The following is a 245,106-nucleotide window of genomic DNA, read 5'->3' as shown; positions in this document are numbered from 1 at the left end:
TAATCTTTAAAAGCAGTTATTGAGGCACATGGCATTTCATCCTAGTTTTTGCATTTTCAAAATTTCGAAAATTCAAATTTCAGTCAATTAAGATGTATTTAATTCAATACAAACTTATTGCGCTTCTCAATTTTGGATTTTATTTACAACATAAGCAGACAAATGCAACGTTCCTTAATGTTTGGACATCAGCGTATAAATTTAGCTTTCTGAATAGCTGTTTTTAAACCAGATTATTGATTACCTTTAATCTAAAGCAGAGGTTCCCAAACTGTGGAGCGCGCTCCCTAGGGGGGGGCGCTGTGTCATTGCAGGGGGGGCACAGGAAGCCGTCTGGATGAAAAAAACAAAAACAAAACATGAACACTGTATGCACTGGGTTTTTACCTTAGAATGGCCAACTCTGTTATTCCTATGTCAATTTGATACAGCAAGGGCTTCCGCACTTACCATATCTTTGTCCTCTGTCACTTTTGTCAGCAGTTAAAACTGTTTAATCCGTTAACATGTGGTAACCTGTTTTTCCGAGCCACCTTTAAACGCAACATGAGCGCTACGACGCTCGCGCTGGGTTTACACCTGTGAAGGAGACCTGCTGCTGCTGGGCGGAGCTACAGGTGTGTTAGGATCACGGCAGCAAACCAGCAAAACGCAAAGAACTTTTCACAGTTTTCCCCCAAACTAACCGACTGAGTTGAGTAAAGCTGCTGGATGCAGGTAATGTTAACTAAAAGATGCTAATATCAATACAGAACCTTGAGCTTGTTAACAAGTAGCTTGGAGGCTACTGGTGTTGTTGTCTATGTTCAGCTACGATTCGTTTTGGTTCCCCCCCTTGTTCGTCTGGAGCCGGGCTGAGTATAACAGGGACTCTCTAAGAATCCACCCCCCCCTTCGCTCACACACTTCCTTCAACCAGACAGCTATTTGTAAGCCATAGGGGGGGGGGGGGGGACCACTGTTTGGGAACCACTGATCGAAACAATTTTGATCATATCAATATGTTCCCTTCAATTTGGTTATTTCAGTTTCCTGCCAGTATTACCAAAGTTTAATTTTATGACTTTTTTTTTTTTACATGTTTACATCATTGTGCTTTAGCAAACAAAAAAAACATTTATTTCACATCTTAACATTTGCATTGTTTTCTCATCATTTTTTCTTCTAATTAAACACGTTTCTTCTCTTCTAGATTGCTCTATTAGCAGAATATTTCATCCTGCTTTTTATGTTTTCACATTTACTTCTCATTTATAAAAAGAATAGAGAAAGCTTTATGTTGTGTTCCTCAAAATGATCCATCCACTCTTTTATTGCCCTAACAGAAATCCATCAAATGTTACATTTCTTATTGTCTGGCAAATCGGCTATGGGTGCAGTGACAGGCATATAAAGGATAAAAAGATTGACTAGTCCACTTCTTTCGTAAAATGAAGTCATAAACTATGGAGATATTTATCATAATTGTTCAAGACGGTTTTTTGATGCAAGAAATAAGGCAGTGGTGATTCAACACTTTAAGTTAAATTGTTAAAATCAAATTTTGTTCTAGATTTTTGATTTAATATTGCAGTTTAGCTCAGTTTTTTAATTCTTATGTGACAATGTCTCTGATCAACACTAACCTGTTATTCATGATTACTGCTGTACAGATTAGGAAGATATGTAAAAGAAGTCATTCTTAGTTCTGATTTTATTTAACTAATGAATAAAAACCTATAGAATAAAACATACACATACGTAAAATTTCAAGCAAAAAAGTCATATAAATGCTGAAATATTTCACAAAGCAGCAGTTTCTATTCATATGTTCGTAAAATCAGGGGAAAAACATGAAAATGCAAAACAGAATTGCATCAGAAATGTTGAAAAAACACTTCCGTAAAACAGAAAACAGTGATTTGTTTTCTTTCAGCTATGACTTTTTATCCTTAAATATCCAGATCCAGAAACAATCTGTTAACATTTTACATTCCCAGGAACCCTGACTCGGTTTAAATCATTCAGTTTTCCTGCTGCCCAGCAGCCGCCTGATGTATCCGGTGATGGCGCTCATATTCAGGCCGTACACTACCGGGTTTAACACGGACTGAGCCAGAACGACCAGCACCGAAGTGAGCACAGAGGATGCAGTCTGGTCTGCGCCCTGCAGGCGGCGCTGCAGCAGCTCCACTGCAGTGCAAGCGCTGTAGTTTAGGAAGACCAGCAGGTGCGGCAGACAGGTGCGCAACGCTTTGCTGCTAGAGCCGCGTGTGCGACACAGGGAGACAGAGAGGATGCTGCTGTAGGAGAAAAGTACAAAGATCACGGGCAGCAGGACAGTAGCAACAGAGGTGAATATGGCGAAAACGTCGCTCATTTGCGCCGCATTTCCGCCGCAGCTGAGTCTGTTTAAACTGTAAAGGTCACAGTAGAGCCGGTTGATATGAGAGTGGCAGAGCGGCTGACACACGGCTAAAAGCACGATGATCAAAACCATAGTGGCGGGCAGCAGCCAACAGAACAGGAGCAGAGCGGCAACCACGCGCGGCGACACCAGCGCGGCGTAGCGCATTGGGCGGCAGATCGCGACGTAGCGGTCGAAGGCCATGGCCGCCAGCAACATGAAGGCCGAGCCGCCCACTGTGTAAAGAACCCACGCCTGACAAGCACACGCTGACAGCGTGACCAGGACAGAGCCGCTCTCCCACAGCAGCTCCCACAGCAGCCGCGGGTAGATCGCGAAGCCGCCCAGCAGCGAGTTCAGCAGCAGCGCGGCTATGAACACGTACATGGGTTTATGGAGGCTGTGGCGCGTGCAGATCACTACCAGCACGAGGCCGTCGCTGCACAGCACGAACACATAAGCCATGAGGAAGAGGAAGAAGAAGAGCAGCCGGTGATCAGACAGCTGCTGCAGGCCGTCGAGCGTCAGCGACGTCTGCGCGACGAACAGCGAAAAATTCAGGGCTGCCGCGGACATTAGAAGATCAGAAAGGAAACAGAACAAGATGGAGAACAGATGAACCTCACCGCAGCTGTAGACCACACACACATTTAATCAACAACGTATAATTGCAAACATCTAATCAAAACATCCAATCAACAATATCGAGAAACTGGATCAACTGAACGGGAAACATTTAAAGTTATTGTGATTTATCCAACCTTCAACCATCTAATCTGAACGTTTGAATCCTAAGCGACTTAATCTTCACATCTAAACCATAACACATAATAATGTGTCAACCAGCCGACCATAACAGAGTCAGAACCTGAAGAACTTCTGGTCCGATGAGCTCAGTTACTTTAAGGGCCTCTGCTCTCTGTGGAGCTAATTAGTGACTGAACATCTTCATCAGCTGAGAGCATCAGATACTTTCAGGTCAAATCATCTAAACCTTTTAACCTCTGAAATGTTTTATCGAAGGAAGAACTTTTGAAACTTGGAATCAGACAAAATCCACATTGAAACCATTCAGTTAGAAAAATGTAAAGATGGTGCTATTTGAAAGAGAGAGACCAGAAAACGGCCAGAAATCTACCTGGTGGCATAATCATGGTGAGGGCTTTATAATTAGCAATACAGACTGAGGAAAGGTTGAGATTTAAAGGCTGATGGACCAATTAGAATAATATAAAGTTCATATTTTAAATTTGCAATCAAAAATTTCTGTTCTTCAATATTCCATCAATTCTGCTAAATAAACTGACATTTGAAATCATTTCATTCAGTCCAATACAAACTTATCTTTCTTCTTCTTAATTTTGGATTTTATTTGCAACATAAACAGACAAATCCAACATTCATTAATGTTTGAACATAAGTTCTGTTTTCTGAATAAATGTTTTCAAACCAGATTATTGATTACCGAACAGTTCTTGATCATATCACTCTTTTGTCTTCAATTCATAATTTGGTTCTTTCAGTTTCCTGCCAATATAACCAAAGTTTAATGTTATGACGTTTCTCCTACATATTAAAATCATTGAGCTTTAGATGAAAAAAAAACTCATATTTATTTCACACCTTAACATTTGCATTATTTTTGCCATCCTTTTTCTTCTCATTAAACACGTTTCTTTCGTCTGTTCTAGATTGCTTTATTAGCAGAATATTTAATTCTGCTTTTTTTTTTTTACATTTTCACGTTTACTTCTCATTTTAAAAAAAGAAGGGGAAGCTTTATGTTGTGCTCCTCAAAATGGCCCATCCACTCTTCTATGGCCCTTTTAACAGAAATCTATCAAATGTTACATTTCTTCTTCTTTGTTTATTGTCTGGAAAATCAGTTATGATCTGATATTATGTACCCATTGTATCAGATCACTAAACACAAGCATATAAAGGAAAAAAAACTTTGACTAGACCAGTTTTTTCTTAAAACCAAGTCATAAACCATAGGGAGATTTTTGAGAATAAATAATTCTGTGTTTTCCTTCCATCTCTGTTAGCTAGTTGCTAAGCTAAAGCTAAGCTAAACCTACAGGATGACATGTAATGAAATGCAAATGAGAGCTCTGCTTAGAAGAAATGACACACTAGGGAACGCCCTGTTTGGGGCGTCGCTTAGACAGGCCAATAAAAGAAGCTACCAACTGTTGCTTGTTGGTAGCTATTTGTCTGTTAGCTCTTAGAGGTAGCAGGTCATAATGTGCCAACTGTATTTTGGTATTAATACATGGAATTCATGAATGTGTACGGAGAAACAATCACCTGATGATACTTATTTATAAACCTCTACTCGGTTTGGCTCCAGCATATTTAAATTCTTTTACATAGATCTATTAATTCCCATTCTTTACTCTCCAACAACAATTTTCTTTTGCATGTTCCATGTTGCCGAACTGAAAAAGGAAAGCGAGCTTTCAGTGCGATGCTCCTTCAGCCTGGAATCAGCTACAGTCTGAACTCAAGATGTCAGAATTGATTTCACTGGATTTATTTCGAGCGATTCTTAAAAACAGGCAACGAGATTCTTTTAAACAATGTCACTGTTTTTAAATTGTTTTATACTGTTTTATATTTGTGTATATGTATTAATCAATTTTGTTTTGTAACCAGGTTGCTGTGCACTGTAGACTTCTGCCCAGGTCCCCCTTGAAAATGAGATCTGGATCTCAATGGGGTTTACCTGGTTAAATAAAAAATAAAAAATTCAACTCACTGACTCTTTTTCTGCCTCATACGTCACAAACTTAGCATGGAGAACGGATGATTCTCACAAGATATTTATCATAATTTCCAAGAATGTTTTTTGCTGAAATAAATAAGGCAGTGGTGATTCAACACTTTAATTTCAATTGTTAAAATCAACATTTCTTTAAGTTTTTTTGCCATTGCAGCTTAGTTCAGTTTTCTTACTTCTCCTGTAACAATGTTTCTGATCAACACTAAGCTGTTAATCATGATTACTGCTGTACAAATACTGAAGCTGGATATTTAAAATGGGTTATCTTAGTTCTGTGTTTATTTGATTTACAAAAAAACCCTATGGAACAAAATCTACACATATGTAAAATTGCATTCAGGAAACCCTTATAAATGCAGCCATATTTCACAAAGAAGCAGTTTCTACACATATGTCCTTTACACCATAGAAAACACATGAAAAGTGCAAAACAGACTCTTTTTCAAATCAGTCAAGATTTAAAATTAATCAAAAATGTTAAAAATACATTAGTATAACAGGCTGGTGTGATTTATTTTCTTTCAGCGATGACTTTTTATCCTTAAATATCCAGATCCAGAAACAATCTGTTAACATTTTACATTTCCCAGGAACCCTGACTCGGTTTAAATCATTCGGTTTTCCTGCTGCCCAGCAGCCGCCTGATGTATCCGGTGATGGCGCTCATATTCAGGCCGTACACTACCGGGTTTAACACGGTCGGAACCAGAACGACCAGCACCGAAGTGAGCACAGAGGATGCAGTCTGGTCTCCGGCCTGCAGGCGGCGCTGCAGCAGCTCCACCGCAGTGCAAGCGCTGTAGTTTAGGAAGACCAGCAGGTGCGGCAGACAGGTGCGCAACGCTTTGCTGCTGGAGCCGCGTGTGCGACACAGGGAGACATAGAGGATGCTGCTGTAGGAGAAAAGTACAAAGATCACGGGCAGCAGGACAGTAGCAACATAGATGAACATGGCGAAAACTTCGCTCAGCAGCGCCGCGTTTCCGCCGCAGCTGAGTCTGTTTAAACTATAAAGGTCACAGTAGAGCCGGTTGATATGAGAGTGGCAGAGCGGCTGGCACACGGTTAAAAGCACGATGATCAAAACCATAGTGGCGGGCAGCAGCCAACAGAACAGAAGCACAGCTTTCACTGTCCGCGGCGACACCAGCGCGGCGTAGCGCATCGGGCGGCAGATCGCGACATAGCGGTCGAAGGCCATGGCCGTCAGCAACATAAAGGCCGAGCCGCCCACTGTGTAAAGAACCCACATCTGACAAGCACACGCTGACAGCGTGACCAGGACAGAGCCGCTCTCCCACAGCAGCTCCCACAGCAGCCGCGGGTAGATCGCGAAGCCGCCCAGCAGCGAGTTCAGCAGCAGCGCGGCCACGAACACGTACATGGGTTTATGGAGGCTGTGGCGCGTGCAGATCACTACCAGCACGAGGCCGTCGCTGCACAGCGCGAACACATAAGCCATGAGGAAGAGGAAGAAGAAGAGCAGCCGGTGATCAGACAGCTGCTGCAGGCCGTCGAGCGTCAGCGACGTCTGCGCGACGAACAGCGAGACGTTCAAAGCCGCCAAGGACATTAGAAGATCAGAAAGGAAACAGAAAAACTAGATGGAGAACAGATGAACCTCACCGCAGCTGTAGACCAAACTCATATTTGAGCAACAATATCTGATCATCTGAAAAAGAAACATTCAATTATTAAAGTTATTGTGATTTATAAACATGAAACCATCAGTGTTTGAATCTTCAGCGAGTTAATCGTCACGTCAAAGTCAGAACACATAACATGATCACAGTCAGAACCTGAAGAACTTCTGGTCCGAAGAGCTACGAGTTACTTTATGGGTCTCTGCTCTCTGTGGAGCTAATTAGTGACTGAACATATTCATCACCTGAGAGAATGAAACAAATGTCAAATCAAATGAACTTTTTATGAAAGTCTATGTGCAAGAATGAAGCACTGAAAATGGGAATTAAACAAACTACATGGAAAGCATTCGGTTAGAAGAATCCTAGATTAGATTTAGCCATTTCAGTACCTATAATTCAAAATGAAGAGGCCACCACTGAGATGGGTTTAGGTAAAATATTGCAGAACTACATAAATTTACACAAAAATGTCAAAATTAGCAAAAAAAAATAAAATAAAATAAAGATAACGCTCTTAAGAATCAATTTAGACAATTTATCATCAAAAAAACAAACAAAAAAAAAAATTCTTGATTTGGGGTCAGTTACACTTTAAAACTTTCTCCAAGATTCCACTAAATCTGTATGGAAACTATGGTGTTGATGTTTTTAACAGGAAACGGGGCCACTAAACCATATTCACTAACCTTGGTGATGCCTGGTTTGGACCATAATCATTCTGGTTTTACACTCATGAAGATATGAATCTTCTTAGTAGCAGCAGAAAACTACAGCTGATTTTAATAGCAGCAGCAGCAGGATTTCCAAAGGTTGTGCAGGTTGAGGATCTCTAAAACCACCTTAATTACTCCACATACCTTTTGACCTTAAAGCTGCAGCATGTAACTTTTATAAAAAATATGTTTTCTACATATTTGTTAAAACTGTCACTGTTGTGACAGTGAAATATGATACAGATAATCTATGAAAAGATCAATCGCGTCTCGCTGAGCTACTGTTGTCTGAACAAATACGTTGTTCCAAAGAACAACCAATCAGAGCCAGGAGGAGGATCTTAGCGCTGTCAACCAACCTCATGAACAAGCTGCTAAATGTACTAACAACTTAGTGTTTCAGAAAAACTAGCCTAGCATTCATGATAGGCTCTCATATCAAGTAGAAGCTGTAATGTTGTGCATGAAAGGGTGATATTTGTTAAAATGTACATGCTGCAGCTTCTTTTCAGGGATTGAAGGATTCATTCTTGCACAGGTTGTCCTTCATTTTGTTTGGATGACATCTTTGAGGTGAGCAGCTCTACTGAACAGTAAATGTCCCACCCAAGTCAGGCTTTTCAACGTCTAGTGACACATAGCCTGATCATAAGCCCAGGAAAACACCCATGTGGGTTATTGGTCTGACACTTTTTGGGCCAAGGCATTTCTACAGAGATATATTTCAAATAAGCTCCAGTTAGTGTAAGATTTACTGGTATTCTCTCAGGCTGTAAAAGCTTTGCAGGAGTTTTTAGGAAAGGGTAATTTTACAACTTTTTCTCCACATGGGAGCATCATTTCCACAGCTGCTCAAGAAAACGACAGTGTTGATTGGACCCAGAAATGTGTCCAGGCATTTTGTAATGTTAAAGCCTGTTTGGCTCACACTTCACCATCGGTGCAGATCTTATTTCCACCTTTTGGTGCAGTAAGCTGAGGAGCTCCATCAACACAGGTTTCTGTCAATCCAAATGACTGTTTCTGTCTCGTTTAAGGTTGAAATCGAACACAAATAATACAAACGTAAAACAAAAACGAGACAAAGCATAAGTAATAGTCAAGAATCAGAAAGTAAAGTTTAGTTGCGTTTTGTGTTTAGATCCTCAGAGGAACATTAATGGAAAAAACTCAAGAGTCAAACAACAAGAATGATGCAACGGCGTCCATGTTGTCCTGAGAGGACGGATTAACGAGCTGCTGGTCCTAACAGAGACATTAACGAGCGGCTCTCAGGTGAGCTCATTAAGGCCGACACAAACTGACCAGCTGCTGTCCCTCAACACACACTGATGCTTTTAATGAGACTGAATCAACAATGTTATTAAAATAAACTGATCTGTTTATACCAGATTTGCTCATTGATAGCTTGTGTCCATGAGCTGAATTCTTAAACGTAGATCTCTTCTTTCTTATAAAGAAAAAGCCAGAAATAAACTTTTTAAGACAGAGTTCATCAGCTTTGAAGTTCCTCAGGGACGAGGATGTAGCCATTATCTCAGAAGAGAGGGAGACATTTTTCAGAGGCTGATTGAGGCTGAATGGTTGCCATGGAGATTAAAGAACTCTCAAACATGAATGAAGGAATAAGAGCAAATACTCCAAATATGTTTTTGTTGAATCACAATATAACATGATATAGACATTTTACACACTACAGCCCTATAACATTATCTGGATGCAACAGCAGCAGCTAATTTACAGTTTTATTGCTTGGAAAAAAAAAAAAAAAAAAAAAAAAAAAAAAAAAATTATATATATATATATATATATATATATATATATATATATATATATATATATATATATATATATATATATTTTTTTTTCCCCAAGCAATAAATATTGCTTAAAAAAAGAGCAATATTTTGCTTATTTTTTTAAGCAAAAAAAAAAAATTAAAATAAAAGCAAAATGCAAAGAAGCCAACCAAAGGTAAAAAAAAAATATATATATTTTTTTAACCTTTGGTTGGCTTCTTGAACATGATTCTGGTCAACAGGATGTTTCGAGGTGAACCAGATGTGTAAAACCGCTGTTAGCATGTGTACACTCACGGTGCGTTTCAAGACGGCGCGGGCAGATACAGGAAGTCTTCTTTTTTTAAAGTCAAACAGTAAAATTACAGGTTTAAATATAGCCGTTTTGTTGCATAAATTAATGGATTACATAAGAAGAGGCTCTTCTGGACTGTTTAACTGTTTAAAGAAAAAATATTCTATGGTAAACATAAAATGTCATCCATGAACCTGATTTTGAAACATACAAAAAGACTACATTCGTTTAGTGATAAAAATTTATTTGTTTTCTGTGAGTAACTACAGTCGTAGTGTTCTCATACAGTTCATCAAACTGGTATATTTTTTATAAAAATTAAAGTAATTAAATCTACATACATCTAATACAAAAACAAAACAAAGAGTGAGTCCACCTCTGCTTTAATAGGCAGGGACATGAAGTGCTGCAACACCTTCTGGAAGAATTATCATATAATTAAAAATCTGTGCATTAAATAACAAAAAACAGACTCCAAACACACAAACCGGATGGTTGAAAACTGCAGAGGAAACACTCACACACGCATACACACGCACACAAACACACCTGTGAGTTAGCAGAAAAAAAAACATCTTTGGTGTCTGATTTTTAAGAGGAATCAGATTTCATTAAAAGGTTCAAACACAAACAGCTGGAATGTGACTTTCACCCAGAGTTTCTGCCGCCACACAGAGAGACTTCACAGCAATCCAATAAAACGTTTGATCTGCTCCTACGTGATGCTTGGAGTCAGAAACTGGGAAATTCATGCTGAGGTTTGAGATTTTCCTGATTCATGAACAGTTTTTAAGGCCACAGGGGAAGAAAATCGTCCCACAGCATGACAGAGAAACTCTGAGTGTGACTCAGGGTGACGCTTTAAGGCTCACAGCAGGAGGCCAAACGTGACTGAAGCTTCATAAACCTGCAGCTGAAACACGAAGTGAAGATAAAGAGTGAAGCTGGATTGTCGGATATCAACAGGAGCAGCTGAGTTGCAGAAGATAAAGAACAAATGTGATGACTGCAGAACCTCGAGTTCAGACGGGGCTCAGAGCAGCTTTAAGGCACAGACATGGTGAAGTTCTCCTGACCCGAGTAAAGATGGCCGCCACACCTTCTTCAAATTAAACGAAAGTGGTGTCAAACGTTCTTCATTTTAAAGATACTAAACGTTTGGCTCCAATTATGTTTAATTGAAAGAAGGCGGGCGGCCATCTTCACTCTCTCCCGTCCTGCACTTGGATCAGACAAAAAGGTTAAACTTAAAGTGTTGGCAAACATGCTTTTCCTCATGCTTTGGAACGTTGTTTTCAAATCAAACTGGGACAAAGTGAGGCATTATGAATTAAACATGTACAGGTTAAAGTTCAGTGACATCACAGCTTCCATAAACGGACCAATCGTATGAAAGCAAACTCCTGAGGCAGGAAGGAGCCTGTTGGAGGAACCTCCAGAGTCCATGTGAAAAAGATATTTGATGTTTTTAAATTGTGAATCTTTTAAAATGATGAACTTTTTATGGTTGATCTTCATGTGAAACGACAGGAAGTATCTGTGTGGTTATTTTGGAGGAGCTGTTGTTCACAGGAAGACAGTTCAACCCATGTGACCTCAGATGAGATGGGGCATCAGGTGGGCGGAGTCTAACACATGAAGCTGCTGGGATGAACTCTTTGGTGCATTCACACCAACCCTGTATAGTCCACTTCAATCAACCTCTAGTTCACTTGTCTAGAAAGTCTGGTTTGTTTGGGGAGATGTGAATGTGAATCAAACTAAAAGGCGAACACTGGTCCGTCTACAAAGCTCGGTCTAGGTTTGGTTGAAGTGAACTCTGGTCCGGTTTGAATGTATATGTAAAGGCCAAGCTTACTGGAGACAGCTACAAAGCAGGAAGCAGACTACAACGCAGGGCATTCTGGGTAAATACAACCAAAACAAAGGCAAGAGTTTACTGCTACTGGGAGAAAAGGCTCATAGTTTTTTTGTGGAAGACTGAAGAGAAATCCTACAACTGCTAAAATGTGATGCTGCTCCATTTGTTTATATTTCCTGAAGAAGGAAGCTGCACTCCTGTCTTCTTCAGAGGTTTTTGTGCCATTCCCTTCAGTAGTTATTGTTGCAGCGCCCCCACAGGCTGGGAGGGGAACAGCTTTTTAAATCATTTTGGTTTGTTTGACATGGTGAACCGCAACGCCTTAGAGCTTGATGTGCTTTAAGATCGTCACACTTCATCCGACCAATCAGAGCCAATCGGCTGCAGCTCTGCACATGCTCAGATTAAGGTATGAGAAACTCCGCCCACCCGTACCTCCAACCCCCAACTGTTACTGTGGGTGAATTTTCTGACAGGCTGAGGAGCAGCAGGCCTCCGTAACGTCCAACAGGAATCGTTATTCTTCCTCCTCTTCCTCTTCCTCGTCCTCTCCAGCCATCACCTCCACCAGCAGATCTGCTGTGCACGTCGCCTCGCCCAGACTGTTGACGGCCTTTACCATGTACTTGGCATCGTCGTCACCTGAAACCTGCAGGTTAACACCAGAAAACAGTGAAAAACATACAATCTTACCAAATATTTAATGGAAATATCCTAATACACTTTAAATAAAACTTCAAAAAAACTTGGTAAGATGTGATTTTGCAGTTAATAAATATAATTCATTTAAATATAGTAACATTATGTTCATAAACACTGTTGTGTCATGTTACAACCACATAATTCATCATATTTTAGGCGGATTTTATGTGATGCAGCAACACAAAGTACAACAAAACTGCATAATGGAAGGAAAACTAAGTGAAGCAGGATTTCTGACTGACGCAGCAGCTTCAGTTTCCAGTTCGTTCAACCGAAAAGATGCAGCACCAGCTGAACTCTGACCTCTGAAATGATCAAACTGCAGTTTCCTTCTTCATCGTAGTCGATCTGGAAATGTCGAGTCTCTTTGATTGGCTGGTCGTCTTTGTACCAAACCACCTCAGGGTCAGGGTATCCTACAGCAGAAAGTTTATAGAGTTTAAGTCCATTTTTATTTGTATAAAATCAATCAATATGCTTCAAAAAGTTCCCTTCACTGCAAATTGTTAATAGAATCTCGTCTCTTTTCAATGTTTCACAGTTTCCACTTTAATAATCATCCTAAAGAATATAAATCTAGAAAATATCAGTGAATGTAAAACTGAAGCCTAAGAATATTTAATAGTGAACTGAATAACTTTAATAAAACACAGCCAGGTGTATGATCATCAGCTGATCAATGTGTGTATTGATCGGCTGTACCTTCTATCTTGCAGTCGAAGCGAGCGGCGCTGCCTTCCACCACCTCCACGTCTTTAATGACTGAACTGAAAGTGGGTTTACTCTCCGTCTTCTGTTCGTACTCCAAACACTCCAGGAACTGATTATCCTCTGAAAACGAAAAGATCAATTCTGTGGCTTAGAGGCAGTTTGTCTTGTTTTATGTCTGTTTGTTGTTTTATGTCTGTTGTAATTTTGCCAACATTCAGGAATTTTGAGCTTCTGATCTTCAGATTTTACACTGCAAAAGCAAAATTCTACCAAGTATTTTTGGTCTGGTTTCTAGTGGAAATATCCTAATACACTTGAAATCAGACCAAACTAACTTAAAAGCAACTTTTTAAGCAAGATTTAGGAGGTTATTTTAAGTAAATGATTCCTTGATATTGATTTTTTTAAAGCACTAGTTCTACTGGCAGAGTTTTTCACTTATAAAATGAGAAAATGTCTTGTTATATGTTGAAAAATCTGCAAGTGGAACAAACACTTTTTTTTTTAGTAAATTTCTCACCGTGATGAAATTTACAGGGATTCCTTAGATACTTTTTACCCTTTGAAATTAGATGGTCAGCTGAACACGAGTCCTAGTGTTTGGTAATTAGAATTGGATGTAGAAAAACGACCCAGTTGGGTTCGGTACCTTCAGTGGGCGAGCCTTTCTTTGCACTAACTCCAGCCATCATGGCCATGGATGAGAGTCTGCCAATCGCTCGAACAGCGTGACCCGTTTTCTGTCAGAGAAGAAAAAACATCCGCGTTCGAACATGAAGATGACGATTTCTGCAGAAAATGTGTTAAACTTAAAGCCCGGCCCGCCATAGCTTTTTATGTGGGACACAAAAAAGAACCTTCAAGGTAACAGTTGTGACTCAAATATTTTATCAATCAATAAAATCTAATCAGTTTTTATCTGTACACTTCTAAATTAAATCAATCAGTCCCTCCAGTTTGTCGCCATTTTGTAATTCTGGAACTTCACACAAAATCAACGACTCCCTGCATTTTTTTGCACTAACGCATAATTTTGAGTTTATTGCCAATTTTCTGCAAAAATGGTAAAAACATTGGACTGAAGTGATGCTAATTCCCACCTGCAGGTGGCAGTATTTCTTACTTCTACTTACTTGATGTCAGGTTATCGTCTGATTGATACGAGTAACAAAAACTCAGACCTATTGTCATACACAAGTGCAAATATTGCTAAATTTGTAAGAAATAAACACAACAAAACCGTAATTTTGATTGGAAACAATCACAAAAATAAATGTGAAATCCGGGGCAGGGACTGATCGATTGCGAAAGGATGTTGAATATTATTGTTTATTGAATACAGATACAGCCGTTTATTGATATTTTAACAGTTTGCTAATGAGTTTTACTGATACATTCTGGTACAATCAGCCCTTGAAAACATTCATGATGTTGATGAAAATGACCTGAAGTGAAACTGAGTTTTCCAGTCCTGCTGTTAAACATGACTGATCCTCATACTGTTGTTGTTTACCTGCCACTTTCTCCTCAGGATGTATTTCTTCATCCTCTCCTTGGACAGCTTGGTGGTCTTCATGGTGTTGGTGTCCTGTTTCAGCCACGGGTGTTCAAAACACTGAGGGCAGGACAGCCGAGCCCTGAGGAGTCACACGCTTCACTGTAAACACTCAGAGTGGCTGCAAATATTTAGCTTTTACACTGTAGAAACTTCAGGGTTACTTCATGTCTTTTTTCAGCAGGTTGGTGATGAAGTCTTTGGCGTTTTCAGAGATTTCATCGAAGGCCTCGTCCTCAAAGTCCCAGGTTGCCGAGGTAACATTGGCCAGAGTCTCGTTGTCGTTGTCGCCCATGAAGGGAGAGAGACCGCTCAGCCTGAGGACAAACAGAAAGAAAACCTTAGCTAACGTTTAGCTAGCTGAGCCGGGGTTAACAGAGTGTCGTCTCCTCACAGGATGTAACAGATGACTCCTATACTCCACATGTCTGTCGGGTAACTGATGGCTTCATAATTTATCACTTCAGGAGCCACAAACTCTGGAGTCCCAAACAAAACCTTCAGAGTTCCAGCGTTTGCTGCGGGAGGACAAAAGACAAAAGTTAAATCATCACAGTTAGTAGAAGAAGAAGAAGGAACAGGAAGAACTGACAGAAACTAGTTAACAATTCGTGTTAGCAGCTGCATCTGTTTCCGTCAGAGATGTTCACATCATTTTTTTCAATTCCAAATCCATTCTCAAGTCTTCATGGAAACATGCGTGGTATATTTATGTAAATAATTAAGAAAAAATGGTGTAGAAGGTCTGCTGGGCCAATTGGTGGCGCTATAACACTGGAAGAACAGCATCAAAAACACCTAACTGCAGTGTTGCTGCATAATTGGGCTTCTTTTGAACATGTTGGGCTGGAAAAAATGAGTTTGTGCAGGTTGATGATATTTCTACTACTTTTCACAACATTACTAGTTGCAGTTGTAGTACATTTTAATAAATGCTGTATTCCTGCACCAATTTTATTCATTTATTTTGAAAAGACTAGAATCTGTTGACATATTGTACAGCAAAAATCCCAGTACGAATTTATGATTTAAAATGGTGTCACAAAAATAAAATATAACAGATGAATAAAACATAAATCTGATCGTGTTCAAAGAGTCCAATCCCTCTGCAGTCTGAAGGGGATCTGGTTTTAGTCAGAAACATACAAAACGTTTGGCAAAAATAAATTTGCTTAATGGAAACCTGTCAATATTGGAAAAACAACAACAAAAAAAACAAACATATTTTGATAAAAAGTTTTTGCGCTGAGGTGAATTTATGGCTGTTTCTATATTAGTATACTCTGCACAAAACTACAATGATAACACTTATTTTTACATCATACGAGTCATGTGATAACTGGATGTTACTACAGGCAGAAAAGATGAAGACAACAGGAAGTAGCTGGAGGATGATAGCGCCTCCATGTATGTTTTTAAATGATTTATTGCTCAAACAAACTTATTTACATATGACTTTAATTGCGTTTCTTTTTAGAAACTGTGAAATTATGTTTTGTGACATTTGTAATGGAAACGCAGCTGGTTTTATTAATCTGAGTCTGGTTACCGAGCCGACGGGCGAGGCCGAAGTCGATGAGTTTGATCTGGCTGCCGGTTTTGTTGACACACATGATGTTCTCCGGTTTGAGGTCGAGGTGGACGATGCCCTGTTTGTGGATGAAGTTGACGCCGTCGATGATCTGCAGCATGTATTTAATCACCTCCCTCTCCGTCAGCTCAAAGTCCTCGTCGATGATCCGCTCAAACAGTTCGCCGCCAGAGATCCTGCAGACAGAGGAGACGCTAACAACTCAAACTGATCCCACTTAGTTACTCCACATCTTTAAGTGAAATAATCTGCCAGTCTAACAAGATATGTTTCCCATATTTTAAGCCAGTATGTCTTATTCCACTTACAGCTAGTATTATTTCATTGGTTCTTATAAATAAATTCTCAGTATTATAATTCTTTCACTAATGACCCTCATGAACATATGGAGGATTTTCTCAAAATAAAAAACTAAGTTTGATTCTCTGGTGAAACTTGTTTGTTTGTCCCGTCGTCATGACGTTTGCTGCTGTTTCCATAGCGAAGCTGCAGACTGAAATGCTGCAGTCAGATAATCCGACTATAAACACGTCTCTTCCTGTTTGTGTTCCCGGTTTTCATCGTGTCAGCACTTATTTGTTGCTTCCGTTCTGATGTTTATTTATCAGAGTTAAAATTGAAAGCTAGATGTTGACTTGTTCCTCTTCGACATGAGAATTTCTTCTGAATGGAAATCAGCTGAAAGTTCAGCTGGAAAGCAGGAATGACTAAAGAAGAAATGATACGTTTTAGGGTGAGATGAGGTCGAACTGTGGCTCTAAAATTAGCAGACAGGAAATGTTTGCTCCTGAATTCCTCTCATAGCTGAGGAGGAAATTGTTTTCCAGTGTTTTTCACTGAAAAAACATTTTGTACTTGGAGAAAAAACAGCTGAGATCAGATCTGTGATATTCTGCTGCAGGTTGACATATGGGACAAAAATGAAAAACAAAATGTTTTGATTTTTTTCACCTACTCAATAATAAACCAGCTGAAAAACTTTAATTAAACCAGTAAAGTAGTCTGATTTTTTGATGGGAAGGGATCTGTAAATTATTGCAGATCCAAAATGTAAAAATTATTTTTGTAGGTTTGCCTCATAAAAAGAAAGGAAAGGAATCCAACTTTGGACATTTTTAAGGGGATCGACTGAAACTAACGTATGTTTCTTTTTGTCAGTTCTGAGCAATAAAAACAAGATTTAATTAAAAAATAAAACAAAACTAAATTAAAAGAAGGTCTGGGTGCATCACAAGTAAATACAAAACGCTGCAAAAACTAAATCTTGTATTTTTTATCTAGTTTCTACTTCAACTAATCTAATCCACTTGAAATGACATTAACTTACAAGTAACTTTTCAACAAGGTATCAGTTTGTTTTAAGTCAATCATTCCTTATTTTGATTAAAAAAGTTCTTCTCCACTGGCAGATTTGTTCACTGTAACATGGGAAGAATGTCTTCTTATAAGTGAAATAATCCACTAGTGGAACTTGTCATTTTTAAGTCTATACTAAAAATTATTGACTTAAAACAAGCTTCAAAATATTGCAGAAAAGTTACTTATAAGTTTGTTTAATTTTGTTTTACATCAGAAACTAGACCAAAAATACTTGGTAAGATTTTATGTTTTTGCAGTGAAAGCTGATCCGGTTGCTGGATACTGAATACATTCTAGCCAGGATTTTCTGATGTGATATTTTAATTTGTCTGGAGTAATTTTGCCTGGTTTAAAAATAAAAAGTCTCCCCCTGGTCTGTGAGGTAGAAGCAAAGTAAAACCCAGCAGAGGTAGCACCTACATCTCCAGCACCATGACGATGTCGGACTTTCCCTCGAAGGCGTCGACACACTGGACCAGTTTGGGGTGATGCAGGGAGTTCATGATGCCGATTTCCTGCCGGACGTTCTCCTTGTCTTTGGCCGAATACGCCTTGATAAACTTCCCAGCCCAAACCTTCTTGGTGGATTTCTCCACCAGCTTGAAGACCTGACCGAACTTCCCCCTGAGGCAGAAACGACACACTTTACGCTGCGTCCACTGAGTCGTGGTTGCTAGGAGACGGTGGGCGGAGCCTTACGTTCCCAGCCGCTCCTCCACGTCGTAAAACTCCTTCACCTTCACATCGGTTTTGATGGTCACGTCTCGGTACTCTGGCTCTTTTTCTAAGTCTAAACACAAACAGGAAGCTTGTTGCTGCGGTTCTCATGGCTGATAAACATTGCAGTTAGTTTGTTTATGTGCAGACGGAGGCTCATACCTTCATCCTCCTCCTCTGCCTCAGCATCATCCTGGTTATCTGTTAGAGGAATTAAAACAGCAGCCGGGTTAGTCCAGTTAGTCGTTTTAGTTCAGCCTCCGTAATTCAGCTGACCCGCTAAAGCCCAGTTAGTCAGACATGGTTCTGGTTTAGTAGCAGATGGATTCAGATTAGGGTTGGGAAAATCAGTTAATCACAGGATCAATTAAGATGAGCTCAATAATTTCCATCTGATTATTGTTTTTCCTCTCTTTCTACCAAAAACTGGAAAACAAAAGTCTTCAGTCTGCTTTGGCCTCATTAGCTCCTTTTTGAATTAATAGTTCATTTTGTCGTTTCCGTTTTGTTTGTTGATGTTGGATATTTAAAATGTCGTCCAGTTTAAGTGTTTTGTATGTTAATGAAAACATTAAAATGTATTAATTTCTAAAAATGTTTTTGCATTATTATGCCCCACTGCAAAAACACAAAATCTTTCTAATGCAAATGTTTTAGTTCACTAAAGAGAAAACTAACTCAAAGGTAACTTTTCAGCAAAATATAGGATTTTGTTTTAGGACAATAATTTCTTAATATTGATAATAAAAATACTAGTAGCACCAGCAGATTATTTCACTTTAACAAGACATTTTTCCCAAGTTACAAGTGAAATAATCTGCCTGTGAACTTTGTACATTTTCATTAATATTATGGAATTATTAGCTCCTATATCTTACTGAAAAGTTACTCATACATTATTGTTTACAGTGATAAACAGAACCTGGACCTTCATCAATCAGAATCCTTGTTCCATGGATTCCTGTCAGAACATCTACAGAAAGTTTAGTTTGACTTTCTCACCGTCGTCCACCAGTCCCATCGTTACGGCTTCAGACTCGGCGCTCGGCTCTCCGATGCCGTAAATGTTCTGAGCTCGAATTCGAAACTTGTACTGTCGTTCTGGAAGAAGGTTCTGGAAGCACAGACACTCTGCTTAACCTCTGACCTGAGCGGCTCCAGTGTTGGGTTAGGAGAGGAGAGCCCACCTGGATGTTGTAGGAGGTGCTGTTGCAGGACACCAGCTGCTTCCACTGCTGGTCCACGGAGTCCCAGATCTCCAGGTGGTAGGTCTGCACGGCGCTGCCGCCGTCGTAGGTCGGCCCGTACCACGACAGGGTCAGGCTGGAGCGCCGGATGTCAGAGGTCGCAGGGACCTTTGCTGGGGGGTCGGGTTTGTCTGAGGAGGATTTACAATTATGAATATTATCACTGCAAAAACACAAAACCTTAGCAAGAATTTTTTTGTCTAGTCTCTAGTGGAAATATTTTAGTGCACTTGAGACAAAACTAATGAACACGACAGGATAAAGAAGCTTGTTTTAAAAGTAACCTATAAAGTTATTCATTACATTTTTTGCACAAACTCATTCTTGGCTAATGAGATTTTTATCTGTTTTAGAGGCTCTTATCACTTTAAATCCAAATAAACTGCTCTTGGCCACAGCCTCCAACTTAATGTTTCCACTCACACATGAAAACAACTGCAAACAGATGGGCAACTGTACAACCGCACATCTTTGAAATGCAGAAGTGGAGCCTCCTGCACAACCAGCAAGTGGTTTCTGGATGGTAAGTCAACAACAAAACACTAGTCTTTTCCAGCAGCCATTGTACAGCACATATTGCAGTAAAACCAGCTGACCAAACATGCTGGAGTTCAGCAGGTGTTTAGAATTAGCTGGTTTCTTTACCAACGATGGTGAGGTTGAGTGCGGCCTGTCGGAGGCCGTAGCTGTTCCTCAGCTCCACGGTGTAGCAGCCGCAGTGCTCCTGCTGCCCGCTGCTGATGGTCAGCTTACTGCTGCTGTCTGTGGTCTCTATGGAGACGTCCGAGGATCCCTCCTGGATCTGACCCACACAGATACAAACACTCCCGGTCAGAAGGTTTCAGGCTGAACCAGACAACCAGTGTGTGTGAATGAGAGACTCACTGCTTTCCTAAACTTCAGCCAGGTGCAGGTGATGGGTGGAGCGCCGGAGTATTTGCAGAGGATCTCCACCTTTTCTCCTGCCAGGATCTTCATGTCTTCTGGGAACTGGAGGATCTGAGGAGGCAAAGCTGCACAAAAACACAAATAATAATTAGAAAACAGGAAACCAGCAGGTAACATTTAGCTCAGATCCAAATGTGGTTCTGGTCATCAGCTGGTGTGTTTCACCTTGTTTGGGAGGAGTCTTTGGAGTTGGCTTTTTTATTCTGGCTTCACCTGAAGGAAACACAAACACAGCAGTCAGATGTGGTTGTGACTTTTTGTTTAATTCAGTTAGTTTTAATTAGTTTTTATAGTGAGCTTGCTAGTTTTAATTACTTAAATTATGCCGTTACAGGAGGATTATGGAGCATTGAAATTTCTGACAAACTGCTTGTGCAGAAAATACAAAATCGATTTAACTTCAGTTTAAAGGCTAAAAACAGATTCATAAATATGAAAATGAAGGAGCAGAAGACAAAGTTACACCCATCAGTTAACCCTGTTAACATTCAAAATCTGCTCCTTCATTTTAACAACTCTGATCTGTTTCAGTTTGGTAGTTTATTCAAGTTTTCTGTCTTTTTTTCTCATCTAATTTTTTACAACTTGCATCATAAATTAAAGTTTGAGTTGCTCTTCGTGTGAGAGTTTCTTCATGTGTGCAGGAGTGACGGTCTTGGAACAGAAAGTCCGACTCCATCAGAGAAAAGCAGCAGAACAAGAATGTGAGACGGCAGAGGAGCGTCTGACGACCATATAAGGACAACCTATTAATAGTTCCTCCTGAGCAGGAAGTAGCTCATGGAGTTTGTTATTTATTCTCCAGATGAAAAAGAGGCATCATCTTATGATGCTGGAGGTGAAGGCCTGCCTTCTTTCTCCATATTGTTTCTGATTTATCATTTCAGAGAAGATCCCAGTCACTTCAGGTTCCCATAAACTCCACAATCAGGAGAACATCTGCTTTTAAAATAGAAGCACAAGACTTTTTCCACTTCACACACACTCACTAACTCAACCGTTTTACAAACCCTGCTGGCATTTCAATGTTAATAAAACCCGACGTGTGACAGAAGCTCAGCAAACACCTTAATATGGTTAACAAAACTTTATTTACTGCCTGAAGGAACAAAGGATGAAACAGGGAAGAGAATAAATCAGAGAAAACTAACTCCTTATAGCCCAGATGGTGGTGTTGATGTTTTAGCATAAAAAAACCTTAAAGTGCTTCAGAAGCAGGATTTATTTCTCCAAGTCTTTAGTCAGAGAAAATGAACTGTAAGAAAAAACAGATGAGTCCCAGATTGATGCACACTGCAAAACACCAAATCTTACGAAGTATTTTGGTCTAATTTCTAGTGGAAACATCTTAATACAGTTGCAGATTATGTCACTGTTAAATTTAACATAACTAAAGCAGAGTTATCACTGAGTGCATTTCTACTCATAAATAAAAACTAAATATGACACATAATGCTTTTTAATGAGCCAAACTGATGTAAATGTGAGAACACCGCCCCCTGCTGCACACAGGATGACTAACAAGTCAAAAACTGAGCTATGGTTTTCTAAAAATCTAAATATCTCCTTTGCAGAGCAAACAGAACCAAACATTTCTTCTCAGCAATTAAAGACCACCTGGTTGATCCGGTGAAAATCTTAAAGCCTTCAGTCAGAAATCTGGGCTTCAGTTCAACGTCACAGAAACCCACTTCAGGCTTTTTTCTTCTCATTAATAATCTTAGTTTTCTTTACTGAACATCTAAAGTTGCTTAAATAAATGATGCATTGTTTTTAGACTTTTAAAGGACAGTGATTTACAGTGAGACTGAAGCCCAGAGGAACTTTTCATCAAGTTAATTGCATCCACAGTTGATTAAGTGCTTTCAAAGTGTCAAACAACTACAATGAATGTGTCAAACTAAAGGCCCGGGGGCCAAACCTGGCCCGCCATAACTTTTTATGTGGCCCTCACATAAACAAAACCTTTAAACTAATAGCTGTGTGCTTAAATATTTATCAAATCAAAACAAATTTTAGCCGTATTCTGCCAAATTACATCAATGTGGAAAAAATATACAATATGGGAATAATTGATTGAATGAAAATTCAATTATTTATAAATATTTTAATAGATACAAGTCTGATTGCTCTGCAGAGCGAAATTCAACTATAGCAGCAGCAACAGGTTTAAAGGTTCACACAAAAACGTTCTTTGTCAGAAACAATATATATAAAAAGATCAACAAGATCAATATATTATCAATACTTTCTGCTACAACCTCAAACAGAAACAGCCTCCAACAACAAACATAACTTTCTGCTGTGTGAAGCTCAAGCTGCAGAGATGCACTCATTTAAAAACAACAGGAAATGGGAGTTTCTGCCTGAGAAATCACTTATTTCCAGTCTGCTAAGTATTTAGACCCAAACTTGGAACCAGCAGGTTCAAGAAGATGAGCTTCTTAAAAGGAAAGCTGCTTCACTTTCAGGCTTTTCATCTGTGCTGCGAAGTAAAACGACGTGCGAGTGAAGCAGAGGCAGAGAGAGCAGGCCTTAAATGGAAACGAGGGAGAGGAGCTCCCAGCCTCCATCTTCTCCCCCTCCAACCCCGACACCGCCATCCTTCCTCTGAGGGGAAAACTCTGCAGAGGAATGAGAGTCTCTGCAGATCCGACAAGCTCAGACCTTCAGGGAGGTGTCCAGGATAAAAATACTCTGAAAATATTTCACTTATCCTCATTCAGTTCATAAATGAACTTTCACATAACTCAGTTTTTTCCAGATGTTCATGCAGTTGCAGGAATAACGATTTATGAAAAGTGATGGTTTAATGTCTCTAAATTGTTCAAACTGTTGTATTTGTATTTACTGAGAGCAAACAATTTCAACAGGGCGTTGTAAACAGCCATATCACTGCCATAAAAGGACTGCAGAAGAAGAGTTCAGCTCTGAAGAATGTAACACAATCAGTCATTTTACAAACACTGCAGGGAGAAACTTAACACTCATTATGGAACTGATGCAACAATTTCAGGAGCCAGATTCAATTTAAAAACTAAGAATAAATGCAGGTGGTTAATGGTGGCCTATTATGTTTCTTTGGACAGATTAGCATAAATGGAAAACATGTTCATTAACATTTCTCTGCACAAAATCATACTTAGATAATGAGGTTCTAGTCTGCTCAGTTCTGCCTGGTTTGAACTCCTTTTCTGATGTTTTAGGGCCTCTGTCCCTTTAAACTCACAAGTGTAAATGGCTGCAAACAGATGAGCAATATACACCAGTACATCTTATCTTTGAAAAGCATTAGTAGAGCCTCCTGCACAACCAACAACAATGCAACAAGTGGTTTTTGGATGGTGTGTCAACAACAAAATTCTTGTCTTTTCTAGCAGCCATTGTACAGCGCACAGCAGTAAAACCAGCTGACAAAATGTGCTGGAGCTCAGCTTGGGTTGCTAGGTAACAGGATAGACTTCTGGGGTTGCTAGGTAACAGTGCAGTGACATTACATCTCTGAGGTTTTTGAAATGGCTCATTTTCCAGACAACATTAAATATTTACTTATTGGCGGGGTGTTATTTTTTTAAGTGCTTGGGGTATTTTTAGAAGCAGAAGAAAACCCAAATGGAAGGTTTTTTTTTATTTTACCAATAAATTAATTTCTCATGCAAAAACTGCAGGTTGTCTTTTATGACATTAAAGTACTTTGATTATCTTAAACATGGAAATAAAAGCACAAACAAAAATAGTGTTATATTTTTTACAGTCCTATACATTTATGAAGGTCTTGCATTGATTTCTGGTATGAATTAATCTCCTTCAATTAAAGCTCATGTTGCAAATGACGAACTTAAAGTTTTTTGTTCCAAATTTGCAGGATTTTGCAGCAGGTAGGAAGAGATTCCTGGTGACAAAGATGCAGTTTTATACAATCTGTCATTTTTAACGTTTCTCTCCACATTAGAGCGCAGCTGAAATAACAGCAGGGGCGTTGTCGTTAGTTTACATAATGACGGTTCCATCCGCTGACCTGCTGAGACCAAATCAGGGATTCCTCAGATGGGAACACCAGGCTTGCATTTCAGACCAAAACTGGTTCCCACCATCTAAAGCTGGAAATTCTGTAAATAACATCAGTTTTATGGGGAATCAGGTCAATTTAAAATTAATCAAATAGAGCAGGAGTGATATAAACAGACTGGAATGAGCTGGCAGCCACTGGTCCATGATGCCATCAACTATTTGATGAAAAACTTGTAAACAAATTGAACTTTATGCAACTTTATACACAAGTATAATTCCTACGACGGAGTATTAGAGCCATATGAAGAAAAAAAATTAAGACAAGAATGTCTTAGTGTTACATGTATAAAGTTATAGAAAAATAAAGCTGAAATAATGAGGATAAAGTTGTAATTATATAAGAAAGTCCTAATACTGAGAATAAGAGAAAAAAAAATATTTTTTGAGAATAGTTAACAGTGAATAAAGTCATAAAAGAATAAAGTTGAAATATTATGAGAATAGAGAAAAAGCAACAAAACCTCTTGTATTATTTTTACTTTATTCGTGTAATTTTATTATTTGTATTTAGGATTTAATGCTCCATCACAGCATTAAAACCTCTGTTCTTCTGACTTAATGTTTTAAGAATCTGCAGTAATTTCATCTTCTCCGGGTTCAGTTTCAGTTTCTCTCTCTCCGTGTTTCCCAAACGGACCGTATCATCGGATCAGATCCTGCAGAGTGTTGATTTCTGGACGTCGCTTTGATGAGAAAAACTCTGTTAACCGACTCAGGATTTAATGCAATAAGACCACAGCGTCAGGTTTTATGCGTCAGCTGCTGTTCTGTGGAACTAAAGAGGATGATGTTGCGTTTTATCATCTGGTTATTCGTTCCAGCTGCAGCGGAGAATCGGACACTGAGGAATGCACACGTGCTCAGATGCACATCAAGCAGAAGGATTTAGAGTCGGATCATAAAGATAAGAGCAGATTTTCCACTCAGGCTGCAGACAGAAAACAGAAAACGGCGTCTGCAGTCATAAAACGCTTGTGCAACACATGTTTAGCTGATGCTGTGTGATGGAGAAACCGACTCCATGCAGCTTTAAACAGGACAAATTAAAGCTAATAGTTTAAGTAACAGAAAGATTTTCACCATGGACACATGTTCACTTCTCACTGGGTCACATCAGTAAACCAACCGATTAGAAAACACAGGCAACAGTTTGGACATCCAGAGGATGAAAAGGACCAATAAGAACTGGGAAGCTACAGGAGCATCTCTGGAGTGTTTTGAATTGTCATGAGGCGAGATCCATTTTTTTATTTTTTTAGTCAAAATAAAAAATAAAAAAACGATAAATCTGACACCACCTGTATTTGTCAATGTTTGGTGTGACATTATTGAAATCAAAATTTTAAATTTCTTAGAGAATTTTCTCATTAACTCTTAAAAGTTATTGTTGCTATGTGGCTAATTATAAGCTAGCTGACCTTAGCTTGCCAATAAATTAGTTTAACTAATGAAAATGTCATGTGTTGTAGCATTAGAGAAATGTTGGATGCAGAGCCTGTGAGGAGAAAGAACAGTACTAATGTATTTCTCCTTTACCTTTAAAGCCTCTGACTCTTCACCTACACTACAAAAACAGAAAATCTTACCAAGTATTGTTTGACCAAGACTATGGTGCAAATATATTCATACAGTTGTGATAAGGCAAAACTAACTTAAACAAGTAATTTTTCAGTGACATATAAGAGCTTCTTTTAAGTCAATAATTTCTTAACATTGATAAAAAGTTCCAGTTTCACTGGCAGATTATTTAACTTTAATGGGAAAAAACTCTTGTTATAAGCAGAACTAGTACTTTTTGGTTTGTTTCGCTGTCTTGCTGAAACACCTGTAAGTTAGTTTTGTCCTATTTCAAGTATGTTTCCCCTAGAAATTGGACTAAATTACTTGGTAGGATTTGGTGTTTTTTGCAGTGTAGATCAGCAGAGAGATGTTCCAATATTCAGAGGACGTCCACCGTTTACTGTGATAGAGCTCTGAACAATAATCTGACAGTGATTTACGAACTGATGTTTCCAACGATACACAGAGTCGCTTTAAAATAGAAACCTCCCGCTGTGTGTGTGTGTCTGTGTGCGTGCATGCGTGTGTGTGGGAACCAGTAATCCCAGTCTGTAGCTCCTTATTGGGACAAAAGGAAAGAGGCTGGTGCAGCTGCATATTTTGGAAACTCACTCTCTGAGGTCGGAGCTGCCTTCTTAGACTTCTTGTCTGTCGGAGAGTTTTCTGGTGGATCTGCAGGAGGACACACACACACACACACACACACACACACACATACACACACACACACACATGCACACACACACACACACACACACACAGAGGAGACTATAAGAACAAACAGCTTCACTCAGGGTCACAGTTTACATTCTAGGAGTTTTGGTTGGAAATCTCTCAGAATGAGGCAACAGCAGCTGCAGAACCTAAAATCAACAGTTAGTTTAAGAAGTGAGAGTCGATTCTGATGGAGCAAAACCGAAAGATTCAAATCAACTGAAGCAGAGTTGATGGACTCAGACCTGAGCCTTCAGAGCCACATAAAGACAGTTAGAAAGTCAGCCTTCTGTCACTTGAAGAACATCTCCAGGATTAAAGGACTAATAATGTCACAGCAAGATGTAGAGAAACTCATCTCATCACACGTTTATCTTTAGTGGCATTAATTACTGCAACATGTGTGGTTTTGACTGCATTTCTTCTTTAATGGAAACACTGCAATTGCAAAATTATGTTTTTTCCATTTTAGCAGAATACGATCCATCCTGAGCTGATTTGTCAACTGGTAAATATTCTGATGATTCTGTTACATCTTCACAGAAAAAAAAAGAAAAATCAGAGAAGAAGAGCATCCAGCTGTTTTTTCTTTACTTCTTAGTGAGAACCTCCAGCAAACCAAAGTGCTGATGTCCAACTCTTCATGTACTGAAGAAGCAGCCGATTTCCAGTCAGCAGTAACTGTTAGAGATCTTTGATAAATGCTGTTTGTTTGTGTTCATTTGTTCTAATTACAGGAAGCTGCAAACAGGCGGAGGAATCAGGAGGAGCAGGGAGGAGACCAGAGGTTCCTGAACTGATCTCTGCCCAAACCTGCAGCTGTTCTAAGATCAGACCTGCAGCTCCTGACACACGCAGATGTTTAAATTAATGTATTAGTTTTAGCAAAAATTCTGACTATTGCAAATCAACCTCGCTTTAGATTGTAAGTGGATGCTTGACAAAACGCAACTTCTTAATGGCCCTTCACTAAATCTTTATGTTACTCCCTCTGCTCATCCTATAGGTTGTGAAGAACAAAATGACTCCCACAGGAAAGAGTGTAAACTGAATGAAACTCTAAGGCTAAACTCACACAGCAGGTCTGGATGTGTAATTCTGATTTTTTGCTCAAATAAAATGTTTTTTTCATGCTACTTAATTAAACCTGACCATAATCAGACTTCTGTGTGAACAGTTTACGACCCCAAAGTGACCAGCATGCGCAGAAGAAGAATGTTGATGTCACACAGTAACTCAGTTTATGGGAGTATTAGTGGATATCACAGGTTATGGATCAATGTTAAAGTTTATTCAGCAACAACAGCCGAGAGTATTATCACAAGATGGTAAGAACACAAAGGAAGCTGTGAAAAATAAAACACAGCAACTGAACTTCTGTAGAGAATCTGTTTGGACATCAGGAACCAAAAGTGGTGGGATTGTGATGTGATGCTCTTCACTGTCAGACTTCTTTCTAAAAGTTAATAATTATGATTTTATTTGCATCCTGACTTACACCATCTGGCTTTTTCTGGTGCAAAATGTTGACTCATGTCTCGCATCGACGACATAAAAGCCAGATAAAATGTAGACGTCACCGTTCTGATGCTTTGAAAACAACTGGATACAAATCCAGTTTAATCCCACATGTGGATCTGACACAGATCGGAGTTTTTTAGGGTGAAAAGATCAGAATCATGCAGTGAAAAAGTGAATTTGGGTCATTTACCTGCTGCGTGAACGTAGTCTAAGGGGCTTTGTTGTGTCTCTGAACGATTCCCTTTAAACCACTCAAACTAGAGTTGATCTATTTTAAGCCTCAGGTCTTATTTATGACTAAAGGTGTGAGAGGCGATGAGGTTCTTACCGTCGACTAGAACCATACAGGAACACTCCGCTCTGCCGGCCGAGTTCTCAGCCCTGCACTTGTACTGGCCTTCGTCCTCCGGCAGAGCTTTGTCGATGGTCAGAGAGCAGAGGCCGCCTGAAAAACACGACAGGAAACATTTATCACCCAGAACACAGAGGATTAACTAACCAGCTGGATTTACAGCATAAAGCTGCAAATCCAGCCCAGATTCCAGATCAACAGTCTTCCAGGTTTTCTGGAAATCTTTCAGTTTTTCCTTTGACCAATAAAAATCCAGCAATAAAAACTTTCTTAAACATAAACTCAGCACTGATAAGATGATCAGCTCTCAGGTTTAATTTATTCTCCAGATTTCCAATTTACTCATTTTGAAGAAAGAAACAACACAATCTGCTGTCATGTTCATGCATTTAAAAATAAAAGTCACACTGAGGTATTTTTAGACTAGATAAATCCCCAGCAGGGTTGGATTTTAGATCATGAAAGGATTTGCTTTAGTAAAGCAATGCTACTATTTATTCATGTTTCAGACTGTGAAAGTCTGAAACATGAATAAATCAGTCATTTTTCAGATCATAAACTGGCTGTACATTTTTAAGTTGAATTTATAATAAATTTAAAAATAATTTCTTTTCACCCCAGTTGTTGCAGATACTTTTTATCTTGTGGAAGGAAATCCAATTAGTTCTTGATTTGAAGAAAACTAAAATCTGCTTTTGAGTCATTTTGTAAACAAAGCAAATCCAGAAAGTCACATTGAAAACCCCCCACAAAATCTTACCAAGTATTTATGTCTAGTGCAAATATTTTAGTAGACTTGAATTAACTTAAAAGTCATGTTTCAGTGTGTTTTAGGTCAATAACAGTTTATTATAAATGCAAAAACATGTCAGTTACACTTTTCTACTTAAAACAGGAAAAATGTCTTGTTATGTGTGGAAATAATATTTATTTTTCTCCTGCTGAGTCTGATCCTCCCAACAGAAACAAACCACTAAATCAGCAGGAAAATTCAAACCTCAAACATTTTATGATGCAGAACAAATGAAAGCTTTGATGTTTCACCACACAGCATCTGAGTTATTAATGCTGCAGGATGAAACAGTTTCACTCCAACAGGAAGCTGCTGCCTGATTCTGGTTACTAAACACATTAGCATTTAAAAAACAATCCATTAAATCAGTTGCACCCAATTTAGAAGGAAATTGTAGGAACTGTTTGGAGCTCTCAGTCTAATCTAATGTAAGATTAGACATCTTACATACTGAAATCAACTCTTTAAAAATAGACTCACATTCTAGTTATTTATGGTTTTAGTTTGTGTCTTTTTATATCTTTGTATTTCTCATGATTATTATTTTTTCCTTTTGCATTATCCTATTTTTCATTTCAATCATTGTAATCTCTTGAAAATAGAGTTATAACTGTCTTATTTATCCCAATGCACAGGAATACTTTTATTTTCTTCTCAAGTAATAAAATTGGTATTATGATATTATGACCATTTATAAAATTTGCTTACTTGGGAATCAAGCAAGATAAAGAAAGACAACAACAAAAAAAAGCAATCTTTTACACACTTACTTTGAAGGCTGACTGATATACTGAATTTAAATGTCAAGCTTTATTCCAACTGAGACTTCTTAAATGACCAGAGGCCACAGAGTATGAATTTGCTTGGTATCCTTTATCAAACTGCCAGAAGTTTCTAAACGGTGCATTGGTTCATTTGCCTGGCATCAGTCAGGAAAACCCTTCATGTTTAACCGTTATTCTAACAGTGAAACTAAACAGCCTGACAAGAGTTTTCTGAACATGTTGTTTATGAAGGAAAATAGTTCTGGATTTAGGAGCGACAACTCAACTCGACTTTTCCTGCCGAGTCAGTTTGGTCAAGAAGTTTCACAATGTCTGCATCAAAATGTCTTCGTTTTGCGAAAGCCACTGTCTGACTGATAAACTTAAAGCAGACGGAAAACTGGGAAACCCAGCAGGTTGCACAACTGAGGATGACAGAGAGATAAGGTCACTTTTTAGATCAGATTTCACCAGAATCACACAACCACAAACACTCCATTAAGAACCACTTGTCCCTTCATATCATACAAGATGATCTGCAGAGATCGGGAGCCATCCGAGACTTCAGATTATGCAGCTGGAGTTGCAGAACCAAAACGGGGTGGAGGGGTGTAGGGGTGCAGCATTCATCTGTGAGCTCATGCAGACACGTTGTTAAAAATCTCTTAGTGTGTTTTAGTAGCATCAAATTTTAGCCGTTGTAGGATTTTGCAAAAAGACCATGAGTCATTTTTCCTGCTAGCATTAGACTCCCGTGTTTCTTTTGATTGCATTTACCCAGAATGCATTGCGCCGTAGTTTGCTTCCTGCTTTTGCAGTGATCTCCGATCTGCTTGGTGTACCAGAGTTCACTTTAACCGAACAGAGACCTGGGTTTTCAGATGGACCAGTTCACTTTAACCGAACAGAGACCTGGGTTTTCAGATGGACCAGTTCACTTTAACCAAACAGAGACCTGGGTTTTCAGATGGACCAGTTCACTTTAACCGAACAGAGACCTGGGTTTTCAGATGGACCAGTTCACTTTTTCACTGTAAAAACACAAAATCTTACCAAGTCATTTTGGTCTAGTGCAAATATTTGAGTAGTGGAAATGAGACAAAACTGTTTTCTAAGTAACTTTTCAGCAGGATGTAGTGGATTGTTTTAAGTCAATAATTCCTTAATACTGATGAAAAGGTTATTGTTCCTTTGGCAAATTATTTCACCTATAACATGGAAAATAATCTGCCAATAGAATAAGTCAATAATTCATCAATATTAAGGAATTATTGACTTAAAATGAGGTCCTACATCCTGAAGAAAAGTCATAAGTTAATTTTGTTTTATTTCAAGTGTGCTAACATATTTTCTCTCCAAGTTGGACCAAAACTTCTGGGTAAGATTTGATGTTTTTGCTGAATTGGTCCACATCAGAGTTTGATTACACATTCACACGTCCCCAAACAAATCGGACTTTCAAGACAAATGAACTGCCGTTCGATTAAAGCGGATTAAACCGATCTGGTGTAAAATACAAGCAGCTCAGACACACAGTGATCTTTGGACACAATTTCTCATCTTCAAGTTATCTGAACTCAACAGCTACTGAATAAAAATACCAAATTAAAGTCGTGACATCACAGAATAAACAGGTACAGCAGCTGGAACATGTCATGCATGTGCAGTCATTGCCAGTGAATTTATATTACTGTAACTGTTCATGTTCTGACTGACAGCTGGTGAATTATATGCATCAATCAAGAGCAATAAATCAGAGTCAAACAGGTGCAAATATGAATGTGTTACAAAAGAAGGGAGCCGAGGAATGGCATGTGACTTAGAGGGGTTTAGTTTTATTTACTGATGAAGTGAGAGATCTCAGACTCCATATTTATGTGTCAATAATATCAGGTGTTTATGTCACTTTGGAATCTGCACAAGTCAAGCAGCATCTTTTTCTCAGAAGTATAGTTTTCAGATTTGGTAACAGATTAGGACGTTTCATTCTTAGAGTTGTGGTTATGCAATAATCAGTGAATAACTGCAAAGTAATCTCAGCAAATCATGAAGTCTATAAATGTTCTCATCCACAGATGAAATAAAAGATTTCTGACAATAATTGAGTAATCGGAGGACAATAATGAGAAGTGAAACTTGAGTTCAAAGCAGCACAGAGAGCGATGGAGTAAATTCATCTCGTGGTTTAAAACCAGAATGTTCAGTTGTTCTGATGTTGTTTGTTCTGGAGCTGCTGTCATCAGTTCCCTGCTGCAAATAACAGCAACAACACATCACTGCATGTCTGAGGCTGCTGTGACCTCTGACCTTCAACATGGACCACCTCAACGTAGGCCTGCAGAGCTGGAACAGAGGCAGCCTGAAGGCTAAAATAACATGCTGAAGGATTACTGCACACACACACACACACACACACACACACACACACACACACACACACACACACACACACACACACACACACACACGCACAAACACACACAGGCGTTCATAAACACACACTGCAGATCTAACAGCAAATGTCTACTAAGGCTGATGGAAATGTTTCTATCCATGTGAGAAACTCTGACCAGTTTATATCTGTGTGAAGGTCATTAGAGGTTTTATTTTTAAATTGATTCAAAACAATTCAATTAAGTGCAAATATACAAAATCAACTCAGTTTATAGCAATTGAACGTAATCATTTAGTCACATTTAGATCAAACTTATTGACAGAGAATCTGTTGATCATTTAACTGGTAAAACTTTTTTCTGTCTCAGGAAGTTTGTCCAGTTGATTTGAGTCGTTAACTTGTGTTGATCTGTCCTGAGGAAGCATGAGGCGACAGTAGAAATGAAGAACTCCCTCTAAACACAATGAAACCCCAAACAGAAGCTCAGTGTGACGACCCATTTTATAATTATGGATGTGATGCAGTTTAGTCAAAAAATCTTTTTAATGTGCCAAATAAATAAATTTGATGCTTGATATCTGCAGTAACTGACTTGGTTCATGCTTCTTTGCCTTTAAGGCTCTTTGAGTCATCGATCAACATCTGGGACAGTTAAACACTCAGACTCCAGATTTCACACATCTGATTTCACACTTATTTTGATTTGGGTCCATTTGTTTTTGGCAGGTTTTCAAAGTTTTCCTGTTTTCTGCATTAAACATGCAGTAAAACGCTAAAGTGATCCGAGTCACGCCAGCCCAGTTTACGTTGCTTTAATGAAACTCCAGTTCATTTGTCTGGAATCTCCGGTTCATTTGGGGAGGCGTGAAAGGAATCAAACTCTGACATGAACCAAGAAAGGGAACTCCGGTTCACCTACAAACCTCGGTCTGGTTCGGCTGAATTGAGTTCTACTGCGGTTTGAATGCATATGTGAACGCCAGCGGACCAGAAACCGCTCCAAATGAAGGAAGCGAACTACAGAGCAGGGCATCCTGGGTAAATATAACCAAAAGAAACTCATGACTCTCTCGCTTTCTCATCCACAAACTCCAAAGTTTCTCCACTTATAGGAAAAACTGAAGGGGCAGAAAACTGGAAGCAGCTGAAGCTGCAAACATGCAGCAGATCTCAAACAGCGTCTGATTCAGAGGTTCAGCAGGACAGATGATGTATAAAACAGCTGATGATGCCGTTTTTATTTTGTGTTTAGTGCATCCCCACTCAGCACAGGCTGGTGATTGATGCCATTACATATGAAGCTTTTAAAAAGCCATCGTTTCAAAACGGATCAAAATGTCTGTCATGTAGTTCCTTCAGGTTAAAGTAATTTTAATGAGATGCTAGAAAAGCATTAAAGTAACAACAAATAAAACAAGCTGATACTGCTGATCAGCTGGCTGAATAAAAGCCAATATTTTCCTATTGGGCAGTGCTGCTGTTGGAAAATCAGAGGAATCCGTCACGTTTCTTCATAACTGAGGATGACTAAAAACAGATCAATACCAAGAGGAGAAGCAAGGTGGCGCTGTGGAGCGTTAATGTAGAAGTTGATTTAGAAAATAAGAGGTGGTTATCACACGAAGCTGTAATATACGGAAGAGGATTAGTGTCATAAATAACAAAGGGGGAATTCTAACTTTAAACTAAATTCTGATTAATCTTCTAAGAACAAAAATCAGAGTTCTGAGACAGAAAATCTTTTCTTTTTTTTTCAGTGGCCCTAATCTTCTTCCAGCATAATCTAGCATAACACTGACTTTAATAAACTACAATAAAAATAATTGAAATTAGAGCAGAAAAAAGACAGCACCCTGCTGGAATCATTTAAACCAGCTCTATGTTTAGAGTTTATTAATGAGAAAGTTGCAGTCATGTCATTTGTGATGTGGAGCTACAGGTTGACCCTTCGCCGAGCGTCAGGGGTCATCTGGATGTAAACAGAGCCGCTGTAACCTGCAGGCCTGGAGCACAGTTAATGCTGCGTGTGTAAAGTGATCTTTCCCATCTGAAATAGCCACAATACTCGGTGTCTCACATCACATCCTGCATCTCTACGCTCTTCTGTTTCACATCTGCGATCTATTAATAGAGTCTGAATCCTTTGAGCTTCATCGGCAGCTGCTCTTTCTCCTCTTCCTCCTCCATCAGCATGGCTCACACCAAACTTCTAACAAACAAGCCCTCTGTCACGCCGCTGATGTCTAATTTCATTTCTGAAAGTGTGTGTGTGTGTGTGTGTGTGTGTGTGTGTGTGTGTGTGTGTGTGAACTCTGACCTTCGTTGGCGAGGATGATGAACTTGGACGGTTTGACGGTTTTCCCGTCCAGCGTCCAGGTGACGGTGACATCAGCAGCGGCGGCGGAGGCGAGGCGACACTCCAGCCGGAGCCGCTGACCGTCCAGCACCGTCATGTCCTTCAGCTTCTCCACGAACTCCGGCGCCGTCCCTCCTCCTCCTCCTCCTTTTCCTCCTTCGCTCTTCTGGTCGTGAATCCCTCCATCCACACAGTTGTTCACCTTCTCTCCGTTCTTCTCGGGGGTCGCCGCCGGCGTCGTCTTCTTCTTGTTGGCGAGGACGGAGCGGAAGTCTCCAGCGTTCTTTGGAGGCGTTTCGGCCGGCTTGTTGCCGTTGCTGCCGGCGGCGCCCTTCTTCCCCAGGACGCTCCTGAAGTCCACCTGCTGCGGGGAGTTGGCCTTCTCCTCCGCCTTCCCTTTGACGCCCCGGAGGTTGGCCTTAAAATCCATCTGCTGGGTGTCGGTGTCGCCGTCGGGGGGGAAAGCTCGGCGTCCCAGCAGCGAGCGAAAGTCCAGCTGCTGCGCCTCCCTCTGTCGCAGCTCCTCTTCACGGCGCTCCCTCGTCTCTACGCTGCGCTTGAGGAGTCCTCGGGGATCCTCCTCCTCCTTCTTCTTCTTCTTCTCCTCCTCACCAGCCTCCTGCCTCTGCAGACTGACCCTCCTGCCTTCTCCTCCTCCTCCTCCTGGTCTTCCTCTGGCTGCTGCGGTCCTGCAGAAACAAGCGCAAAGAGAGATGGAGTGAAGTAGAGAGAATAAACAAAGCCGAGGCTCCGCCTACTTTGGAGTCAGGAAAGAGGAGGATGAGAAGTTCAACTCAAACTGCTTGTTACATCACAGGTGACTCAGCTTCCCTTTTATGGGCATGAATGAACTGATCTTCATCGGGCCCATTTCATGACTGGGACTCCTCTTCACCTCGTTCTGCTCTGGCCTTGTGTTGGAGCTGCAGCTGGTTGCTTGCAGAGATCAGAGGATCCATGTGGAGGAAATGCTGGCTCTGATTGGTTGGGCTGATACGCACAGATTAGAGAAGCTTTGGGAATTGTTGGATATGAAACAGGCGGATTGATGGAGTGCTGGGAGAGCCCTCGGTCACAGAGGGACAGAGGACAGAGGGAGGGCTGGGAGTGGGACGGGTGAATGAAAAGAAATGTGAATAAAGAATTGACTGAGGAGAATCACATCCGGCAGTTCAGATCATTCTGGGTACAATAAAAAACGTGCTAACTGTATTAAAGGTGACCCATCATGCTTCCTTGAACAGGTTAGGAGAAGTCTATGGGCTGTACAACACATTATAATTACATTTTGTCCACAAAATCATTCTTAGGGTTAGGATTAGGTAATGAGATTTTAGTTTCAGGGCGTCTTGTCACTTTAAATATAAATAAGCTGCTGCTGGCCACAGGCCGCAACTCAACATTTACACTCGCATAGGAAACTGCTGCAAACAGATGCAAAATTACTCAATCGTACATCTTTGAAAAGCAGACGTGGAGCCTCCTGCACAACCAACAAGCAGCATGTTGTTTGTGAACAATATCTGCAAGATCACAAAATCTTACAAACCATTTTTAACTAAATTCTAGAGGAAATATCTCGGTACACTTGAAATAAGGGAAACTTGATTTACAAGTAACTTTTCAACAAGATATAGGAGCTTATTTTAATTCACAAATTCTTGAATATTGATGAAATGTACTAGTTCCACTGGCGAATTATTTCACTTATAATATAGGAAAATGTCTTGTAAGCAAAAAAAAATCAGCCAGTGGAAATATATTTTGCTCAAAAGCTACTTGTAAGTCAATTTTGTCTTATTTCAAGTGAACTAAGATATTTGCACTAGAACGTAGAATAAAAATGTGTTTTTGCAGTCTAAGTCAACAACAAAACACTTGTATTTTCCAGCAAGTTTTTCTAAGCTGTTTATATGAGCAGTTGAAACCCAAATGGAAATACAAAACTGAGCAAATTGTGAATTTTGCACAGCACATGAATAAACTTTCTTATATTCTGCCTGTCATTTCAGCCTGTTCTGTCACAACAACCCTACAGAAATCCTTCATCCATTAAACATCTGTTGTTTTCTGCTTCTCACTCACTCCAGTGGGATGTCTGTGGGAATCAGAGTCCATGGAGACTCCAGCATGACTTCCTCTATAAAACCAGCCATCACCAGTGCAAACAGCAGGAATTACAGAGTAAATGCCTAATGACAGTCCACATCCACTTTGAGTCCTTCTTGTTTACCTCACACCTCACCACTGTCTCTCTGTCCTTCACACAGAGAAACTCTGTCTGAGGTTCCCTAACCTTCTCCATCAGCAGCTTAGGCAGAGATTTCCTCTAAAGTCTCCTCACTCAGCATGAAGCATCACTGACACTCACTGATCATCTATCAGTGATCAGTGATAGATGATCCCTCACCTTTTCACCCTTTTTTTTTTTAAATCAGCAATCGGACGGTTCAAATCCTCACTGACTTGCAGTAATTTTAACATATTTCTTGTCTGTTATTGTAAAATTACCAACAGTGAATGAATCTTCTGAATACAAAACAAGCATGACTACAGGATGACCCCTGAGCTGTTCCAGTAGATCCATGTGTTGTTGTGTTTCCTCTGTTGGGATTTTTCTGCTACATCAGCAAAAAGCTGATGGTGATGCAGACGGATTCTCTTTCACTGATCAGAGAAGTGTGTGCAAAGTTTGAAAAAGTGCTAAACCTCTTCATGCAGCCAGATCATTATAATTTCACCATGTTATGTTCATACTTTTCCTCTAATCAAATCAATAACCTGAGTATAAATAACTGTCATTCAGGTCAGTCACTTGCTGTAGAAAAACTTGATTTTTAAATAAAATGTATTTTTCTTCACCTTCTGTCTCCTTCAGGTTCTCCTTCAGTGACAGACAGTTGAGCCACAGCGCTGCATTCTCCCACTTTATTCCTGACACACAAACACAACCTCAGTTACTTTTTATTATAAGTAGCTGTTATACAGTGTTTGCCCACTTCCTGATTTCCCATCTTTTTTGCATGTTTTAAGTTACTTTACTTCACTTTTTTAAATAAACACCTTAATTTAAAAACTGCATTTTGTGTTTACTTGTGTTTTCTTTGATTAATATTTTAACTGGGTTTGATGTTATGAAGGAATTCAGAAATTATGAATGAGCAAACACTTTTTTGACATCACTGTAGTTCTGAAAGAGAAAATGGAATAGGACAGGATAGATAAATCAGTAATAAATTGGAAAACACTACTAAAATCTGAACTTGTTTATGTGCGTTAGCAACAATTCCTGCCTCAGATTAATCTTCAGATGATGCTTTATGTTGCTGCAGTCGACCAACATGAGGTTTTAGATATTTTAGGATCTAAACTCATTTGTGTGTGTTATATTTGACACATTTTCTCATGACTAAATGAGATGACGGCGGTCAGTCTGCAGCGTGTGACGGGTTGACAGATTACGGATATATGGACAGATTCAGGCGGGGGGAGGGAGACTTTAATCCTCTAATCTGAACCGCAGATCATGCAGGATTATTCCTTCATGTTTGCTCAGTTTCTGGTTTGTTTCCTGCTTGCAGTGTGTTAGTGTGTCACCTCAGGGTGATCAGGAAGTCTCCTGCGTGATGCTTTCGGACCCGTCTGAAACAGAAACAGACACTTCGTTCTCCGTGTTCTTCAGAAACGTTTCAGGCTGCAGGTGTAAAACTTTCAGACCTGATGAGCAGCGAGACGACGTCCTCCTTCTGCAGCAGTTCGTAGTCTCCTCCGGAGCTCAGCGCTCGGTTCTGGTCCGCTCTGGTCCATGTGTACTGGGGGAACGGGTCTCCGGCGATGGCACAGGACAGCAGGACGTGTTGACCCGTGACGGCGCTCACCGCTTTGGGTTTTGTGATGAACCAGGGCTGGACGCCGTCCTGAGGTTCTGACAAAAAAACAACAAAAAACTCCTAAAAGCTCCAGTCGATTGAATCTGTCAGCACTTAATCTGTACAACAGAAAATCCAGTGAAAAATGTCAAAACGAGAGAAGACATGAAGATCTGATGAATAAACTAAACCCTCAGGAGAATATAAAATGTTTCATTAATATGTCAGCGTATTAGAGATGCTTTCCTAACACCGTCAGCGATCACTAATTCACTCCTTTACTCCTACAGATGAAACGTGTCACTACTGACACATCTTGATTTCACAGTTTAAGCTGACTTTTATTTTTCCTGTCTAAAATCTTAAACATTTCTCAAATAGTTTTGAGGCTGTTTTTGCATAAAACTGCAGATGTTTAATTTGAAATCATTTTTTATACAACACATATTTGCAAAAATGTTTTATCTTGGGACACTTTACAACACAAACAGGTCAAACACTTAAATTGTTAAAATTCAATACATACACTGGATGTTTTTCATAGTTTAATAAGTGTCATATGGTAAAAAGTTTCCAGGAAGAAAGTTTGATTGCTTTGGAGCCATGCTTCCTGCTGCGTGAGCAACAAATTTTTTTTCAATATCAGTAACATTACAGTTATCAATATTGCATATCTAGTTGTGATTGACTTTATTTCAATTTTAATTGACCTTTCACATTTACAGCCACATTTTTATTCATCCTCAATCGATGTTCTTTAAATGCGTTGGAACACTGACTGCTACAGGAGACCTTTTTCATCACCATCTACAGTAAATCTTTAATTACAACATCATTTAGTTTTCCTAGTAATTGAATTGTTTGAGGTGTTATGTGAGACCTTCCACCGTGAGCCGGGCCTGGGTCTGGTCCTCTCCGTACTGGTTCCAGGCCCGGCAGCTGTAGGCCCCAGTGTCTTCTGGGAAAACCTCCTGGATCAGCAGAGTGTAGCGGTTCTCCTCCCTGAGGAGGTGGAAGTCCTCCGACTCCGAGACCTCCTGCCCGTCATGGAGCCACATCACCAGAGGAGGAGGCTCACCTGCAGGTCAAAGGTCACTGGACCTATCACTGGATTATTTATATTTAAAAAAAAAAAAACCCTCTAGGAGTAATTTATCAACCCAAATCAGGAAAAATTGCATGAAGAATTTAACTTTAAAATATGCATCAAATATATTACTTGAATTTTATCCCAAACAGTAAAAACTCAAATTGTATTTAACTTGATGTTGACAGAAAAGATTCTGCTGTTTTGGTTTTGGTAAAGCTGTAGAGATAAAATAGTGACAGTATAATGAAGCTTCCACCTTTATTACACTGTTACTTTGTGTTTTTGGCATTGACAGGAATTTAAATGTTTGTTAATTTCTGCATTAACTTTGTCTTGTCAATTAATCGCATGATAAATTAAAACAAGCTCAATAATTTCCATCTGAATGATTTTTTTTCTCTTTCTACCAAAAACTGGATGACAAAAGTTTTCAGTTGGTGTTTTGATCAACTTTGTTCATAATTCATTTTATTTGTTGTTTCTGTTGTTTTGTTTATTTACTTTGGATATTTAAAATACCTTCCAGTTCCAGTGTTAATTTAAAGTTCATTAATATTTGAGAATGTGTTCCTACATTATTAGGTTGTTATTATATTCATTGAAAATGGTATCAAGACAACAATACCATCGTTTATCGCAATAACTCTGGGACAATTTATCGTCTCCGATACATTTATCATCATGACAGACGCACAGATCTCTTCAAAACTGAGCAACAAAAGAGATGCAGAGCGATATGCAAACAGCTTATATGGAGACAAGTCTCTGTGGAAACTCATTACATAACACACACACACACACACGCACACACACACACGCACGCACGCACACACACACACGCACGCACGCACGCACCCACACGCACACACGCACGCACGCACGCACGCACGCACGCACGCACGCACGCACGCACACACACACACACGGGAGTTATGATAGGAGGGACGGAGCTTCAGTCTGAAGAGAAAAACACACATTCACTGCAAAAACATGCAATCTTACCAAGTATTTCTGTTCTAGTTCTTAGAAAACTCAAAATAAAATAAAATTTACTTTCCGGCAAGATATAGGAGCTTGTTTCATATAAATAATTCCTTAATATTAAAGTGAAAGTACTATTTCCATCAGCATATCATTTCACTTCTAACAGGGGAAATGTGTCTTGTGACAAGTAAAACAATCTGCCAGTGGATAAAATCAATATTAAAGAATTATTTATTTAAAACAAGCTCCTACTTCATGCTGAAAAGTGACTTGTAGGATATTTTAAGTGTAATAAGATATTTGAACTAGAAACTAGAACTAAAATACTTGGTAAGAGTTTGTTTTTATGCAGTTTTAAATGCTTTTTAGACTTGAAGCCACAGATTGTGATTCAGACTCTAAATAATTTTGCTGCCGTCCGTCTTTCTGCTCAGGAACCTGAACTTCACCCAAACACCAGGATGTTTTTACTGGTTTTACTGGTTTTATGAGGACAGACCAGATATTTGTCCCAACAACAAGACAAACACAAACAGAGGAAATGAAGAGGCAGAACTACATTCAATCTGTCTTCATCTCATCTGCACCGTGTCCCTGGAGATCAGACAGGAAATACCACAGCGCACACACACACACACACACACAGCGAGGGCGTACCGCTCAGCTCCACCGTCATGGAGACTCTGCTCCCATCCATCACCTTCAGATCGCTTAGACGGCGAATGAAGCGAGGAGCCTGACCTGCTGTTGTGACCTCTGACCTCTGAGACTGCACCATACCTGCAGCACAAAAACACACGAAGAAGAAAAAGTCAGAAATCATCAAACATGACAATCAGTTGCTCTGTTAGATTGACAACTTCACAGGAAAACCAAAAACTCTTAAATATTTTTGATCTAATTCTAGTATCTTAGTGCACTTAAAAAAAAAGATAAAAACAAACAAGTAACTTTTGAGCAACACAGAGGAGTTTGTTGTTCCACTGGCAGATTATTTCACATTTAACAGGAAATTTTCCACATGTTATAAGTAAAATTATCTGCCAGTGGAACTAAAAAATGCATGTTTTAATTTTTTTACTTTTGTGTAACCAAGTTGTTGTGTGTTGCAGATTTCTGCCCAGATCACATTTCTGCCCAGATCCCTCTTGATCTGGGCAGATCAAGAGGGATCTCTTGATCTGCCCAGAGATCCCTCTGGGATCTCTGGGCAGATCCCAGAGGGATCTGATTCAGCCTGTAAATCTGAATCAGATGTTATTAAAATCAGATGTTTTTCTTTCCTTATGAAAAAATCTCATAAGGATTTTTTCTGGTTAAATAAAGGAAAGAAAGAAAAGCATTTTTTCATCAATATTAAGGAATGAATGACTCAAAACAAGCTGCTGAAAAGTTACTTGTCAGTTAGTTTTGTCTTATGTCAAGTGAACTAAGACATATGCACTCGAAACTAGACCAAAAATACTTGGAAAGATTTAGAGTTTTGCAGTGCAATCATCTGACCCAAGATGCTGAAGGCCACAGAGAACTGGACGCTTCGGTTAAAGGTTTCCTAACATCACTGCAGCTCTACTCCAGCTTCAATGAGCCTGTAAATCTGAATCAGATGTTATTAAAATCAGATGTTTGACTTTAAGGCAGAACTTCGTGCTGCTGCCCTGCAGGCTGAACTCAAAGGAAACTAAAGTCCATGTGCATCTGATCACTGATCAGTTTCCTCCATCATTTGATCAGATGTGTGAATGGAGGTTTCCAATCTCCAACTGATGGAGGAACAGCTACGAATCTGTGTTGGATCTGATTCCAGATCAGATCTCTGGTCTCCTCCTGCAGCTTCCACAGACTTCCCACTAAACTGGGAATGTTGTCAGACCAGAGGAGGAGAGTCAGCGACGGAAAGCATCACCGTGTTCCTCACTCAGCCGTTTCCTTATAAGGAGAAAGGATTTCCTTTTCCTCCCTGCATTGGCACACAACCCAACGCTCTGTTTGCTGAGTGTGTGTGAACATGCAAGAATATCTGTGTGGCACGTGAAAGGCTGAACTTTTGTACTCAAGTGGTTCTTTTCTTCTGTGTACATATCAGACATACCAGAGAGGACACGGTGTGAAAGAAAGAAAGATGGAGACGGAGGGAGAGAAAGAAACAAAAATAGAAAAAAACGACAAAAAATGGCACAAGAAAAATAACAGAAAGAAAAATGATGTTTTTCTACTTTTCTGAATGTTGCGAGTTTTTATATCTGAAATGTTTTCCATTTGTAAATAATCTTTCTATGTAGACTGATGAACTTTGAAAGTTATCTAAGGTCCTGGTTGATGTTCTTCCTCTTGGCCTTTTAACCCTCCACTGTTTGCTCCAGAGATGAAAACTGACCAAACGTTGGTCACAAAGCTGATGATCAGAAATACTCAGTCACTCAATGAGCAGTTTTAATAAACTCATCTAGTTCTTAACTTAACATGTTTTTTCTTTTCAACAGGATCCACATAGTTGTATGTTCTTAACAGAAACCAAAACAAGTCATGGTCATCTTTTGTCTTTACTAGAATAAAAAAAGCACAGCTAACAGTTGCTATGCATTAACTGTTAGCAGCTAACAGTTGCTATGCATTAACTGTTAGCAGCTAACAGTTGCTATGCATTAACTGTTAGCAGCTAACAGTTGCTATGCATTAACTGTTAGCTGTGCTCTGCATAAATCGGGAAAAGAGGAGGTTGAGTGAATGGGTTTCATCATAAAGGCAGGAAGTAAGGAAACCGTATCAAACAAAATGGCTGATCTGTTTACTGTGAGGTCATTATGAGGGGCTGAAACCACCTCACAAATAAGATAATAAATAATATTTGTTAACTGATTCTCAGGGTAATTCTCTGTTTTTGCATTGAGAAAGAAAAAGAGGAAGTGGAAAGTGACTGACTGATAAGAGCCATTATGTCAGTTAAATCGTTTGGAGAAGCTGAGCTGAAAATAAAAAGTGATTAAATCCACAGCTGTAAGACACAGATATCTGTTCTGGTCTCAGATCAGGTTTATTGTCCACACATGGACATCCTGAGGACTCAGTGGGTCAGTTTGTGGGAATCTGCTGATATTTCACTGAGTTTGTGTAGCTGGGGATTTCCAGCTTCTGTCAGATTTTCCTCCCGTTCTCTGATTTTCCTTATAAAGCTGTGATGAAGGTTTCTGTGTTACTTGCTGATGAATGATTTCTGTGGTTCTTCATAAACAACAAATCAGATCCTTTATAAACCCAGCTCAGTTCAGGCAGGAAAAATAAGAGATTAACTTAATATTGATGAGTATCTTCTTGTGCAACAATAAAACTATTGTTGCTGCTTCATATCAGGGAGAAACTCTGAATATTAAATGTGATAAAATAAAAGTTTATATTCAACTTAATGAGAAAATACTCTAACAAAGCTCTCAGTGACTTTGATTTAGTAGCTAATTTATTATAAGTAATTAACACCCATGTTATAAAAAACAGTTTTATTTTACACTTGGACATACCCAGCCAATTATGATGCCTTTAAACAGAATAAAATATTGGTTTAAATAATCAAAATAACTGGTAGAAATGAACCACTCTGCTTAAATAATCTATAAAACTTTATTTGAATTCCTGAAATGAAACTACTTCTTAGAACAGAGGTGTCCAAAGTGTGGCCCAGGGGCCATTTGTGGTCCTTGAAATGATTTTGATCGGCCCTCTGTCTGCAAGACAGGAACGGAAAAAATGTGGCCAACAAACTAGAAATCAACTGATGACCCAAAGATTTGGAAATTGTTTAAATGTTTTATACATCTCATGAAAATTATTATTGAGGATGTAAAAAAAAAAAAAAAAAAAAAAGAAAAGAAAAATAATAAAAAAATGTTTTTGCATTTTTATTTAATGGATTTTGTGACCTGCGAGTTTCTTTCCTCATCACTGTTAGTGAATCTTCTGACCTTTGACCTGAACCCGGGCACTGCTCTCTGCTCGACCGTGGATGTTCTCTGCCACACACACGTAGACGCCGCCATCATGGCGTGATGCATTCTGGACCATCAGCTTGGCCACGCCCCCAACATGTGAGGACCGGGTCCTGGGAGGAAGAGGACGACCTGAAGGAGGAAGAAGAAACCTCATCATCTTCATCACAACAGAACAGAAACAAGCAGCAGATATCATCATGATATCAACCGATATTATAATCACAATATTCCAGAATTATATCACAACTGCACAATTTTCTTACATAGTCATGATAACAATGTTAAAATTTGAGAAAGAATAAAATGCATTTATACTGTACACAATAAATAAATCAATAATTTATACTGCGATACACACCTGATCAATATCAGTAGATAAAATATCTGATAGAATGTCCAATATTCAATGTATAGAATATTCACTGAACTCCGATCCAGAACTGCAAAGCATTTTGGGAGATGTAGGCAGAAGAAAGATCTTAGTTGCTCAACGACTTTAGTGTCTGGCTAATCAAGTTTGGTGGCATTAACTCAGTCACTCTTTGGTTGGCTAGCAATAACCTGGTTAAAACAGAAAAAGTCAAGCCACCAGTTTATTGGTAAATCAGATGTTTAAAGGTGAAATGTTCTTTAAACAGGTTAGAATAACTTTATGGCCGATATAAAACATGTTCATTACAAGTTTTGCACAAAATTATTCTTAGATTATGAGATTTTAGCCGTTTTAGAGTGTCTTGTCACTTTAAATCCAAATAATCTGCTGCTGGTCGCGACCCCAACTCGATGTTTACACTGTCACATGAAAATACAACCATAAATCTTTGAAAAGCAGAATTGTAGCCTCCTGCACAACCAGTAATAATACAGCAAGTGGTTTCTGGATGGCAAGTCAACAACAAAACACCTGTCTTTTCCAGCAGCCATTGTACAATGAATACAGCAGTAAATTCAGCTGGCAAAAAGTACTGGAGCTCAGTTTGGGTTGCTAGGTAATAGCGATATCATTTAGATTAGGACTCAACAATGGGGCTCGTTTTCCAGACACCAAAAAATGGCTGGGTGTTCTTTAAGCTCTTGGGCTGTTTTTAGAAGCAGTCTCAAATGGAAGCACAAAATCTGAATTTTTCATAATACTGCCCCTTTAAAACAAGAAAACTAATCAACAATTATCGGTATGGACTGATACAAAACGGTTATATCATGATATGTTTTTCAGCCATATCGTCAAGCCTGATATTTTATATGGGAGTAAGTTTGACCAAAAGTCTAACTGATGACTGTTGTAATTAGTCATCAGATAAGTTAGTTCTGGTTTAGAACAAACTTAAGTTTGTAATATTTAATTGTGCAGAAAGTTTCTATGTTTTAGTTATTTTAGCAGCAGCAGGAGGATTCAACCTTTACATCTGAGGTTTAAAGCAGCTGCTGTGTGAGCAGCTTTATTCCAGGCCCTCAGACTGTGGAGTAACTCTGGGCTGCAGGTGGAGGAGTGACTGGATTGGCAGAGAGCAGGAGTCCCACAGCATGATGGAGTGCAGCTCTGAAACACGGTGAACTCGCTGTGCATGCCCTTGTTGGGTCGGCCAAGCGCTCTCAGTGTGTTCCTGTGTGTGCGCTCCCTGAAGCAGCATGTTTTGTCTTTATATGGTTTCCTGCTCTTGTCCTGAAGCTGTTCAACCGTCCAACGAGAAGCTCTCTGTAAAACACGGCCGGCTGTTCCAGCTCTGAAAACATCTCTCCTCTTTAATTTGTCAGTTTTGGGAAAATTAAAATTAAACTTTTGGGAAATAAAACAAACACCTAATATGTACATTTTTTATATACTTTGCTTGACTTGTGTGTGATGTTTCACAGTGTTGATTTGATCCGTCTCTCTGTTTCCATTTTTCCATTCAGTTTTTTTTTAAATCAACTCCGGTTTTCTAAAAATAAAGCCTAAAAACAGAATCTCTTTCCTGGCTTTAAACGGTTTTTCTCAGCAGGTTTCCACTCTGCTGCTTATTATCTTATCTGGATTTATGTTTTTCTTTCTGTGCTCAGCCAACATCATTCTGTCCTGTTGCCCGGCACAAACTCTGTTTAGCAAAGCAAAACGATGCTGGGAGCCAAAACACGATAACACTATATATCTTTATATAGCGCTCAATAAATAAAGAAATATGAGAAGAAAGACTTTCTGCTGTCTGTGTCTGCATGTCTGCTGCCCTCTGCTGGACACTTCAGCCTCATGCATTTAATCCTGCTGAAACGTTTCTACTGTTGCTCTGTGAGGTCAACACACTGCAGAGGAGGAAAACATGCAGAAAGAAACTACTGAGTAAATTTCTGCCAGAAAAGGCAGATATTTTCAGATTAATCTCAGAAATTTTCAAGAAAACGAAAAAAAAAGAAACAAAGCCCCAAAAATCTAAAATTTGTGCCAAAAATATCAGAAATGTTGAGTTTCATCTCAGAAATTTTCTAGAAAAAACATGAAGCTTTCAGTTGTAAATGTTGGACATATGCCAGAAAAAAATCTGAAATTTTGGAATTAATCTCAAAATGTTCTAGAAAAAAAAATAAAGACACAATTTCAGAATTCTGAGCTCCAAAGTCAAGAATTTCCAAGAAACAAAAATTATTTTTTTTTACAAAAAAAACTTGTAAATTTCTGATTTTCAAAACTCAAACATTTCTGAGATTTCTGGCTGAAATGTACTTTTTTCTATTGAAAATGGTCCTAATACTCGGCTGTAGAAAACAGAGACCCTGCAGAATTTATTTCTGTAAAACTGACCGTTGAGCTGCCAGCTGACGCTGGGATCAGGTTTTCCCTCCACACAGACCTGCAGGCTGATGGGCTGACCCTCTGACACGCTGCAGTCCTGCAGCTCACTGAGGAACACCGGACACCTGGACGCACCTGAGGGGAGACAATGAGACACTTTGTTCTGTAAATGGACAAACGGAGGGACAGGGAAACTCTGGTGTAATGGACGTACGATTGACGCGTAGCATCCATGTTGCCGAGGCAACGCTGAGTCCTTCAGGAGTGGTGAGCCGACACCCGTACGTCCCGCTGTCCAGCTGCGTCACTCTGTCCATGGTGAGAATCAGACGAGTCCCGTCCCGTCTCTGCTGAAGTCCTGGACCCGTCCTGACTGGGTTCCCGTCTCTGAGCCACGTTACCATGGCGTCAGCAACAGACGAGACTGAAGGCAGAGGAATGTGATCAGCATCAAATGTTAGATATTTTTTACCACATCAGTCACATAAAAATTGTTCATTTCCATGTTGTTGTTGTTTGTTTTTCAAACAGCAACAACTTTGTAGCATTTGTCTGGAAATATGTCTGTAATGGACACAAAGTGCAGGACTGGGGGATGTTTAGGTGAAGCAAAGAAGCTGGGAGAGGAAATGAGAACATTAAAAGGAGACAATTTTATTTTAACAACTTTTCTGAAATAAGTTAAAGCCTGAAATGCATGAAAAGTTGGATATTAACAAAGACTTAAAAAGAAAACAACAAGGTTTGTTAACTTTTAGTTGCATAAATTAAAGCATTTGAACATTAGATTGGCTAAATAAACTCTTGTTTCCCATGTTTGTACTCTGCAGCCTCGGATTACCTTGGCAGGTGAAGGTGACCTGGGTTCCCTCTGTGGCCTCCTGGTCCAGAGGAACCGCTTCAAACCGCAGACCGGAACCGGATGTGGATCTCCTCAGAGCTCTGGAAGCAAACAGTCTGATTGACAGCTAGCATGAAAATACGTTTAGGAGAAATAAATAAATAATAGAGCTGGAATAGACTCAGATCATATTCACATAATGTCACAAAGCCTGCAGCTGCTCTAAAATAATTATTTACATCAAAACTCTAAACTGTAACATAAAATACAGACAATAATTGTGGGTGAGGCTCTAACCTGCTGCAGCTGGACGCAGATGGCGCCATTTTGACTGATTGAACCGGATCAACTCGACTGGACTGAACCTGCAAAAAAAAAAGGTTTATATTATAAATCAAATGCTTTATATTCCTTATTTTAACATTTTAATGCAACTTGTAGCAATTTAAAGGGTTTAAGTGAAATTCAGATGTTCTTAAAAACTAATACAAAGTAAAAAGAAAAAGTCCAAAACGAGCGGGTTATTCCAACACAATCTTATTCTTAATTGACGCCACGTCATTGTCGAAATGACGTCACGTAGACAATGGCGCCACCGGGTGAATATATTCCACCTTCAATGTGGAAGGTGTTCGAATATGAATAATTTTGGTGTTCATAATATCATAACTTATGATATTATTAATTAAAATATAAAAAAGCAAAATCAGACAAAATTCAAATTTCGCCCAAATCAAACAAACACAATTTTCTTGTTTAATATTTTGCATCATAAAATTACTCAGTCACTTTAATATTATATTATTATTTTTTGTTTGTTTCGGGGTTTTTTGTTAATGGTTTCTAATTAGAACATCCTAAAACTGGATCATTAGTATTGAATTTATAAAATAATATTTGACGTATCACTGGGAGATTTATTTGACCTGAAATGTAGTTTTACTGCTGGCCAACAGAGGGCTCTCTTCTCACTTGCTTTATCTCAAATTGACATTTAAGAGCTATTCTAATCATAGTGACTATACATGAAACGTTTATAAGCAGCTTGTTCTTGTTTAGTAACGACAAAATTAAAGAACCTGTTTAAAAATTAAAGGAGTAAACATTTAATATATGTTGTCTCCAGTTACCTGAGCGGCAGCAGTACTCTTTCCAGCCACATGAGGGAGCTCTATAGGGGGTTTGCTCCTCCGGGATGCAGTTTGTTCCTGTTGCTGGTCTGCAGTCGACCTGCCAGGACTGGGAGAAATGCTGCCCTCTACTGGTTTAATGGCTGATGGTTCCTCAGAGGGATGAACGCTGCAGTTTTCAACAGTGGGATGTTTTGTTTCATCTTAAAGTTTTAATATGAGGCATCCAGCAGGACAGTGTTAGTTTTGTGATTATGTGCAGAAAAAAGGCAGCTTAAGTCTTCAAACTGTGACCAACTCTATGAAAAAACAAACTCAATTTGTTATTTGCCAGAAAAAAGAGAGAAACCTCCATAACGTCTCTAGAATTCACCACAGCAAAAACACAAAATCTGAGTGCAAATATCTTAGCACACTAACTGAAAAGTAACTTTTCAGTCAAATATAGGAGCTTCTCTTTATTTAATAATTCCTTCACAGTGAGGAAGAAAATACTAGTTCTACTGGTAGATTATTTCACTTGTAACAAGACATTTTCTGATGTTAGAAGTGAAATAATCTGCCACTGGAATTTATATTATTTACTTGTATTATAAATTATTTACTTAAAACAAGCTTCAATATCTTACTGAAAAGTTACTTGTAAGTTAGTTTAGGTTAATTTAAAGCATACCAATATAGTTGTACGAGCAACTAGACCAAAAATACTTGGTAATATTTGCATTTTGCAGTCAAAGCTGCTGTATTTTGCGTGCAGTGGTTAGTGGTTACTGTTCAGAAGCGCTTGAATGATATGATCTTTGACACGTTTAACTTGAAATATAAAGTATAAAACGTTTGATATGGAGATAACATCCTGATCAGATAGTTTCAGATAAACTTTGGTGTGTTAATACTCTGAAAATGTTAGAGCAGAATGACTCAGTAAAGCAGCAGGTTGGTGAGGATGTGGAAGCTGCAGCAGGTTTATAAAGAGAAGTTTGTTAGAGACAGAATCGTCTCACCTGGACGAGGCTTCAGGAACACCTGAAGGAAACAGAACCAAGGAATCTTTCACACACTGAGATTCAAACTGAAGGTGGAACAAACACAGAAATCCTCAACAAAGGTCTGATCTCAGTTTTTATGTATTCAGATAAAAGCAGTTTCAACATCAACAGAACCAGTCTGAGCTGCAGCAGCTGCTCTACTGGGTCAGAACAACATGCAGCAGATTTCACATCAGCGGCGTCACAAAGCTGAAGCCTCCATAAATAACTTGGTGTTTTTTTATGTTGACGTTTTTGATGTCATATGAAGCACCTGGTTCATATGACCTCTGGTTCTCTTCTCTGACCCGTCTGATCTCTGCAGGCTGGAAGCATAGAGCTGCAGGAGTGAAGACGCCTTGAACACTAAACCATCCTGGGCTCTGATTGGTTGTCTCACCCTGAACTATAAGCTCTGCGCTGGCGGTGGCCGCTCCGGCGCTGTTGGTGACTGAACACGTGTAACTTCCTGCATCCTCCGCCTGGACTTCCTTTATCTCCAGGAAGTGACGACCAGAAAGTTCGAACACGCTGATCCGACCAGATGACTGAAGCTCCGCCTCCCCCTGGACAAACATACAAACACATAGACAGGCTACAAAAAGCAGCTTAACAACATCAACCATAAACCTCCTGATCAGGAACAGAGACAAGCAGCAGCTGGTTCTGATTGGGTGAAGATGGCAGATGCCCAGGGCGGCCTACGGCATGTTTCTGCCTTGCTATGTGTGCTTATAGTATCATTCTCGTTTCTTCCAGAAGAAACACAGAACAACCTGTAAATTCTGTCAGCTGCCATGATTAACGATGTGCGAAATGTTTGCTCCTCTCCAGTTTTCTGATTTATCTTTTCTGTTTCCTCCAGCAAGTCGTCCAAATGTTTCTCTAACATATCTATAAAATCTGTTTTGTTTTCTGAGTAAATCCTCTGTGCAGCAGCTTCCAGCTTTTACAGTTTGTTTTATTCAAACCATAATAAAACGTTTTCAAATCCAGATTATAATCACCTGTAGACACAGCATATTTCAAATACCATCATTGTTTTTGCATCATTAATAATCATAAATTATTTCTTTCTTAATGTTTTTTGGCTCCATGAAGTTAGCAGATCAAACTAAATGTTAGAATAATTGAGCTTCTCTATATTTCCTTCCATAAAAACGTCTTATGGAGTAAAAACCTGCATATGGATCGTCTCAGAAATGATTGATGAAAGAAAGAGCAACATAAATGTTTCAGTGCAGACTCTTTAAATTCCTCCTGAGATTAAAGACAATTCTGGATTCTGCAATATTTTGTGATTATATGTAAAGACCATTGGATCAGGACAAAGACAAAATTATCAGAAGGGAAGTTAGACGTTTTATTTTCAGAATCCTGTCTGCAGAATAGTTTTTACCATATCTCCCAGTTTTCTAGAGTTTAACAGTGAATATGAAGAATTATTTTTGCTTCTTTTAGGTGTAGTTAAATGAAAAGGTTAAGATCTTTCAGGTTGATTTTGAGGTCATAAGAATCACGGTTCATTTTTGAAAGACTATAATCCTGATTGGTTCGTAAACACTGATCTTGTTCAATATAAGCTGCATTTTTGTATGCAAAACAAATTAAACATATGTCAAAAAACAGTTTCTCAATTAAAAATCGCACATGAATAAGTTTGTTCATGTGATAATTAATTTAAGAACATGCTGCACCGTGATCCTCCAACTACTTCCTGTTGTTTTCCTCTTTGTGGTTTGTGTCAGTAATGACATTCAGTTGTTGATCATGTGACTTGTGATGTGAAAAAAGTGTTTTTACTTCTGTTAAACAATTTGTTTTGCCAAACAAACCAAATATTATACAGCCAAACAACCATCTCATTCTAAAGGCAAAAACTATCAAACAATGTGAGGTTTTGTCAGACACTGGCATGTTTCGATTCAGCAAATTTATTTTCAAAATGTCAAATTATTCAATTATATGGTCAAAGGAAAGGCAGCTATGCATTAATCATTTTACTTCTGCTCAGATTTCTGGACTTATTTTCAGGTAAATTCATTAAGCTATGAAATCCAAACATGTTTCAGCTCTCAGCCTGTTAGGCTCCGCCCACCTTGTACCATGTGACCTGTGGCTGCGGCCGTCCTGTGGCCTTGGTGGAGAACTTCCCGCTCTGTCCCAGCCTGACCAGAACTCTGCTGGGCTTGGAGATGAACTTCGGTGGACTCTCGCTCCAGATGCTGGTCCGGTTCTCCATCGCTGAGGAGCGGGACCTGGAATCATGGGAGATGTAGTCACCTCTCCACAGCGTCCCATACAGCTTAATGTGAACTGAAGCTGTAAATAATCAGTGGTTTTATAACGTCTGAGATATTGCAGAGGAAGCAGCTGTAACAGTAAATCTGCTGATGTGACTTCAGGCAGCTGCAGGTTCTGAGCCTGAAGCCTCCAGAGGAGGTTCTGACATTTAATGGACCTCAGTAAAGATTTAAAGGAGCCGCAGCAGCAGAGGGAGTTAATCTGCAGCAGGAGATCCTCCAACATGACAGAGAGACTGTAGGAACTCACCCTGATCTCCTCCAGGACGGCAGGATGGATTGCTTCCCGAAGTTTTCTGCAGGTGGAAAAGCATTTGACCATCAGAGAAAAAGTTCAGGTTCTGATTGAGCCGTAGAAACTTTGTTTGGACTGAACACATTAACAACAGAACCAGAATGACTTTACTTTCTACTCAGCTGCAACATGTTTGTATATTCTGGCATAAAGTTAAAATTTCCTCCTGATTACAGATCAGAAAATGAGCTGAAACATGTTATATAAACTATCGTAATCGTTATAATAATAATAACACAGCCAGTTATGCTGCATGTTAATGAAACAAATTCTTTTCCAGCTGCTGAACAATGTTTTCTCAGCTGGATGCTGATCTGCAGCCCAGCGGAGCAGAAAACGCTTCACTTGGCTCAGTGGTTCATTTTCACTGAGGTATTTAATGTGGCTCAAAGTGACAAATCTCACTGAACGGACTCAGACTGACGCTTTTAAGGGAAGTGCTATGAATGCATTTAGAGGAAAGCAGCCAGGCAAACTGCTTGACACTGACAAAGACTAGGATTAATGATCTGCTGGAAAATGTTGGTAATTTTGAAGAGGGAGAAGAAAAAGAGATTAAAGTGATCAGCTGATTTTCTGGCATTACAAAAACAGGTCAGAGATGTCCAGGAAGTTTAAATTCATCCAGGAGAAGTTTGACTGATATTCATGCAAACAATTTCTCAAAAAAAAAACAAAAAAAAAAAAACAGATAAGACAGCTAAACTGTTGCTTAAAAATGTATTTAAAATCTAAATGCAAACCTTATGATTGTGGAACTGCTTCACATGTAGATGTGAATAGATTTTGTTTATTTATAATAAACTGGAAAAAAGCTGTTTTGTATTGTGATAATAAGGTGCAATAAAGATTATCTGAGGATCTGCAGTCAAAAAGTACAATTTAAAGTATGTTTTCTTCTCATTACTGTGTTTTATCTGCCACCTGATGCAATAAACAGGTGAAAATTACTCCAATCTGCTGGACTTGATGAGTGTTTACTCCTTCAGGTATTTAGATAAAGACTCAAACCAACACAGCTGTAAAAAATAGAGCTGATTTATGAATTCCTTTTTTAATGTAACTCTAAACAGATTACAGTTTCTGTCAGATTAACAGTAAAGCTTCAGGAGCTTCTGTGGAAAGAACATGTGAGTATAAAGACGAGCCAAACTGCAAACTGGGAACCAGAGGAAGGTCCAACTGGACCATAATTTACTGAGTCTTTCACCTACAAATGGCTGCAAAGTTGTGGAAGAATCTGATAATCCGATTATCTCTGTTTGCTCAAACAGCTGCACAAATTTATTGCATGAATCAAGTTTATACAATCAGGGCAAAAAGCAACTGAGTTTTCAAGACCACCAGACTGCAAGAAATATGTAAAGTTTCCTGTAAGTTGGTCGTAGCAAGAAAAGAGAAAACAAGGTGAAGAAGGAGGTCAGAAAGTGATTAATTCATTCTCTTTTCTAGTGAAATCATGGATGGGACAAAAAGTTTTGTTGTTGCTGCTGTTTTTTAATTCACAACAAAATCTGTCTGAATGTGAAACTTTCCAACAAATTGTGATTCAACTGGCAAAATTCTAATTTTAATTCTGACCAATCAAATCATCCGAGACCTGATCAGAACATCATAAAATGCATTTTGATTACAAATGTATTGTCAATATTTCACTAATGTTGAAAAAACACAATTTTGCAATTGTGGTGTTTTCATTGTAAGAAATAAAATTAAAGTCAAACAGGAATAAGTTTGTTCATGCAATAAGTCATCAAAGACAGCTAAACTGTGTTTTAAGTCAATAATTCCTTAATATTGATCATCATCATCCATCTACCACTTCCTTTTGTCTTCTCCATCTTAGAGTTTCCACTGCAGTTTTGTGAAATACATTAATTTTTATACGGCTGAAAAACCACCTCATGTGAGTTTTTTCAAAATTGCCGTGTTTCTAATTTAATTGTATTAAACTAATTTATTTTCTTATTTCCAATTTGCACGATTTTCAGGCCAACTGACACACAGCGACTGACAGGAGGATTTTCTGCTGTTTCAGGACTTTAAGATATTCTGCTGTCATCAGATCATCTCTGTTAGTTTCTACAGTTTTGCTCCCAGAAATGTGTGTGAAATAAGGACTGGTACCTTCCAGAAGGATCTCCACGGTAACCTGCCGGCTCCCCGCCTCATTGGTCGCCTGACAGGTGTAACAACCCAGATCCTCCTCTGTGACTCCGCCCACCAGGAGGCTGAAAGTGCCACGCCCACCTCGCGTCACTGAGCAGCGGCCTCCACCAATCACAGCCTTCCCGTCTCTGTACCATGTGACCTGCGGCTCCGGTTGACCTCTGACCTGAAACAAAACGAACAGAGGAAAATATCAGGTTTTCATCCAGCATAGAGGAAGATCATGACCGTTCTGGTTTTGAGTTTAGAAGACCTGAAGGAAGCGTTGTCAAAGTTCACATCAGGTTTTGTGAAATATACATTTCTCAGTAAAAGAAATTATCGATGTATGACATCTCATCATGTCATATTTGTGCCTCACACACAAACTCTTAGTGTTTTAGTTTCTACTTTAAATGTCTTAATAAACTTGAAATAAGACAAAACTAATTTACAAGTAACTTTTCAACAAAATATTGTGTTTTAAGCTAATAATTCCTTAATTTTGATGAAAAAGTTTAATCATTTTAGTAGCAATCATTGGTAATAAAATTTTGTAAGATTTTGAGTTTTTGCAGCATTCTCTTCTTATTTTCTCTAAGGTTATATATGCATATTCCAAAATAGCTGATTTAGCACAAAGCTGCTCTGTTATGTCTTTTTTGTTCTTTATGTCAGATCAATAAAATGTTGCATACAGTTGATCGAATGAATATTCATTAAGATCTAATTTGCATATTTGAAACCACATCCTCTTTTTAAGCTTCAACGTCTGTCTTGTAACTTGATCAAAACATGTACAATGACTAGGCAGAAAGTTTCAAAATGGCACAATGTCTGGAAGTTTGTCTTCAAGCTGCCTTCAGCTTTGCTTCCTCTCTGCTGTGCATTCAGCTGAATGAACTCAGTAATGGCTCCGTCTGCAGAAACAAACATGCAACCTGAATTTTCGGCTTTAATTGTTAAACCTTGAACCTTCAGCTCTTTATACAGAACTCTGTACATATTTGAGATAAAATGCAGTCTAACAGAGGAGTAAAAGTGATGTATGTTCTCTACATAAAGTTTAAAAAGTCTGATTTTATCATCTCAAGTTACAGACAGTAACCTTAAGCATACGTTAAACATTGAAACAATAAAACTCACTCAGTTAATCTTCCTTAAGTATGAACAAACATCAGTAGAAAATATAACCGGCATGCATTTGCTCACATTTCAACTTACTGGGTGAACAGATTCAGTAATTTATGTGACTCCACACAGCGCTACGAGTAAAACATCCCAATCTGAGGGAAGAAGCAAAAACCAAACTACAGAAAGCTGCAGAAATCCAACAAAACCAAACAACTGTACTCAGACTTCTCCGTTTCAGATGTTTTCTTTGAACTAATTCAAGATTTTCCAACCAAAAGTTTAAGAATCAGCTTTCCAACAGGTCACTGAAAGAACCGTCTGAACAGCAACAGCTCCTAAAGTTCACATTTTGCACAGTTTTGTTTTTCCATTTCAGCCTGAACTGCTTCTAAAAACAGCCCAAGCACTTAAAAACAAAAAGACAACAAATGACAATGAGTTAATAGGTTTTGGTGTCAGAAAAATTTGCCATTTCAAAAACCTCTAAATTTTTAAGTTAAAATTGACAGGCACTGCGCAGCTACCTAGCAACCCCATCTAAACCCGTTTAGTAACCCAATATAATCTACATCATGTTTGGTCAGCCGGTTTTACCGCTGTGTATTTGCTGTACAATGGCTGCTGGAAAAGACAAGTGTTTCGTTATTGACTTGTCATCCAGAAACCACTTGCTGAATTTTTGTTGGTTGTGCAGGAGGCTCTACTTCTGCTTTTCAAAGTTGTACAGTTACATTAATGCACATCTGTTTGCAGCCATTTTCATGTGCGAGTGTAAACATTGAGTTGGGGGCGTGGCCAGCAGCAGCTCATTTGGATTTAAAGTGACAGGACAACCCTAAATCAGCTCATTCTGAAAAGAGCTCGAAATGGGCAGAACGGACCTAAAAACTGATCTTATAAGAATTATTTTATTCTAAAACATGGTTTTGTGCAGACCTATAGCCTAACTTATTCAAAGAATTAGAATTATTCTGTTGGCTGCAATCTACAACTTCACCACTAGATGTCTCCACATGAGACAAATAAAAACTTCCTGCTGAACCAGTTTAATATGTTAAAAAGTCAGGACTAACTGCCAACAGGTAGCTGAAACTGAGGCTGATGCTGCCGGTCCGGTTCTGACTGACCCATGCAGACCAGAACCAGAAACCCAAACAGCCTGAAGCGGGACTTGTTTGCGCAGCATGTGGAGTACAGATGTGGCGACTGTTTGATGACTTGCAGCTCAGCGGCCAACAGGCCTTACGGCTCCATCCATCATGCCTGAGGACTGACGGTGCGTTCAGGCGCTCTGGGATTAGTCCTACATTCTTCCTACAGATAAATCTGAGGCGCCGGAGCAGAAATGCTGTTTCTAAGAGCGTTGGACCTTCATACAAGCAGGAGTGAAAACAGAGCAGACTGAGTCAGCTGACTGAGTCACAGTTAGACGGTCCAGATCTGACCTGAGAGCAGCTCTGAGTTTTATTCATGATGTTGAGTTCAGAGGCAAACAGACGAGAGAAGCTCCTCGTTTTCTGCTCCTCGTTTCCTGCTCCTCGTTTTCTGCTCCTCGTTTTTTCTACTCCCCGTTTTCTGCTCCTCATTTTCTGCTCCTCATTTTCTGCTCCTCGTTTTCTGCTCCTCGTTTTCTACTTCTCGTTTTCTGCTCCTCATTTTCTGCTCCTCGTTTTCTGCTCCTCGTTTTTTCTACTCCCCGTTTTCTGCTCCTCATTTTCTGCTCCTCGTTTTCTGCTCCTCATTTTCTGCTCCTCGTTTTCTGCTCCCCGTTTTCTGCTCCCCGTTTTCTGCTCCCCGTTTTCTGCTCCTCGTTTTCTGCTTCTCGTTTTCTGCTCCTCGTTTTCTGCTCCTCATTTTCTGCTCCTCGTTTTTTCTACTCCCCGTTTTCTGCTCCTCATTTTCTGCTCCTCGTTTTTTCTACTCCCCGTTTTCTGCTCCTCATTTTCTGCTCCTCGTTTTCTGCTCCTCGTTTTTTCTACTCCCCGTTTTCTGCTCCTTGTTTTCTGCTTCTCGTTTTCTGCTCCTCATTTTCTGCTCCTCGTTTTCTGCTCCCCGTTTTCTGCTCCCCGTTTTCTGCTCCTCGTTTTCTGCTTCTCGTTTTCTGCTCCCCGTTTTCTACTCTGACACTTTGATGAAGAATATCTTCTGTAGATTTACTTAACTTAGCAGTGATAGAGTGTTATTAAGAAGAAGAAAACCTTTTTATTAAACCTAGAGCAGCTTTATTCTCCATAAACAGTTTGAAACCGTTAACTCTGAGATGAGAGGCTGTAAAACTCTATTTACATTCTGCAAAGTCATTTTCTTCATTCAGCTCGGAGGCTTTGATCTAAACTCAGAGATAATAAACATGAAGAAAACCACAAATGAGGAAGAATTAAGCAGCTCTGTTTATCAATCAGCTTCCTGTCGTTTGAACTCAGATCCACACCCACAGCCGTTTTCTGTTAAAGCGACTGCAGCTCCAGTAAAACTATAAATTATTTAGGATCATGTGATGTTGACCTGTTCCTGTTTGGGTTAATGCCTCACCTTCCCCTCCAGTCGGGCGTCTCCTCCCAGGCTGACCCTGACGTTTCGAGGCGGCAGGACGAAAGCTGGAGGTTCGTTGCCGTGGAAACCACATCCTGTGGGTGAAGCTGTGACCTCACAGAGAGACGGAGGAGCTGCAGACAGTCGGACATCACTCATCATGCTGTCAGGAAGAAACACAGACAGACGTCTGCTTAGCTATCAGATCATTTAATGAAGAAAACTTCAACTTTCATTACAAGTTTTAAACTTATATTTAACCATCAGAAACTGTCAGGGCTCCAGTTGAAGCTGCTTTCCAACAAATCAATTTAGAGTTAAACAGCATTAGGAGAAACACATAACAGGAATATTAGATTAATAAATGTGGAAATAAAAAACAAAACAATATTAAAACCTTTTTGATGTTTTTACAGTAAAGATTAATATCAGTTGGATGACTGGATGCTAACTGGCTGTTAGCTGGTTTTAACTGAATATAGTTGAGTTCAAACTCTCCCACCCAGCCCCCCAAAAAATAAAAAAAAAAATAAAACATGGCCAAACTCCTCTAAGACTGAAGAGGTAAATCTTAGATCTCTGGATATTTCCTAGTGTAAGATTTGGGCTCTTTTCATGTATCAAATGACTCAGTGCAGCCATGTTGAAGCTTCTTCTTCACCTTCTCAGGCGTTTATTCTGGATCCTGTTTGAGGCGTCCATATTGATTCTGTACTCAGGAGATGTTCTGATACACTAAAAAGTCCAGATTTACAACTTACATGTTGGGAAATATCCAGATGTGCATCTCATTCATAAACCATCTCAGTCTTAGGAAGGATTCTGTCACTTTTTGTGGCAGAATCCTTCTGACTTTGTGATCTCAGAAAACTTCTAGTTTTTTTCTTACAAATTCCATAATTTATGTCAGAAAATATGTTTTGTTTTACGCCTTTAATCATGGAAAATTATATTTTTTTTCTTGCCAATGTACAACTTTTTGACATCAGAACATAACCACGTTTTTTTTTTAATATGTGAAATTCATCTTAAAATATATATTTTTTCTATCAACCATGGCCCCAACACTCTAATCAGCTAATCACTATTTTAGTGATTAGCTGAATGTTTTCCTCATGTCTGCTAAATGTCGTAGATATGTGGCTTAGTGCGGCTGGTTGGTTATTTTATCTGTATTTTCTGAACAAACAGCAGCTGCCTGGTCATTTTCCTGTTCAGACTGTCTGCTGCTTCCATACAAGGATTTTAAACTTTAATATTTACTAAAAACAGTCAACTTTCTCTGAATGAAGCATTTTTATCCAAACATTGACCCTTGTTTCGTTTTAAATCAAGAGAACAACCCGAGTGAAGTTGATCTTCTCACCTTCTTCAAAAACAAAATTGGTGTCAAAATTGTGCAGGATTTTTTTGTTCTGTCATTTTAAAGATAATAAATGTTTTCAGAGGTCATTAAAGGTCAACTGGCCTCATTAAATATGAAATAAAACTACCTGGGTCTCCATTAACTCTGCTACGTTTGTGCTGATAAAATTTGTTTGTTCTGCTTTTGTTTTGAAGACATTAATGAAAACAAACAAATCTGTTGTAGCGAATTGTGTTTGTTCTGCTATCATTTTAAAGGAATTAATAAACATTTCCAGAGGTCAGAGGTAAACCAGACCCCACTTTTTAAACTCAAACTAAATTGGTGTCCATCAACTCTACTACGTTTGAGCAGCAGAAATTTCCATTTGTGATGTTTTTGTTTTGAAGATATGACCGGCTGACCTCTGATAAACTCTGGAAACTATTTCATTAGTATCTTTAAAATGATAGCGGCACAAACAAAGCACAGCTAATTGACACCACTTTTGTTTGATTTTGTAAGGTGGGTGACTGGTTGACCTTTCATGACCTCTACAAACATTTACTCATATTTTTAAAACAACAGCAGGACAAACAAAAATCTTTGCTGCACAAACATTTGACACCAATTTTGTTTGATTTGAAGATGATGAAGGAAACAGAAGTTTGTTGGACTTTCTTCATGTGATCCAAACAGAAAATAAAAACTGATTCCTGCAGAGAAGATGAAGGTCACAGAAACTCCTCGGTTCTGTTGGTACCGGTTCTGATGAAGTCATGTGACCTGCGAACAAACAGCTGATAGCAGATCAGAAACAGTTTCAGCCTCAGATAAAACCTGATACTGTGACTCTGACTGATGGGAATGTTTGTTATCAGCAGGTTCTGTTGATTCTGTCAGAACCAACAGAACCAGGAACCAGAGACAGACTGAGGTCAGCGAACCGTCTGTGTTGGTCATTAACAAAGTTTGTTATCAGGACGGAAACGGTTTGCTGCTGATTCTCACACTGAACCACAAACACTGACAACAGCTGGAAACTTCAACCCTGAGCTCAATGTCTACTGGTTTATACTGGTTTATACTGGTATATGCTGGTTTATACTGGTTTCATTTAAATGAATCCAAAAGGCCGATTAAAGCTGCTACAGACGTAGAAACTGTTTTATTTCCAGGTAAACTGATGTTCAGTTTGGTTTTTGTCCCATCAGGTCATGATGACGACGCCTCAGCTTCACATCAACAACCCAACCGAGGTTAAAGTCCAGTAAGAACCACAGCCTCCCAGTAACAAACTGGATGCAGGTCAGACCTGAGCCTTTCTGAGGTCCTGTTTGATAAAATCTGTTTGAGTTTAACAAACAGATTTTAACTCTGTTTAGAATTAAACAGACATGCCAACTAAAGATGACGTGTTGGTTCTGATTTCAACCTTACAGAAGCAGCAAACAAGCAAAGATGCTCAAATTAATTAGCATTTTGAAATGCAGAGTGAGGCATATTCATTTACCTAAATGAAAGTAGTAATTATTTCAATCAATAATCAACTAATTTAGTAGTTTATTAATCATTAACTGAAAAATACAAACTCAGAGCAGTAATTAAGGTAAAACTTTACCAAACATGTTTACATTTTGCATTTAAGATAAACCAGAACACATCAAGTGGCAGTTTTAGCTTAATTTCTGTAAAATAAATCACCAATTAAACACATTTTAATGGCCGATTATTAAAACAGTCAACAGATCAGCCCAACACTGTATTGTTAAGTTAAGCAGAAAGATTCTCATATGTTTATGTTTTAGCTGCAGATGCTTCATTTCCTATAAACCAGCAAACATTCAATAAAGGAATGATGTTATTGCATATGAGACAATGAAATGATTTTTTATCATTTAAAAAGGATTTGAATTATTTAGTCCAAACTTTTGTTGCAGTTCTATTATGAAGAGCTTAAATTTCTTGAAGCTCTTCTCTCCTAGACTGACCAGTTAACAAGTTAATGATGATCAACTTAACTAAAGATCAAAACCTCCATCAGCTGCACTGAGTTCATCCTCAGGTTCATCTGAAGCTTTTCTGTCCTGAAAACTTCCCATCATGCTGCAGGTTTTAATCAGAGCAGATTCCTTCCTGTCAGTCGACCGTTTCACAAACATCCTTCACAGCTGAGAGACTCAGATTCTGGTTCCACATTCAGCCTCAGAGATTCACACAGAAACGACACGTTTGATTCCCAGAGAGCAGATCAGAGTCTGAGATCAGGAGGAAACCATCAGGTGATGAAGCTGCTGGTTGATACATGATGTCTGACTGTAAACAGCTTCAGCTGCTGATCTCACTCTGATCAGTGACCAGCTCTGATCTGGTTCTGGTCATCAGCTCAGATTCTGATACAAACAGCCAGATGAGACACATTAATGTGATGAAACACATTTAAAGAGCCTCCAGGTGATAATTCTCCATCATGTGAGACTGAATCTCATCTCAGCTCTGAACAGGCTGCAGCAGTTCAGTCTGACTGATGATCCTTCATCTCCATTTCTCTGCAGCAGCCAGAAGAAAACAGGAAAACTGAAACAGACTCTTCATTTCATCACCAACATCAGGAGAACATGCAGCAGAAAGGCCATCAGACTGACCTTTGACCTGGAAACTCAGATAATCTGCAGCTTGTTTTCAGACATGAAGACATTAAAGATGAAGGTGAAGCAGCTCTGACTCCGCCCACCTCAGAGGTCGGAGGTCAAAGCAGCTAAAGGTGAAAGTTAGTGAGCAGGTCTGACCTGATGCAGCAGCAGAGGAACCTGATGAAGCAGCAGCAGGAGGAGAACTTCAGTCCTCTGATCAGATCCTGTTCTTCACTCCAACAAGCCGTTCATTCAGCAGCAGGACTCCTCCTCTTCCTCACTCTCTTCCTCCTGCTGCTCCTCTCAGATCTCCTCTGTCTGTCACAGGAGGAAGAGGAGGAGCTCAGACCATGATGAAGGTCTCTGTTCAGACTCAACTTCTAGCGGCTCTGACGTCATTAAATGTGGCGAAACTTAAACCAAACCATCTCCATCTTTTCTGGTTTCAGTGCGCCATCTAGTGATTAAATGTGTTACTGCAGCTGCTGCCTGCAGGAAATGTTGAGTGGAATAAGAATTAAAAATAAATCAATGTTTTCATCTGTGGTTTATGTAATTTTATCTGTATTTTATCTGAAACAATGTTAATGACCAAAGATTACACACTAATTAAACCCATGAGAAAACTAGTTATTCAAAAAATATTACTTGGAGATTTTAATAAATGTGATTTTAATAAACTATATAATAATAGGACATGAACAATGAACCACCTGAAACCTCTTCAGATGGTTAATTAATTGAAGCTAAAACTTAAGAGCAAATATTAGTTTTCTAAAGCTTTCATTGTGTAAACACCACAATAAAACAATTAAACTTACAGGGTTTTTAAAATATTAACACATTCTGGTGCTTAACTTTCAGGCCTAAATTAATCCTGCAATCAGAAATCAAATGACTCAAAATAAAGAATCAGAACCAGAACAAACAGAAGGGAGGAAGGAGAACCAGGTTAAATCAAATTAACTTTTATTTTTAATTCAGTTTACAAACTGAAGTCTGTAGAACTGATTTATTGGTTTCTGGTACAAAACAGGAAAAAATTGAATATGGAAAAAGTTATTCAATGGCAAACAAACAAAAAAAAAAACACAAGAAAACTATGCACATTGTCTGAATAAGAACAAAAATCTCATGACCAACATCTGAACCAAGCTGGACGTTTCCTCTGAGGCTCCACCATCTCTGGGTTTCTCCCCAGCTCTACGGCTCCTTTCAGAATCGCTTCCTGGGGTCTAAGAGGACACAGGACTTCATACTGACGTCCAAACTGATCAGTGATGTGCTGACGTAGAATCTGGCTCTCAGCCAATCCTCCCACTAACACAATAAACCCAATGTTGAGATTTTTGTCTAATATTTCTCTGAGTTTCTCTGTGATTCCCTGCAGACTAAAATCATAGAAAGATCTCAGTTTCTCTCTGGAGATCCTGATAGATCCATCATCCCAGGAAGCTCCTTCCACTGAATCAAAGAAAGTTTCAATCTGTTTCTGTTTCTGAGCCACTATGACCAGGTTACCCGGGCAACTGATCTGAACATCTTCATCCAAATGTTTGAGACGAGTAAAATCATACATCATCTTCTGAACCTCATTGGAGAACTTTTGCTCATATTCTTTCCAGATTCCAACAGAGAAAATTTTCTCCAGGAACTGTTTGAATTCAATGTCCACATGTTTTCCTCCCCGCCACATTCCAAAGGTCTCATGCAGCTTCATGTCTCCTCCTTCCAGGACGTCATGAACAGTGAAGTGACTGTAATCTGTTGACAAACAGGAAGAAAATAAAATATATTAATGGAAAAATCTCAGGAAACAACTTATCACACATTTTAACTCACATTCGACAAACATTAATCAAAGAGATTAATTCATCCATCATTTATCCAATTGTCCCCACAGAGTTGTGGGGGACAAACAGAGACCAGTTAACCCAACAGTCATGTTTCTGGACTGTGGGAGGAAGTCGGAGTACCCAGAGAGAAACCAGGCATGAACAGGGAGAACATGGAGACTCCATGCAGAAAGACCCCAGACTGGGATTCAAACCCAGAACCTTCTTGCTGCAAGGCAGCAGAGAAACCAGCTGATCCACCGGGCAACACAACATCACTTCAACATGTTTACTGTGGATAAAAATGTTTTTAAAACTCGTCTTTAAACCTTTAAATAACGGTGAGTAACTTTTACCTCCACAGTCGACAACAAGGTACCGTTTCCCGTCTCTTTGGGTCTCCAGCAGGACTTTGGTTTCTTCTGGTTCCACAGTAAACTGTACGACCTCCTGACCTCCTGCTGGATCTGTAGAAACACAGAAACCTCACTGAGCTGCTCTAGGAACAATGATCAATGTTTTTACAGGTAGATTCAGGTTTTTAGTTCATTTATCTTCTGTCTCTGTTGCCATGGTGATGCTGGAAATCTCAGGAGTAAAAGTTTCCAGATCAGTGATGATCCAGAGTCAAAGCTCCTGAGACCGATCATAGAAAGAAAATAATAACAATGGACAGAGAGACTTTAACAGAAATCTGAGTAGAAATGATGATGATGGTGTCAAGATTCACTGTTAGAGGAAGTGATGTCACTGTGATGATGAAGGTCTGAGGTGTTCAGAGTAAAGTGGGCGTGTCTTCATGAAGTCTGTATCGACTTTAAAATGATTTATAAAAAGAAAGATGCTGAAAAAACAACTTTATCTAAATTATACCATCATATTTGATCAGATTATTAGTTCTGATGAGAATAATTTTTCAGATTAAAACCTTTTGAAAATAAAAAAAATAAGTTAGATATTAAAAAGACTTTTTATGCAAAGTTATACAAAGTTATGTACAAAAAAGTTATATATAAAAAATGTTTTCTGGGTCTGATTTGATATTATAATCTTAAATAAAACTTTAAACTTTTCTATAATGTTCTAATTAACTGTATGTAGTTAAATGTTTTAGAGATCATTTTATTTCATCTGAATATTAATTTCTTCATATTGAGATTTTGATTTATTTGCATCATGTTTGCAGATCCTCTGGTAATTTCAAAGTCTGCAGTTCTGGGACATCTGACACAATTAACATTTTTATTTCTAAATAACTGAAACTAAACAACCTGAATGTTGATTTATTTCCTTAAACTTAGAAGCTGAGAGGTGACAGTGAGGTTTTCCTCCAAGCAGCAGCTGCCTGAGAAACTCAGAGGTCAGCAGGAGGAAGGACTTGGTCACAGCGTGTCGCTCTGTAGAGCTGCAGGTAGAAGTTAGAGGAGGAGGAGGAGATGGAGCTGATGCTGCAGTTAAGATGCTGCAGGTAAGATGCTGCAGTTAAGATGCTGCTGCTGCAGTTAAGATGCTGCAGTTAAGATGCTGCAGTTAAGATGCTGCAGTTAAGATGCTGCAGGTAAGATGCTGCAGTTAAGATGCTGCAGTTAAGATGCTGCAGTTAAGATGCTGCAGTTAAGATGCTGCAGTTAAGATGCTGCTGCTAGAAAATAAAACTGAAAGTTTTAAATCCTGATTGATGGTTAAAAGACTGATGGATCATCCTGTGGTTAAGTTTTAACACCTTAAATCTTCATAAATTGACGGATTCACAAAAAGGTGATTTATTTTGTTATAGTATATTAAACTCATAAAGAACAAATTGAAACAGTAACATTACATAAGTGAGTAGAAATAAATGCTAAATATGAAATTAAAAATATACAATATATTGCAAATGTTTCCAAAGGTAATTTGTTGCCATTTTCCCTCTGAGAAATAAAACGTTTTATCTCTTGAAATATTCTGGATCAGCACGATTTCTGACTTTCAGAAGAAATTATTACCTGATGTCACCAGCAGATGAACAGAATCTGAAAGTCTTTAGACCTGAATGATCCGTCATCCTTCAACTGATCATCTAGATGGAAAGTTTTCAACTAAAGACTCTTTGGAGATAAAATAGTTTCTGTCTGTCAAATGATTATCTTTGGTATTTTTATAACAAGGTTATTGATCATCACTGATGTACATTTTAACTTCAGGGTTTTTCTGATCAGAGTTCAGAAATAAAGATAAATTTCTCTGAAAATGGTCAGATAGTGAAGGAGAAGACAATGTCATAGAAAATGAAATATTCAGAACTTCAGGTTGATCTTCAGGAATCTTCTAATGTTATCATGACCTCATTATAATAAAGTCTGGTTCTCCTTTAATGATGTATCAATTATTCTGATTGGTTTACAGTCATGTTTAATTACAATGATGGATCCTCAGAAACAACAGCTCTGCTGGTTTTACATGAAGACATTCAGAGTTAGAGCCTTAAATGTATTTTAACAAACCAATAATCAGGTTGATGCTTTAAATGAGAGAACATCCATCAGTTTATCTAGAAAACCTGACTGCTGCTGCTTTTGGTTTTCTGATCAAATCATCAGTTTATCTAGAAAACCTGACTGCTGCTGCTTTTGGTTTTCTGATCAAATCATCAGTTTATCTAGAAAACCTGACTGCTGCTGCTTTTGGTTTCTGATCAAATCATCAGTTTATCCAGCTTCATGTTATTATCTACAAATAGAGAATAACAACAGAGGTGAAGCTTCCCAGGAGAGACTGACCAACCAAAATGACTCCAACATCAACGACTCAAACAGGAAGTTACAGAAGAAACCAGGAAACACATCTAAAGCTCTGCAGGCCTCAGTAAAGGTCAGAGTTCATGTCAAATTTATTTGTATAACGCAATTTAAACAACAGCAGATGACCAGAGGTCAAAGGTCAAAGCCACAGCTGAAAAAACCTGAGCTTCATTCTGGTTTATGGAAAACCAAAAGCAGAGGATGATTTAGTAAAGACAGAGAGAGAGAGAGAGAGAGAGAGAGATTTTAATAGCTCATTTATTTTTCAATAAATAATCGACATAGTATCACAAACTATGTAACAGTGAAAAAAACAAACAGAAAAAACTAAACATACACCACACACAGCATTACATTAACACCCTTCCAAAAATAAGTTCTCCTTCTACCACACTACAAATTACTTCCCCATAACTCCAAGTGTGACAAAAGGTATCTAAATCTGAAACTGATTTATAAAAATTAAATTCAAGCAATAGCCTAGACTTCACCAGGTTAACAAATAAAGAAACCACATTAATATTCAACTCTTCCTCCACTTTCCTCTTTCTGCTTATGTACATTTTAGCCTGTCCTATCAACAAGTTTATCAACTGACATTTGGTCTTTCTTTGGCGTGTAAATTTAACACCACATATAAAACCTGTTTAGTGAAAACTTCACCATATCTGTTGAAAATAATTCTCAAAAGCACAAAAAGAGCTGACAGACGAATACAGTCTAGAAAACAATGAAACACTGTTTCCCTCTGTTCACAAAATGGACAGCAGGATTAATAGCAGAAACAAATGAGTGAACAGCTACAATACCATGAAGGATTCTCCACTGTAAATCTGCATGTTTGTTCGGTAGAGGAGGCTTATACAACGATTTCCATTCAGGCTTGATTTCAGGTGTTAAGGAGATATGAGATCTCCACACTGTGTCACTGCGTCCATTCAGTTTGTTCTGATTAAGAGTTTTTACAAACAGCCTATAGATCATTTTCCCAGAAGCTCCTTCTAGGGAGATTCCTTTACTGTCCACCGAATCCAGTAAAGGACCAGAGCAGTTCTTGATCCCAGGAAACAGTCTGATGGATGGAAAAGGGTCCAGATGATTTGGTAACACAGAACCTTCATGATAATCAGTCAAAAGGGAACATTGATGTTCACTTAACTTGTGTTTCCAGTAGCTCAAAAGCCGACCAACAACTCCAACAGATTCTATTCCCAAACAAGCAGCGAGTTCCACAGGATCATCCAGTCGAGGTCCAGTCATCTCTACCACCCTCCCAAGACAATAAACTTTTGCAGTGTGGAGGAGTTTGGACCAGGTTGTTGTTCCCCACACAGGGCAATCCAACAGACTCCCGAACAGAACCGGTTCCTGGAGCAGCCAGTACAGAGACTCAGCCTGCTGCTGCCTCTCCTTCCTCAGCAAAGTCCACACAGAGAAAACGCTCTTATAAAAACCTGGAAGAAGAGAGGAGTTCATTTTGCTGGAGTCCATCAGAAAGAGAGGCAGATCCAGACCCATGCCGCCAAATCTCTGAAGAATGCAGCATGATATTCTCCTCCACACAAGGTCTGTGGGTCCTGTGAGCATCTCTGAATGAACTGAAAACGAAAAGCAGCGCCTCTGCTGGCCAGATGGACCAGGCCTTGTCCACCTTCTTCTCTCGGCAGAAAGAGAATACTTTGAGGAATCCAATGAAGTTTATCCCAAAAAAATCCACTAGTGCCCTTTGAACATTTGATAAAAGAGAAACTGGAGGATCAACACACATCAGCCGGTGCCACATGACGGAAGAGACTAAATTATTAATAACAAGAACTCTTCCTCTATATGACATTTTAGGTAAAATCCATTTCCATTTCAAAAGTCGACCCTTAACATTATCTAAAACATTTTCCCAATTTTTTTGCACAAAAATTTCACTACCTAAAAAGACCCCTAAATACTTGAGCCCACCTTTTCTCCACACTAGGCCTCCAGGCAGACTGAGTTGATCCCCCAGCCGACTCCCAACAGCGATAGCCTCACTCTTTCTCCAGTTTATTTTAGCAGGAGAAATGCAGCCAAAAAGAAAAACAGTGTTGACCAAAACATCAACATCTTCCTGCTCGTTTACAAAAACCATCAGATCATCAGCATAAGCTGACAGCTTTAAGGAGACATTACACCCAGGAATAGAAACACCACACAAATCTTTCCTCAGCTTATGAAGCAAAGGTTCAAATGCCAAGGAATAAAGCATTCCTGACAAAGAACAGCCTTGCCTCACTCCTCTTAAAACATTGAATGGAGCACTTAAGCCTCCATTTATTTTAAGTACACTCGCAATGTCACGATACAAAACCTGGATCATAGCTATGAAACCAGGGCTGAAGCCAAAAGCAGTCAAGGTTTGCCACAAATATCGGTGTTCAACCCGGTCAAAAGCTTTTTCTTGGTCTATAGAAATCAGACCAATATCTAAGCCCAATGAGCTGGAGATTTCCAAAACATCTCTGATTAAAGTGACATTGTCACTTATCAGCCTGCAGGCACACAGTACGTCTGGTTCCCGTAAATGACTGAAGACATCACTTCTCTGAGTCTGGTAGCCAGAACTTTGGAAAAGATCTTGTAGTCCGTGCAGAGCAAAGAGACTGGTCGCCAGTTCCTTAGATCCTGTAGATCTCCTTTCTTTGGAAGCAGAGTAACGACTGCCCGCCTGCAGCTCAGAGGCAGCCGACCTCTCTGCAGGCTATCTGTGATCACCTCCAACAAGTCTTCTCCGATCACAGACCAGAAGGACTTGTAAAAATCAACAGGAAGACCGTCCATGCCAGGCATAGGCGGATCTACCGGGGTGGCATGGGGTGGCAGTTGCCACCCCAACGGAGAGCCCTGCCACCCTGTTTGCCACCCCCGCTGGACATTACGAACACGAACATTTTTTTCCGACAACATTGAATGCAGCACAATGTAGTCCACACTCTATACCAGTTGGTGGCGGTAATGCTCACCTAACTTTGTAGCCAACTGCCAATAAATTTTAAGAAGAAGAAGCAAAACATTCTGATTGAGCTGACTGAGTGGCGGGAAGTGAGAAATGAAATGAAAAGGACTGAAGATAGTAAGAGTAAAGAGGTAAAAAAAAAAAAAAGTATTAAATATCTATGTCCGTTTAGAAAAATTATTGCAGTAGTAGGTAGTGCAAGGTAGGGAGAGAGCGGTTGTCTCTTGTGCAGATGCCAAAGTTGAGTACCGTCTGGCTTTACTGCTATTTCCAACGAAGCGGCTAGCTTTACCACGGTATTCAGAACCAGTCATGGCTGCAGTATTTATCAGAGTAGGTCCGGTAAAGACAGGCGAAAATAGGTCAATAGACATACGGCAATTTTTTGTTCTAACTCCAAGTCGTTTTTGAAAAATTTATGCGGTGTTGCACTCTCAATCGGCTGTTTTTTTTTTTTGAGACAGTAAAAAAAAATCCTAAATATATGCAGAGTAAGTTCAATGTTTGGTCGACTCGTGGTTTGTGTAAACTGATATCCATTAAATGTTTGAGAGGAAAACATTGTGAAATAACTTCAAATCTTCCAGATATGAAGAGGAAAGGTAGCATCGCTAGCTTCTTCTTACCAAAGGCAAAGGCGGGAGACACAGAGACTAACCAGCTGAGTAAGATTCACGGAGGAGATGAGGATAAAAAAGAGGGGGAGAATCAACAGAAATATGACGGAGAGCAAAGCCCAGGTGACCAGGGAAAGGATGTAGTGGAACAGCTGCACAGCAACGAGGAGATGGACGAGGGAGAGGATCACCAAGAAGAACAGGGAGAAAGAGAATTGCTGGACAACATCCAGGGTTCATGCAGTGAAAGGAGAGAGCCTGACACATCAAACACATTTGTTCGAGTTGGTCCACGTGGTATGCAGATATCACTAACTTAGTTCTGAGTTACATCTGATTCGAATATATTTCTAATTTATTCCAATCAGTACATTTAAACAGATATGTCTTTGGTCTCTTCAACTAAATATTTTTGAGTAATCCTCATAACTTGCTTTATAAAACTTGAATAAGAAGACCTGTTAAGAAAATTATAGCACTAAACACTAAATGTGTGCACTGCAAATATTTAACTAAAAAGTCAGGCTAATGAAAATAATTTTCAAAAATAAAAATCTAAAATATTCTCTAATTAATGTCTAAATTAATGTTAAGGATGAACAAAAAAGTTACCATTCAGGTCTGTGTGACAGTAGTGTCAGCTGTCACAGACTTAAATAAAGTTGAACAAATTAACCAAAGTACTGTTTTTATGCTGTATGTTTTAATTAAGCTTGATGGTTAGCTGATAAAAGACTGTTCCAAATTGTGTTTTTACTATTTGTTACATTTTATAAATAGTAGAGCTGTGATCAGAATTTATATATTCACTTTATGTAGACATATCCAAGTCGTGGCGTGAGGACCCAACTCAGCCAAGGCATGAGTCTTTTCCAAGAACCTTCCAAGGGGGAGCCAGAAGGAGCTTCAGAAATGAATGGTACGATGCACACCCTTGGTTGGAATACTCTCATCTGAAAGACTCTGCTTACTGTTTTGCTTGTCGACATTTCTCACTCCCTGACACGCCAACAACAGTTTTTAGCTCATTTGATGGTTACCGCAATTGGAAAAAGGCTACCTTGACAGACAGTGGATTTCTTTGTCATGCTCGATCTGAAAACCATCTGAATGCAATGTTTGCATGGACTGAAAACAAAAAGAGGATTTTAAGAAATACTTCAATGCTGGAAATGATTGACGAACACAATAAAATACAAGTGACTGAAAATCAGTACTACATTAAAACATTAGCTGAGGTTCTTGTTCTAACTGCGACAGAAAACATAGCCCAGCGTGGTCACAGGGAGTCTACCGACTCTGAAAAAAAGGGACTTTTTCTATCTGTGCTAGATTTGCTGGGTAACCATAATGTCGTAATAAAAAAAGGCTTGAACAACAAGCTAAAAATGCTAAGTCCACAAGTAAAACGATCCAGAATGAAATACTTGAATGCTTGGCAGGAATGGTTAAAGAGGAAATCATTCAAGAGGTCAAAAAGAGCAAGATGTTCAGAAAAAAGAACAAATGTCCTTTGTCCTCAGATACTACTACAGTGGTGTGGTTCATGAGAGCTTTCTTGAATTTGAAGTGGCAGAACACATGGATGCTGCTGCGTTAAGCAACAAGATTATAAGCTTCATTGAAAGACACGGGTTAGAGTACAAGGAAAATCTGGTTGGTCAGGGCTATGATGGTGCAGCAGTCATGCGTGGGGCACATGCAGGTGTCCAAGCTAAAATCATAGAAGTAGCCAACCATGCCTTCTATGTTCACTGCAGTGCACATTGCTTAAACCTGGTCATAGTGGACTCTGTAAAAAGCGTGACAGATGCTGGGAACTTCTTCTCCTTATTAGAGCAAATGTATGTTTTTATATCTGGCTCTTATATACATAACAAATGGCTGGACGTGCAGCGGAAGATGTTTGATGGTGCACCAAGGGAACTTCATCAGCTAAGTGACACACGTTGGGCTTGTAGGCACATAGCATGTCGCAATGTTATGGACAGGTTGCCTGCAATAGTACAGGTGCTTCAGGAGATTGCTTCTGAGAAACATCCACAAAGAGCTGTTGAAGCCAGGGGGATTTTGGCTCAGATGGATCTAAATTTTGCTGGTTGTCTGGTTCTGTTTCGAAAGGTCTTGAGTGACTCCAAATTTTTATCAGACATGCTCCAGTCTAAGACAGTGGACCATTCTAAGGTGGTTGAACTAATTGAATCACTTAAAGAGATACTGGCTCAGTATCGTAATCCTGACTCTTTTGAAGAAATGTGGCATGAAACACTTGAGTTATGTCAGCGCAGTAACATTGATACAACTCAACAAAACCCAAAGAGGTCAAGACTGACAGCAAAGGTGCTTCAAGAAAGTGTCATTTCCTCCACCTTGGGGCAGCATGTAGTTCCAGATAACAAACATGCTTTCCGTATGTCTGTCTATTATCCAGTTCTGGATAACATGATTGGAGAAATAGGGAGAAGATTTTCTAACACAAATTGCAATATTATGCAAGGTGTGCAGGCACTAAATCCATCTAGTCAAACTTTTTTAAAAGATGAGGCTGTTTTCTTATTGGCTACAGCCTATGATTCAAATATTGAGAATCTCAAACATGAGTTGCATCAGGTAAGGGTGCTGTTGGAGAAGAAAAAGAGAAAAAAGGAATGTCCTACCACTCTGATGGAGATGACCCAATGGTTGGACCAATACCAGGACGTTTTTTGCGAGTTGTTCAGGTTATGCAAAATAGCTGTCGTCTTACCAGTGAGCAGTGCATCCTGTGAACGGAGTTTTTCAACTCTCAGAGTCATTAAGACCTATTTGCGGTCAGTTATGACAGAGACAAGACTCTCAAGTTTGGCTGTACTCAGCATTGAATCAAAACGAACAAAATCTTTAGATCTTGATCAATTTGTAAAGCGTTTTGCTATGCAGCATGGAAATCGGCGTATTAAGCTGATATAGAAATGACCTTAACCTTTCATTAATCTGCATTCTCAGGGATTGTTAAAGCTCCTAAAATAATAATACATATATACTTACTAAGCAGTTAACGGTTGGTTGGATGGATGATGTATTTTGAGTAAATAATAAAAGTTTCAGTTTTTTTAGTATACATTTTTCTCTACTTGATGCATCTATTCTCACGTTGTTTTAGGAGTGCACAGATGTTAACATGTACATTTTTTTCAGTAGGTTACCTATACAAATGCTTAAGTACTGGACTGTTATGATTTCTGGGTGTTTGATGTTTGATATTTTTTTTAATTGCTTTTGTTTCATAAGTTATTCATAGTTTTGCCTTAATTATATTTAAGTTCATGGTTGGCTTTGTTTCTTGTTGGTTTCTTGTTCTCTTGTTCGTTTTTGGTTGCTTTATGATCTTGTCCATTCTGTGTTATCTCGTGTTATGCCCACACTGTCATTTTGGTTTTTGGGCAATAAAACTTCACCTGTATTTCTGCTGCCTGTGCTTTGGCTGTTGCCACCCCCTGAAACATCCTTGCCACCCTCTTGCCACCCCACAAATATTTTTCTAGATCCGCCCCTGATGCCAGGGGATCTACCACTCTTTAGGCTCATCAAGGCAGTATGCAGTTCCTGCAGCGTGAGTTGAGCCTCCAGCTTTCGATCGGCTTCAGCATCCACCTGAGGAAGTCCTTCGTAGAAACCATCGCTCACATCCGGATTCTCCAAATGTTCACTCTTAAAAAGATCTTTGTAGAAACTGACAGCAAACTTCCTGATCTCAGAAGAACCTGAGATGGTAGAACCACAGTCAGTCTTTAGGGAGAGAACAATCTTCCTTTGCCCATTCTTTTTTTCTAGTCCAAAGAAAAAGTGAGACGGGGCATCCATCTCCGATACACTTAGGAAGCGTGATCTGACCAAGGCTCCTTTGGCTGCTGTGCCCAACAGGTTGGCCAGAATGGCCTTTTTATCTTTGAGGGAAGTTAAAAACCCTCGGTTTCCTGTAGACGCCGCCAAACCCTGCAGCTCTACTAACTGAGTCTCCAAGTCCCTCATAGATCTGATTATGTCTCTAGTGATACAGCGAGTGAACTGTTGACACAACTGCTTAATCTGACATTTACCATAATCCCATCACTGTTGGATACAAGAAAAATCTGATTTAGATTGTTTATGACTGACCCAGAAATATTCAAAAGCTTTTCTAAAAGCTGTATCATTCAAAAGAGCGGTATTAAAATGCCAATAGACACTCTGTATACGGACATTTTTAATAAACACAGAGCAACAAACCAGACAGTGATCAGAAAAACCAACAGGAATTATTTAACAATTTTTAAATATATTCAAATGATGTTTAAAAGCATATATACGATCCAATCTTGCCAAGGATAAAAGATTATCTTTAGAATGACTCCATGTTTACTGTCTGATTCCTGTTGAAATCTCTCCACACATCTGAAAGGTCAGAGGTCGCAGTCAGCTGCCTGAGCCTCCGAGAGGATTCAGCATGAGGTTCTAAGTGGTTCCTATCAAGTAACGGATTCTCAGTGCAATTAAAATCTCCACACAAAAACAAATAATCATTATTATCACTACAGTCATTTACAATGTCACCTAAAGTATCAATAATACCATTCTATCAACCCCTTTAGTTGGTGCATACACATTAAGAAAAACAATTTTTCATATTTGGTTTTAACTTTTAATAAGTGACCTTCAATTATTTCCTCTGCTTCACAAGAAACAGGAAAAAATTCCTAGAAAACACAATCCCAACACGGCCACTGCAACTGGACTTGTGGCTAAAAAAGACCTCCCCTCTGCACTCCTTCTTCCAATCACACTCATTATCAGCAGTGCTGTGTGTCTCCTGAAGTAACATTATATCAATGTTCTTTAGAGCCATAAGTCTTAAAAACTCAGCCCTCTTTTCTTCATTTCTGGCACCATTTAGATTTAAGGTGCCTATTTTAAAGTCACACATTGAAATGAAGAAACAAAAGAAAAGACACAGAGACGTAAAAAATGTCTATAAATGTCCTCATCTTCATCAGCAGTGAGTGTCTGACTTTCAAAATCAGTTTCTTTAAGCGATATATTTCCTGATCTGTTAACACGTCATCAACAAAATGTCCAGTTTTCTTTGTTAAAACCCGAGAGGATTCAACAAACAATTTTAGATCTGGAAAATATTCTTCAATTTTTATCATCCTGAGTCCTTTAGTTTTTTGCAAAAACTTCTTAATTTCAGCAGGAGGATACAGATTCTGCTGATCTTGGCTCAAAGAAAAGCTACTATCAGACTCCAAGCTGCTCTCCTGCTTTGTTTGCTCTCTGAGCTCTGAGAGCTTTAGTGCTGCTGTTAGCAGGTTCAGAACTTTTCCTTTTCTGAGAGTTTCAGCAAATCGTCATCAAGCATGCTTTCATCTTCACAAAGGTTTTCACAAAAAATTTCATCAGATCTTTTTTCCTCTGAATCTGCATCAAAACTTCGACAGATTGATCATGTATCATCTCACCATCAGTGGTAACAACTTCATTAAAGCGACCACAGAATCGCTCCTCAGGCTGTTCCTCTACAGTTACAATAGAAGGATCACCAGGATCCCCAGATCCAGTAGCATCAAGACCCGCACCGACTACCGCCGGCGCCCAGACCCGCACCGGCATCATCGCGCCCAGCCCCGGCATCATCGCGGCCAGCCCCGGCCGCGCCCCGGCCCGCCCAGGCATCATCGCGGCCCGCCTCGGCATCATCGCGCCCAGCCCCGGCATCATCGCGGCCAGCCCCGGCCGCGCCCCGGCCCGCCCAGGCATCATCGCGGCCCGCCCCGGCATCATCGCGGCCAGCCCCGGCATCATCGCGGCCAGCCCCGGCCCGCCCCGGCGGCGCCCCGGCATCATCGCGGCCCACTCCGGCGGCGCCCCGGCCCACCCCGGCGGCGCACCGGCATCATGGCGGCCCGCCCCGGCGGCGCCCCGGCCCGCCCAGGCATCATCGCGCCGAGCCCTGGCATCATCGTGGCCAGCCCCGGCCCGCCCAGGCATCATCGCGCCCAGCCCTGGCATCATCGTGGCCAGCCCCGGCCCGCCCCGGCATCATCGCGGCCAGCCCCAGCGGCGCCCCGGCATCATCGCGGCCCACTCCGGCGGTGCCCCGGCCCACCCCGGCGGCGCACCGGCATCATGGCGGCCCGCCCCAGCGGCGCACCGGCATCATGGTGGCCCGCCCCGGCGGCGCCCCGGCCCGCCCAGGCATCATCGCGCCCAGCCCTGGCATCATCGTGGCCAGCCCTGGCATCATCGTGGCCAGCCCCGGCCCGCCCAGGCATCATCGCGCCCAGCCCCGGCATCATCGCGGCCAGCCCCGGCATCATCGCGGCCAGCCCCGGCCGCGCCCCGGCCCGCCCAGGCATCATCGCGGCCAGCCCCGGCGGCGCCCCGGCCCACCCCGGCGGCGCACCGGCATCATGGCGGCCCGCCCCGGCGGCGCCCCGGCCCGCCCAGGCATCATCGCGCCCAGCCCTGGCATCATCGTGGCCAGCCCCGGCCCGCCCAGGCATCATCGCGCCCAGCCCCGGCATCATCGCGCCCAGCCCCGGCATCATCGCGCCCAGCCCCGGCATCATCGCGCCCAGCCCCGGCATCATCGCGGCCAGCCCCGGCCGCGCCCCGGCCCGCCCAGGCATCATCGCGGCCCGCCCCGGCATCATCTTGGCCAGCCCCGGCGGCGCCCCGGCCCACCCCGGCGGCGCACCGGCATCATGGCGGCCCGCCCCAGCGGCGCACCAGCATCATGGTGGCCCGCCCCGGCGGCGCCCCGGCCCGCCCAGGCATCATCGCGCCCAGCCCTGGCATCATCGTGGCCAGCCCTGGCATCATCGTGGCCAGCCCCGGCCCGCCCAGGCATCATCGCGCCCAGCCCCGGCATCATCGCGGCCAGCCCCGGCATCATCGCGGCCAGCCCCGGCCGCGCCCCGGCCCGCCCAGGCATCATCGCGGCCAGCCCCGGCGGCGCCCCGGCCCACCCCGGCGGCGCACCGGCATCATGGCGGCCCGCCCCGGCGGCGTCCCGGCCCGCCCAGGCATCATCGCGCCCAGCCCTGGCATCATCGTGGCCAGCCCCGGCCCGCCCAGGCATCATCGCGCCCAGCCCCGGCATCATCGCGGCCAGCCCCGGCATCATCGCGCCCAGCCCCGGCATCATCGCGGCCAGCCCCAGCATCATCGCGGCCAGCCCCGGCCCGCCCCGGCATCATCGCGGCCAGCCCCGGCGGCGCCCCGGCCCACCCCGGCGGCGCACCGGCATCATGGCGGCCCGCCCCGGCGGCGCCCCGGCCCGCCCAGGCATCATCGCGCCCAGCCCCGGCATCATTGCCCCCAGCCCTGGCATCATCGTGGCCAGCCCCGGCCCGCCCAGGCATCATCGCGGCCAGCCCCGCCTCAAATATTCCACTCACACTGACACTCCCGTCTCCAGCTCTATTCCCTCAGAGAGAGAGAGAGAGAGAGAGAGAGGGAGACTTGGTAAAACTGACCTTCATGGGAGAGTTTAAGACCAGAAACTCTGGTTTCATAAAGACTCGGTCAACAAAAGGTCTGATATCCAAGATTTGTAAGAAAATTTGATGGACTCAAGAAAAACGGAAGGAAACCAGGAAGTCTGCCTCTGATTGGTTAAAATAAAATCATCATTAAGATGCTGAGACATCGTCTCAAACATGAACTAATACTGGAAAACTCTCCATTGTGGCTGAATTAAAATTATTCAGCAATAAAGAGTGAAGCAAATTTCCCCCTCAGTGATTTAAAAGATTTATTCCCAGATTCTGGGCCGAGGTGAAAACAATCAGTTATTAGATGAAGGAGGAAATTAGAATTTGTTAGGTTGGTAAAAGATGTGGTGAAACATTTATGAACAAAAATGTAAAACAGTGATTCTGGAGGACCAAACGGGTCCTATGGATAAAGAACAACGTTTTAAGAAAATATACACAAAATATCCATCCATCCATTTTCTGTTCATCCTTGTCCCTAGTGGGGTCAGGAGGTCATAGTGCCCATCTCCAGCTGGTGACCTGTCAGGGCACCAGAACCTCTGATGACCCCATGACCTCTTCTTTTCTCTTCCTTTGCTAAGAGGCTAGTTAGCTCCGGTTAGCTTATGTTATTCTTTAGTTTTTTCTTCTTTTTATTCCTAAGCTGCTCGTCACAACCATGATGTGTCAACACAATAACTAACAATTTACAAAACTTTGGTGACATTTTGTGAAATAAAAGCTTAATTTTGGTAAAATATAAAGATTTCATGGACCTGATGAGCTACAATATGACCTCCTTCAGAATAACATCATATAAATTGAGGTAGTTTGGCTTTTTGTCAACTCCATCAGATTTTGTGTCTCTTTCAGTGAAATTGTTGTCAAATCTCACTTAAATCTGCAATTAACACATTTTAATGTATTTTACATACATTGCATTTCTTCACATGCATCAAGTTTTTATTTTATTCACTAGTTTGTCACCTTCAGTTCTGTATCAACTCCATCAGATGGACTTTTTGTTGTTTGTTTTAAATATTTTATTTGTTTCTTGAGAAGCATTTGTCTTAGTAAAAATATCACTAATAGGGTCATTAAAATAATTTTGTATTTATTTTTGTCAGATGGTGATGACAAAGTTCTGGATCAGGTCCATTAAAAATTTAATTTTCAAAATAAATGTTGCAACTGGGAGCCTGCACCTTAGCATCTTTACATTTCCTAAACATTATTTGTCATATTTGAATACATAAGCTTGAGGAATAATAAAAAATGGGGAAATTTAAACCCATTTTGTCCCTATTCTCAAGAATCAAATACTTTTACATGACTTGCTTCAATTCAATTAGTCCAAACGGATCATCTAGAGAATCCATTCATATATCACACATATCCTACAAACAGACTAAAACCCGTTAATGTTTGTCTGCCAGACGTTACAGATCCACTCAGTACCGTTCCAGCTGGTATCAGGTTCTGCTGCTCCTGCAGGTTGATCCTGTGAGTCTCTGCTGTGGTTCTGTGTGATGAAACCATCAGGTTGAAGCTTCAAACACCAGGTCAAAGCTGCTTCTGACTCCAGAACAAACATCAGTTTGTCTTTAGTGGCGTCTGTTACAAGACCAGCCTGGAGGAGAAACCAGAAGTCTGATTCTGATGAACATTTAGAGATGATGACTCTAAAAACATGATGTTACCTGAACTGCAGCTTCTATTATGGACTGTTTACGATAATCCATCAAGATTTTAGGAACAGTCATCACCCAGGTGAAGTCAGACGCTGTGAACTCTCCTCCTTCTGGATGAGATCTGATGGTTTTCAGAGCATCGTCCTTCAGGAACCTCAGAACTTCTGTAAAAACCTTCTGGGTCGACATCGACTTCCCGTTGGCTGCTTCGATTCCCCACCTCCAGTCGTCCTGTCAACAGGTTTCAGTCTGTTAGTTTGTGTTCATACCAGGATAGTTTATCAAATCTACTCATGATGAACTGCTGCAGTCTTAAAGTCAGTTCAAGCAGAAACTTATTCCTTTAATGAGCTGAACAATAGTTTGATTTAAAGATGAAATAACAGATTTTACTGGTTAAAAACTAATCAGATGTAGATTCTGTGCTTATTTAATTTTAACTGTTGTAAATGGCTTTACAGTTCAATTTTAATTTAAATAATTGTGACTGACTTTTATTTATCAAGCTTAAGTGGTGAAAGTTGGGAAAAGACAGATTAAAAAAACAACACAAAACTGTAAGAAAACCTCATTTATTTATTTATTCTACAATTTTGTTATTGTTGTTTTTTAACAGCAGCTGCCAATAAAAGTGAAAGTTACAACCTGGACATGATTATATGAGTTATTTTACCAAGAAATCAGTCAGAAGCTGTGAAAATGATCAGATCTGCTTCTCTGGCTGCAGTGACGCTCCTGACAGAGGAACAGATTTTCACACAATCGTCTGAATCCGTTAATAAACTTTATTATTCATGAGATAATTTGCATTGACCTTTATGATTGAATATGGGAGAGTAGAGAGCAGAACCTGAGGAGGAACCTTATGGAAACATGGAGGTGCAGCTGTGATTTATAAAGGGACAATTGCTCTGAAGTGTGCATTAAAATGGTTTTATAAATCAAGATTATTTTTTTTTGACATGGGACATTTTTGGATTTTGGGCATATGTTCACGTTTCGTATGATTCCTATGGATTTTTTCTTATGACACCTTAGGTATAAGTTCTGCTTTTCTGTTCAGAAACTATTAAACTAATGGCGTCACCTGGCGCAGTGGCGCCCCCTAGGCAGGTTAAAGACCTCGATATGAACATGAGTTTGAGTCCTCGCTACCTTTGCTGCTTGTCTTTCCCCACTTCCTGTCAGATTAATGTTGAATAAAGATCAGCAGTGGGAAAAAAGACAAAACCTATTAGACTGAAATGAAAGAGATATTAATTAATATCTATATTTATAGAGACCCAGTGGTAAAACCTATTATTATGTCAAACTTTGTTTTATGTCTATCTATCTATCTATCTATCTATCTATCTATCTATCTATCTATCTATATTTCTGAACTGGGTTTGAACCATCAGGTCTCAGTCTGCAGGTCCAAATATCAGAGTTGTGAAAAAACTAAAACTTCACATCTCTGGGATTCTCTCTTTTTCTCCATCTCTGTTAGAGGCTGGTGGATATTAAAAGTGATGAACTTTCATCTTTTTTCACTTCCCTGGACTAGTGAGGGGAGTCATTGCTCCTATTCTTTGGTTAATTTCTTGATAAAATAATAATCAAAATGCATTTTGTTCTTGATTGACTCAGGGTTTCACCTTTGGTGAGACTTATTTATTTCCTTAACAACTTGGTGTCTAAAGTGGTGGAGGCAGAATTCTGACTGAGCAGAGATTGTGATATGTTTCTCCTAATCAGTCTGGAAAATGTGTTTTCGAATCTCTGCATGGTCAGTAATCCAAACCCCTTAAAGAGCCCGACGTTTTTGTGCTCCGGTGAAACAGTTTTAATTTTGTAATTTCTAAAAGTAAATAACTTTAGGCTGTTGGTGTGACCTCAGGGAAAGAGTCAGTGTTTTGGGTAATCACTGCAAAAGGTGCATTGTTTATCTGCTTGGTTGACTTTTGGAGGCTTATAGGAAGTTTCATTTGTTTAAACTTTTCTACTATGTTGAATTTTGGGGATTCCCTTCAATAGGGAGTCCAGGTGTGTCTTTGCTCCTTCTACGCCGTGAAGTTAAGGAAGGAACCCGGCTTGGAAGACGTTCCAGCTGTATAGTAAGAATCCGGATTCGATTTGCCCTGATACTTTCCCTGACAGTTCACGATCAAGTCTGCAAACAGAACAGCATTTTGGGCCTGTATAGCTTGCATGCATGAACGGAGAGTCCTAACTGAATTCTGGAGATCTGGAAATTTGTGGAACGGTTTGGATGCTTGGCCAGCAAATCCACCTGCATTTTAAACGGGATTCTGTTCGGTTCCACAGTTTCCTGCTTGGCCAGTCTACAAACAAAACATGGGTGACAAAAAGTTTTTGGTAAATCTCAGATGCAAATTTACGTCTAAATAGTAAAAAGGGGGAAACAAACTTAATTTTCAGTTTCTGCATAAATGATTTTGCAAATAAATGTGAGGGAATGAGTGTGTATGAGTGATGTTTGTGCACAAACTGTCTGTGGAGCGATTCTGTTTTAGTGAGGTTTTTTCATAATTAAGTTTTCTAATATTTTACATTTTCATGTCTGAGTCAGAAACCCAGAATCCCCCGGGACTGGATGTCGGAGCTGACAGAGTTTGAAGCTGTGCAGAGTCGAGCCGAGGCTCAGAGAAAAGGTCGGACCTCCTCCAGTCCTGGAGGTTCTGGTGAACATGGACAAACTAAGGAATGCTGGGACAGATTTTCCAAACTTGTTACAGAAGGAAGCGAATTAGATCATAAACATAAAAGTATAATCAAAAAAATTGTAAAGGCTTTGGTAAAGAAAAAGAGTTTAAAGAATTAACTCAGTGTAGATGTAGAATAAGGCAAACTGAACATTGATAAAAAGGTTTTTACGATCTCAACATCATAGGAAGACAAATTATGAATAACATAAAAATATATGAATGTATTATGAACAACATAAATACATAAATATATGAATGTATTATTAACAACATAAATACATAAATATATGAATGTATTTGAGTAATTAAGTTCATTCATAGAAACAGGAGTGAGAATTTAAATTAGAAATGCCAATAATATCAGCAGATTATGTTTAAATATTAATGTTATGGTGTGTCGACAAAACAGTAAAAACTTGGATTTTGCTTGATTAAATTTTTGTGATTGATGAAACTGTGACAGAGATTCAGACAACAACTGAGACTAACTTCAGTGTTAAAATGTTGTGATCTTTTGGTTCTCTAACTGCTGTTAATATGAATTAATATGAACAAATTAGGCTGAAACATACTAGTCTATAAAACACTTCATTTATGTATTAATAAGAATACAAAACATATATAATGTTTTAACAAGAAAGGACAAAAGGCTTGTGACCAAGTGGGCCGAGCATTTGGTGAAGGATTGATGATTGGTGACAGGAAATGAGGAGTTGATCAGCTGTGAGGTAGAAAGAGTGAAGAATAGACCTGGTCTGATGATGTAACTGATTGTGGGGGTGAGGAGAGGAGAGAGGATGGAGAGGATGGAGAGGATGGAGAGAGAGAAAACAGGGAAGCAGAAAATTATTCTAACTCTGAAGAAACATAAAACTAGTGAGACAAGGAGAAACTATGAAGTAACTGACAGACATGAGACTGAATTGATAAAACAAAACACACATAATTCTCACACTAGAATGACCAGAAGCACTAAGAAGGGCAGAAGTAGACTCTGACACTAAATAAATAACTATACCTAGAGGAAGAAATAACCAGCATAAACATAACTAGAAAAACTACAAGGGACTGAAATGAGCAAAGAAACAAATAAAATCCCAACTGAGAGTCTGAACAGGAGCCTCAAACTATCTTAAATCCAGTAATTTTTCCTTTATATAAAGATTAACTATATAAAGATTCCTTTATAAAGATTAATTTATCAAATTCATCAAACCAGGAAGGTTGTGTAAAGTTGATGTTACCTTGGGCAGATTTTGAGTTGTGAGCCTTTTATTTTGAACAAGGAATTTGCATAAAGAAAAAGAAAAACACATGAACTCCCTCTTCATGAGCTGCATCTTTAAAAAGGATCACAGGGTTAGCAAACTAAAATACAGTCATGCTCAGAACAAATTAATTTTTGAGCAATCTCTCAAAATGCTATTGGATTATGTAATATGTGGCACTGAAAGGAGATGAATGATGATTTTATTAGCATTTAGTATAAAGTGCAATTTCAGGTTTAAACTCTTTGATGTAACAGATTTACCAAAATGCTTGTGGATTTATGTTGCGTAAAGTAAAGTGGACATTGTGATTGTCATCACGGGAAAAAATCTGATGAGAAATATTATTTAAGACATGCAGAAGTTTGCAAACTAAGATTCTGTAAAACGTTTGAGCTGCATTTAGTTGCATCTACCATCTCTTACTTTTGAATTAAATGAATTTAATGAGTTTTAGATTTTGAACTTAAATGTGAGTTAAAGAAAGATAAACTTAGAGTGATAAGTTGTGTTGACTCTTTAGTCTAAAATCCAAGAGTTGAATAAACCAGTTTTTGAGTGAATTTAAAAACTGAATGAAGAAAAAGACTAAAGTGGGAACTATTTCCCAGAATGCTTTTTGTTTCCTGTGTTGCTCTGAGTGAGATGGACGTGTTACATTGATCTGACTTTATGTTGGAAAGGAAAATGTTTATTTTAAAGCCTGAAGACAATGTCCTGGTTCTCACTGAATGTTTGAGTAGAAATCATTGTGAAGTTTAATAAAAAAAATTACCAGGTCAGAAATGAAGTTCATTCATTTTGAAACTGGAGTTTAAATTATTCTGAAGTAAATAAGTAGTTATTTTGACTTGATAATGTGAGTGAAGTAATAGAGAAAAGTTTTTGTTGCATGTTGTGAAGTCATTGTTTAGTTGAATTGAAGCTAAAACTCACAATCAGGATAAATTAACTAAAAAACAATGTTTGGACATCTTGTCTTTTGTTGAATCAACTTCATAAACTTTTAATTTCTAAGTTAAAACCAATAAATATTTCTTGTTGACTTGAATCACATTTTCAAAGCAGCAGATGAGCTTTCATTTTCCAAGTTAAACCACTTCCAAATGTTTTGCAGTGTAACATAGATGATGTTTATAATTGAAAAGAAAACAGCTATTTTTCTACAAAACTTATGTAGATTTGACTTATGAATGCCAAAATAGTTCTAAAACAACAGACTTTTATAACAAGTATTTCATTTACTGCAAAGTTTTTGCTGTTTTTGTTCAGCCTTTTCCATTTGTGTAGAAAAAGGTCAAATGTCTTCAACCTCAAGTCATTTCAAAGTTTACATGGATTTTATTAAACTTGATAACTGTGAGGTTAAAGGATCTGTAAGGTGATTGTTGAAGCTTTTATGAAATGATAAGATTGTTCCAACAATTTATGGTTATGAAATCATTCAGTAGAGATTTTGTAGTGATAACTGTTCAGGGTTTGTGAAGAGAAAGTTATGGGAAAAAAGAAACTGGATTAATTACTGGGAAGAATCAAATCTGATAACGAAGGTTTTGGGGAGGTTTTTTTCTCCCTTAGTGAAACTCCTTTAAACCGGGTTTGGTTCAGGGTCAGAGAGTTTTATTTTGTATGAAGCCTGAGAGAAAGACGCCTTAGGAAGCAGGAAGCTGTAGATAAAAGAAGAATTGTTATTTTTAAACCTCACCTCTCTATATAACTTGGTCTTTGAGAATAAATGGTTTTCCTATTACTATGATTTTCATAATAATCTAAAATGACAAAGACTATTTCAGAAAAGGTACTTAATTTAGTGCATATTAAATTTTAATAGAATAAGAATCTGAAGTATTGTTGCTCATGTAATTTTCAACACTTCAGAAAGAAAAATTAGGGGGAAGAACAAAAGCAGTTTGTTTGTTTGGTTTTGCAGCTAAAGTTGTTTCAGAGGAAAGATGGACAGTAAATTGTTCACTCAGTTTTTCAGTCAAGCATGAAGGTTTTCTCTGTCATGTCAGCCTTTCAGAAACAACACAGGGAAGTTTTCCTTCAAAGGGATTCATTCTTCTAGTGAATGTTCGTCTCAATGGTAGTGAAAAAATTAATGCCTTGTTTCCCTATTTAGTGCTGCCATGTCAGGAGGAAAACAAGTGAGGCTCAGATTCCTGTTAAAGGGTTTGAAGTTAAATCATTTTAATAACAATAGTGATAGGAACATTGTTTAGTGAATAAAAAACACAAACAAATGGGGGGTTTGAATTGAATAAGGAAAAAATACTGCTTGTGTTCACTGTTTTTTTTAATACTGTTCTTTTAAAATAAGGATTTTATTTCTCTTTCCTGGTTGTTTTTCATTGGAACTGCACACTGAACATGGAAGTGTTTCTTTTCAATCTTAGGTAAAATATTTATAGGCTATGTCTGAATTTGAATGAACTGACATCATTTTTTCTAGCAGGGTTTATATTCAAGCTCCTGCTCTTGACCTGATGCTGACCTTTGATGCTCCCACCAAGATTGGTGAGGTTTGTGTGTTCAACAGATGTGTTGTCATGCAGAGATGGAAGTTCACCTTCACGGTCACACCAGTTTCAAACTGGACAGTTATTGCAGGTTGGATAGGAGTGAATGATTTGGAATATCATGTCTAAAGATGACAGGAATGCTTCATTGGGTTTTCCCTGATCATCTCCTGGAAGATGATGGAGCTTCTTCAGTCTCTGTTCTGTTTGCATCAAAGTGTTGGAGCATCAGGTGGTTGAATCTGCTGTGAACTACCTGACGGAGTTAATAAAACATAGTTGGAACTACTTACTATAAAATCATTAAGTTTATTCTGACATTAGTCGTTTTCTTAACTTTCAGTGTCATATTAGTTCCAATAGGAGTCCTTAGGAGTTCAGTGTTTTCCTGTAGACCAATCAGTGTGTCCATTTGTTCCTTTAAGAAAATAACTTTATTAGTGCCTTAAACATGTTTTTTCCTCACTTTCAGATTCCATCTGGTGCAGCTTTGTTGAATTTTGAAACAGTAAATTAAAATGTTTAATTATTGTACCTGAGTCTCCTTAAGTTTGCTTGAACATGTTTTTATTGGAACCTGAAGAAACTCCTGAACAATTTGCTTGTGATGATTCTTAATCCTCAACTTCTTACCATCATGTTGTATTTATTTTATATATGTTGCATTAATCACTTTTACTGTTAATTCTGTTTGAAGAATGGCCTTTTCTACAGGAACTTATTTTACTGAAGTTTTTTTTTTATTTTGTTTTGGAATTTTTATATGTTACAGTTTTTATATTAATATGTTATGTATCTCCAGAAAACACAAAGTTTGTTTAAGGTGATCCATCATAGGACCAAAGGGAGGAACTGTTATGTCAAACTTTGTTTTATTTCAATCAATCAATCAATCAATCAATCAATCAATCAATCAATCAATCAATCAATCAATCAATCAATCAATCATAGCTATAAAGCATCCTTCATGTGGAGCAGCTCGCTGGAAACACATAATAAAGGATATTTCTGAACTGGGTTTGAACCATCAGGTCTCAGTCTGCAGGTCCAAATATCAGAGTTGTGAAAAAACTAAAACTTCACATCTCTGGGATTCTCTCTTTTTCTCCCATCTCTGTTAGAGGCTGGTGGATATTAAAAGTGATGAACTTTCATCTTTTTTCACTTCCCTGGACTAGTGAGGGGAGTCATTGCTCCTATTCTTTGGTTAATTTCTTGATAAAATAATAATCAAAATGCATTTTGTTCTTGATTGACTCAGGGTTTCACCTTTGGTGAGACTTATTTATTTCCTTAACACTATCTACATGTCAGGTTTAAAATGTTAGATAATTCAAATAGTGACAGTTTCAAAATGAGAAGGCTGGTGTGTTCATAGAAAACATGATAGGATCCAAGAAAGAAGAAGATTTTTCTGTAGTTCTTTACTTTTACTTACCATGTTAAGGATCCACCACTTGATGTCTTCAAAGAAATAATGTTTCTCAGCTTCTCCTCCTCTCATATTATTAAATGCTGTTTTAGCTTCATAACCAAACTTCATAAATTCTTCATGTTCATCTAACAGGATGCAGGTTGGAGTCTTTGGGGTGTCTAGTCCAAGTCCATTCCTCCATCTCTTTATCTGGGTCTCTCCTCCTTCCTGTCTGGGTTTAACATTGAAGGCGTAGCCACTGAATCCTGAACCAAAGTCTATGGATATGATGAGAGAGTCAGGACCAGCTGGATGGAGGAGAGGAGAAAGTTAGAATATGATTAAAGAGAAGTTACTGTTTTATAACAAGTTATTGAAATAAATCCACAGACATAAATAATTGTTTCTATATGTTTATAATTTTATCCCTTTGATAAGAAACTAAACTGAAACATTAAAGTTTAGTCATTTTATACAGATTATTCTGGTTCCACTTGTCCTGTGATGAACTGGTGACCAGTTTATGCTGAACCCTCCTCACCCAGTGGTTCTAGGAACCAAAACCTCAGTGTCATCTGTTAGAGAAGTTTCGGTATTATCATTTTGTTATTACTTTAGTTCACATTCAGTCTATAGATTGTTGTAATTTTCTGTTTAAAGTGTTCTCTTCCTTATGTGTGTATGAACTGACTTGGAGGTCAGGACTGTCTGTTCATCTTCATGTGAAACAGTTAACTCTGTGTTTCTCAGACCTTAAATTCTTATCAACTAGAATACCTCCTAACTGCCTGTGTGCAGTCGTATGTTGTCTTGTTAACAGTTTGACCGAGATTTGATCCGGGCTCAGACCGTAGATCAGATATCACACCTGGAACTGAGTTGCTAGATGTTTGGGTTAGAAGTTTTACGACCTCTGTTGTTTTTCCTGACTGCCCCCTTGACAATAAAAACAGGGGCTCACGCGGAAGGAGGGCAGAATGCTCTGTGAACAGCTTGGAGAAGCGGTTGACGGAGTTTTCTCCTTTTGCAAAAGCCTGGCCATAAAATTCATATACGTTGTCTGTGGTTCTTTTATATAGGTTTGAGAAAAAGTACCTATCATCATCCTGAATGGATAAGTTGGTAGGAACAACAGATGGATGAAAAGATGGAAGCTGGTATTCCTAAATAGTTAATAATTTTAAATAAAACCCAGAAATGTACTTTTATTTCATAACATCTATTGTAAATAGTCCTGCCATTATTTATTACATCATTTTCTTTATTATTATAGATTATATTTCTATAACATTTATCCTCATTATTCTTTAATGGAGATATTATCAGAGATAAAATGTAGCCTATATTTACAGTACTGACCTTTGACCTTCAGCAGCACCTGCTTCATGGTCAGGATTTCATCTGATGAGTCTTTGTAGACGGTGCAGCTGTAGGTTCCTGTGTCTCTGCTTGTTGGTTTCTTCAGGGTCAAACTGAAGTCTCCAAATTTTGATTTCTCTTTAATCTCCGTTCTGTCTTTATAAAGCCAGTGTTGATACCAATCTAAGTCCCCGTCATTAACGTAGACCACTTTGCGATTGTTGTGTCTCCACCTCACTCTGACTCCTCCAGGCAGACAGACTGCAGTTTTAAATGGCAGCAGAACAGACTCCTCTCCTGAATCCACCTCCACCCTGTAGACTGAGAAACAAACAGATGAGCTGCACTGACAGCAGCAGAACTGATGATGTTGATGTTCACAGTGATGGAGCCTCAGTGATAATCCAGGAGAAAAACACCTCAGTCACAAAGTGGAGCTCAGGATTTAGTGACCAGATGCTGACAGAGGATCCATGTGATCTAAACTTCCTCTCAAAGACTCAGAAGAAAAGATTCACTATCATCCACATGGTTATGAATATATTTGTACTTTTTAACCACCTGATAACTGCATTACTGTTGTTTCCTACTAACTGGAGATAAAAACAGTTACTGATGGATCCAAAGTAGAGAAAAAGTTTCAATGACTTCATATCATCATCCTGTAATGTGGGTTGGATTTATGTTTAGTGGATGAGAAACAGCAGGAATATTCAGCAGGAAAGACAGAAACTCATCAGAACTTTGGATCTGGGAATTTCAGTTTGTCCTTTTATGGAATCGACCCTACAAGGTTAAGGTTGATGTTAGAAAAGTCTTACATTCAAGTTTTCAATTATTAGTAATTATTTCATCATTATTGCATTTGAAGGTTTTGTGCTGCAGTGCATCAACCTTACAAACATAAATCATTCAGTGAATCATAGAAACGTTTGCTGGTCTGAAGCTGCAGGTCAACTAATCAGACATTTGTCTTTCTTTTGCCAGAAACAGCAGCAGCTTAAAGCATTTTATGATGTACAATGGTAGAGAAAATAAAATAAAAAAACAATGAAAATATTTATGTGTAACTTTAATGTTTTAATGTTTTATCTACCACGTTGTTTGACATTACGTAATTTCAGACTCAATCAGAATCGAGTGTTAAATCTCTTTCACGGATCGTCTATATATGTAAGTTTATTCGGTTTATTCGGTTTCTCTGTTCTTTATTTTTTCAATGAATTTTTTTAAGTATCAGATTGGGACTCTGTATCGGCCAATACTCAAAATAAAGACTCTGATTTGGGGGCAAAAAATCTGATCTGGACGCCTGTAATAAATGTTTCCAATTTAGAATTTCTGTTATGATCAGCAGGATTATAGTTATAATAGTTATAGTTATAGTGAAACAAAATGCCATAAATCAAAGGATTGTGGAAACTTTTATAAGTTTTCCCAATGGATTTTTCCATTTTGGCTCAGAAAAACCAGGTGAACCTGGAGACTGTTGATGGGAGGAGGAACGCCATGATTTATTCATCTTCATAACAAGACGGATAATTCAACCATTTTGTGTAGTTCTGCAGTACTTCCTATTATAAACTTGTAGATTATTTCTATTCTCATTCACCCACAAACGTATATTGAGTTCATGTGGGTTCAGCTCCTGACCATAGAAACCAGGAAAACTCAGCATTTTATCCATAACCGTAAACAATGAAACCACGACTATGAAGCTTCCTTCATCTTTCTGTATCAATACAGGCTTCATTGTCTGAAATGTTCACAATCTGTCTCAGGAAAACTCAGAAAACCTCAGCATGTTGGACATTAGTACTGATACTGATGTAAGAGGAACTCACCTGATATGAAATAATGTCGGAAATGAAATAAAAGGCCTCCAGAAACAGGAAGTAGAATCAGCAGAACCAGGAAAATTCTGGCCCAAGTTGGAAAAATCTCTATGGAAAAACAAAGACCAGTTAGAGATGAGATATTTTTCTATTCTGAGATCATTTGTTTCTTTTTGTGGTGGATGGTTTTCCATCCTCCCCTCTCTGAGCACCAGATGCAGTCAGAAGCTCACTGCTGATTGGTGGCAGATACCTTCATAGTTGGACAGGCACTGCAAGGTGTGTGTGAAGCATCAAGGTGTGTGTGAAGCATCAATCAAGGTGTGTGTGAAGCATCAATCAAGGTGTGTGTGAAGCATCAATCAAGGTGTGTGTGAAGCATCAAGGTGTGTGTGAAGCATCAAGGTGTGTGTGAAGCATCAATCAAGGTGTGTGTGAAGCATCAATCAAGGTGTGTGTGAAGCATCAATCAAGGTGTGTGTGAAGCATCAATCAAGGTGTGTGTGAAGCATCAATCAAGGTGTGTGTGAAGCATCAATCAAGGTGTGTGTGTTTTAGTTTCCCCTGCTACATGTTGGCTTGTGTTCTTGATCTGCTCATCTGAGATCATAAGTGGTATTTTTGCAATCTATGGCTGGGATTATGGTTGGTTTTAGGTGCTGCACCTGCTGTGTTTCTGCAGCGTTGCTCTGCGGCTGCAGCTGCAGGTTGTTGCAGCTTCCAACTAGTCCTGACCTGCTGATCTGCTCCCTCCTGTTCAGGCTGTGTTTCCACTCCTGGCTAAGCACCTATTAGATTTTAATTTATTTTACCTGGCTGCTCTCGACTAAACCTGTTAACCTGTTGCTGTTGGACAGGCTGTGTGGCATGACTCCTCTGGCCTGTTGAGGCATTTGAAACTGAACGACAACAATTTGTTCATTGCTTGAAGTGTTTTTCTTTTACATTTTGTATTTGTTGTGCATTATTGAAATTACTAATGTGTCTGCTTTCTTTTTTTTTTTCTTTTTTTTCTTTTTTAATAAATGAATTTGTCCTCACCTCATACCTTTATGTTCAGGGACCGAGTATTATGCCTGAAGCCATGTTTTTAAAAAGAGAAATATTTTAAGAAAATTGTTAATACAATCTTGTGCATTCAGTTTGTGTTCTGGTGCATCTTGTGCATAAAGAATCTCCCCCTGCTGGTCACATTTTGTTTCTCTTTTCTACTTTCCTTTTAGTCATTTAGTTGAAGTAAAAAGCCTCATGTCAGAAAGTTTTGTCCAAATAGTTACATTTTAGGAACTTAATTCAGTTAAAGTGTTGATCCAAAAGACAAATAATTTTTCAGTAAAATTTATGTAGTAAATTCAATCCACTCATGACTAGAAAAGGTAAAATAAGGTTGGATAATTCACTGTCCACCTTGCAGGGCATTTTGGCTGTGAAAACCCAAATAAACCTGGGAGAGGAAGAGAGTCATGATTTCTTCATCTTCATAACACAAAATGTTATAAAGATAAGTTATATTTTATAATTCAACTCCAACTTTGATTTTTAATGGGTTCTAAAAACCTTCTGTTTAATTGTATGACAGCTGAGTTTTTAGCTTAAAGGGATGGCAAGAGACGTAATCTTGATTCTAATATATGTGATTGACAATAAAATACTTTGACTATAAATGTAGACAAATGGAAATCCTAAAATGTACAAAACTTGTAGCATCAATAAATCAGCAAAGTACATAATTCCAAACAAAAACATACATAGAGATATTCATGTCTGCAAAGAAACTGAGATATTTCATTATTTCCTTCTTTAAAAAGTTACATCTAAAGTAAAAAATGTTTTTCATCGCAGTTTTTTCAGACCTGAAAATTTTATCTTCTGCCAGATGGAAAAAAGCTGAATTACTGAATAAATACGAATCTTTATAGACCTGATGACTTTCTTATGTACGTATTTATCATAAAGTAAGAATTGTTTAGAGCTAATCTTAATCGTCTGATCAGCTTTTCAGGACAAAACACTCCGTAAGTAATTTATAATCTATGATCAATATGTGCTTACTGGCAGTGAAGCTTCCAGTTGTTTCGAGGTAAAAACTTACCATCTTGACTTGAAGTAATAATCTGCATAGAATTCAAGGAGAATCTATTATCCAAAGCTGTTCTCATGTATTCAAAATCAGTAACCTGTTTTACTTGAAGCTTCACAAAATAGAAAATATTGGATTAATTTCTTTTTTCTTTCCATCCAAGTAAATACATGATAGTCTCAGGTCGGGTTTGACATCAAGACATTTCAGTCTTGAGTTGAGTCCTAAACTTTTAACTAACTTAAAATACAAATCAAGTTGCTTAACCTGTTATATGTCCATCAGTCAGTTTGTGTTTTCCATCTCATTTTTAATTCTTCTCAGGTTCAGGATTCAGACTGGAGTCAATCTGGGATTTTGAGTTCTGATTGGATGCAGAACTTGAAAGGAACCAACAGGTTAACTGGCACCATGTTATGTTTCAGTGAATCTTTTCATTAAATAAAAACTGCAGGACTGTGGCCCTTCAGGACTGGAGTTTGACACCCCTGAGTTAAACTGTTTTCCTGTAACAGTAAATTGTTCCTCCACCATTAGCAGATTGAGGAGCACATTCATGAGCTTGACTGACAGCGCTAAGACCTTCCTCCTGGCTCTGATTGGTTGTTTCTGATTTCTGCAGATGACAGCAGCACAGGGAGGAGGTGGAGGAGGTGATCTTTTCAGATTATTTGTCTTAAACTGTCATGACATGATGACAGTTTTAACAAATATGTAGAAAAACATTTTTTAAATAAAAGTTACTGCAGCTTTAAGTATGTTATGAAAATGAGATATTGTTACCTCTAGGTTTTTGACCAATTGGTTTTCCTAACAAAAATGTATATTTTTCTTTTCAATTTTGTTAGATTTGGGAATAATGAGGAGTTAAGCTGCAAATTAATAAATCTTTAACTGATTAAAGAAATATGTAAATGATCACTCAAAATAATGAGGATCATCTGAAGAACAATGTATTTCATTGTAGCTGGCAATTTATATCTTACAAATTTGCATGTGGAAAATAAATACATTTTTAACAGTTACTGAAGTGTGACATGTTTATGATGCATCACACCTGAAGATACATCATGCATGTTGTAATAACTGTTCTGGTGAAATGCCAGGCAGCCACTCTTCTCTGCTGACCTTTCTTCTGAGGTTTTTTTACCTATGGGTGAAAGGCTACATCACATCACCATGTGACCATCATAAAAAATAAAGATGGTTCAGCTAAATTGAAGGCTCTTTGAGTGAAAACCAGTTAAAAGTTTCATAGTAGAGACTATTCCTTTCAAGTGGGGAATCACACAGTAAAGCAAACCTGACAAAACTTGATAACAGGTTGAAAATATATTGGTAAAAAGTGAGGATGCACAGTTATGCATTAGGTGAGTTTTCATTGTAACAAACCTTCTGCTTGTTGTAAGATATCAGGGTTGAAACTAAAGTCCACCCAGGAGATTTTAGTGTGAAAGTCAATTTCACAGTTTTATAATTTGTGACTCCAGTCTGACTCGATCCTAAGACTCATGACTTTAGTCCAGACTCAAACCACTCAATAATAGAGTGAAAACTGACTCAACACATTCAGCAAACATCTCTAATGTCACTTCAGGATGAATACAACCAGTTTCACCCTGTGTGATCATGCTGGTGTCCAGCAAAGCCCTTTAGCTCACAATCTCAGGAAGACATAAAGAAACTGGGTAACACTTTATTTGAAGGGAGGTGAATAAGACTGTCATGACATTGTCATAAACATGACATAACACCTGTCATGAACATGAATAAGCCTTCATGAATATTTATGACTGTTGTCATAAAGCGTCATTCTGTAAATTATGACACTTTTAATACAAAGTTGACATTATTCAAAATGCCGTTGTTATGACAACTTGACATTAACAAGAAATCATTACTGATATAAATTTGTTATAAAATAATTACTGATTTTACTTTAAAAATTAGGTAACTTTATGTTATTAAAGGTAAAGTTTGAACAGTAATGATTTATTGGTTAATGTCAAGTTGTCATAACAAAGACATTTTGAATAATGTCAACTTTGTATTAAAAGTGTCATAATTTACAGAACGACTCTTTATGACAACAGTCATAAATATTCATGAAGGCTTATTCATGTTCATGACAGGTGTTATGTCATGTTTATGACAGTGTCATGACAGTCTTATTCACCCCCCTTCAAATAAAGTGTTACCAAAAACGGAAGCATAAACCATCAAGAGTGGAGAATCCTACAGAAATAATGATGAGTTGTTCATAACATCCATATCAAAACTCATATCTGGACATCCAGACTTGTGTTGTAAACATTTAGATTGCTGATCTTTTAACATCGGTACATATTGCCGTCTGTCATTCTTAGTCACTTTCAGTTTATCACTAAAGTAAAACATTTAATAGAGAGAATATCTCAGACTCATTCCACAGGATTCATTCTGTCAGTAACTTGATGTAATCTGCTGGGTTTCCTTAGAAAGAAAATGTTTAAACTAATTTGAATAATAAGCTGAACTTAATGAACTGTTTAATATCCAGAATTAATTGGAATGTATGTTTGACTGAATTAAAATTATTTGTTTTTGTAGAAAACACAATATATATATATATATAAATAAATAAACTGAATTAGATCCTGTCAAGATGCCACTTTAGAATCCACTGAACTTCTCAGAGCGTCTTGTTGCTAATGTTGGTTATAACCTGAATGTTTACATGCTGGATTTTATATCTGCAACCAAGGACGTGATTGAAACATCTGAATTCAATTATTGATTATGACCCACATTGTGGATTACACAATACTTTGGATATATACTGTGTGTGTGTATACACCAAATTAGCTGACCTCTGACATTCAGCTGAATGCCCGTCAGCATTTTTTCTCCCGTCTCCTGACGAAGGCTGCAGATGTAGACACCGCTGTCTAGAAGTTGAGGTTTTCTCAGAGTGAGGCTGAAATCACCAACATCTACAGCATCAGACCTCATTGATGTTCGTCCACTGAAGAGTCCATTTTGAGCTTGTAGGTCGTCTCCTTCTCCCCGTTGATGGACAGTGTTGGGGTTGAGGTCAAAGCGACTCCATTTCACTGAGAGAATCCCTTCTGATAACTGGCTGTTCTTGCAGGGCAGAACAACAGATGAATCCCCCTGATAAACATCTAGAGTCACATCTAAAGAATCCTGAGAGGCTGGAAGGACAAATAGAGAGAATAAATGTTTTAAATCAGCATGTCAAAATTAATAAATTTAAACATTAGAAACTTTTTTCTTTTAATCAGTTAATCATATAACCCAACCGGCTCCCAGTTCTCTATATTACTACTTTTTGCAGTGTTATAAAGCAACAGGAAAAAACTCCAGACAGTTAATGAAGTCCAGAAAAAGGATCATTTTCACAAATTCATCACATCAATTCTTATGTGAATAACACTAGATAAGATAACAATATGTAGCCCTTTGGAAATGATGGTCAACGCTAACAGAACATTTCCCTTTCAGCCCAGCTTACTGTAAGCACTGGAGTGATATTATCATCATCAATATTGATTATTATTTACTGGATTCCTTTTGACTACCACTGATAGTCAACAACCATGTAAACTCTTAATTTGTTCCCTTCCAGTTAGTACATTTGGTACAACTGGAGTGGAGATTACGATTACCGTATTTTCCGCACTATAAGGCGCACCTTCAATGAATGGCCTATTTTAAAACTTTTTTTCATATATAAGGCACATAGACTAGACTCTTAAGAATTTGGTCCGTACTCTTATTACACATCTACATTTATAAATAACTCGCCCCCAAGTACTTTAAATAGTAATCTACCTGAGTCATTGTTTCACTCACGGTGTTGATGTTGTGATATTGTGCCCAACTGCTTTCTGGGTAACAGACCAACCGACACGCTGCCGCCGCAGTCTCTGTCTCTCACTATATATCAAATCAATAACAAACTCTACAAATGACTCAAAGGACAATCTCAATATGTACATCTTTGCATGTTCTTATCTAATCACCCCTGGCTGTGTTGCTTGGCTGTTGTATTGTGTTGTATACTTCATTATGTTGTTTTGATGTATACTAATTTCATTTAAATAAAGTTCTTTAGAAAAAAAAAGTCTCTGTCTCTCTTCCCCCGCCCCTCGGCCCCCCAGGCTTTAAATGTATTATCAAACTTTATTAACAAACCAGCGTTCTGACAACTATCCCAGCATGCACCACGCACTTCTTCTACGGGGAAAATGAAGTCGGCGGCTGCTTACCGTAGTTGCTAGACCTGTTGTGGCTCAATATTGGTCCATATATAAGGGGCACCGGATTATAAGGCGCACTGTCGGCTTTTGAGGAAATTGAAGGTTTTTAGGTGCGGAAAATACGGCACACTTTGTCAACCTGAACAGGTTATTTCAACATGCTGGTCACTGGAGACTGAACAGCACAGAGAGGCTCTGCTGCCCTAAGCTGGATGTTGAACAGCTCCATTACCTAATTTATATAATCTTTCACACTAAGCCTAGCTAAACTACCAGGTATCTTAGGTAGGACTGGGCTCCCTGCCTACAGTGTTGCTTTAGGCTTTTTCCCAATGTGGTAAAATCCAATATTCTTCTCTTTTATTCCACCCTGTTCAGGTTCTACTCAAAATGAGTCTGAAGTCAGCAACTTAATATCATTAGCTGGATCTCGTTAGATAAACCTGCTTTCTTTGTTTTCTATCACAACTAGAACCTAATTGGACTGTAAATAAATGCCATTGGGAGGAGCTGGAGTTTATATCAGTTATCTTTACTGCTGATGCCTCCATGTAATAAGTTCCCACCAGTAGAATCTGATACATTTCAGCAAAAATAAGTTGAATCCACAAATAAGGAAGTGATGAGATATTTAACTAATAGATGATGAAGACTCTGACAGCTGAATTAGTTTATCTGACAACTACAGGATGATTATCAGGACAGAATATCTGTCATTGAATAATTATTGAAAAGTGACAAAAATCTATAGAAAATAAAATGTTTTAGGAGACATAGTTCAGTCAGCTTGATGACTTTATCACTGTTCTGTAAAACATATTTTTTACTCGGATATGTTTTTTATTTAATGAAAATCATTTGCCAAAACCCTGACCATAAATCAGCTCAATGGTTGCTGAGTGACCATATTCAACCAAGATTATTTATTAGACATTACAAACCAGGAAACAACTGGTTTTAATAACTGGGAGGAGTGAAAAGTAGCTGACCTTTGACATGCAGCTGAACGCCAGACAGAGCTGTTTCCTCCTGATTCTCAGTCATGCTGCAGATGTAGATGCCGCTGTCTAAAAGTTGAGGTTTCCTCAGAGTGAGGCTGAAGTCACCAGAGTCCAGAGCATCAGGTTTCATTGAAGTTCTTCCTCTGAAAACCTGATTTTGTCCACGTAGGACATCTGCTACGTCCCGTTGATGGACAGTGTTGGGATTGAGATCAAAGCGACTCCATTTCACTGTAACAATGTCTTGTAATTTATGGCTGATCTGACAGGGCAGAACGACAGACGGTTCCCCCTCCTGAACCTCCACTGTCACAGCCAAAGAATCCTGAGAGGCTGGAAGACAAATAAAGGACAAGTTTTAAATCAGTTTATTAAAATAAATATATTTAAACCAAAGACATGCAGTCTATAAATATTTAATTTACTGTTGATCAATCTGTGTCCCAGTTCTCTGTATTTCTAAGTGCTTTTTCAATGTTATGAAGACTGACTGAAAAACAGAAAAGGATCATTTTCACAATTTCAGCAAGTTAATTATTTACAATAATCCTGCATTTCTCCATATATGAATAATACTATATATAACTGAGGATGGAAGAGGCAGAGAGGACAGAATCACCTGCTAACAACATGTAGATCTTTGAAATTAAACTTTTAGTCAACTATAATTTCTCTCCACTTCACATGAAGTAGAGCCGTTATTAACAGCTGCAGGTCTGAATGTCTGCACTTGTTCAGGCTAACATGCATACAACTCTTCTTTGGGCATTTAAAGGTCAATAAGAACATTTTAAACTATATTCTGTAACCGATAGAATCACAGAATATATTTTAAATAGTTTCAAACCTATGAGCTCTTGTTAAGAGTTGAGCTGTAACAATCTGAACAAGCTGCAGACATGAAAGAGAGACCAGAGCCCAAGACAGGCTACGATCACACAGCAGGCAAATACGACTTAAATCCTCTTTTTTTTGCTGACATGTTGCATATATGTGGCTTTTTCATGGCAGTCTTAATGGCTCAGTTCCTATTATTTCACCCCCATAAAAATCTGATCTGAGTCACTCAATCCAACACTGTATCTGAATGAGTGACACTAATTCAGATACATATCTGATTGTTTTCAAAGTATCTGCAGTCAAAACTGTCATGTTGCATTTTATGTGACTTTTATGTCATTGATGTGAGACATGGATCATTATTCTGGAGCAGAAAAAGCCAGAATGTAAAATTATGATTATTATTATGTAATTATGTAAGAATGTTGTGTCACTAAAGAGAATCACATCACAATCAAACCACACAGAAGTCTCACTGCAGTTGGGTTTGCTTAACAACAAAGAGAAATATGATGCTTCCTTATAACAGACCCAGTGGAAATAAAAGTGACCCCAGAATGAAACCCTGTGGAGCCCTGCATGTAGGTGGTGCTGAAGTGGAGTAAACATGGACAACATTAACACAAAGTGTCTGTCAGAGCAGAACCACTCTAACATTGCTCCTGTAATCCTAATCCAGTGTTGTAACCATGACAAAAGGAAACTGTGACCCCAAGAGAAACCTGAGCTACACAGAGCTGCTGATAACTGCAGACCAGGATTAATAATATTATCTACTAATGAGGGGAAAGAAAAACAGCAAAAAAGATTCATTTGTGCATCTCTGAGGCAGAATGATCCACTAAACAGTTTCCTGTTTCCACTATGAACAGTTGCTTTCAGCTCAGAGGGAGGCAGTTTGTAATCTACTGTCAATCAGCCGTGCCAGAACTTGTTACAGTAGAGATTTAAATTTTACTTTGACCCTATTTGTTATTAAGCTTCTGCAAGGACATGATGCTACAGTGATGCTGTATGTCTCTGGATGATGTATTTACAGTAAAGAAACTCTTTAGTTGCCATAATTTTTATGCTGATTCTGAAAATGACTTCACAATAAACTTGAAAGAATCAAATTTTTTTATGAGAAAGATCAAGGACCTACATTTTAAAACATTGCTGTGGCCTTAGTTGTACCTGGTAATTATTTTACTGACCGTGAAGAAGGTAAAAAAATAAAGATCAGATGAATAAACTTAAGCTTGAAGAGAGGAAAAATATCTTACCGTATAGCAGGAACAAAAACACAGCAAAAAGCTCCATCTTCCTCGATATAAAACACCAAATCTTCTAAATAATTTCTTTATAACTCTCTGAAATAGTTTCTCTGGACAAACTGAAAGCAAACTGAAAGTTCACTCTGCTGTTGATCAAAGATCTACCAGAAAAACCAGTTTTCATTGTTCCGGGTTGGATCAGATCAGCTGGTACGTAAACAAACCAAGTCTGGACAAGAATTACAGATTAAATGATGGTGAGATCAACTAGTGAAAATCTATGGCAACACAGATGTTGGTGCTCCATTGATTTACTGATTTGAACTGAACTAAAGTGAATTTTTTTAGGTGCATTTTGCTTCCAGCTTCTTCCTATGTGGGCTGATGGATGAAGATATTTGTAAAAACAGTTTTGGCATAGTTTGGCCTCAAGTCACTGCTGTAGTCTAGAGTGGAATCTCATTTAGCACATATACCAATTAAGTTTTAATTATATTATAATAATCCATCTGACAGTAGTAGTTTACCTGCCTAAATACAGGATGATTGTATTTTAAACAAAAAAAATAATTATGATCCACTCTTTTAACAGAAAACAAAATAAATATGTAATAAGGGGAGGCTTGTAGGAGAACCAGATGTAATTGAAAGGTAATAATAATGAAAACAAAGAAACTTATAATGGTGACATAAGAACAGGACATGGAGCTGAGACGATCAGGATGGAAGAAACCAGAACTGAACAATGGAGACCAAGGAGCTTAAATACTGAGAGAAAAACTAAAGAGAGTCTAACCAGAATCTACAGAAGACAAGAAATAAGTAAAACTAAGTAAATTAAACTATAAAGTACGACCTTAAAGACAAACAATAAGGAACAAACCATAAATTATTAGCATAGAAACAAGTAAATAGAATATTTATTGGACACTTAAATCCACTGAATATAAAATAATATCATGTTAACAGATAAATCAGTTAAAGTTTAGGAGACAAAGATCAGTTTGATGACTCATTTCTATAAAACACATTTTTGCCCTCAGGTGAGTTTCTGGTTTGATTCATAATAAGTTCTCTGGAAATGAAAATAAAAAAAAATGTCAGAAACCAGATCAGCAGGTCCAACACACCCACGCACACACACACACACACACACACACACACACACACACACACACACACACACACACACACACACACACACACACACACACTGATGTTTGCCAAACCCTGACCTGAGATCAACTCTACAGGATCTTCCTGAAACTGCCTTGAAAAAGTATTTATTAGATGTGATCAAACAGGAAATAACGTTTCTAGACTAAGATTTGTTTAAACTCAAGAGAAAAAATGATAATTTTGTTAACTGGGTGATTTTGTTGCTGTGATGCCTGGCTGTAGGAAATACAGACTCTGCATCAGCAGAGGAGTTCAGGTAATTATTGTTAATCAGAAGCATTTTTACAGATGATTGAGGCTCTGAAAAATCAGCTCTGATGAAGAAACAGTTAACTTTTAACTTTTCTCTGATATTTGAAGACTCACTGCAGAAATAAGTTGATCCTGTTTTTAACTCAGTGGTTGGAGGGTGTGAGGGGAGATGCCAGCACAACTGTTCTGGCATTTATTCTTCAAGACATGAGGAAAAAGTGAACATATTAACTCTAATGAATAATTTTTTAAAAGTATTTATTCTATATATTTAACCTCGAATGTGACACTATATTCAGGTGCATCTCAAAAAATTAAAATTTATTGAAAAAATAACATTTTGTCTCTTGTTTCAGAAAGTGACACTAATATAGATTCATTAAATAGAATGAAATATTTCAGACCTTCTGTAAGTTTGATTATTATGACCTAAAGATCATAATATATCAATATATTAAAACACCAAAGCACTGAGGTGCAGGTGGGACGATCACGGCTGCCAGAATAATCCTCAGACCTTGGCATCTTCAACTGTTCCGAATGTTAAAAGCTGGTTGGATTTAATGATGGAAATAGTGGAAATATATGAAGAAATGCTGGCCAAGATAAATAATGAGAGAAAACTTCAGTAAATCCTGGAACTGTTTCCTCTCCTGCAATACTGAGACAAATAAACTCCTTTGATGAACTGCTGCTTTGGAAAATACTGACGAGTGACTACTTCTGTTTAATGTGGTTGTTTCTGCCAACATTGAGGATATTTAATCTGTGAAACTTTCATTGATTTGACATGTGCTGACCTGGTTGTCTTGCTTTGTTTGTGGTTTTTGTTTTGTGAGGGTGTGAGGAGGGTTGAGAGGGATTATGTATTTATATGTATGTGTTTTGAAACAATAGAAACTTTAATAACCAAAGAAAAAAAAGGATTGAGCTGATAAAGTTACTCTGGTTCCAGAAGGAGAGTTTCAGGAAAGAAACTCTGTTGATGTCATGGGAACCTTTTCTACATGTCAGATTAAGGGGGCAAAAAAATTACAAAACATTTCTCTTGATCCTTTGAGAAGATTTGGTCTGAAGTCACTGCTGAGTTATAGTCCACAATGGAATCACATAATGTACAGCCAAAAATAAGCAAATAGTCTACCAACAAACTGGTTAAATATATGTAACTAATTGATAATGGTGCAGGTGATAATTATGGAAATGTGTCTGTCTGTTCATTATAGGATGATTTATTTCAAACTGAAATAAAACAGAGATTCACACTTTTAACAGAACAGATGAATATTAAGAAAGTTTGTAGTAGGACCAAAAGCAGAGAAATGTAATCAAAAAGGAATAAAACAAAAGAAAAAACTCATAATGATGGCAAAGCAAAAACAAGACAAGTCTGAATCAATATCCAGAGAAGGGAAGATAAATAAAATAAAATGACACAAAGGAAGTAAACTACAAAAACTACAAAACCTTGTAAACCACAAATTATCACAACAGAAAAAAACCAACACCAGCAGTTCATAACAGAAAAACTATCAGAATAATTATTGGACACTAAATAACATTAAATCCACTGCATGTGAAACAATTTGGCTGCAGACTCTGGAAACTGAAGGTGTTTTCAAAAGTCCTCCAGGGTGAATGTTGTCTATAGATAAACATGATTAAATTTATAAGGCAGTTTGATGAATCTCCTTCATTACGGTTCTGTAAAACACATTTTACCCTCAGGTGAGTTTCTGGAAATGAAAATCAAAAGAAAATACCAGAAATAGTGAACTTTCTATTGTACAACTAAGCTGTTATATCACAACTGTGCTGATGTGGATGTAAAATAGTTTGAAGTGCAAGTTTGAGATGCTAATATAACGGTGCATCAAAATGTAGATTTATTGTTCACAATGAGGCCTGATCTCTTGACATCGATTTGTCTGGCTGAAAACAGATTCTACATTTTTTTAAGTAAGTGGAGCAGAGAAAGGCAGCAAGTAATGACTTTACTGAGTGCGAAGAAGGGAGATAAATGAAGATCAGCTTCATAAATTTCACCTTGGAAAGAAGACAAAGATCTTACCATAAAGAAGGAACAGAAACACGACAAACAGCTCCATTTTCCTACATGTCCAAATCTGCCACATCCCTGAAACTCACTGACACGACTTCACAGAGAGAACAAACAGAAATCTAAAGTTTTACTCTGCAAGAGATCAAAGGCCAGGTAATAAAATGTCAGTCATAAAAAAATTTCATAAGTATGGAAACAATTTCACTTTCTATTTCACCTGAGAAAAAGTTACAAATTAGACATTTTAGGAATTTTAAATAAAGCAAACTAAAAAAGAACAAAACACAGTAGAGCTGAAATCGTCTCATTCTTTTGCTTTAATAAAAAACTAAATGTTCAGTTTCCTAACTTTTGTGAAAACAAAATGTTTCCTATTTAGTTGGTCTAGTTAATGTTTATTCTCTTCCCAGAATAATGAAGGGGTGTGTCTCTTTAAGCTCTTGAAGGTGTTGATTATTTGAAGTTTCTATTTGATTGGTTGGGTGTTCAGGTTTGGATTTTTATTTGGGTTTTGATGATTTAGTTATTTAATTATGCTTCTATGTTCTTGCTGTCTACAGTTATTTGTGTTCATTATTGTCTTTAAGGTTTTTCCATATTAGTTAATTTTTTGTGGTTAGTTTCTTAGTTTATTCTTGTCTTTTGGTCTTTGTGTATTTAGATTTAGTTTCTGTAGATCAGTGTTAGTTTATGGCTTCACTTGGATTAATTATTCATCTTCCCTGCTTGTTTGGTTTCTTTCAAAGCTCTTCATAATCCCCTGATTAAATCATCTGCATTTAATGTTATTATTTCTCAACCCATTACATAAACTATCTGGTTTTTATTGTTTTTGTCTGATTCCTCTTATTACTCTGCCTGAGCTCCATGTCCTTTTCTCCTTGTGTTCTATAAGTTTTCAGTTTTTTCATTAAATATTCTTTGTGTTCCTGTTTGCATTTGATCCAACTCTCAACATAACAAACAACAGCTGCGGTTTACAAAGTTTTACCAGGACCAAAGTTCAGTTTTGAAGAGAGCCAAGTGAATATGGAGAGCCATTTCAGCCAAAATTAAATAAATAAATAAATGGGTGAAATAAATAAAAAATGAGTAAAATAAATCAAAAAATGAAGAAAATGAGTGAAATAAAAAAAAATTGTTAAATAAATAATTTAGCTTTTTCATTAAACCAATTTTTAATTTATTTATTTTTCGTATTATCAATTTCCCAATCTATTTGTCATTTATCCCTTTATCTATTTACCCATTTTTCATTAATCTATTTTTTAATTTAACCATTTTTCTATTTCCTTTTTCCATTAACCCGATTTTCTATTTCCCAGTTTCATTAATCAATTTCTCATATATCCCTTTTTTTATTTACCCATTTTCTTTTATCTATTTTTCATTTAACATTTGTTTGAAAAAATTTTTATTTTCCTATTTTCCAATTCCCCTTATTCATTTAGTATTTCCTTATTTTCTTATTTATCACACTCTATTTCCCCGCAAAACTTAGGAAAAAATAAATGCAAATGAGGAGAGGCACGTCATCAGGCTACATCTGAAAAGGACCACAGGGACGACGAGGTGCAGTGTGTTTGTGTTTAGCCGTTTTGTTACCGTTCACTCAGTGACGTAACACTCGTAACACCTGCCAACACTGAGATTCCTCTGGAGACACGAAGACCGTCAGTGGTGAGAAGAAGAAGAACAGACGACTGGTTTATCGTTTTGTTTTTACTGTGTGGCGAAAACACCTCATGTTGGAAGAAAATTAATCATCCAGTGATCCAGTCTATCGTGGACGCCGCGAGGCCCAGCTGTCCGTCACCGAAAACAACGGAAAGAAAACATATCATCAACATCGACAAGACGGCGAATGAGGACCTGAATGATGCGGAGAGAGCCGTTTAACTGCTCAGCGTGATCGGTGAGGAGAAATGCTTCACGGAGCGTTTTCGTTAAAAGTACAGCGATCCGAAGCTAACGGAAGCTAGCCTGTAAGCGGTGGGAGCTAACTGGAAGCTAACTGGAAGCCGGTAGGCAGTGGAAATCTGGAAGGTAACTCGTAAGCAGTGGCGAGGAATTTTCATTGGAGAAGAAATAAGTAAAAATAAAAAAAAAAGTGAAATTGAAAGAAAATGGGACTCAGAAAGACTCCAGCTTCAGAGGATCTGGATGATATCAAGAAATCCTTGGATTTTCTCTCGGAGGAAGTGACAGCTATACGGCTGCACCAAAACAACATGTTGGACTTAGTGAAAGAAGTGAAGTCGTTGAGACTTTCTAATGAGGAAAAGGATAAACGAATCGCTGCATTGGAGAACCGAGTGGCCGAATTGGAACAGTACAGTAAGATAAATGATGTGATCATCACGGGACTTAGAGTTAAGCCCAGTTCGTATGCCAGCGCTGTGGCTGCAACTAGTACTGTTGGTGACCCATCGGTCGAAGTGCTTGACTCCACAGAGAAACAGGTGACTTCTTTCCTCCGGACCAAGGGGATAGAGGTGGACTGTGACACTGTGGAAGCATGCCACCCGCTTCCGAGAAGAGGAAAAGATGATAAACCTGCCATTATCATGAGATTCACAAAGAGGAAATACAAGTTTGCTCTGTTAAAACAAGGCAGATTGCTGAAAGGATCTGACGTATTTATTAATGAGCACTTGACCAAGAAGAATGCTGATATCGCCAGAAAGGCTCGGTTTCTGAGAAAACAAGGAAAGATTCAATCAACATGGACAACAAATTGTAAGGTTTTCGTTAAACTTAATGGAACTCCAGAGGAGGCAAAGGTTCTGGTTGTTCGGGACATCGCTGACCTGGATAAGTACAATTGAATGTTTTATGTTATATCTGGGATCTTAGATGATTGTATATGACACTCAATCACCATGTCTCAGTTAAACAACATGTTGTCCTCATCGGCTATGGATACAACATTAACACCTCGAACTAAAGCAGATTACCCTGAACTGAAAACTTTTGACTACACTGAATATAAAAGTCAGGATAAGGAAAAGGACTTGGACCCAGAAAACAACTTTTTCTATAATAATGGGAATAACTGTTGCTACTACTCGACTCAACAATATAATATTACAGTTAATACAGACAATAAATTCTCCATAATACACTTCAACAGTAGAAGTTTATATGCGAACTTTAACCACATCAAGGATTGTTTAAATCAATTTAAACAGCCTTTTAGTGTCATTACTATCTCAGAAACCTGGCTTACTTCGAATAAGGGAGCCGATTTTGAATTAGAGGGTTATGAATTTAGTTATATTAATAGAGAAGGAAAGATTGGTGGAGGAGTTGCTGTATATGTGGACAACAATTTCAGATATAAATTAATTGAAAACATGACTAATGTGGTTAAAGATCATTTTGAATATTTAACAGTTGAAATATATATGGAAAAAAATAAAAATATAATTGTTAGCTGTATATATAGGGCTCCTGGTTCTAACATGAACCTTTTCATAGAATGGTTTGAGAAAACATATACAGCTATAAATTCAAAGAACTATTTTATTTGTGGGGACTTTAATATTGATCTGCTAAATGTCAACAACCACAAATTGACTGAAGAGTTTATTAATACCACATGTAGTCTGAGTCTTTTCCCTCAAATTACGAGACCTAGCAGAATCACAGCTAATACAGCTACATTAATAGATAACATATTTACAAATTTAATAGACAACACCATAAGTGGATTGTTAGTTCATGACATCAGTGATCATTTACCTGTTTTTGTTGTTTGTGATATCTGCCACAAGAAAGTAAAGACTAAAAATAATCCAATTAATAAAAGATTAAGGACGGAAAAATCTATAAATGCATTCAAAGATGATTTATCTAAACAAACTTGGGAGTCAGTACTAAAAGAAAATGCCGTGGATAAAGCATATGATAATTTTCTGAATATTTTCAAATTATTATACGACAAAAATTGTCCAATTGTAGAGTTTACTTCTGAAAACAAATATTCTGATCATCCATGGATCACAAAGGGATTGCAAAATGCCTGTAAAAAAAAAGAATAAGCTATATAGAGATTTTATAAGGCATAGATCAGCCGTGGCAGAAAATAAATGAAAGAAATACAAGAACAAACTGACTGCTGTTTTAAGAAAAGTAAAACAAGATTACTATAGTAAACAGTTGGACAGAAATAAAAATAATATTAAAGGTATTTGGAATATTTTAAACAATGTTATTAGAAAAAATGTCAAACATGTTAGTTATCCACAAAACTTCACAAACAATGAAGATAAACATTTAAATAATATGGAAGAGATAGTTCATAATTTTAATAAATATTTTGTGAGTGTGGGCCCAAAATTGGCTGAGGAAATACCACAGCCCACAGGACATGAAACACTAAATGACGCATTAGTTAGAAATCCGGTTTCCATGTTTCTTACAGCTGTGGAGGAAAACGAAATTATAGATATAGTAAATAAATGTGAAAATAAAAGGTCAACTGATTATGACGGCATCGACATGATAATAATTAAGAAGGTGATTGTGGAAATTATTAAACCGCTAACATATATCTGTAATCTGTCTTTTCAAACAGGAATATTTCCAAAAAAAATGAAAATTGCAAAAGTTATCCCACTATATAAATCGGGGAATAGACATGACTTCACAAATTATAGGCCTGTTTCATTACTTCCACAATTTTCTAAAATTGTGGAAAAAATATTTGTTGTCAGACTAGAAAGTTTTCTTAGTAAACATCATCTACTGACGGACAGTCAGTATGGATTTAGGTCACAAAGATCCACAGCAATGGCAGTTCTGCATTTAATGGAAGAGGTGACCAGTGCTTTAGATAAAAAGAAACATGCTGTTGGGGTATTCATTGATTTGAAAAAAGCATTTGACACAATTGATCATGATATACTACTCAGAAAACTTGAGTGTTATGGTCTAAGAGGAGTAGTGTTGCATTGGATGAAAAATTATCTCAGCAATAGGCAACAATTTGTGCAGTTGGGTGATTTCCAATCCTCATGCTTGGATATTGTTTGTGGTGTCCCCCAGGGCTCGGTATTGGGGCCAAAATTGTTTATTTTGTATATAAATGACATATGTAAGGTATCTAAGAGACTTAACTTTGTACTATTTGCTGATGATACAACCATTTTTGGCACGGGTGAAGATTTACGAAAGCTGTTGCTTGAAATGAATCAAGACTTATGTAAACTGAAGGAGTGGTTTAATATTAACAAATTGTCACTAAATTTAGATAAAACAAAGTTTATGTTGTTCGGTAAGTGTAAAGAGAAGAGTGATTTAATAATACAAATTGATAATATGACTGGAGAGAGTGACTGAAATTCGGTTTTTGGGAGTACTGATTCAAAACAAGATCTGTTGGAAACCTCATATAAGATATGTCCAATCTAAAATGGTAAGAAGTATTGCAGTTCTTGCTAATGCTAGAAAATATTTAAACTCCTCTGCCCTATACATTCTGTACTGCTCACTTATTTTACCTTACCTAAGTTACTGTGTGGAAATTTGGGGCAACACTTACAGAACGTTACTACAACCATTATGCACATTACAAAAAAGAGCCATTCGTTTAGTTCATAAGGTTGATTTTTACTGTCATACCCACAATCTATTTATAGATTCTTATTTATTGAAATTTACTGATTTAGTAGAGTTTCAAACTGCACAGATCATGTTTAAAGTCAGAAACAAAATATTGCCAGAAAAGATTCAACAATTATTTTCCGATAGAGTGGGGGGATATGACTATAGGGAAAACCTTAACTTCAGAACTTTGAAGGCTCGTACAACAATGAAAACATTGTGCATTTCTGGTGTTGGTGTGAGGATCTGGAATAAACTCTAAAGAGCTGAAGCAAAGTCCAAGTATGAGACATTTTAAGAAAGGTCTCAAGACAGCTATTATTCAAAGTTATAAGGAAGAACAAGGGGGATAATCCTGGTTGGAAATTAAAACTAAGTATGATGTCATCAAGTAGGTGGCATGTCGGCGCAGGTGTGGGTAAATGTATAAAAGTATGTAAATAGCTGTGTATTTTGTCTATAAGCAGATGGGAGTGTATATGGGTGTATGTATGTATATATGTTTGTATATGTAAATATGTATATATGTATGTGTACAGATGTGTATGTGTGTGTGTGCACTATTTTCATCTAGCTGAGGAAATTTTATTACACTTATTATTTCCTTTGTCAGAAAGGATACTGGATATTGAAAATACTGTGATAAATTACAGCTGGAAAAGGGGTATGATTACATAAGTTATACTTCATCATACTCCTTTTCAGACTCATAATCACTGATGTGATGTGTTTTTTTTTTTATTTTTTTGGTGTTGTTTACACTGTCGGTGAAAGGTTTGTCTGAAATAAACTAAACTAAAACAAAAAAAAAAACTAAAAAAAAAAAAATCTTCCCCAATTGGTTGGTTAGCGTCACCTGTACTTTGCTTCAAGAAAGATGGCGACCTACTACCGGGTTATCAATAAGCTGAAGCTCATTAACTTCATTAGAAAATAGTGTTATTACTCCTGACTTTATTTTTGGTGTGGCCGCTCAGACAGAACGTGTTTCAGCTGGCGGCTCTCATGGACTCAGAGCTTCACCGTCGGGGGTTTTTATAGTTTGGACGAAGCGGCCGCTGAAGTTGGCTTACGATTGAAGGTTGGGGACGCCTTCGTAGCTACCAGCTTTGGTCCAACTATAAGGAGCAGACTTTACTGTACATCGTAAGTGAACTGCAATATCCAGAGGCAGCTCTATGGAGCATCGAGCTGAGAGAGTGAGAGTGCCAAGCCTTGGAGATCTGCTTCGGAGGCCATCTTTCAGACATGCACCGCTGCTGTCCGTCCAGGATCCTCCGGTTGCCCAGACGTTGCACGGTAAGCTAACGCTGATGGTTGTTTTCCAACTACAGTCATATTTAATCAATAGATTGTAAAATTCAACTTCTACTTAAAGTGGAACTTACAAATACACGCAAGGGGGTTTCGTCACAGGCCTCAGGGAAAATACGTTACACTGGTTAATTGAGAAATAGAATAAAAAAAAACAACCATCCAATATAAGTTTTGTTGATGTTTAGCAACAGTGATTTATTACAGGAACCACCAACTAAGAAATAATAATAGTCAGTTTGATACAGATCAAATAACCCAAAAAATCCTTCAAAAATGAGGTTAGTTTCTCTTTAATTCACTCAGTCCATGTAAATGTCCAAACTTTTCCGTCCCTTTCTTAATGTGATTATTGTCCACAATCGAGTTCCATATGCGGGGAGAATTTCTCCGCTTTAATTCATAGCCCCAATCCAAACGAAATCCAGCTCGTCAACCCCCGCACCCCCAAAATGAGAAAAAAGAATGTGGTACCACCAAAAATCCCCAAAAAGAAAAGTAAAGTCCAGATCTCACCGGGAATATCTTTCCTTTCCCTCCCCGGTGGCGTCTTCTCGCACCGTCGGCGTCCTCCGTCAAATTGGCGTCCACTTGCACCTGGCGGCAGTTTCTGAGTACAAGCTCCAATTTAGCTCCGACAGCGCACGATCCGTGGCGCCGGGGCGACTTCTGATTGCTGTTATCTTATTTTCCTTTGATCGATCACTTATCCAAACTTTTAAATCACATCAAGTCTCCCGCTGCACGGACTGACGGTGAGCGTCTTCCTCTCTGATTGCGCCGCCCCGCGCCGACGCACACGCCCCTTTTTATACACCAAATCTCAGTCACACCTAAAAATCAGCATGACCTGCCCAAAAAATCAGTTTTACAAGTGGAAATATGGAATAATTTTTATACAGAAATAACAGCAACTGTTATCCAAATCACTGTTACATTTTCTCTTAAATGTATTTTATATAGAAAAAAACAAACATAGTGGTTATGTTACAATCCCCCCCCCCCAGCCGGAGGCAAGGGAGGTTGAACCCCAAAATAAGGCTTTAAATTAACCACATTTACCGTGTCCGTTTCCTGGCACTGGTCTTTCCACTGGAGCTGATAATTTACTGGGCCTAACTGTTTCCTCACTGTAGCTGGTCCTGACCACTTTGGCGCTAGCTTTGCGGAAAAATTATCTATGGCTTTGGAAAGGGGGTGAGACCTTACCCAGACCAAATCTCCCGGCCGGAACTGTGCACCCCTCCTCCGGGCATTATAGTATTTGGCTTGTCGGGTTTGACTTATCCCAACTTTCCGTTTGACTTCTTCTTTCATTTCATTGTGTCGCTCCAACAATTTATATACAGTTTGCTGCGGTGATGGTGGTTTGGCTATCATCCTTTCCAATGGCCCTTGAAGTTGACGTCCCAACATTAGCTCTGCAGGGGATTTCCCTGTGGTTTCATGTTGAGCACCATTGATGGCGAAACGGAACTCCCAGATATGTTGGTCCCATAGATTGTGATGTTGTCCAACAAATGAGGCTATCATTGTTTTGATAGTTCTGTTAGCCCGTTCAGTCAAGTTAGATTGGGGATGATAGCTGGTGGTGAAATGGTGTTTTACCCCCCACGCAGAACAAAAACTGGACATCTCTTGACTGGTAAACTGGGGCCCCCGATCTGACACCAGGCTTTGTGGAACTCCAAAGCGAGTGAATATCTCCTCCCGGAGGATAGTGATGAGTCTCTGTGTCTTGCTGTCTCTTACAGGAAACATCTCCACCCACTTTGTGAAGTAGTCGATCACGACAAACAGGAAAACATTTCCTTTTTTGCTGCGTGGAAAAGGTCCCATCAAGTCCACCCCAAGTTTTGCCCAGGGTTCAGTTAGAGGAGTGGGTTGCAGAAAACCAGCTGGAGCTTGATTGTCGGGTTTGTACTTCTGACAAACTGCACAGTTCTTTACATGAGTCCACACATCCTTACGGACTGACGGCCACCATGCAACCTCCAACAGCCGGAGAAGTGTCTTTAGCCTGCCCAGATGTCCACTCAATGGACGATCATGGAAGTACTGGAGAAACTGAGGAACCAAGGACTTGGGAACCACCAGCTGGTATTTCATGCCATCTTTTAGTGGGGTTTTCCTATACCAGAGATCGTGAACTTTGTCGAAGAGGATCCTGTCAGGTCTCCGGTATCTCGGGCCTTGGACCATATCCATGATGTCTGAGTCTTTTTCTTGAGCTTCCTTGATTTCTACTAATGATAAGGGTAAGCCTAACATGGCTTCAGCAGAATTCAGGGCCACATGTGCTGGTCCAGCTGAATCAGTGGGCATCGCTCGGGACAGCGCGTCAGGCACTACATTGTGCATTCCTTTTCTATATCGTACTTCAAAATTGAAGTCTTGCAACCTCAACACCCAGCGCGTTAACCTAGAACTGGTTCTGGGGCAATTGAATGCCCAGGTTAAAGCAGCATGGTCAGTGTAAACGGTGAACTTTGTACCCTCTACAAAATGTCTCCACTTTTCCACGGCCCAAACAACCGCCAAACATTCCTTCTCAGAGGTGGAGTAGTTGTGCTCTGCTCCTTTCAATGATCTTGAAGCAAAAGCAATGACCTTTTCTCCATCAGGGATTGGTTGGACCAGGACAGCCCCCAGACCAACATCACTGGCATCTGTATGAATTTCGAATGGTAACTCGAAATCTGGCTGCCCCAGTATGGGTGACTCCACCAAAGCTTTCTTCAGCGTCATGAAAGCGCGTTGACAGTCCCCTGTCCACTCCCACCTTGCATCTTTTTTGAGCAGCTGATAAAGAGGCGTAGCTATGTCTGCAAAATGTGAGATGAACTTGTGGTACCAACCAACCATCCCAAGGAATCTCTGGAGAGTCTTATGGTTAGTTGGAGTTGGATAAACCGTAATGGCGTGGGTTTTCCCTGGATCCACTTGAACACCTTCCGCTGACACAATATGTCCCAGAAACTTGAGTTCTTGCTGGAAAAAGTTGCATTTTTTAAGATTGAGGGACAAATTGGCGTGGTGTAGCTTTGCAAATACTGTGTCCAGGTCCTTCAGGTGTTGCTCAGGAGAGGCTGAGAAGACAATCACATCATCGATGTACACACAGCAGATCTTTCCCCGTAGCTCTCCTAAAACCTTCTCCATTAAGCGTTGAAAGGATGCTCCAGCATTTTTCAATCCAAATGGCATGCACTTAAATTGATAAAGTCCAAATGGGGTAATAACAGCAGTTTTTGCTTTGCTGTCCTCTGCCACCGCCATCTGCCAATAGCCAGACTTTAAATCCAGGGTGCTGAAAAATTTTGCTCCAGACATTGACTCCAACAACTCATGGATGATGGGCATAGGATAGGCATCCTGAAGAGTTTTGGTGTTCAAAGCTCTATAGTCCACACAAAATCGAAAGGATTTGTCTGGTTTGGGAACAAGGACAACAGGCGACCCCCAGGAGGACTGTGATGGCTCTATAATATCATCTTTAAGCATTGCATCAATCTGTTCTTTGATTATTTGCCGCTTGAAAGGAGACACCCGGTAAGCTCTGCAGCGAATGGGTATTTCATCTGTGGTCATTATTCTGTGTTCTTCCACAGATGTCCTACCCAATGCATCTGAGCATACAGATGGCCAGGCCTTTAAAAGCGTCTGGACTTCCGGTGGTTGCTTTGTCATCCAAGGATATGACTCTGTGGTTGATGCCTTGTTCTCCTCCATGGGCAGAGCCACGATCAGATGAATTGGAGAAAATCTAGCAGGCACAGATGTTGCGGCCACAGCTGAAGATGAAAAAGGGTAAAAGGTATAACCTTTTGGCCCTTTTACCCCATATGTGTAGTCGCCTAGGTTAATAATAGCAGAAGTTTTGGTCAGAAAATCGAGACCTAAGATGATGGGAAAGGTGAGGTTATTATCCTCCACCACAAAGGTCTCTAAAGACCACATCATCCCATGCCACCCATAAATGATTGTGGCTTTCCCCAAAGCACTATATGTTTTGCCATTGGCAAGTGCAAACTGTTGATTGTCGGCTGGCTTCAAAACCTCCCCTTCTCGAGCAATCCTTTTCCACTGACTATTTCTCATCAGGGAATAGGTGCAGGCTGTATCCAGTACAGCATTATACATCCTGTCGCGCACCTCTATGGGAACATGAAGGAGGGAGGATGCAGGGCCACGCTGAACAACAGATACAGAGTTGGTTGACCTTCTGGGATTTCCCTTAGGTTGTCCTCTTGCTGGGCCTTTCTCTTTGGCTTTGTGCTGATCCACTTTGCCCCAGTAGATTTTAACACCAGCACAGTCTTTTTCAACCTGGGACCCCACCTTTATTAATTGATCCATGGATGTGACTGTGCCCCTCAAACAGCCTGCTATTTTCGGGTTGCAATTGTTTAAAATCCTCCTCACAAGCTCTGCCTCACTGATGTCCGGCTTCCATCTTAGACACAGTGCTTGATACTCAAAGGCAAAGTCTCTCAGACATTGTTCTGGCAACTGGACCATGTCTCTTAACTTCTCTTCTACCTCTGAAAGGTAGTCTGGAGGTAAAAAAGCAGCACAAAAGGCGTTCTTAAATTCAAGCCAGTTGTGTATCTTGTTTTTAGCCACACTCCACCAACTCCGTGCAGAGCCTTTTAAGACAGCTGTTAAAGCTCCTAATAATTCAGGATCAGACAGGGGTCTTACTGTTAGATATGTCTCACACTGATCAATGAAGTTTAAAACATCAGAAACTTCTCCTGAACCTTCAAATGTGGGAAACTCCAAGAGCACGGGAGGTTTGGAATAAATCACAGGTGTTCTGCTTGATGTAGGAACGGTCAAATGGGAGGTTGATGCCGGAAAGTCTGTCATCCCACTGTTTATTGATGGCATAACTGGAACCATTCCTGGAGTGATGTAGGCAGTAGTTTGATCCTTCCTTGGTGCGTGTGAAGGTCCAAGACTTCCTTGTGGTAGACTTTGTACAGGTAGGGCTAAAGGTGGAGATGAGATTTCGGGTAAAGTAGGTCTCATGGTGGAGGAGAGATGCTCAGATGGCACAGGGAGACCTGGTCTAACACTATCAAAAGCGTGAATAGCTGTAGAGAGTCTAGCGCGCTTCAGCCTCTCTATTTCAGCCCTCCACTTCTCATCTCGTCGCAGCAAACAGTCTACAACCTTAGCTTCAAATTCCTTAAAAGCTGTGTTCATGCATTGCTCCATGGCCTCGACATTCCTATCTATATATGTCCTGATGTTTTGCTCCCTATTCAAAGCACTATCTACAGAGGCCCGGAAATCTTCTTCCAGTGATGTAATCCTAACCCCCATGTTAGTTAAATCACCCCTAATGCCTTTAATGTCTGACATAGTGAGATATTCTTCCTCATCATCCTCTCTGTCTTCAACTTCATTATCTGATACATAAAGGGAGCTAATCAGAGAAGTTATTTCACCTACAGGATTTCTCCTTGTAACCCAGGCTTCTCCTCCTCTGTTGTCAATCGCTTCTTCCTGATCTACAAGAAGACCTGCTTCCCTTTCTTCCTCACCCTGATCAGTATCTTTTTCCTCAACATGTTCTGGTTGAGATGTTATGTCATCCATCTTGAGCAGAAAAACCACTCAAACAAATAAATTCAAAATCTACAACAAAATGTTCTTTAACTGTGTCAACATATATAACACAAAACCTGAGATTATACAATCCTGGTCCCCATACTGGCCACCATTTTGTAAAATTCAACTTCTACTTAAAGTGGAACTTACAAATACACGCAAGGGGGTTTCGTCACAGGCCTCAGGGAAAATACGTTACACTGGTTAATTGAGAAATAGAATAAAAAAAAACAACCATCCAATATAAGTTTTGTTGATGTTTAGCAACAGTGATTTATTACAGGAACCACCAACTAAGAAATAATAATAGTCAGTTTGATACAGATCAAATAACCCAAAAAATCCTTCAAAAATGAGGTTAGTTTCTCTTTAATTCACTCAGTCCATGTAAATGTCCAAACTTTTCCGTCCCTTTCTTAATGTGATTATTGTCCACAATCGAGTTCCATATGCGGGGAGAATTTCTCCGCTTTAATTCATAGCCCCAATCCAAACGAAATCCAGCTCGTCAACCCCCGCACCCCCAAAATGAGAAAAAAGAATGTGGTACCACCAAAAATCCCCAAAAAGAAAAGTAAAGTCCAGATCTCACCGGGAATATCTTTCCTTTCCCTCCCCGGTGGCGTCTTCTCGCACCGTCGGCGTCCTCCGTCAAATTGGCGTCCACTTGCACCTGGCGGCAGTTTCTGAGTACAAGCTCCAATTTAGCTCCGACAGCGCACGATCCGTGGCGCCGGGGCGACTTCTGATTGCTGTTATCTTATTTTCCTTTGATCGATCACTTATCCAAACTTTTAAATCACATCAAGTCTCCCGCTGCACGGACTGACGGTGAGCGTCTTCCTCTCTGATTGCGCCGCCCCGCGCCGACGCACACGCCCCTTTTTATACACCAAATCTCAGTCACACCTAAAAATCAGCATGACCTGCCCAAAAAATCAGTTTTACAAGTGGAAATATGGAATAATTTTTATACAGAAATAACAGCAACTGTTATCCAAATCACTGTTACATTTTCTCTTAAATGTATTTTATATAGAAAAAAACAAACATAGTGGTTATGTTACAAGATGCTCAATTACGATGGCGGAAGGTTTTGAGTTGATCTCGGCACTAGGTGACAAACTGAACGCCGCCAGGATGTTGAGACCAGCACGTCCAATACATCTTATTAAGGATAAAATCAACAAAACGTGTTCAAATTAATGGCCCAACAAAATTAATAATCTCAGTAATTATTGTTTAAACAAGGTGTTGCGCCTTTCTGTGCATTTCGGTATCATTACAAAAGTAAAAAGGGACTCAAAGACCCTGATGAGCAGAGCAGAAGTTTAAATTGGCCAATCAGCCACCGCTGTGTTCATGAGAGGAGAGGCTTTTTAAGGAGAAATAAATATGAAGCCTGAAAACCTAAAATCTTAACGGACTGAATCCGTTGTGTTTTTAGCTCATCTCTGCTGGGTTTGTGGGGCGCAGGCGGTTGCCACGGCAACAGGTTGATTATACAGTAAAAAGTCAGGAGAGGTTTAGAGTCATTGCTGTTATTTTACTTTTGTTTACCTTTGCTGGGCTGCATCACAGCCGCTGTAGTTTATGAACGTTCATTAAACGACAAACTTGGACTAACTACCTCGTTCATTTGTGACTGTTTCATTAAGTAACAAACAAATGGCTTATACCGCGATAATTATGTGAAATTATTTTTTTTTAAGTTTTGTGCGCTCTGGCATCTTGCTTTGAGTCTAAGAGGCTTTTCGATGCGTTAAAACTCTCCAAATTAACCTTTTTCAACTTTTAAAGCTCCACTGTTGAAAATGAGAAGCTGACATTCACAAATGACATTGAAATAAATTCTAGTCCCACTTCTGGTTGTTGCGATTTCTCTGGATCCTGTTGGAGGAAAAATATACCAACTTCACAAGATGTGGCTTTAACCTAACTCCTGTCAGTCTGAAGTTTCTCATATTGAGTTCATCAAACCAAAGTTCAGATCTACCATAACTGACTGACACAGGTTATCACCACCAGGTCAAAAGTACAGCTTGTTTTTGCAGCACATTCATTAATGTTTCCATCATGTATGTTTTCAGATGCTAAGCTGTCACAGCAGACCATCCTGCAGGCCTCTGGTCTCAGTGTTTCCACTGATCTCACAGCTTCAGGATGACCAGAGACCTTCACCTTTCTGGAGCAGGAACACCCGGCCACATGCACTGGTGACACATTCATTTTAAAAAATGTGGCTGTTCTTATAGCATTGATATGCAAGAACCGTCTGTATTTTACAGTTTTGAATAAACAAAATGTTTCTTATGAAATCTGTGTTCCTTCTAATCTGTGTAGTTCTAATGTAATCAAATCTCATGTTTTCACATCCCAGAGACAATAAAATGGATCGTTTGTTTGTGGCTTAAAACAAACAAAGTAATCTTAATACAACAAAGCTACAAAAATAGAACACAGATTGAAAGTTTTGGACCCGTTTTATTTTATGGTTTCATTACACTGAAGATTCTTCAACATGAAGCTAAACAGTGAGTGGAGAACCTTGTATGTACTAGAAATGAACAAACATGACATATTGGGTTATTAATAGTAACCATAACAGTTATTTTACACAGCTCGGTTTATTAAATAATGATTGTGTTCACTTACGGATGCCTTCAATTGGAAATCTGCAATCTGAAGTGTCAGTGGAATAGTTTAACCAGTCAGTCCTCAGGTCAGTCTGCCCTGCATGTTTCAGGTGTTTCCTTCTGTCACACCTGGCCTCAAGAAATATCTGAAAAATGGACGAGCTAATGCTATCGTTTGTTGCTCTGGAACAAACACTTTAAAATGTAAAATGTTAATGTCCTGTATAACTTAGTGATATAGACCAATGTTTTCTTCTCATTGTGTTATTTTCACTCTGTGTCTGAAGTTCATCACATTTCTGGATGTTCTGTGTTTCAGTTACATTGAAGTTAGTAGGTTTTTAATCAGGGCCACAACGCCCTGTGTGTGTTGGGTTTAAGAAAAGAGGCTGCTCTGTTTGAGCACCAGCATTCATTTTTCCTCTGATGTTTGGGTGAACTCTTCTCTGTGGAGGTCGGCCATCTCTCTGGTTCTTCCTGAAGGAGACCCATCAGGAGTTCTGGAGCTGCTCACAGTGCAGACGGTTCTCCTCTCTGTTCGCCGTGTCAGCCGTGGTCCCTCTCAGACAGAATCTCCACAGGCCGTAACACTGGGTCAGAGAAGAAAATGATGGTGTTATTTCACATCAGGAACTAATTCAGAAGAACAAAAATCAAGGACTTTATATAGTGGTGAAAAGGTGGAAGATGACCAGATGAGCTTAATCAGAGAATAATGCTGAGCAGCTGCAGAGGAAAGGAGAATAATTAACACAGACTGAGCTTAACTAGAGCTCTATCTGTGTATTTGATATATAAATCAAATGCACAATTATTTGTACAATGAACATAGAAGTTACATCAGTAAATAAATAATGTATGTTTACCTGTTCGCCATCTTGACAAGTTGCCTGAATGGCTTATTTCCTTTTCGACAGCTCCCTCTGGTGGTGAAAGATGGTACTAAAATTACAGAACTACAGATCCTGTTTTTGATTCCTGAGGAACATCTCTGAACAGATATTAATGAGGAGGCCATAATCTGATAGGAAAATAATATCATTGTGTGATCAGACAAGATTTTACCACATTATTATGTAATCCAGACTTCATAAAAATCCAGTTTGTTTTTACTGTAATTTTAACTCAAAGTAACGAAAAAATAAAAACATCAATAAGAGACAATATTTAACACAAGGATCAGTTTTACCATGAAAAATCCAATTGAAATCATGTATTATGTGAAAAACAGATTAAAATCTTATATTCTGGATTCAGGAGTTATTATTAATACACAGAGAGCATCTTCAATCTCAGCTAACTGGAGAAACCTGATCTAATCCATGAACTCTGGGCAGCAAAACATTTTTATCTGAAGATTAAATCATTTGATAGGAAAATAATTTTCGCTCACAAGACCAAACAAAACTTCTGGTTTAAAAGGGATTTAAGGTCAATATCAGGTGAAGAAGTTCCTGAACAAAAAGTCTGTAAGTCATGCAAACACTAAACATGAAGCAAGACTTCAAGAGAGTTTCAATTGATTCAGTATGAACTAATTGTTCTTTTAGTTGTTAAAATGTGGTACAACTGTATCAACGTGTGGGAAAAGTGCAAGTGTGACAATTTGTGACCATATTGGGAAATTCAATCTGTAGAGACTCACACACAGAGAGAGAAACAGCAGTTAGACGATTTTAATTGAACTGAGAATTTGGCGCTCGGAAGACATGCGTGCTGAGAATCGCAGTGAGCTTGAATGATCGGCTCGAACGAAGCTCGGGTAGGTTTTCCCCCGGGCCCAGTCACTGGTGGTGGAGCGGAGCTTGGAGAGGAGTCTTGAGGGGACCTGGAGGCGTCTGGGAGGCAGGTGGTGGAAACGGGGAGGAGGTGGGTTGAAGCACAACTGAAGCAGGTGGATCTGTGGTCGCTTCGTCCACAGATGCCGGAACAGCCTTACAGGTTGAATTTCCGCCTAGGGCTTCATTACAATATATTTGTATCTTCATAATATAAGGTAATGATGATGGAAATACATCTTAACTAAACCATAATAACATTTTTGGATATCAGAAATGAAAGCTTTTAATATTTAAAAGCTGTTCCACAGCTGAGGGACGACTCACTAAATGTTTTCATTCCCAGTTTAGGGACCAAAGATTTCTGTTCCTTCACCAAGTGGAAAAAATATATTAAAGAACAAAGATGTATTTGCTTTGTGGTTTTAGTTTGGGGAAATTTCAAATATATATTTTAAGCTACTCTGATTTTTAAAAATGCTAGAAACAGAGTTTATCTATCAGTTTCATTTTTTCATCACTTCTGCCTCATTTCCAATTAGACCAAAGAGCCAATCAGAGAGCAGACTGAGATAAACACTGATGGTTCAGACGAAGAGAAGCAACTTGACTAAAGATCTAAACCTCCATCAGCTGCACTGAGTTCATCCTCAGGTTCATCTGAAGCTTTTCTGTCCTGAAAACTTCCCATCATGCTGCAGGTTTTAATCAGAGCAGATTCCTTCCTGTCAGTCGACCGTTTCACAAACATCCTTCACAGCTGAGAGACTCAGATTCTGGTTCCACATTCAGCCTCAGAGATTCACACAGAAACGACACGTTTGATTCCCAGAGAGCAGATCAGAGTCTGAGATCAGGAGGAAACCATCAGGTGATGAAGCTGCTGGTTGATACATGATGTCTGACTGTAAACAGCTTCAGCTGCTGATCTCACTCTGATCAGTGACCAGCTCTGATCTGGTTCTGGTCATCAGCTCAGATTCTGGTAGAAACAGCCAGATGAGACACATTAATGTGATGAAACACATTTAAAGAGCCTCCAGGTGATAATTCTCCATCATGTGAGACTGAATCTCATCTCAGCTCTGAACAGGCTGCAGCAGTTCAGTCTGACTGATGATCCTTCATCTCCATTTCTCTGCAGCAGCCAGAAGAAAACAGGAAAACTGAAACAGACTCTTCATTTCATCACCAACATCAGGAGAACATGCAGCAGAAAGGCCATCAGACTGACCTTTGACCTGGAAGCTCAGATAATCTGCAGCTTGTTTTCACATATGAAGACATTAAAGATGAAGGTGAAGCAGCTCTGACTCCGCCCACCTCAGAGGTCGGAGGTCAAAAGCAGCTAAAGGTGAAAGTTAGTGAGCAGGTCTGACCTGATGCAGCAGCAGAGGAACCTGATGAAGCAGCAGCAGGAGGAGAACTTCAGTCCTCTGATCAGATCCTGTTCTTCACTCCAACAAGCCGTTCATTCAGCAGCAGGACTCCTCCTCTTCCTCACTCTCTTCCTCCTGCTGCTCCTCTCAGATCTCCTCTGTCTGTCACAGGAGGAAGAGGAGGAGCTCAGACCGTGATGAAGGTCTCTGTTCAGACTCAACTTCTAGCGGCTCTGACGTCATTAAATGTGGCGAAACTTAAACCAAACCATCTCCATCTTTTCTGGTTTCAGTGCGCCATCTAGTGATTAAATGTGTTACTGCAGCTGCTGCCTGCAGGAAATGTTGAGTGGAATAAGAATTAAAAATAAAACAATGTTTTCATCTGTGGTTTATATATTTTTATCTCTATTTTATCTGAAATAATGTTAATGACCAAACATTACACACTAATTAAACCCATAAGAAAACTAGTTATTCAAAAATATTACTTGGAGATTTTAATAAATCTCCAAGTAATAAACCACCTGAAACTTCTTCAGATGGTTTATTAATTAATTGAAGCTAAAACTTAAGAGCAAATATTAGTTTTCTAAAGCTTTCATTGTGTAAAAATCACAATAAAACAATTAAACTTACAGGGTTTTTTAAATATTAACACCTACATTTTGATGCTTAACTTTCAGGTCTAAATTAATCCTGCAATCAGAAATCAAATGACTCAAAATAAAGAATCAGACCCAGAACAAACAGAAGGGAGGAAGGAGAACCAGGTTAAATCAAATTAACTTTTATTTTTAATTCAGTTTACAAACTGAAGTCTGTAGAACTGATTTATTGGTTTCTGGTACAAAACAGAAAAAAATGGAACATGGAAAAAGTTATTCAATCACAAACAAACAAACAAAAAACAAAAGAAAACTATACACATTGTATGAATAAGAACAAAAATCTCATGACCAACATCTGACCCAAGCTGGACGTTTCCTCTGAGGCTCCACCATCTCTGGGTTTCTCCCCAGCTCTACGGCTCCTTTCAGAATCGCTTCCTGGGGTCTAAGAGGACACAGGACTTTATACTGACGTCCAAACTGATCAGTGATGTGCTGACGTAGAATCTGGCTCTCAGCCAATCCTCCCACTAACACAATAAACCCAATGTTGAGATTTTTGTTTAATATTTCTCTGAGTTTCCCTGTGATTCTCTGCAGAGTCTCATCATAAAAAGTTTTCAGTTTCTCTCTGGAGATCCTGATAGATCCATCATCCCAGGAAGCTCCTTCCACTGAATCAAAGAACGTTTCAATCTGTTTCTGTTTCTGAGCCAACATGACCAGGTTACCTGGGCAACGGATCTGAACATCTTCATCCAAATGTTTGAGATGAATAAAATCATACATCATCTTCTGAACCTCATTGGGGAAGATTTGTTCATATTCATCCCATATTTCATCAGAGAAGATTGAACTAATGAACTGTTTGAATTTTCCTTCCACGTCTTTTCCTCCCCATTCTGTTTCAAAGGTCTCATGCAGCTTCATGTCTCCTCCTTTCAGGACTTCATGAACAGTGAAGTGACTGTAATCTGTTGACAATAAGAAAGTGAATAAAATATATTAATGGAAAAATCTCAGGAAACAACTTATCACACATTTTAACTCACATTCTACAAACATTAATCAAAGAGATTAATTCATCCATCATTTATCCAATTGTCCCCACAGAGTTGTGGGGGACAAACAGAGACCAGTTAACCCAACAGTCATGTTTCTGGACTGTGGGAGGAAGTCGGAGTACCCAGAGAGAAACCAGGCATGAACAGGGAGAACATGGAGACTCCATGCAGAAAGACCCCAGACTGGGATTCAAACCCAGAACCTTCTTGCTGCAAGGCAGCAGAGAAACCAGCTGATCCACCGGGCAACACAACATCACTTCAACATGTTTACTGTGGATAAAAATGGTTTTAAAACTCGTCTTTAAACCTTTAATAACGGTGAGTAACTTTTACCTCCACAGTCGACAACAAGGTACCGTTTCCCGTCTCTTTGGGTCTCCAGCAGGACTTTGGTTTCTTCTGGTTCCACAGTAAACTGTACGACCTCCTGACCTCCTGCTGGATCTGTAGAAACACAGAAACCTCACTGAGCTGCTCTATGAACAATGATCAATGTTTTCACAGGTAGATTCAGGTTTTTAGTTCATTTATCTTCCGTCTCTGTCGCCATGGTGATGCTGGAAACCTCTGGAGAAAAAGTTTCCAGATCAGTGATGATCCAGAGTCAAAGTTCTTCAGACCGATCATAGAAAGAAAATAATAAGAATGGACAAAGAGACTTTAACAGAAATCTGAGTAGAAATGATGATGAAGGAGTCAAGATTCAATGTTACAGGAAGTGATGTCACTGTGATGAAGGTCTGAGGTGTTTAGAGTAAAGTGGGCGTGTCTTCATGATGTATCGGCTTTAAAATGATTTATAAAAAGAAAGATGCTGAAAAAACAACTTTATCTAAATTATACCATCATATTTGATCAGATTATAAGTTCTGATGAGACAAATTTGTCATATTAGAAGAACCTTTTGAAAATAAAAACACTAAGTTAGATATTAAAAAGACTTCATAAGTAAAGTTATATATTAAAAATTTTGTTTTCTGGGTCTGATTTGATATTATAATCTTAAATAAAACTAAACTTTTCTATAATGTTCTAATTAATTGAATGTGTCTGTATGTAGTTAAATGTTTTAGAGATCATTTTATTTCATCTGAATATTAATTTCTTCATATTGAGATTTTGATTTATTTGCATCATGTTTGCAGATCCTCTGGTAATTTCAAAGTCTGCAGTTATGGGACATCTGACACAATTAACATTTTTATTTCTAAATAACTGAAACAAAACAACCTGCATGTTGATTTAGTTCCTTAAACTTAGAAGCTGAGAGGTGACAGTGAGGTTTTCCTCCAAGCAGCAGCTGCCTGAGAAACTCAGAGGTCAGCAGGAGGAAGGACTTGGTCACAGCGTGTCGCTCTGCAGAGCTGCAGGTAGAAGTTAGAGGAGGAGGAGGAGGAGATGGAGCTGGATGCTGCAGCTAAGATGCTGCAGTTAAGATGCTGCAGGTAAGATGCTGCAGTTAAGATGCTGCAGTTAAGATGCTGCAGTTAAGATGCTGCAGTTAAGATGCTGCAGCTGTTAAGATGCTGCTGCTAGAAAATAAAACTGAAAAGATTTGAATCCAGATTGTTGGTTAAAAGACTAACGGCTCATCCTGTGTTTAAGTTTTAACACATTAAATCTTTAAAAACTAATGGATTCACAAACAAGTTATTTCCTTTTTTATGGTATATTAAAATCATAAAGAACAAATTGAAACAGTAACATTACATAAGTGAGTAGAAATAAATGTTAAACATGAAATTAAAAATATACAATATCTTACAATGTTTCCAAAGGTAATTTGTTGCCATTTTCCCTCTGAGAAATAAAACGTTTTATCTCTTGAAATATTCTGGATCTGCACGATTTCTGACTTTCAGAAGAAATTATTACCTGATGTCACCAGCAGATGAACAGAATCTGAAAGTCTTTAGACCTGAATGATCCGTCATCCTTCAACTGATCATCTAGATGGAAAGTTTTCAACTAAAGACTCTTTGGAGATAAAATAGTTTCTGTCTGTCAAATGATTATCTTTGGTATTTTTATAACAAGGTTATTGATCATCACTGATGTACATTTTAACTTCAGGGTTTTTCTGATCAGAGTTCAGAAATAAAGATAAATTTCTCTGAAAATGGTCAGATAGTGAAGGAGAAGACAATGTCATAGAAAATTAAATATTCAGAATTTCAGGTTGATCTTCAGGAATCTTCTAATGTTATCATGACCTCATTATAATAAAGTCTGGTTCTCCTTTAATGATGTATCAATTATTCTGATTGGTTTACAGTCATGTTTAATTACAATGATGGATCCTCAGAAACAACAGCTCTGCTGGTTTTACATGAAGACATTCAGAGTTAGAGCCTTAAATGTATTTTAACAAACCAATAATCAGGTTGATGCTTTAAATGAGAGAACATCCATCAGTTTATCTAGAAAACCTGACTGCTGCTGCTTTTGGTTTCTGATCAAATCATCAGTTTATCCAGCTTCATGTTTCAGACTAAATCCATATTAACCATTCAGCCACATTTTAAAATTCAATTTCAGCACTAAACCAAGATCTGATTACTGTCAGAATCAAGAATCAGGTAAACAGAACCTGTCTGACAACATGAAGTAGGCGATGTCAAGGTTTATTCTACAGTAAAGAACAGATGAGAAACCAGGTCACTGACATCAGTGTAAAAGTTCAATTCAAAAATACTCTTTGGATTAAAAAGTGAAATTAAATAAAGTTAGAATAATTTCTAACCTGAGTGAACAAAGTGAAAGTTATTATCTACAAATAGAGAATAACAACAGTGGTGAAGCTTCCCAGGAGAGACTGACCAACCAAAATGACTCCAACATCAACGACTCAAACAGGAAGTTACAGAAGAAACCAGGAAACACATCTAAAGCTCTGCAGGCCTCAGTAAAGGTCAGAGTTCATGTCAAATTTATTTGTATAACACAATTTAAACAACAGCAGATGAGCAGAGGTCAAAGGTCAAAGCCACAGCTGAAAAAACCTGAGCTTCATTCTGGTTTATGGAAAACCAAAAGCAGAGGATGATTTAGTAAAGACAGAGAGAGAGAGAGCGAGAGAGAGACAGAGAAAGAGAGAGAGAGAGAGAGATTTTAATAGCTCATTTATTTTTCAATAAATAATCGACATAGTATCACAAACTATGTAACAGTGAAAAAAACAAACAGAAAAAACAAAACATACACCACACACAGCATTACATTAACACCCTTCCAAAATAAGTTCTCCTTCTACCACACTACAAATTACTTCCCCATAACTCCAAGTGTGACAAAAGGTATCTAAATCTGAAACTGATTTATAAAAATTAAATTCAAGCAATAGCCTAGACTTCACCAGGTTAACAAATGAAGAAACCACATTAATATTCAACTCTTCCTCCACTTTCCTCTTTCTGCTTATGTACATTTTAGCCTGTCCTATCAACAAGTTTATCAACTGACATTTGGTCTTTCTTTGGCGTGTAAATTTAACACCACATATAAAACCTGTTTAGTGAAAACTTCACCATATCTGTTGAAAATAATTCTCAAAAGCACAAAAAGAGCTGACAGACGAATACAGTCTAGAAAACAATTTAACACTGTTTCCCTCTGTTCACATCTTTCTTCTACAGCAGGATTAATAGCAGAAACAAATGAGTGAACAGCTACAATACCATGAAGGATTCTCCACTGTAAATCTGCATGTTTGTTCGGTAGAGGAGGCTTATACAACGATTTCCATTCAGGCTTGATTTCAGGTGTTAAGGAGATATGAGATCTCCACACTGTGTCACTGGTCCATTCAGTTTGTTCTGATTAAGAGTTTTTACAAACAGCCTATAGATCATTTTCCCAGAAGCTCCTTCTAGGGAGATTCCTTTACTGTCCACCGAATCCAGTAAAGGACCAGAGCAGTTCTTGATCCCAGGAAACAGTCTGATGGATGGAAAAGGGTCCAGATGATTTGGTAACACAGAACCTTCATAATAATCAGTCAAAAGGGAACATTGATGTTCACTTAACTTGTGTTTCCAGTAGCTCCAAAGCCGACCAACAACTCTAACAGATTCTATTCCCAAACAAGCAGCGAGTTCCACAGGATCATCCAGTCGAGGTCCAGTCATCTCTACCACCCTCCCAAGACAATAAACTTTTGCAGTGTGGAGGAGTTTGGACCAGGTTGTTGTTCCCCACACAGGGCAATCCAACAAACTCCTGAACAGAACCGGTTCCTGGAGCAGCCAGTACAGAGACTCAGCCTGCTGCTGCCTCTCCTTCCTCAGCAAAGTCCACACAGAGAAAACGCTCTTATAAAAACCTGGAAGAAGAGAGGAGTTCATTTTGCTGGAGTCCATCAGAAAGAGAGGCAGATCCAGACCCATGCCGCCAAATCTCTGAAGAATGCAGCCTGATATTCTCCTCCACACAAGGTCTGTGGGTCCTGTGAGCATCTCTGAATGAACTGAAAACGAAAAGCAGCGCCTCTGCTGGCCAGATGGACCAGGCCTTGTCCACCTTCTTCTCTCGGCAGAAAGAGAATACTTTGAGGAATCCAATGAAGTTTATCCCAAAAACATCCACTAGTGCCCTTTGAACATTTGATAAAAGAGAAACTGGAGGATCAACACACATCAGCCGGTGCCACATGACGGAAGAAACTAAATTATTAATAACAAGAACTCTTCCTCTATATGACATTTTAGGTAAAATCCATTTCCATTTCAAAAGTCGACCCTTAACATTATCTAAAACATTTTCCCAATTTTTTTGCACAAAACTTTCACTACCTAAAAAGACCCCTAAATACTTGAGCCCACCTTTTCTCCACACTAGGCCTCCAGGCAGACTGAGTTGATCCCCCAGCCGACTCCCAACAGCGATAGCCTCACTCTTTCTCCAGTTTATTTTAGCAGAAGAAATGCAGCCAAAAAGAAAAACAGTGTTGACCAAAACATCAATATCTTCCTGCTCGTTTACAAAAACCATTAGATCATCAGCATAAGCTGACAGCTTTAAGGAGACACCCAGGAATAGAAACACCACACAAATCTTTCCTCAGCTTATGAAGCAAAGGTTCAAATGCCAAGGAATAAAGCATCCCTGACAAAGAACAGCCTTGCCTCACTCCTCTTAAAACATTGAATGGAGCACTTAAGCCTCCATTTATTTTAAGTACACTTGCAATGTCACGATACAAAACCTGGATCATAGCTATGAAACCAGGGCTGAAACCAAAAGCAGTCAAGGTTTGCCACAAATATCGGTGTTCAACCCGGTCAAAAGCTTTTTCTTGGTCTATAGAAATCAGACCAATATCTAAGCCCAATGAGCTGGAGATTTCCAAAACATCTCTGATTAAAGTGACATTGTCACTTATCAGCCTGCCAGGCACACAGTACGTCTGGTCCCCGTAAATGACTGAAGACATCACTTCTCTAAGTCTGATAGCCAGAACTTTGGAAAAGATCTTGTAGTCCGTGCAGAGCAAAGAGACTGGTCGACAGTTCCTTACATCCTGTAGATCCCCTTTCTTTGGAAGCAGAGTAACGACTGCCCGCCTGCAGCTCAGAGGCAGCCGACCTCTCTGCAGGCTATCTGTGATCACCTCCAACAAGTCTTCTCCGATCACAGACCAGAAGGACTTGTAAAAATCAACAGGAAGACCGTCCATGCCAGGGGATCTACCACTCTTTAGGCTCATCAAGGCAGTATGCAGTTCCTGCAGCGTGAGTTGAGCCTCCAGCTTTCGATGGGCTTCAGCATCCACCTGAGGAAGTCCTTCGTAGAAACCATCGCTCACATCCGGATTCTCCAAATGTTCACTCTTAAAAAGATCTTTGTAGAAACTGACAGCAAACTTCCTGATCTCAGAAGAACCTGAGATGGTAGAACCACAGTCAGTCTTTAGGGAGAGAACAATCTTCCTTTGCCCATTCTTTTTTTCTAGTCCAAAGAAAAAGTGAGACGGGGCATCCATCTCCGATACACTTAGGAAGCGTGATCTGACCAAGGCTCCTTTGGCTGCTGTGCCCAACAGGTTGGCCAGAACGGCCTTTTTATCTTTGAGGGAAGTTAAAAACCCTCGGTTTCCTGTAGACGCCGCCAAACCCTGCAGCTCTACTACCTGAGTCTCCAAGTCCCTCATAGATCTGGTTATGTCTCTAGTGATATTGCAAGTGAACTGTTGACACAACTGCTTAATTTGACATTTACCATAATCCCACCACTGTTGGATACAAGAAAAATCTGATTTAGATTGTTTATGACTGACCCAGACATATTCAAAAGCTTTTCTAAAAGCTGTATCATTCAAAAGAGCGGTATTAAAATGCCAATAGACACTCTGTATACGGACATTTTTAATAAACACAGAGCAACAAACCAGACAGTGATCAGAAAAACCAACAGGAATTATTTAACAATTTTTAAATATATTCAAATGATGTTTAAAAGCATAGATACGATCCAATCCTGCCAAGGATAAAAGATTATCTTTAGAATGACTCCATGTTTACTGTCTCTGATTCCTGCTGAAATCTCTCCACACATCTGAAAGGTCAGAGGTCGCAGTCAGCTGCCTGAGCCTCCGAGAGGATTCAGCATGAGGTTCTAAGTGGTTCCTATCAAGTAACGGATTCTCAGTGCAATTAAAATCTCCACACAAAAACAAATAATCATTATTATCACTACAGTCATTTACAATGTCACCTAAAGTATCAATAATACCATTCTATCAACCCCTTTAGTTGGTGCATACACATTAAGAAAAACTATATTCACATTTTCATATTTGGCTTTAACTTTTAATAAGTGACCTTCAATTATTTCCTCTGCTTCACAAGAAACAGGAAAACATTCCTAGAAAACACAATCCCAACACCGCCACTGCAACTGGACTTGTGGCTAAAAAAGACCTCCCCTCTGCACTCCTTCTTCCAATCACACTCATTATCAGCAGTGCTGTGTGTCTCCTGAAGTAACATTATATCAATGTTCTTTAGAGCCATGAGTCTTAAAAACTCAGCCCTCTTTTCTTCATTTCTGGCACCATTTAGATTTAAGGTGCCTATTTTAAAGTCACACATTGAAATGAAGAAACAAAAGAAAAGACACAGAGACATGTAAAAAATGTCTCTAAATGTCCTCATCTTCATCAGCAGTGAGTGTCTGACTTTCAAAATCAGTTTCTTTAAGCGATATATTTCCTGATCTGTTAACACGTCATCAACAAAATGTCCAGTTTTCTTTGTTAAAACCCGAGAGGATTCAACAAACAATTTTAGATCTGGAAAATATTCTTCAATTTTTATCATCCTGAGTCCTTTAGTTTTTTGCAAAAACTTCTTAATTTCAGCAGGAGGATCCAGATTCTGCTGATCATGGCTCAAAGAAAAGCTACTATCAGACTCCAAGCTGCTCTCCTGCTTTGTTTGCTCTCTGAGCTCTGAGAGCTTTAGTGCTGCTGTTAGCAGGTTCAGAACTTTTCCTTTTCTGAGACAGTTTCAGCAAATCGTCATCAAGCATGCTTTCATCTTCACAAAGGTTTTCACAAAAATTTTCATCAGATCTTTTTTCCTCTGAATCTGCATCAAAACTTCGACAGATTGATCATGTATCATCTCACCATCAGTGGTAACAACTTCATTAAAGCGACCACAAGTAATAGAAGATCGCTCCTCAGGCTGTTCTTCTACAGTTACAATAGAAGGATCACCAGGATCCCCAGATCCAGTAGCATCAAGACCCGCACCGACAACCGCCGGCGCCCCGGCCAGCCCCGGCATCATCGCGGCCAGCCCCGGCCTGCCCCGGCATCATCGCGGCCAGCCCCGGCCTGCCCCGGCATCATGGCGGCCAGCCCCGGCGGCGCCCTGGCTCGCCCCGGCATCATCGCGGCCCGCCCTGGCGGTGCCCCGGCCCGCCCAGGCATCATCGCGGCCCGCCCCGGCATCATCGCGGCCAGCCCCGGCGGCGCCCCGGCCAGCCAAGGCATCATCGCGGCCAACCCCGGCCCGCCCTGGCATCATCGCGGCCCGACCGACATCATCGCGGCGCCCCGGCCCGCCCCGGCATCATCGCGGCCAGCCCCGGCGGCGCCCCGGCCCGCCCCGGCATCATGCATCATCGCGGCCCGCCCCGGCATCATGGCGGCCCGCCCCGGCGGTGCCCCGGCATCATCGCGCCCAGCCCTGGCATCATCGTGGCCAGCCCCGGCCCGCCCAGGCATCATCGCGCCCAGCCCCGGCATCATCGCGGCCAGCCCCGGCCGCGCCCCGGCCCGCCCAGGCATCATCGCGGCCCGCCCCGGCATCATCGCGGCCAGCCCCGGCCCGCCCCGGCATCATCGCGGCCCGCCCCGGCATCATCGCGGCCAGCCCCGGCGGCGCCCCGGCCCGCCCCGTCATCATCGCGGCCAGCCCCGGCGGCGCCCCGGCATCATGGCGGCCCGCCCCGGCGGTGCCCCGGCATCATCGCGCCCAGCACTGGCATCATCGTGGCCAGCCCCGGCCCGTCCAGGCATCATCGCGCCCAGCCCCGGCATCATCGCGGCCCGCACCGGCATCATCGCGGCCAGCCCAGGCGGCGCCCCGGCATCATCGCGGCCAGCCCCGGCGGCGCCCCGGCCCGCCCAGGCATCATCGCGCCCAGCCCTGGCATCATCGTGGCCAGCCCCGGCCCGCCCAGGCATCATCGCACCCAGCCCCGGCATCATCGCAGCCAGCCCCGGCGGCGCCCCGGCCCGCCCAGGCATCATCGCGCCCAGCCCTGGCATCATCGTGCCCAGCCCCGGCCCGCCCAGACATCATCGCACCCAGCCCCGGCATCATCGCAGCCAGCCCCGGCATCATCGCGGCCCACCCCGGCATCATCGCGGCCAGCCCCGGCCCGCCCCGTCATCATTGCGGCCAGCCCCGGCCCGCCCCGGCATCATCGCGCCCAGCCCCGGCGGCGTCCCGGCATCATCGCGCCCAGCCCTGGCATCATCGTGGCCAGCCCCGGCCCGCCCAGGCATCATCGCGCCCAGCCCCGGCATCATCGCAGCCAGCCCCGGCATCATCGCGGCCAGCCCCGGCGGCGCCCCGGCCCGCCCCGTCATCATCGCGGCCAGCCCCGGCCCGCCCCGGCATCATCGCGGCCAGCCCCGGCGGCGCCCCGGCATCATGGCGGCCCGCCCCGGCGGTGCCCCGGCATCATCGCGCCCAGCCCTGGCATCATCGTGGCCAGCCCCGGCCTGCCCAGGCATCATCGCGCCCAGCCCCGGCATCATCGCGGCCAGCCCCGGCATCATCGCGCCCAGCCCCGGCGGCGCCCCGGCATCATCGCGCCCAGCCCTGGCATCATCGTGGCCAGCCCCGGCCCGCCCAGGCATCATCGCACCCAGCCCCGGCATCATCGCAGCCAGCCCCGGCATCATCGCGGCCCGCCCCGGCATCATCGCGGCCAGCCCCGGCGGCGCCCCGGCCCGCCCCGTCATCATCGCGGCCAGCCCCGGCGGCGCCCCGGCATCATGGCGGCCCGCCCCGGCGGTGCCCCGGCATCATCGCGCCCAGCCCTGGCATCATCGTGGCCAGCCCCGGCCCGTCCAGGCATCATCGCGCCCAGCCCCGGCATCATCGCGGCCCGCACCGGCATCATCGCGGCCAGCCCAGGCGGCGCCCCGGCCCGCCCCGGCATCATCGCGGCCAGCCCCGGCGGCGCCCCGGCCCGCCCAGGCATCATCGCGCCCAGCCCTGGCATCATCGTGGCCAGCCCCGGCCCGCCCAGGCATCATCGCACCCAGCCCCGGCATCATCGCAGCCAGCCCCGGCGGCGCCCCGGCCCGCCCAGGCATCATCGCGCCCAGCCCTGGCATCATCGTGCCCAGCCCCGGCCCGCCCAGGCATCATCGCACCCAGCCCCGGCATCATCGCAGCCAGCCCCGGCATCATCGCGGCCCACCCCGGCATCATCGCGGCCAGCCCCGGCCCGCCCCGTCATCATCGCGGCCAGCCCCGGCGGCGCCCCGGCATCATGGCGGCCCGCCCCGGCGGTGCCCCGGCATCATCGCGCCCAGCCCTGGCATCATCGTGGCCAGCCCCGGCCCGTCCAGGCATCATCGCGCCCAGCCCCGGCATCATCGCGGCCCGCACCGGCATCATCGCGGCCAGCCCAGGCGGCGCCCCGGCCCGCCCCGGCATCATCGCGGCCAGCCCCGGCGGCGCCCCGGCCCGCCCAGGCATCTTCGCGCCTAGCCCCGGCATCATCGCGGCCCGCCCCGTCATCATCGCGGCCAGCCCCGGCGGCGCCCCGGCCCGCCCCGGCATCATCGCGGCCAGCCCCGGCGGCGCCCCGGCCCGCCCCGTCATCACTGCGGCCAGCCCCGGCCTGCCCCGGCATCATCGCGGCCAGCCCCGGCGGCGCCCCGGCATCATGGCGGCCCGCCCCGGCGGTGCCCCGTCCTGCCCCGGCATCATCGCGCCCAGCCCTGGCATCATCGTGGCCAGCCCCGGAATCATCGCGGCCAGCCCCGGCATCATCCCGGCCAGCCCCGGCCCGCCCAGGCATCATCGTGGCCAGCCCCGGCCTGCCCCGGCATCATCGCGCCCAGCCCTGGCATCATCGTGGCCAGCCCCGGCCCGCCCAGGCATCATCGCGGCCAGCCCCGCCTCAAAAATCCACTCACACCGACACTCCCGTCTCCAGCTCTATTCCCTCAGAGAGAGAGAGAGAGAGAGAGAGAGAGAGAGAGAGAGAGAGAGACTTGGTAAAACTGACCTTCATGGGAGAGTTTAAGACCAGAAATTCTGGTTTCATAAAGACTCGGTCAACAAAAGGTCTGATATCCGAGATTTATAAGAAAATTTGATGGACTCAAGAAAAACGGAAGGAAACCAGGAAGTCTGCCTCTGATTGGTTAAAATAAAATCATCATCAAGATGCTGAGACATCGTCTCAAACATGAACTAATACTGGAAAACTCTCCATTGTGGCTGAATTAAAATTATTCAGCAATAAAGAGTGAAGTAAATTTCCCCCTCAGTGATTTCAAAGATTTATTCCCAGATTCTGGGCCGAGGTGAAAACAATCAGTTATTAGATGAAGGAGGAAATTAGAATTTGTTAGGTTGGTAAAAGATGTGGTGAAACATTTATGAACAAAAATGTAAAACAGTGATTCTGGAGGACCAAACAGGTCCTATGGATAAAGAACAACATTTTAAGAAAATATACACAAAATATCCATCCATCCATTTTCTGTTCATCCTTGTCCCTAGTGGGGTCAGGAGGTCATAGTGCCCATCTCCAGCTGGTGACCTGTCAGGGCACCAGAACCTGTGATGACCCCATGACCTCTTCCTTTCTCTTCCTTTGCTAAGAGGCTAGTTAGCTCTGGTTAGCTTATGTTATTCTTTAGTTTTTTCTTCTTTTTATTCCTAAGCTGCTCGTCACAACCATGATGTGTCAACACAATAACTAACAATTTACAAAACTTTGATGACATTTTGTGAAATAAAAGCTTAATTTTGGTAAAATGTAAAGATTTCATGGACCTGATGAGCTACAATATGGCCTCCTTCAGAATAACATCATATAAATTGAGGTAGTTTGGCTTTTTGTCAACTCCATCAGATTTTGTGTCTCTTTCAGTGAAATTGTTGTCAAATCTCACTTAAATATGCAATTAATTCATTTTAATGTATTTTACATAAATTGCATTTCTTCACATGTGTCAAGTTTTTATTTTTACTCACTAGTTTGTCACCTTCAGTTCTGTATCAACTCCATCAGATGGACTTTTTGTTGTTTGTTTTAAATATTTTTTTTGTTTCTTGAGAAGCATTTGTCTTAGTAAAAATATCACTAATAGGGTCATTAAAATAATTTTGTATTTATTTTTGTCAGATGGTGATGACAAAGGTCTGGATCAGGTCCATTAAAAATGTAATTTTCAAAATAAATGTTGCAACTGGGAGCCTGCACCTTAGCATCTTTACATTTCCTAAACATTATTTGTCATATTTGAATACATAAGCTTGAGAAATAATAAAAAAAATGGGGAAATTTAAACCCATTTTGTTCCTATTCTCAAGAATCAAATACTTTTACATGACTTGCTTCAATTCAATTAGTCCAAACGGATCATAGAGAATCCATTCATATATCACACATATCCTACAAACAGACTAAAACCTGTTAAATGTTTGTCTGCCAGACGTTACAGATCCACTCAGTACCGTTCCAGCTGGTATCAGGTTCTGCTGCTCCTGCAGGTTGATCCTGTGAGTCTCTGCTGTGGTTCTGTGTGATGAAACCATCAGGTTGAAGCTTCAAACACCAGGTCAAAGCTGCTTCTGACTCCAGAACAAACATCAGTTTGTCTTTAGTGGCGTCTGTTACAAGACCAGCCTGGAGGAGAAACCAGAAGTCTGATTCTGATGAACATTTAGAGATGATGACTCTAAAAACATGATGTTACCTGAACTGCAGATTTTATTATGAACTGTTTATGGAAATCCTTCCAGGTGCCAGGAACAGTCAGCACCCAGGTGAAGTCAGATGCTGTGAACTCTCCTCCTTCTGGATGAGATCTGATGGTTTTCAGAGCATCGTCCTTCAGGAACCTCAGAACTTCTGTAAAAACCTTCTGGGTCGACATCCACTTCCTGTTGGCTTTGTAGATTCTTTCTGACCAGTCGTCCTGTCAACAGGTTTCAGTCTGTTAGTTTGTGTTCATACCAGGTTAGTTTATCAAATCTACTCATGATGAACTGCTGCAGTCTTAAAGTCAGTTCAAGCAGAAACTTATTCCTTTAATGAGCTGAACAATAGTTTGATTTAAAGATGAAATAACAGATTTTACTGGTTAAAAAACTAATCAGATGTAGATTCTGTGCTTATTTAATTTTAACTGTTGTAAATGGCTTTACAGTTCAATTTTAATTTAAATAATTTGTGACTGACTTTTATTTATCAAGCTTAAGTGGTGAAAGTCGGGAAAAGACAGATTAAAAAAACAACACAAAACTGTAAAAAAACCTCATTTATTTATTTATTTTACAATTTTGTTTTTGTTGTTTTTTAACAGCAGCTGCCAATAAAAGTGAAAGTTACAACCTCGACATGATTATATGAGTTATTTTACCAAGAAATCAGTCAGAAGCTGTGAAAATGATCAGATCTGCTTCTCTGGCTGCAGTGATGCTCCTGACAGAGGAACAGATTTTCACACAATCGTCTGAATCAGTTAATAAACTTTATTATTCATGAGATAATTTGCATTGACCTTTATGATTGAATATGGGAGAGTAGAGAGCAGAACCTGAGGAGGAACCTTATGGAAACATGGAGGTGCAGCTGTGATTTATAAAGGGACAATTGCTCTGAAGTGTGCATTAAAATGGTTTTATAAATCAAGATTATTTTTTTTTGACATGGGACATTTTTGGATTTTGGGCATATGTTCACGTTTCATATGATTCCTATGGATTTTTTCTTATGACACCTTAGGTATAAGTTCTGCTTTTTCTGTTCAGAAACTATTAAACTAATGGCGTCACCTGGCGCAGTGGCGCCCCCTAGGCAGGTTAAAGACCTCGATATGAACATGAGTTTGAGTCCTCGCTACCTTTGCTGCTTGTCTTTCCCCACTTCCTGTCAGATTAATGGTGAATAAAGATCAGCAGTGGGAAAAAAGACAAAACCTATTAGACTGAAATGAAAGAGATATTAATTAATATCTATATTTATGGAGACCCAGTGGTAAAACCTATTATTATGTTAAACTTTGTTTTATTTCAATCTATCTATCTATCTATCTATCTATCTATCTATCTATCTATCTATCTATCTATCTATCTATCTATCTATCTATCTATCTATCTATCTATCTATCTATCTATCTATCTATCTATCTATCTATCTATCTATATTTCTGAACTGGGTTTGAACCATCAGGTCTCAGTCTGCAGGTGCAAATATCAGAGTTGTGAAAAAACTAAAACTTCTCATCTCTGGGATTCTCTCTTTTTCTCCATCTCTGTTAGAGGCTGGTGGATATTAAAAGTGATGAACTTTCATCTTTTTTCACTTCCCTGGACTAGTGAGGGAGTCATTGCTCCTATTCTTTGGTTAATTTCTTGATAAAATAATAATCAAAATGCATTTTGTTCTTGATTGACTCAGGGTTTCACCTGAAGTAAAACTTATTTATTTCCTTAACAACTTGGTGTCTAAAGTGGTGGAGGCAGAATTCTGACTGAGCAGAGATTGTGACATGTTTATCCTAATCAGTCTGGAAAATGTGTTTTCGAATCTCTGCATGGTCAGTAATCCATCCCCCTTAAAGAGCCCGACGTTTTTGTGCTCCGGTGAAACTGTTTTAATTTTATAATTTCTAAAAGTAAATAACTTTAGGCTGTTGGTGTGACCTCAGGGAAAGAGTCAGTGTTTTGGGTAATCACTGCAAATGTCAGGAAAATCGTCCCCACAAGGTATTACAAACACACACACACACACACACACACACACACACTCTGTTTCCCAAACTGACAACTCGTTGTCAAACACTGACTTGATGAACTCTGCAAGTTCTTATTAAAACCCTTTTCAAAGATTATTTATTAGCTGTAATCAAACACAAAAACATGTTTCCAGATTAAGATTTGTTTAAATCCAAGGAAAAAATAAAACTCATTTTGTTAACTGGGTGATTTTGTTGCTCTGATGCCTGGATGTAGGAAATACACTCTGAACTCTGAGCAGAGGAGTTCAGGTATTTATGATTTACCTGTTAGAAACATTTTTGCAGATGATTTCTGCTTAAAAAAAATCATAAACAGTTAACAGACTCGACATTTTCTGATATTTAAACACTGACTGCAGAAATCCTGTTTTTACTCTTGGTGAAAAATTAGTCTGAAAAAACATGTTATTGAAAGTTAAAGAGTCCATCATCTGACTGGAGCATCACAAAACCATAATGTGCTGGAATGAGAAGAAATGTTAACACATTACACTTTGATCAATTATTTTTTTTTAAAGTATTTATTTTATACATTGTGGTGGGAAATTGTTATAAGTTCATGTTATATTAAATGCTTGTGAACTCTCATCAAAAGAACCTGTTTGGATCACGCACAAGGCTGGGAGTTGTTTTCCTGCAGCTGCATCAGAACCAGACTGTCTCCCATGTTTTGGATCCCTTATCCTTGGTATAAAACTCATGTCTGGGGTAGCTTTTCATTCGGAACGTCTTCATTATTGATTGTCTCACAAGCTCTTTGTATTGTGCACAATATAAGGATAAACCTGACTGATTTCATCTAACAGTGCTTGGAATTTGTTTTCCCCACAGAACATTTAGCCGCAAATGTGACAATAGGTACACCTTTAAAAAAATTTAAATCTCATAAGTAACATTTTTGTCTCTTATTTCAGAAAATGACACTAATATAGATTCATCAAACAGAGTGAAATATATCAAGATCTTTTTGTTATTACTATGATCTAGAGATTGTGAAAACACAAAATTAGGTTTCTGAGAAAGTTAAAGATCAATAATGAAATGATATTTAAATGATCATGGATCAATGAAGAATATCAGCCTGTGGTTCTGCTGAGATGTTCAGGAAGTCCAGTTGCTTTGACAACGACCTTCAGGTCAAATACATCGTTGGTTCTGGTGCCTCGTCTTCCTGTTGAGAGCAAAGAAATTAACCAACTTTATATAACCCTGACATTTCTGCTTAAAATAATATTTTTACTGACCTTCTGTAATATTCAAGCTGTGGATTAATAGGAAATTAATTGTATTAAGCATGATGAATCAATTTAAATAATACACGACCAATTTAGAAAATGAAATTAAGAATTGTTAGCTAGAAAATAGACTCAAAAAAACATTTGCAGAAAAACAACAGATTCACTGCAGTAATTAAGGTAAAACTTTGCAAAAACAAAAATAAACATTTTGTATTTAAGATAATCCAAAACTCATCAAGTGGCAGTTTTAGCTTCACCTGGTTTAAATCCTGTAAAATAAAATCTCATATTGAACAACTTTTGCTGTCCAATTATGGAAGTAGTCAGCAGATCAGCACAAAATGAAGTTTCTCACTGTATTGATGTTCAGTCAAACAGAAAGATTCTCACATGTTCATGTTATAAGTCAAACATTCACTAAAGGAATGTTATTGCATTCTAGGCAATAAAATGTTTTATTTTTTTATTTAAAACATATTTCTAATATTGCATAAAAAGGCATAAGTTTTATTATGAAGAGCTTAAATTTCTTGAAGCTCTTCTCGACTGACCAGTTAAACAGTTAATGGTGATCAACTTGACTAAAGATCTAAACCTCCATCAGCTGCACTGAGTTCATCCTCAGGTTCATCTGAAGCTTTTCTGTCCTGAAAACTTCCCATCATGCTGCAGGTTTTAATCAGAGCAGATTCCTTCCTGTCAGTCGACCGTTTCACAAACATCCTTCACAGCTGAGAGACTCAGATTCTGGTTCCACATTCAGCCTCAGAGATTCACACAGAAACGACACGTTTGATTCCCAGAGAGCAGATCAGAGTCTGAGATCAGGAGGAAACCATCAGGTGATGAAGCTGCTGGTTGATACATGATGTCTGACTGTAAACAGCTTCAGCTGCTGATCTCACTCTGATCAGTGACCAGCTCTGATCTGGTTCTGGTCATCAGCTCAGATTCTGATACAAACAGCCAGATGAGACACATTAATGTGATGAAACACATTTAAAGAGCCTCCAGGTGATAATTCTCCATCATGTGAGACTGAATCTCATCTCAGCTCTGAACAGGCTGCAGCAGTTCAGTCTGACTGATGATCCTTCATCTCCATTTCTCTGCAGCAGCCAGAAGAAAACAGGAAAACTGAAACAGACTCTTCATTTCATCACCAACATCAGGAGAACATGCAGCAGAAAGGCCATCAGACTGACCTTTGACCTGGAAACTCAGATAATCTGCAGCTTGTTTTCAGACATGAAGACATTAAAGATGAAGGTGAAGCAGCTCTTCTGTATCATCATCAATGACACATTCTGTCATGATCTGCGGTAGAGGTGGTGAGGCAGAATGCAGTGGACCCAGGTTGAAATTATAAAAATTACGGTTTTAATGATAAATAGCACACAAATATTCCAATGTCCAGGCAGCACAGTTACATCAGAAGGCAGAGGCTCAAAACTGGTAACAATTGGTGATACTGAGAACAACACACAGATGACAGACTTGATGGAAGACAAGATGAGGACCCAACAAGGAACACTGGTGGGTTTAAATACACAGGCAGACAATCAGGAGAAACAAGGGACATCTGGGGACAATCAAGAGGTAGACGGGACAACACAGAGACTCAACAGAAAACCGAAACCTAAATAAACACACAGAAAAATTCAAAGAAAATATCAAGGGAACTATTATGGCTCTGCGTGTTTTAATCAGCGCCCTCTAAAGGACCTGATTGCTCTGTTCCAACACTGACATCATCATCATCTTCTTCATAACCACCAATGACACATTCTCTGTCTGTAGTCATGAAGTCAATTTTTACTGTTTGTTTGTTCCCACTAATCAGGTTTGTCCCTGTAGCTGTTATCTCTGTGGAGCCAAAGTCAATTTCCAGTTTGACTTTACCGCCTCCAGTCATGTCTACAATGAATGAACCAACCTCTTCCACTCCCCAGTCATCTACATACACTGGATCTTTTCTTAATGAGCGGAAGAATCTCAGTCTCATCTCTTTCTGGTTGGCTTTTGCTGGAGAACAAAGAAACTCTCTGGTATCCTGTGAACCAAGATCTTCACCTTCTTCTACCAGTTTCCTGAAAATATCTCTACTGCTTTCATCAAACTTTTCACAAACAGCAAATCCATAAGTATAGGAACTTTTCCGAGAAATTACATCTTGGTTTCTACCAAACTCTACAGCTCCTCTCAGAATCGCCTCCTGAGCTCTGAAAGGACACAGAACTTTACACCGATGTCCAAACTGGTCAGTAATGTGCTGCTGCAGTACTTTACTCTGAGCGTACCCACCCACTAACAGAATGTACTTGATGTTGAGACCACTGGTAAAGATTTCCTGGAGATTCTCAGTGATGCCCTGCAGACTTTCATCATAGAAATACCTCATTTTGTCTCTTGAGATTTTGATGAAATCACCATCCCAGGAAGCACCAAGTTCTGACTTAATGTTTCCTGTGTCTGATTTGTCTTTAACTAATGATCCCAGTGTGAATGAGCAGCTGATCTGAACATCTTTTTCAGACTGTTTTAGATAGCTAAACTCATACATCATTCTCTGAGCTGCACTGGGAAAGTTTTGTTCAAATTCATCCCAGACTCCTTCAGGGAATATCCCTCTGAGAAACTGCTTGAATTTTCTGTCCACAGTTTGTCCTCCCAGATCATTTCCAGAGACTTTGTGTCGCTCCTTCAGGGCTCCTCCACCCAGGACTTCATGGACAGTGAAGTCAATGGTTCCTCCTTAAATAAACAGAGAGAGTAATAGAGAAGAATGGTTTAATAATCCAATGAATCACATTTACAGAATTCAAGTTTCAGCCATTTTAGTTCACAACCAATATCAACAACTACCTCTCATATCAGATAGTATCCTCCTGTGTAAAGATCTTTGTGAATGAATCAATAACACATTTCATCAGAGTCACAGAGACGTTACCTCCACAGTCGACAACGATGTACTGCGTCCCTGCAGACTGATCCAGTGACTCTTCATTGTGCTTCCCAGAGATGAAACCCTCAGATGGAAGCTTCTTACACCAGATTGAAGCAGCTTCTGGTTCCAGTGCAATCACCAGTTTTTCCTCATCTCCTTCTGTTATAATACCTGCCTACAAAATGATAAACTCATCCATCTGCACATTTCAGAACTTTATTGGTCTCTGTAAAACCCAATGTTACCTGCATTGCAGCTTCTCTCATGAACTGTTTAGCTGAAGGATCCCAGATGGCAGGAACAGTCAGGACCCAGGTGAAATCAGAGGGAAAGAAGATTTTCCCTTCTGTGTTTCTGCTGATTGTTCTCAGTGCATCTTCTTTAAGAAATCTCAGGGATTCTGAGAAAACCTTCAATGCTTTCATAGATTTTCCATTGGCAGCTTTAATCTTCATATCACTGCTGAGTTTCTGTAGATTAAATTATTATTTAGATGTTAGATACAGCAGTGTATGAGCAGTGATTGTACTCTTCATTTCTATCCTACATAATTTCAAGCATAATGTTTAGCAAATGATCAATCTCCATTCCTATTCTTGACATTGAAACAGTGTTGTGTTCAAGACCACCCAACCCGAGACCAAGACAAGACCAAGACCAGAGTGTATCGAGACCGAGACAAGACCAAGACTTTTGGGGTCCGAGACCAAGTCAAGACCAAGACCGAGGGGAGTCGAGACCGAGTCAAGACCAAGACCAGCGGCCCGCGCTACATGACACAATAAAATGTAAAATATGATCAAAATTGCTTCTCAAAATAATCTGAAAGATCCATATTACCATAAAACACCTAGATATTAAATACTTAATACATTTTACCAATATTAAATATTCCATTTATGTGCTAAAAAGTGTGATGGTCTCGTGCCATCCCTAAAAACATAACGCCCTGGGCATTTGCCCATATTGCTCATATAAGAAGCCACCACTGTTGGTCACTAAACATAGCAATTGAGGCAATGCCCTGACGGTAAATAACGGTCAACTATGAACACTGACCAAGGAGCAACAAGCAAGAAGTAACCAAACAGAAGGCGCTCATCGTGACTGTTTTCACTCTCTATCCCAGTACATGAAGCCAGGTAGTCTGACACCATGGCAGACATTACAGCTGCCACTTTGAACAAAAACAATCAAAGAGCAATGTGCATGCTCTGCATGCTCTTTGGTTCTTGTGTTTTAGTTATTTGTTCATTTAAATATTAACGTACATAATAAAATAAAATAATGATGCAGTGTACACAGAGCATTACAAGAACAAAGAACGGGTGTTCTGTCAGGTCAGATCACGGTGTTCTGTCAGATCAGCATACGTTGTCAGATAGTGGTATGCTTAGCTCAGACATGCATACGCTGTCATTACCATACGATTTTATTTAATCAGCAACAAAGAATCATGACGTAGATCATCATACACTTGGTTATTAACAGTTGTATGGCATCCAGCTGCAGCCAGACCTGTTTTAAACACACTTTGAAACCACGACAACGCATGTATATCCATCTAGTTATCACATTATGTCATATTATGACAATTTAATTACTTATTTTCGTCATAACTTGTTGCGTATACTGACAACTACACTGACGGTCGGACTTAATGCGCATGCGCTGGCATGGTACTCACTGCATGTATGCTATTCTGACAGCGTATGGCTATGTGATAGAACACCGGCTATATCTGTCAGACACGTCATTACCATAAGATTTAATTTAATCAACAACATAGAATCTTGACGTAGATCATCATAAACTTTGTTATTAACAGTTGTATGGCATCCTGACTTAGCGGTTAAGTGAGTTTTACACGGGTGTGAGTTGTAGCTGACTCCAGCTGCAGCCAGACCTGCTTTAAATACACTTTGAAACCATGTCTATATAGTTATCATTGAAAACAATTTAATGACTTATTTTTGTCATAACTTGCTGCGTATGGTGAACTGACAACTCCTCTGACGGTCGGACTTCTTAATGCTTAATGCATGTATGCTATCCTGCAGTGTTGTGGTACTCGAGATCGGTCTTGGTCTCGAGTCCGGTCTTAAGACCGTTTTCTGATAGTCTCGGTCTCGTCTCGGACTCGACCGCATTTGGTCTCGGTCTTGTCTCGGTCTCGGGCTCTGAGGACTCGGCAATTTATTTCAAGACCAGTCGAGACCGCAACTGTGAAAATATCACTAAACGTACAGCATACTGTCCTGTTTATTTGTTAACATCTTTCTTTTCAGTGGATGCAAAACGCACCGATTAAAATCCAGGCGACTACTGTTTCTGTTACTCCCCCCTCCCTCCTCCGCTCCCCTCCCCCTCCCCACCTTCCACTCGCGCGCGGCGCTCCAGGACATGCGCAGTGGTTTCCTCTCAGCGGCAGAAAATGTTTGTCTAATCGTCAGTAATATAATAGCGCTGCATAAATAGTAAGAAATCCGATGGCCAGAGCTAACTCAGCAGCGCTTCGCTTTCACAGACGGTGGGAACAACGTCTAACTTTTTTCGTCACTTAGAAAAGAAGCTCAAAGAAGGTAAGCTCCGCTAACGTGATGTTAGCAAAGCTAGCTGTACAGAGACACATAAGAATTTGTGATGAAAAAAAGTCACTCACTGTGCTGAATTATTGTGCGGAGGTGTTGACTGCCTTGTCGCACATATAGGACAACGCTGTGTCCAAAAGTCTGCAATATAGTGATGTGACATTCAGAAACAGTCGATTCTTCTCCACGGCTCTTTACTTATTAGATAGGACTGGAGTGTCACTCACTGAAAGCCGTTGTTCTATCAGATTACCATACATGCAGTGAGTACCATGCCTGCGCATGCGCATTAAGAAGTCCGATCGTCAGAGGAGTTGTCAGTTCACCATATGCAGCAAGTTATGACGAAAATAAGTCATTAAATTGTTTTCAATGATAACTATATAGATATACATGTGTTGTCATGGTTTCAAAGTGTATTTAAAGCAGGTCTGGCTGCAGCTGGAGTCAGCTACAACGCACGCCCATGTAAAACTCACTTAACCTCTAAGTCAGGATGCCATACAATTGTTAATAAAGTGTATGACGATCTACATCATGATTCTATGTTGTTGATTAAATGAAATCTTATGGTAATGACATGTCTGACAGATGTAGCCGGTGTTCTATCACATAGCCATACGCTGTCAGAATAGCATACATGCAGTGAGTACCATGCCAGCGCATGCGCATTAAGTCCGACCGTCAGTGTAGTTGTCAGTATACGCAACAAGTTATGACGAAAATAAGTAATTAAATTGTTTATAATATGACATAATGTGATAACTAGATGGATATACATGCGTTGTCGTGGTTTCAAAGTGTGTTTAAAACAGGTCTGGCTGCAGCTGGATGCCATACAACTGTTAATAACCAAGTGTATGATGATCTACGTCATGATTCTATGTTGCTGATTAAATAAAATCATATGCTAATGACAGCGTATGCATGTCTGAGCTAAGGTACGACTATCTGACAACGTATGCTGATCTGACAGAACACCGTGATCTGACCTGACAGAACACCCGTTCTTTGTTCTTGTAATGCTCTGTGTACACTGCATCATTATTTTATTTTATTATGTACGTTAATATTTAAATTAATAAATAACTAAAACAAGAACCAAAGAGCATGCAGAGCATGCACATTGCTCTTTGATTGTTTTTGTTCAAAGTGGCAGCTGTAATGTCTGCCATGGTGTCAGACTACCTGGCTTCATGTACTGGGATAGAGAGTGAAAACAGTCACAATGAGCGCCTTCTGTTTGGTTACTTCTTGCTTGTTGCTCCTTGGTCAGTGTTCATAGTTGAGCGTTATTTACCGTCAGGGCATTGCCTCAATTGCTATGTTTAGTGACCAACAGTGGTTGCTTCTTATATGAGCAATATGGGCAAATGCCCAGGGCGTTATGTTTTTAGGGATGGCACGAGACCATCACACTTTTTAGCACAGAAATGGAATATTTAATATTGGTAAAATGTATTAAGTATTTAATATCTAGGTGTTTTATGGTAATATGGATCTTTCAGATTATTTTGAGAAGCAATTTCGATCATATTTTACATTTTATTGTGTCATGTAGCGCGGGCCGCTGGTCTTGGTCTTGACTTGGCCTCGGACCCCAAAAGTCTTGGTCTTGTCTCGGTCTCGATACACTCTGGTCTTGGTCTTGTCTTGGTCTCGGGTTGGGTGGTCTTGAACACAACACTGGTCTATACCCTTGATTTGAATCTGAATGTAACTTTGAATTTGATCACGATCTTTAATTGGAAATTCATTTGAAAAATTCATGAGAAAACACTCTATGGAATATAGTTATTTGTTTATTTTTTTGTAATTGTTGAATGTTTCTTTATTTTGGATAACAGTTTAACAATGTTTAAACATGACAGCTAATTTGTTTTATTTTTATTCATGACCTTGTTTAGGTCAGGTTTTTTTCCACCCCCTGTGTCACGTCAGGATGGCGAGCTACCGGATCACCGCAGCTTCGCGGTAGGATTTAAATGAACCAAGCTGTTTTCTCATTCTGGACCTATTTGCTCTGGATCATGGACAAAAAGGAAAAAAAAAAACAATCAAATATTGACTGATGGACTATTGATCACCTTGGATTCATGAATGGACCAAAATAGAAACTCTTTGGTGACATCAGGGTTTATTGTTTTTTGTTGCTGAGTGCTTGTTTTTTCCTTGTTGTGTTTTTGGTTATATTATAGAAAATCACTGTTATTATAAATATTATTATTATTGCATATCTTCATATATATATGAAAGAAAAAAACAAGTTGAATACAATAACTTAAACATACTTTTGTCTAATGGTATTTTATTCACACCCACGGGCTCCATAGCCGAATCTATCCGAGCGCCATTTGTTATATTTGGCCGTAGTCAGGCGCCTAGCCTTAACTAGCGTTACAATGTCATGTGTAAAATAGATTTCTACAAAATAGAGTTTAAATTGTTTGATTGTTGCTTCTCTCTTGCTATAATTCAAAATAATTTGTTTAACCAAGTCATGCAGAAAGGTCTAACTTGAACATTATATCATTTAATAAATCTAGTTGTATCAAATTTCTCCCCAAAACTGCCAAAAACATTGATAAATATGATGAACACTACAAAGGAGTGTAATTCAGTTAAATATTTTATAGAAGGGTTTCAAGAGAACAAATTGTTCAAAGGTTAAAATTGTTGAACTTATGGGATTTAAAACCATGATCAGAATAAAATAAGTCAGTTAAATATGGAGTGACTTTATTCTTGTAAAAAAAAACAAAAAAACAGGCTAATCATTCTTTGAGGGTTTAAAATGGGAAGAAAATATGAGGATTCACGGTCTAAATTGGGATTTACAAATTAGCAATTATGGAACTGCTTAAAGGGGGTCAAAAGGATTGACAGAATAAAAAAAGAATCTAATCCTATGTGTAATTGTTGATCCAATGCCTAAACATTTCTAATAATCATAATTTACAGTTTTTGGTCTGAGACAAAATAGGGTTGTCTTTTATTACATGAATGCAATATAGTACAAGGGATCTTAATTCAACACGTATGATAAACTTTTCACACTATTGATGATATTTTGCAGGCCTTTAGTATAGCGGTTTACTTCTTGTTAAATGAGGACTATTTGATTGAAGTTAATTAAAATAACAAAAGCAAAACATTTATGTATGGTTTAAGATTTCTGGTAAAGTTTCTAGTAGGGATAAATCCTATATACATTTCAAATGATATTTCTTTGATAAAACATGACTGTGGGCAGTTTTGCACATTTATTTCATAATCTGATCTTTTACATGATTTTTTGTTTGGTTTCTGATGTTGTCTGATCCTATGAATATGCCAACACTTAAAACAAGGAATGTTATTCTTGAATGTTGAAATGTGCTACTTAATTTAAACATTTCTTTAACCATTATTAAGAAGAGAACTTAAATAATAGATGTGATATATTGATAGTCTATTGGCTTAGTATGAAAAAAACAACAACTTGATCTTCAGCTTCAAGGAGAAGCCTTTAAATAAAAAAAGAACATTATATTTACTAATTAGATGATGCGAAATCTTAAAGAACCTTCCTTGCTCTCCTCATCACCTGTGGATGCTGCTGTTCCCTGCCTGAGGTCCATCACTTCCAACATAGAGAAGGGCAGCGGTACTGATAGAACCACACCTGCCTATCAGATAGTATCCCAGAACCTAAAGACGACCATGGACCTCCAGCTTTCTATAGTATAAGGGCAGTACTAGTATCTAGTGACAAAACAACATTTTTTCATTCACTTTAATGTTCTTTATATAATCCATTGATTTCACTTTTTGTTGTGTTTTTTCTGTTGCAGAATGAAGTCCAATCCTTTCTGGGTGTGCCGGGTGTGAGACTGTGGGCGCCTTCCACGATTGGTGGACCGAGTTAAAGCTGAAACGCCACTGAAGCCTCGCAGGCCTGTCGGGGTTTCCTATCGAGCTGCGCCGGCTCTACATCTGGACACACGCAGAAACTGATTTGACGTAGAAAGGGCTCGCTATAGAGAAACTGATATGATTAGATCTTATTACTATTAGTACATTTTACTTAGAGAGCAGTTTTACTTGTTTCCTCATCATAGTTCATTCATATCAGTATATTTTGACTGGGCTGCCCTTGATCCTGATTTATTGCATTGGTTTGCTGTTTTATGAATGTGTTCATTGTTCTTTGCCTTTCAATACTCAGACTTCTAAGCTTTTCTTACCATTTCATTTCGTTTAACATTGCATCCTTTCTGTAGTTCATTAACTTTTAAATATTACATAGAAATTTCAATAAGTTTGGTTTTTAAAACTAACACATTGTTTTATGCATTACTCATTATCGCTTCATTGACTTTAAAGGATAGTACCTTAACATTTCTAATTTTACTCTATTAAGTTTTAAGTAATATCTACCTTTTATTCATTTTACATTTTATTCATTTTAAAATATTAACCTAACACTTTATTCATTTTTGCATTTTATTAAGTTTGAAATATCATCCTAACATTCTATTATATCTACATTTTGGTTAACTCTAACAACTTAGTGAATATAATTTTAATACTTTTTTACTTTAAAAATGAAAATTATATCCTCCTAACACTTCACCCATTTTATATTTTCATAAAATCTAACATTTATTCTTTTTAATTTGGATTACAAAAATATATAAAAACTAACAAAAAAATTCAGACTTTGTTCTTCTTTAGTTCATTACCCTTCTATGGCATGGCGTTGACCTGAGGTAACATACAGAAATAATAAATAAATAACAAGCAACATAAAGGTAATAATAATAATATTTGGTTCCAGAAAGTGTAATTGTTCGACTTTATGATGGATGTGTAATTACAGATGATGAAGCTCTGACAAAACTGCAAAAATATTTTCTTCTACAAAAAAAAAAGAAAAAACAGTCATGCCATGGTGGGTTGGCTTATGTTCCTCCAAATTAAACTCTAACATCCTTTAACAATTTTATTTCCTTACGTGTTCTTCATCAGATTGTAAGAGGGACATTGTGGTTTCGATCCACCGCCTAAGAGGCCTAGGGGTGCCCTGTCCGTTTTTACCCCCAAAATTGAAATGAAATGACATGAATGAAAGACAACATCAATGACAGAAATGATGAAATGTATGTCAAGATCTGTAAAAGCCTCGGGGGATGTTTTCCGGAAGGGACAGTGTCTACTCTAGGGTTTGTCTTCTCCTTTTTAGGCTCTTTTAGAGCCCAACAGGGGGAATGTTGAGATGCTTTACCAAGGCCGAGAAAGAGTCACATGCTGTTAGGCAAAGGGCCCATAGTAAAGAGTTACATTTTTGATTCTGTTAGACACCAAGGTCCATTTCTCACGAGAAACAGAAACTTATCAGGCCACAGAGACGTGGTGTGATTTCAGGGAGTGTCTTCAGTTCATATAATCAGCTGCCCTCCTCTTTCTCCTCAGACGCTGCACAGACTTTTTTAGAAACTCTTCTCGGATGTAATGGTAAAGCGTCTCCTTTCAGCGCTGAAAGTTAATAAAATAAGTAAAGTCTGAATGCTTTTCTTGGCTGATTTTATGCTGCGTGTGTCAATACAAATTATGATTCATCGATTGAGATTCTCGTTCTCAACAGGTGTCACTTTCGTCACCTGTTACGCACTTTGAATGTCAGGCGCCGCACTTGTTCAGTTGAGAACTCCAGTGTTCGTGTCAACAGGTGGCTTTGCAAGTTTGTCATCACTTCATCAGATACACAAATTTTTTCCACCACATCCTCATTGTCAGACTTAAATCATTGATCAGCCTCAGATTAAGCTGCAGTCCTGAAATTCCACTGAGAAGCAAAGGAAGTTTCAGCAACAAGACAATTAAAGAGCTTTAAATGATGAAAACTTGCAGACTAAGATGAATGATGTTACAGTTATTATTGATCAGATCAAATCAGTTCTTCTATGTGATTTAAAGGAACTCTGCACTGTAAAAAAAACTGTAAAAAAAACTGGTAAATGTACTGTAGAAATTTGAAGGAAGTTTTCCGTTTTTTAGTTTTACAGGTATTTCTACTGTATTTTCAATTTTACGCATTGGATCATGGGAACAAGAACCTTCGCGAAGCGCGAAAACTGGTCAGACGACATTTCAAGCGCCCTAGCCGGACGCTGCAACATATATCTTTTGGACTTCGGTTGGATTAAGAGTTGGAGTTGCCTTTCTGCCACCTCCCTGGTAAAGTAAAATAAATAAGAACACTTTCTTTTCTATGAATAATATTTTTGAAATATTTGTAGTTGACTTCATGAGACTCCTGGTGTGCCAGGAGTCTCACGATAATTTATACCTTTTTTTTTTTTTTTTTTTACAATGCTGCGTTTGCTTGTGTATTATAAAAGTAAAACACGGTGACTGCTGTACTACTATTATTTATTTATTTTACCGAACTCAAAGTACCGGCCATTTTTTCAAGTCAAACTGAACTGGGCGCGTGAAAGCTAACCGTTCATGGCGTCATGCTACTTGTGTCTCAATCCTGCTTTTTAAAAAATGTCAAGCTGCAGTTGTTTTATTTGCTAAACATGATTTGATGTCCCGGTTGTTAACATAAAAGCAGGTGGCCATTTAACTTCGGTAAATATACTTTCGATGTCAAGTTTGGGGTTTTAGAATATGGGAACTGTCGCCTGGAGTAGGGGGTAGTTAGAGGTGGTGGGGAGTAGTGGGGTGCGGGGGGGAGTGTGGTCGAACGACGAACGAACGTAAACTGGGACCGGGGGTAGCGGGAGCAGCCGTTAGACCAGGGGACGGACGAACGAACGTAATGGGGGCGGAGGGAAACCGTTCGAGGGGACGACCTTAAGACTGGGGTGGGGACGGCTCGTGTTTCAGTTAGCGTTAAATTTGATGCATGTTCCGTGCTCTAATCAGGCATGTTGAGATTAGGTTAGGTTGATAAACTGTTACAGTGGGTCAGAAGCTTCTTGCCTCATATAAATTGTAAGTCAGTGGATCGTACTGACTTACGATCCACTATTTCCTGTTTCTGAAATAGGAATAAACATCACTGAGAGTAAATGAGTGACTTTTGCAAAAAATAAAAAAAATGCCTGCTTGCAAACTCATTATCGGTTATTGTAGCTTAGCTTAAAAACTATATAACTAGTACTGTTCTAAATTTGTTGTCGGAACAAATGATTTCATTTAATTGTTAAAAAAAACAAATGATTGATTTAATCATTGGAAGACTTGCATGTTTTGGTGTTTATATTTTTTCTCCTTGTATAGTTATTTTGTTTTCTCTCCAACAGCTGTGTCCAGACACTCCTGAACTTTTCCTGGCAAGCAACTATGCATCTTTATGATAGGTGTGTACATTTGTTTTTGTTTTACTCAACCTGTTAAACCTTTAGTTTAAATTAAGAAATGTGTGGTCTTTTCTACAATAATATAGACATAATGTTTTGTTGTGTCTTTCTAATAATGTCTAACGCAGCACTATGTAACTTATGATACAGTTTTTTTTACATATTTGTTGAAGCTGTCACTGTGTCCTGATATTGCATGAGAGATAATGTGTGGAAAAAACATGTAGCTCTTCTGTTAGCCAGTGCTAACTGGATTCAAACAGTCAGAACCAGGAGGCAGGTGTTAGCGTGTCAATCACAAACTCTTGTGGTGCTGCTCATCCCACTTCTCCCCGATCTCTTGCGTTTGGCTACGCTAAAGCTAACGGAACCTGTCATGAATGTTGAGGTTAGTTATCATGGACACCGATGACAGTGGATAAATGGTTTTCCTGTAATGGTAAATTGATTGACAGCGCTAAGACTCTCCTCCTGTTTCTGATTGGTTGTTTTTGGTTGGGAGTGGTGAATTTCTTCAGATGGAAATAGGAGCTCAGGGAGAGTGGAGGAGTTTATTTTCACAAATTATACATAACATAAAATCATGACATGGTGACTTTATTTTAACAAATATGTAAAAATTAGTGTATGTTTTTATTTTCTCAAGAAAATATTTGTGTAATGGAGTCTTGACTGAAGTTCAGTCTGGAAGACTCTAGTCGCACCTGCCTCATCAATCAGCGCCTGCCTCTCTGCAACCTGGACCTATCGGCGTGGACCAAGCCCTGCTCCAGCCAATCATCGTTTGGGCTTCAGCTCAAAAGGACCTTCTCCCATTGCCTCCTCTCCTCACCAGCTGCGATCAATCCGTTCTGTCACTCACCAGCTTCTCAGCCAGCAATCTCAAAAGATCCTTTTCTTCGTGATTCCCAGTTTTTTCCACCCGTGATCCTACAGTCAAAGGGCCGCCTAACCGCATGCTCGGCTCCTTCTCCTCAATCGCAAGAGATTGTATCCTGGCCCCGGTCTCAATCGCTTCAAGGAGCTCCCGCCGCTCTCTCGCCGTCTGGGATTCACCGTTTCATGCTCCTTCGCCACCTAAGCCAGGATCCATCTTGGCATGCGGACACTTAATCCCACCATCAACATCCCCAGGCCGTTTCTCTTCACCTCAGGCCCTGGCTAGAGCCGACCACGTCGCCGTTTCCTCCCAGCTTGTCATCCATCTTCTCTCCATCGCCTTCCCACCGGTCCCCCGCTCCGAATCAGCCTCATCAACAGCTTCTCTCCTTCCACATGACTCTGTCAGCCCGCTCATCAGTGCCTCCCCTCGGATCTCTCACGTTACGCCCGCCTCGGGCCGTCGGGGTAAGACGTAACCTTCTCATGCCTCATATTCATGTTTCGCAATGCTATAAAGCGCAGGCATTTTAGTCAATCCCCTTCCCGAACTCGCATGCCCTATTCGCATGCGCCACTCAGGCTATGTTCTGTAGCTCCATCACTTTCGAATGAACAGACAAATAGTCACATGCCCCCCCTCCCCCCCACCGGCGAGCGCAGGTGGCTCTCCGGGCTCTTTCACAGCGTCTCGCACACAGTAATAAATCTCCGTCATTTACCGTTATCAAGGTCTTGATAGCTTACTCTTGAGCTGAATTACGCCCTGCACTGGTCTTCCTGCTCCTTTCCCCCGTCCCTTTCAAGTCTAGCGGCCGCGCTTATTCACGTATATCTGCGCAGAGGGATTATTCATAAACAGCGTCTTTTGCGCTCTGAGCTTCAGAGATCAGAGCAGACGGATCGTCATGATTATGCATTCATCTCTCTTCTTCTATATTCGTTAACTCCGCCACCAATTGACGCTAGTGAATGAGATGTGCATTAATGACCCATTCGAATTAAACGCAGGCTAGCAAAAAAAAAAAAAAAAAAAAAAAGCCGGGTGAAGAGGTTATCCGCGAGTCATAAAGTATATTAGCCTAATGGAGTATATGCCACGGACTTCCGTTTTAGCTGCCCTGTGCGGCAGCACCGAGTCCAGCTGCTGCTGCTGTACCGAGCTGGCAGGAGCTGCTAAATCACGGCAGCAAATCCCAAAAAACTTTGCATAGTTTTCCCCAAACTAACCGTCTGAGCGGAGCGTGTTGTTGGAAGCAGGCACGCTGGCTAGTGTTAACTAGCAAATATCAATTCAGGACCTAAGCTTGTTAACAATTGGCCTGTCTGTTTATGTTCAGCTTCATAGATTAATTTTGCCCAATATAAGTCGATGCCCCCCTTCCACACCTCGCGCATTAAACTCATCCCTAGCCGGGGTTGTCTAAGTTGCACCTCTCGTCTTAGATCGTCCAAACTCGGCATGCTATTATTCCCAAGCCAGCCTGTCACATCCAGGTAGATGATGCAGCGTACTTCTAGCTTGCCCAGGTTCCATGCTCAAATGCGTTTGTTCCATTCTCACCTCAGAGCCGATTGCATTAGCAGTCATTTTCGTGGCCCCAATTGCAACAGCCAATCAGCATTTGCAGCATTCTGAAACACACGGCCCATCCAGAGGAACAGAACCTCCATTTCATTGCCGGGTCCAATGAAGTTCATCTGCGCGGCTCGTTTCAACAAGATCAAATCTTTAAAAAAAAATAAAATAAAATAAAATAAAAAAATCTTTGTATCTGCTCCATCTCTTCATTTCAGCAGCCAAAGTCCCCAGAGTTTCACTAATCCGTCCCATTGCTTAACCTGTTCCCTGAAGGGGAATTTCTGCAAGTGATCCCATGTCGTCGCTTTCCTCCACAAGCAGTCGTGTCCATCTATGGAGCCGAACCTCCACCAATCTGTCTCATGACTTCAATCGGCACCCATCGCGTTGGCATCTCTGCTCATTTTCAGCCCTGGTCTTTCTAAAACCCTTGCTGATAAGCCGTCCCTCTCAGTCTCCGTCCAGTCTCGCCATTGGTCAGTCACCTACTTCAAATCTCAATCTCATGTCTTGCACTGAAATTTATTCCTTATATTTTCTTAGTCTTTTACTCAATTCGAGTTCAAAATTTTATTCTTTATGCCTGTTTCATTTCAAGCTCCCACATCCTTGCAACCTCGAAGTTAGAATCTATATTCATCATTCAGCCTTTAGATTTCAGTCTTCAGGGTATCCCTTCAGCATCATGCAATAGCTTCGTTATTTCACCCAAAGCATCCTCTCCTCATAATTACTCTTAACCCTTCTGTGCTCGCAGCTTCCTTCAGTGTCAGTAGCACTGCGCAATTACTGGTGGTGGGTTGGTCAACCTCATCCAAATCCCACGCTTTTTCCAGAAAATGTCATTCGAACCATGCCCTTTCGTCCTTCACCCCCTATAAATTCTCATTTCATTTCGTTTAACATTGCATCCTTTCTGTAGTTCATTAACTTTTAAATATTACATAGAAATTTCAATAAGTTTGGTTTTTAAAACTAACACATTGTTTTATGCATTACTCATTATCGCTTCATTGACTTTAAAGGATAGTACCTTAACATTTCTAATTTTACTCTATTAAGTTTTAAGTAATATCTACCTTTTATTCATTTTACATTTTATTCATTTTAAAATATTAACCTAACACTTTATTCATTTTTGCATTTTATTAAGTTTGAAATATCATCCTAACATTCTATTATATCTACATTTTGGTTAACTCTAACAACTTAGTGAATATAATTTTAATACTTTTTTACTTTAAAAATGAAAATTATATCCTAACACTTCACCCATTTTATATTTTCATAAAATCTAACATTTATTCTTTTTAATTTGGATTACAAAAATATATAAAAACTAACAAAAAAATTCAGACTTTGTTCTTCTTTAGTTCATTACCCTTCTATGGCATGGCGTTGACCTGAGGTAACATACAGAAATAATAAATAAATAACAAGCAACATAAAGGTAATAATAATAATATTTGGTTCCAGAAAGTGTAATTGTTCGACTTTATGATGGATGTGTAATTACAGATGATGAAGCTCTGACAAAACTGCAAAAATATTTTCTTCTACAAAAAAAAAGAAAAAACAGTCATGCCATGGTGGGTTGGCTTATGTTCCTCCAAATTAAACTCTAACATCCTTTAACAATTTTATTTCCTTACGTGTTCTTCATCAGATTGTAAGAGGGACATTGTGGTTTCGATCCACCGCCTAAGAGGCCTAGGGGTGCCCTGTCCGTTTTTACCCCCAAAATTGAAATGAAATGACATGAATGAAAGACAACATCAATGACAGAAATGATGAAATGTATGTCAAGATCTGTAAAAGCCTCGGGGGATGTTTTCCGGAAGGGACAGTGTCTACTCTAGGGTTTGTCTTCTCCTTTTTAGGCTCTTTTAGAGCCCAACAGGGGGAATGTTGAGATGCTTTACCAAGGCCGAGAAAGAGTCACATGCTGTTAGGCAAAGGGCCCATAGTAAAGAGTTACATTTTTGATTCTGTTAGACACCAAGGTCTATTTCTCATGAGAAACAGAAACTTATCAGGCCACAGAGGCATGGTGTGATTTCAGGGAGTGTCTTCAGTCCATATAATCAGCTGCCCTCCTCCTTCTCCTCAGACGCTGCACAGACTTTTTTAGAAACTCTTCTCGGATGTAATGGTAAAGCGTCTCCTTTCAGCGCTGAAAGTTAATAAAATAAGTAAAGTCTGAATGCTTTTCTTGGCTGATTTTATGCTCCGCGTGTCGATACAAATTATGATTCATCGATTGAGATTCTCGTTCTCAACACCTCAGTTAAGTAAAATAAAATTGTAATCAAAACTTTTGGAATTGTAATGAGAATATTGCCTACTAGCATAAGCTAAGGTTAATGTTAGCCACAAAGTTTAAGTAAAACTCGCCTTCGTGTCAGTGAATGTATAACGAGGCGAACATCTAAAACCTTTCTCCAGCTGACTTGCTGGGGCTTCGGATTGATGTACAAACCTTGGCCAAGCCCTGCAAGCACCTAATGTAAATGATATTTGTATTGGATCGGAAACAATCGAGCTGCTTTACCCCGAACGCGGAAGCTGAGGTGCAAAGAGTCCATAGCGCTGCATAAATCATAGATATGGTGACATATAAAACCAGCAGTGCTTCGCTTTCACAGACGGTGGGATTTCGTCCAACATTTAGCGTCGCTGGGAAGGAAAGCTTAAAGAAAGGTAAGATCTGTGGACGTGATGCTAGCAAAGCTAGCTGTACAGAGACACATGTTGCATCTGCGAAGAAAAAAAGTTGTGTCATGATGGGTTTAACGGATTTCACCCACATGCATGAACACCAAAGAGACTGATGTAAAAAATGAAAAGTTTATTTACAGCAAGCAACACTTAAGGAAAAGCTGGTCCAGAAAACTGCTCGGCTGCTCTCGGTGCACTGAGAAGATAAGAGGAGCATGGTGAGTTCAGGTGACTGGGAAACGGGAGGTTGTGAATGAGAATTAGATAAACTTACTGGCACAGTGCGTTAGAACAGCTTGGGGGGGGGGGAGTGATTGGTCCTGGAGTTCTTTCCAACCTATAGAGTTGCTTCTCCGTGGAGCTTGGTGGTCCAGAGTGTGGCGTTGGAGGGCGGACTGGGAGGCTTGTCCTTGAAAGCGGCTGAGTTTAGGTGGAACGGCCGGTCGGAGACTTCTGAATGGCTGGCAGAATTTTACAGTAACAGGTGAGGTTTGGCTTTCAGGCATCTATGGGGTACGATCCCATGACGTCGTGGGGAAAAGCCAGTGGTCAGGCAACCAGATGGAAGGATCCTGAGGAGAGCAAAAAACCCACAATGAAGCACAACACAAAAAACAGGCAGATCTCAAGAAAGAGAAAAAACTCGGAGCAAAACTCTGAGGGGCTGGAGGAACCATCTAAGGTTGACACTCTGGCATCAAAGTACCGGCGTTCCATCCTTCTTTTGCTGCCGTCAATTAGATGATCAGCCACCGGTGCGAGGATGACATCATCAATGAAACCACAGCCCGCCACCTCTCGGACTCCATCGAGTGAGGAGATAACTCAGCAACCCAAAAGAAACAAGCTAAAAAAAAAACAGAACCTAACAAGTTGTCACTCATGCGCTGAATTATTGTGTGGAGGTGTTGACTGAGGTGTTCATATATGGGACAACGCTGTGACCAAAGTGCAATATAGTGATATGACATTCAGGAACGATCCGATTCTTCTGGACGGATCTTTACTAAGGTTCATAGGACTGAAGCCTCACTGAGAGCCGTTCTTTATTCTTGTGATTCTCTGCGTACACTGCAGTAGCTATTTTATTTCATTAAAATATATCTATATTTATTTAATTGGTGAATAAATAAAACAAGAATGTAAGAATACAGAGCATGCTCATTGCTCTTTGTTTTCTGCCACCACCTGTCATGGTGGCAGACATTGTAGCATTACTTCTTGCGCCTTGACAGTGTTCATAGTTGAGCGTTGTTAATTGCTATGTTTAATGGTGCAGACAGCAGTGTTGTGTTCAAGACCACCCAACCCGAGACCAAGACAAGACTAAGACCAGAGTGTATCGAGACCGAGACAAGACCAAGACTTTTGGGGTCCGAGACCAAGTCAAGACCAAGACCGAGGGGAGTCGAGACCGAGTCAAGACCAAGACCAGCGGCCCGCGCTACATGACACAATAAAATGTAAAATATGATCGAAATTGCTTCTCAAAATAATCTGAAAGATCCATATTACCATAAAACACCTAGATATTAAATACTTAATACATTTTACCAATATTAAATATTCCATTTCTGTGCTAAAAAGTGTGATGGTCTCGTGCCATCCCTAAAAACATAACGCCCTGGGCATTTGCCCATATTGCTCATATAAGAAGCCACCACTGTCTGCACCATTAAACATAGCAATTGAGGCAATGCCCTGACGGTAAATAACGCTCAACTATGAACACTGACCAAGGAGCAACAAGCAAGAATTAACCAAACAGAAGGCGCTCACCGTGACTGTTTTCACTCTCTATCCCAGTACATGAAGCCAGGTAGTCTGACACCATGGCAGACATTACAGCTGCCACTTTGAACAAAAACAATCAAAGAGCAATGTGCATGCTCTGCGTACTCTTTCATTTTTGTGTTTTAGTTATTTGTTCATTTAAATATTAACATACATAATAAAATAAAATAATGATGCAGTGTACACAGAGCATTACAAGAACAAAGAACGGGTGTTCTGTCAGGTCAGATCGTCATACGCTTAACATGAACTCACGGTGTTCTGTCAGATCAGCATACGTTGTCAGATAGTTGTACGCTTAGCTCAGATATGCATACGGTGTCATTACCATATGATTTTATTTAATCAGCAACATAGAATCATGACGTAGATCATCATACACTTGGTTATTAACAGTTGTATGGCATCCAGCTGCAGCCAGACCTGCTTTAAACACACTTTGAAACCACGACAACGCATGTATATCCATCTAGTTATCACATTATGTCATATTATAAACAATTTAATTACTTATTTTCGTCATAACTTGTTGCGTATACTGACAACTACACTGAGAGTCGGACTTCTTAATGCGCATGCGCTGGCATGGTACTGACTGCATGTATGCTATTCTGACAGCGTATGGCTATGTGATAGAACACCGGCTGTATCTGTCAGACACGTCATTACCATAAGATTTCATTTAATCAACAACATAGAATCATGACATAGATCGTCATACACTTTGTTATTAACAGTTGTATGGCATCCTGACTTAGCGGTTAAGTGAGTTTTACACGGGCGTGTGTTGTAGCTGACTCCAGCTGCAGCCAGACCTGCTTTAAATACACTTTGAAACCATGACAACACATGTATATCTATATAGTTATCATTGAAAACAATTTAATGACTTATGTTCATGATAACTTGCTACGTATGGTGAACTGACAACTCCTCTGACGGTTGGATTTCTTAATGCATGTATGCTAACCTGACAGCGTATGGCTATCTGATAGAACAACGGCTCTCAGTGAGTGACACTCCAGTCCTATCTAATAAGAAAAGAGCCGTGGAGAAGAATCGATTGTTTCTGAATGTCACCTCACTATATTGCAGACTTTTGGACATAGCGTTGTCCTATATATGCGACAAGTCAGTCTACACCTCCGCACAATAATTCAGCGCAGTGAGTGATAACATTTTTCATCACAATGCATGTGTCTCTGTACAGCTAGCTTTGATAACATCATGTTAACGGAGCTTACCTTCTTTGAGCTACTTTTCTAAGTGACGAAAAAAGTTAAACGTTGTCCCCACCGTCTGTGAAAGCGAAGCACTGCTGAGTTAGCTGTGGCCATCGGATTTCTTACTATTTATGCAGCGCTATTATATTACTGACGATTAGACAAACATTTTTTGCCGCTGAGAGGAAACCACTGCGCATGTCGTGGAGCGCCGCGTGCGAGTGAAAGGTGGGGAGGGGAGGGGGGAGTAACAGAAACACATAGTTGATTGGATTTTAATCGGTGCGTTTTGCATCCACTGAAAACAAAAATCTTAATGTTAAGGAAGAAATAATTATCTAAAATAGGTTAACTTTGGAAAAAAGTTTGGCTCTCTCTCTTCCTCTGGATCCCAGGTCCTCTCGGCGGGCCACGTGTAGCCACAAGGAAAACAACAATGCGTGTTGACATCACAGAATTACAGAGTTTAATCCAATATAAGACAATGCATAAACTTAGAAGTAAGACAATGCACAAACTTACACCAGAAACTGCAGAACAACGGAGACATACATTCATTTACCTGACATAAATGGAAAAGAAAGAAAGAAAGAAAGAAAGAAAGAAAGAAAGAAAGAAAGAAAAGCAAAGACGTGCAAAGACATCTTTGGAGAGTTGCAAGAGCAAATCTGATTTGTTACTTTTGTGTAGAAAGTTTTATCTTCTTTTCTTTAATTTATTCAAACAAGGCGTATCTTTGCTCATCCAACCAGGAGCTGTCTCTGACCCTCTCTCAAGCCAGAAACCCCTGCCGTGTTTACGGCCTTTCACAGATGAGTGTGAAAAGCTACAACTTCCACTGTATTGTTTTCTCACAGACAAAAGGCAGTTCAAACGATCCTAGCAAAACATCTGCTGTAACTACAAGTAACATAACGGTCAATAGGCCAGAATAAGTTACTGATTTAAAACCACAATTTAGGCCATTTGACTCAAGACATGTTAAGTTTTAAAACTAGCTTATTTCAAATTTATTTTCTCAACATTAACAAATAAAGTGGACAGAATGCTGCACGTTTAGTGATATTTTCACAGTTGCGGTCTTGACTGGTCTTGAAATAAAATGCCAAGTCCTCAGAGACCGAGACAAGACCGAGACCAAATGCGGTCGAGTCCGAGACCATCAAAAAATGGTCTTAAGACCGGTCTTAAGACCAAGACCAACTTCGAGTACCACAACACTGGCAGACAGTTATTATTTCTGACATTGGCAATATGGGCATTTTTTTTTTTAGGGATGGCAGGAGACCTCTGCGGATTGTGGCACAGAGATGAAAGCAAACCAGAATGAAGAAGAGTTTGAATTGATACTGGTGAAATTGATTTCAGCTCTAAGTATTTAATATCTAGGTGTTTTATGGGAATGTGGATCTTTCAGATCAATTTGAGAAGCAATTTTGATAGGTGCACTTAATTTTATGGTGTCATGTAGCATGGGGTGCTGGTCTTGGTCTTGATTTGGTCTCGGGTTCGGTGGTCTTGACTACAACTCTGCTACGTGGCTCCTCGGTTGCATGTCCTCCCCCACCTTTCTGTTCGGTTTCTTTCAAAATAAATGTGTGGCAAAAAAAGTGAAATTCATGTTATGTTAGGACAGGAGACAAGATGTTTCCATCCCTGAAATTATGATGCATAGAATCACATATCTCAGTCTTAACCAGAGGTTCCCAAACTGTGGGGCGCGCCCCCTAAGGGGGGCGCCGTGTCATTGCATGGGGGGCGCGGGAAGCCGTCTAGATGAAAAAAAAAAAAGTGAACACTGTATGCGTTGGGTTTTTACCTTAGAATGGCCAACTCTCTGTTATTCTTATGTCAATTTCATACAGTAGAGGCTTCCACACTTCCTATATTTGTGTCCTCTGTCACTTTTATCAGCAGTTAAAACTGTTTAATCCGTTGTTAACATGTTGTAATCTGTTTTTCCGAGCCGCCTTTAAACGCAACATGAGCGCTACGACGTTCGCGCTGGGTTTACACCTGTGATGGAGACCTGCTGCTTCTGGTTAGAATCACGGCAGCAAACCAGCAAAACGCAAAGAACTTTTCACAGTTTTTCCCTCCAAACTAACCGTCTGAGTTGAGTAAAGCTGCTGGATGCCGTAATGTTAGCTAAAAGATGACTAGCTAATATCAATACAGAACCTTAAGCTTAACAAGTAGCTTGTAGGCTACCGATGTTGGTGTCTATTTTCAGCTACATACATTCATTTTGCGCCCCCCCCCACCCGTGTCGTTTCAACCAGACAGCCATTTGTAATCCATAGGGGGGGCACAGAAGAAAAAGTTTGGGAACCACTGGTCTAAACTATGTTACAGAGTAAACGCAATAAAAACATGCTTTATCTGTAGCATTGTTCATTAAAACGGCACATTTCTGATGTATTAAAATTAAATACAATCGGTTCACTTAATGATATTAGCGATTAGGTAATGCATTCAGTAAGTACTTTTATTAATATTAATCCATGCTATCACATTACGTAAAGCCATTTGTTACAAATTTGGGTTTTGTAATGGACGCAAATTTTAAGTTGGACAAGCAAATCAGTGCTGTTGTGAAAACGAGCTTTTTCCATTAGAGGCGGCTTGCAAAGATTAGGAATATTGTATCAGTGGAGCACTTTGAAATATTAATCCATGCGTTTATTACAACACGACTGGATTACTGTAATTCCTTATATGTGGGTGTTAGCCAGTCTTCCTTGTCCCGTCTTCAGCTGGTCCAGAATGCGGCTGCTCGGCTCTTAACTGGATCGCGGAAGAGAGAACATGTTACCCCGATTTTATACTCTCTGCACTGGCTGCCGGTACATTTTAGAGTGCATTTTAAGATTCTTTTATTTGTATTTAAATCTTTAAATGGCCTTGCTCCCTCCTATCTCTCTGAGCTGCTACATATATACTGTCCTCCTCGAGCTCTTAGATCAGCGAGCCAAATGAACCTGGAGGTGCCGAGGACTTCGAGGAGGCAGAGAGGAGACAGGGCGTTTGCTGTTGCAGCTCCTAAACTTTGGAATTCTTTACCTATGTCGGTAAAACAGGCCTCTTCTTTAGCAATTTTTAAATCTGCTCTTAAGACTTACCTTTTTCGGTTGGCCTTTGATTCAGTTTAAGCTGCAGCTTTCCTGTATTTATCTGGGTATGTTTATGTATTGTATAGGGTGTTTTAAGTCACTGTATTGCTGGTTATAGTGTGTTTTAATTTTGATTTTTATTTGATTAATTTTGTGATTGTACAGCACTTTGGTCAGTGGTACTGTTTTAAAGTGCTATATAAATAAACTTGCCTTGCCTTGCCTTGCCTTGCCTTTTAATAAAGTATTTTTAAAAGCCAGTACTTTTTTAATTTTACTTAAGTAAAATGTTAATGTGGTACTTTTACTTTCACTTGAGTACATTTTTATCTGTGTATTTGTACTTTTACTTAAGTACATTTTTTGAGTACTTTCTCCACCACTGGTTGTGACTCCTTTCTGTACATTGTCCATAAATGTAATTTCTGACTTTTTGTGTGCAATGTGTTGACACTGTTGTTAGAGATTTTTTATGTTATCATTTTTAGTATTACTTTAGGTCATTATTCAGTCTAATGTTAATCCGTAATGACGTGCTGTGCTAAAACTTTTTGATTGCTGTGTTGAATATCTGTGTTCCCGTGAACTGATTGTTCCCTCCACCCGTGGAAGAAATCGCTCTCAAGGGAAAGAGCTTGATGACCTGTGTGTTAGATAGAGCTGCCATCTGTTTTTGTTGTTCATCTTTTCAGACTTTTGTTTTCCCAAATAAAAGGCTCTAGCAGAGAGAGGGCAGAACGCTCTCTGAATGACTCGGAGGAGCAGTTTGCTGAGTCTTCTCCTTTTGCAAAGGTTTGGCCATTAAAATTCATATACGTTGTCTGTGGTTCTTTTATGTAGGTTCAGAAAAATACCTATCATTTTTGGTGCCGTGACCCGGATCTCTCATACCCGACCGCTGTCAGGCAGAGGAAGACACGCTGAAACCGTGCATGGCCAGAGTCAACAGGACTTGGAAACAAAGACCTGGGAGGTGAATTCTTCGCTGGGCCAGAGACATAGGTCCGACTTTGTCTGCCAACAGCAGACTGACAAGATCCAACTGGATGACACGAAAACCACAGGAACGTAAGTGAATTTTAAAATTGCTAAAGTTCTAGAGGTTGGAGTCCCTTTTGATGACGTCTCAACTAAAGTTCTACAGAAGAAAAGGTTTCCAGAGCCTCTTTTCTATTCGAGGAGACCCCATAAGGACAAATCCTCATGCGGATAGGAAATTTGAAATTGCTGTTTTGTTGATATGTGTGCATGAAACGGTGAATGGTGCTCTCTGGCATTTTCTCTGAGAGAGCACATCTTATCAAAAAATTTCAAGCTAAAATTACACAGTACTAAAATTATGGGGAGATTGTGGTGTTCTTATTCTTTTTCTCGCCTGAAGAAAGAAAGTAACTATCAAAAGGAAATAATGGGTGGTTTTGTTTTTGTTTTTTAGCATTCCTTCACTTTCAAAGAAAAGCCAGTTGAGAGACGTCTCACTGAAATAAAAACATGGGAACAACTTCTTTGTATGCTTAAAGTGGATTTATGGCTTTCCTGAAGGAGGAGAAGCTGACAGATAATAAAATTCTCCTCAGAGAACAATGTTTAATGTATTGTGTCGTAGTCAGATTATAACACCAACTTGGTGAAATGATCCTTTGGCTGTATAACTGGAGGGGTCAGAGGTGAGAGTAAGGTACCGACCTGGATATTATTCCAGCCTCATGTCTCTCTTAGGCCTTGAGAGGAGGGCTGCCCGCTGACCTCACAGTCTGCAGCACTAAGATCAACAAATTTAGAGAAATCCATTGTTCTCTGGTGAGATGTGACTCAGATGAAGTTAACATAAATTTACATTCTACACTTTAAGATTTAATATTGGACAGGATAAAAGAGACTACCGTTTTTAACATGTTTCATGTTTATATGTGTTTGAATAAGGAAAGGATTTATGATTTCTTAAAATGTTGGGTAATAAGTGGCTAAAAATTATACGATCACAAGAAAGAAAAGTTATATGGAAAATATTTATGTAAAAAAACACAGACAAACAAACCCTAATTGACTTTTATTTGTTTTTTCCTTTTCCTATCTGAGCCTCGCTGCGGTGAGTCTGACCTCCGACCTCAACTCAAACCTGTCCTGCCAGATCAGATGACGTCCCTCCTTCATCACCAGCCAATGACAGTTGATAAAGAAGCGAAAAAGGACACGATGATTTCTGCCACCTGGGCACTGAAGGCACTAAAATCTCCGCTGATCCTGATTCCTGGACACATGGGAACTGCCATGCAGCAAACTACTGTATGGAGTCCTGCTGGACGTTTGGACTGGAACTAAATCTCTGTGTTTGACTGCAACTGAAGTTTTACAACCCCCGCTGGTTTACTCTTGGACATCAGAGTGGAGAAGGAAAATAATGTGTTTTAAAGACAACAACAGCAAACTGAACTGTTTGCCGCTTGTTTCATTGGTGGACATCCTGGACATTCACTAAGGGACGGTCTGGACAACTTATAAATAATCCAACACCGAGCTAGTTGGACTGACAGGGAGCTGGAGGAGAGACGGAGGGAGGACCAGCTGCAGCGACGCCAACAGCAGGAGGGGGAAGCGAGACAGTGGAGAAATGCGAGATAAGTTATACACACACCACTGTGATAAAGAATGTGCTCACTAATCCTGTTTGCATATAGGAATGATCTACCCAGAAAAGAACATTGTAGAGATTTTTAGGTACAATGTTAGATAAAATCGTTCATTTTGTACCCGTTAACTTAGTCCTTAACAGAAGGACCAGTGATCCTCTTAGGGCCCACGAGCCATAGGTTGGGAAACTGTGAAGGAAAAAACTATAATGACTAAAAGCTAAGAAAAAAAACTGATAGCGTGATACGGCTAAATTACAGCAACTAAAAATTATTACAGATTCAAAGCTAGTAATGATTTGCAAATATTTTTTTTTTTTTTCCTTTAAAAGAGATACTAGTTTGGAACTAAATTAAACATCTCTAAGTGTTGAAAACAATTGATATTGCAGTGTTGAAATATTATGAAATATTTTGTTGCATTTAACTCAAACATTTAATTTAGAATTTAATTCTATAAAATAATCTAAAAAATTGATTGAAATTGGTTTTGTGTTTGTGCAACTGTTTCATATTGGAATAAATGAAAATTATTATGAGAACAGACAAACTGTACTCAAGAATTGAGTAACGGATGAAATTATTGACCATTTAATTTTTTTTATAAAAAACTTACATTGTTAACTTGTCTGAAATGCAAGGTTAAGTGAAATTCTGAGACTTTAAACAAACCTGGTGGATGTAAATGGTTACTCAAAACTGATGATTGTCAATAAAAGCAACATTTTTCTAGATTTCAGTCTAAAACATTTAATCTGGATTTGATTGATGGTCATTAAATTCAAAAAGAAAAATCTTGAATTAGAGGATTTGAGATTTGGTTTAAATTCAGGATGGTAATTTTTATTTAACAAACATAAAATAGAAACGTTCCACCTTGATGAATTTGAGAAAAAATCGACAGGTAATAAAAAGACATCGTTGCTAAAAGATCTCCTTAAAACAGTACAACCTGCTAGTTAACCTAGGAGTTTGTAAGTGAGAAGCACAAAACGGGTACCGATTAGGTTTCAAATGGCAACAGAATAACTGATAAAATAGCTACTGACGCTGCAGCTGAGAAGTGTGGGAAAGAGAACTTCTTAGCACAGGCTGGAGAGAAACAACTGATAGACCAAACAGTATTGAAAGACATGCAGGATGATGCGCTAAAGGCAGAAAAAGAAATGTGGATAACAAAAGGTGCGAAAATTAATGATGAAAGAAATTTTTGAGGTGAATGAAATACAAATCCTTCCAAAGTCTTTATTTAAGGCAGCAGCGATTGTGACACATGGGCGATGCAATGTGTCAACAGGGGGAAATATAATATAATAACCACTAAATTCTTTTTGGCTTACAGTTCATTTCCGATGAGAAGATGTCATGATTTGTAGTATAAGTGAGGTGGTGAGGGAGAATGCAGGGAGGACCCAGGATGAAGATGAAGATGATTTAATAATGAAATAATTCAAACGAGCTGCACAGGAAGCAACGGGGAAGATAGAGATGCACACAAGATGTACACATGACGAGGATCCGACAAGAGACAAAGACAAAGACTTAAACACACAGGGAGGGTAATCAGTAAACTAGACACAGCTGGAATCAATCAACAGGGAGGACAGGACAGAGACTCACAGGGAAACAGGACTTAACACAGAAAATCTCAAAATAACTACACAGAAAAACACAGATCACAACAGAAGAGAGTTAAAATTGTGATGACTCGGAAGAGAAGAACAGAAAAAAATTGGATGATCTTTTTGTTTGTTACAAGTGAATGGATAGATTTGATATTATCCAGACTAGCAAAGTTGCTATGTCCAAGGCAGGTGTAACCCAGTCCAAAATAAAGGTATTTTGTATTGAGTTAAGTTCATGGAAGGTGTAATAATTTAAAATGTATTAAACATGTTTGCTTAAATATGTTAAAATTGTTATGAATAAGTGTTAACAAAAAGCTGTACTTACAGGTACTTTAAGTAATATGGTTAAGTTAAAAGAATTTGGAAAAATGTAGTTAAAACCGTTTCATAGAAAAGTAATCTTCAACATATTTTATTTTGAAGGGCTCATGTTTGAAAGAGGAAGTTGTGTAGAGCAAAGCAACTTTTCTGGTTCGTGGTTGGCTGAGGATCAGGAAGGGATAGGAGAGTAGCGGGAGACACAGAAAAAAGGAGAAAAGAAGAAGAAAGAAAAAAAGAGAGATTAACCGCGCTGAAAAAACGTGGCGGATTGATTAATGAACGAGTGTCTTGCAGATATTTAGACTTTCAACTCGACAGTCTTTAATAGATATCGACTCTACACTCTTTTGTTTGCAGCTACTGTGATAATTTCAGACTGGAATTCACTGTACAGTAGGCGAAAGTCATATGTAATGCTCGCTAACGCATTAGCATTCATTAGCACATTGAATGGACTTGAATACTGTGAGCTAACTCGGCTAACAGAAGACTCAACTAATGTTTCCGTCGTGGGAGCGTTCAAGAGTTAACCTAGTGCAGAGAGACGAGCTTACACTGAGAGTTTCTATGACCGTGCTGGAGGACTGTGTCTGCGTTGGACTTTCCTGCTGTTCCTGAATCCTGTGGACCGAGGGACTGGTGAAGGAGCTGAAGACATCTTGCCGACTGGGACCAAGGACAGGTTAAATTCAAAGAAGGTTCGAGATTTTTCTTGGAATAAGGTATTGCAATTCCACGCTTCATCACATCAGGCCTGCAACGGGTTTTTTGTTTGGGACTATATTTAGTTAATCATTGCCGGCTTAGGTGGCCATTGAAGTGTGGGCCCACATTTATTAATATAGGGTTTGTGAAACTAAAGACTGAAATATTTGCATTTTGTGAATCTATTATTGTTTAATATAGTTCAAAAGTTCAAATCTCATAAGGTGTGTGTGTTTGATTTTTTTTATATGATAGTATGTGAAGTTTATTATCCTTAATCAGAGCTACATAAAAGTACTGGAATGTTGTTACTTTAAGGTGAGTGAAACTCAACATAGGTTTTAAACACGAGAGTGTATTAAGTTATTATTCCTAAGTTACTGGGTTTAACGAACTCAGGGGCCCGTACCTACTTTAGAACGGTATAACTGGGCTACACAGGTAAAGATTATATGTGCAGCTTTTCTTGAATGATATGTATGGAACTTTTGGAAAAAGAAAAATCTGTATATACACTTGTTAAAAAAAATGTCAATAAAAATGTGCAAATAAAAAAACAAAAAAAACCTTTTTGTTATGAACTTTTGAGTTCATTAATGTTGTTTATGGACTTTATTGAACTTTCGCAAAGTGGACCATACAAATACTGTTAGATAATGATTGACGCTTTTTCTAAATAGGATGAAAAAGAAAGAATTCCAGCAAAGCATGCAGATGCTTTGACGGTAGCTAAGGCTATCTGCAAAACTATTATCCCAACACAATGTATTCCACAGACTGTTTATAGTGACAATGGGCCACATTTTGTAAACCAAGTGATACAAAACATGGCTACTCACTTGGGAATGACATTGAAAAACCACTGTGCCTATCACCCTCAGAGTGCAGGGCTGAACAAATGGTACTGTGAAAAGCAGATTAAGAAAGTGCATGGCAGACACTGGCCGACCCTGGCCAGAATGTCTAGACTTGGTGAAGCTCTATATGAGAATCACCCCAACAGCAGATGGTCTAACACCTTTTGAAATAATTCATGGGAGAGTTTACAGATTGCCTCTGTTTGCTCCTGACTTACAGAAAGCTGATGAAAAACAGACATTAGCAGACTATATGATCAAAATCCTTAAATTGAAGGAAGTGTCCAGAGCAAATTTACTGCCTTCTGATTCTCTTCCTTCACAGGAGGCCGCTCCCATTGAGCCAGGTGACTGGGTCTACATAAAGGTCATCAAACGAAAGAACTGGGCGAGTCCACGGTGGGAAGGACCGTTCCAGGTGCTGATGACCACACTAACAGTTGTGAAGATTGCTGAAAGACCCAGCTGGATACATCTCAGTCACTGTAAGCTGCAGAGAGTGTTGGATCCCTAATCCGGAGTCGAGAGGAAGGAGAGCTTCGGCTCCCGGGCTGCAAAGGGGTCCTACTTTTTAGGGTGGTTCGTCTCAAACCCGGTGAAGAAACTCGACACATCCTCACTCTTTAGTTTGGGGGTTCTGACATCTCTGCGCGCAGAGCAGCAATGGAGACTCCATATGCCAGATGGATCTTCTACTGCGCTGTGACTGCAGCATGTCTGATGTTTGGAGGAGGAAGTGACCTCACTTTCCACCCACATGACTACAGCACCAACCTGTGGTGGCAGCTGATGAACAGGACTGCTCACGAGGAGAACGAGGTGAACTGCTATGTGTGTGTGCAGCTGCCAATTGCCACACACAACTCAGGTCTGCACCCAGGGAGCATCACTGATGACAAACAGATGTGTCTCTATGGACTGACCACACAACCACGACTCAGCGTCAAAAAATAATGGTACTACTTTGTGTCAAATTTTAATTAATCGAGTTTGATGGATTAAAATGCCACGCCCAAATCAAAATCGATGTTATCGCACACAAACATCTGTTTAATCTGCGTCATAAAATGCTTATCGTATAAAAACATGTTTTGATTTAAATTAAGTTGTTATCAATATAAAGACAGACAGGATTCTGGAACCTTAAATCAATTGGATAATAAGGGGTGAGGCCCTCTTTGTGACTTTTGACCCAGTTATACCAATGCAAATTTTCTGATGCAACTCCTCCTCACACAGATAGACTCCACCCCCAACTGCTTTTATCTTCCTGCTCCTGGCAGATGCCCCAGCCCACTTTTATGAGCTTCTGTTTGAATCAGCCAATAGAGATAAAGGGGTGTGATTTCTGTTTTTCTGCTTTAAATAATTTTCAGAGGCCCTGTCATTCTTCTCGTTGCATTTGGTAGAGGGAGATCCACTTTGCACTGACAGAAAACAAACAAACAAAAAAAAATGGTTCACATTAAAAGAGAAAAGCCTCAAAAGAGAAGATGTCAGGAAACCAATCGACTAGCATGTGGCTCATCTGCAGATGGACAAACCATCATGAGACCCTGCTCCATCGCTGATGCTTCATCCTCTACACTCCTGGATAGAAATCTGATCTTACCTCCATCAGCATTCGAATCCTCAATTCAGCACGAGATTCCCACCTTCCAGGACTCCGAGCATCCTCTGCCTGATTCCTCTGGATCACCCCCTGCGTCTTCTGAAGCTCCTTCATCCGGCGTGGGAAAAAAATGACACCGCACAGTGTTACCCAGTGGAACATCGTTTCTTTGTGAGACACCAGTCTCTGTTTATGAGAACCCAGACCATGCATTGGGTGCACCACGCAAGTCCACCTCTTTTCTGTGGCAAGTGCAGAATCCATCATGCCATGTCCTGCAACAGGAGTGGCCATTGAAACTTTATGGAATGTCTGGAAAATGGGGTTACCTTTTTCGTTATGAAACAGGAGAACTCTCTGTGTACCAGCTCGAGGAAGAAAAAGAACAACTAACAGCCTCATCAGTAACATGCAATCTGACCTACAACGACTGGGCAGTGTTAAGGTTGGCAGTTCCTCGCAAGAGAAAATCAACCCCACAACCAGAAGATTATAAAGAAAGGCAAGAAGAAGGAGAAATTAAAGTTTCCCCTCCACCTTTCAAGCAGGCTAAACTGCAACCCTTTCCCTCTGATCCTGAACTTGCTAAAGGTAACATTATCTTTAGCGCTGTCTGGGAAAGCAAAACTACTCCATCTGGGCGCTGGTTTTTACGCGCCAGCATCTGTGAGATGAACTCAGACACTACCTGTGTGACCTGTTTGTGCTGGAAACTTTCAATTCAGACACAGGAATATTCAGGACCATGCTGGCTGTCCCGTTTCAGGTATGGGCAGATAAAATCTGGCAAGTTGGAGATCTGATCTCCAACTTGTTCCGAAGCTCCCGCACTTGGATGGATATTTTAACTGTCAAGAAAAGATTGAGATTTTTAGCTCCGCCCCCTCCCACTCTATATAATGAGAGGATTTCATGGTGTGACTCAGACTGTAGCATCCAGTCAGACTGTCAACTTTGACAGTATTGTCAATCTTGTACAGGGATACCTGGATGGAAACCACACAGGCAAGTTGCAGACTCCCCAGCAGACCATCAGAAAAATTAAAGCTGGCTTCCATTTGAAAAACCAGTCATTCTTAAAGACATTCAGAGTAGTGTATGACAAGCACAGACTCTTGGCTGATGGAAAAAACCTCCCTTTTGGATACTAAAAGGCAGAGAGAGAAAGAGACACACAGAAAATAAAATAAAATGTCTCAAATTATGGATTTTCAAGAGGTGAAAAACTTTGATCCAAAATTGCAGTGCCCTTTTTCATGTCTCATTACCGGGCTCAGCGGTTCTGGGAAAACAAACTTTGTATTCAATGTTCTTGAAAATTGTTTGTCTACTATGAGTGAAAAACCAGAAAATGTTGTGTACTTTTTTGCCTCTATGCAACCTTTGTATATGCAGCTGAAAAAAACAAATACAAATTTAAAACTCATACAAGGTCTTCCAGATGATTTTATAAATGACAGTACGCTCTTTCCTCCAGAGGCCTCCTCTCACTTAGTTATAATTGACGACTTGATTTTTGAGGCTGCAGAACATCCGGGTGTAGTAAAAGTTTTTACACAGTACCGGCATCATAAAAGAATCAGTGCATTTTTCTTGACCCAGAACCTTTTCCTTAAAGGAAAACATACCAGAACAATTAGTTTGAATTGTACCTACTTTGTTCTATTCAAAAATCCAAGGGATAAATTGCAAATCAGTATTTTAGCTCACCAAATGTTTCCCAGTAAAAAATCTTACTTCCTGGAGAGCTTTCGAGACGCCACCAGCGTTCCCTACGGATATATAATTGTTGATTTCACACCAGACTGCCCAGATGAGTACAGGTTACACACCGGACTACTTCCAGGTCAGTTAACCACTATTTATTTGCCGCAGAAGAAGAAAAGCTACTGATGCTTTTGCAATGTCTGCACGTATAAAACGCAATCCCCATTTTCTTAAGGCTCTCTCTCAATCCAGCCCTAAACAAAGAAAGGATTTTCTGAAAACCTGCTCTGCAGACTTTATTCAAACCCTGTGTGAAGTCGCATTAAACGTTCTTAAAGGCAACATTCACCTTTCCACTTCGCATTTCAACGCCTTGAAGAAGCAAAAAAAGAATATCCGAATTTTAGCCAATAAAAAGGTTGGTCTTAAAAGAAAAAGAAAAATTCTGTCCTCTTAGAGTGGAGGGTTCCTGCCATTAATTGCTGCGGTTGTTCCCATTCTTGGTGAAATTTTGTCTGGCATAATTAGAAAATAAAACATGGCACAAAAAATGTACTTGATCTCTCCTGACCAACTCAATCAACATCTGAGTCAATCAAAAAACACCACAATAAGAGACAACGCAGAATGGAACCTGGATCAAGAAATGAGGCTGATTTTAGAACATCCCACCATGTCCTCTTATGAAAAGATTAAAAAATATGATGCACTTTTACAGCGCTATTTGACTTTAATGAAACAAGGCCAGGCCGAAGAAGAACGGGTCACGTTTTCACTCCGAAAGCAGGCCACAGATGAGTCAGCAGAAACACAGCAAGGAGAGACTCTGCAGCAGCAGCAGCAGCAGCAGCCTGAGGCCTCAGGGCCGTTGGCTGCAAGTCAAAATAAGGTGTCAGAGGTATTGATAGCCATGCCTAAACAAACACACAGGAATGCAGAGTATATATTAACAAAACTGAGTCAAAACGGTGACGGATGGTCACCAAAAGGTGAATTTCTCTATAAAGGCAATGTCATCCGTGGTTCACACATCTTAGACTTAGTGAAACATCTCTTGCTTCCATTTAAAAAACAAAGCCTAGCCACACCACCTATGGGTTGGACAAGTTTTCTAGATTCTTTAAGGGAAATAAATATTCCCTCATCTTTTGTGAAAAACCCACATGCTCGTGAGCAGTACAAGAAACTACAAATACATGGGGAGACTTCTAGTTCTGAAAAGAGTCCACTTTCTGGTCCTTTCAAGAAAAATTATATTTTGTCTCCCAGCTGGACAGAAACTGACGGTGATGATGGAAAAGAAGACAAACCAATAAGGAAAATCAGACATCCTCCAAAATGGATCACATTTTCCCAATAGCAAAGAACAAAAATGACATGACATGTATTGTGATTGTTCAATAAAATGTTTTATTGATCAAACATTTTTTCTTTGTTTTGGTCATTCTTAGAAACAAAAATAATTGCTTTTTTTAATAGGGAAAAAAACAAACATTTATTTTTTTTAATTCCATACATTTCTTTAAACATCTGCAAAGAACAAGCTGAGTGAGTGAAAAAACACAGACTGTCACCGGTGATACATTTCTGATATTTTTTGACAAAATTATAAACCATCTTATCATTTTTATCCACATCATCAGAGTACTTTGATAAAATTTGCTTCAAGCTCTTACCACAAGCACTGTGGGTCACAAAAAACACACAATGCTGTCCACAAACCATAGATTCCATGCTCTGAAATTGACAAGTGTGGAATTCTATGTGAGAAGCTCGGGCCTTCATAAAATCAAGATACTTTCTGGGTAACATAAAAATTCAGGGCTAAAACCATAGGGGTCAAAGAAAACTGCCCTGTCATGTCTTTGCAGTGCAATGGCTAACCAGTGTTGTCCAGGAAGATTTGATGGATCCGTATTGACAATCAGGAATTTTGGTCTTGGAAAGGTGACAGGTAAATATGAGAGATAGTCACAAGGAAAAACCACACCAAATGCATTCCCCAGCAGGTGATCCAGTAATATTTCAATTTCCTGGTTGTTCATTATTATTATTTTTTGAGAGAGAGAAAAAAACAAAACAAAATTAGACTCAATAATAATCTACCAAAATTCTCCGCTTTGAGTCCACTTCCAGGATCGAGTCATAACATGCATAGATGATCAAGGTGACTGTGGTTGGAAGAGGTCTCCGAAATCTTAGTTCCAGTCTCAGGGAGCCACTAGACTGTGGAGACAGAGCATCTGTATCTCCTGCAGGATTTAAATTAAAAGCAAACATTGAATATCCCCGACAAAACTCTGTATGGCAGGGGTGTCAAACTCCAGTCCTCAAGGGCCTCTGTCCTGCAACTTTTAGATGTGCCTCTGCTGCACCACACCTGAAAAGAATAATTAGGTCATTAGCAAGGCTCAGGAGAACCGATCTACACAGGGAGGAGGTAATTAAGCCATTTCGTTCCACTGTTTTTTACCTGTGGCACATCTAAACACTGCAGGACAGCTGCCCTTGAGGACTGGAGTTTGACACCCCTGCTGTATGGGATATACTCAGGGGTAAGTCCTTAAGATGTCTTCCTGTTGCTGTTATCAGATTATAGTATTCCCTCACAGTATCACCTTGCTCAAAGTTTGGCTGTAAGGCTTTGGCTGGAATCTGCCTTCCGTTTTTACACAGAGCCAGAAATTCAAGGTCATAGTGTTTAAAGTGAAAGGGATTTAATTCTCGAGCACCAGTGAAGGCCGCATGATCCACCATTCCAAGTACCACATATTTTGGAATCAAACCCAGGAACAGATTTTCTTGTGTGCAAATTCTAGATCGCTCTGGAATTGAAAAAGCCTTGACATTAACTCGGGAGAGGTTGTACAAAGCATTTCCTCTGAGTAAAGCTGATGCGTGTCCGATCCACACAGCTGGGGACACAGTCACTTTCTTGATAAACAGAGACGTGGATAAAATCTTGAGCTTGAAAGTTGAGTCTCTGGCACACATGAGGCAGAATGCATCGTCTGCGCGTGTAAGCTTAATTTTCAGATCCACTGCATTTATGATTAGCTTTTCAGAAAATGCCAGGTCAAAATGCAACACTCCAAGCAGGGAACATGGGGTGGACTCTCCTGTAAAGTTTGCTCTCTGATTAAGACCCAGGTTAGGTCCATCATTGGTGACAATGGAATCCATCTCGCCAGCTGTATCCTTATAAAACAATCCCGTGCTAAATTGGGATTTCAAAGAGTCCTCGGAATAGTTCAGCAGTGTCTCAATGATTGCCCGGTATGGATGTGTTGCACTGGATTGAGATATCAGACGATCACCAAGTGTAACATCAACTTGACCAAAAATTGTTAAGTGGGTAGTTAATAAGTCCCACGGCAGCATCATTAGCAATGTTGGAGCCATCTGCATTAGTAATCTTAACCCCTTAACTGATGGGACCAGTTAAGGGGTTAAATCCTGGAGTTTCTGAAACGTCCCATCAGGCCCAGTTGGACCAGCAGCGGCTCTGAAAAGCTCAGAGAATCTGATTCTCTGGATGCAAAAACTGGTTCTGTGGTAAAAACACAGGAAGTGAATCAGGTTTAAACTTCAGACTGAACAGAAAATCAGAAACTCCTAAAAATTAGATTTACACTCGTCATCAAAGATCCTTTAGGAAAAACAGGTTTAACCCCTTAACTGGTCCCATCAGTTAATGGGTTAACTCTGAGATGCTATAAACTGTCATTCAAATCCACATATGAGTCACCTTCACTGCTGATGTAAAATTCAATGGGTGAGGAGTCACTGATGGCAGACAGATGTTGGATTTCTGTGTAGATCTTATCTTCGATGGAGAGTTGAGTCATTGGAGCTGAAAATAAATCCAGTTCAGTCAGTGTGCATTCTGCAGATTTGTTGTGTAGGAGAGCCATTATGAAAATATGTCAGTAGTTCCTCCGGAGCGCTGCTTCTTTCCTCGCTGCCTTCTGGTGGGGTGGTTTTCAGGTGGGGTTTAGCTATAGAAAATCCTTTTCAAACAAGTGGGGACACAAATCAGAAAAGCCTGGAAAACAACGAGCCAAGGCCCCTGCCATACATGACAGGTGTCCCCTGGAAAAACAAAAGGTCGCCTCCAGTTTGGCTGACATAATAGTGAACAAAATCTGTTTGGGTCATTGACCATGTGTGACTACGGAAAAAATGCCATTTGAATCTTGCTAAATGGATCGTGGGGGTGACACAGGTTTAAAATGCAGCTTTATTAAACAAAATCCACAAATCTATTTCGATCTGTTTTGATCTGAATGGAAATTGTTTTGATGTAACTTTTTGACACGGGTATATAATGCGTAGTGTTGTATCTGATGCTAATTATATCACCAAATTTCCCTCTCACTGTCACAACACCCAGCAGCGGCGAGAAGCTGTCTCCAACTATTTGATGATGCACAATGTCAGAGTATATAAACAAATTTGCGAGCATGCCGGCCCCTGAGGGGTATGTTGCGCTCCTGTTGGACACTGTAAACCATTCGTTCACTTTCAGCCCGAGAATGTAGGCGAGTGGAGCCCCCACTTTGATTTGAAATAGTCCATTTCCTTTAAATTCGAAGCACTTTGTCACATTATTGTAAGACACATCTGAAGTATTGCTGTACTTTTTCAGTGCAGGCACAAAATGTTGCAGTATGTCTTGTGGTCTGTCATAATAGCCTCCAGCACCAAATTTCTGGCTGTAGATGTCAATTCCATCCTGGTCTTCAGTCTTGTCTGATGGATGAATTAAGACTCTACGGAGCTCAAAGTAGGCCGAGTGAGTAGGCAGGTTGTACCAGGTATGTGGTATTATAACTTCACACAGACCTACAACCCAATGACCTTTTAAATCAATAGCTTTGGCCAACTCTGTTTTAAAGTTTGAGCTTGTATTGTCTTTAAAGAGCTGTTTGCAAGCATTAGAAGGCAGGGTCACATAGAAACCTTCTTGTTCTCTGTCTTCTCCTCCTGCTGACATGTTGTCGTACACTGTAGGTCTTCTTTACACATCTGAAAGGTCGCTGAGCCGGACCCAGCTATTAAATTTTGAAGGCCAGTTTTTCCATTTGACAAACACTTGCTTTTCTCCCCTCACAGTCCTGCGTTTCAAGATCTTATCAACGTGATAAACTCTCTCCTGTCCCATCTTTACTTTCTGTAACTCCTCCTGGTAGAAAGATCCTTCTATAGTCTCTCCATCATAATCTTGAATTTTATAAACAGTAGGAATGCGTGGGATAACATCTGTGACTTTAAACACCTCATCCGTAAAGGTCTGTTCATAACCTTTCTGAAAAACCCCTCTGACTTTTGAAAGTCTGACTAAATCTCCAGGTTTAAACTTGGCTTGTGTTTTTTTTCTTTGTTTTTCCTTTGGGGTTTAGTACCGTAGAGATTTCGCAGGACTTGAAGGGAATTCTCTGCAGTGACCTCCACAGGTTTCATTTTTATGCTGGAATGAAAGCTGTGATTGTAACTCGTAACCAGATCTTGTAAAACATCAAAATATCTGCGTGTATTATTTGTAGTAAAATATCTCCACATTCTACTCTTGAGGGTACAATTGAATCTTTCCACAATGGAGGCCTTGAGGTCACTGGCTGTAGCAAAGTGAACAATTCCATGTTTTCTCATTAAGGCATTGAAGCTCTTGTTAAAAAATTCTCGCCCCAAATCTGTCTGAATCTTCTTTGGTATTTGGCTCTCTCTAAATACAGACTCAAAAGCTTTCACCACTTTTCCAGCTGTTTTTCTTTTTAAAACTCGAGCAAAAGCTTTTTTTGAAAATATATCAATGACAGTCAGCAGATAATTGTACCCATCGTTATACTCAGCCAGGGATTGCATGTCACAAAGGTCTGCTTGAAACTGTTTTAAAGGTGCAGATGCAAACACACGGTTTCTCTGAAAATGCAGCCTGGCAGGTTTGTGTAAGGTGTATGCATCTTGCTCTGAAAGGAAGTCTTTTATTTTGTCAACACTTACTTTTTCCCCAGTTTCATTTTCAAGATTCTGTTTCAATCTTTGAACACCTCCAAAGCTACCAGGATTAGATGGGTCAAAATAGACCTTTTTCATTAGCAACTCTTCAGCCATTCCCTTGACACTCTTCTGAGCACTTGTTGAGTAATGAGAGAAACAAAAACAACACAGACAATTTAAGTATTTCAGATTTTTTTTGTCTTTATTTATATCTTTTTTATTATTATTTTTTTTTATTTTAAAGATCTCACTCCAACAAAAAACATTGCAAGCAGAATAGTTTCAAAAATTGTGATAGCTTTTTGTAAAATATAAAAAAAACTAAATAAAACTTGTCACACTTTTAAATCAACACCATAACAGAAACCAATGAGCTGATATTCAGTGATCCTTGAAATGCTCGGCTATAAGAGCAACCATGAGACCCAATACCCATCATGGAAAAGACGGTTAGAGGCTAAGATCAAGATAGGGGTGCAATGAAAAGATCAGTACCGAAGAAGCACTCGAAACTGCCAAACAGAGATACACAAGAGAGGCGTCCCACAACAGCAAGGCACAGTGGCTAACCTCTCTACGAGAGGACCACAGCAACCTCCCTGAACAAGCCCCGGTAACCATCACTGTGGCAGATGTCCAAGAAAGAGTCTCGGGTATGAAAAACTGGACAGCACCAGGGCCAGGCATCATAGCGGCTAAGATAAGTGGACACATGGATAAATACATGAGCACGGCACAGAAGGGCATCGGCATAAATAGTAGAGGAGCCAAACACCAACTCCTTGTAGACCACACAGTCGCCCGAGACTGCAAAACCCGACACACCAACCTGTGCACCTGTTGGCTTCAAGGGTAGAAAACCACCAACTGCAAACCACTTGCACAAGTGTCCATCAAATGTGGCATATACCAAGGAGATGCTCTGTCCACAATCAGTCACCTCCTCTACATGGATGACATCAAGCTGTACGCCAAGAGCGAGCGAGACATCGACTCACTGATCCACACCACCAGGATCTACAGCACTGACATTGGGATGTCATTCGGACTAGCCACAGCCAAATAGCCAACGGATAAGGCAAGTCCTGAGAAGCCAGCTCAATGGCAAGAACAAGATCCGTGCAATAAACAGCTATGCCTTACCAGTAATCAGATACCCTGCTGGAATAATTAGCTGGCCAATGGAAGAGATGAAGGCCACGGATGTTAAGACTCGGAAGCTACTAACCATGCATGGAGGGTTCCACCCCAAATCCAGCATCCTGAGACTGTACACGAGCCGTAAGGAAGGAGGCAGAGGACTAGTGAGTGTGAGAGCCACTGTCCAGGATGAAACATCCAAGATCCATAAATACATCAAGGACAAAGCCTCAACGGACGATGTGCTCAGCGAATGTCTCAGGCAATGGGGAACAGAGGACAAGGTGCTGGAGGACCCATCATGGGAGGACATGGTACATGGGACTGTGGTCTTCGGGTCTTTTCCAGTTCCTCTCTTAGGCCCTGGTATTTCTCCAGTTTCTCATGCTCCTTTTTCCTGATGTTGTGGTCACTTGGTATTGCTACATCCACCACAACGGCTTTCCTCTGTTCTTTGTCCACCACCACAATGTCCGGTTGGTTCGCCATTACCATCTTGTCTGTCTGGATCTGGAAGTCCCACAGGATCTTAGCTCGGTCATTCTCCACCACCTTTGGGGGTGTTCCCCACTTTGACCTCGGGGCTTCCAGTCCATATTCTGCACAGATGTTCCTGTACACTATATATATAAAAAAAATTCCCTTCTCACCCTCCGCGGGTGGTCTCTTTCATCCTCTGAGCTCGGGTCCTCTACCAGAGGCCTGGGAGCTTGAGGGTTCTGCGCAGTATCTTGGCTGTGCCTAGAACTGCACATTTCTGGACTGAGATGTCTGATGTTGTTCCTGGGATCTGTTTGAGCCACTGCTCCAGTTTGGGGGTGACTGCCCCGAGGGCCCCTATGACCACAGGCATATATATATATATATATATATATATATATATATATATATATATATATATATATATATATATATATATATATATATATATATATATATACATGGATGACATCAAGCTGTACGCCAAGAGCGAGCGAGACATCGACTCACTGATCCACACCACCAGGATCTACAGCACTGACATTGGGATGTCATTCGGACTAGAGAAGTGTGGCCGGATGGTTACAAAGAGAGGGAAGGTCGTCCGCACAGAAGGGGTCTCACTCCCAGAGGGAACGATAGCAGACATAGAGCACAGCTACAAGTACCTGGGAATACCACAAGCAAATGGCAACCTCGATGAGGTCACAAGGAAAGGAGCCACAGCCAAATACCTCCAACGAATAAGGCAAGTCCTGAGAAGCCAGCTCAATGGCAAGAACAAGATCCGTGCAATAAACAGCTATGCCTTACCAGTAATCAGATACCCTGCCGGAATAATTAGCTGGCCAATGGAAGAGATGAAGGCCACGGATGTTAAGACTCGGAAGCTACTAACCATGCATGGAGGGTTCCACCCCAAATCCAGCACCCTGAGACTGTACACGAGCCGTAAGGAAGGAGGCAGAGGACTAGTGAGTGTGAGAGCCACTGTCCAGGATGAAACATCTAAGATCCATAAATACATCAAGGACAAAGCCTCAACGGACGATGTGCTCAGCGAATGTCTCAGGCAATGGGGAACAGAGGACGAGGTGCTGGAGGAACCATCATGGGAAGACAAGCCCCTACATGGGATGTACCACCGACAAATAACTGAAGTGGCTGATATCAGGAAATCCTACCAATGGCTGGAGAAAGCTGGACTCAAGGACAGCACAGAGGCCCTCATCCTGGCCGCCCAGGAACAGGCCCTAAACACCAGAGCAATAGAAGCTCAGATCTACCACACCAGACAAGACCCAAGGTGTAGGTTGTGCAAGGAGGCCTCTGAGACAGTCCAGCACATAACAGCAGGGTGCAAGATGCTGGCAGGGAAAGCGTACATGGAACGACATAACCAAGTGGCGGGCATAGTGTACAGGAATATCTGTGCAGAATATGGACTGGAAGCCCCGAGGTCAAAATGGGGGACACCCCCAAAGGTGGTGGAGAATGACCGAGCTAAGATCCTGTGGGACTTCCAGATCCAGACAGACAAGATGGTAATGTCGAACCAACCGGACATTGTGGTGGTGGATAAAGAACAGAGGAAAGCCGTTGTGGTGGATGTAGCAATACCAAGTGACCACAACATCAGGAAAAAGGAGCATGAGAAACTGGAGAAATACCAGGGCCTCAGAGAGGAACTGGAGAAGGCCTGGAAGGTGAAGACCACAGTGGTGCCTGTGGTCATCGGGGCCCTCGGGGCAGTCACCCCCAAACTGGAGCAGTGGCTCAAACAGATCCCAGGAACAACATCAGACATCTCAGTCCAGAAATGTGCAGTTCTAGGCACAGCCAAGATACTGCGCAGAACCCTCAAGCTCCCAGGCCTCTGGTAGAGGACCCGAGCTCAGAGGATGAAAGAGACCACCCACGGAGGGTGAGAGGGGAATTATTATTTATTATATATATATATATATATATATATATACACACATTGCAGTGTACACAAGAACAAAGAACGGCTCTCAGTGAGGCCTCAGTCCTATCAACCTTAGTAAAGATCCGTCCAGAAGAATCGGATCGTTCCTGAATGTCGTATCACTATATTGCACTTTGGTCACAGCGTTGTCCCATATATGCGACACCTCAGTCAACACCTCCACACAATAATTCAGGCATGATTGACAACTGTTTTTCATTGCATATGCAACATGTGTCTCTGTACAGCTAGCTTTGCTAGCATAACGTCCACAGATCTTACCTTTCTTTAACCTCCTGAGACCCGGGCTTTTGTTTGATGTGCATTTTTTATGTCTCCTTACAATTTGGGATTAGTATGACCTAATTTTAGTTGAAATTAAATTTTAGCTTACTATGTGCTCTTGAACTATGTCAAAACCAATGCCGTCATATGAGGACAGTGGGTCTGTTTTTGCATATACATTTTTTCCTTGCCATTTGGGATCATAAGGACCCAATTAGCCTAAAAATGAAATTTTAGCTTTCTACAATAAGTGGTCATCTCAAAACCTAATGTCCTCATATGAGGACATTGGGTCTATCTGTGTGACGATAAGACCATTCAATCAATGTTGTTATTTACATCTGTGTTTCACAGTATGTACATTTACGCTACTTTCTGTCCAGACTTTCACAATGAAGACACCATTGGTTAATAAAGTACAAAAGTTTATTTTATATTGCCAACAAACACAAAAGTGCAAATAAAAGTGCAGCTTTTGCATGGAAAAGTGCAAAGTTTATGAACTTCATTATGAACGTGTCATAGTAAACTCAAACAAACATTCAAGTATTCAAGTAGTCCTACTGGCCTCCGTGAAAGGCTTCATAGCAGTTGCGCCGACTTTGCAGGCAAAGGAACACATTGCATGTCAGACAGCGTACACGGGATTTCCCAGCGCAGCCTTGTTGTCTGCAACCCATCGGGTTCTTGAGATCAGCAACTTGCAGATGAGCAGCAGAAGTTGTGCGCGCTGAGATGTGGGGAATTGGTGTGACCAGGGCTCTTTGGCCAGGTTGTGGACAGCATGCACTCTCTTCCTCTGCATGTGTGACATCACACTTGTTGAGGAATACCTGAGCCACGTCCATGCGGAACGCGAGGAACGTCAAGATAGCCTTTCTTGGGGTACCATGTTCTTGATGATCTCTGCGATACAGCAGCCAGCTGTTGGCCAGAGCAAGATCCATAAAGTGCATAAGCATGCGAATTGTCCACTTCTTAGTTCGCACGCTCATCCTGTAGTAGCTCATCATTCTGTCTGATAAGTCGACCCCACCCATCTTTGCATTGTACTCCTGTACAATATTTGGTCGTCTGATGGTTAATGTTGGGTATTTTTCTCGAACCTAAATAAATGAACCACAGACAACGTATATGAATTTTAAGGCCAAACTTTTGCAAAAGGAGAAATCTCTGCCACCGCCTCTCCAGGCCGTTCACAGAGAATTCTGATCTGCTTCCGCGTGAGCCCCTGTTTTATTGTCAAAGCAGAACAGCCGAAAGGGGCAGTCAGGAAGAACAACAAAGGTCGTAAAACTTCTAACCTAAACAAACCAGCCAGGTGTGATATCTGATCTACGGTCTGAGCCCAGTTCAGCTCTAGGTCAAACTAACACAAGAAGAATTTAAGGTCTGGGAAATACAGAGTTAACTGTCTCACATGAAGATAAACAGACAGTCCTGACCTCCAGGTCAGTTTATACATACATAAGGAAGAGAACACTTTAGACTAAAAATCTTAGCATTAGACTGAATATGAACAAAATGATAATACCAAAAAATCTCTATCATTTCCCCCCTTTTTATCATTTTACTACGTGTATAAACTTTATACAAAAGCCAAGCACAGAAAAGAAAAGAACCAATAAATGCAAGAGTTTTTTTTTTCTTCCTAAGCTAGACACAGAAAATACAAAGAATAAATGGAATATAATGAAAGAAAAGAAAAATAAAAGAAACAGCAAAAAATCAAATGCAGGTTACTCATCTCTAACACCACTTGTTTTTTTTTTTACATTTTCGGTGTAGGAGTCATTCAGCAAATGAATTCATCTGTTTGTTGATTACAGCAAGTCATCACTGTTCAGAAAACCATCAGAACTCGAAACAAGTCATCTTCAGTTGTCTCATAAGATGCCTTTGCCAGCTGATAGTTGATAACAGTTGTGTTAATTGTTTTAAACATCATGCTTCGAAGGCATGGAAAAATGCAACCTATGAACAGGCAAAAATGCAGGTTTCAAAATCAAAACACCCAGAATAGGTGTTTCAAGCTTCAGTAAATTCCACCATGGTCTGGAAGTGAGCCAAGAAAGAAAATTAAAAGAGGATGATCCTTGTGTTCCACTTTCCATGTAATGTTTAAGTTCTTCCAGTTCCTGTTTCATCAAGCACAAAAGTACAGCAATGATTTTAGAAACACCTCCCTGAGAGGCTGTGAGGAAGTCCAGTACAACATGGTTTTGCAGAACCATCTTTCTCAGTTCAGTCAGCTCTCTCACGGTGCTGTTGGCTGTGTACTGTTGATGAGTCGCAGTAATTCATATCTGTTGATCTCAACATGGTCCCGAATCTCTCCTAGATCAACCCACGGAAAAAGGCTTTGCATGAATTTTTCTCCGCCGTTCCAAATCCTGAATTCCCATGGAACTCCAGTATGTGTTGTTAGGCCTCCCCATCTTTTGACCTCTGGCATAACTGTTCGTTTGGAGCAGGTGCATAGATCATTTTGTGCTTTCCTGATGAACGCAATCGGGTTGATTAGAGGCACCACAGCACACAGTCCTCCCCAATTTTAGGCAAGAACATGTACGCTACATTCCCGCATATGAAGTACCAGTCTGCTAACATCCATGAGCCATAATCTCCTGGCACTATGGCGCTGCACAGTGTTGTCTCTTGTCTCCTTTTTGTCTTATGCGTGATGTTGAAACTCCTCTCCTGAAGCAGGTTGTCACAGTCTGGGTTGTCCTTCCAGTCTATGCAGTGTGGAGTTGTCCTTTGACCCCTGCAGGCAATGTAGTTGATGTAATCCGGTGTCTGTCGCAGTAGGTGTATGAACAGTTCATAGATCCAAAAAGTCCTTTTGTGGCATCTCCTGTCCGAAGTAGAACAGAAAAATCCTTTTTGCACCATTTGCATTTTCTTCTTTTCACGGGGACGCTGAGTCGTGGTTGTGTGCTCAGGCCATAGAGACACATCTGTTTGTCATCAGTGATGCTCTCTGGGTGCAGACCTGAGTTGTGTGTGGCGATTGGTAGCTACGCACACACATAGCAGTTCACTTTGTTCTCCTCGTGAGCAGTCCTGTTCATCAGCTTCCACACAGATTGGTGCTGTCATGCGGGTGGAACATCAGACATGCTGCAGTCACAGCGCAGTAGAAGATACATCTGGCATATGGAGTCTCCATTGCTGCTCGGCGTACAGAGATGTTAGAACCCCCAAACTAAAGAGTGAGGATCTGTCGAGTTTCTTCACTGGCGTTGAGACGAACCACCCTAAAAAATGGAACCCCTGTGTAGCCAGAAACTTCCCCGCCACTCCGGATTAGGGATCCAACACTCTCTGCAGCTTGCAGTGACTGAGATGTATCCAGCTGGGTCTTTCAGCAATCTTTACAGCTGGTGGTGTGGTCATCAGCACCTGGAACGGTCCTTCCCACCGTGGACTCGTCCAGTTCTTTCGTTTGATGACCTTTATGTAGACCCAGTCACCTTGCTCTTCCTGCGAGGGAAGAAAATCAGACGGCAGTAAATTTGCATTTAACACCTCTTTCTGTTTCAGGATCCTGATCATATAATCTGCTAATGTCTTCATCAGCTTTTTGTAAGTTTGGAGCAAACAGAGGCAATCTGTAAGCTCTCCCATGAATTATTTCAAAAGGTGTTAGACCATCAGCTGTCGGGGTGATTCTCATATAGAGCTTCACTAAATCTAAACATTCTGGCCAGGGCCGGCCAGTGTCTGCCATGCATTTTCTTAATCTGCTTTTCACAGTACCATTTGTTCTTTCCACCAGCCCTGCACTCTGTGGGTGATAGGCACAGTGGTTTTTCAATGTCATTCCCAAGTGAGTAGCCATGTTTTGTATCACTTTGTCACTGTAAACAGTCTGTGGAACACCGTGTGTTGGGATAATAGTTTTGCAGATAGCCTTAGCTACCATCAAAGCATCTGCATGCTTTGCTGGAACTATTTCAACCCATTTAGAAAAAGCATCAATCATCATCTAACAGTATTTGTTAACTCAAAAGTTCATAACAAAAAAAATTTTATGTAAGAATTTAGTAGTTATATAGTATGTAGTTATAGTATTTCCTCACCATTTTCCCTTTTCCCCCCTCTTTACACATGGCATTGCCCATGTGTCACAATCACTTATGCTTCTAATAAAGTCTTTGGGAGGATTAGTAGTTAATGCAGGTGAACTCATAGGTTTATAGAAGATACTTTAGCAGACACGTATTTTAATTGCAGGGTTATATTTTGGTTTTTCTTTGTTAAACTCTAAATTAAATTTTTCAATTAAATTCAACGAAATATTTCATAATATTTCAACACTGCAATATCAATTATTTTCAACACTTAGAGATGTTTAATTTAGTTCCAAACTAGTAAATAAAACATTTGAAAATCTTCATTAGCTTAGAATCTCTAATACATTTTTTTTAATTTGTGTAATTTAGTTGCATAACTCTATCAGTTTTGTTTTTTGTTTAACTTTTAATGATTATAATTTTTCTTCTTCATGGTTTCCCAACCTATGGCCCGTGGGCCCTAAGAGGATCACTGGTCCTTCTGTTAAGGACTGAGTTAACGGGTACAAAATGAACGATTGTATCTAACATTGTACCTAAAAACCTTTAAAATGTTCTTTTCTGGGTAGATTATTCCTATATGCAAACAGGATTAGTGAGCACATTCTTTATCAGAGTGGTGTGTGTATAACTTATCTCGCATTTCTCCACTGTCTCACTTCTCGCTTCCCCCTCCTGCTGTTGGCGTCGCTGCAGCTGGTCCTCCCTCCGCCTCTCCTCCAGCTCCCTGTCAGTCCAACTGGCTCTGGTGTTGGATAAGTTGTCCAGACCGTCCCTTAGTGAATGTCCAGGTTGTCCACCAATGAATTTAGTTCCAGTCCAAACGTCCAGGAGGACTCCATACAGTAGTTTGCTGCATGGCAGTTCCCAGATGTCCAAGAATCAGGATCAGCGGACATCTTAGTGCCTTCAGGTGGCAGAAATCATCGTGTCCTTTTTCGCTTCTTTATCAACTGTCATTGGCTGGTGATGAAGGAGGGACGTCATCTGATCTGGCAGGACAGGTTTGAGTTGAGGTCGGAGGTCAGACTCACCGCAGCGAGGCTCAGACAGAGGAAAAGGAAAGAAGCAAATAAGAGTCAATTAGGGTTTGTTCGGCTTTCTGTGTCTTTTTTCTTTTTACAAACATTTTCCATATAACTTTTGTCTTGTGATCGTATAGTGTTTAGCCACTTATTACCCAACGTATTAAGAACTCATAAATCCTTTCCTTATTCAAACACATATAAACATGAAACATGTTAAAAGCGGTAGTCTCTTTTAACCTGTACAATATTAACCTTTAAAATGTAGAATGTAAGTTTATGTTAACTTCATCTGTGTCACGTTTCACCAGAGAACAATGGATTTCTCTAAATTTGTTGATCTTAGTGCTGCAGACTGTGAGGTCAGCGGGCAGCCCTCCTCTCAAGGCCTAAGAGAGACATGAGGCTGGAATAATATCCAGGTCGGTACCTTACTCTGACCTCTGACCCCTCCAGTTATACAGCCAAAAGATCATTTCACCAAGTTGGTGTTATAATCTGATTACGACACAATATATTAAACATTGTTCTCTGGGGAGAATTTTATTATTTAATTTTATTTTTCAGCTTCTCCTCCTTCAGGAAAGTCATAATTCCACTTTTAGCATACAAGGAAGTTGTTCCCATGTTTTTACTTCAGTGAGACGTCTCTCAACTGGTTTTTCTTTGAAAGTGTAGGAACACTAAAAAAAACAAAACAAACAAACAAAACAAACACCAGTATTTCCTAAAAGTAATTATTTCTGACTTGTGAGGCTTAAACCTAATTTTTAGTAACATTAAAAATTATTTTGCATGCACTGGTTTCATACCGAAATTCAATTTCTTTTATTTATTTATTTTTACTTAACGTGTAACAAGCTGAACTTATGTCCACCATTTCATCAATTTAGTCTGGTGGTTTGTCTTTTTGGGGTGTGGTAGAGTCTGATCATGCTGTATATTTCTCCTGTTTGTGGTCTCCTCACTCCACCATTCCTCTTGTTGCCCCGTGCAGCATTCTTTGAAGGGCAGTTTCTTGACCAGTGGCCAGTATTGCCACAAGTCCAACAGACATCGTTGTCCTTTGGTTTATGACTTAGGGGTCGCTGCCTAGGGTGACCTCTTCTGCCTCTGTTTCTCAGAGGTATCTACTTCTCCAAAATCCTCCAGATGAAAAACATCTGATCCTGTTTTTTGGTTTTTTGACTACTTTTTCTGCATGACGTGCCCACGTCATCAGCTGTGGGACTGAGGCAGCATCATATTCAACCAGGTGTTTTTTGATCCAGCCCTCAATTTCAGGGCGGAAACTAGACATTAAAGCGTTTTTTTAGTTGTTATTGATATACGCTTTCTAGTCCTTCATCATAAGTGATCCCACTGTGAACTTTGAACTCCTTCTCAAATCGTAAACGAAAGTCGTCTACGTCCTCTCCAACTTTTTGTTTAATTTCTGACAGATGACTATAATTTGCCTTTTTACGGAAATTTGTTCTAACTCTCTCACACAACGGATCCCATTGTTTTAAAATCATCAGAGAGAGCAGGGTTAGCTCCTAGAGGGTATGGAATTGGAACTAAAATATTATTATTAGTTATTTTCCCTGTATAATTTCCTCTTACTTCTACCCAATCTTTTCCTAATGAGGGTATGGCTGCTTCTCCTGCTTCTACCCCATTTAATCTATATGAATGGATTAATCCAGTCATGTCTTCTACCCACTTATCGGGGTCTTCTGTTACAGGTGTTATTCCTTCTACAGCCTTTCTGGCCTCTTTCAAGGTCCAAGGTGCAAAAACATATAAGTTTTGTGTACCTTCCTCTAATGAGGGATACAGTCGTGCTGCTGGGACTGGGGCAGACGGAGCTGCTGCAGCGACGGGGGGAGGAGCAGCTGCAGGAGCTTGCACTCCCTGCACCGCTACAGCATTCCGTGTGCTTAGAATGATTTTATTATCTTTCGGTCTAACAAATAGGGTTTTTTTTGCTTCTACGAATTTTTTTTTTCCTTAGCTGCTTAGCACACCTTAGTTCATCCTCCTTTTTAGCTTTTTTTTTTATTCCCGTTTTTCTTTCTTCACTACTCTCCAAAATTCCAACAATTGTTTGTCATTGATCAATTTTTAGCTTCCCATCTATTTTTATGTTTCTTTTTAGCTTTAGCTTCGAAAATTTTTATTTATTTAAATTTAGTCCAGGTTCGTTGACTCCTAGGGAGTCCTATGAACTGGAGATCTTTTCAGTAGGCCAGCAATTAAAAAATACCTTGTTGTAGTATTCTCCACTTCAACTCTTTTGAGTGGGAGAATCTTGCCTTTGCATCCACAAGAGGTTTGCTGCTTACAACCCTACTGCTTTATATGAGGTATAATACAGGGCAGTATTTAAACCTCCAATCACTCTTTCACACACACACACACACACACACATCAAAGCAGCAGACAAACAGCAATATCAGCACGGTAATAACAGAACAGTAATAATAAGCTTCCTATCTACGTGAGGACTTACCCTTAAGAGGTGTCCTCTAAGTAAGGAGGCTCTCTAAGAGCCTTTCCTTTTGCCTTTAGTTGAAACTCTGTCAACTGGGACTCTAACCCTTATAACTTCTTCAGTCAAACTGATATTTGACAAGGACTCAAACCTCAGAGTTTTAGCAGAGCGACATCATACAAGGATACTCAAACCTCAGAGTTTTAGCAGAGCGACATCATACAAGGATTCTCCAACCTCAGAGTTTTAGCAGAGCGACATCATACAAGGATACTCAAACCTCAGAGTTTTAGCAGAGCGACATCATACAAGGATTCTCCAACCTCAGAGTTTTAGCAGAGCGACATCATACAAGGATACTCAAACCTCAGAGTTTTAGCAGAGCGACATCATACAAGGATACTCAAACCCCAGAGTTTTAGTCAAAACGCTGTTTAACAAGGATTCTCCAACCTCTAAAATAGCCATTTTAAAAATTCACCTACGTTTCTGTAGTTTTCGGGTTGTCCAGTCGGATCTCGTCACTCCGCCGTTGGCAGACAAAGTCGGACATGTGTCGCTGGCCCAGCGAAGAATTTTACTTCCTGGGTCTTTCTTTCCAGGTCCAGTTGACTCTGGCCGTGCACGGATTCAGCGCGTCTTCCTCTGCCTGACAGCGGGGGGGAGAGATCCCGGGTTTCGGCACCAATTAATGTTGGGTATTTTTCTCGAACCTAAATAAATGAACCACAGACAACGTATATGAATTTTAAGGCCAAACTTTTGCAAAAGGAGAAATCTCCGCCACCGCCTCTCCAGGCCGTTCACAGAGAATTCTCGTCTGCTTCCGCATGAGCCCCTGTTTTATTGTCAAAGCAGAACAGCCAAAAGGGGCAGTCAGGAAGAACAACAAAGGTCGTAAAACTTCTAACCTAAACAAACCAGCCAGGTGTGATATCTGATCTACGGTCTGAGCCCAGTTCAGCTCTAGGTCAAACTAACACAAGAAGAATTTAAGGTCTGGGAAACACAGTTAACTGTCACATGAAGATAAACAGACAGTTGTAACCTCCAGGTCAGTTTATACACACATAAGGAAGAGAACAGTTTAGACTAAAAATCTTAGCATTAGACTGAATATGAACAAAATGATAATACCAAAAAATCTCTATCAGTTAAGTAGCATTTGTCCTTCTTGGACCACCGCTGGCAGGTATCCTCTGGCTCCTTAGCATGGACAGCAGAGAGCATCAGGACCGGCTTGTTGTCAAACCATTTCACAACATTCAGTTTCCCATCTCCCCTGACAACTGATGCGGAGGTACCTCTGCCTTGCTGCTTCATGATCTTGTCACTTGGAAGCTTCTGCATTGCTTTTGGGATCCTGTTCTTCATGACTGTACCAGTTAGGTACACCTAAAAACAAAACCAATTAGATAATCTCAAATAATCTTAGCTTGAAGAATCGGTCGCGTCTCATTGTGTCACTAATGGCAGGGATTTTCAGGTTAGTGGTCCAGAACATGCGGATTTGTGGGTAAGGGATGCAGGACATCAAGATGGATGCTCCAAAAAAGTGGTACATCTCTTCAACCGATGTGTTGAGAGATCTCCCACTTTTAGCTAATGACATAGAATTTGTACAGTCGGCAAGGACTTTCATCAGTTCTATGTCAACGTACTGTTCCATGTACTGCACCGGCGACATATCTGCTCTCTCGTCTTGTTGTTCATCAGATCCTTGAAATGGGACTAAGACAGGGTTGAATGGAGCAGACTTCCAGTACTCTCTATTTCCATTTCTTGGTCCTGGCCTGCGACCTTGCACATCCTGGTCAGGTTCTTATAATAAAAATACAATACATTTTATTTGCAAAATACTCAACATTTTGAACGAAATAAAGTGCTACAGAGCAAAAACATGGGAATTAGGTTATGTCTCACCATCATTCTCAAGATGCTGTTTATGTTGTGGCTCACTCGCATCGCTGTCAGTATCTTCACTTATGTCAGCAGAATCAGGTTGATAATCAGAATCAGAATTATCAGGTTGCTCCAGAGTTGTTTCACATGGAGCGATTTCATCCTCTTCACCACCTGACAAATCTTCAATCCCAGAGACATTTTCGATTGCTTTTAGCAATCATTCAGTTCTCGAAAAGGACATTCTCCCTGTAATGATAAAAATGCACAATCTATTTCCTTATAATAGGAAATAAAAACTTGCTCCACTGGCAAATTATTCTACTTATTTTTTAGTGAAAGTTCGCTTGAAACAAGTGGTGATTGTCTAAAAACACGTTACTTTTTGGAGGATGAGTCTCATTTTAAGTGTAATAAGACTTATTTTGACTAGAAATTAGACATTTTGACTAGAAGTAAACACAAATGCTCTTGGAAAAATTTTACGTTTTTGCACTGAAGCTAGACCTGATGTCCTCAAATAAGTACGTCATGTTTACAGACGTTGTAGCTTGCTAATATTACTCAAATATATCAAATAAGCATGCTATGTGAAGCTAGAGACATTATTGTGCATAAATAAACTAGTTTCAATCATAAAATTCGATTAGGATTTTTACCTTGTCCATGTTTCTGTCGGGAGCTGCCGTAGAAGATTTTCGCTGTCATTCCCGCCATGCTGTTTTTTTTTCAAATGAGTGTAATTTCATTATGAGACCACTAGGTGGTGCAGGCAGGGCCCCCAGATGAGGACAATTGGTCAAAATTCTTACAAATTAAGTATCATGGGGCAGAGCAGCAAAAATGTAATGTCCTCATATGAGGACGCGGGGTCTCAGGAGGTTAAGCTTTCCTTCGAAGTGACGCTAAAAGTTGGATGAAGTCCCACCGTCTGTGAAAGCGAAGCGCTGCTTTTTTTACATGTCGCCATATCTTATGATTTATGCAGCTATGGTCAATTAGTTAGACATCTTCTACCGCTCAGAGGAAACCACTGGCATGTCTGGAGCTCCGCGTGCGAGTAAAGGTGGAGGCGATGGGTGACAACAGACACTAAGTCAGTTATTTCTTGGATTTTACCGCGCCACCTTAAGTCCCTGAACTTCACATTTTAACGGAAAAAAGAGCAATACGACTTGGATGTAACGAGTAACGCGACAGTTTTGTAGAAATGTAGTGAAGTAGAAAGTACAGATACTTACTGTAAAATGTAGTGGAGTAAAAGTAGAAAGTATCCATTATTAAATCTACTTAAGTAAAGTACAGATACATTAAAATTGTACTTAAGTACAGTTACTTCCCACCACTGGACATCAGCGTGGCACTTACTCTCCTCACAAATATCTGTCACCCACCTCCTCAACTCAGTATTTATCTGTGTGCATCGATCCATTCTAACCTCTTCTGCTTCCTCTTCACTGGAAATGGGCATAGTGTCATTTGCGATTTTGCTTTTAAGGTCTGATTTGCACACTTCTGACATGATGGGGTTACCATGAATGTCATTACCTTCTGTCTCACTTAATGCCACAGTGGCAATGCTGCGTATTAGGACCTTTGCTTCCTCCAAAGATTGTGACTTGACCAACTGTGCCATTGAACGCACATAGAAGTCTTTCACCCGATGAGGTCTTTTCCTCAAACAATCCCACTGGGAAATCATTTTGATCAGGTGTGCCACATCCACTCGGATGAAGCATGGGGGCAGTTTGCTGCATTTGTTTTGAAGCAGAACTCCAAAGCACTCATTTACATAGCTCTTCAAATCAGACAGATGTGTGAAAGCCTTAACCAAAGCACCAAGTAAAGCTAAAGAAAAATCTGAAATTGCCTCTTTTGGGACTGGTGCTCCAGCGCAAATCCATTCTGACAACCATCTTGTGATTGCCTGGCCATCATGTTGCTCTGACAGCATTTGAACCACAGGGATGTGGGAGTTGTCGCTTCCTGTTAAAACTCCTTGATACAGGAAGATATGTCCAGACAAGCCGTTCGGCCTGAGAAGCTTTTTTACAACTGAGCCAGTTGCATCAAAAGCAACAATGGAGTGTTTTCCTCTGTCTGGTACATCATCACTTGGGTAGGACTCCAGTAGTGACAGAAGAATTTGTCTAATCCAATGTCACCAATACTTCCACTGTGAGGACAACTGCATTTTATTGCCTGTAGTGACAATATTGGGTTTGTATGAGACATTTCAGATTCATGTTGTTCTTGTTTTGCTTTTCGTATAGTTGTTAAATTTGGTAGATGACTTGGCTCAGGGTCTCCAAAGTCCATCAGGTTTTCTGCCTGTAATGCTCTCCACACATGTGGCTGCAGCCTACCTTCACAAAGTTCTTTTTTTACTTCTGCACGCAGTCTTCCAGACAATGGTCTCTTTGAAAACCCAGTGTGCAGGGACTCGTCCATGTTTGCCATCACACACCGAAGCACCATTGGGCACTGTGTGTCTGGTTCCTTTTCACATGTAATGTACAGTTGACCCTTGCACTCTTTACAGAAACCTCTTATTTTGATGAAAGATGATACCTGGTTAGGGTACACCTTGGCTCTTTTAAATGTAAAAGTGCAAGAACTTTTCATTTTATTCCAGATTCCCTGGTTCACAATATGAGTCCATGTGCCTCTCTTCAAAATGGTGTATGCCCTTTTTTTAAACAAATCCTTTTTGTATGCGACTCTCTCTGGAATCATATGCATCCACTGTTCAAATGGAAGCTCCACATTAAAAGTCTTATAGCCTTTGTTTTGTAAAGGAGGGATGCGTTGGTCAAAAGGACTGCCACTCTCACTGCTGTCTGTCTCACTGCTGTCTGTCTCCATCATGTTCTTTTCATTATTATAATCAAGAGTATCCCAGATATTGTGTCTGTTTAATTTGACAAATGTGTAAAGGGCTTTTGGTGTTAGCTTTTCACCAAGTTTTTTACTGAGCTCTCCCCATATCCCATCACTTGGAGTTGCAATGTTGCCATTTCTTATGACTGTGTTTTTTGAGGCACAGAGGACTTCAATTACAGCTGTTTGGGGAACCAATGACTTCTTTGGCATCTGTTTAGCAAAATAATAATAAAAAAATCCTGTTAGTTGAATATGTTGAAATATTTCAAATAACACAACAAAGAATCAATAGGTCATAGCTGTCATTGAAATCTTCAAAGCTGCATGCAGTATGCAACTTCCGTATTTGTAAATGCCAATATTTTGCAATATTACAGTATGTTACAGATAATCTCTAAAAATAAAAATAAGGACTCCTCTGTCTTCTCCCAGTGCTTCCATATACCTAAGCATGCATAAATATCCATCTATCCATCCATCTATTTTCTAACACCCTTATCCAGGAGGGGTCCTAGTTCCTATCGCCAGTTAACGTTTCAGGCGAGAGGCGGGGTCACCCTGGACAGGTCGCCAGTCTGTTGCAGATATACTACTTATATATAGTCCTGATGTAGCCTAGAAAAAAAAATGCTTTTCACCATTCATGTAATATTGCAACTTTATTAAACTTCTGCATCAGACATTTCAATACTGATTTGAAATTATGTTGTTCAACCGGGTTTTGTAATAAAACTCACACTACTAAGGCAAGTAGAGGTTCCATGTGCAGCACCTGGTGGCTTTTTTCTGCTTGACATAAAAAATGTATATGCACACCACTGTGTTCACACTGTCATTTATGAAAACTTCTCTCATTCTTCCCTTTTCTCTTTCCTGTTATAACTTTTTCCCTATAGCATTGCATGTCTTGACAGTCTTGCTATTTAGCATAGCCAGTGATGACTGCAGAAAAACTGTTTTCCTAGAACAGTACATTGTTTTTCTGCAATTAACATGCCGTTGAGACAATCTCCTGGCTCTGAATGGTTGTTGAGGGGTGCATTTCTGCAGACTACAATAGCAGAAGTTGGAGAAGCCAGATTATTTTTATTATTTTTTGCACAGTTGAGCTGTCTTATAATGCACTGAAATAGTTACAGTTTTGGAAAATATGTAAAAATACATTTCTTTTATGAGCCTTACATACTGCAGATGCAAGTGGACAAACCTACCTTGATGCACTGCTATGAAGTATTAAAAAGAAGTGTTGATGATTGCTCTTGATCATAACATTAAGCTCAAAATGGCTGAGTAGATGCCAAGCACATGTTTGGTTTTATTCTTAGTTTTTGTATTTCAAATGTACAGTTTGTCTAATAGCACCCTCTAGTGATCAGAAACTACGATACAGGTCACCGAGATTGTTTTGAGAGGTGTTGTACCCATACACATAATATAAGAGTAGGGTAGGGTTAGACCCTATTAATCATTATTTATTTGCGTCATTATTAATCATTATTTATTTGTGTTTATATAGTCATATGAATATGTATAATTTATTAAATAAATTATGAACGGCTGTGTGGTTTGTAAAATGCTCATAATGCATCAACATCAGAATATTCTATTCCTATTCAGCATATTTAAATAGGCTGAACTATGTATCAATGGAAATAAAAAAATATTTAAAAAATACAATTGCTTATAAATGTTGCTTTGATAGATGTTTGAATAAGGTTTCCAGCTACAAAAAAGTGTGTTATGATTGATTAAATACATTATGTTATGTGCCTGCCAGACACATAACGCTGAGTGGAGTGGAGTACCGCTCCAAGATGGCTGCCCTAAATCTTGTCAGCGGCGATAGGCGAGAGCGGTCCATGAGGGTCTATCCTTATATTATGTCTATGGTTGTACCTACCTGTTCATTCTAAATAAGACCTAGTATGAAATGAATTTCTTCCAGGTTCAAATTTAATTATTCATGTTCATAGGTTAGCAACTTATAATTTAAATGAAATTCACAGTTTCACCATGAACAGGTGTTCATTGACCTTGGATGACCTCTAGAAACTTTTCTTTTAATATCTTCAAAGCCAAAGCAGCACAAATGAAAATTTTTGCTGCACAAACCAGCAAAACGTAGCCGAGTTGATTGACACCCATTTTGCCTGATTTGAAGAAAGTGGGGGGGGGCTGGTTGACCTTTTGACCTTTACACTTTCATTAATATCTTCAAAGCCAAAGTAGCACAAACGAAAATTTTTGCTGCACAAACCAGCACAAACGTAGCACAAACGTTTGACACCAATTTTGTCCAATTTGAAGAAAGTGGGGGGGCTGGTTGACCTTTTGACCTTTACACTTTCATTAATATCTTCAAAGCCAAAGCAGCACAAAAGAAAATTTTTGCTGCACAAACCAGCACAAACGTAGCCGAGTTGATTGACACCCATTTTGCCTGATTTGAAGAAGGTGGGGGGGCTGGTTGACCTTGGATGACCTCTAGAAACATCTCTTTATATCTTTAAAATGATAGCGGCACAAACGAAAATTTTTGCTGCACAAACCAGCACAAACGTAGCACAAATGTTTGACACCAATTTTGTCTGATTTGAAGAAGGTGGGGGGGCCAACTTCACTCAGGTCAAACAGTGGCCTGCCCGTCAGGTAGTCAGTAACCCAGGAGATCACAGAGTCGCTGACACCCATCCCCCGCAGCTTCTCACCCAATAGCAGAGGCTGGACAGTGTTGAAGGCACTCGAGAAATCAAAGAATGTGATTCTCACTGTGTCTCCTCCACCATCCAGCATCATCAACTCCTAAGTGGGGCTGGTAGGCAAATTGTAGGGGTCCAGAAACGTCATCACCCGGGGCCTCAGCTGGGCAAGGACCAGTCTCTCCATAACCTTCATCACATGGGATGTGAGAACGACTGGTCTGTAGTCCTCTGGGTCGGATGGTCTTGCCTTCTTGGGCACAGGAACTATGTGTGATGTCTTCCACAGAAACGGGACTCTCTCCAGACTCAAGCTCAGGTTGTACAGATGTACCAACCAGTACAGGAGACAGCTGACTGGCGCAGGTCCTCAAGGTCCATGGTGTGATGCCGTCCGGGCCTGCCGCCTTCCCCAACAAGTCTCCAACAATAAGAACATGTTCATAGTTAAAATCCCAGATAAAAAATCAGAAAAGTTGCTTATAAAATCCTTATTATATTTGGGGTGCTGGTAGACGACAGCACAGAAAACTGGGTTTACGTGTCGCATCTCAAAAGACGTAAACTCAAAGCTGGGGAACGACGTCTGTAGAAAACACTGCTTACATCTGTAGTCCTGTTGGAAAAAGACGCTGTGCCTCCCCCTCTCCCCGAAGCCCGTGGTGAGTTAAAATGAGAACAGTCCGCTGGTAAAAGCTCAGATAGAGCACTGGACTCACCAACACTCAGCCACGTCTCAGTCACACATAAAAAATCCAAGTTTTGGCGATTAAAATGTCCCTAAGAATAAAAGTTTTATTCACAAGTGACCTGGCGTTTACTAGGCCAATCCTGACAGGAACTTGATCCTGGGCTTCGACAGGTCGGGAAACCCGGCACAGCGGTCTCAGGTTTTGGAGACACCGTCGGCGCATGTTGAGCCGGGAAGGGCAGGGGCGGCGGTGTAGAGGGGCTTGAACGCTGACCACTGGCACCAAGCAGACATCAACGGGATCCAAGAAACGCCGAGGCACCCGAGAGCCCAGAAACGATCCATGCGATGATCGGGTAAAAGCAGAACAGTGCGTCATGTAAAACTTCAGCTTCACCAGCTGGCCGCTTCGTCTACCGCGACGACGACGACGTCTCCTCCGTGAAAGCAGCGCAGGAACCTGGAACAGGTGACTCGGAATCTCCGACAGAAGCGGGGGCAAAGATTGTTGGACAGCAACATCAAATAACTCCATATCCTGGACCAAAGGTTGGAGGTCTAGTAGTGTGTTGCGATCGTACACCAGCAGAGACTCAGTTCCGTAGATGACACAGGTCAGAAACAGTATAAACGTCAGCAAACGTGAGAATGACAGACGAGCAGTCACACACACCGGCGCCATCTTTGTTCTTTGTTCAGCACACGGCGCCACCTGTGTGCTGTTATTGGGGAGGACTGTGTGCTTTGGTCCCCCTAACCAGCCCGATTGCTTTCATCAAGAAAGGACAACACGTTCTGGCTGCCTGCTCCAAGCGTGCAGTTATGCCGGAGGTCAAACGCTGGAGGGGCCTCACAACGGACACTGGAGTTCCTTGGGAGTACAAGATTTGGAATGGAGGAGAAAAGTTAATGCAGAGCCTATTTCCAGGAGTTGGAGTAGGAGAGGTTCGAAGTCACGTTGAAATCAACAGATATGGATTACTGCGACTGATCAACAGCACACACCAGCTGGCCAACAGCACCATGAGAGAGCTGACTGAACTGAGAAACATGGTTCTGCAAAACCGTGTTGTACTGGACTTCCTCACAGCCTCTCAGGGAGGTGTTTGTAAAATTATTGGCCCAGCGTGCTGCACTTTTGTTCCGGATGAAACAGGAACTGGTGGAACTATTTCTGACACTCTACATGAACTGGAGGAACTTAAATATTACGTGGAAGGTGCAACGCAGGGATCATCTTCCTCTGATCTTCTTTCTTGGTTCACTTCTCGACCATGGTGGAGTTTACTGCTGAAGATTGTGACGCCAATTCTGACTGTGTTGCTACTTTTTTTGCCTGTTTACAGGTTGCATTATTCTATGCCTTCGAAGTTTAACAATGTTGTGATCAGCTATCAGCTGGTGAAAATAACCAATGACACAAATGAAGACAACTTGTTTGAATCTTTCTGATGACGAGGTTCTGTAATCAATAACAGATGTATCCTTTGTTGGTAAAACATGCTGAGACTGACACAGAATCCACTGCTGAGGATTCCCCTTATTTGTATTTAGATTCTAGTTTCTGGACTGAGTACAACCCTTGAGAGTAAAAATATTTGCGTTCTTAAAAATGAACTCCCGGCTGAAAAACGTTTGAAGAATCTGTTTATAAGGGATGTGAGACTTAGAACAAATATTTGATAAACAGGGGGGAATGTTAGGTAAATTGTATTATTATCAACTATTTGTTATACTGTTTTATATGTTCTTAGTTTATGTACTCTTATTTGTTTAAGAGCAGTGACAGCAGCTCTTCACAGAACGCCCTGCTTTGACCTCTTAGATAGCTATAAAACCATCGCCGTGAAGATGTACAACTTGTCCTGTCTGATCCTGGGTCAGAAACTAGACAAGCTAGTGTGAGATAGATTGTGCTGTTAGTTAGCGGTAATCTTGGCGCTGTGACTGTGTGATGAAGTGTCTTTCCCCCTCCCTTTAGAGTTACAGCGCTCTCTGTGATCAGGGATCCTAAAGACAATAAAAAGAGAGGGGCAGGCAAATGTGCTTTGAGAGTGGTAGATTTGTAACTGAAAGCACATCTCTGTCTGTTCTCCTCGCGAGTATTCAGAATCTAACTTTCTCTTGTCTTTCCTGTGTTATGTGCTGTGTTTAATAGGTGTCAACTCTGACACAGGGTGATTGCAAATGGGCCAATAGCGCAGGAGCGTGCTCAGTATAAAAGCTGAGGTGAGCTGCGGACTGACGCTCGTTTTGCTGTTGACACGTCGCGCGCTGCACTTCCTGTTGGGCTGTCGGGCTGTCTGTGTGCCGAGTACAGGTGAGGTTGGCTGCCTGCGTATTTACAACTGCTTGTACATTGTAGTTATAGAGCTTTTTACCAGCAGAAACGTACTGGCGTATTTACCTCCACGTTAGATCATGGGTGGAGTGGTGCCTGTGACAGGTACCGACGTTTGTGAGTGTTCCCGTTTGGGTGGAAGCGAAGGGAGCTTGGCCTAATCGGTAGGTGGACTTGGTGACAAATCTTATTTTTATCCCTCCGTTTTAAACTGTTTTTTTATTATTTAGGAATTGCAGCTGTTAGCCACACGCTTAACGCTGCTGCTTTGCCTGGACTGAGTCACCACTTATTTAGCGGTCAAGGAAGACCGGCGTGTGGGACACGCCCCCCGCGACCAGAACAAGGAGCGGCTGATCGCGCTCTGTTTTGGATTGGATTGCTCATTTTGCTGTGCCTGTCAAGCACAGGGGCTTTTATGGTTTTACTTATACACATTTTTATATTTCTTTTACTGCCTGTATTTTAACAATTTGTCTTTTTTTATTTTTATTTTCTAGACCACCGGTGGTGCGCCCGGGCCTGGATGAGGCGTCCCTTTTTGGTGCAACTGTGCAGTGATTAACGCCAATAGATGGAGGGAATTACAGAGTCAGTGACTTCACGGGTTTTTGTTTTGATTTCTTTGTTTTGGAGCCTACCATCCAGGACCTGGTCGTACCCACCGGTAAGCCTAGTTGGATTTATTTTGTGAATTTTCTTTTCGTTTAGATACAGGTATTTTTATTCTTACATTGTCATTGTGATAAACTATTGTCTTGAAACTTGTCTCTTGCTTATTGCAAAACTGGACCTGTGTCCTTTACTGGGTGATAATTCCTGGGTGATAACCCCAGGTGACGTTGACGTTGTTGGCAACAAACAAAATTAATTGTATGGTCAAACAACTGAATGCCACTTTCAGCTGCAGAGTTCTTTGTCCATCTCGATCTTGGCTCAAAGCTGCCTGAAGGATCCAACCAAAGGTTCCTCTGTTGCACTCACCTTATAAAGGATTTGTCCACCCTTTTGGTGCATTTGCATTGGCTAGCTTTGTTGCTGTGCCTGTTTCATTGGCCGACTGCTTGGACCGATAGTCTCATCTCCATCACCATCTTGGGACATGATGTCTGTTCTAATGACCCAGAGTTGCTCAACAGTCCTCTTGCGTCTAACTTTTTCTTAGGAAAGTTTAAAGTTTAGCAATAAGGCCTTGGTCACCTCCGCTCTCCTATCAGTTCCTCTTTCTCCCTGACCTTTAACCTACCATCTACCTTCAACACATAATCAGTGACCTTTAATTACACATTTTACTCCATTTCAAGTTTAATGTCAAAATCACATTTATAACCTTTTAGTTTCTCTGATTTAGCATTCACTTATAATATAATAACCATTACTTATTAGTTACTCTTATTATAATCATAATGTGAGTTATTAGACATTTCTGAAAAGAAACCAAAAATAATCCATTATTCTAATTATTTGATACCATGTTACAGTTACTTGTTTCACCTTTAAGTACTTCCATAAGTATAAGAGTAAGTGTAATTAAAGCTCCGCGGAGCCTCAAGCGGCCCTCGCAGCCAAGCGCCGCTCGAGCCTATAGCCACCGCGGATGTTCCAGCACCGCCTCCCGCCAGCCACTGCTGACGCTCGCGCGCCGTGCTCCGGGCGATCCGGTTTGATGCCTTCGGTAGAGCTCCCTGGCGATGCACCCAAAATCTGGAGCAGATTGGGCCATGTAGAGAGGAGATACAGCTGTTTTATTATCCTATGGGGCGTGGTGGAGTCAAATTGCAATAAAACTCTATTGGGCTCCTTAGAGGTTCACAAGTGTCACTCATAAAAAGTCTGGTGTAAATCGGATGATGCGTGTGTGAATAAGAGACGATCGTATGCATATGGCGAGGGACAGCCATTTTGCCACACCCACACGGGTCAGTAGAGTTCATCATGACAGAGGTCATTATCATTTCATTTCATGTCAGTCTGCAAAGGATGAAACCCATATCAATTAGAGAGTAAAAGCAAGACATACAGTAGACAAAAACAGGTGACTTCCTGTCGGAAGTGGGCGGGGCTAAGCTGATGTCATCAATCGACCACCTAACTATAATGAGGTCAGGTCTATAATGAGACATAGAAAGTCTGATGCAGCTGTGACCTGGCATTTGGAAGTTATTTCACATTCATGTTTCATGGTGAATAGTCAAAGTTTTGGACTAAGCCACGCCCACATGCTTTGACACACAAAAATTCCTGTGACAACTTCTGACCTTTAATGTCTCAACTCTCTGCTTACTGAGATACAGCTGTTTGATTAACTTAGGGGGCGCAGTGGAGTCAAATTACAATAAAACTCTATTGGGCTCCTTTGAGGTTCACAAGTGTCACTCATAAAAAGTGTGGTGCAAATTGGATGATGCGTTTGTGAATAAGAGACGATCATATGCATATGGCGAGGGACAGCCATTTTGACATGCCCCCACGGGTCAGTAGGCATTTACAGAGTTCATCATCATCTCATGTTATGTCAGTCTGCACAGGGTTGGAATCCATGACACACCAACATGTTTTAGAGTGTAAAAGTAAGACATACAGTAGAAAAAACAGGTGACTTCTTGTCGGAAGTGGGCGGGGCTAAGGTGATGTCATCAATCGACCACCTAACTGTGATGATGGCTGGTCTATAATGAGACATAGAAAGTCTGATGCAGCTGTGACCTCGTATGTGCATGTTATCTCACTTTCATGATTTATGGCGAATAGTCAAAGTTTGGGACGATCATATGCATATGGCGAGGGATGGCCATTTTGCCACGCCCCCACGAATCAGTAGAGTTCATCATGACAGGTCATTATCATGTCATTTTATGTCAGTCTGCAAAGGATGAAACCCATATGAATTACAGTAAAAGTAAGACATACAGTAGAAAAAACAGGTGACTTCCTGTCGGAAGTGGGCGGGGCTAAGGTGATGTCATCAATTGACCACCTAACTGTGATGAGGACTGGTCTATAATGAGATATAGAAAGTCTGATGCAGCTGTGACCTTGTATGTGCATGTTATGTAACTTTGATGCTTAATGGTGAATAGTCAAAGTTTGGGACTTAGCCACGCCCACATGCTTTGACACACAAAAATTCCTGTGATAACTTCTGACCTTTAATGTCTCAACTCTCTGCTGACTGAGTTTGAAGTCTGTATCTTGAAAGCTGTAGGAGGAGATAGATCAGATCCGACGTCTATGAAAGACAGTAAATGGCGGATTTTGATCCAAAATGGCCGACTTCCTGTTGGGTTTGCACCATGGCTCCAAGAGACTTTTTTGTAGGTCCTGACATTATACACATGTGTACCAAGTTTCATAATTCTAGGTTAAAGAATGGCTTGGGGCTGCTTATTTAAAAAATTCTAGGGGGCGCTGTAGAGAAATTAGGCCACGCCCATCAACGACTGTTATGGATTCCTGTTCGGGGATGAATAAGGATGCATCCTAGTGAGTTTGGTGCAGCTGGGCTGAACGATGTGGAATCTAGAGCCAAACGTATTGCGGCGGCGTTTCCTCTGCTTCGCCGCGCTGCCATGGCCACGCCCTTTCCTGAAAACTGTTGGTGCTTTAAAGCAAGTGAGACTAACATGTTATCTGTCATCCATCACAGAATCATCTTGATTAGGTGCAGTGAGCCAGAAAGGCAGCTTTCCAAGGAAAAAAAAGCACTTCCTGTTCTGAGGGGGCGGGGCTTAGATGACGTCAGACTATGACGACATAGGATCGTCAGGCATCCCACCAGGATCAGTCATGTCAAGTTTGGTGCAACTGGGCTCAAAATTGTGGAATCCACAGCCAAACGTAAGGACACGGCGTTACAGGTCACTTCGCCATGCTGCCACGCCCACCTGCTCCATGGCAACCACACAGGGTTGGAATCCATGACACACCAACATGTTTTCTGTCTGATGACACAGTTTCATGTTGATTAGGTCAAAGGGGTCAGATAGCGACCGTTCACAGTAAAACATGACACTTCCTGGTCTCAGGGGGCGTGGCCTAAGTGATGTCATCATTTGACCATTGGGTATTGTAGGGGACCCGATGATGATCAATCACTGATAGTTTGGTGTCGCTGTGAGTTTTTTTGTAAAAGTTATAACCGTTTTGTGTTTCATGGCGAATCCATGAACTTTGACCCCAGGTAACCCCCCTTCAGGAAGGTCGAAAACGCAAACCTTTGATAACTTTGGATCGGCCATGCCTTATGAACGATCTGACCGAGTTTGAAGCCGATCGATCGAAATCCCTAGGACAAGTTCGATCAAATGCGAACCCTGTAAACGCCCAAAATCGGGTCAAAATCGGAACTTCAATCCAAAATGGCCGACAATCTGTGATACTTGCACTATGACATTAATTGTAAATTCTCAGTGTCTTGAGGAGCTCTACAAGTGTACCAAGTTTCAAGTCTCTACGATAAAGTAAGTGAATAGGAAAGGGTCTTTTGAAAGTTGCTAGGTGGCGCCCTTTAGCCGTTTCTTGTGCGATTTTTCCGAGGACCTTAAAATACGTAAATTTTCACCGGGCTCTATGCCCCCGCCAAGTTTGGTGAGTTTTTGAATATGATAAAGCCCCCAAAAAGCCAATTTATTTTACGGAAGAATAATTAAAGCTCCGCGGAGCCTCAAGCGGCCCTCGCAGCCAAGCGCCGCTCAAGCCTAGCCACCGCGGATGTTCCAGCACCGCCTCCCCCCAGCCACCGCCTCCCCTCAGCACCACCTCCCCCCAGCCACTGCCTCCCCTCAGCACCATGTCACCCCAGCCACCGCCTACCCCCAGCCACTTCCTTGCTCTCACGGAGCTGCCAAACCCGCCCTGAAGATAGTCACCCTGTCATGTTCGACATTGCTCCCAGACAATGCACAAAAATCTGGTGTAGATCAGCTAATATCGCAAGGAGACACAGGTGTTTGATTAACCTTGGTGCGCAGTGGAGTCAAATCGCAATTAAACTCTATTGGGCTCCTTAGAGGTTCACAAGTGTCACTCATACAATGTCTGGTGCAAATCGGATGATGCGTTTGTGAATACGAGACGAACGTATGCATATTACGAGGGACAGCCATTTTGCCACGCCCCCACGGGTCAGTAGAGTACATCATCAATGAGTTCATCATCAATAAGTTCATCATCATTTCATTTTATGTCAGTCAGGACAGGATGAAACCCATAAGAATTAGAGAGAAAAAGTAAGACATACAGTAGAAAAAACAGGTGACTTCCTGTCGGAAGTGGGCGGGGCTAATGTTATGTCATCAATCGACCACCTAACTGTCATGATGGCTGGTCTATAATGAGACATAGAAAGTCTGATGCAGCTGTGACCTGGCATTAGGAAGTAATTTCACATTCATGTTTCATGATGTATATTCAAAGTTTGGGACTTAGCCACGCCCCCACGGGTCAGTAGAGTTCATCACGGCAGAGTTCATCATCATTTCATTTCATGTCAGCCTGCACAGGATGAAACCCATAAGAATTAGAGAGTAAAAGTAAGACATACAATTGAAGAAAGAGGTTAGTTCCTGTCGGAAGTGGGCGGGGCTAGGGTGATGTCATCAATCGACCACCTAACTATGATGAAGGCTGGTCTATAATGAGACATAGGAAGTCTGATGCAGCTGTGACCTTCTATGTGGAAGTTATTGCATCTTGATGTTTCATGGCGAATAGTCAAAGTTTGGGACTTAGCCACGCCCACATGCTTTGACATAGAAAAATTCCTACGATAACTTTTCATCTTTAATGTCTCAAGTCTCTGCTGACTGAGTTTGAAGTCTCTATCTCAAAAGCTGCAGGAGGAGATAGATCAGATGCGATGTCTATGAAAAAGAGGAAATGGCTGATTTTGATCCAAAATGGCCGACTTCCTGTTGGGTTTGCACCATGGCTCCAAGAGACTTTTTTGTAGGTCCTGATATGATACACATGTGTACCAAGTTTCATAATTCTAGGTTAAAGCATGGCTTGGGGCTGATCATTTAAAAATTTCTAGGGGGCGCTGTAGAGAAATTAGGCCACGCCCATCAACGACTGTTATGGATTCCTGTTCGGGGATGGATAAGGATGCATCCTAGTGAGTTTGGTGCAGCTGGGCTGAACGATGTGGAATCTAGAGCCAAACGTATGGCGGCGGCGTTACCTCTGCTTCGCCGCGGTCCCACGGCCACGCCCTCTACAGAAGACTCTTGGCGCTTTAAAGCAAGTGAGACTAACATGTTATCTGTCATCCAACACAGAATCATGTTGATTAGGTGCAGTGAGCCAGAAAGGCAGCTTTCCATGGAAAAAAAAGCACTTCCTGTTCTGAGGGGGCGGGGCTTAGATGACGTCAGACTATGACAACATAGGATCGTAGGGGACCCTACCAGGATCACTCATGTCAAGTTTGGTGCAGCTGGCCTCAAAATTGTGGAATCCACAGCCAAACGTAAGGACACGGCGTTTAGGGTCACTTCGCCACGCCGCCACGCCCACCTGCTGGATTCAAATGAGCTTGGCTTGGAATCCTCAACACACCAACATGTTTTCTGTCTGTGGACACAGTTTCACCTCGATTAGGTCAAAGGGGTCAGATAGCGACCGTTCAGCGTAAAAAATGACACTTCCTGTTCTCAGGGGGCGTGGCCTAAGTGACGTCATCATTTGACCGTTGGGTATTGTAGAGCATCCCATGATGATCAATCACTGAAAGTTTGGTGCTTCTATGAGTTTTTTTCAAAGAGTTATAACAGTTTGATGTTTCATGGCGAATCGGTGACCTTTGACCCCCGGAAAGACCCCTTCAGCAAGCCCGAAAACGCAAACCTACGATAACTTTGGATCGGCCATGCCTTTTGAACGATCTGACCGAGTTTCAAGCCGATCGATCGAAATCCCTAGGTCAAGTTCGATCAAATGCGAACCCTGTAAACGCCCAAAATCGGGTCAAAATCGGAACTTTAATCCAAAATGGCCGACAATCTGTGATACTTGCACTATGACATTAATTGTAAATTCAGAGTGTTTTGGGGAGCTGTACAAGTGTACCAAGTTTCAAGTCTCTACGATAAAGTAAGTGAATAGGAAAGGGTCTTTTGAAAGTTGCTAGGTGGCGCCCTTGAGCCGTTTCTTTTGCGATTTTTTCAACGACCATAAAATACGAAATTTTTCACCGGGCTCTATGCCCCCGCCACGTTTGGTGAGTTTTTGAATATGATAAAGCCCCCAAAAAGCCCCCTAAAAAGGGTGGCAGAATCGTAATAATAATTAAAGCTCCGCGGAGCCTCAAGCGGCCCTCGCAGCTAGCGCTGCTCCGGCCTATAGCCACCGCGGGGGTACCAGCACCGCCACCCGCCCGCCACCGCCGACGCTCGCGCGCCCTCATCCACGCTATCCGCTTTTACGGCTTCGGCAGAGCTCCCTGGCGATGAACCAAAAATCTGGAGCACATCGCGCCATGTAGAGAGGAGATACAGCTGTTTGATTAACCTAGGGGGCGCAGTGGAGTCAAATCACAATTAAACTCTATTGGGCTCCTTAGAGGTTCAAAAGTGTCACTCATACAATGTCTGGTGCAAATTGAATGATGCGTTTGTGAATACGAGACGAACGTATGCATATTACGAGGGACAGCCATTTTGCCACGCCCCCACTGGTCAGTAGAGTACATCATCAATGAGTTCATCATCAATAAGTTCATCATCATTTCATTTTATGTCAGTCTGCACAGGATTAAACCCATATGAATTAGACTGTAAGACATACATTTGAAAAAACATGTTACTTCCTTTCTGAAGTGGGCGGGGCAAAGGTGACGTCATCAATCGACCACCTAACTGTGATGAGGGCTTATCTATAATGAGACATAGAAAGTCTGATGCAGCTGTGACCTGGCATTTGGAAGTTATTTCACATTCATGTTTCATGGTGTATAGTCAAAGTTTGGGACTTAGCCACGCCCCCACGGGTCAGTCGAGTTCATCATGGGAGAGTTCATCATCATGTCATTTCATGTCAGCCTGCACAGGATGAAACCCATATGATTTAGAGAGTAAAAGTAAGACATACAATAGAAAAAACAGGTGACTTCCTGTCGGAAGTGGGCGGGGTTAAGGTGATGTCATCAACTGACCATCTCAATGTGATGAGGGGTGGTCTGTAGTCAGATATAGGAAGTCTGATGCAGCTGTGACCTTCTATGTGGAAGTTATTGCATCTTGATGTTTCATGGCGAATAGTCAAAGTTTGGGACTTAGCCACGCCCACATGCTTTGACATAGAAAAATTCCTACGATAACTTTTCATCTTTAATGTCTCAAGTCTCTGCTGACTGAGTTTGAAGTCTCTATCTCAAAAGCTGCAGGAGGAGATAGATCAGATGCGATGTCTATGAAAAAGAGGAAATGGCTGATTTTGATCCAAAATGGCCGACTTCCTGTTGGGTTTGCACCATGGCTCCAAGAGACTTTTTTGTAGGTCCTGACATGATACACATGTGTACCAAGTTTCATAATTCTAGGTTAAAGCATGGCTTGGGGCTGATCATTTAAAAATTTCTAGGGGGCGCTGTAGAGAAATTAGGCCACGCCCATCAACGACTGTTATGGATTCCTGTTCGGGGATGGATAAGGATGCATCCTAGTGAGTTTGGTGCAGCTGGGCTGAACGATGTGGAATCTAGAGCCAAACGTATGTCGGCGGCGTTACCTCTGCTTCGCCGCGGTCCCACGGCCACGCCCTCTACAGAAGACTCTTGGCGCTTTAAAGCAAGTGAGACTAACATGTTATCTGTCATCCAACACAGAATCATGTTGATTAGGTGCAGTGAGCCAGAAAGGCAGCTTTCCATGGAAAAAAAAGCACTTCCTGTTCTGAGGGGGCGGGGCTTAGATGACGTCAGACTATGACAACATAGGATCGTAGGGGACCCTACCAGGATCACTCATGTCAAGTTTGGTGCAGCTGGCCTCAAAATTGTGGAATTCACAGCCAAACGTAAGGACACGGCGTTTAGGGTCACTTCGCCACGCCGCCACGCCCACCTGCTGGATTCAAATGAGCTTGGCTTGGAATCCTCAACACACCAACATGTTTTCTGTCTGTGGACACAGTTTCACCTCGATTAGGTCAAAGGGGTCAGATAGCGACCGTTCAGCGTAAAAAATGACACTTCCTGTTCTCAGGGGGCGTGGCCTAAGTGACGTCATCATTTGACCGTTGGGTATTGTAGAGCATCCCATGATGATCAATCACTGAAAGTTTGGTGCTTCTATGAGTTTTTTTCAAAGAGTTATAACAGTTTGATGTTTCATGGCGAATCGGTGACCTTTGACCCCCGGAAAGACCCCTTCAGCAAGCCCGAAAACGCAAACCTACGATAACTTTGGATCGGCCATGCCTTTTGAACGATCTGACCGATTTTCAAGCCGATCGATCGAAATCCCTAGGAGGAGTTAGATCAAATGCGAACCCTGTAAACGGCCAAAATCGGGTCAAAATCGGAGGTTCAATCCAAAATGGCCGACATTCTGTGATACTTGCACTATGACATTAATTGTAAATTCAGAGTGTCTTGGGGAGCTCTACAAGTGTACCAAGTTTCAAGTCTGTACGATAAAGTAAGTGAATAGGAAAGGGTCTTTTGAAAGTTGCTAGGTGGCGCCCTTGAGCCGTTTCTGTTGCGATTTTTCCGGGGACCTTAAAATACGTAATTTTCACGCAGACCTGATGCGTCCGCCAAGTTTGGTGAGTTTTTGAATATGATAAAGCCCCCTAAAAGCCAATTTATTTGGCGGAAGCATAATAATAATAATAATTAACAGCACGATTACAATAGGCCTTCGCAGCGCTTAGCTGCTCGGGCCTAATTAAAGCTCCGCGGAGCCTCAAGCGGCCCTCGCAGCCAAGCGCCGCTCAAGCCTATAGCCACCGCGGATGTTCCAGCACCGCCTCCCGCCGGCCACCGCCGACGCTCGCGCGCCGTCCTCCATGCGATCCGCTTCGATGTCTTCGGCAGCGTTCACTGGCCATGCACCCAAAATCTGGAGCAGATTGGGCCATGTGGCAAGGAGATACAGCTGTTTGATTAACCTAGGGGGCGCAGTGGAGTCAAATTGCAATTAAACTGTATTGGGCTCCTCAGAGGTTCACAAGTTTCACTCATAAAAAGTCTGGTGCAAATAGGATGATGCGTTTGTGAATAAGAGACGATCGTATGCATATGGCGAGGGACAGCCATTTTGCCACTCCCCCACGGGTCTGTAGGCATTGACAGAGTTCATCATCATCTCATGTTATGTCAGTGTGCACAGGGTTGGAATCCATGACACACCAACATCTTTTAGAGTGTAAAAGTAAGACATACAGTATAAAAAACAGGTGACTTCCTGTCGGAAGTGGGCGGGGCTAAGGTGATGTCATCAATCGACCACCTAACTGTGATGAGGGCTGGTCTATAATGAGACATAGAAAGTCTGATGCAGCTCTGACCTGGCATTTGGAAGTTATTTCACATTCATGTTTCATGGTGTATAGTCAAAGTTTGGGACTTAGCCACGCCCCCACGGGTCAGTAGAGTTCATCATGGGAGAGTTCATCATCATGTCATTTCATGTCAGCCTGCACAGGATGAAACCCATAAGAATTAGAGAGTAAAAGTAAGACATACAATAGAAAAAACAGGTGACTTCCTGTCGGAAGTGGGCGGGGTTAAGGTGATGTCATCAACTGACCATCTCAATGTGATGAGGGGTGGTCTGTAGTCAGATATAGGAAGTCTGATGCAGCTGTGACCTTCTATGTGGAAGTTATTGCATCTTGATGTTTCATGGCGAATAGTCAAAGTTTGGGACTTAGCCACGCCCACATGCTTTGACATAGAAAAATTCCTACGATAACTTTTCATCTTTAATGTCTCAAGTCTCTGCTGACTGAGTTTGAAGTCTCTATCTCAAAAGCTGCAGGAGGAGATAGATCAGATGCGATGTCTATGAAAAAGAGGAAATGGCTGATTTTGATCCAAAATGGCCGACTTCCTGTTGGGTTTGCACCATGGCTCCAAGAGACTTTTTTGTAGGTCCTGACATGATACACATGTGTACCAAGTTTCATAATTCTAGGTTAAAGCATGGCTTGGGGCTGATCATTTAAAAATTTCTAGGGGGCGCTGTAGAGAAATTAGGCCACGCCCATCAACGACTGTTATGGATTCCTGTTCGGGGATGGATAAGGATGCATCCTAGTGAGTTTGGTGCAGCTGGGCTGAACGATGTGGAATCTAGAGCCAAACGTATGGCGGCGGCGTTACCTCTGCTTCGCCGCGGTCCCACGGCCACGCCCTCTACAGAAGACTCTTGGCGCTTTAAAGCAAGTGAGACTAACATGTTATCTGTCATCCAACACAGAATCATGTTGATTAGGTGCAGTGAGCCAGAAAGGCAGCTTTCCATGGAAAAAAAAGCACTTCCTGTTCTGAGGGGGCGGGGCTTAGATGACGTCAGACTATGACAACATAGGATCGTAGGGGACCCTACCAGGATCACTCATGTCAAGTTTGGTGCAGCTGGCCTCAAAATTGTGGAATCCACAGCCAAACGTAAGGACACGGCGTTTAGGGTCACTTCGCCACGCCGCCACGCCCACCTGCTGGATTCAAATGAGCTTGGCTTGGAATCCTCAACACACCAACATGTTTTCTGTCTGTGGACACAGTTTCACCTCGATTAGGTCAAAGGGGTCAGATAGCGACCGTTCAGCGTAAAAAATGACACTTCCTGTTCTCAGGGGGCGTGGCCTAAGTGACGTCATCATTTGACCGTTGGGTATTGTAGAGCATCCCATGATGATCAATCACTGAAAGTTTGGTGCTTCTATGAGTTTTTTTCAAAGAGTTATAACAGTTTGATGTTTCATGGCGAATTGGTGACCTTTGACCCCCGGAAAGACCCCTTCAGCAAGCCCGAAAACGCAAACCTACGATAACTTTGGATCGGCCATGCCTTTTGAATGATCTGACCGAGTTTGAAGCCGATCGATCGAAATCCCTAGGACAAGTTCGATCAAATGCGAACCCTGTAAACGCCCAAAATCGGGTCAAAATCGGAACTTCAATCCAAAATGGCCGACAATCTGTGATACTTGCACTATGACATTAATTGTAAATTCAGAGTGTCTTGGGGAGCTCTACAAGTGTACCAAGTTTCAAGTCTCTACGATAAAGTAAGTGAATAGGAAAGGGTCCTTTGAAAGTTGCTAGGTGGCGCCCTTGAGCCGTTTCTTTAGCGATTTTTCTGGGGACCTTAAAATACGTAAATTTTACACGGGCTCTATGCCCCCGCCACGTTTGGTGAGTTTTTGAGTATGATAAAGCCCCCAAAAAGCCAATTCATTTGGCTGAAGAACTATAATAATAAGAAACAGCAAGGTTTCAATAGGCTCTCGCAGCGCTTAGCTGCTCGGGCCTAATAATTAAAGCTCCGCGGAGCCTCAAGCGGCCCTCGCAGCCAAGCGCCGCTCAAGCCTATAGCCACCGCGGATGTTCCAGCACCGCCTCCCCTCAGCCACCGCCTCCCCTCAGCACCACCTCCCCCCAGCCACTGCCTCCCCTCAGCACCATGTCACCCCAGCCACCGCCTACCCCCAGCCACCGCCTTGCTCTCACGGAGCTGCCAAACCCGCCCTGAAGATAGTCACCCTTTCATGTTCGACATTGCTCCCAGTCAATGCACAAAAATCTGGTGTAGATCAGCTGATATCGCAAGGAGACACAGGTGTTTGATTAACCTGGGTGCGCAGTAGAGTCAAATTGCAATTAAACTCTATTGGGCTCCTTAGAGGTTCACAAGTGTCACTCATAAAAAGTCTGGAGCAAATGGGATGATGCGTTTGTCAATAAGAGACGATCGTATGCATATGGCGAGGGACAGCCATTTTTGCCACACCCACAAGGGTCAGATGCCATTGACAGAGTTCATCTTCATGGCATTTTATGTCAGTCTGCACAGGATGAAACCCATATGACTTAGAGAGTAAAAGTCAGACATACAGTAGAAAAAACAGGTGACTTCCTGTCGGAAGTGGGCGGGGCTAAGGTGATGTCATCAATCGACCACCTAACTGTGATGAGGACTGGTCTATAATGAGACATAGAAAGTCTGATGAAGCTCTGACCTGGCATTTGGAAGTTATTTCACATTCATGTTTCATGCTGTATAGTCAAAGTTTGGGACTTAGCCACGCCCCCACGGGTCAGTCGAGTTCATCATGGGAGAGTTCATCATCATATCATGTCATGTCAGCCTACACCGGATGAAACCCATATGACTTAGAGAGTAAAAGTAAGACATACAATAGAAAAAACAGGTGACTTCCTGTCGGAAGTGGGCGGGGTTAAGGTGATGTCATCAACTGACCATCTCAATGTGATGAGGGGTGGTCTGTAGTCAGATATAATAAGTCTGATGCAGCTGTGACCTTCTATGTGGAAGTTATTGCATCTTGATGTTTCATGGCGAATAGTCAAAGTTTGGGACTTAGCCACGCCCACATGCTTTGACATAGAAAAATTCCTACGATAACTTTTCATCTTTAATGTCTCAAGTCTCTGCTGACTGAGTTTGAAGTCTCTATCTCAAAAGCTGCAGGAGGAGATAGATCAGATGCGATGTCTATGAAAAAGAGGAAATGGCTGATTTTGATCCAAAATGGCCGACTTCCTGTTGGGTTTGCACCATGGCTCCAAGAGACTTTTTTGTAGGTCCTGACATGATACACATGTGTACCAAGTTTCATAATTCTAGGTTAAAGCATGGCTTGGGGCTGATCATTTAAAAATTTCTAGGGGGCGCTGTAGAGAAATTAGGCCACGCCCATCAACGACTGTTATGGATTCCTGTTCGGGGATGTATAAGGATGCATCCTAGTGAGTTTGGTGCAGCTGGGCTGAACGATGTGGAATCTAGAGCCAAACGTATGGCGGCGGCGTTACCTCTGCTTCGCCGCGGTCCCACGGCCACGCCCTCTACAGAAGACTCTTGGCGCTTTAAAGCAAGTGAGACTAACATGTTATCTGTCATCCAACACAGAATCATGTTGAGTAGGTGCAGTGAGCCAGAAAGGCAGCTTTCCATGGAAAAAAAAGCACTTCCTGTTCTGAGGGGGCGGGGCTTAGATGACGTCAGACTATGACAACATAGGATCGTAGGGGACCCTACCAGGATCACTCATGTCAAGTTTGGTGCAGCTGGCCTCAAAATTGTGGAATCCACAGCCAAACGTAAGGACACGGCGTTTAGGGTCACTTCGCCACGCCGCCACGCCCACCTGCTGGATTCAAATGAGCTTGGCTTGGAATCCTCAACACACCAACATGTTTTCTGTCTGTGGACACAGTTTCACCTCGATTAGGTCAAAGGGGTCAGATAGCGACCGTTCAGCGTAAAAAATGACACTTCCTGTTCTCAGGGGGCGTGGCCTAAGTGACGTCATCATTTGACCGTTGGGTATTGTAGAGCATCCCATGATGATCAATCACTGAAAGTTTGGTGCTTCTATGAGTTTTTTTCAAAGAGTTATAACAGTTTGATGTTTCATGGCGAATCGGTGACCTTTGACCCCCGGAAAGACCCCTTCAGCAAGCCCGAAAACGCAAACCTACGATAACTTTGGATCGGCCATGCCTTATGAACGATCTGACCGAGTTTGAAGCCGATCGATCGAAATCCCTAGGACAAGTTCGATCAAATGCGAACCCTGCAAACGCCCAAAATCGGGTCAAAATCGGAACTTTAATCCAAAATGGCCGACAATCTGTGATACTTGCACTATGACATTAATTGTAAATTCAGAGTGTTTTGGGGAGCTCTACAAGTGTACCAAGTTTCAAGTCTCTACGATAAAGTAAGTGAATAGGAAAGGGTCTTTTGAAAGTTGCTAGGTGGCGCCCTTGAGCCGTTTCTTGTGCGATTTTTCTGGGGACCTTAAAATACGTAAATTTTACACGGGCTCTATGCCCCCGCCAAGTTTGGTGAGTTTTTGAATATGAGAAAGCCCCCAAAAAGCCAATTCTTTTGGCACAATAAAAATAATAATAATAAACAGCACAGTTTCAATAGGCTCTCGCAGCGCTTAGCTGCTCGGGCCTAATAAGAAACAGTACAGGAACAATAGGCTCTCGCAGCGCTTAGCTGCTCGGGCCTAATAATAATAATTTACAGCACAGTTTCAATAGGCTCTCGCAGCGCTTAGCTGCTCGGGCCTAATAAACAGCGCGATTACAATAGGCCTTCGCAGCGCTTAGCTGCTCGGGCCTAATTAAAGCTCCGCGGAGCCTCAAGCGGCCCTCGCAGCTAGCGCTGCTCCGGCCTATAGCCACCGCGGGGGTACCAGCACCGCCACCCGCCCGCCACCGCCGACGCTCGCGCGCCCTCATCCACGCTATCCGCTTTTACGGCTTCGGCAGAGCTCCCTGGCGATGAACCAAAAATCTGGAGCACCTCGGGCCATGTAGAGAGGAGATACAGCTGTTTGATTAACCTAGGGGGCGCAGTGGAGTCAAATCACAATTAAACTCTATTGGGCTCCTTAGAGGTTCACAAGTGTCACTCATACAATGTCTGGTGCAAATCGGATGATGCGTTTGTGAATACGAGACGAACGTATGCATATTACGAGGGACAGCCATTTTGCCACGCCCCCACGGGTCAGTAGAGTTCATCATCAATGAGTTCATCATCAATAAGTTCATCATCATTTCATTTTATGTCAGTCTGCACAGGATTAAACCCATATGAATTAGACTGTAAGACATACATTTGAAAAAACATGTTACTTCCTGTCGGAAGTGGGCGGGGCAAAGGTGACGTCATCAATCGACCACCTAACTGTTATGAGGGCTTATCTATAATGAGACATAGAAAGTCTGATGCAGCTCTGACCTGGCATTTGGAAGTTATTTCACATTCATGTTTCATGGTGTATAGTCAAAGTTTGGGACTTAGCCACGCCCCCACGGGTCAGTAGAGTTCATCACGGCAGAGTTCATCATCATTTCATTTCATGTCAGCCTGCACAGGATGAAACCCATATGACTTAGAGAGTAAAAGTAAGACATACAATAGAAAAAACAGGTGACTTCCTGTCGGAAGTGGGCGGGGTTAAGGTGATGTCATCAACTGACCATCTCAATGTGATGAGGGGTGGTCTGTAGTCAGATATAGGAAGTCTGATGCAGCTGTGACCTTCTATGTGGAAGTTATTGCATCTTGATGTTTCATGGCGAATAGTCAAAGTTTGGGACTTAGCCACGCCCACATGCTTTGACATAGAAAAATTCCTACGATAACTTTTCATCTTTAATGTCTCAAGTCTCTGCTGACTGAGTTTGAAGTCTCTATCTCAAAAGCTGCAGGAGGAGATAGATCAGATGCGATGTCTATGAAAAAGAGGAAATGGCTGATTTTGATCCAAAATGGCCGACTTCCTGTTGGGTTTGCACCATGGCTCCAAGAGACTTTTTTGTAGGTCCTGACATGATACACATGTGTACCAAGTTTCATAATTCTAGGTTAAAGCATGGCTTGGGGCTGATCATTTAAAAATTTCTAGGGGGCGCTGTAGAGAAATTAGGCCACGCCCATCAACGACTGTTATGGATTCCTGTTCGGGGATGGATAAGGATGCGTCCTAGTGAGTTTGGTGCAGCTGGGCTGAACGATGTGGAATCTAGAGCCAAACGTATGGCGGCGGCGTTACCTCTGCTTCGCCGCGGTCCCACGGCCACGCCCTCTACAGAAGACTCTTGGCGCTTTAAAGCAAGTGACACTAACATGTTATCTGTCATCCAACACAGAATCATGTTGATTAGGTGCAGTGAGCCAGAAAGGCAGCTTTCCATGGAAAAAAAAGCACTTCCTGTTCTGAGGGGGCGGGGCTTAGATGACGTCAGACTGTGACAACATAGGATCGTAGGGGACACTACCAGGATCACTCATGTCCAGTTTGGTGCAGCTGGCCTCAAAATTGTGGAATCCACAGCCAAACGTAAGGACACGGCGTTTAGGGTCACTTCGCCACGCCGCCACGCCCACCTGCTGGATTCAAATGAGCTTGGCTTGGAATCCTCAACACACCAACATGTTTTCTGTCTGTGGACACAGTTTCACCTCGATTAGGTCAAAGGGGTCAGATAGCGACCGTTCAGCGTAAAAAATGACACTTCCTGTTCTCAGGGGGCGTGGCCTAAGTGACGTCATCATTTGACCGTTGGGTATTGTAGAGCATCCCATGATGATCAATCACTGAAAGTTTGGTGCTTCTATGAGTTTTTTTCAAAGAGTTATAACAGTTTGATGTTTCATCGCGAATCGGTGACCTTTGACCCCCGGAAAGACCCCTTCAGCAAGCCCGAAAACGCAAACCTACGATAACTTTGGATCGGCCATGCCTTATGAACGATCTGACCGAGTTTGAAGCCGATCGATCGAAATCCCTAGGACAAGTTCGATCAAATGCGAACCCTGCAAACGCCCAAAATCGGGTCAAAATCGGAGCTTCAATCCAAAATGGCCGACAATCTGTGATACTTGCACTATGACATTAATTGTAAATTCAGAGTGTCTTGGGGAGCTCTACAAGTGTACCAAATTTCAAGTCTCTGTGATGAAGCAAGTGAATAGGAAAGGGTCTTTTGAAAGTTGCTAGGTGGCGCCCTTGAGCCGTTTCTGTTGCGATTTTTCCGGGGACCTTAAAATACGTAATTTTCACGCAGACCTGATGCGTCCGCCAAGTTTGGTGAGTTTTTGAATATGAGAAAGCCCCCAAAAAGCCAATTCTTTTGGCACAATAAAAATAATTAAAGCTCCGCGGAGCCTCAAGCGGCCCTCGCAGCTAGCGCTGCTCCGGCCTATAGCCACCGCGGGGGTACCAGCACCGCCACCCGCCCGCCACCGCCGACGCTCGCGCGCCCTCATCCACGCTATCCGCTTTTACGGCTTCGGCAGAGCTCCCTGGCGATGAACCAAAAATCTGGAGCACATCGGGCCATGTAGAGAGGAGATACAGCTGTTTGATTAACCTAGGGGGCGCAGTGGAGTCAAATCACAAATAAACTCTATTGGGCTCCTTAGAGGTTCACAAGTGTCACTCATACAATGTCTGGTGCAAATCGGATGATGCGTTTGTGAATACGAGACGAACGTATGCATATTACGAGGGACAGCCATTTTGCCACGCCCCCACGGGTCAGTAGAGTTCATCATCAATGAGTTCATCATCAATAAGTTCATCATCATTTCATTTTATGTCAGTCTGCACAGGATTAAACCCATATGAATTAGACTGTAAGACATACATTTGAAAAAACATGTTACTTCCTTTCGGAAGTGGGCGGGGCAAAGGTGACGTCATCAATCGACCACCTAACTGTGATGAGGGCTTATCTATAATGAGACATAGAAAGTCTGATGCAGCTCTGACCTGGCATTTGGAAGTTATTTCACATTCATGTTTCATGGTGTATAGTCAAAGTTTGGGACTTAGCCACGCCCCCACGGGTCAGTCGAGTTCATCATGGGAGAGTTCATCATCATATCATGTCATGTCAGCCTACACCGGATGAAACCCATATGACTTAGAGAGTAAAAGTAAGACATACAATAGAAAAAACAGGTGACTTCCTGTCGGAAGTGGGCGGGGTTAAGGTGATGTCATCAACTGACCATCTCAATGTGATGAGGGGTGGTCTGTAGTCAGATATAGGAAGTCTGATGCAGCTGTGACCTTCTATGTGGAAGTTATTGCATCTTGATGTTTCATGGCGAATAGTCAAAGTTTGGGACTTAGCCACGCCCACATGCTTTGACATAGAAAAATTCCTACGATAACTTTTCATCTTTAATGTCTCAAGTCTCTGCTGACTGAGTTTGAAGTCTCTATCTCAAAAGCTGCAGGAGGAGATAGATCAGATGCGATGTCTATGAAAAAGAGGAAATGGCTGATTTTGATCCAAAATGGCCGACTTCCTGTTGGGTTTGCACCATGGCTCCAAGAGACTTTTTTGTAGGTCCTGACATGATACACATGTGTACCAAGTTTCATAATTCTAGGTTAAAGCATGGCTTGGGGCTGATCATTTAAAAATTTCTAGGGGGCGCTGTAGAGAAATTAGGCCACGCCCATCAACGACTGTTATGGATTCCTGTTCGGGGATGGATAAGGATGCATCCTAGTGAGTTTGGTGCAGCTGGCCTGAACCATGTGGAATCTAGAGCCAAACGTATGGCGGCGGCGTTACCTCTGCTTCGACGCGGTCCCACGGCCACGCCCTCTACAGAAGACTCTTGGCGCTTTAAAGCAAGTGACACTAACATGTTATCTGTCATCCAACACAGAATCATGTTGATTAGGTGCAGTGAGCCAGAAAGGCAGCTTTCCATGGAAAAAAAAGCACTTCCTGTTCTGAGGGGGCGGGGCTTAGATGACGTCAGACTATGACAACATAGGATCGTAGGGGACCCTACCAGGATCACTCATGTCAAGTTTGGTGCAGCTGGCCTCAAAATTGTGGAATCCACAGCCAAACGTAAGGACACGGCGTTTAGGGTCACTTCGCCACGCCGCCACGCCCACCTGCTGGATTCAAATGAGCTTGGCTTGGAATCCTCAACACACCAACATGTTTTCTGTCTGTGGACACAGTTTCACCTCGATTAGGACAAAGGGGTCAGATAGCGACCGTTCAGCGTAAAAAATGACACTTCCTGTTCTCAGGGGGCGTGGCCTAAGTGACGTCATCATTTGACCGTTGGGTATTGTAGAGCATCCCATGATGATCAATCACTGAAAGTTTGGTGCTTCTATGAGTTTTTTTCAAAGAGTTATAACAGTTTGATGTTTCATGGCGAATCGGTGACCTTTGACCCCCGGAAAGACCGCTTCAGCAAGCCCGAAAACGCAAACCTACGATAACTTTGGATCGGCCATGCCTTATGAACGATCTGACCGAGTTTGAAGCCGATCGATCGAAATCCCTAGGACAAGTTCGATCAAATGCGAACCCTGTAAACGGACAAAATCGGGTCAAAATCGGAGATTCAATCCAAAATGGCCGACAATCTGTGATACTTGCACTATGACATTAATTGTAAATTCAGAGTGTTTTGGGGAGCTGTACAAGTGTACCAAGTTTCAAGTCTCTACGATAAAGTAAGTGAATAGGAAAGGGTCCTTTGAAAGTTGCTAGGTGGCGCCCTTGAGCCGTTTCTTGTGCGATTTTTCTGGGGACCTTAAAATACGTAATTTTCACGCAGACCTGATGCGTCCGCCAAGTTTGGTGAGTTTTTGAATATGATAAAGCCCCCTAAAAGCCAATTTATTTGGCGGAAGCATAATAATAATAATTAAAGCTCCGCGGAGCCTCAAGCGGCCCTCGCAGCTAGCGCTGCTCCGGCCTATAGCCACCGCGGGGGTACCAGCACCGCCCCCCGCCCGCCACCGCCGACGCTCGCGCGCCCTCATCCACGCTATCCGCTTTTACGGCTTCGGCAGAGCTCCCTGGCGATGAACCAAAAATCTGGAGCACATCGGGCCATGTAGAGAGGAGATACAGCTGTTTGATTAACCTAGGGGGCGCAGTGGAGTCAAATCACAATTAAACTCTATTGGGCTCCTTAGAGGTTCACAAGTGTCACTCATACAATGTCTGGTGCAAATCGGATGATGCGTTTGTGAATACGAGACGAACGTATGCATATTACGAGGGACAGCCATTTTGCCACGCCCCCACGGGTCAGTAGAGTTCATCATCAATGAGTTCATCATCAATAAGTTCATCATCATTTCATTTTATGTCAGTCTGCACAGGATGAAACCCATAAGAATTAGAGAGAAAAAGTAAGACATACAGTAGAAAAAACAGGTGACTTCCTGTCGGAAGTGTGCGGGGCTAATGTTATGTCATCAATCGACCACCTAACTGTCATGATGGCTGGTCTATAATGACACATAGAAAGTCTGATGCATCTGTGACCTGGCATTAGGAAGTAATTTCACATTCATGTTTCATGATGTATAATCAAAGTTTGGGACTTAGCCACGCCCCCACGGGTCAGTAGAGTTCATCACGGCAGAGTTCATCATCATTTCATTTCATGTCAGTCTGCACAGGATGAAACCCATAAGAATTAGAGAGAAAAAGTAAGACATACAGTAGAAAAAACAGGTCACTTCCTGTCGGAAGTGGGCGGGGCAAGGGTGATGTCATCAATCGACCACATAACTGTGATGAGGGCTTATCTATAATGAGACATAGAAAGTCTGATGCAGCTCTGACCTGGCATTTGGAAGTTATTTCACATTCATGTTTCATGGTGTATAGTCAAAGTTTGGGACTTAGCCACGCCCCCACGGGTCAGTAGAGTTCATCATGGGAGAGTTCATCATCATGTCATTTCATGTCAGCCTGCACAGGATGAAACCCATAAGAATTAGAGAGTAAAAGTAAGACATACAATTGAAGAAAGAGGTTACTTCCTGTCGGAAGTGGGCGGGGCTAGGGTGATGTCATCAATCGACCACCTAACTATGATGAAGGCTGGTCTATAATGAGACATAGAAAGTCTGATGCAGCTGTGACCTGGCATTTGGAAGTTATTTCACATTCATGTTTCATGCTGTATAGTCAAAGTTTGGGACTTAGCCACGCCCCCACGGGTCAGTCGAGTTCATCATGGGAGAGTTCATCATCATGTAATTTCATGTCAGCCTGCACAGGATGAATCCCATATGATTTAGAGAGTAAAAGTAAGACATACAATAGAAAAAACAGGTGATTTCCTGTCGGAAGTGGGCGGGGTTAAGGTGATGTCATCAACTGACCATCTCAATGTGATGAGGGGTGGTCTGTAGTCAGATATAGGAAGTCTGATGCAGCTGTGACCTTCTATGTGGAAGTTATTGTATCTTGATGTTTCATGGCGAATAGTCAAAGTTTGGGACTTAGCCACGCCCACATGCTTTGACATAGAAAAATTCCTACGATAACTTTTCATCTTTAATGTCTCAAGTCTCTGCTGACTGAGTTTGAAGTCTCTATCTCAAAAGCTGCAGGAGGAGATAGATCAGATGCGATGTCTATGAAAAAGAGGAAATGGCTGATTTTGATCCAAAATGGCCGACTTCCTGTTGGGTTTGCACCATGGCTCCAAGAGACTTTTTTGTAGGTCCTGACATGATACACATGTGTACCAAGTTTCATAATTCTAGGTTAAAGAATGGCTTGGGGCTGATCATTTAAAAAATTCTAGGGGGCGCTGTAGAGAAATTAGGCCACGCCCATCAACGACTGTTATGGATTCCTGTTCGGGGATGGATAAGGATGCATCCTAGTGAGTTTGGTGCAGCTGGGCTGAACGATGTGGAATCTAGAGCCAAACGTATGGCGGCGGCGTTACCTCTGCTTCGCCGCGGTCCCACGGCCACGCCCTCTACAGAAGACTCTTGGCGCTTTAAAGCAAGTGACACTAACATGTTATCTGTCATCCAACACAGAATCATGTTGATTAGGTGCAGTGAGCCAGAAAGGCAGCTTTCCATGGAAAAAAAAGCACTTCCTGTTCTGAGGGGCGGGGCTTAGATGACGTCAGACTATGACAACATAGGTTCGTAGGGGACCCTACCAGGATCAGTCATGTCAAGTTTGGTGCAGCTGGCCTCAAAATTGTGGAATCCACAGCCAAACGTAAGGACACGGCGTTTAGGGTCACTTCGCCACGCCGCCACGCCCACCTGCTGGATTCAAATGAGCTTGGCTTGGAATCCTCAACACACCAACATGTTTTCTGTCTGTGGACACAGTTTCACCTCGATTAGGTCAAAGGGGTCAGATAGCGACCGTTCAGCGTAAAAAATGACACTTCCTGTTCTCAGGGGGCGTGGCCTAAGTGACGTCATCATTTGACCGTTGGGTATTGTAGAGCATCCCATGATGATCAATCACTGAAAGTTTGGTGCTTCTATGAGTTTTTTTCAAAGAGTTATAACAGTTTGATGTTTCATGGCGAATCGGTGACCTTTGACCCCCGGAAAGACCCCTTCAGCAAGCCCGAAAACACAAACGTACGATAACTTTGGATCGGCCATGCCTTTTGAACGATCTGACCGAGTTTGAAGCCGATCGATCGAAATCCCTAGGACAAGTTCGATCAAATGCGAACCCTGCAAACGCCCAAAATCGGTTCAAAATCGGAACTTTAATCCAAAATGGCCGACAATCTGTGATACTTGCACTATGACATTAATTGTAAATTCAGAGTGTTTTGGGGAGCTCTACAAGTGTACCAAATTTCAAGTCTCTACGATAAAGTAAGTGAATAGGAAAGGGTCTTTTGAAAGTTGCTAGGTGGCGCCCTTGAGCCGTTTCTTGTGCGATTTTTCTGAGGACCTTAAAATACGTAATTTTCACACAGACCTGACGCGTCCGCCAAGTTTGGTGAGTTTTTGAATATGATAAAGCCCCCTAAAAGCCAATTTATTTGGCGGAAGCATAATAATAATAATAATTAAAGCTCCGCGGAGCCTCAAGCGGCCCTCGCAGCCATCGCCGCTCGAGCCTATAGCCACCGAGTATGTTCCAGCACCGCCTCCCACCAGCCACCGCCGACGCTCGCGCGCCGTCCTCCACGCGATCCGCTTTGATGCCTTCGGCAGCGTTCCCTGGCGATGCACCCAAAATCTGGAGCAGATCGGGCCATGTGGCAAGGAGATACAGCTGTTTGATTAACCTAGGGGGCGCAGTGGAGTCAAATTGCAATTAAACTCTATTGGGCTCCTTAGAGGTTCACAAGTGTCACTCATAAAAAGTCTGGTGCAAATTGGATGATGCGTTTGTGAATAAGAGACGATCGTATGCATATGGCGAGGGACAGCCAGTTTTGCCACACCCACAAGGGTCAGATGCCATTGACAGAGTTCATCTTCATCTCATTTTATGTCAGTCTGCACAGGGTTGGAATCCATGACACACCAATATGTTTTAGAGTGTAAAAGTAAGACATACAGTAGAAAAAACAGGTGACTTCCTGTCGGAAGTGGGCGGGGCTAAGGTGATGTCATCAATCGACCACCTAACTGTGATGAGGTCTGGTCTATAATGAGACATAGAAAGTCTGTTGCAGCTGTGACCTCGTATGTCCCTGTTATCTCACTTTCATGATTTATGGCGAATACTCAAAGTTTGGGATGATCATATGCATATGGCGAGGGACAGGGGACAGCCATTTTGCCACGCCCCCACAGGTCAGTAGGCATTTACAGAGTTCATCATCATCTCATTTTATGTCAGTCTGCACAGGGTTGGAATCCATGACACACCAACATGTTTTAGAGTGTAAAAGTAAGACATACAGTAGAAAAAACAGGTGACTTCCTGTCGGAAGTGGGCGGGGCTAAGGTGATGTCATCAATCGACCACCTAACTTTGATGACGGCTGCTCTATAATGAGACATAGAAAGTCTGATGCAGCTGTGACCTGGCATTTGGAAGTTATTTCACATTCATGTTTCATGGTGAATAGTCAAAGTTTAGGACTTAGCCACGCCCACATGCTTTGCCACACAAAAATTCCTGTGATAACTTCTGACCTTTAATGTCTCAACTCTCTGCTGACTGAGTTTGAAGTCTGTATCTTGAAAGCTGTAGGAGGAGATAGATCAGATCCGACGTCTATGAAGAACAGTAAATGGCGGATTTTGATCCAAAATGGCCGACTTCCTGTTGGGTTTGCACCATGGCTCCAAGAGACTTTTTTGTAGGTCCTGACATTATACACATGTGTACCAAGTTTCATAATTCTAGGTTAAAGAATGGCTTGGGGCTGCTTATTTAAAAAATTCTAGGGGGCGCTGTAGAGAAATTAGGCCACGCCCATCAACGACTGTTATGGATTCATGTTCGGGGACGAATAAGGATGCATCCTAGTGAGTTTGGTGCAGCTGGGCTGAACGATGTGGATTCTAGAGCCAAACGTATGGCGGCGGCGTTCCCTCTGCTTCGCCGCGCTGCCACGGCCACGCCCTCTACTGAAAACTCTTGGCGCTTTAAAGCAAGTGAGAGCAACATGTCATATGTCATCCAACACAGAATCATCTTGATTAGGTTGAGAGAGGCATAGATGGAGCTTTACAAGTCACAAAAAGGCACTTCCTGTTCTGAGGGGGCGGGGCTTAGATGACGTCAGACTATGACGACATAGCATCGTCAGGCATCCCACCAGGATCACTCATGTCAAGTTTGGTGCAGCTGGCCTCAAAATTGTGGAATCTGCAGCCAAACGTATGGACACGGCGTTACAGGTCACTTCGCCATGCCGCCACGCCCACCTGCTCCATCAAATCCATACAGGGTTGGAATACATGACACACCAACATGTTTTCTGTCTGTGGACACTGTTTCATGTTGATGAGGTCAAAGGGGTCAGATAGCGACCGTTCACAGTAAAACATGACACTTCCTGGTCTCAGGGGGCGTGGCCTAAGTGATGTCATCATTTGACCATTGGGTATTGTAGGGGACCCGATGATGATCAATCACTGATAGTTTGGTGCCTCTGTGAGTTTTTTTGTAAAAGTTATAACTGTTTGGTGTTTCATGGCGACTAGGTGAACTTTGACCCCAGGTAACCCCCCTTCAGGAAGGTCGAAAACGCAAACCTTTGATAACTTTGGATCGGCCATGCCTTATGAACGATCTGACCGAGTTTGAAGCCGATCGATCGAAGTCCCTAGGACAAGTTAGAAAAAATGCGAACCCTGTAAACGGCCAAAATCGGGTCAAAATCGGAACTTCGATCCAAAATGGCTGACATTCTGTGATACTTGCACTATGACATTAATTGTAAATTCAGAGCGTCTTGGGGAGCTCTACAAGTGTGCCAAGTTTCAAGTCTCTACGATAAAGTAAGTGAATAGGAAAGGGTCTTTTGAAATTTGCTAGGTGGCGCCCTTGAGCCGTTTCTGTAGCGATTTTTCCGGGAACCTTAAAATACGTAAATTTTACACGGGCTCTATGCCCCCGCCAAGTTTGGTGAGTTTTTGAATATGATAAAGCCCCCAAAAAGCCAATTCATTTGGGAGAATAAAAAAAATTAAAGCTCCGCGGAGCCTCAAGCGGCCCTCGCAGCTAGCGCTGCTCCGGCCTATAGCCACCGCGGGGGTACCAGCACCGCCACCCGCCCGCCACCGCCGACGCTCGCGCGCCCTCATCCACGCTATCCGCTTTTACGGCTTCGGCAGAGCTCCCTGGCGATGAACCAAAAATCTGGAGCATATCGGGCCATGTAGAGAGGAGATACAGCTGTTTGATTAACCTAGGGGGCGCAGTGGAGTCAAATCACAATTAAACTCTATTGGGCTCCTCAGAGGTTCACAAGTGTCACTCATACAATGTCTAGTGCAAATCGGATGATGCGTTTGTGAATACGAGACGAACGTATGCATATTACGAGGGACAGCCATTTTGCCACGCCCCCACGGGTCAGTAGAGTACATCATCAATGAGTTCATCATCAATAAGTTCATCATCATTTCATTTTATGTCAGTCAGGACAGGATGAAACCCATAAGAATTAGAGAGAAAAAGTAAGACATACAGTAGAAAAAACAGGTCACTTCCTGTCGGAAGTGGGCGGGGCAAGGGTGATGTCATCAATCGACCACATAACTGTGATGAGGGCTTATCTATAATGAGACATAGAAAGTCTGATGCAGCTCTGACCTGGCATTTGGAAGTTATTTCACATTCATGTTTCATGGTGTATAGTCAAAGTTTGGGACTTAGCCACGCCCCCACGGGTCAGTAGAGTTCATCATGGGAGAGTTCATCATCATGTCATTTCATGTCAGCCTGCACAGGATGAAACCCATATGACTTAGAGAGTAAAAGTAAGACATACAATAGAAAAAACAGGTGACTTCCTGTCGGAAGTGGGCGGGGTTAAGGTGATGTCATCAACTGACCATCTCAATGTGATGAGGGGTGGTCTGTAGTCAGATATAGGAAGTCTGATGCAGCTGTGACCTTCTATGTGGAAGTTATTGCATCTTGATGTTTCATGGCGAATAGTCAAAGTTTGGGACTTAGCCACGCCCACATGCTTTGACATAGAAAAATTCCTACGATAACTTTTCATCTTTAATGTCTCAAGTCTCTGCTGACTGAGTTTGAAGTCTCTATCTCAAAAGCTGCAGGAGGAGATAGATCAGATGCGATGTCTATGAAAAAGAGGAAATGGCTGATTTTGATCCAAAATGGCCGACTTCCTGTTGGGTTTGCACCATGGCTCCAAGAGACTTTTTTGTAGGTCCTGACATGATACACATGTGTACCAAGTTTCATAATTCTAGGTTAAAGCATGGCTTGGGGCTGATCATTTAAAAATTTCTAGGGGGCGCTGTAGAGAAATTAGGCCACGCCCATCAACGACTGTTATGGATTCCTGTTCGGGGATGGATAAGGATGCATCCTAGTGAGTTTGGTGCAGCTGGGCTGAACGATGTGGAATCTAGAGCCAAACGTATGGCGGCGGCGTTACCTCTGCTTCGCCGCGGTCCCACGGCCACGCCCTCTACAGAAGACTCTTGGCGCTTTAAAGCAAGTGACACTAACATGTTATCTGTCATCCAACACAGAATCATGTTGATTAGGTGCAGTGAGCCAGAAAGGCAGCTTTCCATGGAATAAAAAGCACTTCCTGTTCTGAGGGGGCGGGGCTTAGATGACGTCAGACTATGACAACATAGGATCGTCAGGCATCCCACCAGGATCAGTCATGTCAAGTTTGGTGCAGCTGGCCTCAAAATTGTGGAATCCACAGCCAAACGTAAGGACACGGCGTTTAGGGTCACTTCGCCACGCCGCCACTCCCACCTGCTGGATTCAAATGAGCTTGGCTTGGAATCCTCAACACACCAACATGTTTTCTGTCTGTGGACACAGTTTCACCTCGATTAGATCAAAGGGGTCAGATAGCGACCGTTCAGCGTAAAAAATGACACTTCCTGTTCTCAGGGGGCGTGGCCTAAGTGACGTCATCATTTGACCGTTGGGTATTGTAGAGCATCCCATGATGATCAATCACTGAAAGTTTGGTGCTTCTATGAGTTTTTTTCAAAGAGTTATAACAGTTTGATGTTTCATGGCGAATCGGTGACCTTTGACCCCCGGAAAGACCCCTTCAGCAAGCCCGAAAACGCAAACCTACGATAACTTTGGATCGGCCATGCCTTATGAACGATCTGACCGAGTTTGAAGCCGATCGATCGAAATCCCTAGGACAAGTTCGATCAAATGCGAACCCTGCAAACGCCCAAAATCGGGTCAAAATCGGAACTTTAATCCAAAATGGCCGACAATCTGTGATACTTGCACTATGACATTAATTGTAAATTCAGAGTGTCTTGGGGAGCTCTACAAGTGTACCAAGTTTCAAGTCTCTACGATAAAGTAAGTGAATAGGAAAGGGTCTTTTGAAAGTTGCTAGGTGGCGCCCTTGAGCCGTTTCTTGTGCGATTTTTCTGGGGACCTTAAAATACGTAAATTTTACACGGGCTCTATGCCCCCGCCAAGTTTGGTGAGTTTTTGAATATGAGAAAGCCCCCAAAAAGCCAATTCTTTTGGCACAATAAAAATAATAATAATAAACAGCACGAAAACAATAGGCTCTCGCAGCGCTTAGCTGCTCGGGCCTAATAATAAGAATAATAAACAGCGCGATTACAATAGGCCTTCGCAGCGCTTAGCTGCTCGGGCCTAATAATTAACAGCACGATTACAATAGGCCTTCGCAGCGCTTAGCTGCTCGGGCCTAATAAAACAGTACAGTTTCAATAGGCTCTCGCAGCGCTTAGCTGCTCGGGCCTAATTAAAGCTCCGCGGAGCCTCAAGCGGCCCTCGCAGCCAAGCGCCGCTCAAGCCTATAGCCACCGCGTATGTTCCAGCACCACCTCCCCCCAGCCACCGCCTCCCCTCAGCACCACCTCCCCCCAGCCACTGCCTCCCCTCAGCACCATGTCACCCCAGCCACCGCCTACCCCCAGCCACCGCCTTGCTCTCAAGGAGCTGCCAAACCCGCCCTGAAGATAGTCACCTGTCATGTTCGACATTGCTCCCAGACAATGCACAAAAATCTGGTGTAGATCAGCTGATATCGCAAGGAGACACAGGTGTTTGATTAACCTGGGTGCGCAGTGGAGTCAAATTGCAATTAAACTCTATTGGGCTCCTTAGAGGTTCACAAGTGTCACTCATAAAAAGTCTGGAGCAAATGGGATGATGCGTGTGTGAATAAGAGATGATCGTTTGCATATGGCGAGGGACTGCCATCTGGCCACGCCTCCACGGGTCAGTAGGCATTTACAGAGTTCATCTTCATGTCATTTTATGTCAGTCTGCAAAGCATGAAACCCATATGACTTAGAGAGTAAAAGTCAGACATACAGTAGAAAAAACAGGTGACTTCCTGTCGGAAGTGGGCGTGGCTAAGGTGATGTCATCAATCGACCACCTAACTGTGATGAGGTCTGGTCTATAATGAGACATAGAAAGTCTGATGCAGCTCTGACCTGGCATTTGGAAGTTATTTCACATTCATGTTTCATGGTGTATAGTCAAAGTTTGGGACTTAGCCACGCCCCCACGGGTCAGTAGAGTTCATCATGGGAGAGTTCATCATCATGTCATTTCATGTCAGCCTGCACAGGATGAAACCCATAAGAATTAGAGAGTAAAAGTAAGACATACAATTGAAGAAAGAGGTTACTTCCTGTCGGAAGTGGGCGGGGCTAGGGTGATGTCATCAATCGACCACCTAACTATGATGAAGGCTGGTCTATAATGAGACATAGAAAGTCTGATGCAGCTGTGACCTGGCATTTGGAAGTTATTTCACATTCATGTTTCATGCTGTATAGTCAAAGTTTGGGACTTAGCCACGCCCCCACGGGTCAGTCGAGTTCATCATGGGAGAGTTCATCATCATATCATGTCATGTCAGCCTACACCGGATGAAACCCATATGACTTAGAGAGTAAAAGTAAGACATACAATAGAAAAAACAGGTGACTTCCTGTCGGAAGTGGGCGGGGTTAAGGTGATGTCATCAACTGACCATCTCAATGTGATGAGGGGTGGTCTGTAGTCAGATATAGGAAGTCTGATGCAGCTGTGACCTTCTATGTGGAAGTTATTGCATCTTGATGTTTCATGGCGAATAGTCAAAGTTTGGGACTTAGCCACGCCCACATGCTTTGACATAGAAAAATTCCTACGATAACTTTTCATCTTTAATGTCTCAAGTCTCTGCTGACTGAGTTTGAAGTCTCTATCTCAAAAGCTGCAGGAGGAGATAGATCAGATGCGATGTCTATGAAAAAGAGGAAATGGCTGATTTTGATCCAAAATGGCCGACTTCCTGTTGGGTTTGCACCATGGCTCCAAGAGACTTTTTTGTAGGTCCTGACATGATACACATGTGTACCAAGTTTCATAATTCTAGGTTAAAGCATGGCTTGGGGCTGATCATTTAAAAATTTCTAGGGGGCGCTGTAGAGAAATTAGGCCACGCCCATCAACGACTGTTATGGATTCCTGTTCGTGGATGAATAAGGATGCATCCTAGTGAGTTTGGTGCAGCTGGTCTGAATGATGTGGAATCTAGAGCCAAACGTATGGCGGCGGCGTTCCCTCTGCTTCGCCGCGCTGCCACGGCCACGCCCTCTACTGAAAACTCTTGGCGCTTTAAAGCAAGTGAGACCAACATGTTATCTGTCATCCAACACAGAATCATCTTGATTAGGTCGAGAGAGCCAGAGATGGAGCTGTACAAGTCAATAAAAGGCACTTCCTGTTCTGAGGGGGCGGGGCTTAGATGACGTCAGACTATGACGACATAGGATCGTCAGGCATCCCACCAGGATCACTCATGTCAAGTTTGGTGCAGCTGGGCACAAGATTGAGGAATCTACAGCCAAACGTATGGCGACGGCGTTACAGGTCACTTCGCCATGCCGCCACGCCCACCTGGTCCATCAAAGCCAAACAGGGTTGGAATCCATGACACACCAACATGTTTTCTGTCTGTGGACACAGTTTCATGTTTATTAGGTCAAAGGGGTCAGATAAGGACCGTTCACAGTAAAACATGACACTTCCTGTTGTCAGGGGGCGTGGCCTAAGTGATGTCATCATTTGACCATTGGGTGTTGTAGGGGACCCGTTGATGATCAATCACTGAAAGTTTGGTGCTGCTGTGAGTTTTGTTGTAAAAGTTATAACCCTTTTATTTTTCATGGCGACAAGGTGAACTTTGACCCCAGGTAACTCCATTTAGAAGAAAAAAAAACGCAAAACTCTGATAACTTTGGATCGGCCATGCCTTATGAACGATCTGACTGAGTTTGAAGCCGATCGATCGAAGTCCCTAGGACTAGTTCGAAAAAATGCGAACCCTGTGAACGGCCAAAATCGGAACTTCAATCCAAAATGGCCGACATTCTGTGATACTTGCACTATGACATTAATTGTAAATTCTGAGTGTCTTGGGGAGCTGTACAAGTGTACCAAGTTTCAAGTCTGTACGATAAAGTAAGTGAATAGGAAAGGGTCTTTTGAAATTTGCTAGGTGGCGCCCTTGAGCCGTTTCTTGTGCGATTTTTCTGGGGACCTTAAAATACGTAAATTTTCACCGGGCTCTATGCCCCCGCCAAGTTTGGTGAGTTTTTGAATATGATAAAGCCCCCAAAAAGCCAATTTATTTTACGGAAGAATAAGAATAATAATTAAAGCTCCGCGGAGCCTCAAGCGGCCCTCGCAGCCAAGCGCCGCTCAAGCCTATAGCCACCGCGTATGTTCCAGCACCACCTCCCCCCAGCCACCGCCTCCCCTCAGCACCACCTCCCCCCAGCCACTGCCTCCCCTCAGCACCATGTCACCCCAGCCACCGCCTACCCCCAGCCACCGCCTTGCTCTCAAGGAGCTGCCAAACCCGCCCTGAAGATAGTCACCTGTCATGTTCGACATTGCTCCCAGACAATGCACAAAAATCTGGTGTAGATCAGCTGATATCGCAAGGAGACACAGGTGTTTGATTAACCTGGGTGCGCAGTGGAGTCAAATTGCAATTAAACTCTATTGGGCTCCTTAGAGGTTCACAAGTGTCACTCATAAAAAGTCTGGAGCAAATGGGATGATGCGTGTGTGAATAAGAGATGATCGTTTGCATATGGCGAGGGACTGCCATCTGGCCACGCCTCCACGGGTCAGTAGGCATTTACAGAGTTCATCTTCATGTCATTTTATGTCAGTCTGCAAAGCATGAAACCCATATGACTTAGAGAGTAAAAGTCAGACATACAGTAGAAAAAACAGGTGACTTCCTGTCGGAAGTGGGCGTGGCTAAGGTGATGTCATCAATCGACCACCTAACTGTGATGAGGTCTGGTCTATAATGAGACATAGAAAGTCTGATGCAGCTCTGACCTGGCATTTGGAAGTTATTTCACATTCATGTTTCATGGTGTATAGTCAAAGTTTGGGACTTAGCCACGCCCCCACGGGTCAGTAGAGTTCATCATGGGAGAGTTCATCATCATGTCATTTCATGTCAGCCTGCACAGGATGAAACCCATAAGAATTAGAGAGTAAAAGTAAGACATACAATTGAAGAAAGAGGTTACTTCCTGTCGGAAGTGGGCGGGGCTAGGGTGATGTCATCAATCGACCACCTAACTATGATGAAGGCTGGTCTATAATGAGACATAGAAAGTCTGATGCAGCTGTGACCTGGCATTTGGAAGTTATTTCACATTCATGTTTCATGCTGTATAGTCAAAGTTTGGGACTTAGCCACGCCCCCACGGGTCAGTCGAGTTCATCATGGGAGAGTTCATCATCATATCATGTCATGTCAGCCTACACCGGATGAAACCCATATGACTTAGAGAGTAAAAGTAAGACATACAATAGAAAAAACAGGTGACTTCCTGTCGGAAGTGGGCGGGGTTAAGGTGATGTCATCAACTGACCATCTCAATGTGATGAGGGGTGGTCTGTAGTCAGATATAGGAAGTCTGATGCAGCTGTGACCTTCTATGTGGAAGTTATTGCATCTTGATGATTCATGGCGAATAGTCAAAGTTTGGGACTTAGCCACGCCCACATGCTTTGACATAGAAAAATTCCTACGATAACTTTTCATCTTTAATGTCTCAAGTCTCTGCTGACTGAGTTTGAAGTCTCTATCTCAAAAGCTGCAGGAGGAGATAGATCAGATGCGATGTCTATGAAAAAGAGGAAATGGCTGATTTTGATCCAAAATGGCCGACTTCCTGTTGGGTTTGCACCATGGCTCCAAGAGACTTTTTTGTAGGTCCTGACATGATACACATGTGTACCAAGTTTCATAATTCTAGGTTAAAGCATGGCTTGGGGCTGATCATTTAAAAATTTCTAGGGGGCGCTGTAGAGAAATTAGGCCACGCCCATCAACGACTGTTATGGATTCCTGTTCGTGGATGAATAAGGATGCATCCTAGTGAGTTTGGTGCAGCTGGTCTGAATGATGTGGAATCTAGAGCCAAACGTATGGCGGCGGCGTTCCCTCTGCTTCGCCGCGCTGCCACGGCCACGCCCTCTACTGAAAACTCTTGGCGCTTTAAAGCAAGTGAGACCAACATGTTATCTGTCATCCAACACAGAATCATCTTGATTAGGTCGAGAGAGCCAGAGATGGAGCTGTACAAGTCAATAAAAGGCACTTCCTGTTCTGAGGGGGCGGGGCTTAGATGACGTCAGACTATGACGACATAGGATCGTCAGGCATCCCACCAGGATCACTCATGTCAAGTTTGGTGCAGCTGGGCACAAGATTGAGGAATCTACAGCCAAACGTATGGCGACGGCGTTACAGGTCACTTCGCCATGCCGCCACGCCCACCTGGTCCATCAAAGCCAAACAGGGTTGGAATCCATGACACACCAACATGTTTTCTGTCTGTGGACACAGTTTCATGTTTATTAGGTCAAAGGGGTCAGATAAGGACCGTTCACAGTAAAACATGACACTTCCTGTTGTCAGGGGGCGTGGCCTAAGTGATGTCATCATTTGACCATTGGGTGTTGTAGGGGACCCGTTGATGATCAATCACTGAAAGTTTGGTGCTGCTGTGAGTTTTGTTGTAAAAGTTATAACCCTTTTATTTTTCATGGCGACAAGGTGAACTTTGACCCCAGGTAACTCCATTTAGAAGAAAAAAAAACGCAAAACTCTGATAACTTTGGATCGGCCATGCCTTATGAACGATCTGACTGAGTTTGAAGCCGATCGATCGAAGTCCCTAGGACTAGTTCGAAAAAATGCGAACCCTGTGAACGGCCAAAATCGGAACTTCAATCCAAAATGGCCGACATTCTGTGATACTTGCACTATGACATTAATTGTAAATTCTGAGTGTCTTGGGGAGCTGTACAAGTGTACCAAGTTTCAAGTCTGTACGATAAAGTAAGTGAATAGGAAAGGGTCTTTTGAAATTTGCTAGGTGGCGCCCTTGAGCCGTTTCTTGTGCGATTTTTCTGGGGACCTTAAAATACGTAAATTTTCACCGGGCTCTATGCCCCCGCCAAGTTTGGTGAGTTTTTGAATATGATAAAGCCCCCAAAAAGCCAATTTATTTTACGGAAGAATAAGAATAATAATAATAATAACAAGCGGCCCTCGCAGCTAGCGCTGCTCCGGCCTATAGCCACCGCGGGGGTACCAGCACCGCCACCCGCCCGCCACCGCCGACGCTCGCGCGCCCTCATCCACGCTATCCGCTTTTACGGCTTCGGCAGAGCTCCCTGGCGATGAACCAAAAATCTGGAGCACATCGGGCCATGTAGAGAGGAGATACAGCTGTTTGATTAACATAGGGGGCGCAGTGGAGTCAAATTGCAATTAAACTCCACTGGGCTCCTTAGAGGTTCACAAGTGTCACTCATAAAAAGTCTGGTGTAAATCGGATGATGTGTCTGTGAATAAGAGATGATCGTATGCATATGGCGAGGGACAGCCATTTTGCGACGCCCCCACGCATCAGTAGGCATTGACAGAGTTCATCTTCATGTCATTTTATGTCAGTCTGCACAGGATGAATCCCATATGACTTAGAGTGTAAAAGTAAGACATACAGTAGGAAAAACAGGTGACTTCCTGTCGGAAGTGGGCGGGGCTAAGGTGATGTCATCAATCGACCACCTAACCGTGATGAGGACTGGTCTATAATGAGACATAGAAAGTCTGATGCAGCTGTGACCTTGTATGTGCATGTTATGTCACTTTGATGCTTAATGGTGAATAGTCAAAGTTTGGGACTTTACCACGCCCACACGCTTTGACACACAAAAATTCCTGTGATAACTTCAGACCTTTATTGTCTCAACTCTGCTGACTGAGTTTGAAGTCTGTATCTCGAAAGCTGTAGGAGGAGATGGATCAGATGTGACGTCTATGAAAAACAGAAAATGGCGGATTTTGATCCAAAATGGCCGACTTCCTGTTGGGTTTGCACCATGGCTCCAAGAGACTTTTTTGTAGGTCCTGACATCATACACATGTGTACCAAGTTTCATAATTCTAGGTTAAAGCATGGCTTGGGGCTGATTATTTAAATAATTCTAGGGGGCGCTGTAGAGAAATTAGGCCACGCCCATGAACGACTGTTATGGATTCCTGTTCGGGGATAAATAAGGATGCATCCTAGTGAGTTTGGTGCAGCTGGGCTGAACGATGTGGAATCTAGAGCCAAACGTATGGCGGCGGCGTTCCCTCTGCTTCGCCGCGCTGCCACGGCCACGCCCTCTACTGAAGACTCTTGGCGCTTTAAAGCAAGTGAGACCAACATGTTATCTGTCATCCAACACAGAATCATCTTGATTAGGTTGAGAGAACCATAGATGGAGCTTTACAAGTCAAAAAAAGGCACTTCCTGTTCTGAGGGGGCGGGGCTTAGATGACGTCAGACTATGACGACATAGGATCGTAAGGCATCCCACCAGGATCACTCATGTGAAGTTTGGTGCAGCTGGGCTTAAAATTGTGGAATCTACAGCCAAACGTATGGCGACGGCGTTACAGGTCAGTTCGCCACGCTGCCACGCCCACCTGCTCCATCAAAGCGAAACAGGGTTGGAATCCATGACACACCAACATGTTTTCTGTCTGTGGACACAGTTTCATGTTGATTAGGTCAAAGGGGTCAGATAGCGACCATTCACAGTAAAAAATGACACTTCCTGTTCTAAGGGGGCGTGGCCTAAGTGATGTCATCATTTGACCATTGGGTATTGTAGGGGACCCGATGATGATCAATCACTGACAGTTTGGTGCTGCTGTGAGTTTTTTTGTAAAAGTTATAACCGTTTTATTTTTCATGGCGACTAGGTGAACTTTGACCCCAGGTAACCCCCCTTCAGGAAGGTCGAAAACGCAAACCTACGATAACTTTGGATCGGCCATGCCTTATGAACGATCTGACCGAGTTTGAAGCCGATCGATCGAAATCCCTAGGACAAGTTCGAAAAAATGCGAACCCTGTAAACGGCCAAAATCGGGTCAAAATCGGAACTTCAATCCAAAATGGCCGACATTCTGTGATACTTGCACTATGACATTAATTGTAAATTCTGAGTGTCTTGGGGAGCTCTACAAGTGTACCAAGTTTCAAGTCTCTACGATAAAGTAAGTGAATAGGAAAGGGTCCTTTGAAATTTGCCAGGTGGCGCCCTTGAGCCGTTTCTTGTGCGATTTTTCTGAGGACCTTAAAATACGTAAATTTTACACGGGCTCTATGCCCCCGCCACGTTTGGTGAGTTTTTGAATATGATAAAGCCCCCAAAAAGCCAATTCATTTGGCACAAGAACTATAATAATAATAATAATAATAATAATAAGAAACAGCGCGATTACAATAGGCCTTCGCAGCGCTTAGCTGCTCGGGCCTAATTTACAGCACAGTTTCAATAGGCTCTCGCAGCGCTTAGCTGCTCGGGCCTAATAAGAAACAGTACAGGAACAATAGGCTCTCGCAGCGCTTAGCTGCTCGGGCCTAATAATTTACAGCACAGTTTCAATAGGCTCTCACAGCGCTTAGCTGCTCGGGCCTAAATATTCTTATAATCAAACCAACATCAACCACTGGTTAAACCAATATTAATTATTGGCTTAATTATAAGTTATCATTATTAATTTAAGTATTTTACTCTGGGTTTTATCCAATTACTGAAAATGTTTAGATTTTATTCTTTAAACCTTTAATGCCTTGAAATGAGCAGTCTGAACTATTTTTATCCACATGCAGGCTGGAAACTTCCTCTTTCTTCAGGAAACCTGCTCTTCCTGTTTCATAACTCTCTTTCTGTCTGACTATGATTTTTTTATGATTAAATAGAAAAAAGTAGAATTAAAGCAAAGTTTGCAGGACACAATAACAACATACACAACCAGATTAATTTCATCACCGTCTGACTCTACTGTTGGGTCTTGATGTCACCTGTGTAATTAGTTTTAAAGATAATGTAGCAGCTCCCCAGCATGTGAATTAATTTTGCGCGGTCTCGACGGGTGATTTTCAATGTTGTTTATTTTCTTTGATGTGGATCATCAAACACCACACCCATCTCGGTCCCCATAGTCACCGTGAAAACTAAATAGATACAAACATTAGAATATAAACATAAACTTACAACACAAACAACAAAATAAAACGTACCTCGCTGCTTTCACCGGGGAACACTCAGTGTTAACAGTGCCAAGCTCTGACAGTTTGTTGAAGTCATTCCTTGCTACAATGGTTTGCCAGCTTTTATAGGGCCTGCCCTCATTTAGCTACGGCAGCCCGTGAGGTACATAACAAAACAAAAACCTTACAAGTGCAAATACAATTAAACAAAACACAAACCAACAGTGGTAATCAAAACAGACAAATATCATTAAACAACCCGCAACATCCTTTAAATAATTTACAATAAATAGTTTACAAATTTGAATAATTTAGATAACTTAAGTTAAATGGTTCTCTATCCATTACAGATAACTTTATTCATTGTTGGTATTAAACCAAAATCTCCAGCATGGGGAAGTGGGATGAGCTCGACTTTTGGACAGTTCAAAAACAATATGAAATTAGAAAAAAGGTATTTCTTAACTGATTAAGTCGTGTTTTAGATTGTTCTTGAAAAACTAATCAGTCATGGCTGATTAGTGGGTGAACTCACAGCAGAGTGAACCCGTTCATGTTTTACAGCAGACAGCTGCTCCCCTGTCTTGCAGGTACTGCGTACCCCCGCTAAATCTTTTAGGGGTACGCAGTACCCTGCCATACCCCCTTACTTTCACCCCTGCAGACAAGTAAGAAAAGGTACAGAAAGGAATCACAACCCACTGTTCTCAACATGTAGTGCTTAATGTGAAACATGATTAACCCCCACTTAGTAATAAAATGTTCTGACCCAGAGCTAAAAGGGGGGACGTGTGGCTGGGTGGGGGAGGTTTGGGAGGGAGTAGGGGGAGATGAGGAGGTGATGAGGGATCCAACAAACTGCCCAGATTGCACACAATGGTAAATAAACGTTGAATTATAGTCAGAATGGTTGATTTTTGGTTGAGGTCGACAACTGATGGTGGATCAACCATCAAACAATCATCCACCTCCAGCCAGTTAACTTATGTTGAAACTGTGTCATTGAATCAATGTTGTTTTGTGGTTGAAATCGAATGAATAAAATGCTGATGTCTGATCAACTTCTGATCAATGTTGAATCAATGTCAGCTGTTTTGCCACACCCCTTCCCCTCCTCTCCTCCTCATCAGAGCTCTGGGTTTAAATTAAGCACTGTAGGGGATAGTTGGTGATGATTCCTATCTGTACATTTTCTTACTTATTCATAACAATTCTTACTGACCGCTTATTGTCACAAGACATCTACAACTTACTACAAGGAGTGCAGCACCTGGTCCCTCTATTCCGGCGCCTATATTCCCATCAGCAGCAGGTGAAGCTAAAAAACAGCATGTAAATGAGCACACGGGAGACACAGCTTATGAGGAACAGCAAAGCAACAGGCAGCTCAGTCTCCATGCGCCACCTACTGGTGAAACATCGTTGCCACACCCATTGTCATTAACCCCCGTTAACAACAAATAAAATATCTTCTTTTTATTACCGCATAAACATTTAAAGAAATTCATGTTCTCTTATTCACTTTTGTGGGCACACACCAGTGGGCATCACATAAACATGGCTCTCCACTGTCACTACATCCAGGAGAAGTGAATGCTGCAAGCTAACTCTATGCTCTGCTGGGTTTCCTTCGATAGAAACTTTATGCATAATATGAAATATATACTGAACTCAATGCACTGATTGATAACTGGGTATGGTGATCAAACTAAAGTTTTTCTTTGTAAAGTGCTTTGAGACAATTTGTTGTAAATTAAAGCTCCACTCTGGATCTGTGAACAGACTTGAACAGCAGCAGGAAAAGACATGACATTTTAAAGCATTTCTTAGAAGTCATGTGATTTAATTTCATTGCACCACCCACCAGCCTCCTTTGCTAGAATATAAAAGCTCTGCAAACAGCCTCCGCTGTGCTCTTCCTGCTCCCTGCTGCATGAGAGAGCTTCACTGACCCAACAGCTCAGGTAAGACTGGAAGAAAAACTAAACATTTTATTTAATGTTTATTTATCCATTACCGGTTGATATCGGATATCTTTAGGATTTCTTTAAGGCTAACATTAACTGAAGAAAACTAAACAACAGTTATAACATTAAAAAATGTTTGCTATTCTTTTGTTAACTAATTTTATGAAAATAGAAATTAACTTTAAATCTATTTATGTTGAATAGATAACAGTACCAAAAATTAAGGAACATTTATTTTTGTATTAATTAAACATTATTTCTACAGGTTACACCTTTGAGATCCAAGAACCAAGAAAGGCCTGTTTTGACTGAAAGAAGAAATAACAACTACGTGCCAAGTGCGAAAATCTGTTCAGCAACTATCCAACATTGAAAAGGTTAGTTGTACACATGTCTCAGTGAAGCTTGACAGTAAATGAAGCATGTCTAGTTCACTCCTTGTTGCATGTCTTAAAACAAACACCACTCAGTTTGTTTTATGCATTTTCTTCATAAGACAGAATTACACGATTAACAAAATTAAACAAATCAGTCAAGGCAGGGCTCCCATTCCAAAAAAATCCCATGAATTTCTATGAGGGGCCATTTAGGACAAAATCTGTTTTGTCTCTCACACACTACGAAAGACTAAGATTGCACATACAAACTATTAAAATATAGACTTGTTATTTTGTATGTGAGAGACTCAGTTTTGTATGTGTGAGAGGTGTCATGGAAGGCAACAGCTCTACCAACTGCGCCCCTGGGTTCAGCATATATACATTAAAAGATGTTAATTTGTTTAACATTTAAATTAAAGTCTAACCAGAAAATCATACATGAACTTTAATAGCACAGACACAGCAACACAAGCTGGGCAGCGTATTGAGATGTAAACGCCCCACATAATTCGTTGTTCACAAAGATAAATCATTCTCACTGTAGGCTATATTTGCGGTTCACATTTAGCAGAGCAAGCGCGGTGGATTGTCAACTTGATTCATATCTTGATGATGAATTCTCAGACACAACACAACACTGATAAATAAAACTTGTTTTCTCAGTAGAGAAACTTTACACTTACTTCACAATTTATTGATGGAGTAAATGTTTTTTTTTTTTAGTGTTTTTGTTGTTACTTTAACTAGACCTACAGGAGATTTTAACACACTTCAGCTAGCAGCTGCAGCATTGCCACCAGGCCTCTTGCCTCTCATTCTCTCCCTCTGTAAAATCTTCTAGATCTGCCACTGACCCAAATGTAACGTTATCATACAAAGAAACAGGAAATAACAGCACATTTTCTCAATCCACAGGCTGACAGTTATCAAGCATCTGATTGTGTCCCAGTGGAAATCCCATAGACGATGGCTTCACAGTAAGTCAACACCAATGATCAGGACCAACCAGAGAAAATGCAAAGGCTGTTGTGTTGATTATTCTTACTGTAAATGAATTGGCTTTTTGGAGCCCTAAAATATAAAAATGTACCAAATTTTGCAGACACATCAATCATGATGATAACAAAGTGTTTGAAAGGTTTGGTAAAAGTCTCAGCTAACACAACTCAACAGCATCAAACCCCCAACTCTCCCAAACAAAACATCCTCCTCATTTAACTTACTTTGTCATGAAAGGTGTTGCACTTCTAGACAATGGTGATCCTAGTCCTGTATTGAAGATGCCGTACCTCAGCTGAATAGGATTACCACCCCTACTGTAAAATACCGTTAAATGTTCGTCCTGTATCGAACCGATTCATAACTGTCCGATAGACACACCTATCATATCAACACTAAATGCAACAGTAATGACCAGAACAAAACACAGGATATATTAAGGTAAGCTAAAGTCTCGTGGCGGGAGCTGAAGGACCCCTGATGTTACTCAGCTGCGGTGAGGTGCTGCCGACATGCGTCTTTTTAAAATGTTCACTGGATACTCCACCATCCTTAGAAGCAAAAATACAGACATGAGAAGGAAGACGCACATTCCAGGCTGAACAATTTCAGTGAGGATGGATACTGTTTCTATTAATCATCAAAAATGTGCCTGTTGCGGCGCAGTGAGCTGCTGCATGATAGATAGACAGAATGGATCAGGAGAGGAACTGCAGACCCGTTAGAACCTAAAGAACCAGACATCAGTGTCTCTTCATTCTCAATCATCTCCTGAGGCTGATATGGTACAGAACATTGATACAGTTTCTTATTGTGCTTTTAGAAGACTATTATGGTTTGATTATTTGCTTAGGCCTTTGAATTTGGATGAATAGCTTTAGCCAAAATAATATAAATGGACATAAGAGCAAATCATGCTAATAGATTAAAAGTACATAAATATTTCCAATATTAAAAAAGTTTGTTAGGGCTTTCCCATGTGACAAAAGTATAGTTTAGTATACTTCAAACATACTTAAATTTGTAAAAGTACACTTTAAGTATACTAAGTTTTAAGTGTACTACCTATAAGTATATCTGAAGTATACTAAAATACACTTGTACCAATTTCAAAGTTAGAACTTTAAACACACTTAAACATAATTGTACCAAAATACACTTAAAAATTCTATTTTGAGCATATATATTTTTAAATATGCACAAAATATATTTTAAATATATTTTGTGTATATTTTAGATTGATCAAGTGTATATTTACACTTGGCCAAATATATATTTTGTTCACTTAAAGTATACTTTTATTTAATATATTAAAAGTGTACTTTTAATAAAAATATCAAATCTGATTTCTTTACTGTATTCCTTTAATTTTATCAAAGGAACGAAACATAATACATTAATATTGTAATGGAAGGTAAACGTGAAGTGCCACAACAGAGTTACGTGGTGCGTCGTTCCTTCAGGACGGACAGCAGGGAAAATAAACACTTAATTATGAATGATAACTATGTACACACTGTAGCAGTCCCTCAGGCCCAAGAAAACACGGAGAGCTTCGACGGGTCCAGTAGATTCTTATTTACTTCTTTCGAAACCAAGTTGTTGAAGTACATTGAATAACACCATGAAAACTAAAAGAAAAGAAAATACATTTTTGCTTAAGTGCTGTTGTCTGACACAAAACATGAATACATTATAATAATAACGCTAACTTAAACTTATAGATGTAACGGGTACCAGGGTTCCAGACCCGTTAGCAGCCGATGATGAAGCTGAAAAACAGCATTTGTGTGAGCACACGGGAGACGCAGTCTGTGTGTTACTCCATTTTCTCAACTTATTTATTAAACAAACCAGCTCATTCCACCATCCCAGTTCACAGTTCAGCGGTTCACTGTATTTATAGTCTATTTAGACATATTCACTCATAAACATATTTCTTCACAATTCCATGGATGGTAACATATACCTTCAATTCACTGCACTCTACATGCATACTCAATCACACACGGCGACATTTCATGGGCATGTATATCAAGCTACTGCACTGGCATAAATACCTTTGAACGCTAAACACTTCAAGTGGATACATTAAATCACTGCCTAAACCTCCAAAACTGTCCAGAACACAAACAAACCGTGGAACCTGAAAACAGTACAACACTCACTCCATACATACATACATATATACATACATATCCCCACTAGCCCGCTCTTTCCCGCCGCTACAGTGC

General features: G+C 40.9%; 10 protein-coding genes and 1 long non-coding RNA gene across 12 annotated transcripts in view; 4 read left to right on the top strand and 7 right to left on the bottom strand.

The window, feature by feature from the left end:
- Positions 1–1,999: 1,999 nt before the first annotated feature.
- LOC106916094 (olfactory receptor 10J4-like) lies at positions 2,000–3,111 on the bottom strand. Its single transcript, XM_014984133.2, has one exon. The coding sequence runs from the start codon at positions 2,960–2,962 to the stop codon at positions 2,000–2,002; it is 963 nt and encodes a 320-aa protein (XP_014839619.2). The 5' UTR covers positions 2,963–3,111.
- A 2,187-nt stretch (positions 3,112–5,298) lies between these two features.
- On the bottom strand, positions 5,299–7,846 carry LOC106916096 (olfactory receptor 10J4-like). The gene has a single exon (XM_014984135.2). It carries the CDS (start codon positions 6,742–6,744, stop codon positions 5,782–5,784), a length of 963 nt encoding a protein of 320 aa, XP_014839621.2. The 5' UTR covers positions 6,745–7,846; the 3' UTR covers positions 5,299–5,781.
- Positions 7,847–9,851: 2,005 nt separating this feature from the next.
- Positions 9,852–63,455, bottom strand: mylka (myosin, light chain kinase a). Of its 2 annotated transcripts, XM_088002971.1 has the most exons (37): positions 63,080–63,455; positions 58,946–59,108; positions 55,259–55,466; positions 53,087–53,132; positions 52,632–52,791; positions 50,934–51,099; positions 50,510–50,531; positions 49,506–49,674; positions 48,673–48,740; positions 48,376–48,476; positions 47,749–47,958; positions 47,544–47,669; positions 44,741–44,896; positions 41,442–41,564; positions 39,591–39,788; positions 38,559–38,766; positions 38,439–38,483; positions 37,704–37,775; positions 34,803–35,530; positions 28,510–28,626; positions 26,559–26,618; positions 20,481–20,528; positions 20,253–20,380; positions 20,013–20,169; positions 19,308–19,498; positions 19,123–19,234; positions 18,283–18,321; positions 18,103–18,193; positions 17,824–18,027; positions 16,003–16,220; positions 14,848–14,971; positions 14,618–14,770; positions 14,412–14,535; positions 13,548–13,638; positions 12,890–13,018; positions 12,491–12,603; positions 9,852–12,134 (listed from the first exon to the last, which is right to left on the bottom strand). In XM_088002971.1, the coding sequence occupies exons 2-37, from the start codon at positions 59,105–59,107 to the stop codon at positions 12,003–12,005; spliced, it is 5,199 nt and encodes a 1,732-aa protein (XP_087859097.1). In that variant the 5' UTR covers position 59,108; positions 63,080–63,455; the 3' UTR covers positions 9,852–12,002. The 2 variants fall into 2 exon arrangements, with proteins under 2 accessions (XP_087859097.1, XP_087859100.1); XM_088002974.1 differs by lacking the exon at positions 18,283–18,321.
- Positions 63,456–63,875: 420 nt separating this feature from the next.
- On the bottom strand, positions 63,876–101,005 carry LOC148160952 (heat shock 70 kDa protein 12A-like). Its single transcript, XM_088002940.1, has 10 exons — positions 100,880–101,005; positions 98,763–99,107; positions 96,361–96,705; positions 91,441–91,539; positions 89,597–89,917; positions 88,262–88,545; positions 80,338–80,559; positions 80,096–80,267; positions 65,115–65,225; positions 63,876–64,687 (listed from the first exon to the last, which is right to left on the bottom strand). The coding sequence occupies exons 1-10, from the start codon at positions 100,914–100,916 to the stop codon at positions 64,056–64,058; spliced, it is 2,568 nt and encodes an 855-aa protein (XP_087859066.1). The 5' UTR covers positions 100,917–101,005; the 3' UTR covers positions 63,876–64,055.
- Positions 72,633–74,090, top strand: LOC148160953 (zinc finger MYM-type protein 1-like). The gene has a single exon (XM_088002915.1). It carries the CDS (start codon positions 72,648–72,650, stop codon positions 74,088–74,090), a length of 1,443 nt encoding a protein of 480 aa, XP_087859041.1. The 5' UTR covers positions 72,633–72,647.
- A 5,161-nt stretch (positions 101,006–106,166) lies between the features above and the next one.
- On the top strand, positions 106,167–108,252 carry LOC148160951 (uncharacterized). Its single transcript, XM_088002926.1, has one exon. It carries the CDS (start codon positions 106,490–106,492, stop codon positions 107,189–107,191), a length of 702 nt encoding a protein of 233 aa, XP_087859052.1. The 5' UTR covers positions 106,167–106,489; the 3' UTR covers positions 107,192–108,252.
- A 2,159-nt stretch (positions 108,253–110,411) lies between these two features.
- LOC148160950 (uncharacterized) lies at positions 110,412–119,221 on the top strand. Its single transcript, XR_015762073.1, has 2 exons — positions 110,412–111,269; positions 118,994–119,221. It is a non-coding gene; the product is annotated as an uncharacterized LOC148160950 (long non-coding RNA).
- Positions 119,222–123,470: 4,249 nt separating this feature from the next.
- Positions 123,471–137,050, bottom strand: LOC148160949 (heat shock 70 kDa protein 12A-like). The gene is made up of 4 exons (XM_088002919.1): positions 136,835–137,050; positions 136,593–136,764; positions 124,708–124,818; positions 123,471–124,281 (listed from the first exon to the last, which is right to left on the bottom strand). Exons 1-4 carry the CDS (start codon positions 137,012–137,014, stop codon positions 123,650–123,652), a joined length of 1,095 nt encoding a protein of 364 aa, XP_087859045.1. The 5' UTR covers positions 137,015–137,050; the 3' UTR covers positions 123,471–123,649.
- Positions 137,051–140,686: 3,636 nt separating this feature from the next.
- Positions 140,687–143,535, bottom strand: LOC148160948 (heat shock 70 kDa protein 12A-like). Its single transcript, XM_088002948.1, has 3 exons — positions 143,311–143,535; positions 143,069–143,240; positions 140,687–142,872 (listed from the first exon to the last, which is right to left on the bottom strand). Exons 1-3 carry the CDS (start codon positions 143,518–143,520, stop codon positions 141,821–141,823), a joined length of 1,434 nt encoding a protein of 477 aa, XP_087859074.1. The 5' UTR covers positions 143,521–143,535; the 3' UTR covers positions 140,687–141,820.
- Positions 143,536–184,056: 40,521 nt separating this feature from the next.
- LOC148160947 (uncharacterized) lies at positions 184,057–192,602 on the bottom strand. Its single transcript, XM_088008419.1, has 4 exons — positions 192,366–192,602; positions 187,030–187,134; positions 186,226–186,447; positions 184,057–184,754 (listed from the first exon to the last, which is right to left on the bottom strand). Exons 1-4 carry the CDS (start codon positions 192,600–192,602, stop codon positions 184,209–184,211), a joined length of 1,110 nt encoding a protein of 369 aa, XP_087864545.1. The 3' UTR covers positions 184,057–184,208.
- Positions 192,603–241,438: 48,836 nt separating this feature from the next.
- Positions 241,439–245,106, top strand: part of LOC148160946 (uncharacterized) — a 14,181-nt gene continuing 10,513 nt past the window's right edge. Inside the window, exons 1-3 of the mRNA XM_088002917.1 lie at positions 241,439–241,490; positions 241,759–241,870; positions 242,789–242,850. Of these exons, the coding sequence (XP_087859043.1) occupies positions 242,840–242,850 (11 nt within the window). The 5' untranslated portion in view covers positions 241,439–241,490; positions 241,759–241,870; positions 242,789–242,839. The remainder of the gene's footprint in view (positions 241,491–241,758; positions 241,871–242,788; positions 242,851–245,106) is intronic.

This window comes from Poecilia mexicana, unplaced genomic scaffold, assembly GCF_051168715.1.
Source record: "Poecilia mexicana isolate PSO_F unplaced genomic scaffold, ASM5116871v1 scaffold_2, whole genome shotgun sequence".
Classification (NCBI taxonomy): Eukaryota; Metazoa; Chordata; class Actinopteri; order Cyprinodontiformes; family Poeciliidae; genus Poecilia; species Poecilia mexicana.
Note: the sequence above shows the minus strand (reverse complement) of the source record. Positions and strands in the feature narration are given on the sequence as shown.

Excerpts from the sequence above, each read along its gene's own strand:
- LOC148160952 (XM_088002940.1), bottom strand. The coding sequence starts at position 100,916 with ATGGAGCTTTTTGCTGTGTTTTTGTTCCTGCTATACG. Across the intron at positions 91,540-96,360 it reads CATTCAGCTGAATGTCAGAG|AGATTTTTCCAACTTGGGCC; the intron begins GTCAGCTAATTT and ends GTTTTTCCATAG. Across the intron at positions 89,918-91,440 it reads CCGACATTATTTCATATCAG|TCTACAGGGTGGAGGTGGAT; the intron begins GTGAGTTCCTCT and ends TTTGTTTCTCAG.
- LOC148160949 (XM_088002919.1), bottom strand. The coding sequence starts at position 137,014 with ATGTCGACCCAGAAGGTTTTTACAGAAGTTCTGAGGTTCCTGAAGGAC. Across the intron at positions 136,765-136,834 it reads TAATAAAATCTGCAGTTCAG|GCTGGTCTTGTAACAGACGC; the intron begins GTAACATCATGT and ends TTTCTCCTCCAG. Across the intron at positions 124,819-136,592 it reads ACCTGATACCAGCTGGAACG|ATCCAGCAGGAGGTCAGGAG; the intron begins GTACTGAGTGGA and ends GTGTTTCTACAG.
- LOC148160951 (XM_088002926.1), top strand. The coding sequence starts at position 106,490 with ATGGGACTCAGAAAGACTCCAGCTTCAGAGGATCTGGATGATATCAAG.
- LOC148160948 (XM_088002948.1), bottom strand. The coding sequence starts at position 143,520 with ATGAAGATTAAAGCTGCCAATGGAAAATCTATGAAAGCATTGAAGGTT. Across the intron at positions 143,241-143,310 it reads TGAGAGAAGCTGCAATGCAG|GCAGGTATTATAACAGAAGG; the intron begins GTAACATTGGGT and ends ATCATTTTGTAG. Across the intron at positions 142,873-143,068 it reads CATCGTTGTCGACTGTGGAG|GAGGAACCATTGACTTCACT; the intron begins GTAACGTCTCTG and ends TGTTTATTTAAG.
- LOC148160947 (XM_088008419.1), bottom strand. The coding sequence starts at position 192,602 with ATGAAGAACAGGATCCCAAAAGCAATGCAGAAGCTTCCAAGTGACAAG. Across the intron at positions 187,135-192,365 it reads TAACTGATAGAGATTTTTTG|GAAGAGCAAGGTGACTGGGT; the intron begins GTATTATCATTT and ends CTTCCCTCGCAG. Across the intron at positions 186,448-187,029 it reads TGATGACCACACCACCAGCT|ACACCGGATTACATCAACTA; the intron begins GTAAAGATTGCT and ends CTACTGCGACAG.
- LOC106916094 (XM_014984133.2), bottom strand. The coding sequence starts at position 2,962 with ATGTCCGCGGCAGCCCTGAATTTTTCGCTGTTCGTCGCGCAGACGTCG.
- LOC106916096 (XM_014984135.2), bottom strand. The coding sequence starts at position 6,744 with ATGTCCTTGGCGGCTTTGAACGTCTCGCTGTTCGTCGCGCAGACGTCG.
- LOC148160953 (XM_088002915.1), top strand. The coding sequence starts at position 72,648 with ATGTCCTTTGTCCTCAGATACTACTACAGTGGTGTGGTTCATGAGAGC.
- mylka (XM_088002971.1), bottom strand. The coding sequence starts at position 59,107 with ATGATGAGTGATGTCCGACTGTCTGCAGCTCCTCCGTCTCTCTGTGAG. Across the intron at positions 26,619-28,509 it reads CTGTATGGTTCTAGTCGACG|ATCCACCAGAAAACTCTCCG; the intron begins GTAAGAACCTCA and ends GTCCTCCTGCAG. Across the intron at positions 19,499-20,012 it reads ACTCAACCTCACCATCGTTG|ACAAACCCGACCCCCCAGCA; the intron begins GTAAAGAAACCA and ends AATCCTCCTCAG.